This window comes from Dermacentor variabilis, chromosome 7, assembly GCF_050947875.1.
Source record: "Dermacentor variabilis isolate Ectoservices chromosome 7, ASM5094787v1, whole genome shotgun sequence".
Taxonomy (NCBI): domain Eukaryota; kingdom Metazoa; phylum Arthropoda; class Arachnida; order Ixodida; family Ixodidae; genus Dermacentor; species Dermacentor variabilis.
Window position 1 is genome coordinate 67059227 of NC_134574.1, and position 214961 is coordinate 67274187.

The window sequence follows — 214961 nt, forward strand, 5'->3', positions numbered from 1 at the left end:
GTGTCCGGAATAGCTTTAGAGTTGGACGATACCAGTATAATTTCTCTGTAAAGTATGCAGCAAGGTTCAGCATTGTAGGAGGCTGGTATAAACAGAGGTCTATTTGCTGTGAAGTTTAAATCAGGTGTTCCTGTTAAGGTGACTGTGTAATATTTGTGCTTTAGTACTGCTCTTGTATGAGGCAGACATAGATGGGAAAATTTATTTCTTTTGGACAATGGCAGAAATGCATGGGTAATACTTATATACGCAGACATTACATCGCTATTGTTTAACGGAGTGGCGCCTCTGCATGCTAACATTTACAGGGCTCTGATTGAATAATATAAACTTTTGTTGTAACATTAAGGCAACACCTTTTAAATTGTGAGAGATCACTTTATTGCGTACCATCATAGCGTGGTATTTGTACTAAATGTATTTGACTTTGCCTATAAAATCCAACACACTGGTGCATCATGAAAATTTATCATACCAAACCTATCATGTAGCTTACCAATTTTCATGAGTATAAGGCAAGATTTTTGCAAGTATGATGCAAGAATTTGTGGCCTCAGAATGCACTTCACGTTGTATTCTTGTTCACGACAAATCTATAATGCAGTTTTCTTTCTGTATATTTTCTCGCACTTCAAACTGCGGCAAGCTAAACCACTGGGCAGCAATACTGGAATCGCTACCACATGTGGAGCCGTGTGCAAACACAAGAGTAAACACGGCTTTGCCTTATTTGACTGAGTCGCGGGCACTTCTGGAATACTGCCTGTCGAATAACCTTGTTGGCATGGAGGCGCTGTCCACTTCTATAGGTTGCTTCCTGTTTCATTGTGGCATCACATCACATTATAAACGTAATATGTATCTTATTTTTTTAAAAGACTCATAGTCCTCCCTTTGTGTTATATGTGCAGTCGCATTATTTATGCTCAAATGGCCAGTGCTCCAAGTTACATTTTATTGCATAGTAAGATACTAATACCTAAACAATTCTATATAGCAGAAAGCCAAAGCCGAATTGCTGAACGGTACCAAGCAGGAGCCTCAGTGCAGTCTGAAGTGGACAGACTGCATTGATCATTCAAAGGTGCACAGCGTACGTCTTCAGTACTTGCTGAACAATTCAGCTGTGTAAAAACTAAATATTTGACTAGCTTCAACCACGTAGGTGCTATTGGCCATTGTTCCTGCACTCAGCAAATGTGGAAGATTATCCCATCATATCTTTTTCTAACTCATTTTTCTTATAGCACTGGGATGACTGCATATATAAGTAGAAAACGAATCACATTGGCAATGAAAAGCCACCAATGTGTAAACTTGTAACACTGATTGTGCAGTTTGATGCTTCAGAATAACTTGGAATACACCACACACAATTGACAATCAACGCTTACTTGACACAGGGCTAAATCATACATTAACCATACTGTATGCTCATACAGTGTCCCGTAAATTTAAATTGCAGTGTAACTTTCCAGTGTATGGTTCTATTGTTGCATTCTGTCAAAGGGCTGGTAACATGCTTCATACGTCTAGTAACAGTGGTAAAAATGTGATCGAATATGTAGGCAGTTCGCTTAGGAAAATAAAACCATAGCATCAACGCAGCGTGATGCGACTTTTTCTGCACGTGTTGCAGGTTCCAAAAAGTAAGGTGTGAGCTGTTGCCAAGGTCCCGACCAGAAGGGAAAGCCAGTATAGAAAGCCCGCACCGCTGATCTCTACTACGGGAGGTGGATAGCAGATCGAGAGTACCGGACTGTAACCAACTTTGTCCAGGGAGTTGGAGCTTCTCGATTTTGTAGCAGCACTTCGTCGGCACGGGTGTGTGGCATTTCTTCTCCTAAAATACCTGGCTGCTGTGCCATAAACTACCCAAGCAGGCCGGACCAGTTTTTCAAAAACGTGTCCAGAATTTTTTCATTGCAGCGCCTACAGCGTCGCTACGTAAGTGGTGCGCACTGTAAGCAACTAGGAAACACTTGATGCAAGAAAACACTTTCGTATAAGGGCTCAGATTGCCGTAAAAATGCTTACCAGGCATGTAGAGACCTAAAATGTAAAAAACCATCAGCGGTGCTCAGCGTTTTGTGTCCCCTTTCTCGATGCCAAATGAACTAATGGTGAATTTTTTCCAAAGCAGAAAAACAGAGGGCAAGGGCTCCGAAGACATTGCATTTTAAGTGGCTGGCACTGGGCAAAGCAAGTACCGTTGCATAGTAAATTTGCACGAGGCAATCTAGGCGCCAGAAAGCCTGCTGCTGGTTGCTTGCAAATTGCCAACGTATTGTTAGCATGTTCACGTTCTTTTTTTATTCTCATGGCTTACTTGTGCAGTGGAGAGAGCTTTCAAAACTGCAGAAGAAGCATTCGAAGCATGAAACACTTCACAAAACCAGCTACAATATATTATGTGTTATGTGATGCCTGCATGAGTGAACCCACTGGTTAACACGTAAGAATGTTCATGATGTTTGCCACGCATTATCCACTTTATCAGCAGGCGAACCCTACCTTGAGTCTCAAGCTGATGTTGCCTTTAGAGAAATGGTGGCTGCGAGATTGCTTTCTCAGTGCCGGCTTTTGAGAATGCAGAATGAGCTCAACACATTGCAAGCCTGAACAAGTTGTTGAGGATTTCAGATTAAGGATCTTCAAAGCCCAGTTCATTTAGAGGTGTTAATATTCTGCTGAAAATTGTTGATTGTTACGTTCATATGGAGCCCAAGCATTGCGGTAACAGCTCCTTCACTTGGAGTACGTAGCAAGGGTGTACTCCCCGTAAGCTGGTGGTTTTTTGCTGCATTTTCAAAAAGTGGTGTCATGCTCAGTTGAGATTTTCAAATTTTACATTGTCTATTAGCTGTTGTGTCCTGTTTTCTTTTTCTACAAGTTCTTAGCTAAACATCTGAATAGTGAACCCAACTTGACTTCTTGCTCGATTTTCTAGATTGCACGTCCTTGCTGCAAAACAATTTAACTTTAAAACTGCTCGCACCTTACTGAAAGAATCACTTGAAGCAGTCATAGCCACCAATACCACGCACGAAATGATTATGAAAATTGTAATATTGCTTTTTCATCTACAGCGTGTCCCAACTATCATGCACTAATATTTAGAAATTTGTAAATTCCATGTTGCTAGACAGAGCCAGGGTAATGTTTACCGTCGCTTGAATATACACACATTATATTTTGCATTCTGCTCAATGCCGTAATTAGCCTTAATTGTTTATAAGCTTCGGTAATATACTAATTAGATGAAAAGTATCCAGGAGAAAATTGTAGAACATGGAAAACCCCCTGATACAGTTTTATGTTGCTTATTATGTGCTACATAAAAGTGTTTTTCCAAGAAAGAAGCCCGTGAATACACGTAAAATGCCTTGAGCGGCAAGTCACGCGGCAATTTCATGTCGCAAACCTACAAATACAGCTTAACTGGGCTCATTTCAGAAAAAAGCTTAGCTCATAAAATTATCATTTTTTATGCAGCCTGCAGAGACAACGGGTCCTATAACCTAAAACCATTCCAATATGTTTTAATTCCAATCTCCTGACGTCATATTTGCGTAACCGCCCACGCAATCATCGGGCGATCACCCGCAGGGTTGTCTGATCAGACCAATCAAACGCTCTCGTCGTTCATAGGAGGTCGCTTTTGTTTGCTCCAAAAACAAATAACGTTGCCTACACTGAGCGGCTCGTGTTACCTAATTGGCTCACAAGAGGCGAGGAGCATGCTCAAGTTGAGAGGGATTCGCTGGGGCCAAGCCGGTGCACTGAAAATCGATAACCCAATGAAGGGGGTGGTGCCGGCATGTGCGATTGGTCCGCGTCCCCTTAGTTAGCCGGCGGTGGCTTGTCGACAATCGCGACGGCATGCAACAGAAGCCTAAGAACTACGCTAAAGCGGATCCTCAGCAAAGAAAAGTTGGCAGAACGAGGTCGTAAACGTGCTGAAAGTGCTCCAAAAAGTTACACGACCACGCAGAAACATTTATTACACGCAAATGAACCCACGCTTTCCGGCCGCTGCGAGTAGCCAGTGCCTCAGCGATCGGCGGCCGCCATCTTTTATTCCTTTCGGATAGGGGCAGCCTGCGGCTATTCAGAAGAAAATTCCGTTTTGTTCGGCATAATAGTGCATCTTTAACGCGTACACGTCAATTTGACGTACAGAGTTCTTGCGGTTTTATGACGTCGTGTGAGAGGCAGGTGAAGTGGGTGCCGCCCGAAAACATTTGGCCAATAGCCGAGGGCTAATGGCGCAAAGGCGCCGAATCAGAAATAACTATTTTTCTTTCCTTCGGTCAAATCATGGATAATCAGTGTGTACACTTCATATCAGATGGGGAGCTATCGCGGTTTTCGCGACGTCGCATGACAGACAGGTGAAGCTGGGGTGGCCCAAAAACGTTTTTGACCCATCGCGGACGGCTGATTGCAGATTTGCAATAGAAAAGTTTGGAATAGTTTTACGTTATAGCGCCCAAGGTTTCTTAGACATGGCCATGGCCCTCCAGTAAGATGACGAGGCCATAGCAGTTGACCGCAGAAGCCAAGACCACAAGCAGTTGTTCCTCCAGTGACCGTGAAAAGGTCTCCTAGGGCACAAGTGTAATTCGGTGCCACCCCCTTTCTCCTGCAGTTTTTCTACCTGCTTAGCTACGCAGATGGGTCAAAGAGGGCAAAGGGAAAGAGAATCAACAGCTTCAAGCATAGAACTTGCTCAAGCTCAATGCAGATTAAGTGTGAAGTTCTTCCCTCATCATTTATAAAAAAAAGTGCAAATAAGTAGAAGGTAAGGTCTTCATATGGACACCTCTTTCCCGCAAAGATATCAGCAGGGGAAAAAACAGCTTATTAAGGCTTGAATATCGGCCAGGATGATTGGGCGTAGATAATATAATGATTATGAACGTTTCTGGTGAAGGTTGTAGTGGTAGTGGACTGAATTATCAAAACGTTTAGATATAGACTAGAAAGCAGATTTCATTCGACTGGCATAATTTAAATTCATCCCAATAATTCTTGTTTCATAGTCTATGCATGTCGAGTGACAGTGCTTCCTGATACAGGGCTTCTTGCTGACATCATTCTTGTGCTGCATAATTCACTTGTTTAAATTCCATTTTTCTCTCGTACATGCAAATTTACATTCCTCATAAGAAACCCTGTAGTGACTTCCGGAAACTTCATGATGAGATTTGACGGCGACACGCAGCCCCAACTTAGCTATGCACTCAAGAAGCTCGTATCTTGGAAATGGTAAAGGGATAGTCCTGATAAACAAGTTTTTGGTATCATCCACAAGGTTATTTGCAATTAAGAATTTGTCTAAATTGGGAAAAGAGTGAATCTAAAACATGTCAAGCGATATCGCTGACGATGCATAAAGATTCCAACTGAAGTAAATAAATATAAATATAGCACCGAACGCAGGAATTACTGGCATAATGCCATTCTTTCAGTGGAATAAAATCTATCTTCCTATCTGAATCTGCAATATTTTATAATTCGGACTACTAAATACCTCATGAGGGTTGCAACGTGATATATACATGTTGTATTTATTCCTCATTTTTCCCTATAAGACCCGATGATGCTTAAACATAAGTGAAAGCACTCAGATCACAGTGCCTAATACTTTATATTGCTCCAGAAATCAGTTTCTCTGCCGACCGCAACATCCCACACTAACAATTTTTGAGAGCAAATGTGAGATAGAAGGCACGTAACATTTGGACTGGTGCTATTCGCTTTGATTGTTTGGGAATGAAGATCATAGTGTACATGTTATGGCCCTACGTGTCATTGCCTTCAAACAACAAAAAGAAAGGGGGGGGGGAGTTGCGTTTCGCAAAACTGCATAGAGGCTTTTACTTTATGCAGTTTAAGTTACAAACCTTCACAACTGGCACTAAATGCACTCCCTGCAATTTAGGCAATACAGGTGCACTAGTTTACAAAGAACACTCTCTTCACCTCGTCACGGCCAACGTGGCGATTCAGGTTCTTCAAAGGTATTTTGTTGTATGGGACGGGACATAGCACTTCACTTATTTCCAGAATATTGCATTCCATTTGTGTCATATGAGATAAATTGATTAGAGAATTTTAACTTGCCATAAATGTTTAACAGCTGTGTGCCGGTAAACTGGCAGCAGCTTGCAGTTACTACAGCTCGTGTAAATACAGTTGCAACTGCCATATTATATGTAACTGCTAGTGCAAAGGCATCAGCAACAGCAATGGTTAGAGTGCACTAGTTTCTTCTAATCTAGTCTTTTCTTCGTCCACCTCTACCAGATTGCAATGTGAAGTTGGGTGTAATTTGCAACACCTCATCGGCAATGTTCTGCTGCACAGAATGCCATGAACTTTCGTATGCATCGCTCACCATCTCACAAACCGGCTTCTGCTTTGTTAGTTGGAATGTAGCATTAATGTAAAGCACATTTGATGTTCTAACACAAAGAATTGTTCCCTCTCGTCCCTTAATTCTCCTCACTTGATACCTAGTGCTATAATAGCACGATTGACACCATAAGAGTCAGAGTGGTGTACAATTATTGTGTGTATGATGGGGTGGGGGGTAAAATAATTTTAGCAACCTTCCGGATGACGAATCAGTATTGTGCAATGCTGTTTGTTTCTGTACCAAACTTATCTTTGCTTGCGGCAACCAGTATAATGCAGCTTGCTAGCGCACCTGCCAACATGTATAATGTGTAGGGATTTGTGTTGAAAAAAAGACTAGCTAATGGTGTGCCAGGAGCTAAGGCCCATTTAGAACATCAAGTTATGAGTTTACACATGTGTATATTACTGCTGAATGAATGCTTACTCAGAACTGCCCATAACATTTTCTTCCATTATGCTAATACCGAAGCTTTGAACAGCATTTGAACTTAGACTTCTTTAAAAAATGACCCAATTCCTTGTTCCAAGTAAGACAAAGGTTCCACAGGAAGACAGAAACTTGAAGCCATCATCAGCGGCATGAATATAAACTGCTCAACGTTTCGTAATCTCGCACCTAATTGTCATATTCCCCATCCCATTTTTTTCACAGGCTGCTCTTTAAGGTTTCGTGACCATACCCAGTTTAATTTTGATGTCCTTATTTTTTATCATTTGATCAATATATTTTTTCTCCATCGGCTTTCAACAAAATGTGTATTTGCAATGTGCCTTCATTTATCATTTCCACTGATCTTAACCAGATGGATCGTGACACAAAATGTATTTTCCTAATTCTTCGTTGTATTTTCCAAATGTGCAAACAGTGTATCATAGTTCCTATTTGGACTTCCCGGAGTACTAGGTCTGCTGGCTTTATTATTGCTTACGCGGGTGCACCGTTCTCTTTTTTGGTCACCCCTACTCTTGGCAAGACTTGACAGCAGTGCCCCTACCCGTTTTATGACGACCCCCACTGCTAAGCACACCTTTCCTGCCTTTATTTTTACACCTCGGCTTCTCTTGACTTATTATATGCACCAGCTTCTCCTACCGCAATGAGGGTATGGGACAGTGAGCTATGCAGAAAGAAAACGTTGTCAAGAAAAACAGTTGCTACCCTGATGACAAGCAGCTTTTTTGAAATGTCGGCTACAGCAACATCCCTTGTTCCCACAATGTTGGTCTACGTGCACGTTTTTCCAACAAATAAGTTACTGCTTTGTTGTGTTCTGTGATTATACTTTCTTGCCACTTTTTTTCAGGATGGAAATTCACGAATACTGTTTGTTTCTCCAAACAGCAGCAAATTTATTCTTGCAAGGCGTTTGGGGTCAAGAACAACTTTCACCAGGAAAGACTGCACGACGAGTGATTGAAGAAAATAGATACTTCTGTGACCTAAAGAACTCGAGGAGTGAAATTTTGCACCTTTTTGTAATTGTGTTATGCAATGCATTCATATCACAAAGTGCAAAGTGTTTTATCGTTTCAGCTGCGTCAGTGTGTTGGCAGGACAATTTTCTCAATGGTGACCTGCTGCTTCGGCTATGCACATGTAGTGTCGTGGACAAAAAAGCACCCTGGAAGTGCAAGCGTCCACCATATTGCACCTCTGCGTCGAAGACCACTGGAAACAATGGGTAACGTATGCATATTCCGAACGCAGATGTAAGCGCAGCTGATCCCAGCCGATGGTGCACCAATAAAATTCGGTCAGTGCTCGCGCGTCCTTGGCTATTTTATCCCCGATAGTACATTCTCCGAACAATGGATATGCTCTGCAAGAAAAAATACGGGAAGGACCTGTACTTTAACGGGTATAGTACAGATTCAGGATACATAGTCATTTTCTGAATATAAGAAGCACCTGTATTTTAATGGTTATAGTACAGGTTCAGCATACAGTGGGTTCCGTTTTCTGAATACGAGAGGCATCATACGAGATTCAGCATACAGAGTCTTCCGTTTTTTAAATACAAAAGTAGTCGTGTCTTGTATTGCGGTCTCTCTGTTACAGCTGTCCGTTCTATGGAAATGACCGTTCGTTATTTACGGAAAATCGTTTGGTCACACATTACCAGCAGCTTTGCCGTAAAACCAGGAAGATATTTTTTTACAGTGCAGTCCCTGTTATCAAGAGGCTCCCGCCATTATATACCTACTTTAAAACTTGTAAGCATTCATCACATTCATTTGCTATAATTCAGTTTCCCACTCGTAAATATTTCTGGGAATTAAAAGTTTACATAGGACCACGCATCAGATATAGAGAAAACGTACTGCATCAAACCTGTAAATCGCGAACATTGGTTCTCGACGTAATATGGGGAAAACAAACACAATGTCATTATAAAATGAGTGACTGCTCCTCTTGTTGCCCTAATGGATGTGCTCTTAGACTGAGAATTGCGCTGGTTGGAGTGCGAAATTATTACGTAACAGACATGGAGCGTGGCAGTTATTTCTTTTGAACAATTAGTGACGCTCATGCAATTTTATTTAAACAATCAATATTCTATGTTTACGGTAAGACATAGCATTGACTCAAAACGTCACTTGTACATAGGAGAATATCAGTCCAAAAGCTGAAGGCGAAAGAAAGCACAGCAACATCTCTGCTGCTGCAGTGGCAGAATAACATTAAAGGGTTCCTCATAATGCCACATAGGAAATTTCGATTATACGCTAGATGTTACGTCCCCTCTAAGGAGTGTTCTGCTGCAAAACTTTTTCAAACTGGTTGATTAATAGACGCAATAGAAATATTTCAGTGCCGCAAAACCCATCATTTAAGGACGCGAGCGCCACTGCCAAGAAATACATTCTCTCCAGTTACTCCGTCTACCTTCCGCAAGCTAAATGTCTTCGCAGCGTTCTGCCATACCGGAACTTGACGATCGCGTGACGCATACGTCATGGACTCCGCCTTAATTTTTGTCTTTTCCGTCGTTGCTTTGCAGCGCGGTGCACCTCCGCTGATGGCGTCGCGAACGACCTGTTGCGCTGTTCTCGTTTCGCGAAGCGCACGATTTTGCGCTCTGATCACGAGAACACCTGACTAGCGTATAAGTCAGTGCTACACGAACACTGAGGCATATGCAAACAAATCACAGAGCATGATCGTGTGCTCGAACAAGGCACAAAATGACGAAGTTTTGTCATCTGCGCGCACGACTGCACGACGTAGGAAGAATCAGACGAAACGGAAGTACATCTGCCTTGATGTACGGTACGAAGTAAAACAAACACGCAGACATTCGCTTTGTGTGTTTCGTAATTTATCTAAACTTTATCCGGGGTCTATCTTGGTCAAGACACGTCGCCCGCACTGAAGCCAAAGCTGAAGAGTTTCATTCACGTCCTTGGCGTCGTTACACGAAAAAGATGGGCACCCTCGGAGTCGTTATTACTGCTACTCTACCAAGCACTATTTGTTGGCTATGTACGGTACACATTGCCCGCGCTCTCAAACCTGCGACTTGCGCATGCTGGAGAGCATTCAAACACAAGCATTGCGCAAATGTTTGAGCCTCCCATGATGTACGTTAGCGAATGGAACAAGAGCGGAAGCTCGTGCTTGCCCTATTGCTGTATACTTGCTCTACGAACCTCTTCGAATGAACCGTGTCCGATTGACCGACACGAACACCATCCATTGTCATCGCCACCTTCCACCAACCTAGGTTGCAGCTTTTCAAGGAGACTTTATCGCTGCATCAATATATTCTACCGTCAAACTTTTCTCCCGCCTGTATTCTGAGAATAATTACTCCGCGGGTAAACCTTCCGTTAATCTGCAGATCCGAAAGAAGTCGTTCGTAGCATCAATTGGCCTCAAGCAGCTTACCCTGTTTCACACCTATGCAGAGTACAGAGTTACTCTGCACGTGTATACCGATGGCTCTCACCTTTTCGTGGATCCTTTCTAAATGTGGCGTGATAGGGAACGAACAGGCAGACACTCATACAAAAACTGCTTTAAATAATGCTTCTGGAGTATGTATTTCGTTCTCACGAACAGGCGTAGACGCCCTACGGCGTTGCGTAAGACGTAAGTGTACGTTGGAGCACTGGACCCTATCAGATTGACGACCTAAGTGAGTGCATAAATTGGACCTCGAAATTTCGTATGCCTCAGAAGATCAAAAGAAACCAAACAAGCCTGGTGCACCGGATACGCCTTGCTTTCGCCTTCACTCATCGTTATGGACACCTGATAGGTTGCAGCGATATTAGCCCACATTCTGAATACTGTCAGCTACAAGAAACACTTGATAATGCATTTTGCGTTTGTCCCGCGTATAGGGAAGAAAGGCAGAAACTGGTCTCTATCATTGAAATCGTCGATAAGAGGCCGCTGTCAGACGAGTTTATTTTAGGTCCTTGGCCTAATGCAAATAGCACAGTCTTGATAAGTGCCGCTATAGCCTTTCTGCTAGTCACTGGGCTGGAAGCACGGCTTTAGAGCTGTCACAATTTCTTAACTTGTATATATGCACCTCCTCCTGATATCACCATCATCATTCATCAGCCCTTTTCCCCATTGTAGAGTAGCATGCCAGAGCAAGTTATAGCTTAGGCCGACCTCTATACCTTTCAGTAAATGAATTTATCTCTCTTTTGTAGAGTTACGGGTATCAGGATCTTATCTACTTTCACACTACATACTTTCGCCTCAATACCTCCATGTTACTGTGGGAACCCACAATATTATGATGAGGCACGCCGTAGTGGGGCACAACAGATTATTTAGAACCACCTCGGGTTCATTAACGTTTACTCAATTCACGGTACACAGGTGGTTTTGCAATTTGGCTCTGATCAAAATGCGGCTGCCGCGTCATGGATTTGATCTGGCACCCACGGGCTTCGCAACGCAATATTAAACCCACTACGCCACCACGCCGGGCAAGGCATCGTTTTAGAAGAAAAATATACGATCATTAGCATAATTTCCTGCCACCGTGTTCCAAATAAAATCCACCAATTTTGTAACGAATGAGAAATAATGGCTCAACCATGCATTGTTATGTGATTTGAGCTTCTAGCGAAATATTCATTTGAAATACTTGCAGTGCCCGAAGGTACTACAAAAATGAGTGGGGGAGATATGGCAAGACGTATACATACATATATATATATATATATATATATATATATATTGTGGATTGTGGAGGGATGGTGGGTCCATGCGACGCTTGTTCTAGGAGTAAGAGACGTTGCAGAATTTTCTGGGACGAGCCCGTACACCGACCTTGAAGCGATGATTGGCCCTTAAATATGTATATAATGAGGTGGAGGAAACAGGACGTACTTCAAATCGTTGTTACAAATTTCTCGCAATTGAGTACAAATGACAGGCACGAAGTGACTTTTGTTGGTTCAGAACACTGGACGAGTACGGAAGAGTTTTGCATGCGACTCGCCGTCGTTTGAAAACAAGGTCAGAGAAGACAGGCCAATGCAAGCTATCCCTCTGTAGTGGTGTCACACACACGATGTAAAGCCAATTTATGTAAATATATGGTTAACATATGACGAGAGCTGTAAATACAAATTGGAAACAAAGCAGTAGGTGACTCGGGGTGAAGGCCCCTACCAGTCTTGCGTCTGAGGTTTCGCCCCAATTGGTGAAAAAGATTCCGCGAGATTTCTTTTTTCTTCTCGTTGATTATGCTCATTCTTAATTTGCTTTGCGTATTTATGTAGAAAATGAGCAGTTCGTCTTGTATTTACATGCGCCATCATCAAACTATGAATACCATTATCGATTTGATGCGAAATGGAAGATGCCTCTTAACATACCTAAGGGATGATCACTATGCCCATGTACATGGATATAATATTTGCTTAATGCGCCCACGCCATATGAACGAAGGCCTTTTGGAGAATCGTAATAGACTGCTAGACAATAACAAGTGAAAGGAAATGGCATTACGGTAATTGACTTTTACTTGGAACAGCAGCTCAGAAGCAGGTGCAAAGTGACTACACTGTGCCCTAGAAGGAGAGTGTGGCAATTCCGAGGCACGGGACTAAACTACCTCATGAGGTTACTCCGTGGAAGAATGGACTTCGATCCGGCCAGGGTCACAATACGAATGAGCACTACCACAAGGAGTAATGCCCGTATGCAGGGGAGGACGGATGCCATAAGAGCACGATGCATACGCCCCAGCAGAAATGCACACAACAAAACAAAATTTCCTCAGAACTTCTCAAGATGACAGTCGCCGTGCCTGCGACTGGCACACGCCGCAGCTTCAGCGCCGAAACTCGTCCTGTATGACGCGTGCACTGCAGCTAAGCCCCTCTCTTTCACTTTTCTCTCGACACGCTGTAACATCTTGTGGTGAGGCCGCTAAGTCCAATGCGTAGCGCGCGTCGGAATACAAAAATGTGGAGAATATTTCCTCAATATAGATGAAGCACAGTGGATAAGAACGCAGCATCTGAAAATAATTTTTTTTCGTTTTTTTTTCATTGTAGTGTGGTACGTCCCCAGTTGAAGAAACTAAGTGAATTTCAGTGAAGAAACTCAGTGAACTCAGAAAATAGTGCAAACAGGGTGCAGTTTCCAAAGAACGCGAATCGACTTTAAAACACGTAATTGACTTCTTGTTATCAGTTACGTTTGTTGTGCTCTAATTTCCCGATTTTTATTTTTTACTGTAAAGCCCTCACTGTGATGACATGCATTTTTTCTGCAATCGATTACATGTATGCAGTTATATTATTGATAATGTAATAGGCGCTATCGGCAATGAGGGTTCCAGCAGTTGGAGTTTAAGGTAATTACATCATTAAACCATTGTGGTCATGCCCCGCAGTGGTCTCGTGAATGCGCGGCCGGACCCGATAAACCGGGCGTTCAATATTGGTTTACTAGTGGCATGTAAAGGGGCCTGTATTGTAATAGGCATAATACTCTATCTCTCGGTCATATCCCGTACAGCGTACTTCGCTTTCTACATCTGCACTCGAGAGTTCCCGGCCTTTGTTAGATTCCCCTTCCGGTGTTGACTTGCTTCCCTCTAGGCGAACACATCGTTTCAGTTCTCAGTGCCACTGCTGGTGTCACGGCAATCAGATGAGAAAATACTGACAAAATCTTTAAAAAGTAATTGTTAGTGAAGACAAACACCGCGTGAAAGTCTGCGGACGACGCACTGAGAGACAAGGCAGCTCGTTTGCCTTATTTTCATTGTTAAGAAAATGTTTGAAAGAACCTATTCTAAATGTATTGGATTACTGTTTAACAATTGCTGGATTGTCCTCAGCACTACTGCAATTATTGTATATTTTTTTTGGTCGCTTTATTCATAGACTTTCTTGAACGAGTCGAAATTGTATTAAGATGCACTTTGTGAAACGTGTATCACTGTGCACTCCAGGTGCAGAGCTGTCCGCAACCATAAAACCATTTCAAGTAATTCTACCCATTTCGCTGTGCAGAAAACAAGGCAAAGTGAGTTTTGTTGCTTGTGCTACCACTGCAGCATGAAGCCATGCGGTCTATAGGAGCATCCTGCCCCATTTTCTAAAATTATGCACCACTGACTAATATTATGAGAGGTTCCTTCAAGCCCTGGAATCGACCGTCAATGCTTACGGAGAACAGTTAACGTTATGCGCATAATTGCCAGTAATGTTCCTGAAGATAATTTTTCAGGTATAACATGAACTTAAGATGTTGAGAACTTTTGCAGTAGACACAGAAGCAAATGCTTTTTTTTCTACTAGTAACCAATTGCTAATAGAACGTCGATTTTATTTCTGCCTGCAAAAGTAACAGTGCTGTGAACCATTTACAAGTGCTCTATAAAGGTTTATGGGTGTGCTAATAAACACTGCATCATTTCGGTAAATTGGACGCAAAAAGCAGATTCAATAAAAATTTAGCTTGGGTAAAGTTACGATTTTTTCGTTCATTTACCTAAAACGTTTCAAACAAGACTGTCACATATGGCACAACCAAGCAAATGACGTTATTGATTGAAATTACTTCTTGGATGTGTGGGCACTTCCAATGAAGTAATACCTTCGAGTCGAGGCCCCTCGCACAGCGCTATAAAAATATTTCATTTGGTCCGGCACTCCAATGAAAATGGAACAAAATCATTCGCACTGAACGATAACGGTCAAAACAACGCACATGCATATTACCGCATACTTCGCACAAAGCGGGACACACGTGTTCTATACCGACGTCTCGAAGCGAGCGCCATTAATCTTTGTAACCGGAGAAAACTACTTTGCCGTTATCAGTCATTAGAACATATGCTCTGACGGAGAAAGTTTGCGTTTCACGCAAACTATAGAACATTCGTAGTATCTAAAAGAAAGAAGCAACGCTCACAATTAAAACGCATAAGAAAACAGTGAGGAAAGGAAAAAGCGTTATTAATCGTCAGCGGTCTGAAACCATGCAGTTCAAAACATCCTCGGCTGCCAGTTCTACAACGCGTTTCACTTTTCACGCGCTCAATCTCGGCGACGGAGGCTGGCGAGCGCTCCGACTACATTTCGGGGCTCCCTCCGCCATCTTGGCCGGGCGAGCCCTCGCCAGCCGCTCTGCGGGCGCGACCTCGTTCCCATCGGGCGAGCGCGGCGTACACGTGGTCGAGCGTGGTGTTGCTGATCAGAAACTCGAACAGGTTGAGCTTGCGCTTGATCGCCTCGGCATGCGCGAACAGCTCGTGCCACGGCAGACCGCTCTCCGGCATGTGGTACTCCAGGAAGCCCTGCGGCGGTGGAGCCGGATGTAATTCCGTGCCCTTTTAACGCGATAGCGTTAAGGACGCCGCGTCGCAGAAAATCCGGCGTCGGCGTCGACCGTCGGACGTCATTACGGCAAGATTTTCGGACTGCCCATACCCAGACCCTCCACGTGACGCAAGAAATTTACTGAACTAATTGAATTTCTCAAGCTCAAATACCTGGAAAAATTGTAAACTACGACTTACATACAATCTACAGACATTATAACTGTCGGATTGTAATTTCACTATACGAGAAAACATAATTCTAATACGCGAGAACGCAAACATACCCCTTCCCACACAGAGACCGGCCACGGCGTTCACAGACCGGCCGCGGCGTCCGCCACTTGCGTGCGCCGTCGCTATGGGTGTCTTAGGGGTTGTACACTGTACTTGGGTGTAACGGAGCGGTACGCCCGGTAACATTTCTACAATTGCTTGCAGGTACAGCCTGGTGTGGCGGTTCTCGTGGCGCTCGACTTTCTGCGCATGAGCGAGTAATAGCGGGTGCGAGAGAAAATGTGGGGGCCTTTACTCCTTAATTATCCGGCTCTGCCTAGGCACTACGGAGGAGGTTTCTCAGCGCGTGCTGCAACCGTTTGTACGCTAGACATGCCGGCATTGCGGAGTGCGGCCGAGTTCGTTTACGCTTCGCTGCTGGCTGACCGCGCGGACGCCCCATTTGGGGATCGCTGTGTGTGACAGGGCAAGGTTCTGACTGGTGTTGTATAAGTTGCGGGTCGCTTTTATTGTCGCTACGACAGATTACATTTTTTACAAGTACTGCTCCAGGAGGGCACATGTAACCGGCAAACGGAGGCCTCAGGAGAGCACCTGGGTTTATAATAAAGCACGCGGTGCCGGAGCTCCAGGGCACCCAAGGGTTATTGTTTTGCAAGTATGGCTCATCAAGGAAATAAATATAACTCGATTTAGGTATTTTAAGTAAGGCATGCACACACACACACATATACATGCATACACATACATACATACATACATACATACATACATACATACATACATACATACATACATACATACATACATACATACATACATACATACATACATACATACATACATACACACACACACATACATACATACATACATACATACATACATACATACATACATACATACATACATACATACATACATACATACATACATACATACATACATACATACATACACACACATGCACACACATACATACATACATACCCGCCGTGGTTGCTCAGTGGCTATGGTGTTGGGCTGCTGAGCACGAGGTCGCAGGATCGAATCCCGGCCACGGCGGCCGCATTTCGATGGGGGCGAAATGCGAAAACACCCGTGTGCTTAGATTTAGGTGCACGTTAAAGAACCTCAGGTGGTCAAAATTTCCGGAGTCCTCCACTACGGCGTGCCTCATAATCAGAAAGTGGTTTTGGCACGTAAAACCCCAAATATTATTATTATTACAAACATGCATACACACACATACATACATACACATACATACACACACACACATACATACACACACACAGACACATACATAAATACACATACATACATACATACATACATACATACAGTGAGGAAACGAAGAACACAGACGCTCATTTATCGGCTGAGAGCGCACCTCGAACGCCTGCTGGAGATTGCTGTTGGGGAAGGTGTCACTGATGGCCCGCATGAGTTTGCCTCGATACTCCAAGTCGTCTTTGTACTCGTCGTGCGTCTTGACGGTCACCGTGTAGCCCTGAGCGAACTTGGACCTGAGGTGCGTCAGCGTGCCGATGCACTGGAACTCGCCGTCGATCACGATGGCCAAGCGGTCGCACACGCCTTCAGCTTCCTCCATGCTGCGTGCGGCCGTATTAGACGGGTTACTGGCATCGCGGTGGGCCGCTCGTGTAGCATTTTATGCTGCTTAATGTTACTGCGGCTTGGTTGTGGATGAAGCAGCTGTCGCCCGCCAGTCAGCAGCGCGATCATCCCATTGCTTCGCGTGGCTCCCCGCCTAAACGCATAATTTCATAGATATATTCAGAGTTTTCACGAGCACAGTTTCGAGTGAACTTTCCAGCAGCAAAAATAATACCAGTGTCATATATTAAGCTCATATGAACCAGTGACTTAGCTGGTCCCTGAAAGTAATGACTGGGACAATGATTAACCCACCATGGTTACTGATTGCTATCAGTGTTGGGCTGCTAAGCACGAGGTCGCGGGATTGAATCCGGACCGCGGCGGCGGAATATCGATGTAGGTAAAATGCGAAAACACTCGTGTACTTAGATTTAGGTACACGTTAAAGAACCCCAGGCGGACTATATTTGCGGAGTCACCTATTACGGCGTGCCTCATAAGTCGCGGTTCTGGCAAGTAAGACCGCTGAATTTAATTTTGATGATTCAATTATAAATAACGGTTTTGCTGCATTGTAGTGGAACAGAAGCATTAGCGTACTTTGCTTGAAATGTCGAACACTATTATCAAAGTACACAAGGCACGTGGGAAGATAGCAGTACCACCCCTCAAATGCCAATGAACCGCAATATATAAAAAGTCGCAACGCCTGTTTTCGCAGTTTTATCACCGTTAGCACACAACAGTTAGCAAGGTACCTAAGTGGGAACACAACCCGCCGACGAAGGAAACTACGCAAATATCGAAATGTAAGGAAAGCAATTAAGCGAATTTTCCGGTGCTCTACCTGCAAAAGGTTGCTACTGCAGCGACTACATTCCTACGGTAACGCATGAATGGTGAGAAAAAAGGACGAAAGAACAAAGTGACGACCTACAGTCTCCTCTATGTGGACCGGACGTTGATCGTACATAGTGTTTGAACTTCTTATTTTTACTTTTTTATTCTTTATTTTACAGAAAACTGTCTACTGCACGTATATTTTCTATCGACGCGCTTTCATATACCATGAACTTCAAATACAATTTCGAATAACGGTTTTAACGTTTCCGTTTCAACCTGCAGGGCGCTCAGATAGGTAGAACAAGATGACTACGGAAGGGCGACCAACCTTCCCGTCGTCATGATCACCGTGGTCTTGGCCGTTTGCTGGAGTGCGTGCAGTGCCTCCCACACGGTCCTGCGGGAGACCACGTCCACGCCGACCGTCGGCTCGTCAAGCAGCACCACTGGCGGCAGACCGACCAGCGCCACGCCGACCGACAGGCGCCGCCGCAAGCCGCCGCTGTACGAGGCGACGTAGTCCTGCAGCACGGCGTCGATGCCCACCAGGCGCGCAACGTCCCTCGCCACCGCGAACACCCGGGACTCCGGCACGCCCCGCAGCCTGGCGAACAGCGCCAGCGTCTCGTTGCCTGTCAGCTGCTCCAGCAGCCCTTCGCGCTGTGGGCAGTAGCCTATGCCGGCTCGCCAACTGACCGGGTCGCTGCGCATCCCGACGATTCCCCGCGGCGTCTTCATCAGCGCTCGGCCTCGGTCATGGGGCAGGTCGGTGGCGAGCATGCGCAGTAGAGTGCTCTTTCCCGAGCCGGGCACTCCTAGCACGGTGAGAACCTCACCTTCGGCGACGCTGAAGGAGATGCCTTTGACGACCGTCCGGGTGCGGAACTTCTGCGCGCCGCCGTTAAGCAGACTTCATATAGGGAGCGTTAACGTGACATCACGGACGCCGTTTTGTTATCCTATTCGCAGCTTCCAGCGGGTTGCACATAAGCGGATCAAGCGCATAAGGTGGCATGGTGGCGTTGATGCCGTTAGTGCTTACAACCTATACGAGTATACTACTAGCTTGGATTGGGATTATAGCAAAGCTGATGTAGCAGGACTGTCAAATCTGCTTCTGAATGCCAGCGGTCGTAGATGTTAGTAGAAAGGGGAGTAAGAGGTCGGCAGGGTGGTCCGTGTTGTGCGGTGGGATAGCAGCAAGAGGAAGGGACAGCTATCGACAGGGACTCACTTTGCATTAGACTTTCGCGTCAATGCCTAATATGACGATAACATGTCTCCTGCTCAAGTACCTGTGTACTGCACATTGACGAATTGACGATACTTCTGCATAAGATCCTCGATATAAGCGGTATGTTCTCAGTTCAGCTCAGACCACTACATGGTAGCGTACTTTCATGCGAAGGCATGCGCGACCAAACGCAGGAGACTCGCCGGTCACGGCTGTATGCGGCCAATGACCAAACACAGCGCCTATGCGCAGTCCTGTCAAAGTGGCCTCCATAAAGCGCGCCGAAGCGTTGACGAGTGCGGTCTCACAGGCGAAAAAAAAAACTAAAGGTGAAAGGAGAGAGCGAATACAATCGAACCCGGACGCATGAAACCGACATATAACTCATTATTATGTAGAACGAAGAGCTGTAAAATCCCCTTGCAAATTTTTGTATAACATTTTTATTTGATATATCAAATTACGTATATGTCAGTTTTGTGTAATCCCTTTCAGGTTCGATATATCCGCGTTTGACTGTTGATTGAAGAACGAAGTCGTCGCCTCTGTGCATTGCTCTGAATAATCACGGGATCGCGGAGAGGAGGGAAGACTGCGCCGGGTGGGAAGGAGCAAGAAAATGGCGTGAGCTAGTGGAAGAGTCCATATTATTTTTTTTCGGTGGCAGTTACCTCCAATTATCTGTACCGCCGTGTTATGTGACTGTGTGCTTGCTGTGTAGTCACCTCACCGCGTCGATGAACGCTCTTCGTGATATGAGTGATGTTCAATTCCACCGATGTCACCAGAAATTGCAAGAAGCCAGTGCAACTTCGACAACCCGTGTGAGTGTGACGGCCACACAATGGCGATCAGTGGCGGAGGGCCGCCATGTTTGATTTATCAGGCGGGCGCAAGTCCGCGCGCTGCACAGCTGTGAACCTGTGACGACTCCGTAGGTTCATCTTTTTGCTTCCGATACGCTAGACTTAGTGAATCCTTAAATTACAATATTGCAATAATATGAGCCAGCAGATAACGCTCGTTCATTTGACCATATGAACGTGTGCCAACGGGGACACGCGCATTGAAGTTTTCGCGTGCGAACTAGCTATAACTGCAGGTCTAGTTTCGTTTCTCTTTCCTCCAATTGTACCATTGCTGGCGGGTGTTGTCGCTGGCGGCTGGCGTCTCCAGCCGCCAGCGACAACACCCGCACGTGACGTCACTGCACTAACCCTTTAAAACTAACACGCCGAGGATGACGAGGCCGCCTTTGACGAAGATAGGTCCTCCTATCGAAACGTTGGCCAGCCTGCCTGAGGCACTTCATCCCTGTTTACAAACTTTATACCACAGTGTGCTATTCCATCTGTCAGCCCCTTTCTTGTTTTTGGACTTCTGAAATACTTTTTTTAGTTTTAGTTTTAGTTTTAGAAAATAGTTTCTTTTGTCGCGTTCGCGTGCACTTTGAGGAATGAATCCATTGTATTCCGTAGTTGAGGAATGTTGAAGGACTGTTTCCCTTCAACTATTTTATGGTGTGTTACTCGCCTTCCTCTGAGTAGTGTATGCATTTGCGTACAGTTCTCGCTTTCCTGTTCACTGCGTCGATTTCTCTATAGAATTCAAAGCCTAATTTAGCACCAAGCTTTCATGACACGCCAAAGCAGCTCCGAAATGTTAGTTTACGTAAGAAACACAATTTCACACAGTAAGTGTAGGAGATTGCACATGTAATCGTAACTTGTAGAAGGAGCGAAGTTGTATGCCATTAGCAAAATTTCCGATGCGCGAAATCTCACGTATAGCGTAGCAGTGGGGAGTTTTATGGCAGGCGGTAAAAATCTGTGGTTTTCAGCACTGCTGTCATTTAGTAATGTTAGTTCAAGTAATGTTTAGTAAAAGAGGTGCTGTATAACTATAAAGTTATGAAGAAACCAAAGCAACATGTCAAAAGATTGAAATTTTGTTTATGTGAAAGTATGCACTATAATAGACTAGCCCCATAATAGGCCTTAATAACTTTCTTGAGAGGAAGCTATAGCTCGGGCCCAAGTCCCACGCGGCCTATTCCAATACATGTAAAACGCAAAAAGGTTTTTCTGAGATAACCCCTGGACCGATTTTGATGACATTTGTGGCATTTTAGTGATAAAGTGAAATTCTAGCAGCTGCTGGAAGCGGAATTTCGATGTAGGTTGTGAATTTTTTTGCAAGAATTTTCAAATCTTGAATGTTTGAAACAAATAGAAGCACGAAGTTTGCACATTTATTGCTCTTTATGAAACGTCATCCATTACACCGTTGAAAGTGGACAAATACGGCATGTCATTTTACATATTACGTGAATTTGTCACATTTACAAGGGTTCTGCAAAAGGTGTATTTTCATAACACTGAATGTTTTTAGATTCAAGTGTAGCATATGAATTTTGTTCGCTTTACATGTACTGTTAGATACAATTCACAGAATTGCATTATCACTTTTTGTTGCTGAGTTATAGAGTTCTAAACTTGACAGTTTGGTTTTTCAAATATTTTCAATTTTTGCCAATGCTTTCTAAAAAATTCAGGACCTAAATCAAAAATTAGAAACCAACCGTCACTAGATGTCAAGTTTTTCTTCTAAATGCAACCAACCTCCTCAAATTTGGTGCAGTGGTTGCCGAGAAAAACGAATTACCTTTTAGATGTATTTAGATAGAAGTACCCGAGCTAAAGCTTCCTCTTAAGAGCTTTTTCTTAATTATCGTTATTCTACAAAGTCTTTTATTCTCACCCAACTGTTCTTTTTTCTATGCAGGAGTAAAGCGGATGAGGGTGGCACTAATAACGTCACCAAAGAAAGCCGAGCCGGCGGCTCTTTCGTGCAACTAGATAGTGGACCACCGCACCAGTAAGCAAAAACCACGCAAATATTGGTTCTTCATTGCGGTGCCTTAATATGATATGCTTATGATGAAGCACACACACAAAGAAGTTTGTTTTGCAAGCACATTTGCGTGGTGGGGCAGAGAAAGAGACGACTGCTTACAAAATTGCTCACACGCGGATGCCATTGAAAGACTTACACGCCTTGTAATATCACCAGAAGTACACACACATTTGAGAGCACTCTCCCTCATTTGTGCTGATTTCTCAAGATTGAGATGTCACTGGGTTACTTTAGGTGAGTGTGAAAGGACGCAAGTGGAGCAGAATGCCAGTGAGCGTAAGGGACGGAAATGAGTGGCCCTGAATGCCAGCTGACAATGTGGGCGGATTAGTTATTAGGCGCAAGCGTTAAGAAATATGACTGTGAAATGAACCACAAGCACACTGAGTTGATTTCGAAGACGCCAAGCATATGTGAAATGTGCTTGTGAATGACGTGCGAAATACAACTGAAGGTTTTTTTCCCTCGCTTTAGTTACTCGGTCAGAGGATTACGTCTGTTCGTCTTTACAGTTTTGTCTTGATTACTTTGTTCACAGTGCGTATGCACTCATCGAATTCCAATTAGGTAGAGACATCCTTTGTTGTTAATAATGCCAATGGAACTTAAAATACAATGGTACAACTTCAAAGGTCGGACGCACTCGTACATCGCTCACTTACTCCCATGAGGTATGCACACGCGAAGTGTGCGAAAGGGAATGTTCTGTTGTCCGTAGTAAATAATCGAACCTTACTTTTACAGTGCTGAGATGAGCTCTTAGATAGAGGAGGAACTGAGATAGGAAAACAGGTTAGTCGATGCAAATACAAGCGAGCTACTCTGTGCTGGAAAAAGGGATTTGAAGGAGTGAAAGGAAGAAAGAGCCTAGATTAAAAAAAAAGGGGGGGGGGGAGAATGGGTGTAGAATACTGCGATACAGCGCACTACAGCTACAGCCCACAAGTGAAGCAGCAGGGCAACGCAAGCCTGTTGAGCGCAGACTGGACAATGGTTGTTTCCACACAACAGGTGCAATTAAGCGCAGTCGAGATTGGTTGCCTAGTCCCACGGAAATGAGGGTATTTACATAGCAAATATTAGGATCGCTGTCAGGCCGCGTCAGAAGTTTAGGGTAAACTTTGAGACGTGGTTCGTGCAAGATGACTTTCATATTCGCCTTGAACAATTATTGAACAGTATATAGCTCTAACAGGGCCAAGGTGAAACAGTTTCCGGTATCGTCTAACATGAAGTAGAATTTTTTGTTTCTTCCATGTTTTACAATTGCCTAGCCGCCCAGCAGTCATCAAGACAAAGAATTCTGAACATGTACGAAGGTTATCTGATGTGCTTGTGATCACGAGGCAATCATGTCAAAATAAAATCTATATTTGAAAAGCTTCTTTCTCTTTTTGGTTATGTATGCATAAAAACATATATCTTTGTGTGTTCACCAAAATACTGCGACGTGCTTCCTAGGACAAAATATTTTTGCGCTGCTTGGATACCAAGTGAGTAATTTATTGCAAATATACATATTTCTATGCAGCATTTGCATTTTCTTTTTTTGACGCTAGTCATGAACAGCTAACTTGTAAATAAACCTACGAACACCGCTGTATAAATTCATCTTGAAGTAGTTTATATATACTGCACTTTATTGAAACACATGGAAAGATAAGATCTTAGCGTAAGACTTAGGGCATATGTTTGTTCTATTGTTGATTTTGTACTTGTCTTCTATTTTGCATAATTTTAGTTAGAAACAAATTTTTTTTCAACGAGATGGAGGCCAACGGAGAGGCCTAATTTTCTATGTTAACAACCACATCAAATTCATGCCCAAGTTCTTGCATTATGCTTGTTTCACATTTTAAATGCTGTGCGCCCAAAGACTGCCTATTTGCTTTTGTATTTCGTGTTGCAGTTTGTCTTTTTTCATTTCAGAGCTTGGCATACAAGTCCTCATTACCTGTTTAAAACCTACAATGAAATTATGTATTATGAAACTATGTATTAGTAATGAAATATGTATTGCAAGTAAATCGTTCTCCTCTTTTGAAAAACATGTTCCGTGTTCATCTCTGCGTGTGAATGTCTCCATGAATGTACAGCACACTTTCAGATCGAGCACTCAGTTCAAGTGGACGCGTATGTTGGGTGCAGCTGATACAACGAAAGTGGAGGGCTTCAACTAATGTGCACCATACCTAAATGTGAATTCAATAGCTTTATCGAGGTAACTGCGTGCACATGCGTGCAGCCCACTTCATGTGCATGCAAAATTACCTGGCACACCTTATTTTGCCTCAGGCACAGCACAAAAGCATCGTGTCCGCTTAATACAGCGCGTGCCCTTCAATGCGGCTGGTATCTCGTTCGTTTTTTTTTAATATTGACATAAATAAAAGTAGTTTGTGCATGAATGCAGCTGGTCTTTCGCACGGATGAATTCCTTGCATCACATATAGCAGAATGTGCTCGTTGCGGCAGTGCTGATCATACAAATGCGACGCGAGGCGAACAGTGGTGTCTACGGTGAACATCCAAAATCAAATTTAAACTGCGCTTCACAGTGACGTTCAGAACCCCACTGTCCCCCGGCGTAGCCTTCGCAATGCAAATCATTGAGGAGGGAGCGGAAGCCTGCCCATAACTGCGCTTCTGCTGAACACGTTGAAGAGCTTTTTGCGGTAAACTATTTCTGGAATAGTCTAATTTAACTTAATGCGCATTTCTCGATTTCGATGAAAAGTGGTTCAGAGCCCCTTTAATAATTTAGAGCTGTAATATAGCCTATATAGCTTCGTAAAAGTCAGTGGCTTTATATTGAGAGGCAAAAGTTGCTTATTTTTCCCAGAATCACCCTTTCATGATAAGAGATTCGGATCAAGTGATCAATATTTTTAAAAGCTCATTCTGAAAGCGGCTGTCAAGCCTATCAGTGAACCTAACAGGCTTGTATTGCTCCGTGTCCCACACTAACCTGCTTGTAATCACTCAACTGTTCATTTATATTACAGTAAAACGCCAGCGTTTCCTAGACGAAGCCCTGATATCACTCAGCGAATTTTTAGATTTTTTTTTCAATTGACCTTTACTTTTCATTTTCTTGGGCTACGCTATCTACCTGCACCAGGAAGGACCGTGTGTTATCGGATCATGCATCGTTCTAATCCTTAGTGACTAAAAGGGCCCCTCACCAGGTCTGCATATATTGAGCTGACAAGCGCAGAGCATACATTGCGCGATAACCATCTTGTCTGCAAAGTATTTCATCGCTACGCTCCGCGGAAATATCGCACATTTCAAACCGAACGCTGGTTTTCCTTGTCTTCGCCGCCGCCGCACTCCAAGCCGGACGGTGACGTAATCGCGCCCCTGCGCCTAAGATAATCGTTTCCGCAGTGTGACGTCGCTCGCGGAGACACGTGATTTCCAGAATTATTCAAGACAAGCTCTGTTATCAGGGCGATCTGTTGCTTGAATTGAGGAATTGAAGTTTAAAGAAATAATAAAACACCCAAACGGAATCTCCGCGTGTTTTCTGTTTTACTTCGCACCGAAGCAAGAGAGATGCACTTCCGCTTCGTCTGCTTGTTTCCACGGTCGTGCGGTCACGTGCAGAAGTATCAAAACTATGCCATTTTCTACCGTGTTCCAGCACGTGATCATGCTCTGCGATCCGCTTGTTCTGCCTCAGTATTCGCGTAGCACTGAATTATACCGCTAGTCATGTTTGCTTGTGACGGCACGCAAAATCTTAAGTAAATTATGGGGCTTTACGTGCCAAAAGCACTTTCTGATCATGAGCCACGCAGTAGTGGGGGACTCCGGAAATTTCGACCACCTGGGGTTATTCAACGTGCACCTAAATCTAAGTACACGCGTGTTTTCGCATTTCGCCCCCACCGATATGCGGCCGCCGTGGCTCGATCCCGCGACCTCGTGCTCAGCAGCCCAACACCACAGCCACTGAGCAACCACGGTGGGTGCGCAAAATCTTGCGCTGCGCGAACGAGACAACAGCTCGGCTGCGACGCCGTCCGCGGAAGTGCATAGAGCCGAAAAAAAAAAACAGCGAGGAGCAAAAAAAAAATATGAAGGCGAAGCCTCTGACGTATGCGTCACGCGATCCTCGAGGTCCGGTATTGGAGACCGCAGGCAATAAATTTCACTTGCGCAGGCTTGACGGGGTCGGTGGAGAGAGCGTCTTGCTTGCCAGTGGAGCCAGCCTGCTGAAATCATGGGTTCGCGGCACTGAAATTTTTCTGTCTCGGCTATTAATGAGCCGATTTGAAAAATACTTTCGGCAGAACGCTCCCTAGAGGACACGCAACGACTTAAAGCGTATAACCAAAATTTGCTACGGGGCCTGCTGAGAGACTTTCAATTTATTACATCTTGGATTGACGCTGTCTGTTAAGCTGCTAATTAGGAAAATTAAAGGGCCTCCTAAGGTCTCTCTTAAGTGAACGGCGAGAGCCTACTCTTCCTCCCCTTATCATTCGCCTGTTCTCTTTTTCTCCTCTTTGTCTTTCTCTTTCCTTCTCTTCACCTGTTTCTTCGTTCCTTCTGCTTTCTTTGTCTTCTATTCTTTTCCTTCTTATGTTTGCCTCTTTCTCTTTACTCATTTCTTTTTACCTATTTAAGTTTCCTTCTTATTTCATCATTATGATTCATTATTATTAGTCATAATTAGTCCTTACTACTATGTGCTAAGCATTTTTAGTCATTTGTAGTCAATTGTAATTAAAAGCCGTCGATAGACATATTGGTGATTTCGTAGTCATTAGTAGTCATTAGTCATAATTAGTCTTTACTACTATGTGCTAAGCATTTTTAGTCATTTGTAGTCAATTGTAATTAAAAGCCGTCGATAGACATATTGGTGATCTCGTAGTCATTAGTAGTTATTACAAGGCATTAGTAGTCATTTTAGTCGTTACTACTCATTACTAGACATTTCTAGTCATTTCTAATCAATTGTGGTCATTACAAGCCATGGTTTACATAATGGCCATTTAGAGCCATTAGTAGTCATTACAGGTCATTAGCAGTCATTCTTAGTCATGACTTGTCAATATTAACCTCTACCAATCTCTATTATTACGTTATCATTCGCTAACTGTCACTGTCAACAATTTTTCATTCTTTACTCTGTCTTCATTCTGTCTTCATATGGCGTGATGGCGCTGCTTCGGCGCACATTCCGGCGGTAAGGTCTGCTGACACAAACTTCACCGTGAGCCTAGAAAGTTCTTCGCCTAAAAAATATATTATGGCGTTGTACGTGCCAGAACCACGGCCTCATTATGAGGCACTGAGAGAGTCCGGAATAATTTGGGTCATCTGGAGTTCTTTAATATGCAGCTAAGTCTAAGTACATGGGTGTTTCTCGCATTTCACCCCCATCGAAATGCAGCCGCCGTGGCCGCGATTTGGTCCCGTGACCTCGTGCTTAGCAGCCCAACACCATAGCCACTAAGTGTCCGTGGAGGGTAGCCCGAAATGAACAAGGTTCTTGTTGTTTTGACATTCGTGGGCGTTTCTTACCTTTTAACTTTCATTGACAGCTCTTGTACAAACGAAGAATCGGAAGTTGTCATGTTATTACCTATACTATTAGGAAATGCCTCGCGCCATTTGATGCGACTTTTGATTGACCGCTGAACAACAGCTTTGCATTCCTTGTTCCTTTTTTGTTCTGTTTCCAAGACTTCATCCATTGCAGCTACGTCCCGCGAGCGAAAAAGCCACTTCGTCTGAGCCATTCTTCCCATACTGAACTTGTTAAGAAAGGCGTTGCTACTCTCTTCTTGCAGGATTCTCCATAGAATTCCGCAAGACTTCCCAGTTTTCAAGCCGATCAAGCACCTGTCTCAAGCCAGCCAACATAGGTTGTTACAGGTATCCGTAACAGAAAGTCTTCTAAAAGATTTTCGCGGGGAAAGTCAGCTAGGCGCCATTTCGGTGCCCACATATAGAGTAAGTGTGATCATTTGGATTCACATGATCTCAAATGTCAGAGGTGCGCGGTTATTTTTGTTCCCAATGGGCTTGGAAAACATTGCAAGCTCACTAATCTTTAAGAATGTGCCAAGTAACAGCTGTGAGAAAAGGAATGAAGCTAAATCTTTCCAATGTGCAAGAGGTGTGGTGTGCCCATTTGCTTCGTCTTGTGGCAAATTGGTCAAATCGGGCGCAGTCTTGGTGACAGATTGCGCGGGCATAGTTATCATAGTTATCATGGTAAAAACGAAATTTCAGTTGGTGAATTTCTTGTCGTTTGCTGCGAAACTGAAGGGGGTGCTTTTACTTCGACATTTGTACTGTCATCAAACGTCGTCATATACAGTTGGCAGGTGAAATGAAAGAAGCTCCCAAGAATTGGTGTTATGAAAGCATACCGTCTATCATTTTGTCACGTGAAAAATTGATGATACTTGTTCTGCCGGCACCTATGCAATTAGTTCTGTCATTGTTTTTTGCTTTTCAATTAGAATGTAAGGTATGACAGGCATCATGAAATAAACCACTCGAAAGTTTATCGCTATCGTCTCCTTACATCTCTTTTTTTTTCATTCATTCTTAGTTGCGCTTATTGGAGAATACGTCATACAGTGCCAGCTCGCCCAGAGCACCGCCCTTGTGAGCTGTAATGATGCGGAATTAAATATTTAACCACTGCACTACATTTAACCAATACAACATGCTTCATACTTCAACTTTCAAATTTACATTTAATTATAATGTAATCTGCCTCCTTTCTCCGTGTTTATTAAACTTAAGCGCCGTTAAAATGAAAATACGCTGTGATAAATTTTTTCTCGTTTACAATCAAAGTATTTCTTCATATCAGTTCAGCGGTTTCCCCATGTGAATGCTTCTGCGTCTCACGTACACTAGCACTCGAACAGAAGGGGAAAAGCTGACAATCCCTATAGCACACGTTAAAGAGGATGAGGGCGAAAGCGTGCCCACTCACGAGACATTCGTTACATTACTTGACATTTTCATTCTAATGCGTTAGTTCCTCTTACTTGTTTTCTCCTACCAAAGGTCGGGAGTTCGACTGATTCGAGTGGCTTAATTAAGCTCACTTTACTTGACGACAAAGGTCGAGGGTGCGAATCACACCAATGGTCGAAGGTTCGAGTCCGACGAAAGGTCGAGTGCCTTACGTGTTCGTACCAAGCCCGGCTAGTCACTATTCCGACATTTACAAAAGTCGTGGGTTCGACACTCGATGTTCACGACGGCAATTGGAATCCAACTTGGAGATATGCCGGTTCACCCATATCGCCAACTTGTTTTGGCTCCCTCCAAAGGTCGTAGATCTTAGTTGACTGCTTCAACTGACGCCACCTTATTAGCACAGGTCGTGTGGACGATCCTTTTTTGCCTCGGCTTCACACTTCCTTATCAATTGATGGCCTAATTCGCGCTAATTAACACCAAATGTCGCGAGTTCGGCTACTACGAAAGCTCGTGGGCCTAAAATAATTTCGCCTTAATTAACACCACAGTTAGTGGGTTAGACTTTAACCAAAGATCGAGGGTCGACTCTCCATGAATTTTGGTGCCACAGATTTTGGTGTCATAACGAGTAAATAAATTTTCGCGTTAATAAATTTGATTGCGAGCGCATAGGGCATTGAAAATCGTAATCACGCTGAGTCAACGCCGGCAAGGCGCCATAATGAGATTGTATACCTTGCAAAATTCCAGGACGGCCACGATGTCCGATCCCATTTTGTGAGCGACCACTTGGTAACGTATGCGGGTCTCCTCGGCTTCCACGTCCTCGTCCATCGTTCCATGCACCGGCACTGTTTGGCGAACGTCCTTCTGCAAGATTTACGGGTATTCAAACCGCAGGCTGTTGCTAATTACTCTAAGCACCAGCGCACCTTGTTCCCGTGAACATGTTTGTGAACGCTTCGAAACGGCTGCACACGTTACGAAGCCGGCCCATATTCCAACTTGTCGGCTTCACTGTCGAAGGACTGAAGGACAGGCGTGCAACCATGCACAGAACAATGACGACAAGGACAGCAAAAAATTGCTCAGCATTTAGTTGATCTACTTGTCACCACCTTTATATCGGGTTCACTGCGGCGAAGCACACTGGCTGCGTGTAGGCCTTTCCAAGTTCAATAGCGCGAGATTTAAAGTGCGTTTTAGAGTTACCACGACTGCTAAACATCGCCAGTAGTAAATAACTGCTGCTGCTAGAGCGGGACTGCCAGAAAATGGGAACATTCTTCGCACGAGCAATCAAAATGCAAGTAGAAAATGTTATGATTTAGCTTTTCAAGTAACCCCTTTGGGAAGCATGTTGTATTTAACTATGTGTAGCCGGTGACTTCGCAAGGCACTTGCATATGTAACAAATTCAGGGCATGATACTCGCTTCGAGATATGCGTTCCCCAATTGTGCGGCGAATTACACTGCTGTTCCAGTTATTTCATTATTGCACCGCAAAAAATGCGTTCTGTTAACATTTTAAAGCTTCAATAGGTGTCCAAGTCTACGAGAAAGCTTAATTTATTTGATATCGAGTTATCCTCAGCCACATAGGTAAAAAACACTAACGAGCGCACACCTATATGTGTGCAATTGGGACTTCGTTGTACGCACAATCAACTCCTATGGCTTTCATATATCATGAAAAGACATTTGATTCAGTAGATATACCAGCAGTCATAGAGGCGTTACGTAATCAAGGAGTACAGGGGGCATACGTGAATATCTTCGGAAATATCTACAAAATTCTACAGCTACCTTAGTTCTCCACAAGGCAGGGTCCAGCAAGGAGACAATCTCTCCAATGCTACTCACTCCAACCTTGGAAGAAGTGTTCAAGCTGTCAAAGTGGGAAGGCTTAGGAGTGAGGATCAACGACGAATACCTCAGCAACCTTCGGTGTGCAGATGACATCGTCCTTTCGAGCAACACTGGGCACGAATTACAACAAATCATTGAGGACCTCAAAAGACAAAAGTGTAAGAGGGGGATTGAAGATGAATATGCAGAAGACAAAGATTATGATCAATACCCTGGCACGAAAAGAAAAGTTCAGGATCGCCAGCGAGCCTCTAGAGACATTGTAAGAGTACGTTTATCCAGGTGAATTACTCACAGGGGACCCTGGTCATGAGAACGGAATTGACGGACGAATGAAAATGGGTTTTGGGCATAGGGTAGACATTTCCAGATCCTGACTTGCAATCACTGCAATCTATCAGTAGTAACGCATGGGGCAGAAACTTGGAGGCTGACAAAGAAGCTCGAGAACAAGTTAAGGACCGCGCAAAGAGCGATGGAACGAAGAATGTTAGGTGTAACGTTAATAGAGAGGAAGAGAGTGGTTTGGATCAGAGAGAAAACGCGGATAGGCGGTTAGAATTTGTAAGAGACATGTGGCGCGAAACAACGACGAGGACGATGACGAGGCGAAAGCGTTCGAAATGGCACGAGCGCACGAGGAGAAAGTTGCGGAGGCACCAGGCGCGTGACCCGAGCCGTGATCGGGAGATAACCAGCGCTGAGCTAGCATTGTCTGCGTGGTTTTGGTCAAGAATGTTGCATCGCCAGCACCGCACTGGCGACGGGAGCCGCGGGTGTTCGGTTCCAGAGGCTGTGATTCCGAGCTGTGGCCGTCGACCTCGACGACGTTTGAGCGACGGGAGCCGCGGGTGTTCGTTTCCAGAGGCCGTGATCCCGAGGTGTGGCCGTCGACCTCGATGACGTTTGAGCGAGGCTCCTCGGACTTGCTGCAGCCTGCCACGGTAGTTCCGGGCACTTCAGCAGCAATCCCCCTTCGAAGGCAGACCAGCAACGCCACGCAAGACAGTCCCCGGAGTTCCCCGTCGTCACTTGAGCAAGGCAATGGACGGAAGTGGCGGGTATCCGTCGCTAGGCCTAACCTGCTAGGCATCGCTCCCATGTGATCGACGACTACGGGGAAACAGGCGTAGGAGACAGTCGGATTGTCCGGCTGATACTCGGACTACGACATCTACAAGATCGTCGGAAGTACCGACCACGGATGAGTTGCCACCAAGCTCGGACTTTAAGGCAACACAAGCTGTTGACAAAAAGTAACAATATTTCATTGGTGTAGCGATGCAGACAGAGAGGCCAGAGTGGTCAGACTGCTACGACAAGCAAGGACTATAGTTATAGTGGTGGGAAAAACTGTACAATTTATAGTTACCTTTGTGTTCCTCTTAAAACGTCTTGTAAGATTGTTCACACCTTTTCAGGTTTAAAGAGTGCTTGTTTTCGTTTTCTTTGTCGATTTCCGCCATTTCTGTGAATAAATTATCTGTACTGTGCCGCTCGGCGTCCCTCGTTCCCCTCTCCGGAACGCACACCCTTGAGATCAGCGACGACGATATAAAATTTGACATTAAGAGAAAAAATGTAGCTGGGCAGGCCATGTAATGCGTAGGATAGATAACCGGTGGTCAATTGGAGTTACAGAATGGGTACCAAGAAAAAAGCAGTCAAGGACGGCAGAAAACTAGGTGGGGTCACGAAAGTAGCAAATTTACAGGCGTATGTTTAAGTCGGTTGGAGCAGGACAGCGGTAATTGGCGATCGTAGAGAAAGGCCTTCGTCCTGCAGTGGGCATAAATAGGCTGATGATGATGATGACGATGATGGTACGTAAATTAGCAGATCATTGCACCTGAATGGATGATAATAAATGGTCCCACCATGAAAGTCTGTCATATCTGGGAGGTGTATTTGTGTTTATATTATAGCTGACGTTTACATAATGTCATTGACTCCCTCAGAATGGGCTGAGGGAGCTGAGAATAAGAATGGACTGAGGTGCGTTTGGCAGGCATTCTCAGATCATGAACAGCAGGTTGCCATTATCCCTCAAGAGAAAAGTGTATAACAGCTGTGTCTTACCAGTACTCACCTACGGGGCATAAACACCTGGAGGCTTACGAAAAGGGTTCCACTTAAATTGAGGACGACGCAACGAGCTATAGAAAAAAGAATGATGGGCGTAACGTTAAGGGATAAGAAAAGAGCAGATTGGGTGAGCGAATAAACGCGAGTTAATGACATCTTAGTTGAAATCAAGAAAAACAAATGGGCATGGGCAGGACGTGTAATAAGGAGGGAAGGTAACCGATGGTCATTAATTGTTACGGACTGGATTCCAAGGGAAGGGAAGCGTAGCAGGGGGCGGCAGAAAGTTAGGTGGGCGGATGAGATTAAGGTGTTTGCAGGGGCAACATGGCCATAATTAGTACATGACTGGGGTAGTTGGAGAAGTATGGGAGAGGCCTTTGCCCTGCAGTGGGCGCAACCAGGTTGATGATGATGATGTTTTAATCCCTCAGCTGTTTCTTTATTGCAATGAAGGGTTACATTAAGGGATAAAGACCGGTGTTTCACCTATGAACCCATATTTTTTCGCTAACTGCAGCGGCAGTGTGTTGAAACTTCCTGGTAACTATGGTAGAATTTGTAAGGCACAGCTTTCCATTAGCAAGCCCTGAATTTCTAAAAAAATATATATTTTTTTATTTTTGAAGGAGGTGGGGCGTCCTCTTCACAAAGGTGCGGGGTATCTGCACAGAGCAGAGTATATGTTTGTCGTGAAGAAATGTAATAAAATACTGCATTGTATTGAATGTGTTTGAATCATTACAAGAAACTGCGAATTCATAGGGCTGACGGTTAAGTGCATTTTTATTTGTACATTCAGGTCAACTGGACCTCAGGTCAACTATACATTTAGGTCAAATGGGCATATCACTACAAACTTGCAGTCAGGCTCCTCCTCGCGTGGTTCCTTTTCGAGCACATATTACTGCCGTGGTGCTGTTTTTGAATATAATTTGCTAGACCGCTGAAAATTTTGTGTTTAATGCTTTCATTTCCTTCTGTTGCATCACCATTATCCATCAAAATAAACAAATGCAGTCGTGATAAACAACAGTCTTCCTTTTATGTAATTTATGAAATTTTTCCTCTTCATATGACAATTTTATGGGCATGTGAGACACATCACCAGGCAACAATATGAATATTTCTGGTTTTGACAAGGTTGTTAAAAATAACAACCGCTACCGCTGTTCAGTAAAAAGAGTAAAACTACAAGTCTCTTTTTTAAAGCTAGCGCAGTGAACAAGAAGAGATCTATAGGAAGGCATAGCGTAAAGTCACAGCACTTCATAAACGCTCACTGGAAGCCACCCTGCAGATCCCGAATGGCGCCAAACGGAATAATTATAGCTAATAAAATAATATGACTGTTTTCCTTTAGCTAGTTTTCTTAGGGGTCAATATACATGTGAATATCAACGAGAACTCTCTGAGTTGGAATTTGCGAAGAGCGTCAGTTAGTAGCGTGCACGTACGCCAACCCGTGAAAGTTGTGTTCTCTTGCGGCATCACTCAGGACTGGCGTGCACACAATTGTCAGCATGTAAATATGAAAGCCGAACCTTTTATTTGGAAAAGCTTGGGCTGGTAAATGTGGGAAGGTAAGCTTTGCCGGCAAATTAAATCGTGTCATTTTATTTCTTTCAAATACTATCACTGTGTATGAAAGTGTTAAAAAAGTTGTGGAAAAGCATTTTACTCTGAACTGTGAAGGTGCATACATCAAGACGGGTGCTTGGTTCAGAGTTTATGTCAAGTGGATGTGACAGGTTACTGCTTTCATTTCGTTAATTTCACTATGTGTTCCACATAATTTGGTGGCAGACTATATTATGAGTGCTTGTGTTTAGTCGATTACGTAGATAGATTTCTTGAGGAAGTAATATCCGGCTCTTCAAACATTCTTGCTTAAGTATTAAAATTGCGATATCTGTCAAACTTCATTTTTGAAGATTTTAATGCTCTACAAAACCAAGATATATTTTATCAGCCAAGCACTCACTCTACCAGGCTCCGTATTCAACACTTCATTGACTCCGCACCAAAACAACGGTAATAGATAACTAGACTTGCTTGAGAGCGCACTTCGACTTAATAACTGAGGACGGGTATGTGAAGTTGGAAACTAGAAGATTAAGCGGTTTATTTCACGATCCCAACAGCTCGTTAAACTGTCTAGGTTAAGCCATACCCTTGAACTCTAGCACCGCACCAGGAGGCCACCAGCCCAAGGTTGGCAAGCAGTCTCCCACGAATGCTCATGAGATGCTCTGCTTTAAAACATGTTGAAAGGAAAGCAGTTCGTTCTCTTTTTTAGTTCTACCACCACGAGTTTTCTTTATCCCCATGTTTGGCCACGCAGCATCTCAGCGGCGAAATAAGGAGTCATTAAAAAGCTTAAAATGCATCGTTAATTCCTTATGTCGCCTCTCAAGTGCATTTTTCCCTGGAGGCTTAAAGGCAACGGGGCGCATCGTAGGTGACTTAAACTTTGCACTTTACAAGTACTAACACTTCAAAGTTCTTCAAAGTACTAAACCTTCAAAGACTTTTAAGGAAAAAATCGAGCATTAGAATTCTACATTATGTTGTACTCGTGTACTTCCACTCGAGAATAATGTGTGCCGACTTATGTTCTTTCAAATGACTCGTTGTATTTGTTTAATTATTGGTTCGATTAGTTTGTTAGCGTATCTTGTTTCTATTTTGCCGTTTTTCTATTTGACCTGTCCCGTCTCTGCAATACTTCTGGGTGGACGGCAGTGTGTAAAAAAATACCATAAATGCTGCTTAGCTTCACCGATTAATGTCCCGAACCGACCTATTCGTTACAGCATCCACGATGGTTCACGAAAGAGCGAAATGCGCACTCGCCTCGGCGCCGTACAGTTCTTGCAAGTGGCCCATGCCGCCGCTGTCCAGGTACAGCAGCAGCAAGGTGAAGATTACGCACTCGACCAGCATCAAGAACACCTCGTCAATGTCGGACAGGGACGGTCTGAAGTCCGGGACTTGTTGCATGGCTCCCGCCCTGAGAAACTCGGGACAGCAGTGCCTCACGAAGTCTTTGTTGTTGCGCCGCTCTTCCTCGACCGCCACGCTGAAGCCTTCGGCCGGCTCCACGCATACCCGCTTGTACACGTTCAAGGCCGCTGCGAGTCGCCCACGAGGAATAGAAAGAGGCAATCTGTGGATCTACATTTTAGTAGGCGTTCATCAAAATCATTACTAAAGAAGGTAACGTCTCCAGCAAAGGCGTGTTAGATGGCGGTGGTCTACACAGTGGCGCAGCAACAGGGGGGCCCGGGAGGCCGTGAGCCCCGGGTGCAAGGGGCCAATAGGGGGGTGTGTCATATACGTCTGAAGACACCCCTCTTTCCGCTGGCTACGCTCAGGGGGGGGGGGGGGAGTGACAGAATATTGCCGCCAGGTGTCACGAGCCAGCGCTGAAAAACAAAGAAGTTGGGACTGGAACACGCGCTCAGCAAGAGACGGGCGCTGAAGTAGAAGAGGTAGAAGCTGAGGACGCCGGCTTAAATTATTGCACGCCATCTTGTTCAACCGCCTCCCTCGCCGACGCCGGGTACATCGTCTATTGTCTTTTCGTGAAAAAACTGGTGGAGGTGCGGGGTACGGTTTATCCGATGCCACAAACCCCTCCTGGTAGCAGGAGTACCAGCCCTATCCTAGTGGACACCCCTGTTCACCGGGCAAGCAGGAGAATCCGAGGATTGCCTCCGCAGCTTGATCATCTCTCCGCAACAACATCGACGCCACCACACACCGGTATGGAAGGAACGTCGACGTCCCTACCGACCATTAGGCAAGATACGGCCACAACGGCAACGCAGTATCTGCTGCAGAATCTCCGAGTGCCGAATGTGTTCCACGGAGATATCTTCGAGGATGTAGAAGACTGGTTGGTCCAGTTTGAGCGCGTTGCCGAGATAAATGAATGGAGCGACGTGGCGAAGTTAAGGAACGTCTACTTCAGCTTGGAGGACGGTGCCCGCACTTGGTACGAGAACCGAGAATTGCTCATCAAATCGTGGCTTGATTTCCGTCGTGCCTTGCTGGATACCTACACCAATGCTGATCGCCGCGAACGAGCCGAACGGGCGCTCCAATCCCGCATTCATCTGCCGAACGAGAGCGTGACGTCGTACGTCGAGGATATGACGCGCCTCTTCCGTCGGGTGGACCCAACCATGTCCGAGGAAAAGAAGCTGCGCCATCTAATGCGGGGAGTTAAGGAACAGCTATTTGCTGGCCTTGTTCGAAGCCCGCCGAAGACCGTGGCTGAATTCTTAACTGAAGCCACCACAATGGAAAAGATGTTACACCAGCGCTCAACTTTCTATGACAGGCAATTGAACCCAACTTCACCTTCGGACCAGCGCTCAGCTCCGTATGACAGGCACGCGAACGCTGCTTCACTGACGGACGCGATTGCCTTTGGAAACGTGGACGTTCTCCGAGATCTTATCCGCTCTGTGGTGCGTGATGAGCTTCAACGGCTCACCTGCCCGCCTCAGCCCACGCTAGCTTCCATTTCTGCCCTTGTGAGGAACGAAGTGCAGCAAGCGATCCAGTGTCCCGTTCCTAACAACAATGCGCCGCCTGTGACAGCACAGTTGCAGCGGCCGTCGTATGCGGAAGTTTTGAGGCGAGTCCCTGTAAAAGCTCCGACCCATTTCGACCCCTCCACGTCTTACGCCGCGTCATACGTCCCGCCGCTCCCATCTGTGCAACCAATCCAACGTATGGAGGATCGTCGCCCACCCGAAAGGAAATCTGACGTCTGGCGTACCCCGGACAGAAGGCCTCTATGCTATCATTGTGGAGAAGCCGGTCACATATACCGCGAGTGCCCATACCGCCGTCTCGGACTGCAAGGTTTTGCCGCGGATTCACCAAGGCCCAGATACGGTGAAAGGCCTAGGGCGATTGAAGAATACTTGACCCAGCAGAGTATGCCACTGTTCCCGCGGCGGCAGTCGCGCTCGCCGTCCCCTAGGCGTTCTTCCCCAGCTCCTAGAAGCCCTCCAATGGCAGCGCAGGGACGATCGCCAAGCCCTCGCCGGGGAAACTAAGAACAGCGACCTTCGGGGGCGAGGCCGCTGATAATCGCCCTTCCGAAGACCTCCCATCGACGCCAGCACGGTCTATTCAGCACGATTCAACGACGACAGCAGCCGAACTCAGCGACAGACTCTCGCTCGACATACCTGTTGTGCTCGACGGCCGCCACGTTAGTGCTTTATTGGACACGGGGGCTGACTACTCAATCTTGTGCGGAAAACTAGCGACGGAACTTAGAAAAGTTATCACGCCTTGGTCTGGAGCGCAAATTCGTACTGCTGGCGGGCATGTCGTCACACCGTTGGGCATGTGCACGGTCAGAGTTCAAATTCGTGGGTCCACGTTTCCTGCCAGCTGCCTTATACTCCGCGATTGTTCTCGGGACCTTATCTTGGGCGTCGACTTTCTGCGAGAGTATGGTGCCATTATAGACCTCCGGGAGCGCACAGTGACTTTTTCGACAGAAAGAGCAGCGAACAACCGCGACAATTGCCGACGTAACGCGCTTCGAGTTTACGCCGACAGTGTAACTGTACCACTACGCGCAAGTGTCATGGTAATGGTCGTATGCGACGATCTGCGTGACGGCGAAGCTGTTGCAGAGGGCAATTCCTCCCTTATGCTGACACATGGTGTATGTGCAGCCCGCAGTCTGATTATGCTTCGAGGTGGACTTTCGGCGCTCCTCGTGACGAATTTCAGCCAGGAACATCGGCACCTATTTCGTCGTACTACTATTGCTTTCGCTGAGCCCATAGCAGACGTTGCTGAATGCTGTGCGTCTGTGACGAAGGAGAACCCAGCTCAGACACTCAGCAATATCGACATCAATTCACACCTTTCGGAGGAAAAGCAGAAAGCGCTGCGTGAGTTGCTCCTTCGGTTCAAGGAGTGCTTCGCATCTTCCTCTAAGGTACGCCAGACGTCCATCACGAGACACCGAATAATCACGTATGACGATGCTCGTCCCATACGACAACTGCCTTATCGCGTATCGGCTAAAGAGCGCAACGTGATTAATGCACAAGTGAAAGAAATGCTTGACGATGACGTCATACAACCATCCCAAAGCCCTTGGTCATCGCCGGTGGTCCTCGTCAAAAAGACAGACGGAACGCTTAGGTTCTGCGTTGACTATAGAAAGTTGAACAACGTCACAAAAAAAGACGTTTATCCGCTTCCGCGGATCGATGATTCGTTAGATCGACTCCGGCGAACCAGGTATTTTTCATCCTTAGATCTGAAGAGCGGATATTGGCAAATCGAAGTCGACGAACGAGATCGCGAAAAAACTGCCTTTGTTACCCCAGATGGACTGTACGAATTTCAAGTACTTCCATTTGGCCTGTGTTCTGCACCGGCCACATTCCAGCGAATGATGGACACTGTTCTGACGGGTCTGAAGTGGCACTGCTGTTTAGTATACTTAGATGACGTCGTCGTGTTTGCGGCGACCTTCGAAGAACACCTGAAGCGCTTAGAGGCGGTACTTGAGGCGCTCCGCTCCGCTAATCTCACACTAAAGCCAGAAAAGTGTCACTTCGGTTACGAAGAGCTGAAGTTCCTCGGGCATGTCGTGAACGCCGACGGCGTCCAGCCTGACCCAGACAAAACATCTGCTGTTGCTGCTTTTCCGACTCCTCGTGACAAGAAAGCAGTACGCCGCTTTCTCGGTCTGTGTGCGTACTATCGTCGCTTCATCGCCAATTTCTCGCGCATCGCTGAACAACTCATACGCCTCACGCGAGAAGACACACCCTTTGTTTGGGCGGATGAGCAGGACGCAGCTTTCACCGAGTTAAGGCAACGCCTGCAGGAATCACCTGTCCTCGCTCACTTTGACGAGGACGCTGACAACGAGGTGCATACCGATGCAAGCAACATCGGTCTTGGCGCTGTACTCGTTCGACACCAGGAGGGCGTCGAGCGAGTCATCGATTACGCCAGTCGCACCCTTTCACGCGCGGAAATCAACTACTCCACCTCCGAGAAAGAGTGTCTAGCGGTTGTGTGGGCCATCATGAAATTTCGGCCTTATCTCTACGGTCGCCCTTTTAAGGTGGTGACAGACCACCATTCCCTGTGTTGGTTAGCCAACTTACGAGATCCGTCCGGGCGACTTGCTCGATGGAGTCTCCGTCTGCAGGAGTTCGATGTTACCATCGTCTACAAATCGGGCCGAAAACACGAAGATGCCGACACGTTGTCGCGCGCTCCCGTCAAAACTTGCGATAAGGACATGGACGAAGACGGCGCATTCCTTGGGGCCCTCACCGCATCAGACTTGATCATACGGCAGCGCGAGGACGCCGAAATACGCCCTCTCATCGATCACCTAGAAGGCAAGAATGCTACAATCCCACGACATATTTCTCGCAGTCTCTCGACCTTCTGCCTCCGACAGGGCGTCCTCTACAAGAAAAACTCGAGTGCCACCGACAAAGAGTATCTATTGGTAATACCTGCCGCCCTTCGTGATGACATTCTCCTAGCCTGCCATGATGAGCCCACGTCTGGACACTTGGGATTTTCACGCACTCTTGCACGAATACGCCAGACGTACTACTGGCCCAGACTTTCTACCACGGTGAAGCGTTACGTGCAAAGCTGCCGGGAGTGTCAACGCAGGAAGTCGCCGTCTTTGAAGCCCGGGGGGTTACTCCAACCCATCGCACCACCTCGCGCGCCGTTTGATCAAATCGGCATGGATCTTCTGGGACCCTTTCCCTTGTCAGCCAGCGGAAACAAGTGGATTATAGTCGCCACGGACTATCTAACACGCTACGCCGAGACGAAAGCTGTACAACGTGCCACGGCCTACGAAGTTGCCCAGTTCTTTATCGAGTACATAGTCCTCAGACATGGTGCCCCCTCACATGTCATCACCGACAGAGGCACTGCCTTTACAGCCCAACTTATAGAGGACATATTCGAACTGAGCTGCACGCAGCATCGCAAGGCGACTGCCTATCATCCGCAGACCAACGGACTGACGGAACGGCTAAACAAAACCATAGCTGACATGCTGTCTATGTATGTGGACGTCCAGCATAAAACATGGGATCAAGTCCTGCCGTACGTTACATTCGCGTACAACACCGCCATTCAGGAAACCACACGCTTCACACCGTTCCGTCTTGTCTACGGGCGCGAGGTCCAGACCACGCTAGACGCTATGCTCCCGCACGACACCGACGCATCACTTACTGCCGACGCCGAGCAACTTACTCAACACGCAGAGGAAGCTCGCCAACTCGCGCGCATACACATCGCGAAGCAACAGAGTACAGACGCACGACGCTACAACCTTCGACATCGGCACGTCGAGTACCAGCCAGGTGACCAAGTCTGGGTGTGGACTCCAGTCCGTCGCCAGGGGTTGTCTGAGAAGCTCCTTAGTAGATACTTTGGACCCTACAAAGTGATACGCCGCGTTAGTGAAGTGAACTATGAAGTCATTCCCGACGGTGCCGCGTCGCCTCGGCGTCGACAGCACCGCTCAGAGATAGTGCATGTTCTTCGCCTCAAGCCGTATTTCGCGCGTTAAGGCAACGCCAATCCGATATCATACGAATTCCACACTTCCTCCTCCTAGTTTAGTAAGCATCGGGTCGATGCCTTTCTTTTGGCGGGGGAGTAATGCCGCCAGGTGTCACGAGCCAGCGCTGAACAACAAAGAAGTTGGGACTGGAACACGCGCTCAGCAAGAGACGGGCGCTGAAGTAGAAGAGGAAGAAGCTGAGGACGCCGGCTTAAATTATTGCACGCCATCTTGTTCAACCGCCTCCCTCGCCGACGCGGGGTACATCGTCTATTGTCTTTTCGTGACAATATCGATGGGCCCCGGGTGCCAGACGACCTAGCTACGCCACTGGGTGTACAGCTCTTTGCATAATCTGCACATAGGAGAAGGGGAAAGGAACAATTTCACTCGAGTGGGGAACTTATTTTACCAACCCAAGCGAGTACCGCCCTTCCCTCCCTGGTCTCTTCCACCTTCCATCATTTATCATTTTTCGGTTGGATATGTCATTAACTTCTTCATTGCTGAGCCCAATCGGATAGCTGGCAATGCCAAACTATACAGCTTCCATTGCAACAAGAGACCATTCTTTATACAATTGCTAAAGATACTGCTTCGGGACATAACGCTTCATCCTTTAGTTAACTTATGCGTCAAAAGTAGCATGCCGCAGTGCGTGGGTGTGAGGTAAGCTGCCGTGCTTTCGCTTTCGTGAGCCTTGGTCCAAGATTTTCGCAAACCCCATTTACCGGTATACTGTTCTTGCGCTTATGGTTTTTGATTCACTAACATCCGTCCGACCACCTAATAGCCTACTTACTAGATAAGCTAATGCCAGCTGCGACGACAGTTTCTCTTCATTTGCAACCATTTCTCCCGAAAGCGTATCCCCGTGTTGTGTAAGGCCGTTTTCTTTAACTGTTGCTAATAAGGTGCTTATGTTTTGTCTTCCACAGCCTAAGCTAACGCGGATTAAAACGCGGCATTCTCTTTAGAAACGCTCTCACCTGTGCGCGCCTTGCCTCCGTAGCTTTCCCTTCACAGCCACAGAAACTTATCTGCGAGCATAACTAAATTATATTGTCCCCCTCGGTGGCCGCGGAAACTCGCTGTCAAAACGCTGCAGTGAGGAAACGCGGCAACAGCAGCAGAAGCAGCGATCGAATTGACCTTTGTGCAGTCGCCCTGACACCACAAAGACAAACAGCGCCGCGCGGACTCTTCGCAGATTGCTTACGAAATCAAGCGATGCCGCCGCGAAGCCTACTGTGGCATCCGAAATGCATGGGGCGCCGGTGCGTGCGAACGCTGAGAAACGCGTCATGGGGCGACCGGCCTCATGGCCCGTCATGCCCCACACTCGGTGGCATATACTCAGTGACCCAATTTGGCCAGACGTTCGTTGAAAAGCGGCGCGTTTCTCTAATACCGCTCAGCATCCGAATATTTTTAAGGGATTTTTTTTTCTTTATTGTAGCCCGGCACATTCCCAGTGGTATATGACTATTCATTTACGATGGCGTCAAAGGTGCCCGTTGAACAGTGGCACTCACCTACTAGCACATACCCAGTGACCCAAGGCGGACTCAAAGAGGGTCATGGAGGACCAGCTCCGTGAAGTCACAAATACCCAGTAGCCTTAGTTCTCGTCAGAGAGTTGCTTCGAACTGTGGTGCCTTCCCAGTCCCACATCTACAGTGACCCTTGTCGGCATGAGAGAGCTTTATTTAAGACAGGCACGTATGTACACATTGGCACATACTCAGCAACCAAAGTTAATCCGATGCGTCGTTTCGAGACCTGTTACCTCAGCATAGCAACCCGACACGCTAACCAACTGGTCGCAGGATATCCCATCACTCAGGAAGGCGGGAAAACGACTAGATACATACATACATACGTACAGACAGACAGACAGACAGACAGACAGACAGACAGACAGACAGACAGACAGACAGACACAGACAGACAGACAGACAGACAGACAGACAGACAGACAGACAGACAGACACAGACAGACAGACACAGACAGACACAGTCAGACAGACAGACAGACAGACAGACACAGACAGACAGACAGACAGACAGACAGACAGACAGACAGACAGACAGACAGACAGACAGACAGACACAGACAGACAGACAGACAGACAGACAGACAGACAGACAGACAGACAGACAGACAGACACAGACAGACAGACACAGACAGACACAGTCAGACAGACAGACAGACAGACAGACACAGACAGACAGACAGACAGACAGACAGACAGACAGACAGACACAGACAGACAGACAGACAGACAGACAGACAGACAGACACAGACAGACAGACACAGACAGACACAGTCAGACAGACAGACAGACAGACAGACACAGACAGACAGACAGACAGACAGACAGACAGACAGACAGACAGACAGACAGACAGACAGACAGACAGACAGACTATAAAGATGCCTACGCAATAAAACCAGCGTACACATTTCACGATGACTGCCGACGGTAATGGGTTTACTATTGAATCAATACAGCGACACAACGTATTGCCATCAACGAAACGAGCGTTGTATGATGCATGAACAGCTGCGGGATTCTTCTTTCGCGCTTCTCTAAGAACACGTGCCGCCATTTATCTCTGTCTCCGCGAAGCCCCCGCGTGCTCTTTGAAGTGGATGGCGTGCCGGCGCATGAGAACGCTTCGCAGGCACCGACACAAAAAGCGTGCCGGTGCCTGCGAATGCTGGGAATTGTTCCCTCGCTTGCTGCAAACTCAATAGAACGTGCTCAGTGGCTGAAGTTGAGGAGATATTCATTGATTTCGCCGCTCGCTAAAGCGTTGGCGTGAAAGGCGTTCATGAATCGGCACGTAACCAGTGCATTTGTGGCGTTGCCTTTTAACGCGTCGGTGTTGCTCTCCTTGAAGAAACCTTAATAATATATATGGGGTTTTACGTGCCAAAACCACTTTCTGATTATGAGGCACGCCGTAGTGGGGGACTCCGGAAATTTCGACCACCTGGGGTTCTTTAACGTGCACCTAAATCTAAGTACACGGGTGTTTTCGCATTTCGCCCCCATCGAAATGCGGCCGCCGTGGCCGGGATTCGATCCCGCGACCTCGTGCTCAGCAGCCTAACACCATAGCCACTGAGCAACCACGGCGGGTATTGAAGAAACCTTGCGACCTGGCTAAGATTTCGCTGAGCATCAGAGAAATTTCAGGGATATTATTGGTCATTTTAGACAGGCAGATTCCCAGCGGCGCATACCTAGTTACGCAAGTTGACATCAAACTTGAAAAAAGGGGTACCAGCGAAACTCAAACGACGCGTACACAAGGAAAGGGCGTTAGACACGGACGGACGCTGGACTTTCAACTGTACTTTATTGAAATTTACATTGCCACACATAACCTCCAACGCATACGTATCTTCAACTACTCCCAAGATATCTCAACAGATAACACCTTGAAGATACATTACCGCGTGAAAACAGCCGACGCATGCGCCACTTCTACTCCTCCCAAGGCCTGTGCCTGAATGTCAATTGTTTTATTAATCATATGTTACCTACTTGATAGGTAAGCACGTTCTATCTATGCACATGTCTTGGGAGGAGTTGAAGATAGGCATGGGTCGGAGGTTATGTGTGGCAATGCTAATTTCAATAAAGTACAGTTGAAAGTCCAGAGTCCGTCCGTGTCTAACGCCTTTTCCTTGTGTGCGCGTCCTTTGTGTTTCGCTGGTACCCCCTTTTTCCAAGTTCATCATACACCAACTGGCCCAAGAGTTTCCGTTAATTGACATCAAAGACGTTCATTGAAAAGCAGCGCGTCAGTACACATCGCCACACACTCAGTGACCCGATTTAGAACTGTGCGCTAACCATTCGAGCACGGGCTACCCATTGACAGAGGTAGGCGGGAAAACGGTTAGATAAAAACGTACATACATACGTACTTACATATACCGACCTCTCTGCATTTCGTATCACTAAACCTCTCTCTCTCTCTCTATATATATATATATATATATATATATATATATATATATATATATATATATATATATATATATATATACACGTATATATATATGTGTTTGTGTGTGTGTGTCTACATGCACACACACATACATCTTACATGCATGCATACACACGTAGCCCAAGAAAGTGAGTGAAGTAGCCCAAAAGTGCTAACGCATTCAAAGGGAATCACAATTCATTGCACAATTTGATGGGTTTCCATTGCACATTTTCCCTGCATAGCCTCTGCACATACACCTAATCTTGATGATTCAAAGTCTGCCCACAGGGAATAAAGTTCCGCGTTACAACAACTCTACAAACACCAAAGACGAAGAAACGAACCGATGATAATCGCTTTAATCCTAACAGTGGTTGCCTGAAAATTATTTCTCCGGTTCCATGAGCCCTCTAGCTAAACATTCCTCTTTAGAAGGATTTGGGTGCGAGCTAGTTTGTACGGATCATTTATATTTGAAACAGCTCCAAAAAAAACACGGACAAGGGAGGACACAGGACGACCGCTGGTCTGTGTCCAGCAGCGCTCGTCCTGTGTCCTCCCTTGTCCATGTTTTTTTTTGCACTGTTTTAAATATGAATCTTCCTCACCATTTTGTTCGCCGTCGTCGATCGCGCCATTCGGAGGCTGTAACGCGCGCTTGATTCTTCAAACGCTCCGCAGCAAAATTTTCACATTGGAATGGTGATGTTTCCAGTTACCTAGGCTTCAAACGAAGCGAGCTCCATCACAAAGGAGATATTTAACAGATCCAGCAACGCATCAGCGCTCATCTGGTTATTGCCCATGCTACTCGCCAAGAACCCGGTAACTTCACGTCGTATGCAAAACAGAACCACGTAACGAAATCCACAGTAGAAAATCTACTCAACAACAGAGACATGGCTTGCAAGAGAGCACAGAAATACCTCCACAACGTGACCAGACCAGAAGCCATGACCCGGGATGACGACAATATCAAATAAGATGGCGAGTAATACCGAGGAAAGGTTCCCAGAACTCCCAAAGCAGCTGTGGCAATGAAACTTGATGTGGTTCGAACCAAAAGAACAAACCCCCGGGAACTGATCAAACAGGAACAACCAGACTTCATCGCTATCCACGCAACTTATCACACCAATCTCCACATACACGAATGCGATGCACACACCGGATCTCGGAGTACAATCATACTGACGAAAAATCACACCGCGCAAGATCACGTAAACCTGAGAGCAACCCCAGAACACATCCTAGTTGAAGTGCAACATGAGAAGACACAGCAGTCCTGTACTTATATAGTCCGTCCAGCGATCCGCTATTTGTGTTTGGAAATTTGATCAAGGAAGCGAGAAGACCCAACAAAGGTCATAAACTCGTAATAATGGGAGATATAAAGGCCCCGCCAACAACATGGGGTTACCAGCCCACGACCAAGAAAGGAGCGCGAGTGCACGACACAGTGTAACTGAATCTCCCTAATCCTGTCGAATGACGCCAAACTAATGACTCGAATAGGCAACAGTGCACCAAGGAACACAAATCCCGACGTCACCCATAGAACAGGTATCTGCAAGGCCGAATTGACACGACTGAAGGGAAATCACAGTAGTGACCACCAGATCCTCCAGCTTGAAATCCTGCGCCATAAGTAGCCGAGTAGAGCTGAAGCGGCAAGGCAGACGAACCAGGAAGCCTTCTGAGAACATTACCTGCAAGTAAACATCGCAAATATCGAACAGTCGAAGTTGTCAAGAAAGCGGAGAAGCATACTAAAGACATCCCACTCAGAATCGGCACGACGGCAGTAGACTTCCACATCCTACATATTTGAAATGCCCGAAGAGGACTATTGAGAGGGTGCGAAAAGAATAAACATAACCAATAATTCAAGGAAAGTATCGCCTACATAAGAAAGCAAGCAGAAGAATGCAGCGACCAGCTCACCAGGCAAAACTGGTATAAGTTGTGCGACCAACTTCAACGCACACTCAGCACAAAGAAGACCTGGCATATACTGCTAGCCCTTCTAGCTACCACCAAAACGGAGGTCCAGCAAATACATGACCTCAACAAAATTCACTCCCATTCAAGAACTGAGAAACAAGTTTTGGAAGTAGTCAAGCGTAATCTTGTCGGTCACTACTCCTCCCCCCCCCCCCTAAAGGCCACCAATCCCCGATCGTACAAAAACGAACCCACATCCGCCCTCAACAGCCTTATCATGCTGCCTGACATCAAGGCGGCCCTTGCCAGGCTGACCTTTAACCCACCACCAGTAAGGAAAACGTGACCAAAAGGACCATACAGAAACCTGCCTGACAAGCCCTTAAATGGACTCCTCGAATAGAGGAATAAATGCTGGGGAAAACGCGAGCTAACACCAATATAGAAGCACGCAGAAGTCGCTATGATACGAAAATCCAACAAGTCACTATAAATCGGCCCTCTACGGCCCAGCTCCCTTACTTCTTTCGCCGGAATGCTCCTTGAACATATGGTCCACGATCACCTCACCCCATACTTCGACGACTCAGGACTCATGCCTAGCGTCATATTTGGCTTCCGATAACTATTCTCAGCACAACATATACCCCTAAAGCACAAAGAAGACCTGTTGAACTACCTAGAACGCCAGAGAAAATTCTCTATTTTAGCAATACGTACAGGACATGCTGAAAAACCTCATGACCAGAGGAGGGGGGGTGGGTAATGGCAGCGTCCGAAGCGACATATTTGAAATACGCAACAAAGGCACTCCACAAGGGTGAGTGATTTCACCTTTGTTGTTCAATCTCGTCAATATTAGGTTCCCGCAACCACTCAGTGGCATCCAAGGTTTACGCTTTATGGACGAAAGCATCCACAACGAGCGAGCAGCAAACTGCCATCCAAAAGGCAAATCGGCCAGATAGAACCGTATCTCGCAAAGTGCGGTCTACACTGCGCCCCCAAAAACCAGCTAGTATGCTCAAGGCAAGTACCCGGCGAAGACCATGAGCCCAGGTCGCCCCCGATTGCATAATCATACTCAATGGAGTCGATATCCAATAATTTGACTCCATCTGCATACTTGGCCTCACAATATATGAAGACGGATCGATGCTACTACACTCCCAAAGCTTCAGAAGCCCCTAGCACAAGTCACTCGTTTGTTTAAACGCATAACCATACAAAGATGATGGACTACAAGGGCATGAAATCAGCCAAATAATCTCATTCCTTCTCATGCGCCAGATCACATGAGACCGCGTAACTACACCTCAAAAAAGCTGAAATTGAACAACTCAATATTTATTTATTCACTTATTCAGATACATATCAGAAAAGCACTCAAGAGCGCCTAGCACGTACTTTTCAGTGTAACTTCAACCAAGACACTTCTCAAATTTGAGCTCCAAAACACAAAGGAAGAAATGAGTGACGCACACAGCCAGCCAGTTAGAATGCTTTAATGAGACTCAAGCTGTCAGAGCAGTGCTTCGCAAACTCGCACACAGAGAAAGGTTTATAACAGACCCTGACGCGAAAGCCCGATTAGCACCACTTCTCCGATACCTTTCTCAGTTACTCCAGTAGCTCGGAGCCTGCAAGGAGCATGCCACGAAAACAGAGGACAAGCGAAAATCCGAGCGCTAAGCAAGAACGCTAACGCTCCACGAACGCTCCAGGAACGCTAACACAAGACATAGACAAGCGGCAAATTACCCAAGTCGAAAAGCACATGCAATTAGCGTGATCAACAACCAGGAGAATGGGCTAGTCACTGCCGCCGTACCGGCCAGAGAACCAGAACGGTCAGAGAAAGGGGCCATCGTCCTTGGCATCGGCCAATGTAAAGACACCGCCATCAATTTGCGCCAGTGCAGAAACCTACGAAAAGGGCCTATCTCTGTCGCAGCAGTGAATATTCTAGAAGCAATAACAAGACGACAACAACTCCTCGCGAACAACGTGGCATGGACTCCAGGGCACGAAATCCTGACAAAAACGAAGCAGCACACGCTGTCGCCCGATAGCAGACCAGCACGGATTTTCTGCTTCACGGGCTCCGGAAAGCGACAATGGTGGAGAAAATTCCCATAAACTATGCCGCAATATTGCAACAATACCGACTAGAAAGAAGAGAATTTCCGCTACCGCATATGTCGCCGCATATACATATGTCCACGGAATTCCCGTGCACTGGACGCACCCACACAATACTCATAGTATGCCAATTCTGTGATCTACCAGACACCCTGCAACACCTGATGTTGGTGTGTCCACACCATAAGAAAAACACCCAATATGAAACTTTACAATCGCTATAAGTTGTCGAAGAAACGTGGGAAGCAATAATAATGGAACCGACCCTGACGGGTCAGCGAAGTCTGATGGACCAGGCACGGGTAGGGGCATTAGCCAACGGCTTTCTGCACTGAGAAACAACCGCTCACCTAGGGCGAAGAAAGAACAATTTCTGGCTGTTACGCACAATAAGCGCTTATTCCTCATCTTTAAAACTCACGCAGGCAAAGCAATGAACATTTGGAATAATAATAATAATATTTGGGGTTTTACGTGCAAAACCACTTTCTGATTATGAGGCACGCCGTAGTGGAGGACTCCGGAAATTTTGACCACCTGGGGTTCTTTAACGTGCACCTAAATCTAAGCACACGGGTGTTTTCGCATTTCGCCCCCATCGAAATGCGGCCGCCGTGGCCGGGATTCGATCCCGCGACCTCGTGCTCAGCAGCCCAACACCATAGCCACTGAGCAACCACGGCGGGTAACATTTGGAAGCACAACATCCTGGCATGGCAGCTTCTGCGTAATTCGCAGCCTGCGCGAAGGACGCAGACCCTGAAAATGATGGCTTCAGCAAGTATAATCCTTATGTGTAGCAGATAATACGCTCACGTACACGACTGGTGGGAAGTGCAACATTTTCGTACCCCTCCCCCCCTCTCCCCGCGGGAATAATTACAAGATTTTAGTTTCGCGTACCTAAACAAGCGGCAAAATTATACGTGCGCTACGCACCACACGCTTTTAGTATCACCTACACAAGCGCTATCGCTCACAGTTTTCACTAATCTACGACGGTTGCTTCCGATTGCTCATACGCGTTGTTCCTTGGCGCACAGGAACGCTACGGCGAGCAGTCAACTTGTTGAAGACGAGCCCGAAAACCGATCCATGCTTCCCTAAAATATATGGACATTGGTATTACCTCATATGGCGGTAGCTGCGTGGTAGCTGAAGGATCAGTGGCAAGATACGCTTAGTATTCTTTGGTACTCTGCAGATACACCCCATCAATGACAACTTCCAAATCTTAGGAAGATGAACTAGAAAGATCTCGAAAGAGAACATTGTTAGATTCGCTACTTTTAATAACCTGCCAAGAGCAGTCGGGGATAACTTACAGCATGGCTACTAGAATATTGACAAATTAACGTTTGTCTTGGTGCCATGTTACAGTCATAAGTTTCAGCCGCACCGAAGTATTTCTTTCAAGCAAGACATACCGTTCTGACGGCACAAAACAGATGCCGTTTTCGCATGCTACCTGAACTGCCATACTTGGAGCTTCCGTAGACACTCGTGCCACACCTTGGCGTTGTATTTTTGCACAACATTTAAGTCGATGCCACGGCAAGTATGGCTCAGGCTCTTCAGCCTATTATGATCGCGGCACCCTCAAAGTCGACAACGCATGATGCTGAAGGTGAACACTCACATCGACTGCAGATCCAGGCGAGCTGGCTCTTGGACACGGTGCTCAAAAATGCCGACATGAAGGCGAAGGAAGGCATCAGGCGCAGCAGGGGAAGTAGGTTCAGCAGAACGAACCTGATGCCGACAGCCGTCTTCAGCAGTTCGGCGGCGATCGTGCCGCTTGTCATGAACGCTGTAAAACAGCATCGCCCCTTGCTAACGCAAACGTCATGCATGGTAGAGATGCACACACACATGCACGCTCAAATAGATTTCTCTTGGTTGTACTGTGCACCAATTACCAACACAATAGTGCTGTCGACTCACCGCCAAAGAAGCTCAACAACAGGACGAGGGCGTAGCCAGTAGACGGAGAGTTGGCAGCAAGGGTCAGCAGGTACCCCAAGGACAAGGCACAGACGCCGTAGCAGGCGAAAAGAAGCAGAACGGGCTCTGAGGACGTGTAGGACAGCACGGTATCAAAGCCAAGTGACAGTTTTGCTAAGCGTAATGCATGCATTTGCTTAGTTCTAGAATAAACAGAGGGGTAGTGAGTGAAGGAAACGATTTCAGCAGATTGGACAAGTTGGAATCTGTATAGACCCATTTTATGCTTACAAGCAGGCTTCCCAGAAGGCTTTCGGTTAAACCTCTCAAACGACACAAGCTACAATAGCCTATAAAGTTACAGAACCCTCTAGTTGGCATCAGTTTTGCTGTAAGGTTTGAATGTTCGACAAGTCAATTTTATTGTTCAGTGCAACAAAAAAAGCCCATACATGAGCTCGACACGTAGCGCACTTTCTTTATATCTGAACACATCGAGGATATGTGCCTACAGTAAACTATGCGACAAAATACTTCCGTTTTCTAGGCTAACATGATTCGCAAAATGCATGACCGCAAGTTTTCTGTGGTCATGACTGCACTGCGGCTACAGCTTGGATAGAAAGGGTCGATACAACTTAGCTTTGTGTGAGTGCATAAGTAGTCGTAACACGAAATTGTGTTAATAAATACCCGCAAAATCGACAAGGCATGTTTTATTCAGGCATTGTAGTGGGCCTAAGGCAATGAGCGGTTGCGCGAAGGGGAGATTTCTGGTTCTCGTCGTTTCTTTCCCCCGCACGAGCGCCGCGCGTATGCGCAGAAGCAAGCGCCATCCGGTAGTGGTGCTAGAACCAAGCGGCGACGTCGCGCGCGTCCTCCGCTGTAATAGCTTGGCTTGTTCTGCTCACGATCACAAAAACTCGCCAGGTTCGCGAATAAATTTTTGCTTATACCGGTAACGGCACGGCATCGCATGCCCCACTGTTTACTATTAGCTGGGAACATTCAGATCAATCCCAGACGTAAGCAACTAAACAGTACTGAAAGTAGTTAATCCAATATTCGTTGACTAGAACTCTCGCCAGTAATTATCCAGTTCAAAAGCAGTTGCTGACATGCTCGCTTAGCTGCTCGCGGCGAAAGTCGGAGACTAAAGAGATTATGCACCTGCACTTATCGGTGGATTCTGTGTTTTCCGATTCCAAATTGCATCTGTCAACTCCTGAACACTCCTCGTGTGGGTATGCTTCGTGACGTCAATTTACGATGGATTGCGCGACTACATCTTATTTTTATAGCAAACGTTATATTTCCAAAAACATGTAACCAGTCTGACATTCTGACATGGGACAGCCTGTAAACCATTTAGGCGACCCAGAAGAAGGGTAAAGCAAGGGGCAACAATAGTGTTCCGAGGCGAAACAAGCACAAGTGCTGTTTATGAACGCAGGGCATGAACACAGATGGCTGAAGCCGACATCTTAAAACATGGCGACAGAAGCGCTAGCAGAAACAACACACACTTCATGCTCGCAGTCTTTAGCTTCCTAGTCCTAGTCTTTATGGCACACTCGACAATATTTTCGTGTGCATCATTTCGCTGTGCTCGTGTGTCTCAGCCTCTTCTTTGTCCTCCTCCTTTGCGCAAAAAATCTGCATTCATATCCTACGAACACGCCCAAACAGTAACCTTAGTGAGTATCATTTCCAATGCCGCAAAAGTTGCGACGAAATCGAACATAAAATTCTAATACTTGTCCCGCGCCCGCAGTAGACAGCTCCCTTGAGAGGTCATTTGAACGTGCCTGGGGTATAGGCTTCTCCAATGCATCTAACCATAATTATGGGATCATTATAAAGTTTGAAGCGAGAGTATAACCTGATTTCGTAGGGCCAAGACATAACTGCATGACAGATAGTGACACGAACTGACAACAAATGATTTAGTGATGTTATAGGACGTACTGAAAGGGTCTCTATACAGCTCGGGACATGTCTTTAGATAGTAATGCGAAAGAGCAGAATGTGTCTCATATCGGCGCAAGCGAGCGTGCGTGAATCCTATAGTAAAGGAATTACATTTTAAATATTGCTCTGAAATGATTCACAAGTGACATCTGGTATCGCTAGTGTGTGAAATAGTGCCACCCATCTATGTGCTGTTACTTAACCATAAGGGCCACGCCGGGGAAGAAATTTTCTAGGATACAGTATTGCATAGTCTAAAATTGTACTTTATGCGCTTATTCTAACTTTTTGTGCGCGTGAGAGAGCGATTCCTCATCACCAACTATTGCGAGTCAAAAAGTGTCGGTACCATCTTGTGCGCGACGGAGGGGTGCATTGATGGGTCCCCAACTATATCCTCTCGACATGGTGATGTGCAATATTGCGAGTGCCGTTGTGATAGTGGTTCGAGAGACGCTGCCATTTAGAAAGCAGCTCTATAGGCGCTGGTACCTGCGTTGAGCATCAGCCTGCCTCGGCGGCGTAATCGAGCGAACCAGCACAGCTAAAGATGAGAAAGCGAATGGGGGGCGCAGCGAGTGAGGAAATATGGCGAGAGGGAATGGAGTTCGAGGAGGAAATCAGAGGAGGAAAGTGCAGCAGCAGCACGAGGTAGTAAGCGGAAGGAGCCACTTGAAGCACCACCAGGGGGGCGCTCACGTCCGCGCATCCGCGGACGCTTGAGATTTTGTGGCGAACGGACGTGCTTTCCGGAGCTCCGCGGCGGCGACAGAATCTTGTTTTTGTGGTGCATGCTTTGAGCTTGCTTCTGTTTTTGATTTGCCGTTTTTTTGTCTTTAAATAGTAATTGGGCGGTTTTCTTTTTTTTTCCTTTTTTGTCTCACGTATTTAGAGTGCGCGGGTGTGTTTCGTGTACATTTGATCTTGAACGATGGCTATAGCGCCCTTTCGCGTCACGTGCTTCAATACGTGCAGCCGGGTGGGACGTTGAGATATTAAAGAGACTAGTAGCTATTAGTAATAGTCGAGACTACTAATAGACTACTAATAGTTGAGACTAATAGCTGTTAGTGGGTTTACTGTGCGTGTTTTGGTAGGAAAGTAACAGCGTGAGCGCGTGGTTGAGCGCGTGCGAAAGCGTGTGATATCTTGGGTCTCCGCAGCAATGATTGCTTTTGAAACAGTGGTGAGAGTTGCTTTGCGACATTTTGAGAATTTGGATACTGTGCGTAACGGTTTTTGCTAAAAGGCACGTGCTCTGCATTTTTAAATTATTATACTATTTGCATCAGAAAAAGTCGTGCAATACATGGCAAGAAATCCGCGAAAGCCAGCAGAGCGCGGGAGGTCCATCAAGGCAGATGAGGGCACGGAGATGTCGATATTACGCTGGAGAAAATTGAGGCCTTCCAGGAAGAGCTTGTCAAACCGGTGGAACAGCTCAAAAATGACCTAAACAGGGAGCGTGATGCACGGAAGGTAGTTGAAGGAAGACTTGAAGCAGCCGAGGAAAAGCAGAACAGGGCCGCCGTTGTGAACGAAAATTTGCGTGACAATGGAACGCAGTTCCCCCCCCCCCATGACAGGAGAGGGAGGGCTAGCAAAGTACGTGGAATGCGTGCAACGTGGTGAAGGGTTAGCTGGAAAGAGCGGCACCTACCTTGAGGCTGACACGCGGAAAAAGCAAGGGCACAGTTGACAATGCTTCTTGTCGAGTCCGAATCGCGTGGAAAAGGAAAAAGGAAAGGAGGCAGAGGTAGGAGAGAGTGAAAAGGTGATTATCGCCGGCGCCTCAAACCTGGCTGGGTGTTCAGAAACAATTGTGGATAGGGAGAAAGGCGATAAAAGAGTGGCGGTAGGGAGATTTTCAGGGCGGACACTGCGGTTTGTCATGGAGCGAGAAAAACAAAAGCTCGCGGAAAATACCCACGTGCGCAAACTTGTCATAGTAGCAGGTGGGTTAAATGACGCCTTAAACAGAAAAGGGTCAGGACAAGCGCCGCGCTTAGCGAAGGGGGTGGACGACTTGCGCGAGCTATCGCCTCAGGCGCACATCATAGTGTGCACGGTGCCGGAGGTGCCTGTACGTGACAGTAACGTACAAAGAGCCATAGTGGCTGCTAATGAGGCGATATCGAAAATGAGCTGAGAGAAAGGCTTGGAGATTGCCGAAGTATACAGGGAAGCGAGAAGGTGCGGAGGTTTTAAACGAGACGGGACCTACTTCAATTACAGGCTGGCACGAGAAGTGGGCTGGCGACTTGGTGGTTGCGCTGTTGCTTTTTTAGGGGGCCCACGGGCGCTCAGGAGGCCAGAGTAGGTAGTAATGAAGAAGGTCTGCTAGGGGAACCTCAGAAGAGCATTGCCGTCGATAACAGAAAAAGGAGGAAAGCAAGAAAGAGAGCTCGCCATGCAATAGGCTACATAAACACGCAGGGCTGCAGAAGAAAGGAAAAGTGGGCAGAGATTGAGTACCAGTTAAATAGCGAAGAAATAGGAGTGCATGCGGTGACAGAAACGCACCATAGAGACTCAGAAGGGCCGCCAGTGATTGAGAATTATGTTTGGGAAGGGTGCAACAGAACTAAGTCGGAAAGAAATGGAGGGGGAGTCGGAATGCTCATCCATCAGGGAGCCAAATGGAAAAGAGTAAATTCAAAATGTCAAGAGCATCTTTGGTTATCAGGTACAATGAGTGGGAAAAAACTTGGCTGGGCGTTATGTATTTGTGGACCAGAAATAATTGCACAGAGAGGAATAAAGAGTTAGTGGAATGCACAAGCGCTGATATTAGGGGTTTCGGGAATGGTGGTGAAATTATCCTATTAGGCGACATGAATGCCCACATGCAGGATTTAGATGGCTATACTGACAACAACGGAAAGTCAATGCTAGACCTTTGTGAGCAACATAACCTCGTTATCGTGAATACAAGGCCTAAGTGTGAAGGGCAGATCACGTGGGAAGTGGGAAACCGGCAATCAACCATTGATTACTGTCTGATAACAGAAGGAATTATTGATAATTTGCGAGAAATGGTCATTGATGAGGAAGGGTATAGCAGCATGGGGAGTGACCATAAGCGCATCATTTTGAAAATGGGATATGTAGTTGGGAAAGAGAGCAAGGAGTGCAAAATGACCAGTCCAAATTTCAACGCTGAAGAAATAACAAATATAGTCACTAGAGTCCAGGAAGAACTTGGGAAATGGTCAAATAAAGGGTGGGAATATATTGAGCTTCTAAGTGTAATAAGGATAGAAATACGGAAAGAGAAACAACATGTTCGTTGGAAAGGAAAAAAGAAACCGAAAAAGTGGTGGAACAGGAAGATATGAGAAGCGATCGCCGAACGACAGAAAGAATCTCGAGAGCACAGGCAGGCAAAAAAGGCGCAGTTGCCGCAGAATGAAGTAGCCAGTAAATGAAATACGGTAAATATACCGGGAGAAAAAGTCTATGGCTCAAATACTGGTACAATCAAAATTAAAAGGTGGAAGTGAACGTTGGTTGTCAGAAATACGTGAGAAAAGGAAGGCCGCCCCTAGAATATATTGGAACCACTTAAAATTATTAGGCAGGAAGTCAACAACAATACAACATATCCTAGACGAAGATGAAAACAGACTGGAAGGAGATGCTGCAATAAATTACATCCGAAAAATAACAGCCGAATATTTCCAAGACAATGCCGAAGTTGTATCTGAAGGATAAAGAGAGCATGAAAGAGACCCAGGTGGGAAAGGAGCTGGTGCTGACAAATTTCAACTGGAAGAAAGCCGAGAAAATTCCTAAGCGCACAGCCACAGGGCTGGACGAGGTTCCCGTTAGGCTGAATAATGAACTAGGACTAAAAAGTAAGGAAGCTCTAGTGAAAGCAGTGGAAAGAACTTTAAAAGCCAGACGAAGACCAGACAGTTGGAGACAAAGTAGAATGAATTTAATTTATAAAGGTAAGGGGGAGAAAGATACAATTCACTCATAGACCGTTGACCGTTACATCGATAATATACAGGCTAGCAATGGAGGCAATCAAATTGAAGCTTCAAGCATGGGCACAGAATAATGGCATTTTGGGAGAATTTCAGAATGGCTTCAGAATAGGTAGGTGTTTAGATGATAACTCATTTGTTCTTATTCAGTGTATTGAAATATCAAAAGTATAAAGCAGACCATTATATGTGGCCTTTTTAGACATTACCGGAGCTTATACCAACGCAGACCGCAACACTTTGTGGAATATTCTGCAAAGGGAAGGCTTAGGTAACGATATTCTACAGATTTTGAGATAGATTTACCCAAGAAAATACCGTTTGCGTTGAATGGAAAGGGGTGAGGAGCAAGGAGAAAGTTCATATCAACAAGAGACTGAGGCAGGGGTGCCCTTTATCCTCATTGATGTTTATGATGTACATGATGAGGATGGAGAGGGTGCTAGAAGGTAGTAATATCAGTTTTAATCTCTCATACAAACAGGCGGGTACAGTAGCAGAGCAGCAGCTTCCAGGTTTATTTTGTGCGGACGGGTAATAGGTTATAAATACCTTGGTACACGGATAAACAAAGGCAATAGATATATGGAAACAGAGGAAAAAAAACAATAACACTGAGGGAAAGAGAAATGCAGCCTTAAAGAAGCACAGAGCGCTATGGGGATACAATAGCTACGAGGTGCTCCGAGGTATGTGGAAATGTGTAATGGTTTGAGGACTTACTTTTGGAAATGCAGTTTGCTTTAAGCCAGGGGTACAATCAGGACTCGATGTGAACCAAAGGTCAGTGGGTCGCCTCGCACTGGGCGCTCACGGGAAGACTACAAATCAAGCTGTGAAGGGTGATATGGGCTGGACTAGTTTTGAAGTGAGGGAAGCTCGCAGTAAAATTGAGTATGAAGAACGACTGAGGAATATAGAAGAAAGGCAATGGGCTGGAAGAGTGTTCATGTATCTGTACAGGCAAAACATTGATTCACAGTGGAGGAAAGGGACTAGGAAGCTTACCAGCAAGTATGCGGCCTGTAGGGTGGGTAACACAGCAACAAAGAACATCAAGCGGAAAGTCAGAGAGGCCGAAATAGTCTCATGGGTGGCGGCAAAGGAAAAGAAACCTGCCAGGAATAACTACTTAAAAGAAAAAAAAAGCGAAATGAGGAAAGAAAAATTTATAACTCAAAGGGTAGCTCATTATTTTTCGAAGCGAGATCGGGATGCCTTAGAACACGCACCTCTAAAGCGAGACATAAGAAGGAAGAAGCAGCATGTGCTTGCTGCGGTAAAGCTAGGGAAACTATGGAGCAGGTTTTATTCGATTTAGGCACCACTGGCCTCCTTGAAGCCCTTGGGTTCAGCGAGAGCTGCGGGAAAGTAAACATGTCCGCAATAGGGATTAATAATAGGCGATTGGAGGATTGGTGGAATAAAAGTAGGGAAACGACAAAAAACGGAGACATACGAAAACACAGGTCGCAATAGGGGATCATAAAACTTGGTTGTGGGAGTTGATATGGTTTTTTTTATTGTTTAACCTAGGCAGGACATTCGGCAGTATAGTAGCAAGAGCTTGGTGGTGCAACCCACCGCCTTGTCCCAAAGGGGACGCCCATAACATCCATTCATCCATCCACGGCACCGGCTTTGCGGGGAAAAGGCAAAAAGAAGCTAAGCTCAACTTCGCGCACGGCGTTCACCGCAAGCGTTTCCCGGTAAAGGTTACGGTTTCATAAGCTGCACCAACGGGGAAGTGGCGACTCTCTGACCGCTTTATATATAGGGTCGCGAGTCGTGGCCCTGCCAGTCAGTACGGTGATTGGTGCGGTCCCTCAATGTATCATGAAATGAAAACTCGCAGAGACCAGCGCTCATATTTCGCATTAGCGAGTATCGTAATCGTCGGGGATTTTTTCGAGATTACGAAAATGCGCCGTGTTTTAAAGGCGTGTTGGCATTGTAACATCAGTGTAGACATTTCATACAACAATGCGCCTGATTGACGGTCGAACAAAAGGCACGGACAAGTCAACGCCTGCAGGAGACACGCGAGATTATACGCCACACACACACAAACAAACTTAACACTTGTGCAACCACTACCTGCTGAGGGCGTCTAACACAGCCAGAAGTTTAGTGGCTTCAACAATGTACGCTCAACTGCGGAAACCGTAGGCGCTTTGAGTTGCTCACTTTTACCGACTTGGCTTTGCTTCCGCATATGCGAGTAGTAATCAGTGTTGCGGCCGTCAATACACACTTTCATGAAGACACTAGGGAGATTGAAATATTCTGTTTTAAAAAGTTCTACTCTCTTTCCCGACAAACCACTGCATGTTTAGACAGTTCGCATGGTATGCTTTCTCTTGCGGTACAAAATAGGACCACCTTGAGAAACCGTAGACAGTCCCTTTAGGCCACTGCATGTGTTGATTTTTTGACTCGTCGCATAGGCTCTGCCGCGGTACCCCAAACGGTAACGCTATTAAGTCCTGCGTGGTCGATTTATGACTGTATCCTTCATAATTTCCGAGTTTCCACCATATAAGAATTAAGAAATATTCTGTGTTTATACTGAGTTATAGCAATCAATCAGTGTCAGATTTTTCGCCTGCCACACACCTGGAGAGAGAACAAAAGAACAATTTCAGTTGGCTAAGAATCTGCCACGGTCTCACCAGGATACGGTGGGACTGTGGTATTCATTAGTAGAATGCGTGATGTGTGCAATGTCCAAGTCGATACTGTGTGAGTTTCCAAGCAGCCGAATAATAAAGAACCATTTCCTGACACATCAATACCCACTGGTGCCCTAGTGCTCTCCTTCCACGTAGCTTACAGCTATAAGTTGAATATTTTTCAAATATCTGACAATAATTTGCGTTCCGCAAATTATTACCAGACATATGAAGGGGGAACACTGTTACAGATAACAGTCCTTATTTTAGTGAGAACATTTGAAGAATTTATCGTATAGTGAAAATGCAGAAAGACGGAAGAAAATTCCTATATCTTGAATAACCTTCCGCATGGTCTGCAATTTCAACAAGCATGCGCCATCTGTTTTTGGGCTGCCCTGCATTCAACAGTGGTCGCGCAGAGATACGCAGACGCCGCGCTCACCAGCGGACGAGTGGATTATTCCGCAGGTGGTGAATCGTGATTACCTCCTGGAGCTCTACGAACTCGCAAGAGAGACCGGCACGTTTCTTTCTTCCGCACCACTTTTCAACTTAGGCCCATGAGCTATTCTTTTAGAAATGAATGGTTCAGTCATTTATTCATGAGAGACTCCGCTTCAATAATGAAGTAAAAATATTTCCGAAATTGGTCGCGCGTGCCTCCTTCCAATGTTGTTTTTCTTTTCCTCCATGAGGATGTTGCTTGGCACCTTCGCTTGCGCCGGAATTTGTCTGAAGCGTACGCGTTGCGCCGTAAAACTCAGATATTGACGCGTCGCGCACATCGGCTGATCACGGCTGGAGGCTCAGTAGCGTCGCGTCACTCTCAAAACTGTGTGTTTCGGAGAAAGTGCTCGCGTTAGTATTTTCCATTCATGAGCGGTGAGCTTGGTGGTTTCGCTCATACGTGTAATTCATATGGTAACACCGACGAACTTCCGACCTCTCAGCTGCCCACGTGACTGATGGAAAACCAGAGAAACCTCGGCTGCTCCGTGACGTCAAGCGCCATTAAGAGCGCATTTCTTCGCCGTGAAGTTGTAATCTCCGATATAGCGAAACGTTCGGAAAGGCTATTGCGAATTGTGCAGTATATAATTTTTTTTGATAAGTGAAGGCACTTCCAAGGCAAAATCGCTTTGCAAGTCGATTCTTAGCACAGTGCGGTATGTAACAAACGTAAAGAACCAATCTTTTTTTTCTCAGTGAGATGCAAGAAGTGGGGCCTCCATGTACAGCACTTAACAATTCAAACATTCAACTGCCGACCTGTGAACTCCAAAATTCGCAAAATCCCGCGAGCGTGACACCGAGCAAGAGGGTGGGGTGGGTGAGAAAAAGGCATATGCAACATTGTTTGGCGAGTGGTAACTCTTGCACTGCATTCTGGAATTCCTCGTCATTTTATGGTATCCCAAACAGGTTTGACGTTCTTTCTTTTTTCGTTGTCTGTGGCGATACAACAGGCTATGTCAAATAATATTCAATTTTCTAGAAAGCTGTCATCGAGAAGTTAACTAACCGCTTTCATGAAAATGTGGCACTTGAATTAATATTTCATATACATATTTTGCATAACAGTCTCCGAATGAACGTTGAAAAAGATTGAAGCCACCATACAATAAAGTGCGTTACAGCCTAAGGCAGGTGTAGTGAAGTGAATGCTATGTCTCCGTAGGTTTCGTGCAGACGGCATACCAGACCCCTAAAGCTTTTGAACTGTTTCATACCCTCTTTAAACAGGTCACCTGTCAGCGATTTCTTATTACGCAAGCATTACTTGGCGAGCTCCCCAGCCCTGTCACGGGAAAAATGTAATGCCTTGCATGTGCCCAAAAATGCGGAATTTGCAAAGTTAAAAGATTTAATCGTTACGATAGTGCAAATGTAGATGACTCGTAGCATTTAAGAGATAAAGAACTTAAAGGTAAAATAGATAATAGCTATGGAGATGTATGGTTCCTTAGAAAATGCATGAGGAAGCTTATAATAGTAAGGGTGGGCCAACTGGAAAATGGGCGTGGGCCAACTTCAACTTTGGGGGTCGGCGAAATCGAAATTTGGACATGGGCGAAAATAAATGGGGGGCTGGGGGGTGGCAGCATCAAATTTGAACGTGGGCTGGGGGTGCGCCGATTTCAAATTTGAAGGTGACCGAACTTAAATTTGGGGCTGGGCCAACTGAAATTTGGGGAGGGTCAAGAGAAATTTGAAGATGAGCCAACTTAAATTTGGGGATGGGCCAACTTGAAATTTGAGTGTGGGCCAACTTGAAATTTGAGTGTGGGCCAACTTGAGATTTTGGAGTGGCCCGATGCCAAACTCAACGCTGGTGAGTGTCTTTCGAGTTATGAAGTCACACCACCGCCGGGAACCCACTGACTGGGGCACAAGTGCAGCCCGGCTTGGTTTTCAGCGTACTTCAGGGGTGATACGCTTGCGAAAGGAGCCTGCGCCCGTAATTCCCATCGAAATCCTCGTGAGCAAAAAAAAAAATTGATGTTTGGGGCCGCTTCCATGGAGGCCATTTCCCATTTGGCGCTCCAAATACAGTTTATCAGGCGTGGACGCGCCGTCGGGTTGGATACAAATACCCCTTTCCAAGCGTTAAGGTCCCGCAATGTCCGCGCATGAGGCGGGCAGCAATTTTGCACCTTTTTAACCACTAGGTGAACGGCGGCAGCGTTTGCCACCTACAGCCACGGCGGACGCTCCTCAACAGGGGCGCCTGTGGTTCGGTCTGTGGTTTGACAACTCGGCGCCGAGAGACACCTCGTAAATCTCTATTGCGCCCCCTATTCCGGATGTGAGCCCTAACGAGAGCCGAGCACCAAGCCAGGGAACATCTCTACTCGTTAAAAAAAAAAAAACCGGTGGGATCCGGTGGCAACGGGATTTGAGCTCGGCATAGGAGGTGGATGCTGTACTGCTAGACCACCGCAGCAGTTACACTTGGCGGACAAGCGACCGCATTGAGACGCTTGGCGCGTCTTCAGTGGGCCTTACCGAGGAGCAGTCAGAATGCAGACGAAAGCTTGCGTAGACAAGGACCGCGCACAGTAACACAGGCTTGCGAGAGCGACAGCGACAGTGACACAATAACGCGGCGATGTACTCTCCACTCACGAAACGCCTCACGCTGTACTGCAGCAGCTGGTGTTCCTTTTCGACCACTCTGCTCCACCGAGGTGCGCTCGTGCCCGGTGTTCCGGTTCAATGAGTAGCATTGCAGTGAACAAGCCGGATGCGGCGAGGAAACCTGACCATCCTCGACTAAAGCCTAAGTATGCATTCCTACCAGAAAGCCTATGGGTAGACACGCATAGGCTAGGAAAAGCAATTAAGCAAAACTAAGCAAATACCAAGTCGCAGCCGAGCCAAATAATGCTACGCATTACTGCACAATCTTCAGAATTTCTGTATTTTCATAAGGGTGGTCACTTCCAAGAGGGCGAATATTCGCGTAATCTGGCAAAAAAAGCCCTGTGAAAAGATGGGCCGACGAAGCCGTATACGAACTCACGCATCATTTCCTGGAAGAAAGCGCCGTAGAATAAGAGCATGATGCCGCAGATGCATCCGGTGGACAATGTGTAGAGGAAGTAGTCGAAGAGAAAGTTTGCCAGCCAGTAGACGCGGACGGAGAGGCCCGTGAGCAGCTGCAGCTGGCGGCAGCCGCTCACACGGTCCGCGACGGGGAACAGGCCGCAGGCGGCGGTCATCGTGGCCAGGGACATGGCTCCGAACGTGAAGCGCTCCAACTGCCGCTGGATGACCTCGGGTGAGTCCTTGTCGTACTCCACAGACTCCTCCAGGTTCTTCTGGGGCCGCACCCGGAGCTTGATCGCCGCCGTGTCGTCGCCCACGGTCCAGCGCAGCAGCGCCGTGTGGACCAGGTTCAAGGCAATGATGGCGCTGTGGTAGAACTCACCGCTGTACCTGCGACGACACTTTCTGTGCTTTCGAGACATGCTTCTGTAATGTGCGCTGGGAAGATTTATCGCGAAAAATATGCGCCACACGAGCAATTATCACATATGGACGCAAAAAGTACCAGCGGTAGTACCTTAGTGGTTACGGCCATGCGCTGCCAAGCACGAGGTAGCGGAATCTCAGTCCTCGCCAGGGGGCCCGCCTTTAGTTGGGCGTTAAATACAAAACGCCAGTGTAGTGGGCATTGGATGAACGTTAAAGAATCCCAGGTGTGAACATTTATCCTGAATCTACCTATACCCCGGCGCGTCTCTAGGAAATCTAGGTTTTGGTACGCAAGACCCCAGAATTAAAGAAGTTTTTCCAAGCGGGCAAACCATATATAGACCCGTATGTTCCCATATATCATATAAGGCATGTCCCATATCTGCAATATGAACATATAAGAATGGCATATAAAAAGAAAGCGCCAAACAAGTGTCGAAGCTGTAGTAGATAAGGTCGATGTCCGTGATGGTTGAAATGATTCGATGATAAAATGTTTATGTATGTACATTCCGTCTATTTACGTTTCCTTTACAAGTTCATTATTGATTCGTATGTTATCCTATTATTATTGTATTTCAGGTGGAATCACGCCGACTTTGTGTTGTTTAGCACCCACACTCTCTGATCCCTTCTTGCCCTTTCACGTTACGCCAAATCCTCTATATATGCCTTGTTTAGATACGCATGCCCGTAACGGATCCTGTCCTATCGATTCGCTGCTTTTCTCCACCAATACTCTCAGCTTCGTGTTTATATCGACCACCCCCCTCCCACCTCTTCTCCTCTCTAACTAGTTACTGCGCCTGCCGATTTAATTTCCAGAACTTAAAAAAAAAAGTTATGCGGTTTTACGCGCCAAAACCATTTTCTGGTTATGAGGCACGCCGTAGTGGAGGACACCGGAAATTTGAATCAGCTGGGGTTCTTTAACGTGCACCTAAATATAAGTACACGGATGTTTTCACATTTTGCCAATTCCCAGAACTTCTGAAACGTGGACGTTTACTACGGGTCTTGTTGGTTGAATACCATGGCATTCCATGACCATGTGCACAGCTGTCTCCATATTTTTTTCAAGCCGCAGACGTATACCTCATCCTGTGACGAATATTAGCGCCGAGATGTTTCTGTAAATAGTAAGCCATCTCGAGCCTCAAATAGAGAGCCACCTCCCTTTGTATCATTGCGCAGATTTTTCCTTCTAATTCTTCTTATGCCATCCTTGTAAATTTTAATGCTATTTCTTGTTCCCATCATCTGCATCCAATTTGTTTTCTCTGTTTTTCTCACTTTCATTCTGATGACTCGTGGTTGTCCTCCTTACGCGTGATGTTACCCTGTACCTGATTGACAACCTACTTGACGTCGCGCGAAAGCCTGCTCGGGAGAACACTAGCGAAGCCGGCGGCTCTCTTATCTCCTTCGTTCTTCGATCCGGCTTTCCTCCATCCCGATCATGAATATTATTTAGTGGCATCTCCTTTGAAACTGTGCGGTGACAAATGGTACGAGGTGACGATGACGCGAGGTTAGTCATGCGGCTAGTCATACTTACATTGAATTGCATTCCTTGTTTTGTTTTTTTTACTATTGCAACTTGTTCTTGAGCGTGAAGAGGTACCATTTGATACCGTTGTCATGCTCATACGACATCTGCAAGTTACACTAACCGATCTTTTTTTCTTCTGGTAGGGGTTATCTTTTCTTTGCTGGGTCACATAACCCAGTATAACTAATGACTTATGATATCTTGCATTTTGAACTTCACGCGCTGGGTGAAATAGCGTTGTTTGACCTGTGAGGGAGATATTTTTCTCATCGACTTTTCATTACGCAATGCTTTTGACCCCCGTCCTTTACTGTCGGCGTAGAAATAGTCCTTATGGCGCGCTGAGTTTCTAAGTGGGTATCAATTTTTGGCGGTGGCGCTGCGTCGCAGCAGTCAATTGGCTGAACGAAGCAGGGTGGCCAGTTCAATAAGGTATACGCAGTGATGTAAAAATTGTAGCTGCGGTTTCAGTTCTCAATAAATTGGTCTGTACTTCTTTGAGGCTGTCATTGCAACTTTCACCATTCGCAATATAATCGCGTTTACTAAACTTTTGGTAATACTACAAATCCAATGCATCGTTTTTTCTTACGCCATCATTGATATTTCGCAATTCTATTTTAGGAGCGGAGTGCTTTTGACAAGCTGGCGCAATGTTGTGGATTGTTCAGAAAGCGAATTATTAACTAAAAACTTTGTACAGCAGAAAGTTTTATTGGAACAACACTTTATTGGCTTTTTGGTCCCTCACGAGTGCATATTCGTTATGGGAAAAATAAAAGAAAACACTTTTTTCAATTTTTCTTTTATGTGGAAATGTGTTTGGGGTGCGCGGAGCCAACTAATAAATATCACGCGGCGATCTGTGTTACGCCAAGCCAAGGTGTCATTCCAAGGCGGGCCTCATACAAGTATACCGCCATCAAAATAAACGTCGCAACAGCGTACCAGGCAATCACCAGCCTGCCTTCATAATCCTGTGAGAGTCCCAGCTGGACGACTCCCTCGTTTGGGTCTTGGCGTGCGGATCTCTTTTTGCCGACAAGGAGGAAGCTGGCGCCCACCACATATTTGTTGTACTCGTCGAAGCTGCGAGTGCCAACTTCTAGCAGGTAGTCCGTGACGTCACGAACACGTGTCACCTGTGAGGTCGGAGTGCAAGGACCACGCATGAATTCGTTGTAGCACGCAGTGGGATTATATTTTTATAGCCCCACTGCTGACAGCAGGACAGCAGTGAGAAAAGCGTAGATCATACACTTCAACTGAGAGGTGCAAGCAGACCCAAGTTTGAATGGGCGACCAAGAGCAGAGTCGGTTGGACGAAAACGACATTGCTAAGAAGCATCGTGTTGTTTTATCAGACTGCAGCCGTTGCGAAACGTGCAAGCGATCGACGGACGTGATAGTTGAGGTCCCTGCTATAAGCCAATGGTCATTGCACGAGTGAACCCTCAGTGGCAGTATCTCACAACGAAATTACATATCTATGTACAGAGGATGGTACCTTCTGCTAATCTACCTTGCTTGCTCCTAAGGACTGACAAGTGTTATTCTTATTTGATTTCTTCTTTTGCAACTCCGCGACGCGGCACGTCGATTGTAAATCACGTGCGCGAATGTATACTGTTTTTAGAGTATAAAAGTAGCGCAAGAATCGCCGGTGGTAGATAACGCCATTACAATACTTGAACTGCTTGAAGAGGCTAACATTACATGCGCAACAAATTGAAATGCATATATGAGTAATTCACCGAAATAACTAAAGGCGTTAGGTAACACCTTACGGCACATTGAAATTTACATATTGTCTTAATGCCTAATGGTCGTGATTTCACTGGAGGCAGGGATTACGTCCGTCCCCTCAGGCCAATGCCCTGGCTGGGAACCACAAACACTCTGCGAATTCGTGCAAAGCTAAATAAAACCGACTTTGATGGAAAGCTTACTTCGGCGGTCTTTTCCTCCATGAGTTGGCGGAAGTACTGCGATACTAACAAGGACTCCTCGTCAGACGTCAGCATGGAGGCTACGGTGAAGTTGTACATCGCATTTATGTCGTAAGAGTACACGTCCGCCAGGTTGAGAGTTGCCTGCGTGCTGTGCCACGGTCATGGAAGAGGCGTGAGAGCTGTGTATGGAAATTCCACAATAATAAACCATAGAAAAATCACTTTACGCCCGCCTGCTTCTTCCCAGTAGAGTGTGCTTGTTCAGTCGAATTACAACAATTTTCTTATTGAGCGTATCCAAAACAAATGCTTCTCATATTGCATGCCCTTTCACATGTATGCCAGCTTTTCATCCTGAAGCCAAGGTGCGCCAACTATGAGCTTCGTGTTCCCTCCAGTGCAGTTTGTCTACTGTACACTGCAGTAAGTTGTTTATTTATTATATACACAACTAAATGTGCCGCAATGCTCCGCTGGGCAGCACTGCTTTTTTCTGCGTGGCTCAGTTACAGCTGCGAATGCTCTGTGGTTCGACTGGGCGTATCATAGAGAACGTATTTGAATGTTTTATTGCAAAGCTCCTTAAAAATATTCTTTAAGCTAGTGTCAGCAACTATCTTGCATGGATAAATTGTCGCCGTGCCTCGCTACCTTTGCTGTTTTTTTTTTCTTTTGTTCGCCTTAACCATACAATTGTACTATTCTTCGCAATCCCAATTGCCGTGTAGTTTTTCAGCTAAGTGCCGCGCTCGCTTTCGATGACCGTTGAAATGAAAGATGACTGAAATTTGTAAGCCATATTGGCTCTCTTCCACGAGATTGCCCCAATGAGCAGATTCAGCAAGCGCGTTCTGATGACCTTTGGTTTAGCTGTCAGCGCCAGGGGAGCGCGTGACACTGGTATTGAATTTTTCGTCATGCTTACTTTTATCTCCATTCTGTCGTTACCATGTGCTTCGGTACAAAGGCCTCAGAATGGTTGCTTGAGAGCGGTAACGAACTATTAGTGCAGTTCATTCTTTGCTGCGTAACTGGGCCAGGCGGCATCGACTCACTTTCTTGCTTCCCGGTATCCCTGCAACGCGAGCAGCAAGGCCGGCGCGAATATCCCGAGCACCGGCAGCGTCCACTGGTGACGAGCGTACTGGCAGCGTTTGCGGACCAGCGCGACCAGGCACTGCAGCGTGGACTTGCGCCACACGCACCCGTCGCAATTGTCCCGGAGTGCGGCCACGTCCACGGGCTCGTGCGTAGGCACCGCGCCCGCGGCCGTCATGCTCTCCGCGTGCTCTTCCATCATCTCGTCCGCGATCCTGCGGCCGTAGCGTCATTGCAGTGGCCCGGTTGAGCGGAGAGAGTTTTGCGCGCATCTGTTCGACACGTCAGGTGTTTCAACGACGACTTTCTACATCGACTCCAAGGATTTTGACATTTATTGCAGCATAAATACGGACCCCATTTTCCGTACTCTTAAGTCGCACCTCTGTACAAGTAGCAGTGCCCCTTTTTCCCGAGTTGGGAAGAAGGAAATGTGTATCAGCCGTAGCCGGTGTATAAGGCGTGCTGTCGCCGAGTTCCCGAAGCCCACTAAGATCAAAGAACATAGTTTTGTACGCGTATGCTCATATTTCCGGCACTTTGTACGAAATTTTGCATCGATCATGTCACCCTTGACTCAGATCCAACGCGGTATACCGCGGACGTCTCCTCCCGGTCTCCTGAACGCGACGTCGCGCTTGCTACGCTGCGTCGCCTACTTACCTCTCCACCTATTCTTCGCCGTGTCGACCCGACTGCTGCAACTGAAGTACATACAGACAACAGCGTGGTTGGTCTTGGCGCCGTCCTTGCGCAACGAGAACCCGGCTGTTCGGAACACGTCGTCGCTGCGACGACGTATTCGGATGCGAGTCGTACGCTGACAAATGCAGAAGCCAATTACAGCGTCACTGACAAAGAGTGCTCGGCTCTAGTTGGTTCACTTGGCAAGTTGCGCACATACTTATTCGGCCGCCCATTTGACGTAGTAAGGGTTCACCACTTGCTTTATTGGCTCGCCACGTTGAAAGATCCACCCGGGCGCCTAGTAGGCTGGGTACTCTCAATCCAAGAGTGCAATAGTCGCATCGTCGACCGCCGCGGACGTACGCACACTGACGCAGACGCCCTGTCCGGTTCACCTCCACCTCTTGACTCGGCCTGTGAAACCACTTGCACTCCCATCATGTGGTCTCCTGATCTTCACTCACTCGACACCGAACAACGCCCTGACCCGTGGATCGTTTTTCTTTTCGCCTACCTTTCTAGTTCATTCACCATCCCTGTATCCGATCCATCCGACGCCAAGCAGTTCATTTCGCCATTCATGATCGGCTGCTCTATCGACGCAACTACGTTTCCGAAGGTCGTAGATAGCTACTGATCATTTACCGCCGCTTAAGGTCCCAGATATGTGCCTTCTTTCGCGACTATCCGCAATGTGGCGACACCCGAGTATTTAACCAATGCGAACATAATTCCAATCGCTACTAGCAACAGGGAAAGCACGCTTTTGTACGAAAGTTTGTTCAGTGCTGCCCTGACTGTCGACGTCACAAATTACCACCTTTACACGCGTGTGGCGCCTTGCAGCCGGTTCCGTGCCCTGCCAAACCCTTCGACCGCGTCGGCATTGACCTCTACAACCGTGTTCTAATGACATTGGATGGCAATAGGCGGATCACAGTTGCTGTGGACTAGTCAAGGGTAAAACGGACGCCAAATAAAAGCATTAAAAGAAAAGTAACCAAGACGTTTCGGCTCCTATACGGAGGGTTTGTTCACAATAAATATTGTGAACAAGACACCCTTTCAAAGAACAACAAGGCCCCGTATGGGAGCCGAAATGTCTCGGTTCCTTTTCTTTTAATGAGGAATTCCGACCAGACGAGTTTTCCTCGAACTCTTGATTACATTGCTGTGGGCTATTTGACGCACTAAGCCGAAAGTGCTCCTTAGTAAATGCTACCGGGAAGGATATAGCTTCTTTCCTCCTACATCGCTTCAACGTTCGACATGGCATCACCTCGGGTACACCTCAATGATAGAGGTCATGCCTTCCTTTCCGAAGTCGTCAAAGCTCTGCTTTCGGAATGCCACATCATTCATCGAACGAGCACAGCATACTACCTACAGAATAACGGGCTCACAGAATGGTTTAACCACACTCGCGCTGTACGTGGCATCTGATCGCGTTAACTAGGACCGCAACTTCCTTTTGTAACGTTCACATACAACACCGCGATACCAGCAACTACGTGACTTTCACCATTCTTCGTCTTGTATGGACGACAGCCTTCGCATACCACCGACACCATTCTTCCATACCGTCCTGAGGTTTTCGAGTGCCCACCTGGGTACCAAGCTGCCCGACAAGCCGAAGAGTGCCGCCAGCTTGCGCGCATCTTTAGATCACCACAACAACAGCTCCAGAAGGAAAGCCGCGCTGACTCGCTTTCAAATCCCACGTATACCGCAGGGTCTTTTGTATGGCTGGCTTTTTCACTGGGAGTGAGCGCTCCGAGGGAATTTCCTCATCGAGTCACTTTCTCAATCTGAGAACATGCGGCGGCGTGGACGTGACCTCGTCCACCTGGCGAGTCTCAAGCCCTACTATCACCCTTTGCCTCCGATCTCTTAGGCCGCCAAGATGGCTCTTTTTCTCCGGGGGCTATTGTGAAAAAAACGCGCCTCCGTCCAGCAGCATCGCCAATGCTCGGCTAGTTCTGCTCGTGCTGCTGTTGTCTTACAAGACGGTGCCTCGCGCTGCCTCGCCGTTCCTCGAGCTCGTAGCATCCTTGAAGGACACCGCCAATAAACATCTTACCAAAGCAAGCAATTACATATATATCTATATATAATTAAGTAGCACAGCACAATGACTACAAAAAGTCGGCCAACTTGGGAAAATGAGCGACATTAAACCGATGCCTCGAGTGGTCTGTTTGACTTGGCGTTTGGTTCACTTGAGTGTTCTTGGTCTGATGGCTGAGGTGCTCGGTGTCACCTTGAAGCTGTTAACGCGCCACCGTTGACGAGTTAAGTGTAACACTGCCTAGCGTATTGCGTTTGCGTGTTTTCGCGTCACTCACCCACGAGAAAATCCTCTCTGCGTCTGCGTTTGCATGTGGGATACATAGGCACAGTTGCGCGAGCTTCGCTACATTGATTGACCGTTGAACTCTTTAATTTCTCTAATTTCCTTCCACATGACATCCGTATTTATTCCGCAAAGAGAAGCTTTCTGTGCTTCTGAAAGAGAGGCTGGAAGCTAAGTTCATTCCTGTTTCTTCAATCTTTCTGCAAAGATTTTTGCTTGCTCAGAGATCGATAAAACCAGTTCGCGGGTGTGATACGATAAAGCGAGATCGGCCTGAAGAACCGACGTTTCTTTTATCAGCTGGTTTTTGTAGGGGAACGGTGACTTCATTTGATCAACTGCGGTGACATAAAACTAGAGGCACCTCTTTATGAGCTCACCCTTTCCTCTGGTGTCCCCTTCAATCACATCAACTGCTCCTCACGTTCACTTCCTAGACCGACTTCAACTTGAACGTATGTGCCAGGGTTGTTCTCAATCATGTCGCAGCCCTTCCTATACAGCTTTCTTGTTGTGACAAGATTCGCCAGAAAGCTCTTTATAAGCGTCTATCTTGACGCCGAGTATGTGTGAGCATTTTCTCTGACCCAAACAGACGACTGAAGATTGCCATGCTAGTTAGAGAAAACCTGAGAGAAAAGAGGCATGCCCTATTGTAACGGCTTATCATGGTGTCAAGGCATCGATCTGCACTCCCTAGCGTGTTCTCCACGAGTGCAGCGAACAACATTTCCAGAGCAGCCCACTGCTCCAACAACCTGTTCACACAGGTCACCATCGTTAGCCAGCGAGTACTGAAAAGCTTTAAAAGCTATGTTTTTAAGCATGAAATCCTTTTAGCTGCCGTTGTCGGCGACCTTAAAGTAACCTTGATCTAGTATTTTATCTTATCTAGTAGTCTAGATTGGGAAATTTCTTTTAACAGCGGCACTCACTGATTCAGCACTTCACAAGCGGCATTGTGAGTTGCGAAGAAGGCTGCAAGTTTAATCTCCGCTGTCTTGACTGGGACCTTTTCAGAATTGGCTCCCTCAAAAATAGCCTTTATCGACAGCCTGCCACCGATCGATCACATAGCGTCCAGTCGTTTCGCAGTTTTGCCACACTTGAGAACATCGCTCTTACTGCGCTTGATCACCACGCCGCAGGTTTTGCACTTTGCGTCTGTAGTTGTGCCCACTACAGGCCAACCTTTAAATTTCGACAGGCCGAGCCACTCTAATCGAAACAGGTCCACGGATTCTTTTCTCGTTTGTTTTTCCACTTTAGGAACTCACGGTCCGGAGTCCTGATCTATAATGTCATCGGAGCCCATGATTTCTGACAAAACAACTGATGCAACACAGCACGAGCGACACGAGCAACAAAGCACTAGATTGCCGGCCCTCTGCTCCTCTTTTGTTTATTGGATTGGATTGGATGCTCGTGGCTTGCCAGTGCACATTGTTGCCCGTTTATGACAAAACAATAATGGGTTACACTACGATATCGGTTTACGATTACGCATTCCACGTGCTGTAAAATAGTGTGCATATGTGGCTTCCGAGTCTGACACCCAGAGTGAACAAGAAATCGCTCCATATAATTAACAAGAACAAACCTCCAAGGCTATGTATTTCCGTGCAGCATGCTCCGGAAACTATTGCAGAAGCCAAAAGCGTATCCTGAGCGCCATGTTTTAGACATCGAAGAGGAATTCCACCGTTACGGATATTCCCTACAACCTCGCGAAGCCTCCCTTTTTCTCTTTTGTGTAAAAGGACGGTTGAAAATGACCCCGAAATGGGGAACATTCCATTCACAGGATACCCTTGATTGCAATGCTGCAGGCTCTACATGGCCGCAGAGTTCGCGCGCGAGGAAAGGCGGAGTGCGTCCATTCAGATAGAGAGCAATCAGCAGTGAAAAAGATCAAGCATCGTGGGAAGGCAGCTAAAGAATGCATTAGACAGGAGGGATCATGTGATTGCACGGGTCTTCACCGAGCTATCATGTAAGGCATTCCGTGCATAGCTTTGTTTTCTCTTCGCTGAGCGCATGTGCCATATATTCAGGCGCATCACAAGGACAGCGCTTTCCCTTTAGTTTCGTTGTGCAATGAATTAATGGTGCACGGAACTGGAATATTTATATGTGTGTCTGAGCTAAACCTACTGCCGGAGGCAGCGAATTCACAAGTCTGACGACGGCTGTTGGCCGATCGAACAGCGTATCACTCCACCGATTGGCCGGGATTTTTTTTTTCTTGGGGGGACCTGTAAGCAGTAGATGAAACAGATAGATCGAAGTGGTTCACGAACCGTGACATTTTATTACTCGTTTAGCGCAACAGTATCGGTGTATGGCTTCGCTGCCGCGAAAAAAAATATACTGAAGTACTAAGGCGCCAAACAGACGACACAAGAAGGGACACGGACGAGCGCTCGTCCGTGTCTCTTCTTGTGTCGTCGGTTTGGCGCATTAGTCCTTCAGTAACATGCACCAACTAGCCCAACAAAAAGTTCTGCTGGAAACAAATATACCCCCAGGGGCTTTTACGAAGTTCTCGCCGTCAATGCAGAGAGCATTTTCGTGCATTCGATAAAGTTTTGTTCGAAATAATTTATAGCCATCTACTCCATCCCTTGAACATAGTTCTAAAAGAGTAATTGCATTTTTTGTTAAATAGAGTAGATGAAACTTCCGAGCTACCATAGAGCTTGTATTTTGGGTACTTAGACCAGCGTATACGAAAGAGTTAATTATAACAATACTATTCTGACCCGATTTCATCATTTACTCGACAAAAAGAAGCGCGCTGGACAAAAACAGAAATAGGAAGAGTTAATTATTACAATACTAGTCTGACCCGATTTCATCGTTTACTCGGCAAAAAGAAGCGCGCTGGACAAAAACAGAAAATAGTCACATTATTTGAGAGAGCAGCCACAAGTGGGTAAAAAGGTGACTCAGCATCCCTACCCTCCGAAATTGGATGACCAGCGAAGCGGCTGCAAAACTACCCATACAACTGCTGAGCGGGCTACACAATGCTGTATGGATGATTGGGATGCTTGTTTTGAGCTTGTTCTTTATGGAAACGTATGCTGCTCTGTGTGTTGTAATGGATCATTTCAATGAATGTATACTTACCTTGCTGAGCGCTTTTAGCATGTGCCTTACGGTGGCGCGAGCCATGGTATTTTTGCTTGCTTCGACTGCCTTGAGCAGCCAGTCGCGCTGCAATTTTGCAGCGCACAAAGAGGCGGTAACAGCCAAGGAACGCACTCGCTTTTGAAAATCTGGCCCAATAAGTAATTCCTGCAGAACACCGCATAATATATGGCCCCCTATACGATTTGGTGTTGTTAATACTAGTATACCGAAAGTTATTTCGTAAGTGGCCTAAGAGTTACAAGGCGGCATATCTTATTGCGTATATTTGAACAGCTGTTCCACTAGTGGGTCATGCTTGCTGAAGTTAAAAAAAAAACATTGTTAGGGTATAGAATTCTGCAAATATTTGATCTGTATATACTTATCTCCCAAATTAGCGGGGAACATGACGGAAGCGTCGGTCCTGTAACCCTTCCTCATCGCGAATCACCGAGCACTGAAGTAGTGGTAGCACCACATGTTCGTGTAATAAACTGCTTCCGTGCTCATGTTCAGCTGCTACTGCTCTACGTTGGGCTTCGTCAGGGCGTGTAAGCAGTCTATTTGATGCCACAAAATGCAAATATGGGCACTGCAGTGCTAAGGAAAGCCTAAGGAATAGTTGTGGGTAGCTCAGAAACTAGACTTGAGGTTGGTACGAGAAACAATGTAGCTTAATCAGAAAGCTCCCACAGTTGTTTTCGCATATTGTGTGACACGTTTAGGGCGCTAAAGTCAGAGCACAAATGTGCGTCCAGCTTTCAAGGACACTGGACGGCAACTGCAAACTAATTGAATGTTAATGACCTTGGTGCGGCGGCTTAAGTTCCGTAAGTAGTATATCACATGTGCGGGAACCATCCATCCGGAAAAACACGCGATTTTATCTACAGCAGTGCTTTGCACGAGTAGTGAGATTATTCATATTGGCCGAAAGAATCGCCACCTCTTGTTAAACAGCAGATCATGTTATGAGCACCTCGCGAAAAATTCGGAGGCCTGGTGCCCAGAATGGCAGGCGATGTAAAGATAATAATTAGCTCAATTGATGTGCATGCACTCACGCGAGCGCTTTGGCCTTCGTGAACCATAGCTGTGTGCGCCTATCACGAAGATGTGACGAAAGGTACTCCTCTAGAGAAAAGCCCTGTGAAGCACGCACGAATATTGTATCACTGTGCAACTCCATTTCAGGCTAATTAATCTTACGTGAAGGGAGTCAATGCTGATTAAATAGAATTGAGATTCGTAAGTCGCCTCAGCGCGCAAGAGTACGAGTGGGTGGAGCGGAGACATGAGTTAAAGAAGCGTTTTACGATTCACAGCGAGAGCATAGGTCCATCGCTGAAGACATAAAACGAAATACCCAATTCATTTACTGAGCACTTTGCGACGTGGAACATTTTTGATTGTTTGTTAGAACGGTTACGATTGACCTATAATAATATTTCTGATAACGCCCTTGCTCCTCAGCGTGCCCTTCATTGCTCACGACACAAAAAAAATTCATCCAGCAGCCGCCGTGTATCGTGTTCTTTGTGATTTAAGAATGGAAGGCGGAATAAATTGTTAAAATGTATTAAATACCCCGGTTTATTACGGCGCTTACGGCAATCTTCAGACTCTTTTGTTTATGCTAACACTGTTGCACATCTAGACCTGTATGGATACCGTAATTCTTCAAAGGATGCTAAGATGTTCAATAAAAATAAATAATGCGCAAGATGCGCGCGAACTTGCTACATCAAGTAGAACGCGCTATCTGAAGGTGCCTAAAAGATGGCTACGCCCACCAGCCGGAAATTTCAAGCACTGCTTGCTGCGCAGCAGACCCCGATTGTAAAAATTAACGACCACAATACCTGCCTCTTACCTTTCTCTGTACTCTAAACACTCACTATCTGGATTTGGACGAAACGCACACCTGAGATAAATGTCTTCCATGGTGGTGACGGACACGCTCATTTCCACTATGCCCAGCTTGGAACGGAAGCGCTCGAGCACCTTGAACATGTCCACGAACCCCTCGGACGAGGTCACCCCGAGAGACAGGCGCAGCACCTCGGCGCTTTCGGACACCAGCTGGACGGTGGGCACGTACGTCTTCACCACCATGATGATGCCCTGCACGTCGCATCGGTGCAGCCGCTTGCCGATATCCATATGGTAGCCCGTGCCTGCGCACAGACCAGCGATGACGGTAGCATTAGAGCGCAGCTTCTAGGCACCCGTTGCTGCGGCGAGTGTCGGCGTCGGCGTAACAGAACGAACGAGCACAGCGAATGATGAAAGAGCGGACGGGTAGCGTAGGGTAGGATGAAAGACGCGAGGAGGAAAGCGAAGGAGGAGGTTATGCTGAACGCGTGAGAAGAAAAGCGTAGTGCGGCGACGATGGTTCCAAGATGGCGTCAGAGTAGCGCGCGTCGTCTGGGATCTCTGTCGCGCTGCCTCTCCCGATCTCCAGGTTAGCGAAGGAGCCGCGATATATTTGGCTCCGTCTGCAACGTGCCGCGCGCCATATACAGTCCTCGCCAGCCAATATATCACTAAATTAAGACACGTATAGAGCTGAGCTCAAATACCGCCTTAGGAAATCTTGTAATCATCGGTGAATGTTTTTCGTGTTCAGTTTCCGATGCTTCAGTGACACGCTTCTGGTGCTAAGTGCATTTAGCTAAATTTTGTAAGCGGTGTGCTGCCGTAAGAACTTGTGCTCTCTGCACCGACACGTTGCATCCAAACGACTTGGTTTTGAATGCGCATATCGCCAATGCGGTCTGAATGACAGCCCCTCTGCTATACGTGGGTCGACAATCCCCAATGCCACAATCTGCCTTTGAGAAACGCCGTGATAGGAGGCTCGGGATATAGTTTTGGACAGCCCGGGGTTATGTAGCGTGTACCGCAAGTATGGTAAAAAGAGCGTTTTTACGTGTTTTCCCCCTCGGAATTCGGCCGCCTCAGCTATTTGCCAAACTCACGATTCATGCTCCCTTATTTGTGCTCGGTTGGAGGATAAATATCCATTTAACTGCTACGGCAGCTAAAGATGGTTGCTTTGGTGAGGGACGAGGGAGTGCCGAAGGCACGCCCATTTATATGATTATAATCGTGGTGCTGCTAGGGCTTGGAGGCAATAATATCTTGAAATGAACCAAAAGGTGCGCGGGTTTTCAAGTGTACCAGAACGGAATTAAGCGGGCCGAATTAAGCACCATGTCTCCTACAAATAATGTTAAAGTAAAGCAATAAAGTCAATTTATACGAAAGGTAACTGGCTTAAGGGTGCACTGCGCGGCGAAGACACCGAAAGCAAATGGCGAAGACAATTCCGGAGTAAACGATAATATAGCCACAGTCGGTCAAGAAGTGCGACTTCTAAATATGCTTTCTCGAGGATGCAGGTGTTGATGGACGGCTGTGCCACTATGAGAGCCGCACACCGTTTGTCGCTCCTGCTTGCAGTTCCAGAGTTGTGGCCAGGAAGTCTACGGCTATCACCGCAAAAAAATACTTGTAGGAATGATGATAAATGAAATAAGTTTGTGTTCTAGACCTAATCCGATTTGCATCTTCAGTTCAATGTTTAAGTTCAGAGAGCTTTTGATATTTATTAGATTTAAAGTGAGCATATGATGTCGAGATAGTCCTCTATGTGATACGAAATTGCCAGGACGAATTAGCTTCAGTAAGCATATAAGGGTGCTTGTTGGCTACGTGTGTAGTATAAACCCTATGTTCACGCATACGCGCCTGGAACTCCCGGATGCTCCTGACGATCCTGTAAAGCTTGATCCCTGAACTTAGAAGCAGCTGTCTCTCTCTGCACGACAAACAGCGTCAATTGCCCATCAAATAACCTCACATCCATCACCTAGCGCTCTCCAACATGGCGGTGTGCTTTTGTGTGAAGCCGATTATTACAGGAGACACCTGCTGCTCAAACACCTGTTTCTTTCCCATAAAGTGCAAATAAATTTTAGCTATGTCCTGTGCTCAACTCATCAAGTGTTTCCCTTACGAGCTGATTCTTTAAAAGAAGAGAGCGAAGTTATTCGACATAACCTGAAGCATTCTCTGCTGTCACAAACACGAGATAGTTCTTTATTTGTGACACGGTGAGCCGTCACGGTTGTGGTTAGATTAAAACTTGTTTTCCGTGCCGTACTTGCAGTATTGTTTAGCGGCTTGAAAGGGTAGTGACGGCCTCTGCTTCACTCTGAAAATTCTGACTGTTTGTAGGCTCTCAGATTCGCAAATAGCCCGTAGGAAGACATGGAAAACTACGCATACCGCCAAAATGATGTCGCTGTGTTTCTTTCTTTTTAAATCCCGTTCTTCTAAGGCACATAATAAGGGAAGCAAAGTATATGTAAAACAAGAGAAGGGAAGCGCAATCGAGGCTGGAGGTAGGTTTGGTGACGCGATGGAATTAGCAAATTTGCAGAAGCAAGTCGACATCAGCTAAGGGAAGAGAGGGATAATTGGGCATCGCTAGGGACGTCTTCGTTCAACGGGCGTAAAAGCAGGTTGATGATGAAGGTACAGAAAGAAGGACTGGAAAAAATATGCGGATCCTAAGCTCTGTGGGCATCGATGTAAGCGAAGTTTTCTGCGCGGTTTGCTTTGATGGACGATAATTAGCGGTGATGTTCACAGGGGAATGCTTCATTTCTTCAGCACTTAATTAAAAGTGAGAGTGCTGAGTTGGTGGTAAACGCGACCCCGCGTGCAGTACTGCTGTTTGTCTGCTTTGTACACAGAACGCACCGGGAGACGTGTTTGCTTAAGGCGTTGTTATGCGCCATTGTTTATAATCTCTTAAAGGGTTTAGCATATTTATTGCCTCGCATGGCACATCGAATGTGAGATAAGTGTTAATCCTTAATTGAATTATGGGGCTCTACGTGAGGCACGGCGTATTGCCGGACTCCGGATATTAATTTTTACACCTAAATCGAAGTGCCTAAGCAAGTTGTATTTCGCTCCTGTTGAAATATGGCTGCTGTGGTTGGAATCGAACCCGTGACCTCGAGCTATAGAAGTGTTGGTTTGACGTGCGCGGAGTGTCGCCTGTACCCTACGGTGCATCACTGCGGTTTTGCGTGTGCACGCCCTACGTCAATGGTCCGTTTGACTAATTCGCATGGTGTTCATTTTTCAGAAATATCAGAAACGTGCTGTACCGTACCATCACTTTACCCGCAACTGCTGTCGTTTCTATTGTATTAGCGTTCCTATGCCTTCTCACGTCATCTTTTTCCTATCCCGCCCTCCCCTCTTGAATTAGAACAGCGTGTCAAGAGGGTTGTGTTCGAGACTGTCGGTTCTACCTGTACTACGCCGCCTCTGCCTACCTGCTTTCCACCATTCTATGTAGCTTCCGTCTGAGCTTGCTCGCTTGTAGAAAGGCAAGCGCTGCAGTTTCTGCAATGCTTTTGAGTGGGGTCACGGATAATTACAGCTGTCAAGAGGCAGCTGCGGGGGTATTATGCACGTTCGATGTGGTGCAAAGGTCCAAACGAGTTTCTCACATTGCCTTTTCTCTCTGCCATGCTCCTTCCAAGTATATGCACGCTCTGAGCCACGCGCGTGCGTGCAAGCAATCCAGCAAGCAAGCGAGCGAGCAGTGGAAAAGCCGAACTAAGAGGCAAAGAAAACTTCGCTTTGAAAGGTTGTTTTGAAACAGCTTGGCTGATTCACAACCTCGTAATGATCTCGAAGCGGTAATAGCACCTAGCTTTAAAAAAAAGAAAAAAACGCACTGGCAGAGAGCGTATTAAGACAGTCAATACTGTCTACCTTATTGCTAGGGGACATGTAAAGGGATGACTTGCCGCAAGCGGTCGAAAGGGCCGGCAAACATGCGGACTAACGCTTTAACTGCCGAGTGGCACCTCTATTTGCAATTAATATGTTGTAGAACATTTTCTTGCATAACAGCATTGCTTCCTTGCATACGGGATACGCAGAGCTTGTTTCTTAGGTTATAAATGTCTGCTGTAGAACAACAAACCGATAATCGGTCGGTGTTGAGGAGAGTCAAGCGAGGCTCTACTTTGCGGGTCAACGCAGTTCTGTCGTGCACTGTAGCTCGCGCCATTTGCGCCACCGATTCTGTCACTGTGATGCTTTCAACGGTCTCTAGACAGCAAGATAGCTGGGGCTTGCACGACTCTGAAGGAGAGAAAAATTCGAGGACGCTTAAGCTTCGCCTTCAAGAGTGGAACGCGATACTGTTATCGCACCTCGTTCGCACCGCCCACTTATTCGCTCGGCATGCTCTTGACGAGACGAAGGGGAGAAGCGGGCGAGTTGCGCGCCATCTATTGGGGCAGCGCCGTACGTTGCGAGGAGGGGATCTTCTGTGTTTGCCGCAAGATGGCTCTGGGTGTGCACCAAGCGCAGAAGAAATGTAGCGGAAACGTACTTCACTACTCGTTTAACTGCGACTTCTGTAATTTACACGCTCATAATTACCGATATACACCGCAGTATAACTTTTTACGACACGTTTCTAAGGCACCACCGCATTCACTAGAGGCGCTTTTGTCCCGCTGTGAAGCATCGAACTCATGGCTGAGTGGTAGCATCTCCGTCTCACACTCCGGAGACCCTGGTTCGATTCGAACCCAGCCCAATCCCAAGTTGTTATTATTTATGAATTGCCTTCCGGGATTTTCCACTCACGGCCAACGCCGCCGACACCAGCTTTTCTGTGACACGAGCTCCTTGACGCTGTCGTGTTAAAGATTTCCTCCACGCCACCGACGCTGCCTGATGTTCACCAACGGTGATTTCCCGGCGGCGGGAACCTGTCGTTAACCTGAGGACGCGCCCGCCTTTGCAATAAACGGCGCCAATCTTTTCTACCTATAAAATATTCGCAGTTTAAACGGACACTAGGGAAGCAGCCTAATCCCTTTTATACAGAGAAACGCGATGCTCACCATTTATGCATCTGATGCAGCGGGTTATCTTATGCAACGTTTCCGCTTATGCAGTATCCGCCATGGTCGCTTAGTGAAGGCTATGGTGTCTTGCTACTCAACTCGCGGTCTCGGGGGTTGAAGCAGGGCAGTCGTGGCTGCATTTCTATGGGGGTTAAATGCGAAAGCGGTCGCGTACTACAATAAGGTGGGCGTGAAAGTACCGGACTCTGTCACAATTGATCCGGAGTCCCTACTATACAGCGTGCCACCTAAGCAGATCGCGAGTTTCTCAGTTAAACCCTACCATTCTTTTATTTCTTGTTTATGTGCCGAAATGCAAACACGCCTTTAGGGTGATGCGACAAGGAGGGAGACGATATGAAATGCTTGTCGAGGTAAGAATGGCATTGATAGGTCGATGTCTAGAGAAGTACAAGGGAACTGTCCTTCCTTGGTCACAGAGGTACGTTTAACCATTACGGCGGCAAAAGTTTGCGAAAACAGGCATATACCCATCGGGACATGGCAAATAAATGAAACATTGGTTGGCCTAAATTCGGAAAATTTAAGAAAATCGAAGAACCGTTCAACATTACGCGCTCTCCTATTACGAGGTCTCTCTGCTTAGGAGATGTCTGTGAGCCGAGACTGTATGTGCAGGTTTTGTATGGTGTTGATGTCGTGCCGAACTGCGGCATGCACAATGGCACCACTACGTTGTTACTCAAGGTTTCCTCGTGCACGCATAAGTCGGAGAATCCGGTGGCACATAGCAAGTAACCCAATAATGTGGTAGCCCATATACTCAAAAAATAGAAGACAATAAATAAGCCATTGAATTGCATGCACTCTTTCATTAGGAGCACTTGTGTTTTTTATGATTACATTATACAAGTTCCACGTCCCTATATCACGTTTCACGACGCAGAATTCAGTTGCCCTCACTAGCCATGTATTATGAGTTAACTCTGTGCTATATAAGCCGATTTGCGGTATTTTATTTGGCAGATACTCAGCGACCCCCCCCCCCCCCCCGAAGCCACAATGGAGGGCGCTGAAAATTATTCGCTTCAAAAAGTTGTCCACAAACGTTTCAATGCGTAAAGCATCTGAATTATGCGTCTGTTAAGTTTTGTTGCACGTTCTTCTATACATGGACTATTTGAAACTATTTCGCTACTTGAGATGTCCTCACAATTTTCTAAGTCCTGTCGATTTCTTGGTACTCGCCAAGTTGCCATAAGACTCAGATCTTACGAGCAGGTTGATCCGCACCTGTGAACTTTACTCGTGGAACTTGTCAACTCGTCGAACACAGCAGTTAGTTTACGCAAATGATGGTGAGTCGGCGAGCCCCCGAAGCGCACCGCGATTAGAACATTTTTTTACATTGTCTTGTGCGTTCATAATTTGCCGAAAAGTTTTCCAATTTTGCCAACACCTCTTCAAAAGAATTTGCGCAATACTCCCACTTCCATTAAGACGCAAAGTCCGCCCACTGGAAAGAAACTGTTGTGACTGCTGGCTTCCCCTGTCAAACATAATAGACAAAAACACTTGTCAAACGTAATAGATACATAACGAGGGAACCGACTCCTTGATCCGCGACATCGCGGCTGATGGTTTAAGATGCACGGAGGAGAAACACGCCAGCCGTGACTGAGCACTCCTAGCCGGAACTTTGGTACCACGTGGTCCCGCACACGGATCCACTGTTACCTCCCGTGGTCTCAGCGGCAAACAGGACTCCGTTCCCCATGTTAAATAGAAAAACTTTCTTTGTCAATTTCGCTCGTTTTCGGGGTTGGCGGTGAAGGGTGGTCGGTGCTTTGTGGCCGGTGATCAGCGGTCGCACTTGTCGTAAGGGGCAGGTAGAAAAGTTCGAAGAACCTCTTTGAAGCCAAGTTTCGTCACTGAGTATGGGCCAATAGGTGTGTTCCGCTCTACCATGAACATGTTTCACGCCAATTTGGGTAACTGGGTGTGTGCCACTGCGAATGTGCGACTCTGCTTTGACGAAAAGGATCCCTTAAATGTCCCCGATGTTGAGCGCAATCAAGCCACGCCACTTAAGTTCCTCAAGGAGAGAAACCAAACTCCTTTGCAGGCTGCGCCACAAATGCTTTCGGCATGTGCTACTTTTCAACGAACCTCTACATAACTTGGCACTAGATGGAGCATAGCGGCACTAGATGGAGCAGCGCGTCCAAAACGAAGCGCGAGAGAGAAACCCCAGTTCTCGCACGACGCGCTTTGCACCGTTCGCATACACCTGTGCGCCATGCATTTCGGATGCCATGCGTAGTCGTCGTGGTGGTGGCGTTAGATCGCGCTGAGCGTTCTTAAGAGATGCGTGAAACAGGAGTCAAGCTGCAGCACACGCGTCATACATAACTGGTTTCGACTGTGTCGATACGTTGAGACTATACTAATTCAATGCTAACGTATTACCATCGACAGTAATCGTGAGATGGGTCCTACCACATTTTTGTTCTGCTATTCCTTCGTGCCTACTTTGTTTTAACTTTCCAGCTGCAAGACTAGACCACTGATGACGGATGACGCTGCCTTCGTAAAGACATGGGCACTGCGAGAAATATTTATTGCAATAGGAGTAGGGGTATCCTATCCAGTGCCATGCAGTTTTTGTTGGGCAGCATTCACGTGGAGTTGAAACCGAGTTTGTGTAACCGATGCCTAGCCGGTATCCACCTGTATTCGCGTGCTGATCCCGAAGATAGTGGCGTTTGGAAACGTGTGCCGATGTGCCACTGAGTACGCCCCGCTCTTCAATGAACTTTATGACGCCCTTTTTTGTCATATTGCTGTCATCCTGATGTCCCACTGGGTACGTTCACTGGGCGCACAAGGTATGGGCTACTGCCTATGTGACGCTCTTTAATGAGACTCGTGAACGCTACCTAGGGTGACTGCGCACCACGACAACTAAGAATTGGTACAGTGTGACACCTATGTAGCTGCGTCGATGTCAGTTTGAGTTGACTGTTGTTAATGTGTTAAGCATGCTGAGGATACCTCACACACTTTTCGTTACATTTCTACTATGGACGTCTCTAACCACTTTCCAGCCAATTTGGGTTCACTGTACAGTCCGTGGTTTAATGGGTAGAGGATCGGGCTGCTTTGCCGAAGTGTGCTCATAACCAACTGTTGGACCACTACGTGACTGTGTGTGAATTTAGTATGTGACGCAGGATGTCTGCCGCTCTTCAATGATCTTTTTGACGTCAGGCTTGGCTACTTCGCGCGCGCCACTGCGTATTTGCTGCTCGTCAATAAACTTCGATGATAACTTGGGTCCTTGGGCTCTTCTATTAACCTCTTCGATGTCAATCTGAGTCAGCGCGTATATGGAACTGCGCACAGGCCACTCTTCACCCTAATAACAACAGGATAAAAGACATATCATGAGTTGCACGCCCATCATAAACTTGATTGCTAATTGCACTAACAAGGCCAATCATCCCCATAGTATGGATGCGCCAGCAATTTTCCTTTTCCGTCAGCGTACCGAATCGATGCTTGAGGAACTGCGAAGACCCACAGCACCGTATCGTGCCCTCGGCCAAGATGGCGATTCGGTCCCCGACGACGTCCGCTTCTTCCATATCGTGCGTGGTGAGAAGCATGGTGCACGTGCGCCGCATCTTCTGCAGCAGGTCCCACACCTCGTGGCGGCTCTGGGGGTCCAGTCCGGCCGTCGGTTCATCCAGGATGAGCACCTGGACGACGCGGGACGAAGTGAGTCAGCAAAATCTGCAGAAGCTGGTAAAGGACCAAATTGAGCTCTTAAAGAGCTCCTCGCCGGGCCCTAATGAAAATTTGTTTATACACTGGACATATATTTTATTAACTTCGTCATTACTAAAACAATCGATGCGCTGAAATTTTGGCAAGAGTGGGAAAGGTTCCGTAAATTTACTGTCACGCCTTCAATTAGAGGTTCCTGCAGAAGCTGCCACATTTCTACAAACAAGTGCGACAGTTGAGCCCTGTTGGGTGAAATAATATATGAGGTACGATGCGCCGCAAAGGCTTCCGTCATGCAAAAACTGACCCTGTACCAAAACTAACAGAAGGCTAATCGGGTGAAGCACTTCAGTTAGAGCTTAGCACCTTGGGATCGGCGAGGATTGCAATGGCTAGGACGAGCTTCCTCTTGACACCCGAAGGCATGGCCCGCGGCAGACTATGCAGGTGTGATCCGAAGTGAAGCGACTTCACTAGAAGCTCGATCTGCTCTGCGATGGCTTCGGGGGCGACGCGCTGAACCTGAAAAATATATTAAAATATGAAAATGCGTTTCAATATGGCAAATGTAAAGGGGCAACGTCCTGTACACGTCTGTCCACGCGACTTGTTTCTGCTAAACCCACGGCGGTAAGCTTAGCTGCTGCGTTCAACAGTCTCTATTAATCCTGATTTATTCCTGCAATATCTGCACATATACTGTATAATATTGTAACGGTTACGAAAGGCACGTAAAAGAACACGAAGAGAACGAGGAGTTAGAGAGGCCGGACTGCGCTACGATCACGCTACGACCAGTGTCCATCTCCTGTAAATAAAACATTTCTTCACAACTCTTCGCAACAGGTGGAGGTGAGGGGTAATGGACACCCGACGACGGAGGCTGAACCACAAGTTCTTCGACAGAGCCGTCGCCTTGCTGGACTCCCACCGAATCCATCGGAGCTGAACATGTTCTAACACGCAGACGAACAACGGCCCATTCCAACTGCTGCGTCAACCGGTTCCGTTCTACAACTGAGAGATGCGCGCCCCTTCGCCCGAAGATCGGACGAAGACGTCGAGGAATGGTTCATCTATTATCACCGGGTGAGTGCCACCAACAAGTGGAATAGCGCTTCTCAACTTTCGAACGTCATGTTCTTTCTAACTGATACTGCGTTCGTGTGCCTCGACAATCACTAGGAAACGTTAACGACATGGGGAAGAAGTGTTTAGGAAATCAAAGAGCGATTCGGCGACACCGGGACGAAAAAGAAAAGGGCAGAACAGAGGCTACGGCAACGCGCGCAAGTGCCAGGCGAAACCTGCACGGCCTACATTGAAAGCAGTAATAAAACTGTGTAGGATGGTGGACACTGGAATGTCTGAGGAAAACAAAGTCGGGCACATACTAAAAGGAATTGCGGAAGATGTTTACAATTTCCTCATCGCAAAAGACAACCTGGCTTCCGTCGCCGACATCATTCGGCACTGTCGGACTTTCGAGCAACTGAAGACGACGCGCATCACGCCGAAGTTTGGCTGGCTTGCCAATGTGACGACAGTTGCAAGCGTGCACTGCAACCAGCCCCTCGATCTTGCATCAACGATCCGACAAATAGTTCGGGAAGAGCTCAGCTTGCACGCGCAAGTGACACATCCAGGCACTCATAGTTTCCGCCTATCACCAGATTTCGAGCCAAACGGGGCATCCTCCTACCAATATCCTGCGGCGAAGGGCACTGAGGATTATGAACTCGCGCTCCGACAGTAGCCACGTCTCTACGACTGAGGCCTACTTATGACGCTTGGCCACAGCGAGAACAGCAGCGTTTTTACCCTGGAGGCGCTGTGACTTCTGTCATAACGCGACAAGAACAGCACTGACCGTATTACCACGACGTGACTTATGAACGATATAACGGATTTCAGCAAGCAGCAGAGACACGTTATCCGCATGACAACGAACTTTCTCGCCGACCGCAGCCGCCTAGCATTCGTTTCGTGGAAGATGCTGTGAACCGCGACCCTGCCTTGTGCTACAACTGCGGTTCCGCAGGCCATATAGCTCGGTATTGTCGCCAAGGCCGTCAATCACGAAGGACACCATCGATGTTCTCGCCACCCGGAACCCGTACTTCATGACTTGCGGACGCCCGATTTGCTTCCAATGGACCACTTCTCACACAAGACAAGACGCAGCGATTCGCCAGTATCCGCGATGAGGTTCACGCCCCAAATAATCATCCTCCTCCCTCTTCGTCCCCTCGACGCCGTTCTTCCTCACCGCCGCCGGGAAACTAGCATCCGTGGCCAATGGAGGTGAGGTCACTGGACGGTCTTTGAAAGAAATACCTCTGCCTGTTGTCATGCTCACAAACAGGGTGAATGTGTCGATTGACGGAATACCGACCATGGCATTAGTTGATACTGGGGCGACTGTGTTTGTGATAAGCCTTGTTTTCAAAAACCGTTCAATAACCACAAAGTTATGTTTTCTTGGAACGACGGTATTACCCTTCGTGGAGTAGGCGGCGAGTGGCTTCTTCCCCTTGGTGTTTGTGCTGCGAGTGTTTTGTTGACTGGGAAAGTGTTTGTGCCGGAATTCCTTGTTCTCGTTGTTGGCACGATGTTATTCTTGGTATCGATTTTCTTGAACAGTGCGGCGCTTCCTTGGATTGTGGGTGCGGCGAAATATCATTAAACAAGTTATTTACATCAGCGCATTCCGAACAAAGCTGGCGTGGTGAAGACAGGTACACACACACACTCAGTTTTCTTGGTGAACTGATTACACCATCGTGGTGCCTTACGCTCGTTCTTGTTTCTGCAACTACTGTTGACGATGACTGTGTTGACCTTGTAGTTAGGCATGTCCACATAAACTGTGCTAAAGATATACTTGAGCCCTGCTCTGTCGTGTGCATGACGAAAGGAGTCGCCACATTGTGTGAGCTAAACTGTACCGCCAAGCCAGTTGTTCTTTATTGCGGTATGAAAATTGCTCTCTTCGATGAAGCCGCATGTAGCTGAATAGATGCACTAACTGCGGACGTCTCTAGAGCTTGCTCTCCTTGCGATAATCGCTATTCTGAAGAGCTAATGCTTGGCATTATCGGAACGGAGGTCCTTGCCAGGAATGAGGCTGCATTCGACTTCACGCATGGAGATGCACCCCTTTATTTACCGTCGTCTCCCGGTCGTCACAGAATAGATACCGGCTCAGCACACCCCATCCGCCAAAAGCCCTACCAAGTTTCATCCTCCCAGCGCCATGTTATTGCAGAGCAAGTCAAGGAAATGATGAACAAAGGTGTCGTTCAGGATTCGTCTAGTCCATCGGCAGCCACAGTAATCCTGGTCCGAAAAAAGATGGCTCCTAGAGATTCTGCGTAGATTAGACATCTACACGCAGTGACGAAGAAGGATATGTCTATCCACTACCGCGAATCAATGACGTCATTGATTGCTTACTCGCTGCTTCTTACTTCTCAACACTTGATTTGCGATCGGGGTATTGGCAAATCCCTATGAACCCTGCCAACAAGGAAAAGACCGCTTTCGTGACTCCAGATGGCCTATTCGAATTAAACGTTATGCCTTTTGGCCTTTGCAATGCTCCTGCCACCTTCAAAATAATCATTGACACAGTACAACGTGGTCCAAAGTGGGAGATATGCATGTGTTAGCTCGATGATGTTGTAATCTTCGGCCGCACGCTTGAAGAACATAACGAACGCCTCAGCCTTTTCTCGACTGCATCGAGAAAGCTGGACTAGTTCTAAACTAAAAAAAATGTCACTTTGGCGAACGTCAAACCCTGGTCCTGGGACACTTAGCCGACAAGGATGGCGTCAGACCCGATCCTCGTAAGATTGAAGCGGTGAGCTCCTTCAAACCACCGCAGTCAGCACGAGAACTGCGCTCATTCACTGGGCTATGTTCGTATTTTCGTCGTTTTGTTCCCCGGTTTGCCAACATCGTTTACCCGTTGACAAATATTTTGCGACAAAATGCGTCCTTCGATTGGACACCAGAGTGTCACGCATCATTCTCTCAACTGAAGTTTATACTAACGTCAGCACCCCTCTTGCGTCACTTCGATCCACCTTGCCCGACTGAATTTCACACTGATGCTAATGGAATCGGGATAGGAGCGGTTCTGGAACAACGTCCCAGGACGCAGAACATGTCGCATACGCTAGCCGTTGCTTGAGAAAATTTGAACGCAATTATACGGTTATGGAACAGGAATGCCTGGCAGCTGTTTTCGCCATACCTGCAGAAGTTCGGTGGCGCAGAAGTTTCGGTGTTATCTTTGCGGTAGACCATTCAAGATTACCACCGACCATCATTCATTATGCTGGCTGGTCGGTTTGCGTGATCCCTCTGGTCGCCTCGCACGTTGGGCGCTGCGCCTCCAGGAACACGACTTTGTGGTCTCGTACAACAGTGGCCGTCGTTATGCTGACGCAGACTGCCTCTCTCGTATTGTTCTTGCGACTACCGACTGCGATGCTGAGAATTTTGACGACTGTCTCGCTGCTGTTGCTTCTATGTTCCCTGACGCGGCAGATTTTCAGCAAGAACCACGAAATGATCTTACCCTCGATCCGCTTTTTGTCGCCGCCCGTACTTCTCAAGGCAGCGGTCGCTTTACTGTCCGTAATAAATTACTCTACAAAACTAATTATTCCGGGCATGGAGCGCGTTTTCTGCTTGTTGTCCCCGAGAGCCTTCGCTCCGACGTTCTACGCGCCATGCATGACGATGTGACATCCGGTCATTTCGGCTTCGTACGAACGCTATACCGCACGCGGGAGAGCTTTTACTGGCCCAAGATGTACGAAACAACCCAGCGCCATCTCACTAGTTGTGAAACGTGCCAACGTCACAAGCGACCGACCACCGCAGCCCCGGGTCCCCTTCGGCCATTGACAACGCCCAGTACGCCGTTCGTGAAAGTAGGCATTGTCTTTTTGGGTCCATTCCCGTTATCTACAACAAGAACCGCTGTATAATTGTCTGCGTAGCCCATTTTCCACGGTATGCAGAAACAGCAGCCATACCGTCTTCCACCGCTGCTTGCGTGGTGGTCTTCCTGTAGAGTTCCGTGGCCCTTCTTCATGGCCCACCACGTGTCATCATCAGCGACCGCGGTCGCCAGTTCACTGCTGATGCCAGTGAAGAGTTACTTCATTTGTGCACTTCACAGCTCCGTCATTCCATGCCGTATCATCCACCGACCAATGGCCGCGTTGAAAGGACAAACAGAACGCTGACCAACATGCTTGCCTTGTTCGTCTCCTCCAATCATAAGAACTGGGACGACGCGCTGCCCTTCATCACTTACGCATACAACATGACGAAACACGAAACCACGAACTATAGCCCATTTTATCTCCTGTATGCAAGGTTACCTCGATGCCCTCTGGACAATTTCTTACCATTCGTTCTGCAGAGGGACGATTCTGTATCGAAGACATTGTGTCTCGCCGAAGAAGCCCGTCGAATGGCTCGTCTTCATACTCTGGCCTCGCAATGTCGTTCGAAAGAGCGATACGACGACCGCCACGTGCAAGTACCGTTGGAAAAAGCTGACTTGGTCCTTCTTTGGACACCGCAACGCAAGCGGGGATTGTGCCAGAACTTCTTGTCACTATATTCAGGCACATTTGTAGTTGTGGCCAACCTGAGCAAACTTACGTTATAGCTCGCCTCCTGTGCAATGGTCGGTGATCAAGCAGAACTCAGCTCATTCATATTGCTCGCCTGAAGCCTTTCTAACCTGCCTGTCCATCCTGACTCGCCCCACGGTCTTCGTCTGCTTGCGGCGAAATGTAACGGTTACGAAAGGCAGATACAAGAAGAAAGAAGGGAAGACGAAGAGAATGAGGAGTTAGAGAGGACGGACTGCGCTACGATCACGCCACGATCAGTGTGCATCTACTGTAGATAGAACCATTCCTTCGGAACTCTTTGTAACCATATGTAATTATGATACTGCAACCCTTCAATGTCTGGTGATTAATCCACTTACCTTGGAGTATTCTAGACCGAATAGCTTCCTTTGGTGAGCCGGTTTTGTGGTATGTCGGCAATTCGACGGTGTTCTGACTTGGGGAAAGCAAGGCGAGGAAACGCGCGGAGAGAAAGGGCTTGTGCTTTTCGGCAACAGAGTTCCAAAGAGGGGCGGGAGGGGTGGAGAGGGGAACCTCGAGGTGTAGGGAACGCCGTGCGTGAGGTCTCGCGCAACCGAGTAGCAGGGAGTGACGGCTAGCAGCGGAGGGGCAGGCACACTGTAACTCGTTAGCTAGCTCGCTCGTCCCGGGAGCGTTTTTACATTTGCTAGTAGGTACAGCGAGGCATGGCGCTTTTGACGGCGCTCGATGTTTCTGCGTAGGCACGAGTAAGAGCGGGTGCAAGAGAAAATATAGGGGCCTTTGTTCCTTGAATATGTCCGCTAGGCATGCGGCATTGCGGAGTGCGGTCCAGTTTACTTACGCTCCGCCGCTGGCTGCCCGCACAGTAAGGCAGTAGGCATGGACGCCCCATTTGGTGATCGCTGTGTCTGGAGGGACAAGATTCTGACCTACTAGCAATTGGAAATACGCGTCCCGGGAAGGCGAGAAAACAGTGCTCCTCCTCTCGGGCAAGCGAGCTGCGGGGAGGAAGCGGAGGGATGAGGAGTGGAGGCTGTCGCTCACTCATTCACTCGCTCGCTCCTTCGTCGCACGTCTGGCTGGCCGCGCAGCGGTGGCCAGCCCATCATGTACAATGTGGCGCACCAGAATTCCTAAACGAGAACGGTACCGCCGAGCGGCGCTGCCGCGCCGGCGTGAGAGCGCCGCATGCGGCGCAAAATTCAACTAGCGGGTGCACACCTCTCTCATCTCTCGTTAAGACAGCCTCGATTCCCTCTTGCACTGCGCGTGTTTTTGGGGACGTCTCGTACCGCGCGCGGTGTGTGCCTACGTGTGCGTGCGTTGACGTTTTATTTGAAGGACGATGTACACGCTTCTATTTGGCTTTAAGAAGATCGGTACGCGTGACGAATATTTTCATCACTGCAATGCGGCGAAAGGGCAGCGTCTGCTTAACCATGTAAGTGACACTGAGCACATAAATGAAAACGACATCGTATGTGCCGCCGGAAAAATTGTCGGCACATACGATGCGTGTAAGCTAAAGTCATTTTCGCAGTTTCCCACAAAATATTTGCTACTAATCAGTGTTGTCTTTGATGGCGACAAAGGACTCGCATCGACACTGTGCGGAAATAAACAAAATACATCGCCGCATTGCACAAGTACGACATGCGCACGCAATTTTAACTAATACATCCCCTACAATATATAATATAGGTAGCAATGTAAATCGCTTGGCCATATTTTAAAAGTGCTCAAGTGACGACAGTTGAAAGTATTAATAATGATTTCTGCTTCAGCAATGACAGCGTGACCTAGACACGGCCGTGCAACGCCCTGTAACTTGATGGATCGGTGCAGTGGTGATGTAGGAATGAACTCCGGTTATGTTCATTGCAAAGTGCGTATATTCAATTTCTCGGCATGCGTAAACGACGGCCACTGCTAGCGCATGCAAATGAAGTGGTTTCCATTCTTGGGCAGCACACACACACAAACGAAACAGGAGAAAGCTGAAAGTTTTTATACGAATCAAAGGATTATATACACAGTAATCATCAGATTCATGTGGATTACATGTAAAAACCGTCATTCACGCACAAGTAATCATTGAACGAAATCGCTTCGTTTGCCAGTTTACTTCGTTCCGCGCACCGCAGTAATCCATGTCTGCCGTCTGCTTTTTCCGTATCATTTTCTTGTAAATCGGCAGAATTTCACTGGTGGCATCAACTCTTTCGTGTTTACATTGCTGTCGCGACAGTTAACAACACAATAATAATTTCCAGTCATCCGAAGAAGCGCCGTCGCAAAGAAGAGACGTTTCGCGCGCAGCGCGAAGTGAACGTGGGTGCGACCTTGAAGGGAAGCGGTGGAGACATACACCCGTTGGAGGTGAAATCGTTCCGCCAGCGGAGAAACAATCGCTCGCGTCTAGGATTAAACTTGGCGTGCGGACGTGTATGGGAAACCAGCGCTGTCCAGGAGGCGCTACGTCAGTTTGAGTGTAACTCAAGTAGGCCGACAGCGTCCGGCAGGGAGGCCACAAGGATTGCGCGGCATACTTAACGATAACAGACGTGCGCCTGTATCAATTTTCGCTTAGGCCAGAGCACCCAGAAGTTCTGTTCATAGCCATACGGGTTGCGAGAAGCGCATGCGCTGCTACGTTCTAGCACGTCTCTACCCAGACAGGTCAGAAGCTTGACACATGTGCTTCAATGTGAGCGGTGAATTTGCAGATGCGAAATTGCAGCATGTACTACTGTAAACCTACTCCACCACTCGTTAGGCTGTGTGTTACGACGCTGCTGTTGGCACGCGAAGTTTCAGCGCTGGTTGCCCGTAGCGGATTTTCGCCCACGAAAAACAGACAGCACGCGTAGGCGAGCGTTCCGTCGAACGCTGACGCCGCCCATGCACCAAGTAAAGCAGGAAGTGAACGCGTTCGCTCTCCATGGTTGCCAGGAAAGAACTGCGGGAAGGCCGAGGAAGGTACCGAGCGGGAGGGCGGGTGCTGTTGCGGCGATGGGCGGCAAACAGGGGGTGGACTGTCAATCAACCACACGTTCGTTCATCCGTTCGTTAAGGCTATTCGCTTACATTGACAATCATCGCCGATGGTTTCTGCATAGTTTTTTTTTTGTTAGGATATCTTCTTCACAGTTTTTACACGCAGATCTCGAATCGCACACTTATCCAGCACTAATGTATTTGTAGCTTATGAATTATTCAGTAATTATTATTTCACAAAATCGTGAATATCCCACACCTCAAATCAATCTAGTTTTGAGGATTTATAACACCAACCAAATACCGGCGACTTTGTCCCCGCTGTAAAACACTTTATTCCGATCCAAATTTCAAAGGAGAACTCAATCATCATCCGAATAATTTTAGTGTGAACGTTTTGTGTACGTGGCAACGAAAAAACTGTGGAGATCCCACGCACTATGAGAATCGACGTTAGCGAATCATTTTTCAGGCATTTTGCTATGTAGCACCGTTTCGCAATGCGTTAACACGTTCACACGTGTTTTTGTAAGTACAGTATTCTTGTGCGAGACGCAACAGTGAAATACAACGCGAGAGTGGGTGTGTTTGCCGACAGCAGCAAGAACGATGACGACGTAACGACCATTGCATGATTTCTACAACCGATTGAATTCCTGTGAACTAGACACACGTAGGTGCGAAATTGGCAAGAAACGCAGCAACCAAATGCTAATTGACGGCATCACGTGGTATCGCTTGCAGCACAAAAGCGAGTGACTTGACGACCAAACTGTTGTACAACCTACATCCTACCAGCGGCGTCGTGCACTACTCGACTTGGCTGATCTTCGAGCGGCCAGTCACGTGACAATTTTGCGTGTATTCACGGCCTCCTTTCACGCTAGGAAAGACCTTCATGTAGCACGTATAGACTGACAAAAAACTGCATCGGGAGATTTTCGTGTTGCTCTAAAATTTTCTCATTGACTCTTTTATTCTAACTATAATATTTGAGAAGTTGAATAAATGAGACAAATCACGTAATGAGGTGGAATGCAAGATATATTCTGAGCATCCGCATGCGACGGCAAGCAGCATTACCTTGTTTCTGTGCAGCTACGTGGCATTTGCATATGTTTATAAATCTTGTTGCGTGATAGGTGGGACAGCCTGCATACACTACGTTTATCCCTATTAATTGCTGTATATTCAGATGCAGCGGTGGCGTAGAGGTAGAACACCCGCCTCGCGTGCAAGAGGTCCGTGGTTCGAATCCCGGTGCCGCGCAATTTTCCACCGGATTAAAAAAAAAAAAAATCCGCGGGTTGATAAAATTGCATAAACAGGCCTGGAGTGTGGCCTGATCCCGGTGACCAGAACCGGTAACGCACTCCCTCACCAGAGCAGGATTGGCCACCCTGGTGCAGTACTTGGCCACAACCTCCTATATGAACACAACAACCAAACCCCGGCCCTCAGTCCCCAGCAGCTGCGAAGCAACTGACCACGGCGGCGGTCAGACCTGCGACGCTGCAGAGGGTGCTAAGAATCCCTGGCTCCGGACAGGCCGCCATTGGAATATGAACCTGGCAACGTTTAACGCTAGAACATTATCTAGTGAGGCGAGTCTAGCAGTGCTATTGGAAGAATTAGAGGGCAGTAAATGGGATATAATAGGGCTCAGTGAAGTTAGGAGGCCAAAAGAAGCATATACAGTGCTCAGAAGCGGGCACGTCCTGTGCTACCGGGGCTTAGCGGAGAGACGAGAACTAGGAGTCGGATTCCTGATTAATAAGAATATAGCTGGTAACATACAGGAATTCTATAGCATTAACGAGAGGGTGGCATGTCTTGTTCTGAAACTTAATAAGAGGTACAAAATGAAGGTTGTACAGGTCTACGCTCCTACATCCAGTCATGATGACCAGGAAGTCGAAAGCTTCTATGAAGACGTGGAATCGGCGATGAGTAGAGTGAAAACAAAATACACTGTACTGATGGGTGATTTCAATGCCAAAGTAGGCAAGAAGCAGGCTGGAGACAAGGCAGTGGGGGAATACGGCATAGGCACTAGGAATAGCAGGGGAGAGTTATTAGTAGAGTTTGCGGAACAGAATAATATGCGGATAATGAATACCTTCTTCCGCAAGCGGGATAGCCGAAAGTGGACGTGGAGGAGCCCGAACGGCGAGACTAGAAATGAAATAGACTTCATACTCTGCGCTAACCCTGGCATCATACAAGATGTGGACGTGCTCGGTAAGGTGCGCTGCAGTGACCACAGGATGGTAAGAACTCGAATTAGCCTAGACTTGAGGAGGGAACGGAAGAAACTGGTACATAAGAAGCCGATCAATGAGTTAGCAGTAAGAGGGAAAATAGAGGAATTCCAGATCAAGCTACAGAACAGGTATTCTGCTTTAACTCAGGAAGAGGACATTAGTGTTGAAGCAATGAACGACAATCTTGTGGGCATCATTAAGGAGTGTGCAATAGAAGTCGGCGGTAACTCTGTTAGACAGGATACCAGTAAGCTGTCGCATGAGACGAAAGATCTGATCAAGAAACGCCAATGTATGAAAGCCTCTAACCCTACAGCCAGAATAGAACTGGCAGAACTTTCGAAGTTAATCAACAAGCGTAAGACAGCTGACATAAGGAAGTATAATATGGATAGAATTGAACAAGCTCTCAGGAACGGAGGAAGCCTAAAAGCAGAGAAGAAGAAACTAGGAATTGGCAAGAATCAGATGTATGCGTTAAGAGACAAAGCCGGCAATATCATTACTAATATGGATGAGATAGTTCACGTGGCTGAGGAGTTCTATAGAGATTTATACAGTACGAGTGGAACCCACGATGATAATGGAAGAGAGAATAGTCTAGAGGAATTCGAAATCCCACAAGTAACGCCGGAAGAAGTAAGGAAAGCCTTGGGAGCTATGCAAAGGGGGAAGGCAGCTGGGGAGGATCAGGTAACAGCAGATTTGTTGAAGGACGGTGGGCAGATTGTTCTAGAGAAACTGGCCACCCTGTATACGCAATGCCTCATGACTTCGAGCGTACCGGAATCTTGGAAAAACGCTAACATAATCCTAATCCATAAGAAAGGGGACGCCAAGGACTTGAAAAATTATAGACCGATCAGTTTACTGTCCGTTGCCTACAAAGTATTTACTAAGGTAATTGCAAATAGAATCAGGAACACCTTAGACTTCCGTCAACCAAAGGACCAGGCAGGATTCCGTAAAGGCTACTCAACAATAGACCATATTCACACTATCAATCAGGTGATAGAAAAATGTGCGGAATATAACCGACCTTTATATATAGCTTTCATTGATTATGAAAAAGCGTTTGATTCAGTCGAAACCTCAGCAGTCATGGAGGCATTGCGGAATCAGGGTGTAGACGAGCCGTACGTAAAAATACTGAAAGATATCTATAGCGGCTCCACAGCCACTGTAGTCCTCCATAAAGAAAGCAACAAAATCCCCATAAAGAAAGGCGTCAGGCAGGGAGATACGATCTCTCCAATGCTATTCACAGCATGTTTACAGGAGGTATTCAGAGACCTGGATTGGGAAGAATTGGGGATAAGAGTAAATGGAGAATACCTTAGTAACTTGCGCTTCGCTGATGATATTGCCTTGCTTAGTAACTCAGGGGACCAACTGCAATGCATGCTCACTGACCTGGAGAGGCAGAGCAGAAGGGTGGGACTAAAAATTAATCTGCAGAAAACTAAAGTAATGTTTAACAGTCTCGGAAGGGAACAGCAGTTTACGATAGGTAGCGAGGCACTGGAAGTGGTAAGGGAATACATCTACTTAGGACAGGTAGTGACTGCTGATCCGGATCATGAGAGTGAAATAATCAGAAGAATAAGAATGGGTTGGGGTGCGTTTGGCAGGCATTCTGAGATCATGAACAGCAGGTTGCCATTATCCCTGAAGAGAAAAGTTTATAACAGCTGTGTCTTACCAGTACTCACGTACGGGGCAGAAACCTGGAGGCTTACGAAAAGGGTTCTACTTAAATTGAGGACGACGCAACGGGCTATGGAAAGAAGAATGATAGGTGTACCATTAAGGGATAAGAAAAGAGCAGATTGGGTGAGGGAACAAACGCGCGTTAATGACATCTTAGTTGAAATCAAGAAAAAGAAATGGGCATGGGCAGGACATGTAATGAGGAGGGAAGATAACCGATGGTCATTAAGGGTTACGGACTGGATTCCGAGGGAAGGGAAGCGTAGCAGGGGGCGACAGAAAGTTAGGTGGGCAGATGAGATTAGGAAGTTTGGAGGGTCAACATGGCCACAATTAGCACATGACCGGGGCAGTTGGAGAAGTATGGGAGAGGCCTTTGCCCTGCAGTGGGCGTAACCAGGCTGATGATGATGATGATGATGATGATGATTCACCCTGCACTCAACATGCAATTTATATCTGTGGTAGCGTTTTCGTTACGGAATATCTTCTCAAGTTTTGCTAATCTTTTCTCTTCGTAAATTTTTTTTGCATGTGTATATTGCATTGAAACAATTACGTATACCCTTCAACAAGCCCACTCTAATGTGATAACTAGGCCTTTAAGGTGCAATACAATGAAATTCAATGAAATGAAATGTTAATTAAGAAAGACCTCGGCTCCTGAGACAAGCAGTGAAATCAAGAATGGCAATCGTCGTGTTTGACACGAAAGATTAAGCGATATTTGAAATTCACTATTTTTGTTTAATTTATTCACCACCATATAAGGAGCAAATGATGGTCATGTTTCATTTTTCTTAAAAGGTCGTATGGGAACGTACGCGTCGGTACGTCAGTGTGACGTCACCCATTTCAGATTATTTTTTTTCTTCCGCATTTGGAACGTTCTGGTTCAGCAACAGTTCTCAAAACTTCTTTTCTTTGTTTGTTCTTTCTTTACAACAGAATGCAGTCCACCTTAACCGATTATTTAGTCATGTACGAGCTGACGCCATCAAAGGTTTATTACGTCATGGTCGGCTGCTGTGGGAACACCAAGGCGGCTTCGCCACCCAATTTTTCATCATTGCGACTTTTCTGGTTTGCCGATCCTCCTTGTACAGTAATTTCACCTTTTTTTTAAATAATGTAAAAGTTTACTTTAGTCATAAACCTGAAATGGCTTTCATACTCAGTGTAAGTATGTACACTCCAAAATTTGACGCTAGAGTGTGCGTTCTACGTGCAAATTTCGGCCGTGCTCCTCTTCGTTCCCCATCGATTACGTTTATCCTTGAGAAAACAGATGGATTTTTAAAACGCCGTGTCGCATGAACTGCACTCTTATGATATAATAAAGAAGCAGACTCCAGAGCGTGGCCCCTACCTGTACACCCGGTTTTCTCACGAAATGTATTCGAAATTCCTTTAAAGATGAGGTGCTTAAATAATTTCCTCGGGATTACTTTCACCACAGAGGCACAGATTTATTAGATTTGATGCAGTAATTATAAAATGTACCTATTCAAGTTAAATTAATTAATTGACTAAATTAAAGATAGCCATCCGATTGTTCCCAACAGAAAACTTGAAGCGCCATCCATCAAGCTCATTACTGTTTCCAAATATGGCCAGTTTCACAAAAGAAGCGAAACCGAACAGCCGAAGATGGAAACTTTCACACTCTTAGTAGACGCCGATCCAAGATTGCTTGCGTGTCACAGACGAGCGAGCACCAAGCGATCATCCTGGCCAAACCGTGATCGTGCTAGCTTCATGCTCGCCTGACGATGAGGCGACAGTTCTGGATAGCCGTCTCCGGATAGGCGTCTACTAAGGGCATGGCAGTTGTGCTCATCGCCTGTTCCGTTTCGCTCTTCTGCGTAGAAGTGGCCAGATTACGCTGTAAAAATGTGGGCTTCAACATTTTTCACTTTTCGAAAACTTTATCAGCTCCTCAGATGGCTTGCTTTCATTGATTCTTCCATTGGGAGAAATCGCACGGTTGTTTCGTTTAGAAAGTTGAATATTTTAATTTACATAATTATATAATTACTACACTGAATTTTAGTTTTTCAAATGTGCTTCTACTGTAAAAGTAATCCTGGATAAATAATTAATTTACCGCAGCTTCCCTATTTAGCAACGAAATTCGAACGCATTTGGTGAAAACACATGGTGAAACTGTACTGCTTTCGGAAAAGAAAATCGTCGAAGCACTCACGAGGGCGAAAAAATAAAGATGTTCGTAGAGCGTCATGTCTTCATACAGCATGTCTTTCTGGGGACAGAGGCGCACGTTTTCCAGCGAGTCATCATGGTACTTGATGAGGTCGAATCCTTCTATGATCGCCGTGCCGAACGTCGGTCGTAAAAATCCTGTGCAGTAGAGTCCATTAATATGCACATTTCGTAGTTATGCGTTTTTTGTATCGAAAAAATATGCAACTTATTTCTCATAGGTAAAACAATACAGCTCAGCACCCGCAGAAAGTTCGTTAAATTTACTATGAAGAACGCTTTATAGTAAAAGACACAGATTGATGATAAGCAGCATAATGAACAACGGTAAGAACATTTATTAAAAGAAAATGAGACATCCACCCAATCGTAGCAATCGCAACCCATTCAGGTCCCTCGAATGAAACGCCTCGCAGTTGAAGAAACATTCGTCTTGGTCAGGGACTCGAACCCAGGACCACCGCCTTGCCGGGGCAGCCGCTCTACCAACGGAGCTAACCAGGCGCCTAGCAGATGGCAGGGTGAAGTCGAATTTGTGAACAATTTAAAGCAAAGGCAAGAGGTTGGTGTATTGCTTCAGCGGAAACCCGCAAGGTGGAGAGAAGTAAAATTACTTATGTCCACCTTGCGGGTTTCCGCAGAACTATTACTCAAAACATTAGGAACAACATGTGATGACTCAAAGAAGGCTGTATTCCTTAGGCTGCAGAAATGTCACGATACGTTGTGTTCCACCAAGATCCCCAGATCTGCAGGCTCACTATGTAGTGGCAAATAACGTAAAAAATGAAGCCTAAGAAGTTGCTTAGTGCGTGAAGTGTACTGTAATCTCTGCTTGAAAGCAAAAAAAAAATCCTTCCGATAACAAACCTCCCTTATATTTCAAGATAAATAAGAAAAGCTGGCAGTAAGATATTATTGCCACTAATGCTACTCGGCGAAGTCTTCTATAAAATGATGAAAATTAACGCTGCGGTTGAGGAAGAAAGCGGCCCATTTGAGGAGTCCCCACAGACATAAGATATTTAATTCAAACGCGGATCATCACTAATCGTAAGCGAAAAGCACACTTTGTTTACTCGCAATCAAATATTTGCACGAAGGTGAGATCTCACCGGATAACATGCTGCATGTGGTGGTCTTGCCAGCGCCATTGTGACCCAGCAGTACGAAGATCTGGCCGTAGTAGAGTCGCATGTTCAGATGATCCACTGCGAACTTGTTACGGTACACCTGCGATGTGCATATAAATGCTTCTGTACTGAACCCCTTAAAACAGCGAAATCGAGAGGATAAATGGGGAGGCCGCATAGACTGTGAATAGAAGTAAAATTTAAATAATTAGATGCAGGGGAATCGCGTACCAGAACTGCGATCGGCTTATGAGACACGGCGTAGTGGATGAATTATGATTAATTTTCACCACCTGCAGCTCATCAACATGCACCTAAATCTGAAAACATGAGCGTTTTTGTTCAGTACCCCTATCGAACTCAGGCCGCCGCGGTCTTGGTCGAAGCCGCACCCTAGATCTCGGCAACGGAACGTCATTATAGCCACCTAGATACAACGTCGGGTGGGGTTTTATTTCACAAATATAGGGTACTGATGAGGTATGCCAATGGATGGCGCTGAATGTGTCAAGGTGCATGGGCGCTACCGGAACAAGCATTTTAGGTCGAACAGACGAGGAAAATAGTGACACAACGTTGCGTTTGCTTCACGAACTTATTCTCTGGAATTCCCTCTTTCTGTTCCCCCTTTCCCTTCCCCCAGTGTAGGGTAGGAAACCGCGCTCTAGTCTGGTTGACCTCCCTGCCTTTCCTCTCTTTTCTGTATCTGTCTCTATATATTTTCTGGAAGCAGATTCATACTGCATCTTTTATTTAGTTCTTAGATTTTTACCCGTGAGTCACCGCGTTTTTCTATGGTTTACGAGCACTTGTGAAAGAGGAGAACTTTCTGCGCGCGACGTTTCGCAATGCGTATGAACCCAATAAAAAAGGTTCGTTCACTTTGAAATAACTGACTTTGTGGCACATGCTCCAATTGCGAAATAAGAAATCAGAATAAGTGGAGTAACTTTTGGTCGAAAGAAATTGCAACCCTATGACTACTTTCTGAGACGCCTCACCTTAAGCTGTGCAAAATACATGGTAGTTCAAGCCATCAGTTTCCCGAAAGCGTACTTCACGCAGTTCCCCACAATCCTAACTAACAGGAATACATTTTTTAGCAGATTTCGAAGGTGATTGTATCGAAAACGGTGCTAAATTTAGTATTTCCGAAAAGGAAGACGTGAGGGCACTACTCCTGGCTTCAATTTCTCAATTGGGGCACGTGCCTCAAAGTCAACAGTTAGAAAGTTATTTAGCAGGTCTTTTTCAATTAGCCACCTAGACATTGCAATTTGCCACTCAAGCAACGTACGGCGGTTGACGTATTCCACCTCAGCGGGACGAATAACCGTACGTTCTCCCTGCGAACCTTGTACAATTTGTTCGACCTAAACGGGTTGACTATGTACCATGTATAACATGCGTTGCATACCATCTGTACTACGTGTTTTACCGCAGCTCCTACTAGCACGGCATTGTCAGCTTGCCTTTAAACATTTATTGCCTTAAATCATGTGAAATGTAGTCTAAAATATGTCAAAAAAAATTGGAGGACGCTTAAGCTTCGCCTTGAAGAGTTGAACGCGACAGCGTTCCCGTCGACCCGCCAAGGGGTGTAAGACAATGGGCTACGGCGCAGCGACTACGCGCCCCGCATCGGACGCGGTGAGCGTCGAGCAACGCAGCGTTCGGCGCGACAAAGAAATGTGCGCCTGAGCAAGCGACGCACGCCTGAGCCTTAGAAACAGCTCGTTTCTAAGGCAACACCGCGTTCACTAGAGGCGCTTTTGTACCGCTTTGAAGCATCGAACTCGTGGCTCAGTGGTAACGTCTCCATCTCACACTCCGGAGACCCTGGTTCGATTCCCACCCAGCCCATCTTGAAAGTTGCTTTTTATTTATGAAGTGCCTGCCGTGATTTATCGCTCACGGCCAACGCCGCGGACGCCGACACCGACGCCGACGACACCGGCTTTTCTGCGACACGAGCTCCTTAACGCTATCGCGTTAATATTTCATGTCTGCGCGCGCTAACTGTGTTCCAAACACGTTTAACAACACGACAAATACACCGCTGTATACTGCTATGAGAGGCTACGTATAGCGGATGGCTCCGGAAGAAGTATCAAGAAAAAGGAAAAGCACCCGAATGGCACAAAGGGATCAGACGGAGTGGCGTAATAAGAAAATTTGCAGGAACAGCATGAAGTCGGATGAGTGATAAAAGATTGAGGGACGACATATAAAATAAAGGAGGTTAATAAATAAATAGGGTAAAATAGGTTGATGGTGTGTTAACGATAATTTCGCGCCTTGACATACTTCGTGTTCAAAGCAGCTACTACAGTAGAAGTGTGCTAGCCTTGCAAAAGTTAGTAACACGGGGAAACTGTCTCAGTGTAGCCCAAGAGGTGAATCATCGATAGCGATAGCAAATTATTAGGCAGCTATACGAAATAAAGATGGTAGTTTTACACCACGTGTAGAGTTGAAAACACTCGCTCACTGACTAAACTAGCAAACATGGTAGCGCGCGTGCATAGGCAAACACGAACACACCTCACTCGATGACCGCGGACATTTGGTGTCACTACGCTCGCGTGAGGATGAGCGGCACTAGCAACGAGCGACTTGCCCTTCGTGCTGCGTTTTCCTTCAAGCCGAACTAAGAGGCGAGAACACAGCGTAAAAGAAACCGTGAGCCCTAGGCGCGTGTTGACTCTTTTACCCGTCGCAGATCGCTTTCATGATCGCGCTTAGCCGCGCCGTACGCATCCACCACTGGAGTGGAACGTCGCACCCTCCCCCCTCCCGTCCTGCATTGTGCGCGACGGAAGACGGCGCGCTTCCTCCCCGCCTCTTAATCTAGTACGCGCTAGATGGCTCCGCCATAGAGTTTCTCACTATTACCTAGAGGGAAATCTGGCGCTGCTGCGCTGTGGTATGCATGGGATTGCCGGTATAGACGAGGCAACCTAAAGTTTGCCCGCACGGCACCAGCGCCGAATGCTCCCCTAGCGGACCGATGGAAGTTTCGTGGGTCGTCGCTGCGCTGGCGCGCGCCCGTGTTCTGTACGGCGGGAGCGCTCGTGCGCGTGGTTTTTGCGATGCCGAGTGCGACCTCATCAGCCAGGAAAGGTGGCACGCAATACTGATATGTATTGTTGATTGCCACAGCAGCCTCGAAGACACGAAAGGTCGTACGCCGCCCGTGAAGTTCTACAGATTTCCTGGGAAGTGGTACGAGAAGGACAGACGACAAGCATGGATAGCTGCAGTGCGCCGAGTCAAGTAAGCTTCATACTTTTGCATTCGCGTGTAATATCTTGAAAGCGGAATAGTCATGTGCCTGTTTTTAGTGCACGGCCGTTTGTTTAGGCGTGTCGCGTTGTTGAATTGTGGTGGCATCCGCCGTTTGTTAGCGGTAAATGCATGCGTGTTGCGCCGCTAAGCTCTACGACGCGTGCTCGATTCCCAGCCACGGCGGCCGCATCTCGATAGGGGCAAAATGCAAGAACACCCTTATTACCGTGTGCTTTGATTTTTGTGCACGTTGAAGAACCCCCCCGAGGTTAAAATTATCCCTGAGACTCCCCATTACAGCGGGCCTCATAATGATTTCGTGGTTCTGGCATGGTTTTGGCACTTGGAACCCCCGAATTTATTTGATTGCACTGTGCCTTCACTCGCGATCGGCATGGACGAGCTCAAGATAATTATTTCCCTTTTCCAAGCGCTGCAACTTAAATTACTAGTTGTGCAGGTATAACGAAAGGGGCCGCGCGCTACTTTTGTGTGGTAGCAGACCGTATTTAATGCAAGCCGCGGTCGTCGCGTGCGTCGGGAAGCGGCAGATCGGAAAGCAGCAGCTCGAGGCGTGCGCGTTATTTTTGTTGTTTGCCCATGCTTTCTAAGTATCTAAGTGTGCAAGTATCATAACTTGTAGTGGTACCACTCTTGTAGAATAATATATGCACACAATCACAGGAACGTTACCTTTGCAAACATATTATTGGGAGTAATTTAATCCCCACAAAAAATAGGCACACTTACTGTTTCATTTATATGCGGGCCGCATTTCGATGGGGGCGAAATGCGAAAACACCCGTGTGCTTAGATTTAGGTGCACGTTAAAGAACCCCAGGTGGTCGAAATTTCCGGAGTCCTCCACTACGGCGTGCCTCATAATCAGAAAGTGGTTTTGGCACGTAAAACCCCATAATTTAATTTTAATTTAAATTATAGGCGATGCAGATGGAAGTGGCGCCAAACAGACCAATGGCAATCACAACAGTCTTCTCAGCAGTCAGCACCACCGGGACATGTGCTTTCGTACTGCAGCGACGCAGCTCTTGAGCAGCAGCAAGACACGTGTGAAACAGACTCCAGAACATGCCTTTGTAAAGTGACGGAACCGTCAAGAAGCAGCCCAATGGATCTGCAGTCATCGAGTAGTATGACAACAGAAGTTCCTGCTGCCAGTGTGACTTATGTTGCAATTGAAATAAAAGTGGCTAAATTTCTGAACATGGTGCGTACCTCTAACTCGACGTCATATACGATCTTGTCGGACACCTGTGACACGCACTTGGCTTTCACTCTCACATCACCGTCCACAATTTGTTCAACGCCGTACACGTTCGGAAGCAGACGCTCCCCTATCGTGAGGTTGCCGCCACGAAAAAAAGCTGTCGGCGTCGGCAACCTTCTTGAAACCGCACGGCAATCTTTGCATCGCTGTTGCACAAGCAGGCAAATCTGCCGCCGTCGAAAACGGAGCGCCGTGAGAACGAGCAGCGAAGAAAAGCGCGAACGGCACAATGCAAACAAAGCGGAGACTACGCCACGACGCGACCGCGCTGCTTGGCGTTTCCACATTGGGGGAGGCGCAGCAGCGCCGCCTGGCCATGGTTTTCTCGTCTATATTGTGACTTCGGATTGACATCGTTCTCGGAGAGACAGGACACCTTGAAGACGCGCCTGGCAAGTACCGTTCAGTCTGTCACAATGATTCATTTCCTACTAAAGCAGCGCGTAAAAAGCTGTTTTAGCTTTATTATTACGCGAAAACATGTTTTGGTTAACTATGAAAACTTGTTATTGCGTGTACGACTATACGTTACGTAAAAAATATCAGCGGGCCGCTAAAGTTAGAGGACAGACGACAAGGTTCGCGCTCGCTCTGAAACAGTTGGTCGTCTGTTCTTGCTTTTCTTCGCTTGGTGATGCAGTGCGGGTGACTAAAGATGTAATATGCGTGAATGGAAACATTTCATTAAGATTTTACTTTGAGAACGCGTTATTTATGTAGCCATATCCACGTTTTAGACGAAGCCTCTTACAACACCAGCCAACACGAGCCTCACAGACACATATACCGTCATTCCCATGACGGCACGGTGCCCCCTTAAGAAACTCCCATAGACGGTGGCGCCAGATTTCCCTCTAGGTATTATAGTGAGAAACTCTATGGGCTCCACCACCCTTCTCTCCTCACCTTATCACCCTTCCACTCGCACTCGCAGCATACTGTGCGCGGTCGCGATGTTATCGCACTTAAACTTTATAAGGAACTTGACGGCGACGCCGATGGCGATGCCGGAAATACGCCTGGAGGGTCCATATAGTTGCTATCAGAACAAAGAAAGCTAGTCGACTGCGACTCCTAACCTTGCATAGGTCGATGGTTTCTAGCACGAGCAACAGATGGCGTGGTTCCTCCTCGAAGTTCTCCTGGCCTTCCTCCTGGGAGTGGGTGCTCTCCTGGCTACCCGCCACCTTGATTTCCTCCTGGATCACGTTCCAATAGCTCGCCTGCCGAAGCACGGAGACGACAGCAGATTGTGTCACGCGTTGGTCATCGAGAAATGCATCGCGCTTACCCGTTACGAAATCTATATTGACAATCTGAAGAGCAGTTCTTATTAGAATAGAATAGAGTCGTGTTTAGTTTGGCACGAATAGATATGATCACCTAAAACCGAATACGCATAAGCTAGAGGCCTGATTGCATGAATGGACGATGTCGGCTAAGGAGCACTTCATCTGTAAAGCCAGGTGTCGCATCAGTAAAACATTAAAAAAAAGAAACGACAAGAACGGCGAAAATGGCTTCATGAGAAGAAGCACCACCTTTAAGAGTGGCAGGTGATCGACAGCAATCAAAGTTCCCTGACTGCGTCTCACGCTTCACGGCAACTACACCTTATGTAAGCGTAACGTTTGCCGGGAAACGCTGGCGGTGAACGTTATGAATGAAGGTTACCTTTCTGGCAGAAACGCGGCCTCTTGCGCGGGCCCATCCCGGTGCCAGTGCACGGACGCGCCTAAAAATTGCATCGTTTTCAGCCTTCTGTTGTATTTTCGCACTTTTAAAATTCCTGTTTGAGAAAATTTAACGTAAAAAGCATACGCTGTCAGTGTTTTGTTTCACGCCATTTGTTTGTGGGCTGTCATTCTCAAAATTCCGAGCAATAACTTTGTCAAGAATGTAAGACAAGAATGTAAGACAAGACATACCACATGCCGTATAACAAGGCGTCGCATATACATATATCTGAATATATACGGTAGTTCTTGCTCAGAGAATGACAATGCTCGCTACGACGCCGACACCGGATTTCCGAATGCGACACCGTGCCCTTAACGCTGTCGCGTTAAAATCTATAGAACTGCACCTCAGAAAAAATACCCTACGCTACAGTTACGTGGGCTGTGACACGAAACTATTTAAGAATAAATCATTCCTGAATTGGACAAGCACACTGTAAGATGAAACGAACTTCAAAAATGTCAATATTGACAAGAAAATGAAATAAAATTCAGATAACGTTATCGCCTCAGCCCTATTTGGTTAACTTTTCCATCAGTAACATTCCATCTTATTCCCCCCATCAACACATTCCCATGTGCGTTCCATCATTTTTCAAAACAAGAGAACATAGGCCGTATACACGGGCTTCGGATCTTAACAAAGTTGTTCGTTCGAATCGCTAGAGGCAGATAGCACCAATTCCATTGCTTGAGCTGGATTACTCTAGAGGCGGAGTGTACTGACAAGAAAAATTTAAAAGAAACTAATAAATTATAAACAACGCATCCCGAATTACAATCACAAATATGAGGCTGCAAACTTTTTCAGAAACCGCTTATATACGCGCGTAATATCTAAAGTGATGAATAGCACAAATCTACTACAAAAGCTCACCGCTAAAGAAGTGCGTGCTACTTACATGTTGCTGAGAGAATTAATAATTAACTCTCTAATAAATCACCTTTGGGCACACTTGTTCTTGAATCATGTGAGTTCTCAAAGCATATCCACTGGTAATAGATTTCAGAACTGCCACCATATTAAAAAGCACTGCCCTCAACTTTCTAAAATAGTCCCTGTTCTAAATTTACGGCTTTTTATTATAGCCTTTTTTTTAATCGCCTTCGAAAGCAGAGCAAAGCAAGCTTACCCTAAACATAAATGATAATTAATTGCACAATATAGGAACGCATGTGTCCGGAACTAGCTCCATTAAGCAGTCAGCATAAGTTGCTTAATACACAGGAATTAGCACCCCTTTTTCTAATTAGTGCGCCAATCAAGTGCTGTGTGGCAATCAACGCTTGTATGGTGGACCCTTCCCGTAATGATGTTGCTTCTGTCCAGAAGTCTTTCTGTCCACTGCTCGCAGTCAACCGATTTGCAACAAACCTATTGTCTTCAACCGCTTATTATTACTTAATCCCTAAATAGTGCTAATTTCATCTTTCGACTAACTAGTCACAGTTTTGTAGTGGCGGCGCCTAACAAAGCCGACAAGCTCACTGACCTCGCGGCGTCTGGGGGCACGTTCATATGCAACAAATTCAGTTGCTCATTGGCTGCACATATCCATTCGTTAGACAGGTCGCTATGTAGAGGAAGAATGCGAAGCAGCGTAAATTTGGAACATTTCCGCCCGCACCATGAAGGGAAAGTGGAGCGGCAGCGGCACCACGTTGGTCCAGGGTAGCACGGCTTCCAGATACCAGATGGCGACACTGAACACGAACGAGCTTGCGCCCATGCACAGCATGATGGTGAACGGGGTCACGTTGTCCCTACCCAGCGCCTTCCGGTAGATGGCGGGCCAGCCGAACGGCACGTCTGCGGAAAAGAGCGTGGTGCTATGCGCACATTGCTACACTACATATTAAAATAAGGAAAAGTGCCAGATTCGCTAGAAAAGCGAAGCGTCGATTGCAACAGTAAATTAAAAATATTTAATTATGGGGTTTTACGTGCCAATAAGCACCATTTCATTATGATGCAGGCACACCGTAGTGGGGAACTCCGCAATTATTTGGACCACCAAGGTGTTCCTGGGCAGCTGTACGCAGTGAGGATAGTAGCTCTATCGGCTGTGTAAACTTGTAAACATAGCCATACTAACTAAATTAACAAGGGTGGTATCAGGCGCGCACAAGTAAACATGAACACATCTCACTCGAGGAGCGCTGAAACTTGCTGTCAGAACGTTGGAGTGAGGAAACGCGGCAGCAGTGTCGAGTGAATTGACCTTTGTGCTGCGTCTCGCATCAGCGCGAATTAACCCGAGAAATCACGGCGCACGGGCGGATTCTTTCCCCGTCGCATATGGCCTTCAACATAGAGCGGCCCGGAGCAAAACATGCTACACTCGTGCACTCACCCCCCCCCCCTAAGGGCTTTGCGCATGACGGAAGACGAATTCTTCGCTTGCGTGCGCGAGATTGAGCCGCCATCGCGGGTACATCCTCGCACGCTTTCACTCGCACTTACAGCATATGGGGCACGGCGACGATTTTATCGGCCTTGGGGATCAACTTCCGGTTCGGATGCGAGCGCACGTCTTTTCCTGGCGCTCCGTTTCTTTTCGACAGTTACGCGCGCTGTTCGCGTCTCACCATCGTCTGTCGCACATCCTCTTCATCGGTGTCGCTTCGGCCACACGTCGAGACAAGCCTCGGAAAGGTGCGTTGCTTTCTGGCCGTTTTACGGCCACTTCTACGCGCCAGCGGGCGGCCTTGCTAAGCCTAATGCATGGCCATGACTGCGTTGATGACCAAGCCCGGGTCATCGAAGCTACCTCCATCTGACGACCATGAACAACGCCAGGGACAATCAGCTTTGATGACGCCTGCTCAAGACTGGGGCCAGAAAGCGGCTAGGCCACGTCCCGAAGGCGTTCCGGAAGCGTCTACCACAGAACGCTCTGCTGGGATGCATGAAGAACGCTGTGGGCATGCTACCGCTGACCAACAACATAGACGCGAACGCCAAAGACGAAAGAACAATAGGGAACCAAATGAACGCAGCCGCAGCCGCCACCGTCGTGATAGAATAATAATAATATTTGGGGTTTTACGTGCCAAAACCACTTTCTGATTATGAGGCACGCCGTAGTGGAGGACTCCGGAAATTTTGACCACCTGGGGTTCTTTAACGTGCACCTAAATCTAAGCACACGGGTGTTTTCGCATTTCGCCCCCATCGAAATGCGGCCGCCGTGGCCGGGATTCGATCCCGCGACCTCGTGCTCAGCAGCCCAACACCATAGCCACTGAGCAACCACGGCGGGTGTCGTGATAGAGACCGCTCTGCAAATCTATCAACGACGGCCAGTGCGGTATCGAAACGAACGCGGCAAGATTCTTTCACATCATCGACCTACGAAGACGCGTCCGCCCCTTCCAGTGACGAAGACGACATGCAAACACATCCTCAAGCCTACAGTCTGATGTGACAACGCCACGTCAAGCAGAGACTGCATTGCACGCGTCTCAAGAACTGTTTTCTTACGCAAACTCAACTGAGAAGCTAGAGACAATTCGAGACGCGCAGCCCTCTCCCAGGGCGCGTTTGAAGATTGCCGTGACGAAGGAGCGTGGAAAGTGCAACGCCGTAAGCACAGCCAAACGCGGCCCGAGAATGAAACACCGCCAGAAACTTTTGTGCTAGTCGCGAAACCATGGGTAAACGTGGCGCTCACGACTGTCTTTTGAAGGACGCCACCCCCCTAACAGAGTCGTGTATTACGGCCGCATCACCCGAGTTTCAATTTACGAACCTAAAAGCATCGTGTGTAATCGTTGTCATCGCTTTGGTCACAAAAAGGATGTCTGCCCGCACGAAGCAGTGTGTCCTACATGCGGCAAGACACACGAAGGTAGCACTACTGGCAATGAATGCAAACAGACGACGCCCAGATGCCGCAACTGTGAAGAAGAAGGTCACACGGCGACTGACCCGAAGTGTCTAGCTAAACGGAAGTCCGACGCAAAAATTGCTAAGAAACTCCGCTCAAGGCCCCGCTCTCGTCGTAGAAGGCACGGCGCACACCGATCGAGAAGCCGCACTATAACTGTCCAGTGCCATGACGTCAAATCGACGCAGCAGCTACTTGAACTTGAAAACACCTCAACGCAGCCACGTACCATAAAGGAAGCAGTGAACGAGATTGTGTCAAAAAACTGCGCACAACCAACGACGGGAGGAAACGGCTGCAACCTCAACTACGCAGCAGCGCTCAAGCGAACTCAACCAAGTGGAGACAAACCAGCGAGCTCCTCACCTTATACTACACCTATGCTACCTTGACCATCGCAGCTGGTTGATACATCGAAAGACAGTGTAGAAGCTGAGATTGCAGAACTCGCACGACAGAACGTCGAACTGCGGCGGAAACTAGAAGAGAACAAAAAAAGGCATGCAGCACTGCTCGAACGTGTTCGTGCCAAGCGACAGCAGCAGCCATGCAATCCGCAGGAGCTCACTAAAATGCAAGAAACAACCTCTACTACGACACAGCAGACAGACCTGGCTCTGCTGGTACAACAACTTTTGCACCCTCTCCTCCAAGCGCAGGAGAAGCACTTCCAACGACAATATGGCTTGCTTCAACAGCTCTTCGCCTCGCGTCAATAGCCACCCGGCTTCGCGTACAGCCCTCGACAGTCCCACTCCACACGTTTTACAGTGGAACTGCCGAGGGCTCCGGACTTGTGCGACAGAACTGAACCTCTTGCTTGACTGTGTCGGACGCCCCCTTGCGCTTTTACTTCAAGAAACTAATGGCATAGATCGGACACTACGGCAGTTCAATGGTTATTACCAACCGTCAATAGAGCATAGAAACAGGAAACGACACCGAAACCCGCAGCAGAATGGTATCGCCAGTGCAGCCGAAGAATTTGTAATACGGGGACAAGCGGCTGTCTTTGTCCGCACAGACATTCCTCAAACGCAGATTGACACTTCTCAGTACTCGACTGCCGTGCAGGAGGTGGTGGCTGTCCGTTGCCCGATTGCAAAGCGAAATGCAGTGCTGGTGTCGGTATACATGCGCCCTGAAGTTAGCTCCCGTACAAGCGGTCCATTCACGTGGATTCGCGCTTTGCGGAGACGTTACCCAAACGACGACTTCCTGATAGGTGGCGATTTCAACGCCAAGCATCCGCAGTGGGGCTATGACTATCACACGCCCCGTGGAACGGCACTCGCAGAAGCCACGGAGTCAGCTGACTTAGTGCTCGCAAATGACACCGATTACCCCACCCGCGCCGCCCTGCATAGTGGACAACGTAACACGACCACAGACCTGACGTTATCCACACCAGCCTACGTGAAAGACTGGCGATGCGATCCGGACGCCTGGGGCAGCGACCACTATCCACTGTGGATTACTTTGAACGTGGGACGAAAGCGTGCGGCCGTGCGCACTGAGCGCTCGATCAGGTGGGATGCCTACAGAAGAGCATTTGCGGAGCAACCCAAGACTTCATCCGTACGGGAGCGGGCGTCACGCGCCCTGCGCAAGGCCACTACTGAGACTGAGGTGAGAGCTGATGCTCCGGCGCCGGACATACATATGCTAAACCTTTGGGATGCGCGCAAGCGAGCACAGTTGACGTACGAAGCCAATGGCCGACGACATCGCGACCATGTGCGACTTCGACGTCGCACTGCCATCGCTAGAAGATACGCCAAGCGCCTGTATCGGGAACGTTGGAGCCAGCACTGCTCATCATTGAACGAAAGAACTGGCCTCCACAAGGTGTGGCACACGTTCAAGGCTATGACAGGTCAGCGTAAAACACGCAGCGCTATTTCAAACGTCTTGCTCAAAACTAGCCAGTCAGTCATCCAACTCCAAGATGATGCCGCGAACACGTTTTTCCCCAACCGTGGACGCCCCCGAACGTCGACATTTACCGGAAAACGCCGCCAGTGGCCGATGAGGGCATCCAGGTCCCATTCTCACTCTTCGAGCTCGAACAGGCACTTTCTTCCATCAATGCGCGCAGCGCGCCAGGCTATGGGCGCGACGTGGGCGGCTCTGAGGAATCTGGAAGAATACGCAAGAAAGCAACTTCTCGAGGAGATTAACGAAGTGTGGATCAACGGTGAAATCCCGGCAGGATGGAAGCATTCGATAGTCACATCCATCCCGAAACCAAACAAACAGCCAGATGTACTGTCGAACATGCGCCCTGTATCTCTCACACTTACTACGTGTAAGCTGGCGGAGCGAATGGCCTTGACACGCATATCTCACTTTCTAGAAACAGAGGGTCGCTTTCATCCAGCACAGACAGGGTTTAGACCAAACCTTGGCACTCATGACAGCCTCCTACTTGTGAGGGAGGGTGTACTGCGTCGAAAGACAGTTGGTCGCGCAAAGCGACACTCGAGCGTCCTGGTGGCGGTGGACCTCCGTAAAGCTTTTGACACTGTGAAGCATGAGGCAATCATCGAGGCAGCTGGGAGGCACGGAATCACGGGCCGCCCCCTCAACTTTGTGCGTTCCTTCCTTCAAGATCGCACTTTTTCCATCGGGTAGACGGAGACGTCGGGAAGGTTTACCCAAACATAGTGGGAGTCCCACAAGGCTCCATACTATCACCCCTCCTCTGTAATTTGACTATGATAGGCCTCGCTGAGCGACTGGAGGCTATTTCCGAACTGGGCTTCACAATTTACGCAGATGACATCACGTTATGGACTGCATCCCGACCAATTGATGAGCAGCGGGAGACGACCAATTGATGAGCAGCGGGAGACCCTGCAGGCGGCACTTGGCGTTATTGACCACTACCTGCCACAAACTGGCATGCGGCCATCTCCAGAGAAGACAACCTATGTGGTGATCCGAGGTTAAACGCAGGACGAAGCAGCCCTCACGCTCACTCTCGCAGGCAAAACGCTGCAGCAAGCGGAAAAATCTGTGCGCGTTCTCGGGATACCTATTGACCGCAAAGGCACAGCGGATGTGTGGCTCGCAGGCCTTCGTCGGACATAGCACAACACTCTGCACCTCATAAAACGAATCTGTTTCCGCATGGGCGGTGCTGGTACCGACGTATGCCGAAAGCTTGTTAGTGCTTTGCTGACATCCCGAGCGATATACGGAGCGCGCAGTTATGACCTGCTTGCTCGGCACTGGACACAGCTAGAGGTACTCCACAGATCAGCTCTCCGTGTTATCACAGGGCTCCCGAAACACACACGTGTCGAGGAGCTACATCGCTATGCGAAGTTGCCTACCCTCCGAGCAACCATCGAAGCATCGAAGGCAGGACACGAGGAACGCGTGAAGAACACCAGACAAGGCAGGACTCCACTGGCCTACATGGGAAAGGATACATCGACTTTGCCACAACTGCCATCCGACATCTCACCGTGGGATGACATTGCTGTCATCGACACTACACCAACGCCCCGAAACATGGGCGCCCAACATGCGCACCACCGGGCAGCATTCGCTGCGCGTCATGTGCAGACATTGGCAGACGCACCGCCAAGCCATGAACAAGTGTACACTGACGCAGCTTTCGACCCACGCACCAGCGAGGGAGCAATCGCCTACCACCTAGTGGGTTCTTGTGAGACACATTCTACCTTTACAACTGCTGATGCTGACGACACAACGGAACTTGAACTCCGCGCAATAGTCTGGGCATTAGATAGAGTTTCAAGCACCACGCAAGCAAAACACATCGATATATACACCGACTCTCAGTATGCGCTGCATGCCTGCAAGTCGCGCCACACAGCATCATCGGAAGTACTCCTCGTCAAGCAGGCCTTAAGGCGTGCGGAGGCCCACGGGGTCACTGCAACACTTCATTGGATCCCTGGCCACCTGGGCATCGAGGGAAATGAGAGAGCCCATGAGGCGGCGCGCGCCCTTCTTTCCAACCGCGTTGTCTCCCGGGATCCTTCACAAACCCTCACAACCAGCACAAGCAACACGGCAAATGGAGCCCCGTATGACCCAGACAGAGCTCTGAGAGCAGCAGCCAACCGACGCAAGAGGGAACTCTGTGCGAGTGTGCCCTCAGACCTAGACCCACTTCCAGCGGGTCTTCCCAAGTCGGGGCAGGTGCTGCTGCATAGGCTCCGTTCCTGCTTCGTCCTCACACCGGATGTGTTGGAGCGGTGGCGGCAGTACCGGCCACGCCGGGAAAGACGCCCTCCATCTCCATCTCCGTCTCCCAACTCCCTTCCATCGCAGGAACCCGGCCATCCCACAGCCTCCGCGGACCAAGAAGCGCTCCAGACGCCACACAGGCGCCCTGACTGCGACATCGCCACGCGGCCATCCGCAGCCCATCTGTTTTGGGAGTGCCAGCGACACGCTCAGCAGCGGGACCACCACCTGAGGGCGGTGCGAGTGTCGTCCTACGAGGAGTGGATTAGACCGGCAACTGGCTCGATGGATTCCGACAGGGTCATTCTGGACTCGCTCTTGGCTTTCGCCAAGGACAGCGCAGCTTCTAGGACGGCTCTGAATATGCCTCCCCCCTCCTCTTCCTATTCCCCAGTATAGGCCTTCGCGCCATCCCTTAATAAATACATTTTGTCATCATCATCATCGGCCTTGGAGTTTATGCAGAACCTCACGGCGATGGCGACGACAGAAATGCGCCTGAAGTGTCCGTATAGCTGCGGTCGCAATAAAGTATATATCAAGATTGACATACCACAAATACGGTAGTAAAGTTGCTGCTGCAATTAAGGATCGTTAAGGCAATTAAGGAACGATCGCATATAGCGAGTTCCACTAAAGATAAGGAAGCAGGATCATCATTTCCATGCGCAGTTACTTTTGTAAAAGAGCTTTAAAAGTGCTCTTCACCATTTTCGTAGCATGGTTGGAGAGCTCTCAAACGACCACGCGAATGTGCCACAGGACTTGGTGGACAGATGTGCTACATAAAAGTGAATGTTCAGAGAACTACACAAATAGCGTCCAACTAGCGTTGGTGTAGTACGACATTCGTCGTGAAGGAAACTAGGAAGCGCATTACGTCACGCCGCGAGCCTTTGCAGGCCAACTATCCCTGAAGCCAGCCCTGATTGTTTTTTCCCTCACAAATAATAGTCGTGGTTGGACGCGGTTAAAGCAAGTTGATCGAGCGGTAGCGTGATTTTACTTGCTTTGGGATAGGACACAGACGCTGCTCGGAGCCGTCAGCAACAACTGCCTATATAATTGCACCATAAGACAACACACAGACGCTGCTCGGCGCGGCAACATGAGCGAGCAAATTGACCTTCACGCTGCGTCTTGCTTCAACGCGAACTAAGCGTCGAAAGCACAGCGCATACGATGCTACCAGCACTGGGCGCACATTGTACACATAGCAGAGATAACTTTGAAGATGAGGCCCGCGCGAGCGCGCACTTCGTCCACATCGCAGATCGCTTTGAAGATATGGGCACCCACGCGGCGTACGCAGCATCCGCCAGCATTGGCAGGCTAAGTCCCAGTTTGATCTTGGCTGTGCTTGGAGGTCAGATTTACGGAACCAGGCGTTTTCTGTATTCGCACCTGGAGCAGTGGAGCTATCGCTCTAGAAAATTTATCAAATACGGAACCTGCGCTTGACTGAGCCCACTCAGTATGCTTGGTTCTCGGAAGGTTTTATTCAACAGTGCACTTGTTTCGATATTCAAACAGCCACTTTGTGCGCATTCCCTCCCGATATGCTTCAGCAACTTCAGTCGTTTATTCCAACGTGTATGCATTTATCATCTTCGCTACAACGATCCAGTGCAGCAGCCGAACGTTCTTCTGCCAGCCGTTGTCCGATCGGAAACGCTTGCGCTTAGAGCAGCTAGTGCTGGGGTGGACGACTCCAACCTTACTGCCAAATGATCGCGTGTGAGGCTACATACTTCTGGCTTTAATTTTCACAGGGAAAACCCCAGCCCAGTTCTTTTCTACCACCATTACCACTAAGGTAATGTTTGCACCTTGTGACCAGAGTCCACATTATGTGAATGCATCTGAAATTCTAAGTATTTCAGCCCCATTACTCAAAGTAAGCAGCCACACCAACTCGCCCGTAGCAAGATGTAAGAGAATATTAACGAAATTACTACAACGCGAAGCTGCCCAAGCGCGACCCTGGCGACATGTAGGGATGTTGTACTAAAACACAATTTTCTGGAAAGGCTAGTTGTGCTGGAGTGTTTAGGAAGGAAAAGCTTGCTCCGCATTAACTCAAACCTAGTCAGCACGGAGTATTCTACTTAAACTAAGCATGTTTCAGCCTCCTTTATTACGGCAACTTTTAATTTTAGAGTTCTTAATTAAACATTGTTGAAGAAGCACCTGAACTAATAGTAGTCCTGTTATTAGCTAAGTTTTTGTTGACATGAATATTTCTTCTAAACATGCTACCTTGATTGACGATTAAGGCCTGTGACTAACTTTCGTCTCTTTGTTTTTGTTAAACTTAACAAAAACGCTGGCATTTTGTCACGTTGTCATGATGGTAAAGAAGTGACTGTGGCTCAATGGCGAGTAATAAAGCTAACAATTTATTGGATCCACCTTTGTGCCCACGAAAACAAGTTGTACTACCGCAGAACGCTGGCGACGAGCCCATGAGTCGATCCCCAAAACCTTATCTGCAGGTCAAGTGGGTCATGTTTTATACGTGGCTCGTCGAAGGTTCCAGCGTAATTGTTAGTGCTCGCGTGCCTTCCCGAAAGTACTACATAATTAGTGACGCGCATAAGATCAGATTACACAAGGTCCGGTGACAACAGACAACGGACAGAACCAACGACGACATTAAAGGAAATTCATAGACAGAAGGACGCGTCTTGCGCTGAGCAGTAACATTGCAAAAATGATTGTTTCGTAGTGAACGTTCACCGTATATATAAACCTATCAATGTGTGTCAATGTCTATCTCTTAAAAACGCATCGTCACGACGGTACAAACACGGGAGCTAAGAAAAAATGCACACAGTACATAAAATTAGCAACGCAAAAGAGAAATAAGGTTCAAAAACATCGGTGCCGCGTAATGACTTGCTACTCACCACGTCGACGATTTCAGGTCTCGCGCCGCCGTTGTGAGTGTGTAACGCCCTCTGACATGACCTCATATACCCGTGTGCCAATATGAATGAATGAGTTCTGGTGTTTTACGAGCCACAACCCTCATATCATTATGAGGTACGCCATAGTGGGGGACTCGAGGTTAATTTTGACCATCTGGGCACCTTTAACGTGCCCCCAATGCGCAGGACACGAGCGTTTTTGCATATCGCCCCCATCGAAATGCGGCCTCTGCGGCCGGGATTGGACCCCGCGGCCTCGTGCTTAGCAGCGCAACACCATAGCTTCTAGGCGACCGCGGCGGGTCGAGTGCCAGCACGTCGAAGGATGTTGTGTGGTACGACATATTGTCGCAGTAGCTTTTCTTCGAGTCCACGCCGACGCATTGGGGCACAAACCCAAACACGGCCACCGGGCTCGTACTGCACTTAGGTTTGGCTGTCTTTTGCTTGTTCTTGATGCGTTGTTGGGCGTGCTGTCACGTAGATAGGCGGCGACGTCGAGGCTTTCTTTGTCGGCGTCGTGGGGCAGCATGGTGTTCAGCGTAGCCGCCATGTTCATTCTATAAACGAGCTTGAACGGTGTCATCTGCGTTGTCTTTTGCAATGCTGGGTTGTCACCCACGGAAGGACGGCATCCCACGTCTTGCGTTCGATGTCGACGTACATTGCTAACATATCGGCGAAGGTCTTGTTCAGGCGTTCCATCAGGTCATTCGTCTGCGGGTAGTAGGCGGTTGTCCTCCGGTGGCTTGTCTGTCTAAACTGCAGGATGGCTTAAGTAAGCTCAGCAGAAGATGCCATTCCTCTCAAGATAATGAGAATTCCCGGCGCACTATATCGCAGCAGGATGTTCTCGGCGAACAATTTCGCTACTTTCGCCGCACAAAGTTTGGGTAGGACTTTTGTTTCGACGTGGCGGGTAAGCTAGTTCATGGAGCCGATGGCCACGACGATCTACTTGTTCCCGGATGTTGACGCTGGGAAAGGTGCCAAAAAGTCCATCCGGGTCATCTCAAATGATCGTCAAGCAGGCTCAATCGGCTGTAGCAATCTCGCTGGCCTTGCCCGTGGTGTTTTGCGTCGTTGGGAGTGTCGGCACTTCTTGACGTAATGCGTGTCGTCAACGTTGAGGCGTGGCCAGTAATACTTCTCCTGAATCCGAGCGGGCGTGCGGGAGAAACCTAAATGTCCAGCCATTGCGTCATACTGAAGGGCGTATTGAACCTATGGCCGCAGTGTTGACGGCAATGCCAGAAGGTAGTTGGCGCGGACTGGCGAGAAGCTTTTTTGTGTGAGGACGTCGTTTTCCAAGAAAAATGAAGACAAGCGGCTCTTAAATACCATGACAAAGTAGGTTCCAAGAACTCGACAAAGCTTCTTATCTGCGGGTCTGCTGGCTGCTGCGCAGCGAAGTCATCAGCTATAATTGTTCCTAGGAAAATGTTATCGTACTTGTCTTACACCGGTGGTGGAACAAGGGCGCGGGTGAGGCAGTCGGCATCAGTTCTTCCGTGCGGACTAACAGATTCCGGTGTTGTAGGCTCCACTGTGCGAAACGCCCTGAAGGGACCTTTATGTTTACCAGCTAGCACATTGCATCGTGGTCGCTTACGGCTTTGAAAGGTCTGCCGTATAGATAAGGATGCAATTTTGCCCGCAACCCAAATAATGACAAGGCACTTTTTCCGTCGTAGAATAAGTGGACGGATTCTGCTTTCGACAGCGACTGGCTGGCATGAGCAACGACTCTTTCAACTCGGTCTCCCTTCTAAAAAGGCACAGCGGCGAGATTTACGCTGCTTTCGTAGGCAAGGATTTCCGCCTCAGCGGCGACGTCGAAGTCTCAATGCACCGGCGGCGACAGCAGGTGTCCTTTCAGTTTATTGAATGCTTGGACCTGCGGCACCAGAACTCGACATCTAAATCTGTGAGATGGGTCAATAGCGTGGCGATGTCGGAAACATCTTTGACGAAGAGCTCGTAATAAATGATTAAAGCAAAATATCTGCGTACTTCCTTCTCGTCGGCGCGCTGCGGAAGTGTGCCATAGCAGTTGTCTTCTAGTGATCAGGACGGTGTCCTGACTTGCTAATGGCATAGCCTAGGAACAGAATACCTTCGTAAGAAGGAGCAGCACCTATCTGGCTTGAGGGTCAGCCCAGGTGACTTGATGGTCTTTAATACAGCTGCGCAAGGCGCTGAAAGGGATTGTCGAAGTTTCAGACAAAAAAGACGACGTCATCAAGTTAGCCTAAACAGGTCTGTCATTTCGTGCCAGCCAATACCCTATCTATTACGAGCTGGACCGAATGGCAAATGGTATTACTGAATTCACCGAGGCCGTCTGCCGTAATGAAGGCCATCCGTCTTCTCTTCATTCCTCTCATTGACCTCAATTTTCCAGTAGTTCGTCTTGAGGTCTATCGACAACAAATACTTTGCATTACAGAGCCAGTCCAACCCGTCGTCTGTCCATGAGAGGGGATGTGCGCCCTTTTCGCCATTTTGTCCAGGCGGCGATAATGCACACAGAAACGCAGAGTTCCGTTTTTCTTGGCTAAATCTACATCATACACCCACGGACTTGTGGTAGGGGGCGCGAAGAAGTAGCCGCCGTGGTCACGGATTATTTAGGCCAGCCAGCTATCGTTCCGCGGCCATTCAACGTCGTACGCCAGCATGTTCTATCCTCGAGGTACATGCCCGTGAGCGTTCTTCACCGACTCTGGAGGAGATAGCCGCACCTCAGTAGGGTCCCCTTTCTAGTGCGAAGCACGATGGATATACGCGCAAAAGACGCGTTGTCTTGTTCGTTGCAACTAGGCAAGCAGATTTGAGGCGTATTGCGCAGCCTCTGCCGCGTACTGAGAATGCAGGCCGTTGAGGATATCAACGCTGAAGATGGTGTCGTCGAACTGCGTGTAATGGTGGCAGTGGCGTTGGTAGTGTCGGTACTGGCATTGCCAGTGGTGCTTAGTGTCGGGTTCCGCAACCCGTGACAGATGTACAAGGCAGCATCGGCAGAATAGGTTGCTACGCGAGGCGCAGCCACAGTGAGGCCGTAGTGCGAAATCACGACCTGCCACAGGTTCTCATAGATGCCCGTGCTTGGTAGAGGCCGGGGATCCGAAAGAAGACGGTCTGGCAGCTGGCGACTTGCGTGGAGATAGCGCAAGTCTTGGTCACTACCCTTGTTGATGTGGAAGTGATTCTTGATCTTAAGAAACCAGATAGCAACCAGATGGCAGACCTGCTCCTGCTAAACTTCGGTAGCCCTGTATCTGCGGAACTTGCGAACACAGAACATCGCAAGGTTCGCCTGCTGCTACATGCGGCGAAATCTCGAATGCGGATAGCATCAGTGTTGCGGTGGTCGTCGAAGGCATCGCGAAGTTTGTGTCTATTGCGTCGCCGTGCCTTCGAGAGAGAAATGTGTGCCTAGTGGTGCTGGTGGGAGAGTCTCTGAATTGGTGATGAGTGAGGTTCCCCAGAACGGAAAGAGGACAGCTTGCGTTAACGTCCAAGAAAGAAGAACTGCGAGCCGTACAATAACCGAAAGCACTTGCCTTTGGCCCAGTGAATTGCTTAGAAAGAGCCGTCGCGCCGCTGCCTTTGAGCTGGGCAGGAGGCTCCCGGACTGAGTGGAAGTTTAATGCTGGGGCCGGCGCGTGCTGACGATCGGCGCAGGCGGACGCGGGCTGTGTGGGACGACAAGACGCAGAATGACGCGACGGTTCAAACGGCGAGAGCTGTTGTGACTTAGCGCTCGAGGTGCCGCAGTGTGCAGACGGCTTCCCGGAAGTCCTCGTAGAAGTCGGGGCCGGGGGATGGCAAACCGAGCCTGGAAGGCAGCCGGAGCCTGAAACTTAGGAGGAAGTGGATATCCAGCTGGATGACCCAGATGCCCGGCATGTCGATGCAGAAGTTCCAGACACCTTACAACCGTTGGACGTGTGCCGGACCCCGTCCAACCGCGTCACTCACCTTAGTACAGTCGATGCTCTGGCAATGGCATGGCTGGGCTCGGTCGTCCGCTGTCACCAATTTGCGGGAGACGGCGCGCAGAAGTAGCCGCCTTGACCACGGTTTATTTAGGCTGACCAGCCATGGTACCGCGCCCGTTCAGATAGAGCGCCAGCATGTCCTACTCTCGCCCTACATGCCCCTGAGCCATCTTATTAACCGGTTCTGGAGGCGATGGTCGTGCCGCTGCAAACTGTTAGACGGCTGGTTGATATCGACGCGTAGCATTTCATTGACCTGTTGCTTTATGGCTTCTCGTTCTCGAGTCGAACACGGTGCAGGCTCTGGCGGAGTAAATAGTTGAGCGCTTTCCTAGGTTATTATGCGATTGTCAAAATACGGGAAGTTGGGAAGGGATCGTAGCTATTCATTATGAAACTGCAGCACGCACAACAGACGAGGCACAAAGCGAAGGTAAAACACATGCGCTGTCTAATTTTTCGTTTTGTGACCCGTTTGTTGTGCGTGCTGCAGTTTCATACTGAATATTATGAGACGCTTAGGCAGTGGTTTGCTTCAAATCCTTGATGACGACGAAAAGCAGCCTGTGTACTAATGGAGGAGATTTTTCAGCTGTTTTTGCTTGCGCTTGAGAACACGGGGATTATTATCGCAATCTCATTCAGGAACACGCACTGTCCTTGTAGGTGGAATCCGAGAGGATAAACACATCGCTGACTGCAGTAAATTCGTCCATGTATGGGGTCGTTGTGCCCTTGTTGAGGGGGTTTATATACTTGGCTGAAGTTGGTCAACTTCCCTTTTGCTTTCACTCGGCGCAAGTGCACGATAACCCTGGAGACGCTGTTTTCAAGATCTAGAAGTAGATATTGTTCGTTCTCGAAGATGGATTCGATTTATTTGGCTACTTCCGTACCGACTGAAATCATGATGGTTACTTGATCTTCGAGTCTTAGCCCCGACTCCTTTCAGGCGGTATCACTTCGTCCGTGGACAACGTTATCGATTTGAATCTCAGTTAAAGACCGCGCAATTTTCGCTTAGGAAGTACGTACCCAAGAAACCGCACCGCGATCAGTGTGGCAAGTTAAAAGGCGTCGTGGGTAAACCTTATGAACTGTAACCCTTGACGTGTCGATTCCAGTCGGCGTAATTGCGTGTCCTCCAGGTGTCCCGGTTAAGGGACCCTACCATGCGGCCTTAACTTTATTCAACTTGCCGTCGAAGGATCCACTCATGACGGAGTCGTCGGCCTGTGTGTCCACTAAAGTGGTGACTTCGTGGCCGTTGAGAAGCACGTAAAGGTCGGTGGTTCGTGGTCTTGCATTACAGTTATGGCGTGGCATCGGGTCACGGCTGAGTCGCGTCGTCCTGCTGTTGTTTCGTCGCGTCGTCAAATCGTATTTAGGAGGCGATTTTCTTGGCTTCAATGACGGGAGCTCTATATTGCGGTGTTGTCGAGGTGTACCTTGCAACGACGTCACAAGAGGATCTTCGGCCTTTCCAGGAAGAGCAAGTGCGCCTCGATTGGTTGCTGCATCTAGTTTTCAGCGTTTAGGCTCACATACCAACCACGGGTCGGGCTACTCTACTGTCCGCACAGCAGTGAGAGTTAGCGACCTGGTGACGGTGATCGGAAAGGTCATCGAAGTCTCCACTGAGTTGCAGTCAGGTAGTCGGAAATGTCACGCGGTCGTTTACGTTGCTGCGGACGTGGCGAGTTAACGGCGGGTTCTCTTAGTTTCTAGACATTACGGTATGGGCATCGGTGGTATACATGGCCGGCTTCTTCACAGTGATAGGAGAGTGGGTGGTGGCCGGGGGCTCGCCTCACGTTTGTCTTTCTCGGAGCGTTGCGCGGACTGACCGGCGTGTGGGCTGGCGGCGGCGACAACTGGCGACGTAATAGCTGCGTAACGGGGGCCTGCTGCAGGCGCGGACGGGGAGGGCGAGCGACACTGGTGTAGGTGACGACTTCCGGCTGGAGCTGCGGCGTCTAAAGGACTTCAAGTGGCTGTTGGATCTCCTCTCCGACTCTCAGAAATTTAGGCTGCTTCTAAAGGAACATCCTGCGCAGTTCTTCAAGTACAACAGATCCGATGCTTTCTCGGAGCTCGTCGGAGCCTACAGTGCTTGGATGTCGTGCTTCCACGAAAGTAGATGGCTGTTATACGGCCGAATGCGCATTTCAAGTGTCTTCTGGATGCCCAAGGCTTTCGTTAAAAAATCTGACGGTCTTGGGCGGATTGTGAGCCAATTGAGCGACAAGCTCTTGCTTCACACCAAGCACGAAGAAGCGGAGTTTCTTGTCCTCGAACATCTCGTTGTCGGCGAGGCGGAAAAGACAGCTCATCTCTTCCGTGAAGATCGTGATAACAAGGCACCATCCTACCTGAACAGATCAGCCTTTTATCCTCGCATACACTTTCTTTAAATACACCTTTATTTCGCACACTATAGATCACTGAAATTTGTCGCCTGGCTGTGTTCCGGAGTTACCACTTGAAGGGTTTCTAAAATCTTACAAATGTTCGTGCGGCGCACATCGTTCTAATGCATTTCACTGCTTTCTACTATGCTATTTCGTACCTTGGTGTTATTACCTGCTATGGCCCTTATTTGGGCCCGCGTATGCACAAAATAAATAAATAAATAAATCTACCAAAGTGCTCCAGGTGCGAGGGTGACGAAGCTCTCGTCCATGTGCTGTTGGCGGAGTAACTGGGACTCTTCGGTTATCCGTCTGTAACAGTGCCAGACGGCCCGAAGCGGTGCTTTCAGCGAATGAGAGCTGAATATGTAGCATCTCGAGCAGTCTAAGACAGTACGGACGACAAATCGAAGGCACCCAAAGCGCGCGGCACTCCATCCTGTCACCCCTCGCGAGGGGGGAGTAGGAGTGTCGGCTTTTAGACTACATAACTTAAGAATGGCACATGAGAGTTGCTAAAAACATACACACCGTGTGACATTGTGGGCCATTTGGTACAGCATAGTGGGAAAGAAATGAGGGTAGAGAAGAGAGACGAACAAACATGCAGCATTGGCATTGAGCCGATTATTTATTGAAAATTAACTTGGCAGACATATTGAATGAGCCGCACATGCTGATTTTTTTTCTCCGTTCGCTACGTAAAGGAAGACACACACAGAGTGTCGGAGCGAAATGTTTTTCGTTCTGGTTTTAGTATCCTTCCACTGAAAAATGTTGCGTCCCGGTTCTGCTCCAGAACGAAAAAAAAATGATTCGTAACGGTTGATAAGGGTGTTGGTTCGCACGTAAAAATTGAAGCAATGTTACCATAAAGACATTATTTATTTTTCTCTGTAAGTGAATTCTGAATTTTGAGATCATGTTCAGTGCCTTTAAGCACAGAGAACGATCTCAGACGCAGCAAGTCATCGAGTGCACTCGTCGAAATGCGAGACCGCTGTTCCAATACCACGAACTTCGATGAACATAAACGAACAGTAATACAAAGGTAACAGAGCGTTGCAACCGTAGAAAACGAAACGACAACCTCTTCAGCGCTCAAGCCCCGGGTTCTGCTACGATGCCGATCTGCTAGTGCACCGAGCGGCAGGCTGGCGTTAGTGGAGCGCGAGACCACCCGTCGCTCGCACTATCCTCGGCCTGAGATACACGCTTATGCGGGCCTCTGAGATACGCGATAATTCTGACGCTGCCTGAAATTGGTTGTTTCGGATTGCCCACTTGCCCCTTGAACCGAAAACCGATCAAAAATATTTCAGTTTCCCTCAGAAACAAGATACTAAACTTTTGGTACCGTTTACGCACCGGTCAAAAATATCGCTCTCTTTTTTTTCGTTTTTTATTTTTGTTTTCGTTTCGCTCCGACACACTAGGTACACGTAGCCGGAATGCAAGAGCAGTGTAAATTGTGAAGTAAGACTTCGCGCGACTGCCCAGAACTACACTGCTGGGAGCGCCGCTCAAATGAGAAAACGGTTGATGTGGCTGGCCTTTGCTAAAGGCATCGTAGGTTCAACGATGGCAAGCAACGGAGCACAACTACTGTCTCAGGCATACTTGTACGTAACAAATAAAAAGTAATTAATTGCAATTGAATACGCGTTCTGACCGTTTTGTAATTTAACGAATACTTTGGTTACTCGTTTACGCTCACTGTAGTTGAATTATATTTTTCAGTAGCGTATTACATGCGACCAGCTACACTTCTCACGAAACACAGGATGCAGCCTTGAACACTTGAATTTGTCGAACAATACGGCACCCAAATGGATGAAAACATGTACTTGGGTAACATCCTTTCAATAATCAGAGTCCTGCAGCTAGGCTTCGGTTACCTGGACATGGCAGGCTACCACTTTGCCCACCTCTCTTGGATGTCCGACCTCACAGCTTTAATGTTAGAATATATAGTATTGACACGTGTACTTGTCTTTATGAAGCGACGCGTTTCACCGCCTAAGAAATGTTATCGCACGCCGCAGGACGCGCCTGCATGTGTCGGAAGTTTCTGGAGTGTTATCGATGGCTCCATCCGCCGTCTGTCACGAAACCTTGTGAAAACTGATTGCATGTGTGCGCGACGCGAATAAAGTAGAACTTTGTGGAAGACACGCGGGTCCAAGCGATTAGTCTGGAGCATTATACGATTGATGTATAAAAGCCGACGCGCTTGACCCGTTGATCAGATTTTCGGCGATCGCCGACCGTGTTCGCCGCTATCGTTTTGCTATAATTGTAGCCTGTTTTGTGGGCACAGGTTCGCCCAATAAAAGTTAGTTTTGTCGTTCACAGTACTGCCACTGTGTTCTTCAACGTCACCACCCCGTGGCACCTGGTGGAGGTGCTTTACGTTCATGTACCGGACGCCCCCGACAAGCCGTAATCCAAGCCCGGACCGAAAAGACAAAGCCAATGTCGCCCCGGAACATCGAGCAAGTTGCCGGCTACAGCAACTGCCCCCGGAACACAGTCTTCTATCAGATACGACCAAGAAGACAGTCCAAGAAGATCGTCCAGAAACGACCAAGAAGACATTCCCAATGGCAGCCGCAGCGGCCCCTATAATTCTTCAGCAGCCCAGGGAACGACCGACGTTCCGTGGTTCCACATTTGAGGACCCGGAAACCTGGCTGCAGACGTATGAGAGGATCGCTACGTTTGCCGTGACATGTCTATTTTGCATTGGAGGACGCCGCCAAGACGTGGATCGAGAATCGAGAAGCCACCTTGGCGACGTGGGACCTGTTCCGAAGCGGCTTTCTGCAAACATTTACAAGCGTCGTGCGAAAAGAGCGAGCCCTAGCTATACTGGAGACCAGAGAGCAGCTGCCGAATGAGACGATCGCGATCTTCACTGAGGAAATGAGCCGTCTGTTCCGCCACGCCGACCCGGAAACGCCCGACGAGAAGAAAGTTCTTCTACTGATGCGTGGTGCAAAGGAAGAAATTTTCGCCGGAATGGTAAGAAGCCCACCGAAGACCGTCGACGAGTTTCTTCGTGAGACGACGACCATCGAGAGGGCACTATAAATGCGGAACCGGCGATTCGACCGCCACACCAAGCCAACAAGCTACGCCGGAGTTTCAATCACTGGCCACTGACGACCTGCGCGAGAACATCAGGGCAGTTGTACGAGAGGAGCTTCAGAAGATCTTCCCTTCATTGCAACCTCAAGTGGCTTCAATCACCGAAATTGTCAAGAAGTCCAGCGATCGCTCGGAGTCCCCGAGGTGCCAACACAATCATTGCAGGCCGAGCCAGAAGCAATGACCTACGTCGGCGTCACCCGCCGTCAAGGTCCCCTTCCACGACCGCGCCAGCGCCATGTAACGGCGCAATTCCGTAGACCACCGCCGCCGGCGCCAGCACGTCCACCCGTCGCCCAGCGCAGCTACCCGAGGAAGACAGACATTTGGCGGGCTCCTGACCGCCGCCCGCTCTGCTACCATTGCAGAGAAGCGGTTCACGTCTACCGACGATGCCAATACGGGGAGATGGGACTACGAGGGTTCGCCGTCAACGCTCCGCGCCCGCAGCAAGGTGAGCGCCCTCGCGATATTGCTGACTACCTCACCGCTACTCAGTGGAGCTCTCGACGACCATCGCGTTCGCCTATACCAGGCCGCTACCTGTCGCCGCAGCGCCGACAATACATTGGCCCATCCCGAGGCTGGTCAGCGAGCCCATATCAGGAAAACTAAAAGCAGCACCCGATGGAGGTGCGGTTGCTATTCGTCGAACTGACGAAGATCCTCTGCCGCCGACGAAGACGCCGCAGAAACCACCTCGACGACCTAACGACAAGCCGCCGTTCCGACCAAGTCTGGAAGCAAAGAATACGACGACGACAGACGACCTGACGACATCACATACCAGCCACAGGTCAACGCGACGCAGCCGTGATCCGACGCCAAGACCGAACTGAGTGGACACATCGCCGCCCTGTTGAAGAAAGTTAAGACTACATAGGAAGGCCTTCAAATTCGGACCGCTGAAGGACACCTCACAACGCTGACTGGAATGTGCACAGCAAGAATTACCATTCACGACCGGACTTACCCTGCGACCTTCGTTATCCTCCAACAGTGTTCACGAGAAGTCATTCTCGGCATGGACTTCCTGAACCAACACGGCGCAGTCATCGACCTGAAGTCGAAATCAGTATCGCTGTCGGAAGATCATGCGATACCGCCGGAGAGCCTTCCTAGTCACCGCACCTTGAGTGCGCTCGAAGTTCAAGTCAGCATCCCGCCTCGCTCGAGCATTGTTATTTCGGTCGGCACCGAAACACCCGCTGACGTAGAAGGCGCCATCGAAGGCGCCCAACGTCTACTGCTCGACCGTGAAATTTGCGTCGAAAGAAGGATCGCTCGACTGCACGGAGGAAACACGAAAGTGTTGCTGGCAAACTTCAGCCAAGAGTTAAGGCACATCAACAAGGGCACGACGATCGCATACATCGAGGAAATTCTGGAAGCCAGCAATGCGTTTGTCCTCTGGGATTCTGCCGCATCTACCCCGACGACCGTAGTTCCCGAGCCAGACTTCGACGTCAGTCAATTCTACCCGTCATTAAGCAGCAACAGCTCAGAAGTCTGCTTCGAGGATACAAAGAGTGCTTTTCGACGTCATCAAGGATTCGACGAACCCCAGTAGCAAAGTATCGCATAGTAACCGAGGAGCGTGCTCGACGACTCCGCCAGAGCCCTTACCTAGTTTCGACGCCAGAACGTCAAGCTATCAGGCAACAAGCCGACGAAATGCTGCGCGACGACATCATCCAGCCGTCGAAAAGTCCGTGGGCATCTCCTGTAGTCCTGGTGAAGAAAAAGCACGGAACCCTACGCTTCTGCGTCGATTATCGTCGACTGAACAAGATCACGAAGAAGGACGTGTACCCCCTTCCACGGATAGACGATGCATTGGACCGGCTCTGCAACGCTAAATAGTTCTCGTCGATGGACCTCAAGTCTGGCTATTGGAAAATAGAAGTCGACGAAAGAGATCGCGAAAATACCGCTTTCATCACCCCAGCCGGCCTCTACGAGTTCAACGTTATGCCATTCGGACTGTGATCGGCGCCTGCAACGTTCCAGCGCGTGATGGACACGGTTTTAGCAGGATTGAGGTGGCAGACCTGTCTCGTTTACTTGGATGACGTCGTCGTCTTTGCCGGAAATTTCGGCGATCACCTCAGGCGGTTTGCGACAGTACTAGAGGCCATCAAGTCATCAGGGCTCAATCCCAAGCCGGAAAAATGCCGCTTCGCTTACGATGAGCTTCTGTACCTAGGCCACGTAATGAGCAAATCTGATGTCCGCCCAGACCCGCAAAAGACAGCTGCCATCGCACAGTTCCAGCAACCCTTAGACAAGAAGGCAGTGCGTAGATTCCTTGGCATGTGTGCCTACTACAGGCGCTTTGTCAAGGACTTTTCACGCATCGCTGAGCCGTTGACACGTCTAACTAAATGTGATGTTGAGTTCAAGTGGGAAACGCCGCCGGCCGACACATTTGAAGAACTCAAACGACGCATGCGTCACCGCCAGTACTTGCGCGCTTCGACGAGTACGCCGATACAGAAATCCATACTGACGCCAGCAGCCTAGGCCTCGGTGCCGTTCTAGTCCAGAGGAGAAAGGGGGTCGAACAGGTGAAAGCTTACGCTATTCGGTCGCTGTCAAAAGCGGAAGGCAACTATTCTACGACCGAAAAGGAATGCCTCGCCATCGTTTGGGCTACCGCTAAATTTCGCCCTTATCTATATGGCAGGCAATTCAAAGTAGTCAGCGACCATCACGCGTTGTGCCGGCTAGCGAACATAAAGGATCCTTCAGGACAAGTGGCGCGGTGGAGCCTCAGAATACAAGAATACGACATCACTGTAACCTACAAGTCCGGACGAAAACACTGATGCCGATTACCTATCACGCGCCCCATTGACCCGCCGCCGCAAGGTGATGAAAATGGCGACGCCTTCCTTGGAATGATAAGTGCGCAGGACTTCGCTGAACAGCAACGGGCAGACCCGGAGCTAAAAAGCCTCGTCGAGTATTTGGAAGGGCACACCGACGTTGTCCCTGGGGCATTTAAGCACGGATTATCTTCCTTCACGCTTCAAAACCATTTGCTCGCGAAGAACTTCTCACCAGTCCGCGCCAACTACCTTCTTGTTCCGTCGGCGCTGCGTCCAGAAGTACTGCGAGCCCTACATGACGATCCGACCGCCGGTCACCATGGCTTCTTCCGGTATTACTGGTCGCGTCTAACCGCTGCCGTCGCCCGTTACGTCAAGACATGCCGAGACTGTCAGCGACGCAAGACACCACCCACAAGGCCAGCCGGATTACTACAGCCGCTCAAGCCTCCTTGCCGACCTTTTCAGCAGATCGGGATGGACTTGTTGGGACCGTTTCCGACGTCAACATCCGGAAATAATTGAATCCTCGGGGCAACGGACTACCTCACCCGCTTCGCTGAAACTAAAGCTCTGCCGAAAGGTAGCGCAGCCGAAGTGGCAAACTTTTTCGTCGAAAGCATTCTGCTGCGACACGGCGCCCCAGAAGTCCTCATCACCGACAGAGGAACGGCCTTTACAGCGGAGCTCAACCAATCCATTCTTCAGTACAGTGAGACAAGGCACAGGAGGACAACAACAACTGCCTACTACCCACAGACGAATGATCTTACGGAGCGCCTGAATAAAACCCTCGCCGACATGCTAGCAATGTACGTGGACGTCGAACACAAGACCTGGGATGCCGTCCTGCCGTACGTAACTTTCGCTTACAACACGGCGGTGCAGGAAACAACACAGATAACGCCGTTTAAGCTGGTTTACTGCAGGAACCCGATGACGACGCTCGACGCCATGCTGCCGCACGTCACTGACGAAGAGAATGTTGATGTCGCTAGCTACCTCCAGCGCGCTGAAGAAGCCGCACAGCTCGCCCGGCTACGGATCAAGAACCAGCAGCGCACCGACAGCCGACACTACAACCTCCGATGACGCTTCCTCGCGTACGAGCCCGCTGACCGCGTTTGGGTTTGGACCCCAATACGTCGACGAGGACTCATGAGAAACTATTGCGACGCTGTTTCGGACCCTACAAGATCATCCGACGTGTTGGCTAACTGGACTATGAACTCGTGCCAGACGGCATTTCGCAGTCACAGCGGCGCCGGGCACGATCCGAAGTGGTCCACGTAGTGCGTCTGAAGCCCTTTTACGCGCGCTGACGAACTTCCTTATTTTGGTGTTTTCATTGCTACGAGTGCTTTTCTTTGTTACTTTCGTTTGTTTGCAGCATCGCGTCGATGCTTCTTAAGAGGGGGGGTATTGGCACTTGTACTTGTCTTTATCGGGCGACGCGTTTCACCGCCTAACCAATGTTATCGCACGGCGCAGGATGCGCCTGCATGTATCGGAAATTTCTGGAATGTTATCGATGGTTCCATCCGCTGTCTGTGACCGAACCTTGTGAAAACTGATTGCATGTCTGCGCGACGCGACTAATGTAGGACTTTGTGGAAGACACGCGGGTCCCAGCGATTAAAGCCGGCACGCTTGACCCGTTGATCAGATTTTCGACAATCGCCGACCGTGTACTCCGCTATCGTTGTGCTATAATTGTAGCTTGTTTTGTGGGCACAGGTCCGCCCAATAAAAGTTAGTTTTGTCGTTCACAGTATTGCTACTGTGTTCTTCAACGTCACCGCCACGTGACAATATATTTAATATACAATGAATATAATATAGGGTGAAGAAAATTGGAAATTTCCGGGCGCAAGTTTCAATCATCTAACGCAAGAAAATGGTAGTTGGAGATCACTGGAGGAGGTCGTCATCCGGTAGTGGACACAAAAATAGGCTCTTGATAATGAGGATATCTCGGTATTCTTCCTAGAAGCGCTTTTACAGGGTACTGATGTAGTGATGAGACCTCCCTCTGAATTTATCTTCGCTTAGCGCATTCTATTACATTACTAGTATACACTGTAGTTATTTACCGTTAAACTAATATTTTTCGATTGGTCTGATCAGTGGCAAACCGACTCGATAAAACCTGAATCGGTTTTCATCGGGATGATATATACCTGACTCAGGTACAACTTCTGTGATTGTAACACATAAGCAATATGTTAAGGGCTGAATAATATGCAGCTTTACAATTAATTCCATACAGATTTAGCCACCTTTTCAAGGAACGCTTACGTTTGCTGCCACCCCTCACATTTAATCGTTTAAAACTACTGAAAGGCGCCTTAAAGGGAAGCTGAAACGGTTTTCAAATTCCATGAATTGCTGGGGTTGGGAAGAACAGACGTATTAATTTACAGTTCTGAAATCTTTTTCTTCGTTTTGTTAATATAAGGGGCGGAAATTGCTTTCTAAATCCCCCGCGGACACGCCCCCCGTCGCTTCCCGGAGTGCCGGTTGAGGAGACAGCTGGAGGAGAGAACCGGCGAGAGTGAAGTCATTCCCGGGGAGCGGGCCGGCGGACCGGCGTGCTGGCATGTGCTGGCGTGTTTTTTTCGGTAGTGCGCTTTACTAAACGACGCCACGAGAGATCTCCCGCGGCTGACGTTTGCTTTCTTTTGCGATTTTCGTGAACAGTGCTTCTTTTCTGTGCTGCGTGAGTGCCTACAGCCAAGGGCGCCCAACATGCCCTCGTTCTGTGCAGCATTCAGCTGTGCGAACACGGCCGGGCGAGACCATGTGGTGTTTCACATGTTCCAGAAGGACAAGAACCTTGCAGCGCAGTGGGTCCGTGCTGTGAGGAGAGAGAATTTCGTGTCGACGAAATTAACTGTGCTGTGCTCGGACCATTTCCGTGACAGTGATTATCATCGAAGCTTGACAACGATGCGGGCTATCGGTATTCCAATTACAGTGTTCCGGTGCCCACATTGATTCACTCGCCAAATGCGAACATTTGCAGCCATGAACGTCTGGTAACATAGCTTTAGCGTAGCCGGATAGCCTTGCGACACATGCGGAAACGCGTTGTTGCTAGTGTTGCTAGGCTTGCCAAGCGACATTCGACGTACGGTTGCAGTTAAGGTAAAATTACCGTGTCTACCACACGGCGGTGCTAAAGCTGCCTAATATCTGTATGACAACACTAGCATGCAGCACGCATACCGATTCTTGATCGAGCCACAATCGCAAAGTCGTCGAACCATAGTCTGAATATTGCACATATAACCCCCCTGGCCATCTCGATCTGGATGTGCATGATAAGCAACTTCCATGATTGTACCTCGCAGCGCTGTACGTGCACGCTTTGAAACGTGGCACTTATGTTCGCGATCGTGTATCAACACGCTAAAACCCACCGAACGTCAGCCAAGCAGCAGCAATGTGCTTGACATCGCGGAATTGCTCCCGTGTTTACAATCTAATGAGAATTTAGCGCTTCGGCATTCTTCCAGCAGCAAGTTCCCATTGACATTTTGGCGCGTTTTTTCTCCTGTCATTGCAACGTGCAGCTACACGAAACAACATACGTACGAGCTAATATTTCCAATGCGCGAGAAGGTCCACACATCGTTCTCGCTGTTGGCACACTCAACACCGTCGTTGACGCCATCGTTTTCTGTATCGGCCGTCGATTCGAACATGTAAGGCGAAAATACAAGCTGTCCGAGACAGCGAGAACGTTCCATAATCCTTACAACTCATCTGTGAAGCCAGGCCAGAAGAGCGTGCTACGCTCTGAATCGGCGGCGCCGACTGGTGATCCCCGTGAATGACGTCACAGCGGTCCCGACCAATCACGGGCAACAGCGGCGTTCGCGCGATGCCCGGAGGCGCTTGTGCGCGTTTTCTTGCAAAAATCAGCCGCTTGCGTTTGTTTCCGCCCTTTTCAAACTAGATATTCGTATTCAATGGACTAAAAACTGTAGAATGCTGCAGGGAACTCATTTTTTTCTCGAAAAGTGTTTCAGCTTCCCTTTAAGAAGGTCGACGAGATGTCGGCCGACAAATACAAATGGCTCTTCCATGACTCGAAAGCGATGGCCACTTCGAACGTTGATGCCAGAGAATAACCTGTGGACGATTTTTTAGTTCTTAGCTGGTTCTATTGGGAGCTCCTTCCCCTATAGCTCGAGCAGTAATGAAGCGCTGCGCTTCACAGAGGATGCATTGCGGCACCGAGTAATCACAATACGTACTGTGCACGAGGCGTCAACACACAACAACAACCCGCCGTGGCTGCGTAGTGGCTACGGTCTCACGCTGCCAAGCACGGGGTTGTGGGATCAAATCAAGGCCACGGCGGGCGCATTTCGATGGGCCGAATGCAGACACGTCCGTGTATCGTACATTGGGTGGACGTTAAGATCCACAGGTGGTGAAAATCAACCTGGAGTCCCCCACTATGGCGTGCCTCGTATATCATATCGTGGTTTTGAGACGTAAAATCCCAGAATTCATCACGTTACAACACCGTCCTCCTCTCAAGAGCGCACATCGAGTCAGTTTTCATAGTTGCTGCAGATGTATTCACAAGAAAACGAGACATTGCCGATAAAAAAAAATCGGGAATGGCGATCGTTAATGAAGATTAAAAAAAAGAACTGTGCAGGGATGCAAAGGACGCATTGAAAGAGTTACACCAGCTTGTTCTATTCACTGTATTTGTGCAAGGTTCATAAATGTAAGGAGCCAAGTAATCGATTACTTTTGACTAATCCTTGAATTACTTTAGTGGCGCAGTAACTGGTAACTGCAATCGGTTATCTCAATAAAAAAGTCAAATTAAATCAAATGAAATGTTTTATTTCCAACAAAATTTGTTGTCGGTCCTCCAGGCGAAAACCTCCGACATACAGCTTGAATGTGCCTGAAGGCCCTCACATGACAGCAGTAAGTCAACATATGGAAACACTATCTATTAGGATATACAAATACAGTTGGTCACATTTACATTAATTACAAAATATCACATTTCAAAAATACGTTTACAAAAATACGCTCCAATCTGTTTTCGAGTCAAGGTAGTCATGAGAACATTTTCTTTCTCAAATTTATTTAACAGTGAAGGTAGCATGTGTCTTAGCGACTGCATGCGGTCGTTTGTACGTCTCTATGATACCAACCAGCTGCCCTTGCTACGGGTACGCGCATCACTACTTTCATATTCAAGTCGTGACGTATGTTTTAAAGATGTTTTAGAATTTTTGGAGCCAAAGGAAAAATAATCCCAGTAGCCGCTATTCATAAAGGTTAGTTACTCGTATTATGTTATAACTTTCAAAACGCTGCGCAGTAGAATGGAAATAAAGTACATTCGCTACATGTCGAAGTGCTCATTTTTGAAGTTGAAAAAGTGCATGAAGATTTCGTTTCGTCGTGGTAGCCCATGCAAGCGCACAATTCAGATGCGATCCAAACAATGCATAACATATCTGCAACTTTCTCTAGAAAAAAATATGACGGCAACGGGACAATGCACCTGCGGCAGATGAGAATGATTTCATAACTAGTCCAATTTTATATTTCTAGCTCATATTTTCGGGAAGCGTAATGCCCAATACTTTGCATTTGATTAGAATCTCAGTGGGCGGGCCATCCAACAATAATTCTTGATTTAAATAAGACTGCCTCTTGCCTCGAATAATATGGCCTTTGATTTGGAGCTATGAAGTAATTGTAATTGCAACCGGTTACCCTTTCTTTTCTTGCAACGTGCGCAAGACTGATCAGACGTAAACCTGGCATCTCATAAACGGCAACCGGTGCTCGTATGTAGAGGCCAACGTTGTTTCGGCATCCTTTCAAGGCTTACCGTAGGACTCGTAGAACTCGACGATGCGGAAGAAGAAGTACAGCCCGTGTATGGGAATCAAGGAGGCGCCGATCTTGGCACTGCTCTTGGTCGTGATGTAGGCGGACACAGTGCGTGCCGACCACTCCAGCGACAGGAAGGGACCCAGCAGAGACACCGTCCACAGGATGAGGCCGCACGCCAGGCCCAGACTCGCTGCACAAACACCCGTGGCGCATTGTAGTCGGTGTCGTGAAACGAAGTACAAGCCCCCCCACTCGGTAATCGACCGAGCCATTTTTCGCCCAAGGAATGCGCACGGCGCACACTATTACAGACTGGGCCACGCGTTCCGAGCGCATTACGCACGCAACGCCACCTAGCTATGGCGACTGACTACACTCGGAAGACGTAAATTTCCACCGAAATTCCGGAACCCACCCGTTGCGGTGGCTAACTGCTGACAAGCACGAGGTCGTGGGTTCAATTCCCAGCAGTGATGACCGGATTCAAATAGCAATCAAATGCCAAAATTCCGTGCGTACAGTGCATTCGGTGAGCGTTGAAACACTCTGCGTGCTCAGAAATGCCCTCGACCACGCCGCCTTCATTGCTACCCATTGCGCAGCTTAAATCGAATCAAATTGCCCATAGAACAGAATATGCGAATAGTTAATTTGTTAAACAAGGCGACACCAGACGGGGAAAACGAAATCAAACGATACGTAATCTGAAGTAACATGATGTTTATGTTGGACCTAATTATGTCCATCCTGTTGTTACTGCACCTCGAGCGCTCCTTTGGCGTTGGCAGACCCGTGTTTGTATGCTGCTAATCCATTTGTTTATTTATGTATTTACTTATTTATTTATTCCTGTGATCAACCCGTTGGCATGGTTATCACGGGAGTGGGGTTCTGAACATAAAATACACATAAACAAAAGTAACTGTCAAGACCAACAACATACGTTTGGCTGAACGTGGAGAAATAGATTATTATTATTATTATTATTATTATTATTATTATTATTATTATTATTATTATTATTATTATTATTATTATTATACAGGCGAGAACACCGTGTCAGTGTTCAAAACATTCGGACCAGGATACCTAGCGAGTAGTAACTGTTTTTACACCGTGGTACTTTCTTGCTTTTGTTCTTTACTTGCTAATAGAAAAATTCCGGCAGAACCCATTTACATACCTGCCAAGGTTGGCAGGTTGAAATTCATAAATATCCCACTTCCTTGAGACAATACGAGGGGAGTGGGGGGGCAGAGAGAGAAATAGGAGGTGGAACAGCATCCTCGCATTTTTTTTCTAAGTTTTGCCTGAGCAAGCATCTTGTCTGGGCTACATACTCATTTTATTAAGGAACGTTTACGTTTAGACCCCACGCAAGAGCAGCAGTAAAGTGACATAGTGACTAGTATTACATTCATATTAGATAAGGTATTTTTTTTCACCAATCGCTATTTGCAATCTCGTCTTCTTAAGAAACATTTCTGAATAAGCTTGCTCGAACTAAGTAATCTTCTGTTTATATGGTGCCTTGCTCTGTCAAAAAGAGGGAGAGGCATGTACTGTCACAATATTTTAGCTTGCAGCTTTTACAAGGTCGCGCTGCCCCTCTTTCAAGCCTTTAAAGCATTCCTAAAAGCAGACTTTATTTTTTAGTAAAACATTACACAGGCATTCGTAAAATAGTTAAAGAACCTAAATTCGTAAACTTTGCGCAAAGTTAGGGACAGTAGGCCTGTGCTCAACTGTGATAATTGTCTAAGTTATACGATAGCCACCGTCCACACAGCACGCAAAATGACACAGCACGCATGACAGTGCGACTGTTTGGCTTTCTCGCCTCGGCCGCCAAGCTGACCACGCGTCTCTGAAGAACATTTAAACCTCCGCGCGCAAGCTGCGCATGCGCGTCGATACGATGTCACGACGGTGGCGGTGCGCTTCCGCTCTACTGTGGCACACATTGCGCATCCCTCCTCATCTATTGGCGTGACGCCGAGGATGCCATGCTGCAGGCTCAGATTCGATTCCTTGTAGGGGCTGCAGTTTAATCATTCTTTTAGATTGCAGCTCTGAAGCGCCCGTTTCTGCGTTGAGCGTCGGCGTGGCTCGCCGTCGTTCCTCGGCGTAATAGAGCGAACGAGCACAGGCGAAAGATGAAAGCGAACGTGGAGCGCAGCGGTAGATGAAAGAATAGCGCGCGATGGGGGAAAGGGGAGAAGGAGGCTACAGGGAAAGCATGTGGCGAAAGAAAGAGCATGAGGGGAGGGTGAAACGGCCCACGCGTGCGCCGAGTTGCCGGCGACCACGTCAACCGGCGGGGAGAGCTTCGCTCCTTTTGGGCAAAAAGTCCATGCATTGCGCATGCGCGGCTTTGATTCGGCGAGTGATTTCAACTGAGTTGCGGCTGCGCCCTCCCCCGTGGGATTTGCATTGCGGCTCCCTCTCTGCACACTTCTTTTTCTGACTCTCGCTCGCGCGCCCGTGCGAAAGCGCAACCGCCGGACATCTGGCGCGACTTCGAGGTAAAGACGGCGCCTGCTAGTTGTACGCGTCTACCGCATCTAATCGAAGTTAGTACGTTGCATTTGCCGCGCTTGCCCTTTAAACGTCTGGAAGATCTATATATGATTAGTGGTTTTAACCGCTATCACTAACATCTGTTTTCTTTATGGCTGGCTAACTATGTGCCTGTGTATGCAACCTCATAGGCACCTTTGTATATCTGTAGATCCACCGTAGCACTCTGGTATATATGTGTGCGTCACTAATTTCACGCCTCAACAAGCTTGCTCTTATGCTTAGGTGGTAATAGAGTCCCTTTCAGTAAATATGAAGCCGCGTTTCAACTCACCCGCAGATAGACTAGTCTGCCTGATGCGGCACCCATGAATGTTAGGCCGTTAGATGAATTTGAAATTTCAAGAATTGGACCGCATCCTTCGTGTCCAGGTGTGGCCGAATCGCCGTACGTTTGACTATGTAATCGCAAATTTTTGCATCAGTGCGCGCATTAGAGCACAATTTATTTTATACGCTTTCACCATGTTTAGCTTTCATTAATTAAATTTATTTTGCTCAAATTTAATTTTGGCGACCACAATCATGGGGACTAATGAGAACAATTTAGGAATACACAGTAGCCAGTCTGTGAACTATAATTTTTGACATTGTAGTAGTATAATTGTCTCAACCCGAACAGGCCGAAGAAAGGCAAATGGACTAGATTCGTTGTATTATCGAATAAACACATAGTGTAATTCGACGTGTTACACGGAAATCATGCATGACTTATGCGTGCATATCGTGAAGTATGTACAAAGGTATTGCGCTTTTTGAGCAATACTAAAATGCGCATATGCTGAGCACAGCGTTGAGTTTCCTTTAACAAATGCAGCGCAAGTCTAGATAACTCCCTACATCCAGTAAACCATTAGGTACGTTATCTACCACAAAATGTCATTGGCGGTGGTGGTACAAGCTGGTTTTTAATGTGCGTACACATAAAAGAATTCAGTGAAATGAACGAAATAAATATAAATAATAAAAGTCCGTTAAAGTGCAACCAGATAAGATAAATTGTACTCGAAGTAGTAATCTGATGCCAAAGTCAAACGTACGGCAACTCTGCCACACCTGGAAATGAATGATCCTCTCGAATTCATGAAATTTCAAATTCATCTAACGGCTTAACATGCACGAGTGCCGCATCAGGCAGACCAGTCTTACTGCGGTTGAATTAAAACGCGTATTCAAATGTACTGAAATGTACTGTATTAGTACCTAAGCATAAGAACAAGCTTGTTGAGACGTACCTAGCGCGGAACAGTATACTCTGTCGCAATTAATCACGCGCGCGCATCGACCGGAGTGTCACGGTGGATGTACAGATATACACAGGTGCCTGTGCGGTCGCATGCGCATGCACACAGTTGACCGGCCGTAAGGAAGACGGATGTTATTGATAGCGGTTAAAACCACCACTCATGTATAGATCTTGTAGATGTTCAAACGGCAAGCGCGGAAGATGCAACTTACGAAGATCCGATTAGACGCGGTCGACGCATGGAACGAACAGGCGGCGTCTGCCCCACGAAGTTGCGCCAGATGTTCTGAGGTTGCGCGTTGGCTCAGAAAAAGTAGGGTTAAGCGAGGGAGCAGCAAGGCAAATCGCACGGCGGAGGGCGCAGTCGTAACGCAGTTGAAATTCCCCGCCGAATCAAAGCCGCGCATGCGCAGCCGACCTTCCGCCCGAAAGGAGTAAAAAAAAAAGAAAAGATCGCCGTTCTTCCAGTGCGTGAAGATGGTCGAACAGCTACGCTGTGTTAGTGAAACCGAGTGTTACACCATGGAAATCACACTTCGCAAGCAATCTATATTGTAAATCTTTTGTTTCCCCATTATTTCACCTAATTTTGGCTTTTGTGCGCATTGCGTGGTGAGCATGCTTTAGGAGTACGTTTTTTCTGTAATTATCCCTGTGTTATCGTTCTTTTTCTTTTTATTTTCTTGTGCGTAAGATTCCTGTGGCGCGCAGCTAGAAGTCGGCCCTGCGACGACGAGCCCGTTCACAAGCGAACTCTCGTTGACGCTTGCCGTAGGCACCTTCTTACTGAGTACGCCCTACTCGTGGTCTTCCCATAGTTGTAGCTGTGATGTAATGCCCGGAACCGCTAATCCTAAGCTCCGTATATTGGACGCAAGGCCAAACACTGGAATGCGGGCGCTGCAATCGCTTCGAGGAATGATTGGATTGGTTTGACAATTGACGTCTTTGTGTTTCTTAATAAGGTTACACACACGTTCGGCTGCGACAGCGAGAACCTCAGTAACGGTATGCCCTCAGTCCACCGCAATCGGCTGAGTTAGAAGTCTTGACTTCGTTCGGTGGCGTGGTTAGCAGCACCCGCCCGGCATTGCCGCTTGCCATTCTTCAATATTAAAGGGGTGGAGACATCAAAATTTTCGTTCATGCGTTTGTTAATTCAATCGTTGCGTCATGCTTCAGGGAACACGATACACACAGCGGGATTCATATATATCCGATAAATAATTTAATAATAGCATTATTATGCCGAGCGATTTCGGTTTCGGTTTGTGGGCTCCAGTGGATGCTATGACGTCACAGAGGAGGAAATGCAACATGGCTTGGTCACGTGGGCCACAAAAAATAGTGACGTAAAATTATGCTGCGTCGTCTGCTCGCGCATATGCGTGCTCTGTCAGCAGAGGTCAACAACTGGCGATTCGAAGTGCATGTCGCGATTATTATAATTATTGCGAAGAGCGACAACAACGGTAAGAAAATATTGCGGCTTGTGAGAGTCGGTGATTCATTCCGAAGCGCCGTAAGCTTTAGCTTTGAAGTGAACCGGAAAAGGCCTAGTGACGATATCGGCGGCGCCGAACGATCAGAGGCGGTGAAGCTGCCGTCGGTGCCAGAGTGACCACTCCTCGGTCGCTGATTGGCCGCTTCGCCGTACGGCTGCCGCACAAATGGGTCCTGGGCCCGTCCTCCCTACGGCAAGAAAATCTCGCCGTTCGCGAGCGAAGGCCGCCGTCGCACGCGGGCCCGCGAACGGCAAACGGCGTTCGGCGAGTTTCCGTGCCGGTAACATGGGCGGGCCCTCACATTGAGAAAGGCCAAGCGAACGAGAGACCGCTCCGAGCTGCCGAACTATGCGACTATGCGAGGAGAGAAGCGGACAACACGAACGCCGCATATCCTGGTCCCTTTCGGAGTCGGCCGGCTAGTGTTTACACTCAAACGCGTCCGCACGGCAACTCGCCGCTCGCAGTTTGCCGTTCGCGGGCCACCGTGCGGCGTTCGTGTTGTCCACTTCTCTCCTCTTGTGTCCGTGTCGGCACGCCTTACCCCTTCTTTGCATTAAGAAAGGCTTTCTATATGCCTGTAGCTCGGTCATAGTGGAGGCTATGCTCGGTCGCTCGGCTCAGCAGGCTCCGTAATCGGCATTTCATCTCTACTCATCATACGTCACGTTTTTGTGCTAGGGTTCTATGACGTCAATATTTTCGTTCCTCCTCTGTGACGTAGTAACTGCCGCGCTAGCGATGGGTCTCGACTACGAGAAGGAGTTTTTACTGACTTTTTGGAGCTGAATTAAAATTATTTTGAAATGTTTGCAGCGTCCAATACCTCGTTCTGGGTGTCCTTGCTTACGGAAGCAGCCTACAACATGCTTTTTATAGCCTCAAAATTTGGTGTCCCCACCCCTTTAAGTTGTTTCAAAATTAAATCTATTCGTTACTTAAGACAATGGATGGCTCATACCCCCTTAAGCAATTACTCTTACCCCCATAAACGCGGCCTCCCCGTTACGACGAGAGAAGTGAAATTCTACGCTGGAATAACGAGCAGCAACGGAGCCACCTGTGCAAGACGACGACGACGCTCTAGCCATTGATGATGAAGATAGTTTTAGTGAACTCCTACAAGGAGGGCACAGGGTCCGCGTACACACCTTCACTGTAAAAAGCTCTCTCCGTCCGCGCCCAAGCGGACGATCTCATCTGTGCTTCTGAGGGGGAGGGGGGGGGGGGGCGTGCGAAGGCCGGCGTCAGGTGGAGAGGGCTACGCTCGTCTACAGTGCTAGCTCCTGAGGTCAGTGCGCGGAAGCATCATGTGTGACGTGTATCACTTCTCCTGCCAGGGGCGATGGCGAGCGGCTACGAGTGAGGCTCGACGTGACACACCCTTGGGTGTTGTCTCCGCTGACACTAGTGGCACCATTTGCCTTCGACGAAGGGCCGCTCTCGTCGTGGGTGGAATGCAAGCGTGACAAAAGAAGTGTAGTGCCGCGTGCAACACGGGCTGCGCGGATACGATGGCTACGACGATATGGCGCCAGAGCAGCGCGCGTCGTTTTTAGGTAAACAAAGCGCGCTCCTCACAGCGTTCTCTTCCTAATGTAAACATATATAATCGCAATACAAGATATTGACCCGCGAAATAAAAACACGTAGAGAGCTGCGCTCAAATTTCGCATTAGTTAGCATCGTAATCATCGGTGAATTACTTTTGTGGTCATTGTACTGAGGACACATATACAGACCTAGGATAGTGTAGCCTAAAAAGTGGTCTCGCATTTGAAAACGTACCGCGAACGTGTTGAGCAGCAGTCTCTTTCTCACCTGTCAGTTGCTCGGCCTATTATCATCAGGGGCACACACGCTAAAACAGTGGGACGAGAGACCCCTTCGGCTAGTTGGTCGTACACGTTAGGTTAACTGAGCCAAACGAAGAAACGACCGCAAACACACACGACACGTGGGCAGACGCATCCCCGAGTGTCGTTTGTGTCCTTCTTGGTCGTTCCTGTGGCGTGGCTAGCCCCTCTGCCTCCTGCCTTTTCTCGCAACGCTTGCTGTCGCCCTAATGAAACTTGCTCGGACAGCGTGCTCACCGGTGTCGAAAAAGAGCGAGGTGAAGAGGCCGATGAGGATGTATCCCGAGTTGAAGATGAGCATGGCTGAGAAGACGATCATAGGGTTGGTGCGGAAGATAAAGGCCAACCCGTGAGGACCGTTTACTTGGCTCATCATGGCAAGCAGCAGCATGCTACCCAGTGTCCACGTGGTCATGCCGCACAGGTAGTGCACCAGCCAGAACCAGGTGCGCGGAACGCCCATCAGCTTCGTGAACAGCTGCAGCACGTTACGCGCGCGCCACCGACAGGTGATAGCACTGAAAGGTTTTGTAATCTCGTGGGGGGCTGCGAGCAAAGCCCCCCACGCTGCAAGATTATTCGCTCTTGTGCGTCTCAGCCTTCTCAACCGTTCACCCACCACCATGGATATAGGTATTAGCTTAAGGCTATTTTATATAGCGTCATATATGTAATATAGGGGATACGTCATAGTTCGAAAGTAAGGCCTCCTATCTCGTATAAGCGCCTAGACGGAAGCGGCCGTACAAGAACGTGGCGAAGCGACCCATGCGTCTTGCGCCACGTTTTGTCAATTGCAGCTGATCGAGAACAGCCCACACTTGTTTTCTACCTTTCATGTATTATGTATTACGCCTAACAATGCCATCAAAGAACACGTTTCTTCTATGCCTTCAATTATAGAGAAAAATCCGCGACTTGCGTGCTGGCAGCATATTCATCTAAAAGGAAACATTCGCGAAATCCCAATTGACTTGCAAAGACAAGCTTTCTTACGACGTTTACTTGAACATAGTGATAACTTCACCGCACCTGCTTGCAATCAAAGGGGGGCTCAGTGAGGCATACGGTAAAGAAAAGAAAGAAACAAAAGAACGCTAATTCGCGGATACAATTTCTCCCATGTAAGCTGCATTGATATACGATCTTTTACGATAAGCGTTCCGCTGCTTGTATTTTGATCTTAGTCTGTTGCTATTGTATTTATGTTGGGTGAAATGTAGATTGTGATATCCTTGTAGAGTCACTTATCTCTCTAGAGTATAAGCGCCACCATAAGAGACATTTTAGGAGATGGCATACTTCTCGGCCTACATCACTGCGGCTTTACGTCTCATCTCAACCACGTGACGAAGAAGTTTTGTCCGAAATGTACCGGCTACGTTGCCTGCGACAACCAGGATTACTGAAAATTGTCTCATTGAGTTCCCGTGAAATGCTTGATGTTTCAACGCCATGGACAATATACAGAACTCTTGTATTCTCCGTGCAGAGTGTGTGCAGAGCCAGGAGCGCCATGGAAAGCGGCCCACACGGCCGAAATAAGTGTATGTCAAGGCGCTGAGTTGCATGTAAACACTCTGACAAAGGCTGCACAAGTTTGGAATTATCACTGAAATACGCATGTAGTAGAAGGACTCCAGCACTGCGTTTGCCGTTGCTAAGAGTCAACCACAGTGCATATCGTCCCACTGTTCTAATATTGAAGGGATTAAGTAAGCAGGTGCAAACCCAGGCTATTTGCAAAAGGCGGCAACGTTGCATAAGCAAGATGGCTTTCTAGAACGCGCTTTCTTATTCAAAGGCTACACAAAAAGGAGGAAGTAAACGCTGGCGGAAATGGGCTGCACGTTCTAGCCATGACGAATCAGTGGTCGTCTGCACTCTGGGACGCGCTTGAGCTCCCACTAGAATGTCTCTTAGCACTGCGAGTGCTGTGGCTTCACTAAGAACGTTCGATTAGTGAAGTTCGCAAGCGTAGCACTAAGGTAAGGTTCGAAAACATGCCGAAATAAATTTTATGACGAAGTTTACAACGCCGCATATCAATAACTGGTCGAATCAACTGTAGAAACGCGTACGAATCAAAGCGGCTTGCCTCGTTTTCGCGAATCTGGACGCACCACCGATCAAAAGTAGAAAATTTGGAGGCACAACATGGACGAAGTGCGTCTTTGAGCTAGGGAAATTAGGCGACTCGCGTTATATTGAAACATGATGGATTCATAATGTGACAATCTGGAGGCAAACACAAGACTTCAGCTGTCATCATGCCTTCTGTTTTAAATATACTAAATTAATGTAATCTAGCTCGTGTTGGTAATATTACAGTTAGTTCCTGAACTGCGCTGACAATAAACAAACGTCAAATGTTTCGGTAGATGCGTCACGCCATGCCAGCGTATTTAGTAGTTGTCTCAAAGCACCAACATTATTATGTTCGCTCGACAAATATCGCTACAATTTTAGCAGCTTTAAAGCGGAATCGAGCCATAATTTTGCGATTTCTTGGTTAAGGTACAGCCAGACGATCAAAATAAAGAAGTGGGTTTACGAGAATGCTGTAATTGTCCTGTTTTGGATAGTTTATTATATAAAATTCTGCATGTTAGAAGAAAGAACGGTACAACGACATGAAAGTAAATCTGCACCGTATATATGGTGATGTTAAACAAGAGCTGAGGATCAAATAAAAAGGCCGGAGTGCCATTTTCAGCGAAATCCTTGGTGCTTCAGTATAACAAGCGCTCCTGTGACGCGCAAGTAGCCAGGCAGAGCACGAGATTTCTACAGTCGCAAAACCAACATTTCGTGTGCTAGGCCCGATTGTGTCATTCCTGTTCAGAGGTTGCAAGGAAAAATGAAAACAACCGCGGTCATTGCTTCTCGCGTAATTGGAACTCCCTGCTTAGTTATTGCGGCTATATTTCATAGTGCAGTACATCGCCATACAGGCGAGCCATCATGCTGAATTCCCTGCCAAAAGTGGCGGGTTCTTTATGAACGATAGCGAAGAGAGCTTTTCTTTTTCGTAATAATTGCAGCGAATCTTTAACGTGTGCATGCACTTTGTACCGCGAACTGAATTCCTTTTATGCACGCAGCCTGACTGAATGCAGAATTGATAGTAAAGCAGGTCGCGCAGCCCCGAACCCTTCAGGTTACGTGTGCATGCGCAGCAATGTCTAGCGAGGTCCGTTAGAGGACACACCATGGACCGAAAGCCGCACGCATCGCTGTGCGCGTTTCATGTCGTCGTCCACACAGCAGACGGGTCAATATAAGACGAATTAGAAGAAACCAAAATGGTCTGTACAATGCATGGCCCTCCGGTTGCTCCATTCGCGAGACCGGCCGATCCCGTCGACAACGTGGGCGCGGAGTCCTACTCGGACCAACGTCGACGCGTGATAAGGAACAGCACTGCGGTAAAATCATCGCACTGTAGCAGCCCAAGCACGAAGGAAACGTAGAAGAGGAGAGAGTGCTTTCGCAGAGGAATTTCATGCTTTCTCGATGCTATTGAAACATCAGTTTGCCATAAACTCGCTCAGTTTTGGTGATGCTTTTCAAATGTTACCTTTGGAGAAGCTCTCTCAAATCAGTATTCTTGTTTGCATCGCGTATGATATTGGATCTTCAGGACTTCAGTACTACTTCTAGATATTCTGATCAACTTTTATGTTTCTTATTGGTTGGCGTTAAATTCTGCACTGGGGTCGACCGCTCGTGGCACGAACTTTGGCACTGCTCGCAATGAATGCCGTCCTCTTTTTGAAGTTGTACACTAACTGCAGGACGAAAATGCGTGCCGCGACCTGAACCACGATGTCACTCGCCTGCATGCCGCTCTGACGCTCCTCGATGGCCCGGGTGATGACCATGCAGAAGGGCCACGCGTACGCGACGCCCAAGCGCATGCCTATGAGGAACATGGTGTTGTCGGTGTCCTCGTGGTAGGTGGGGTAGGGGAACTGACGCAACTTGACCGCCAGCCGCTCCTGTGTGCGGTTACTGGCACGACGGTACGCCAGTTCGTTGATGTGCGCCAAGTCCACCGCCACTTGAACGGCCGCAACTCGCAGCGACATGGCTGCGTGCCGAAACATGATAGGAGTGAAGCTCTGTTCAAGTTCATTTTTTTTAATTATTATTACAGATACCTTGGTACAAGCCTTCGCTACGATTTGTCATGGTTCGCACACATTACCCATCATGCTAACCGCATGATTGGCTACTTGTGCCGTAACCTCCGACTTCCTCCCGCTTTAAGTCGAATACGCTTGTTCTATATATGAAACCCTAACCAAGCTAACCATATTAACATGTTCAAGGAATTCAAGATTGCTCAGCGCAGTTTATTTTCTTTGTTTTCTCCTTCACGTCTAGTACTACAGAACTCAAGTCACGGGCTAACCTACGTAACCTTAAACTTCGCCGAAAAGTTGCCAGTCTCCGAAAGGTAACCCAGCACGTTGCTCACAGCCTGAACGGCTCTCTGTCCGGCTTGTAGATTGTCTCAGCCTAAAGAACAAAGTCGATAACTTCATCTCTTTAGTAGCCACTGTTTAACATCAGATCTTGATGGGCACCGAATCATGGTTAGACAAGACTATAACTAATGTAGAAATCTTTCCGCCTGGCTTTACTGTCTATCGGAAAGATAGGCATGGACATGCCGTGGTAGTATTTATTTTGATATCAAAAGCATTGACAAGTACACAAATTTTATTTCAAAACAATTCTGAGTCTGTCTGGTGCCTGGAAACAATGTAGTGTACGGGACATTCTACCGCCAACCCGGCAGCAGCGACTTATTCGGACTGCTGTCTGAGATGCTATCTTTGTGCCTAATATCGTATTTCTAGGTGGTGATTTCAATTTGCCAGACTTCAACTGGAATGCCGGATGTGTGGCTGGTAATAGGTCCCGTATTTACGCAGAATTCGAGGAACTGCTCGGATTAAATGAGTTGCAGCAATACGTACTGGAACCAACGCGAGAAAATGCAATTTTAGACTTAGTACTTCGCAATGAGCCGAACATATTATCAAAACTTACTGTTTGCCCAGGTATTAGTGACCACAGGACAGTTGTCATAGAACTTAGCATACAGCGAGTATGGATGGCGCAAATTCCGCAAAGTGTACAGCTACGACAGAGGAGACTATGCCGCTATCAGGACCGAACTTGAAAATTTCTTCCCCACTTTCCAGTATCTGCCAAACGCACGGTGTCCGTTAACTTTGTGGTCAGCATTTCGGGACAAAATACTTCAAATAGTCGAAATTCATGTTCCATGCAGGTAGCTGCGACAACAAAAAAAAACTTGGTTTAACGTAGAAATACGTAAACTTATAAGGAAAGCAAGACGAACGTATAAAATGTTTTCTGGCGACACCAGTCTGGCAAATCAGAAACGCTTGCCACAGATAAATATACTATTGAAAGCAACAATTAAATCTGCTAAAGATACTGTAAGCACTATTAACGTACTTCGTCGTTTTCATTTGTACATAGCCATCATCCCCTTTCCTGTTCTACTTCTTCGCGCGTGAGCTGGGGCGTGGCCTTTTTTTTTTGGAATAAACAGCGCTGGACAACTTGATCGGCCGCGGTATTATAAAGTGGTAAAGGCACGTCAAGACCCCGACGTCCTCTCGCGTTCCCGTCCTCCCTGGAGCTCCGTTCCGGTCGCCGCCTGCACCCAGCTACCCCTACAACAATGGACACTTCCAACCACGGCCCTACCGGCGCCTCTAACCCTACCACACAGACGACCCCGCCTGCGGCGCCCTCTTGGATTGTGACGAGCCCTCAGCGCGATCCCCCTGTCTATGCGGGATTCCGGGGTGATGACGTTGACGATTGGATCGACCACTACGACCGCGTGAGTTCTTGCAACAAGTGGAACGACACCCAGAAATTGAGACACGTCGCCTTCTACTTGACCGGTGTTGCAAACACGTGGTATTTCAACCACGAATCCGACATCGCAGATTTGTCCACGTTTACCTCCAAGCTGCGGCAAATCTTCGCTTCCTCGTCTGGCAGTGCAGAAGTCGCCAAACAGAAACTGGGAACGCGCCGCCAACTTCCCCAAGAGTGTTTCACCTCATACATAGAGGATGTCTTGGCTCTGTGCCGCCGTGCGAATCCTAGCATGACGGAAGCCGAACGCGTTCGCCACATCTTAGAAGGCATTGGGCCTGTCGCGTTCAACGCCTTAATCGTGCAAAATCCGGCTTCTGTCCAAGACATCACTTCAACGTGTCAACGCCTCGACGAGCTGCAGTCTATTCGTCTTCTACATGACAGCCGCGATCCTCAGGTTCCTCATTCTCCAGATCTACGTGCTCTTATCCGCACCATCATCCGCGAAGAGCTTCAACTACAAGACCTAAGGCGTCCACCTGCTGCCTGCGCCCCAACCCCCACCTTCGACTTGCGCGAGGTCGTAAAGCAGGAGTTGACATCGATGACTACACCCACAACGCATCTGGCTCCGGTAGCGCGCTCCACACCTACTTACGCGGATATGTTTCGCTACCCACCCCTACCGTGACTTCTGTGCCTACTGGCGTTTCCTATGACCATTTGGCTTTGTCTTCGATGGGAACCAGAGAACTTGCTGCGCCATCGTACCCTCAGTGGCGTCCACCTCGTCCGGTTTGTTTTTACTGTGGTATACGCAGCCATATATCTCGCTCCTGCCGCCGTCGCCAGGAGGATGACAGACGAGGCTATGCTGAGCACGAAAGAGACCGCACTCGCCGATCAGACGACTACTATCCCGGATCGTACTCGTTCCCTCAACAGCGTTCTCCGTCTCCTCCAGCTGCTCCCAATCTGCCTCATAGTTCCCGTTCGGCCAGACGTCGTTCTCCGTCGTCTTACCGGCGCTCTACATCGCCGCTACGCCCCACTTCCCATTTTGTCGACCAGCACTCGGAAAACTAACTGTTGCAGTTTTTGGAGGGGAAACTGCTTCTTATCGGTCTTCAAAAATTCTTCCTGTTCGCCCGGCCAACATGCTTTCTGTGACTGTCGAAGGTGTTCCCGCGTCAGCTCTCATCGATACCGGTGCCGCCGTTTCTGTTCTTCGGAGTGATCTGTGTTCCCGGCTCCGTAAAGTAAAAACGCCTTATCTTGGACCTATTTTGCGTGGTGCTAATAATGCATTCATTCAGCCCGACGGACAGTGTACTGCTCGTGTTCTCATCGACGGCATACGCCACCACATCGCGTTTATCATCCTTCCAACGTGTATCCATGAACTTATACTGGGTTGGGACTTCCTATATTCTGCTTCATCCGTCATTTCATGTAGAGGGAAAGTTGTCCACATCCCGGATACAGAGCTTGAACCTGTTGCGGACTCTTCACTTTCATGCGCGAACTTGGCCATCGCTGCAGACAACGTCCTGCGTTCTGGTCACGAAGACGTTGTAGCAGTAACATCCAGTCAGATCGCCGACGGAGATGCCCTAGTCGCCCCTTCTTCCCGCTGTACTTCTCGCGGAATTCTCATTGCCACCTGTCTCGCCCGGTTTTCACGCGACCGCGCCCTTCTGTCTGCTTGCAACACGACCCCAGGTCCTGCGATGCTGCCCAAAGGGATGACTGTGGCAACCCTCGCCAACACTCAACCTATCTCTATAGTCACGCTTTGCCCTTCACCGCCAGCACCAACCTCAGGTTTGGATGATTCTTTCCCTCCTCCAGCCGTTCTTGGTTCTGACCTAGCAGCCGCGCAGTCCGAAGCCCTAATGGTAGTCTTGGAAAAACACAAAGCCTGTTTCAATAGCTGTTCCCCTGTGTAGAGCCAAACTCCTGCGGCTACACACCGCATCGAAACCGATGGTTCCGCTATAATACGACGACGCCCCTATCGTGTATCGCCGTCCGAACGAAAGGTCATTGAACAATAGGTTGCTGACATGCTTGCGCGGAAGATAATACGACCTTCATCTAGCCCATGGGCTTCTCCCGTGGTCCTGGTAAAGAAAAAAGATGGCTCCGTTCGCTTTTGCGTCGATGATCGAGCGCTCAATAAGATCACACGCAAGGAGGTATATCCAATCAGTGGCGTAGCTAGGTCGTCTGGCACCCGGGGCCCATAGGTCTTCTGTCACCCCCCTCCCCGGGTGTAGCCGGGGGAAAGAGGGGTGTCTTCAGTCCGTGGACGTATATGACACCCCCCCCCCCCTCACTGGCCCCTTGCACCCGGGGCCCACGGCCCCCCGGTCCCCCTTTTGCTACGCCACTGTATCCAATACCTCGAATTGACGACGCTTTGGACACACTATAAGGGGCGGAGTATTTCTCCAGCCTTGATCTTCAATCAGGATATTGGCAAATTCAGATGAACGAGACTGACAAAGAAAAGACCGCATTCGCTATACCGGATGGCCTTTATGAATTTAACGTGATGCCTTTTGGCCTTTGTAATGCTCCTGCCACATTTGAGCGCATGATATACAACGTACTTCGTGGTCTAAAATGGAAGATATGCCTTTGTTATATGGACGATATTGTCATCTTGTCGTCTGACTTCAGCCAACATCTTCATCGATTAGACGAAGTTCTCAAGTGCCTTGCGAATGCTGGTCTGCTGATCAATACAAAAAAATGCAAATTTGCAAGCAAAACGATAAAAGTATTGGGTCACGTCGTCTCAAAAGATGGCATCCAGCCTGACCCCGAAAAGATTAGTGCCGTTCTCCAGTTTCCTCGCCCCCAGCAACAGAAAGATCTACGTAGTTTCCTCGGCTTGGCGTCATATTTTCGTAGATTTATACGCAACTTCGCAGCAATAGCCACTCCTCTACACAAGCTACTGGTTACCGGTGTCTCTTTCAGGTGGACTAGCGACTGCGAGTCGGCTTTTCAAGCTCTTAAGCGGCATCTTACTTCCGGACCAGTGCTTCGCCACTTCGATAATCGAGACCCCACCATACTCCATACTGACGCAAGCGCACAAGGTATTGGCGCAGTTCTTCAGCAACGTAATACAGCATCTAAAGAGCAAGTCATAGCATATGCCAGCCGAACACCTTATCCAGCTGAGCGGAACTACACCATTACAGAGCAAGAGTGCCTGGCTATCGCTTGGTCGATTCAAAAATTTCGACAATACCATTACGGCCGCCACTTCACCATCGTCACCGACCATCATGCACTGTGTTGGCTGTCATCAATGAAAAACATGTCAGGACGCTTAGGACGCTGGATACTCCTCTTGCAGGAATATGACTTTACAATAAAGTAGAAGTCTGGAAAAAGTCATCATGATGCAGACGCATTGTCTCGCTGCCCACTCTCGCTCTCTCCCGGTAACACGCCGTCGTCTTCCCCACCAAGTCACTCCGATGCTACGCCTGCCTCACACCAGCTCTCGATAACGCCCCTGGACCATGTTACCCTCTCATCACGCTCTGATTTCGTCTCGCTTCAGCGGGCCGACTCCTACAGTCGAGTTCTCATGGATCGCCTTAGTGGGTTCGCCGAACCACCCAACAGCCGCTTGCGACGCCAACTTCGACAATTCCGCCTTCAAGGTGGCGTACTACACCGCTACGTTTACCACCCAACAGGTCACCGGTGGGTCCCAGTTCTACCTCCCTGCCTTCGCTTGCGGGTATTAGAGGCAATTCACGACGACGTATCGGTTGGCCACTTAGGCTTCCACAAGACTTACGACCGCATAAAGACCCGCTGCTTCTGGCCTGACCTATCCACAACGGTGGCCAAATACATTGCCTTTTGTGCTTCGTGTCAGCACCGCAAACGCTCGGCATCCCCTCCTGCCGGTTTACTACAACCTCTCCCTTGCCCGAACGCACCTTTTGAATTTGTTGGCATTGATTTATATGGTCTCTTGCCGTTGACACCCTCCGGTCACCGTTGGATTGCCACTTCGGTCGACCATTTAACAAGATATGCCGAGACTGCCCCTCTGCGATCCGGCACCGCTTCTGAGGTCGCCGACTTTTTCTTGCGCGCCATCGTCTTGCGCCAAGGGGCTCCTCGCGTTCTTCTCAGTGACCGTGGCAAGGAGTTCATTTCACAAGTTCTCGAGGAAGTTCTTCGGGCCACTAATACCGTCCACAAAGCTACTTCTACTTATCATCCGCAAACCAATGGCCTTACCGAGCGCTTCCACCGTACGCTGTCTGACATGATTTCCATGTACATCTTTTGTGACATTTGCATATAATACTGCTATTCAACGGACTACCGGCTACAGCCCTTTCTTCCTTGTGTATGGACGACCTCCTTCCACCATATTCGACAGAGAGCTCTTTTTCGCAGCTTCTTCGCCTAACGCGTCGCTTTCAGAAGATTTTGATGCCCGAGTTGCACATTGCCGTCAAATCGCCCGACAAAGCACAGAAGCTACCCAAGCTGAGCGCAAGCGTTACTGCGACAACAAACGCCGTGACTTACGTTTTCACCCTGGAGACCAAGTCGTGCTTTGGACTCCAGTCCGCATTCCAGGCCTCTGTGAGAAGTTCCTTCAACGCTACATTGGCCCATACACCGTTGTGCAGCAAACATCTGCAGTGAACTATCCCGTCCGCCCAGTAAACTCCGTCACTGACCGGCGCCACCGGAATGCCGAAATTGTTCACGTCTCGCGGATGAAGCCTTTCACTCCCCGTTTAGATAATCTCTAATCTGCGGCCAGGCTGGCCGCTTTCATAACGGGGGGAAGTTAGTGTAAGCACTATTAACATACTTCGTCGTTTTCATTTGTACATAGCCATCATCATCTTCCCTGTTATTCTACTTCGCGCGTGAGCTGGGGCGTGGCCTTTTTTGGGAATAAACAGCGCTGGACAACTTGATCGGTCTCGGTATTATAATACCTTCTTTGTTAAATTAATCAAGGACTTGAGAAAAAACCCAAAATCGTTTTGGAAATATGTAAAACACAATCGAAAAGAAGACATATCAATACCATCTTTAACTATTGACGGCAAAACCGTAACATCAGACTATCAGAGGGCGGAATGCATTATTCATTACTTCCAATCTCTGTTTTCGCTAGTATCTGCTGGGGAGACTTCGCTTTTGAACAACGCCAATCAGGGCGATATGATGCCAGACATTGAGTTTGATGTTAGTGGCGTCGATTCTTTATTACGGCATTTAGATGACACAACAGCAATTGGACCCGATGGAATATCCCCAGTGGTCCTTAAAGAGTGTCAAAGCATCATTCCTCCGTATATAACGATCATTTATAAGCCTTCCCTTGAAACAGGCCTCATTCCCCAAGATTTGAAAATGGCAAGCGTGACACCAGTTTTTAAATCGGGCGATAGAAAACTCAGAGAAAACTATAGGCCGATTGCACTAACGTCGATATGTTGCAAAATATTCGAACACGTTTTATATAGTAACACATCTACATTCCTTGACTCTGTTTCTTTACACCTTCCCAGCACGGATTCCGAAAAGGTTATTCCTGCCACACACAACTAATAGAATTTCAGCACTCCTTATCTAAAGCCATTGATAACAATAGTCAGGTAGACGCGGTTTTTATTGATTTTCAAAAAGATTTCGATACTGTGTCCCTTGAGCCCTTAGATGTAAAGCTTACTGCATTAAATGTAAACGAAAACGTTCAAAATTGGATGCGAAACTACCTAAACGGAAGACCCCAGTCTGTGGTCCTAAACCACGCCGCATCTTCACCTTCTTCGGGCGTTCCTCAGGGAAGCGTACTGGGCCCCTTGTTATTTTAATCTACATAAATGACATTATCGAACTAATTACATCACCCTTAAAACTATTTGCTGACGACAGTGTGATTGACAGAGAAATTACTACAGAAAATGACTAGATACATTGCAAACAGGTTTAGATAAGGTAGAGAAACATGGTGTAAGAAATAGAACATCAATTTAAATATAAAAAAGTGCAGTAGCGTAAGCTTTTCCAGAAAATTATTCAAATTTCAGCGATGATATAGCATCAATGCCATGCTTATCTACATACAGCCAGAATACAAGCATCTAGGAGTCTATTTCACCGAATCACTCACTTGGCATAAGCAGATTGACGCTGTCATAGCAAAAGCTAGTAGGATGTTACATTTTATTCCCAGAAATCTTAAACAGGCAACGCGCGAAGTTAAAACTTTGTACTTCTTACATGTCAGAACGATACTTGATTATGGTTATGTAATATGGGATCCCTATCGAGATTACCTCAATAATAGACTGGAAGAACTACAGAACCAAGCAGTAAGGTTTGTAATAATTACAGCCCGTACTCTAGCGTTTCCCAAATGAAGGCCACTTTATAATGGGATCAGCTACATATGCGTAGGCAGAAGTTAAAGCCCAAACTATTGCACCCAATATATAACAGTCAGAAAGGTATCAATCGCTGTAACTATCTTCTGGAACCAGATTACATATCGACTCGCTGTGCTAACAACAAAAAGATTTCAGCCTGTAACTGCAGAACAAACACTTCTTGCTACTCTTTTTTCCCCAAATCAATTACACAATGGAAGAGTTTGTCAAGTGATATAGTAAATGTGTCAAATAACGAACTATTCTATTCTATACTGTGATGAAGCTCTTGCAAAACAAATGTGTTATTATATATCTTGAAACCTGTTTGTTTCGCACTACTTGTATGTCTTTCTCTAAATGCTATTGTTGTGCTTCTGTTAGTGAGTATATCTGTCCAAAAGCTTTTCTCTATGACTGGTTATATTTTGTTCGCCCTACGTAATTGTTTTATGGCGATGTAGGTACTCTTTATATGTAAAAAATAACTGTATCTCGCTATTCCGCAAGTTCTTCCATGCATTTCCCCGGACTTCCAACATTTCGCCAGCTTACAGCCGCTCCAACCGCACCAATCACAAGGAAACCGTGTATCTTCCTCCAGCCCGAACCATCACTCACCTATCTTCGTTTCTTACTCGTCGTTCAAGACACTGGAATGACCATCCCGCTTCAACTGTTCTTCATGAGAATCCTCATCATTTGAAACGCATCATCGGTGAACTAATTTATGTTGAATCAGGTACACTCACCCGCCCCTCATGTAAGACCCCTTCGGGGGCCTTTGAGGTATCAGAACTAAATAAATGGCAGTTCCGGCCGTTTATCGAAGTCAGTGGATCTGGGAAAAAATCCCTGCTACGTGTGTCCTCTTGTAGTTGATCATATTTGCCTAATGGTACGACTTAAAATTAAAGCAGTTTCACCTAACATGCAGTTTGGAGATTCTCATGCATGCTGCCGACTCGTCCATGCGAAGGCGTCATTTTTTTTCCTCTCATTCTTGACTGTTTTACGTCGGCGCCTGCTAGCTAGCGATGGAGACCGAGGAGCGGTTCTTTACCAAGTAGTCGTTCTGCGCCAACGCTCATCTTTGAGAGGACTATTAGGCCAGGAGGCACCGACTTAAATTATACAGAGCCTTTACTAGACTGCGGCATGATATTTATTATTTTCTTTTACTTTCTCTAGTTTAACCTTGATGGAAGCTCCGGGGTTCGCAATTTCAAACTACTGTAGACAACTGCAGGAGGAAGGCGCACAGACAACCTCTGCACTCACTCCGCGTATAGGCGTTGGTGCCTGCAATAAATTTCAGTTTCAGCTTTACGATGTTGTTTAAAGTTTGTGAGAAAGTCGATGCACCATACGCTTGACAGGAGGATTTATGTAATGGGCAAAAACAAGTATCCCAACATGGCAAAAAAGGAACAACGAAAAAACGACGCGAAGGGGTCATTCCACAAAACGTGGAGGAAAACGTGGTTGAGGCCCTATAAAATATAACCGTATTTAACGTTACATAACTTGGCATAATTAAATATTTAGTATTTATATAAGGGAGGGTCAAAACTTCACGGTACGCGTCTTTTACGAAAGAGACGAATATCAGTCCAGTTTTAACTCGCAGCCATTAAAGCAGCAGAAGATCAATTTTCAGTCAGTTTGGATGGAGTCCAGCGCGCTTGCTTTTTCTGCCTTCGTCACTACATTTACCTTATTGTGACCAGGTTTTACCCAATGGCAATATTACCTCTTTTATTGCTATTCCCCTCATAAGTCTGAATGAACTGCTATCAATCTGAGTTTTGTCATATATATGTACTCTCTATATTTTGAGTGATGTTATCCCCCCCCTCCACACACACACTAATACCCGCCGGACACTGTAGGTACTGTCTAATAATACATGAAGCACATTTGCCATCAAGGCTGCGTGACCAGGTAAGATGATATCATAAGACGGAAATATGTCTCTTGTGTTTGGCGCGTGCGCCTGCAAAACAATTCTTGAAAGCCCTTCATTATAATAATCAATATTAGGCGGTTTCCGTCACTGATTATGCAAGACCACCTTCAAGGAATGTCCGATTGCCGGTGCCTTCAGTTTGCTCGCAACATCCGGTGTATGAGCGAGACAAATTATCAACAGCAGCACCATTAAGCTGTGAACCATCAGGCCAAGCTGCACCTTCGGTGCATAATGCGTCAGTTTTCACTCACTGTCTTCGAGTTGCGAGGGTCCGCTGTGTGTGACCTCCTCGCGGGCCCTGTTGATCCTGTACGCACCGCTCGAGAACATGATGGTGTACGTCAGATCGTGGGGCACGTCGTCACCGAGCGACTCGGTGTGGAAGTACAGACCGAGCGTGTTGGGCGTCACGTTCCTGGAGAAGAGCACCCGCGCCAACTCCAGCTCGTCCATCATCGGCTTCACATCTGCAGTATGAACGGTAAGAATAAGGCAGTAGATGGCTTTAGCGCAGACCCGAGTATGTTACTCTCGTGTAGCTGTTCAGAGCAAGAGCACTTAATCTCGACTCCAGTCGGCAGTTGTCGGCGCCGGCACCGCTGAGCGGCCAATTTGATGACGGGACAGCTGACGACAAATTCATAATGGGCGAGAAACGGCGACAAGCATGACGTAAGAACGTGTTGACCATTGTCTCGGTTGTTGTTCCGTTCTCTCCTACAATTCCCGCAGTCCCTGGCAAAAATTAGGTGCCCCCTGGAAGCCCCGCGAATAATGCTCTAGAGTGTTTTAGCTTCTTAAGACAGAAACACGCAACGTGTCTATGACAAGATTATACGCATTTCCACTACGTTTAGTGGAACGCTCGGCATGGATGGGTAACAGACAGCCAACGACAATTTGTGTGGCTGCACGTTCTATGCAGAAACCAAAGAAGCTTCACAGCAGCGGTGTCATCCTGTGTTAGGCCAAGCAGCATTCGAAAGGGTGGCTCATGTAAATATCGAGAGACAAAACGTCGCCAATACTTTATGCGGATGCGCATATCAGACGATCTTATAGCGTTGGTAAGTATTTTGTGTATGCTATGTTAAAACTGTATTTTCTGGGCACAGATGTGGCTGCCGAATGGTTTCATATATATTTGAAGGATATCTGAAATAATTTACGTTGTACAGAGTGTTTCACGCAACTTCGGCCAAGAATTTGAAGGAGTGGTTAAGCCTAACTAAATGAAACTAACTACATATGGTTTGCCATCATGTGGCGCACCTTAGGATATTTGTTTTATATAGCGCTTAATTAGTTAATTAACTAAGAGCAATTATGGAAACATTTGATAAATGGGTTTTGTAACTTTGCAGAGGGCATTCCAAAACGATCGATCCAATTTTTTGTGGTGACGTACAAGCAGCGTGGTGATTTATTCCGGCGTTTAAGAAAGCCCGCGAAATATGAAATAAAACCACGTGACTGCATTCGCGCGCTGTCGTATTGCAGTGCTCTCATCTGTGCGTCCACCTCTTAAGATCTCCCTTAAGAGGTGAACGGCGAAGGCCTCCTCTTCCTCCTCTTATCAATTGCCTCTTTCTCTTTGCCTCTTCTCTTTCTCTTCTTTCTTTAGGTTATTACTGCTCCCTACTAAGCATTTTTAGTCATTTTAATTCAATTGTGGTCATACAGATCATCGTTAGACATGTTGGTCATATCATAGTCATTAGTACATTACAAGTCATTTGAGTCATTATTAGTCATTAATGATCATTACTAAGCATTTTAGTCACTTTTAATCAATTGTCGTCGTTACAAGTTGTCGTTACACATATTGGTCATTTCCTAGTCATTATTACATTACTGCTCACTAGTAAGCATTTATCCATTTGTAATCAATTGCGGTCACTAGAAGCCGTCGATAAATATATTGGCCATATTGTAGTCATTAGTAGTCATTACAAGTCATTAGTAGTCATTTTATTCATTAGTACTCATTACTCGACATTTATAGTCATTTATAATCAACTGCCGTCATTACAAGCCGTAGTTAGACATCCTGGGCATTTCGGAGTCATTAGTAGTAATTTGAAGTCATTAGAAGTCATTATTAGTCATTATTATTCATAATTAAAATCTACCAAACCATATTATAACGTTATCATTCACTAACTGTCACTATAAATCATTTTTCATTCTTTAATCGGTCTTTAATCTGTCTTCATATGGCGCGATGACGCTTCGGCGGACACTCCGGCTGTCAGGTCTTCTGAACCAAATTTCACCATGAGCCTAGAAAGGCTTTCGCCTTAATAGGAATCTTTAGGCCCAACTCCGACTCGGTCTATTCAAATACATGTAAAACGCAAAATGTTCTGAGATAATGCCTGGACCTATTTTAATTAAATTTCTGGCATTTGAGAGAGAAAATCAGATTCTTGTGACTGTTGCAAGCGGAATTTCGATTTAGGGCCCGAATTTCGTTACAACCATTTCCAAGAACACGCAAGCTTGAAACACATGGAAGCACGCACTTTCCAAATCCATAGCTCTGAATCAAGAACAGGTATTGCGGTTATGTAAACGGCATTCGTTAGATAATTGAAAGCGGAGTAAGTCGATGTCATTTTATATCTTACGTGAATTTGTTACGTTGTTTACAAGGCTTCTGCAAAAACTGTATTTTCATATTATATTTTTTGAGATTCATGTGTAACATATCAATTTTGTCATCTTTAGATTAAAAATTAAATTACGGGGTTTTAAATGCCAAAACCACTTCCTGATTATGAGGCACGCCGTAGTGGAGGACTCTGAAAGTTTCGACCACCTGGGGTTCTTTAAGGTGCACCTAAATCTAAGTACACGGGTGTTTTCGCATTTCGCCCCCATCGAAATGCGGCCGCAGTGGCCGGGATTCGATCCCGCGAGCTCGTGCTCGGCAGCCCAACACCATAGCCACTGGGTAACCACGACGGGCCATCGTTAGATGTGGTATATGCAATTCACGGAATTGTGCCATTATTTTCCATTGCGTAGCTACAGAGATGTAAACTTCATATTTTCGCTTTCTGAAAATTTTTTGTTTTTGCTATTTTTTAATTAAAAATTGACGACCTATTCGACCCCAAATCGACCTAAATTTTTAATAAAAAGTTGACGAACAAAATTAAAAATTCGAAACCAACAGTCACTAGATTTAATGTTTTCTTTTGAATACAAGAAACCTCGCCAAATTTGGTGCAGTGGCTACCGAGAAAAACGAATTCTCTATTTACAAGTACTTAAATTGAAGTAGCCGGGCTAAAGCTTCCTCTCAATAAGTGCGCACTGAAAGTGATATCGTCGAAAGCAACCGTCCGAGAATATGTACCTTGCAGTCATACCAAGCTCCTGCTAGAGACCCTCGTGCTTAAAGTTATTTGTTGCCTGGCACTGTGCATAAATGTTTGTCGTCGGCCTGAGCTCCGCTGCATGTACTCGCGTGTTGACACTCGCTTGTCACCACGTCTCGTTACATTTAAATCCCTGCAAACTACTCAAATGAATCTTCACCCTATGGCCCTTCACACTAACAAACCAACAATAGTGGATATCTAGGCACCTAGGCATTTACTATAATTTGCACGTGCATATAATGAAACAAATCTATCTGAGAAAGAAAACATGACTGGTTCACATAGCAGGGAATAGTAATAAAGGAGAACAAGCTCGTCTACAAAACGTCATGAACGACAACAAAACCTTCAACAACTGCAACCCGTTGCGCAGCTGTATGCGTTCGTTTCTCTGTTTCAAAATGATCCACATTGCTCAATGGCTAGGGAACGCAAGCTCGAGCAGTATGCTCTATGGCTTCTCCTCAACAGAACGACAAGAGGACGTCGAGTTACAGGCCAGACAGCGACCATCTGCGTCGGCATCTATTATTCACGCTGCGCCTGCGAGCACAGAAACTCGAGGGAGTAGCCGTGTACGAGGCGCGCACTTTGTTTAACCCCTCTCTTGCGAGGTTCTGTTATAGTTTATGCAAAACACGGCCAGCTATCACAGTAAGTTATAGGTTCAACAAAACAGCAAAACCGATGTGTACTAGCGGCAGAATCGAGCCATGAGTGAAACAAAATAGCACAGTGGGACAACTAGATAGCGTGAACGCCACTCGAGCCAATGTGGCATCAGGTAGAGGCTATTATTTTAGGTTTGCTACAATTATCCAGGAATGGACAGTGCGTTTTTTGCAATCAGACTGTTCTGAAGCTTCGTTGTTGTCTGCTGGGCGGGTGCCATTGGCCGCGTATGAGGCGAATTTCACGCTGGTTGTTTGTGGTCGAATTTAGACGGCCCGTGCCGCTCTGATTTTTGTGCTAGCAGGCTCGAGAAGAGGATGGGCAGGAAAGCACTTGCAAACGCCTTTTGCGCAGAGGGTGACGAGCGGAGGCAGAGAGCATGCTGGCATGCTGCGTGCACTGATGACGAACTGATTAACGGCGTCATAAAGGGAACACAGAAGAAGCATTGACGGACGGCACACTCTTCTCTCTTGCATGTCTAATCCAGTGTATTTGAGTAACGAAATGAATAATCACTGAAGGGAAGCTTTTTTTAATTATTATATACGGTCAAGAAGGCCCTTCGTTGCCTGCATTTATTGTGGATTGCTGTAATTTATTCAGCATGCGAATTGACTATGCACTGATTTCAGTTAGTCACCGATTAGCCGAAGCCAAAATTTTTCGTTGACGTACCTCGCTTTGACCGCTGCCTACGTACGTTGAATTCTGATAACAACCACTGCTGAGTTTGGCAGTTTTGTTGTTTGTCTATCATCGTCGTTAATTCCGCAGGCGATTCTTCACCACATGCGAATTTACGAACAGAAGCTCTATTCTTGTCAGGAATGGCGGCTGCACTGCCACCTTTTTCCGCCATGTTTACTGAGCGATCGGCTGTTCAGGGGCGACGTTTTTTATTTGCGCGGGGAAGCGGAAGCTTTGGAAAGTTTTTAATTTTAATGAAGATGACGAAACGTGATGTGGCTATATAAAGACTATTTCAATTATCAATTTTCGTCTTGTCGGTGGCAGCTATATGGCGGTCTTATTGCTTTAAAGATAAAGTAAACAGTAGCGTGCAGAAGCCCGTACAATGCATCTGCAGTTTCGGGAATACGTCATGGCTATCCAAGATAGCCGTCATGTTAGCTTGTCGAGTGGCCGAAGGACTGTCACGTGCGGAGCGTCACAGGAAGAGCCCTTCCATAAACGTCAATTTGACGTAGCGTGACGTTGCGCTGCGCCTCCATTGCAAAGATTCTCCGCCATAATTTGTTATGCGACGAGCCGCACTCATTATGCTAATGAACTACCACATGCAATTTGCCCGAGAAGCTTGCGTATGACCGCATTTTCTGCGTTTCTTGGGTCCCTGAAAATCTTTGTCTTTAATTTCGCGATCATAGTGTTTGCGTCACTCTCGGGTGGCGGTATCATTTGTGTTCGGGACAATCGTTTATTTTAACGCGTTTATTCGAAATAAAATATTGCTGGCTCTCCGATAATCGAGAGTAGATGTAAGCATTAAATTGGAGATGATACGAGCCACAATCTTAAAATGGGTGCAGGGCATGTTTGCAACGGCACACCACACCGCACCGCACCACGCCGTACTGTGCACTGGTCCATATATGGACGTTACCCACCTAAAAGAAAAAAAAATACGGCTGAAGGTGGCATGACAGACAGCGAAAGACGCCAGGGAGACAAGAGCGCACTTCCCAGCTAGAGAAGAAAAAAAAAGTGCCTGAATAACACGCCAGGCAACGTTGCGCCACCTCTCGAAGCGACGCAAAACGCGTGCTGCGGCACTCACGGAACAGTGGCGTTCAAAAGAGCACAGGCAAGCCTGTCTCATGGGCAAAAGATGACAATGAAGTGTATAGTGCACTCATTCTGCCGTTTGAACGCCGTGCCCTATTGGAAATGGCAAATAAAACTTCAAAATACTAGAAGTTACAGCTTGGGTGATGTTGTCAACAAATTTTAGAAAGAACTTGGAAGCAATATGTTTTTTTTTTCAACTTGCCTGGACAGTGACTAGCTTATGTTGTGCGGTCCTGTACAAACTGTTAGGGGGACACAGGCTGGCCTTTATTAAGGTTTGACTGGTTTACGGTATGATCTTGTTTGAGTGCCCGGATAACGGGTCTCTTTTGGCTCAAGGTCGCTTGATGGTCGCCGACAGCGGGAGCTAAAAGAACTTAACTGCTGCTTTCGTATTGTAATCAATATCAAAGACCTTTCACATCATCACAGGTTAGAACGGCGACCATTTAATATATAGATAGAAATACACGCGATGCAGCGCCTTGACGTTTCCTAAGCCCTACGATTAAGCAGCGAATTCAATGAGAGATTGAAGCGTCGGTCCTTGCGTCCTGCAGGGCCGATAATCGGCCGCTTCTCAGCTAGCCGAATAGGGCTGAATCGCTTGCGTTTAACGAAATAGCGATAGCGACGCTTATAACCTGCGCTCACCACCCCTGAGTGGTCGCATATATATGCTGCATCAAGGTAGAAAATAAAAGCCGGTTAGCGGCTGCATACAATTACTCATTCCGTTTCTCGGCGAAAATGCATCCTGCTATCCAAGGAGACAACGGAAGCAAGAAATGTTTTGGACGAAATAATCGTGCGCTTTGAGCTAGACGCCCGATTTTTTTTTTTACTGTGGAAGGGAGTAGTTTTGCTTCTTCATGAACGCTCAGTTCAAACGTCAAGTTTATGCCGCGTTACGGACACTCGGCGCAACGGTGCCAGAGGGGAAATTCTGTAGTCGGAGACTGACTCGGGTCTGGATTTTCTTTCCAACAGGAGATATACACAGACAACTTTGTTGACACTGGAATTTTCATTTAAGTGCATTGTAGACATCGGCAACCCACATTACGCACGATTTACGTCTTAAGTACAGATGCTTGATGAATTAAGCTTATTGTCGAGGATGACGGCTTGACAAAAGACACGGACAGACACAATAGGTGTTTGTTATACACTTTTCATCGCTATATAGATAACGAGTATCTGCATTGCTTTCCGTAACCAGAGAACCTCGAGCCCAGCAATGTATCGGGAAAATGAAATTTGGATATTCTGGTGAAATTCGCAAGAGGCCTCTTGCGGATTTGGGTATATGTGGGTTGCACAGAGGTCGAGACCCTGTCGCGCAAAAATCGCAAGGAAGGCTTCGAGTGCAAACAGTGGCCAGTGAAAATACGTTCAACGTTTCCAGCGCATGTCCCATGCAAAGAAGTCACTACTGCGGTGAACGCACGCTTGAAATTTGGGTTATCCCAAATTATTTGTAAGGAGGAGCTAGAATTTTAGGTATGAAATGCATTTCCGCTCGATTGTGGATGGTTGCGGGAGACGAATGAACGAAGAAAGAAAAGTCGTCTAGGTTCTAACGGACGCCACATTGACCTCTGTAGGTTCCGTTAAGAATAACCGTGAAAAAAGATATTTTGCTTTGTCTCTAAGAATAGACGACGATAGAACAGATACGGCGTCTATGCAGAATTTAAGAATATTTGAGGCAATGCACAACAAAATCAGAGGACTTATTACGCATAACATGCTCGGCTCGCAGCGACATGTGGTTGCAATGGTGGTCACGGCCCACCTATTCTGGGCAGGGCTTTCTCGATGGCACTGACGATACGCCGGGTGTAGCTGTTGGAAGGTCCGTAGATGATGGTGTCTAGCCTCAGGTCTAATAAGTCCGGCGAGTACACGGGGTAGATGATGCTGCTGACCACGGCGTCGTGGCCCCCTATGCCGCGCTCGTTCTGGATCTTGATGAACGGCACGGTCACCATGAGAATCTCGACGACGAAGGCGACCGGGTGCACCCTCAGGCGGCGAAGGTACATGTCCTTCCACACCAGCACCGAGAACTGCAGCACGCGCTCCATGGCGGCTCGATAGGAGCTGAGTCCGAAGGAGTCCGAGCTGCTTCTCCGTGATCACGCGCCTGCTCGTCCAACGTGGCGCACGCAAGCGACGAGTACTTCTGCGTCAGAGATATCCCTGCAAGCATGGAGTTTCATAACAATCATTTACGCAGCTGTAGGGATAGTGATCTTGGAAGTCATATAGTAAGCGCTTCTACGCAAGTTGATTTTTGTGTGGCGCCGGGGATGAACGTCGGAAGCGTTGAAAGCCGAAGTCGGCGTGTGGCTACGTGGTTGGTTATCAAATGGCAGTGGAAATGTGCACAGGAGGCAACACAGCCTGCGTCAGAGCACTCAAGTTGCCGTATGACCACAACGTCGGCGCGAGAGCGCGCAGGCGGACGTGGACGTTTATGGTGAGCTCTGATCACGTGGGCATCACTGCATCACTCCATTGGGTTTTATGGCGCATAAGCAACTCAGGCTATCCTTCGCCAAACACATGGTTATAATTTATTTCAAAAATTAGGTATCCTCAGCGAAAGTCCTTGTCCGGACAAGGACTCTGAGGAGCCCAACAAATGAAATGGGGACCTCAGCCTTCTTCTCAGGACTGAGAAAATGGGTGAGGTGCATCATAAGATGCGTGAAAAAACTGGGTAAGAATTTTTAGAATTAGTAGTTCTGTGATATATTTCATTTAGTATCGCTGCGTCTTTCAAAAACTAAAAACAGATGAAGTTCGTACAAGTGGCTTATCTCCTAAATGTAGACTGGGATGGAAGGGAATGTGTTGATTGTAAAATACAGTAAAATATTTTTTTCTTAGCCGTTCGAGTTGTGTGCACGAGAATAAAATGTGATTTACCGTGAGTTCATCTGCACATTTCTCACATAATGGTTTGTCTTGTTTTGTCAGTAGAAAGTTGTGTTAGGTGTGTGTGTCCGATGCGGAGGCGGCATAAAATTACTTCTATAAAACGTTCCTGATGCTTGCATGATCTCCCTTCTCCCAGAATAGGTTTTAGTAAATGTAGTTTGTTATTTTCTTCGCTATTCCATGTACACGGCCATTTTTCTTTAAGCTTATTTTTTACTAACTTCATGCAATCTGCATAGGGTATATTTACAATACTGACATCTTTATGGCAGGCTTGAGCAGCGCACGCGTCAGCTCTCTCATTGCCTCTAATTCCGTGATGGCTTGGTATCCAACAGAGCTTAATTTCGTGAATGCATCTGCATTCATAAAGAATTCGCAGTTCCGCCCGAAAGCTGAAGCACCGATTGCGATAGCAAATTAGTAGATAGCTGTACGAAGTAAGGACAGTACTTCTACCGGCCGTATATTCTGGTAAACATTCGCTTACTGACTAAATCAACCATGGTAGAACATGTAAGCGTGACTCAACGAGGACTTAGAAAGAAACAGACACACAGAGACAGCGCTGTCTGTGTGTGTTTGTTTCTTTCTACGTCCTTGTTCTGTCGAGCTTACACATCCTATCATGGATTTAAACAAACAAGCCCACCAACGTTCTTTTTTAACTAAATTAACCATGATGGTGTCACGCGTGAGCAGGTAAACATGAACACATCTTGCTCGATGAGCACGGAAACTCGCTGTCAAATCAAAATTCTGGAGTGAGAAATCGCGGCAGCAGCAAGCGGATCAAGCTTCATGCATCTCTCGCTTCAACGCGATCGAAACGTCGAAACCCGTGTGCGTTTTCTTTATAGCACTTAGCTACGTTTGGATGTCTTATTTTCCTTTTATTAATTACTTTCCGTTTATTAATTACTTACGTAATACTGCGCAAACCCGCAAGGTTTCCACCTTGCGGGTTTCCCCAGAAGTATTACGTCAAAGTGGACAGCTACTTACAAAAGCAAGAAAGTTGAAAGACCTTTGAACCTCCAGTTCATCAATGACGTGTTCCTTTTTTAGAATAATTTCTAGTTTTACATACCGAATCTACTATGTGTTTATGAGCTGTTTCAATCCCACCGATGGCAACGGTTGTTGTGGTCGGACTGATGGTACGACCTGTTGGGAACTCGGCGCTGACGCCCGTGGTTGCACCTGGGTCGCAAGCCCCAAGGGTAGCGTTGGCCTGGCGGCCTGGGGTACAACTGGAAGCATCCGAACGTCCCGGCAAAGCATGAGTCGACTGGTAACAACAAAACAACTTGTTTATTTTAACATCGCAAAGAGTTGGCGGTCAGGTTGACCGAAGTAGAGAGACGGGAGAGCACTTTACTCAACAGAAGAAATCGGAGCCCTCCTTTGGCGTCCGGGGGCAGCTGTTTTTATACTCTCGCAGTTGAGGGCAAGAAGGAACCCCTCAATAGACGAGCACGTGATTGTACAATGGGATAAGGTGACGCATACTGTCGTAGCGCCGCCGGTCGGGCACAAAGACTGGGAGGAGAAGGTGACTCCTACTGTCGTATCGCCTCCGGTCGGGCACAATGGCTGGGAGGAGAAGGTAACTCCTACTGTCGTATCGCCTCCGGTCGGGCACAATGGCTGGGAGGAGAAGGTAACTCCTACTGTCGTATCGCCTCCGGTCGGGCACAATGGCTGGGAGGAGAAGGTGACCCCTGCTGTCGTAGCGCCGCCGGTCGGGCACAATGGCACATACACTCCCACACGCACATGAAGACACGTGGCATCGGAACATGCCTGGACGCGCTTGGCGGGGAGCGTAGCGGCGACGCCGAACGGGCCAAAATGTCTGCCGCTTTATTGCAGTCGCGCCGGCTAAACCGCGCGTCGTAGGCGAAACGTAACAGACCCAAGCCATTGTGGAGGAAACGTATCAATGGCGTAATGGTTGCAGTATCACTCTCTTATGCTAGACGTTCTCTGTTTAAATTAGGCAACTGAACAACTTTATCGGTGCATTTGTTTTTTAAAAAAGTCCAATTTTAGTCATAAGGTTGAAGCGGTCAATTCGATAGGAGCACGTCAGAATATTCCACGACGCGTACGGCTCGTAGCTGCAGTGACAGCATCAATTGCACGGAACAAGCTCACTAATTGACCACGCGTACTCACGAATAAGCTCACTAATTGACCACGCGTGGTGTGGCGTGTGCTGATACGCGAATAGAGAGAACTCGGTGACCGCGTGCAGCTTCGGTTAGAACTACAGTCCTGCCGGCGTTCCTGCCGTGTTTCCACCTGGCGTTCCCGTGCCGCAGCATGCTCACGGCGAGCACTACGTGTGCGTCCGCTTCGCCCTTTGGACTGCAGGATTTCGTCCACTTTGTCGCTGTGCCGCGGCCTCTTGTCACCACGGCACCTCGCCTGGGCGCCTGTGGCCTTGAGCTGCACCGCACACGCACCAGCGCATTGTTGCTGCATCTGAACCAACGGAGCATTGTCGGCGCGTACGCGCCTTGCCTCATTGAGTTTGTTTTCGACAGCCCACGGGGCCATGTTTGTGCGATGCGAAGGACGCGGTGCTTCGCTCCGGATACCCCGCACCAGCAGGTGCTATTCTAGCCAGCCTATCGTGGCTGTGGCACATGCCGGCAGGATCTGCATGGTCTGCATAAGCTGCGTTACAATTCGTTCCAGCTGGCGATGCTGCCTAGCCGGAGGTCGTAAAATGCGGCTTCTTCAGTGCACCATTCTCGGCGATTGGAACATGAACGCGGTAGACGTCTGTCGCCGCCTGGCGTTCAAGTTCTGACGCAAAGAGAAATCGCACAGTTAATGTGAGTATTGTTCTGCATTAGTAAGAACTTGTTGAGGAGTAGTTGGCTCATATTTAGAACTTGTCCTTTTATTCGCGTTGTTTAACCTCAGTTCCAAATTGTTCTGCAGGACGTATTAAAACTAAAGAAATCAGTATTTTTATGCTTAAATATTAAATGACGGCGGAAATTGCGAGCAGTGTTCGAATAGCTGATACTGCAAAAAAGCATGACAAGCGTCCCAAAGCGCTGGCTTGTAAGCCCCAACAAGACGTAGGCGTTGGGACGCGTCCGCCCGCACCACACACTCTCGACGTCGCGCCCCGCCCGGCGGAGGAACAGGACGCCCACCCAAACCATGCACAAGTTGCCGCGCAGTCGTCGCCGCGCGTTTCATCGCGCCGATGCAAGGCAGCCCAGCCTACGCCTAACGGTCACGTTAATCGATGTGCTAAAGGTGGCACTGGCACGCAATAAGCTTTAACTTAAAAATTTGTTTTTATATTTAAAAAAATTATGTTGCAGGACTCCTAGTGGTTCAGTCAGCTCAACTGTAATTATTGTTAACTCGGCGAAACCTGCAGAAGCGTCGGCATACCATCACTCGCGTGGTCTGTCCCTTACGCGTTCTGCACGCTGTGTCAGGCGCCCAACTTCGGCGATGAACATTTTTTTTAATAATGCACCCGTTGCGGCTGAATACTTCAGCGGCTGCCATCAAAAAATACAAAAACCCGCGCGGAGCTCCGATCACAACGCACGCAGCTTGCCCGGGTTCGCCTGCACGCGGCGCGAAGAATCGTTCCGGAAGTCACGTTGGTTCGCCGTCGTCACGTGAGGCGCGTCAGAGGGCTGACGCGAGCGGCATCTTCCGGCGCGGGCGCAAGAAACCCAGCAGTGCAAGGTCTCCACGCCGCCGCGCGTCAACATCTTTGCACCGGCGGCTCCGTTCTTGACGGCTCCTCATCCGCGGCATGTGTGATTCCTGAGCTTTCGCTGCATAGGGCGTGCCGCCTCTGCCGCGGCTGTTCCTCAACGCTTGCCGAATTCGCCGCCCTTAACCTGGCTGCAGATCTCCTTATAGAACGGCTCCCCCCGTCAGTAGCAGTACTCACGGACTCCCGCGCGGCGCTACTCACGCTTGCCAAAGCGGAGAGAGGCCCCCTCATCGCGCAACGACTTTCCTTAAAGTTTAATTACGCGCAAGAAATGGGCTGTGATGTTATTTTCCAATGGGTTCCCTCACATGTCGGAACCGAAGGTAACCAACAAGCTGATCACCTCGCCAAAGAGGCTCACTCTCTTGCCACTCCAGTTTCCAACTTCGTCTCGCTGTTTGACACTGCACGCCAACTGGTAGCAAATGCAGTTAGAATCAAACACTCTGACAGTCGCGTCGCCACCGGCGATCCACCCCGGCCGCTACCGAAACTCGGACTTTCTCGCGCCGATAGGGCCCTTTTGCTCCGCCTCCGCGTTGGTTGTTTTAACACAGCAGAGAGCATTTCCCGCCATTCAGGCGCAATTAGTCCTGTTTGCCAGAACTGCACTACTGGCGTGAACGAATCGCTGAGCCACATCCTTCTCGATTGCGCGGCATATAGCTCCGCTCGTGAAGACCTAGTCGCCGCCTATAGACGCCTTGGTCTCCCCACAGCCCGTGCAGAGGGTTTCCTGTTCCCCAAGGGTTTCGCTGGCTTGCTCAAAAGAGCCTTTCCGGCTCTCATAGATTTCTTTGAGGCCTCAAACCTCTACACGCGGCCATAGGCCCCGTTTTTCGCTTCTTCTTTTATTTTGTCCCCTTCGTGGACTTACGCTCGACTTCTTCCATCTTTATTTCTCGACACTCTTATTCCCATTACCCTTCCCCGTGCAGTACTGTTGAGGTGACCTCCTAAGCGAGAGACAGTTACGGTACTGCACTTATCACTTCTTTTCTCATTCTAAAATCACTTACTACTACGTCAACATGCAATGCAGCCTCCGCGCCTGACGCCGTACGCGTTCGGACGCGGCGCTGCGCGTGCGGCCGCGTACCAGCGCGTACGTCTGGTTAAGGCTTTAGTGCGCACGTTTTAAGCGCACCTACGCATAATTGTAACACTGGATGTTTCAGACTTGATCATGGAAGCGGTCCTTCAACAAAAATGCTGAAATCAATAATTTACAGTCGCTTTTCCATTCCGCAGATTAACTCCCGCAAAACGATGGTACTTAGTACACGAACTAGAAGCATTAGTTTGGAAATTGGCATGTTTACTTGTGGGGTAGATCGTTACTATTACCAACTAATCACCAAGCTCTTGTTACGTTACTGTTTTCCAAGCAATCCTGGACAACGTCCATTAAGGATTTCACGCTTAAGTGCTTGATTACTTTATTACAATTTCAAGACTGAAAGGGGATCAAAATGTTATAGCTTATGCATTGTGGCGCCTTCCCGTTTCTCCGGAATTTGGCCCAACACTAGAAGAAGAAAAGAGCGTCTGTTCTCAGAATGCATTACACAATAAGAGCTTCAAATGGCTACATTGGCTCATCAAGTTTGCCAGGCTTTAAGAGAAAGGATAATAAATGGTTGGGAAATTGCTGCTGAACTTTCACCAGAATTACAGGCATGCGCGCGCTTACAGTCCCAATTATTCTACATAGATAACTCCCTACTGCGAGGAAAGCATATTATTCCTCCAGCTTCCTTGCGCGAGAGACTTCTGAGCTCATGAGGGTCATTTCGGCATCACCTATACAAAGCTCAGACTGAGAAGCATCTACTGGTGCCCTCACATAGACAGTAAAGTTGAGGAACTTCTAAGAAGCTGCCTTGTTTGACAACTGCCGCATAAATTCGCCAAATGTTATTTCACTCCCCTTCAGGCTGTGGAATGCTCTTAAACCACGGGAAAAATTACCCATATATATATATATATAAATGAGAAGGAAGAGGATTAGCCGAGAGGCCCAATTTTTTATTATATTAGCCATACCATTAGTGGCCAACAAACACTGACACCAAGGGCAACATAGGGGACATTAGTTGTGCCTCATAAATAGACAAACGATAAATTAATGGAAATGAAAGTGGATGAAAAAACAACTTGCCGCAGGTGGGGACCGAACCCACCACCTTTGCATTTCGCGTGCGATTCTCTACCAATTTATCGTTTCTTTACTTCATTTAGTACACGTAATTTCCCCTATGTTGTCCTTGTGTCAGTGTTTGTTGGCTTCTTATGATATGCCTAATAATATATATATATATATATATATATATATATATATATATATATTGAAATACCACGGTTGAGACGACGCTTTATTCCCAGAAGGAAAAATGGCGCCGACGCAAAAACGAACACGAGCCGATGATTGATGATGACTTTGTACAGATGATGATGAAGTCCGCATAAATGCTTACACTAATTTTCCCCGTGGACGGAAGCGGCCAGCCTGGCCGCACATTAGACAGTGGAACGGATATGAAAGGGCTTCAGGCGAGAAACGTGCACGATCTCTGTTCCGCGGCAGCGTCGGTCGGTTGGGGCCTCAACAGGTGTAACGCGATAGTTCACCGGCGAGGTCTGCTCGATGACTTTGTAGGGGCCAAGATATCGAGACTGAAGCTTCGCACATAAATCGGGTGTTCGCGCAGGGGTCCATAGGAGCACATCGTCACCAGGGCGGTAGGAAACGGCGCGATGGGAGGCATCGTACCGATGTTTGCGATCGTCTTGGCTGGCTGCAGTGTTCATACGGGCGCGACGACGACATTGGGCAAGACGAGACACAAACTGGTCGCAAATGAATGGTGAAGCGTTGACGGGGCCAGAGAAGAAAGAAACGTCGAGCGATGAGGTTGGATGGCGGCCGTATACTAAGAAAAACGGAGAGTATCCGGTGGTCCGTTGAACAGACGTGTTGTATGCAAATGTTACAAATGGGAGAATCGCATCCGAAAACCGACCGCATCCCATAGACCGAAAGGCATTACATTAAACTCATAAAGACCATCCGGAGTAGAAAAGGCGGTCTTTTCTTTGTCCGCTTCGTGCATTGGGATTTGCCAATATCCGGAGCGAAGATCAAGGCTGGAGAAATATTGCGCGCCTTGCAACGAATCAAGGGCGTCATCGATACGGGGCATCGGATATACATCCTTACGGGTGATCTTGTTTAGCGCACGGTAGTCAACACAAAATCGTACCGATCCATCCTTCTTCTGCACCAAAACGACGGGCGATGACCAAGCACTGGCGGAGGGACGTATGACGTTCCTTTTCAGCATATCGGCGACGTTCTCCTCGATGAATTTGCATTCGGCCAAAGAGACTCGGTACGGACGATGGCGTACAATAGTCTGGCCATCGGTGTCGATACGATGGAAGGCAACGGAAGTCTGTCCGAGGGACGAAGTATCCATATCGAAGGAGGCCTGGTGCTTCGTAAGCAATTTTAGCAACGCTTCATGTTGAGCAGCAGTAAGGTCAGGGCTTATCACGGAAGTAAGGGCAGATGGAGCAGATTTGTCCTGTTGAGGAAGAGCTGGCGAGGCGGCAAGAGGAAGCAGGGAGACTGGTTGGGTATCCACATAACAGGTCACTGCGGAGCCTTGAGGTAGGAGGATTGTCTCAGTGGTCGCATTTAAAGCGATGATTAACGCAGAGCTTTCTTTGAACCGCACCAGGCAGGAAGCGAAGACAATCCCACGGGCAAGACAGCGGCCGTAAGGAGTGATGAACACGCCGCCATTGGTGATGTCCGTAGAAGAGAGACTTATGACTTCCTCGTGGCCGGGAGGCAGTACAGAATCGGCAGCAGTGAGAAAACGCAGTCGTGGCTCATCGGTACTCCCGCCGCAATGAACTGTCTCGCTCATATGGACTACACGTTGACGGCAAGGGATTAAAGCGGACGCTGACGAGAGAAAGTCCCAACCTAAAATTAGTTCATGAGCGCACGGGAATAAAATCGCGAACTTAATGTGATGACAGATACCATCAATGAAGACGCGTGCTGTACATTGGGCTGATGGTCGAATGATTGCTCCATTAGCCCCAATCAGGGATGATCCAGTATAAGGCGTCTTCACTTTCCGCAGACGAGAGCACAGGTCGGCACGCATAACAGATATAGTAGCTCCCGTGTCAATCAGAGCTAACAAAGGCACACCCTCCACAGACACCAATAACATGTTCGAAGGACGTTCAGGAGGACTTGGAGCACTTCGCGGTGATGCAGTTTTCCCTCCAAAAACTGCACTGGTTAGTTTTCCGGTCGCTGGACATGGAGTTGGGAGACAGGTCGAAGTGGAGAAACAGAACGTCGGAGCGGCGATGGGGAGCGGCGTCTCGAGGCACGTGTGTTGAGTGCGGTGTTGGAGAAGTCGGCCGGAGATGGAGAGCGGTGAACGGGAGGAGTATCGTCAGAAGTGCGGTAAATGCGAGGAGGTGGCTCATCGCGTTCAAAGGCCGCGTAACCACGACGTTCGTCTTGCTGGCGGCGTCGGCAAAACCGGGAGATATGTCCTCGAAAGCCGCAGTAGTAGCAGATAGGTCTCGACGAACGCCAGGCAGAGTAGTAAGGCGGGTTCGGAGCTCGGGTGACTAAAGGTGCCAGGTGATCGTGAACAGACGCAGATGGTGTAATTGGAGACGGCGCGGCTGGCATTTGAACCGAGATGGTGGATGCTGCGGTCTGGTCTTGCGACATGGCGGCCTCGTGGCGTAAGCGGCGTCCCGAACGTAGCTCCAGGAGAGATCGTGAAGTGGATTGAGGTCGAAGGGATCTTAAAGCGCCTCCACCACTTGAAATACCACGGTTGAGACGACGCTTTATTCCAAGAAGGAAAAATGGCGCCGACGCAAAAACGAACACGAGCCGATGATTGATGATGACTTTGTACAGATGAAGATGAAGTCCGCATAAATGCTTACAATATATATATATATATATATATATATATATATATATATATATATATATATATATATATATATATATATATATATATATATATATATATATATATATATATATGAAGTCCTTTAGATTGTGCTCCGCAGTACGCCCGTTCTGCTCCAGCCAATGTCGACTATTATTTCAAGTGGCCTGAAGTCTGCTTTGTGCTTTCAGTCACTTCCGAAGCTATCATGCGCTGTCTCAATTCTCTGTTGACTAGAGCCGGGTTTCCTGATGCCATTTTTTCCTATAATGGATCATATTTTACTTCGGCGGAATTTCAAAACCAAAACATCCTGAAGGAAGAATTAAAGCATTAGGCGTCTCTTCTCTTTACTGCCTTCACCCAAACAGCCAGGTAGAAAGAATGAATCGTGTCCTCAAAGAATTTATGCAATTTTCTATACTGGAACAACGAGACCTTAGGTCTGAAGCCTTAGAAAACATAGCAACTTACGCGTTCTCTCCACATATGACTACAGGTGTTTCTGTGGCTATGCTGCCCCATAGTTTTAAATCGAGAACTCGACTCGATGTTACAAGCATGCCTACAGTTTATGCGTCATTTGTGTCACCTAAGCTGCGCCAGGAATTGTAAAAACGAATGCTACAACAAAACAAGAATATATCAAAACGTATGTAGACCGTCGGCGCAAAAAAATGTCCCCGGTTTCTAACAGGAGATTTTGTCCGAGTATGTAGCTCGAGAAAGCCTGGTCCAAGATATTTAGGCCTTTTCAAGATTGACCGCAGGATAGGACCATATGATTTCCAGGTTGAAAATGGCAAGCGTTTTAATGATTCAGAACTTTTGAAATATCAGGCAGGAAAAGACTTCCCCGAAAACTTATACCGAGGGATTCAATCATGTGCCTTTCCTTTCCTTTCCTTCCTTTCCTTTACTTTCGTTACCTTTCCCTTTACGGTAGTTTTCCATCTTTTCCATTTACTATTGATACAGGTTCTCTTGCTGCAGATACTCTGATACAACATCGAGTTTCACCTCAGTGACCGAGTTCAACAACATGTGGTGCGTCAACACCACTTTCATCTTGTGCAGAAGAATCTGCTGAGCTTCCGCCTGACATACCGTGCCAATGTTTGCCCAGGGAACTCAAGACAGCGACACACGTAATTCCTGCTGAGCTTCTAGTAATGATTCTCCTAAACTTACTCGAGAACTAGAACTAGTTTTTCGTAGATCTACACGAAGTAGACGACCACCGCTATAATTTATGGATTATGTCTCAAAGTAGCTACATCGTCTTGGTTGATTGGCAACGTTCATTTCAAGCTTTCCTTTAAAGGAGTTCTATATGAAGTTTTATGGATTTCTGGTAAAATCGTTCAGGTTGATACAGTTAGCATATGTTGCCGAAAGGTTGCAATAATTAGTATTTGAGGAACTTCATGTGGACACAGGTTACTGTTTGTTCCTGTTTTTTACAGAGGTCTACCCTGCCATAAGGACTCGGTGTTTGATGCCGAAAAATCTCATCTATCATAAACTAACCGTTATGTTAACTAGGATTCGCCAAGTAGGTACTCCGGAATGCATTTCAGCCATCAACTTTCTAAGCGCACATATCCAAGTCCTACAACGGTCACAGAACCGTCTCTCTTCAGCCCTAGTTCATAGGAAATGTGCCTCGTAGCTTCGTTGTCCCAAAGCGGGTACACGGGTGTCTCAGTTCACAGCCCCATTATATAATGCGCTAATTATGTGCAGTGTTGTGTGCCAAATTTCACGAGTGTTACTTTTCTGTGTTGCGTGTACATTGCTTTCATGGGTTCTTCGCAAGAGAAATTAAGGGGAACAACGACTGCTCACATGTCTGAAAAATCTCATGTGCTGTACCAGGTACCTTTGCTTTCAACAGTGTTTGTGATACTGTACCTGCGCTTTCGATATATGGCTTTCTACTTTTCTGTTGTATAATCATGCTCATAGCGCACAACTAGGAATGGGAGATGAGAGTTATATATTCATTCTGCATTTCCTGCTGCATTTCCTTATGTATAAGGGTGCCTGGAGTCCCTCAAACACCTTCAGAAGTGCGGTGTTAAAGCGTGGTGAATATTCACAGGTTCTTTCCAGGTTATAAAAGATAGTGCATGTAGAGTACGGCGTTTTCACTGCATTGACTCAAAATTTGTTTGGCCTCCTTAATGCGTGAATGATACGGGTTCAAAAGGAATTTCAGCTCAATATAAATACCGGCAGCTGGAAAAGGGGTTTGTGTTTGAGCTTCCGCGTAACAGAAATATATTTTCGCGTACATTCGAATTACAGTCCGATGCTATCATGTCTGCAGTTTGTGCGTAAGCCGTACTTTATGCATTGTCTGATACAATTTAATTTTAAGCAATAATTTAGCTACATAAGTCACTTGCGCTTGCCGGAAGGCCTAGAGGCATGAGGATGTATGCTGCACTTCCGCAGTCGCGCGTGGTCCCATGAAATACATCGCTTGCGGTGGTGGCGCTTGTGCAACATCGTCTAGCGTCTGTTGAGGGGGGGGGGGGGCGGTACTCGTATGACGTCCGCACCAATTCCGCTGTGCACCCACTTTCACAGGTTAGAATGGAGGCGGAATATTTTTTTTTACCTACACTTCAATACAGAGGATAATCGTGCAATCAAAGGAACTAACAGTAGAAACGTACAATCGAAGAAAGATTTTGAAATCCCAAATAACGTGCGACACCACAGCAACTTCACGGCACTGGCAAGCGAAATAAATTTTTTCGAAAGTTTTAACCCTTATAGTGACAACATACTGCGCTTCAATTACTGTGGCTTGCGTGAACCGTTTAAAAGATAGATAAGCTACCAACGTGTAAGGTGCTTTGTGCAAGTGGACCCTAGCGTGTACCTTGTGTTCCTGCTTCTCTGCGTTGTATAGCAGAATCATGACTCAACAACGCGGCCTACCGCCAACTTCTAAACTGCCGCGACTGTTATAGCCATAGCATTATAACCGGACTTCAGCCCCGTTGTAGGTGCCACTTTCCTCTAACAAAAAACTATGGGCAGATCCCGAAGGCAGTGCAGTCTAAGACAGCGTCTCAATGCGCTAGCTGTCCCGACCAGGAAAAGTGCAAAAAGCTCGCGCCAGGCGTTTCATGGAACTTTCCGTGATGGGAAAATACGTGCAATCGTGGCGTAGTGATTTGAGCTTTACTTAAAAGGAAGAGGTCTGGAGACCGACCAAAAAAGGTTTAAAATAGTTATTTACGTTTCGGCTCCCCCACGGGAGCCTTACTACTTTCTTCGTGTGTGTTGCAGGTCCCGCGCTGTGAACTTGGTCGACCAATCCCGCCGTGACGAGGCTCGCACACGCGTTGTAAACGTATTGTCGAAGTTGCACGCCCAACCCACCGTGGACACCTTGTGCAAGCAAGAACGTGATGCCGTCAAGAGGCTGCAGGAGAATCGGGATATTGTCGTACTTCCCGCCGACAAGGGGAACGCTACCGTCCTTCTAGACAAGAGCAAATACATCGAAAAAATGTGCTTGCTATTGAGTGACGTTCACACGTACGGCAGCGTCGCAAGAGACCCGACACCCAAGCTTGAGAGGGATCTGCAGAAACTGCTCGCCGACGTCTTCCGTATGGTGCCGCCTCAGCACAAGCAGTTGTACTACAGACTGATTTGCCACAATGGATCTGCTCCAGCAATATACGGCCTACCGAAAGTGCACAAGCCCTATGTTCCCCTACGCCCCATTTTGGACTTCACACGTTCGCCGCTCCGCAAGCTGTCAAATTTTCTTCACAGAATCATTTCGCTACTCGTTGGAAAACGTGCCACGCACATGCGCAACACGTGCGACTTCATTGAAAAGGTTAAAGGGACAAGCGTCCACCCCGACGAAGTCTTAGTTTCTTTTGACGTGGTCTGACTGTTTACAAGCGTACCAATAGACATGGCCGTGGAAGTTTGCGTCGCCGCCCTTGACGAAGACCCGACGTTGCCTGACAGATCCCCCATCGATGTGCATGACCTAGGTAGGCTACTAAAAAAATTTTGCCAATCAAATACGTATTTCACGTTCCGAAGAAATTTTATCGGCAAGTACACGGAGCAGCAATGGGTGCGTCGATTTCGGTCACAGTAGCTAACCTAACAATGGAGGCTATCGAAGCTCAAGCGTTGTCCTCGTTTACACCGGCACCTAAAGTCTTCCCCAGATATGTCGACGACTGTTTCAGTATTTTGCAAAGGAAAAACCTTGACCCTTTCACGGCTCACCTAAACAATATACAAGCAGCAATCAAGTTCACCGTTGAAGTGGAATCTGAAGGGCAACTGTCGTTCCTGGACACCCTTGTATACAGCGAGATGGGCCAAACCTGTTATTCAAGGTGTTTAGGAAGCACACTCAAACGGGCCGCTACCTAAACTACAAATCGGTGCACCCTGCTTCGAAAAAGAGGTCTGTTGTCGGCTCTCTTCTTCATCGGGCAAAAAACGTGCGCACAACAGCGGAAGACCACATGACGGACAATTCACTTGTGCGGAGGGAATTAATGGCTTGTGGATACCCTGAGTACGTCATTGACTCTGTAGGGCGCCAGCTGGCTCGCACAGTACCCACCCAGCCTGGATCCCCCAAAAGGCGGGCTTCGATTCCGTACGTCCCCGGCATAAGCGAGACTGCTGCACGCATCCTAAGGTCATATGACGTGCAGGCTGCGCACGTGCCCTCCCGGAAACTTAGACACGAGCTCGTGCATGTAAAAGACCCTTTGAAAAAGGACAAGTTCCCAGGCGTGGTGTATGTCATTCCGTGTGCGGACTGTCGGTATGTCTACGTCGGTGAAACCGGCAACTTCAAAACAAGACTTAAGCAACACATAAATGACATCCAGAAACGACACGTTGTATCGAATGCCTTGGCCAAACACTGCGCAGCCACATCACATAAGATTAACTGGGAGAAATCTCGTGTGATTGCCAAGGAGCGAAATCATTCTTCGCGTCTTTATCTTGAGTCCCTAATCATCCAAACCACGGCGCATACTCTTAATCGCAACGAAGGCAATCTGCCGCACATGTATGCCAGGTGCCTTAGTCATGTTTTGAGACGCACATAAAAAGGGGCGCCAGCTCTGCCGCTTCTTTCATTGTGAACAAGGCTCCCGTGGGGGAGCCGAAACGTAAATAACTATTTTAAACCTTTCTTGGTCGGTGTCCAGACCTCTTCCTTTTAAATATACATTATCCCGACCAGACGGGCTTCCGTCATACACTCAACTTCATTGATTTGAGCTTTGAGACGCTTTGCAGGAAGACAAATGTTCTATCCCACCACCGGTCGCGCATCGTTGGTTATATCATGCCGACTGTCGAGGCATGTAACTGAAAACTCGAGATGTGCTGAGCGTACGCGAGCGTGACGCAATAAGCACAAAATCTCAACTCTGTCCGAGATACGAGGCATATATAAATGTCGCTTTGATCAACGAGTGTGTGCAAGGGCACCCGCGGTGTGCGCCCGGGCAGCTGTCGAAACGTGAGAAGCGTAACGCTGTAAGTATTGCAAAAGAATAGCACGATAAAGAAGGGACGAGAAAGAAACACAACACGCCCAGCAATCAGTACTTCTAAGTATGCTATCACGTAGATAGACCGTTAGCGGTGATAAGGCCTTGCCTCGTTTTTTACACAAACCGTGTCAGGGTTGAGCTTAATTTGGAACCTTCACGACAGCGTAGGTACCTGGCGGCGGGCTGCTCTAGAACTTGGGACATCGCGAACGAGAAAGTACTAGGAGTTGAAGTTATGAGAAGTCGACATGGTAATGCAGCGACTTACAGTGCAGGTCGTCGTCAGGAACACCTCGGTCTTCGAAGGAATCCGCTGGGCACTTGCACGCGCGAGCTCGTGAAACGCTTCTTCTTTAGCGCGCGACAACACGCGGCTGATACGCGCTCTTTTCTGTCCTTTCTTTTAAGGCGAAAGTCTTAAGCGGCTCGTTGCAATGGCTCATACCCGCAAAAAAAAGAAAAAGCGTCTAGTCCAGGAAGACAAAAATATCATCATCAGGAATGGCACATACTCCCGTAAGCAAGCAACGATGCAAATGGGTGACTATGAATGAAGAAACGAAGGAAAGACAGAAAGAAGGAAACAAGGAACGAAAGAAAGAACAAAGAAAACAACAAAGAAAGAAAGAAAGAGGACAGGAAATATAGAACGAAAGAAAGAACGAAAGAGCCTTTAAACAGCACATTAGGTGCTCGCATGCGTCGTTAAGAAGGTCGACCTATAGCGCCACAGGTTTAGTTCCCACTGCGGCTCGTTATGTCTTGCAAGAAGTCTGACCCCCACAATCGTATAAGGTAATGCACTACCACGCGTGCAGCAAACTTTCACCTTCACGTGTTACGAGAGTGCAGCATGCAAGATTTTCATATATTTTTAACGAAACACAATGTTATTGCGCAATGCCAATACGGTTTTCAAAAAAATATGTCAACCGAGCAAGCTTTGCTGGATATTAAAGTTCGAATAGTTGCTAACATCAAACAGAAAAAGTTAACGCTTGGCCTGTTCTTGGACCTGTGAAAGGCGTTTGATTCGATTGATCACTATATCTTAACTGAAAAATTGCAAAGATAGGGAATACGAGGCGTTGGAAATGATTTGATAAAAAGTCATATATGTAATAGAAAACAGTTCGTGCAGCTGGAAACTACTGCATCTGACATGCTTAGCCTACATCAAGGTGTCCCACAAGTTTCAAAGTTAGGACCGTTACTATTTGTAATTTATGTGAACGATATTACAGATTTACAAGGTTCCCAAACGTTGGCAATGTATGCAGATGTACAAATGTGCTCTTTACAGCCGTTAACATAAGAGAATTACAGCAGTGTGTAAATGAAAATACAACTTCGTTATCTGACTTATATGTAAATTACTTTGACTATTTCTCCGAACTAAGAACAGGTCCACTATTCAAAAAATATGATATGCTGCGTGCGGACAGGATATATTACATGCAAATTCTTCTAAAAATCTGAAAGAGAAACCCAAGCGCACAATGCAGTGAACGTAACCTCTCCGGATACTCCTTGCGACACAGTACACGACACACACCAAAAGCAAGGACCAATTACGGGAAACAAACATTTCTCTTTCAGTCCACAAAAATAATGTACAGATACAGTGGATCTGTATCCTAAATGCTTCTTTACAGACATTTACAAAAGAAATAGGAGACTGGTTAGATAGGGAAGATATATACTTTAAACTTGAATAAATGAGTATTAAAACGAAAAATGTTTCTGCCATGAATTACACATTTTTTTTTTCCTTTTCAGCATTCGCATGATATGGTTTCATTAAGTGTTTTTTTGCGTTTTGTATTAACACAAATTATGTTTGCATCCACGTTCTGTTGCCAGTTTCCATTCATTTTTTATTATTTTCGGCACACAATTAGGTTGTTTTATTTTCTTTTTTTGCACCATGTTGTTGCTCTATATTACTCTATGAATTCGCTGATGTTTATTTCGCGTATAATTGTACTATTTTAGCATACCATTAGAATCTGAAATGCTTAGTTGTACTTAGCCGTCGCTGTGCATTGTACTAGAAATTTGAAGAATCTAATGAACATGGACATTGCTACCATGAAATTTCACAGTAACCACCGGTGTGGTAACGCGCCAATTTGTGCATATGTGTGTGATCTGCTATCAAACCTGTAGTTCGCGGGGTCTGAGACCTTTGTCAGCCTTTATGCCTTCAGTCTCAGTGTACCCTCGTTTGAATGAACGAGAAACAAAATTCAATTGAATTAAGCTTCTTTATAGCGAAGTTTTCTTGAGGCACTTTTTCGTACGCATCTAGCCTGCAACGCCGAACGCCACTGACGCATGCTTCGACAAGCGGCGTAGAGCACTCTTTCACGCGGGCAAGTCAGTGCGTCGAGACACTTGGTGCGTTTTGTTTCGCAGTTGCACTGAAAGAAAGCGACGCATCAGAAACACTACGTGTTCAACACAACACTTTGGATCACCACTGAAAATCTTAACAAATAACATGTATGATGCACCGCTATAAACATGGGCGCATAATATCCAGCTTTTCTATTGAAATGTAACTTTCAGGTGAAATGTCAAGCTTTCTTTCTAAGAAACTTGTATAGGCTTCCTCTGTAGATGCATGCTACAGTGGGGTGGACGGCAATTCTAGCGCGACAGCGTTAAGGAGCTTGTGTCGTAGAAAAGGCGGTGTCGTCGGCGGCGTTGGCCATGAGCAAAAAATGGCGGAAGGCAATTCATAAATAAAAACAACTTGCAAGATGGGCTGGGTGGGAATCGAACCAGGGTCGCGGGAGTGTGAGACGGAGACGCTACCACTCAGCCACGAGTTTTTTTTCTTTATTGCCTTTTCACAAACGCGAACAAAAAGATCAAATACACGACAAGTACATATTCTAAAAACACCAGCCACAGCTCGGCCAGTGTAAGGTGTTTAAAAGGGCTTCCCAGAAGCCAATTGGTCTAGTACAGGAAGCCATTCCGGGGGTTCACATAGTGCTCTGAACAAGTCGCGTGTGTATATAATGCTCTCAACAAAATAGTGTCTTGCTGAGTGAGCCTGTACATGACAATGCCTGATGTCCATTCTCGTCTTCCATACGCTGTGCATGCAAAGCAGCATTAAAATATCACTCGGCGCTTCCCCTATTTCTGCACGTGGAAGAAACCGGATTCCAAAAGGGCTTATCGGCAATTCTTTTTTAAGTGTTCTTTGTAGCACGTCCCACAGAAATACGGCGTCATGGCAGTCAATAAAAATATGCTCAATTGATTCTGGCTTATTACAGATTAAGCAGTTTACCGGCCAAGGTACAAAAAGACCTTTGCTTTGTAACCATGGCTTTACAGGGAGAGTGTCGGTATGTAATTGAAAAAAGAACGTTTTAGCAGAGGGTCTCACTGGCATTTTTTTAACGCGCTTTAGCACATCGCGCTCAGGACCTAGCCTGTAGGTAGCTCGGTAAACCGGTAATGGTAAAAATACATCGAGAATATCAGAATACAAACGCTTTTTCGTGACATCACACAAGTATTCATATGAGAACCTTGCCTTTAGCAGGCGTGCAGAAGTAACCACTTCACGCAAATAAGGACTGAGCGGTCCAGCTCCGAAAGAAACAGATGACACGACAAAGTCAGATAGATAATCATGCAATCGTGCTTGGATCACAGTTCTCAAAAACACATCAGTTTGGTCCCGCACAAAGAAGAATCTGCTTACCAGCTGCTTGAAAAACAGGTGTGAGAGCCCTAGCCCACCATTTTTCACCTTGTGAAACAAATTGCACCGGCTTGTGCGCTCCCATTGCGATCCCCAAATAAAGTTCGCAAACACTCGGTGGATTTTTTGAACCGAAGTTCTTGCCATGGCCATCACTTGCAACACGTAGAACACTTTTGCAATTAAAAACATATTACAAACGGAACAAACTGGCTCTCTTAACTACTACACGCAGAGACAAAGAAACAGCGCGCGCATGCGATCCCATAGATGAGATGAAGACATATAGTGCCACGACGCCATCTGTGCCCAACCACGCTGACGACGAGAACGACGACCTCGTGTGTGCAAGCGAGCGTGCCAGAGAAGAAGAAGCTAAAACTGAACGCTTGTTCTAATTGTCTAGATTAAAATAACGCTCTCTGCTCTTGTCTCAAGTGAGCCGTGACACTGGTGGACGTGCTGGGTATCGTGTCATCGCCTAATGATAGGGACGACTCCTGCGAGTAGCCCTGCGTCCAGCCCTTCAAGACATCATCCACGCGTCGAGACACCTGTGCACCGTGCAAGCCGCCGCCTGCAAGGTCTGTGCCCGGAATTTGGTCTCTTGCAACGAACTTCGTCAGCGACCTCAACGACTCAGGAAATGGCGATTGCAAGCCCAACACAGGTGACTATCCAAAACCATCTAGCCCCCTCAAGCTTCCACGGTGACACGTACGAAGACGCCGAAGACTGGCTGGACCAGTACGAACGCGTAGCTAAGGTCAATCAGTGGCGTCCGGACCAGAAGCTTTCCAATGTGTACTTCGCTCTTGAAGGTAGCGCAAGGACGTGGTTCCAAAACCGCGAGGCACATTTGACAACGTGGGACGAATTTTGCCGTCGGCTACTTGACACCTTCGGAAGCACTGATCGCCGAGATAATGCACAACGACTTCTCGAGTTGCGAATTCAGAAGCCCAATGAAAGTGTCTCCATGTTTGCCGAGGACATGTCTCGTTTGTTTCGTCGCGCGGATCCCAACATGCCGGATTCGAAGAAGCTAAGCCATCTCATGCGCGGCGTCAAAGAACAGCTATTCGCTGGTCTCGTGCGGAACCCGCCTACAACAGTGGAAGAATTCATTAAGGAAGCCACAGCAATCGAGCGGGCGCTCCAGCAGCGTTGTCGGCAATACGAACGCCTGACTAACGATGCGCCTGCAGGAGCCGCAGTACTCACAGTGACAGACGAGACCTCGCTGCGTCAACTGATAAGAGACATTGTGCGCGAGGAGGTTGCGAAGCAAACTGTGACACCGAAGGAGTTTACTGTTGCTTCGGTCGCTGAAGTTGTTCGCCAAGAAATTCGGCAAGCATTAGCACCTCCTGAGCCGCTCCCTGAACCGAGTCCCGAGACGCGCTTCGAGCCACGCGCATATAGCTACGCAGACGCTGTCCGTCGCCCGCTTTCTACCATGCCGGTACAGCAGTACCACCAGCGGCCACCTATTGCTGCCTGGATACAGAGGGAGCATTTCAGGCGACCCCAGCCTCGCAGGACCGACGTATGGCGCACTGCTGATCGCCGACCATTGTGTTTTCACTGTGGCGAACCAGGGCACATTTATCGTTTTTGCCCTCATCGCCAGCGTGGCATCCAGGACATGTCACCTGCCACTCCGCGCCAGTTTCCAGAGAGACATCCACGCTTCGACGACAGTGTCAGTCAGGAACACGGCAGCTCAGCTAATCTGCGGTCGCGCTCGCCGTCTCCATTACGTTATTCTTCGCCGAACCGTCGCAGTTTCGCCGACGTTGTACGAGGCCGCTCTCCAAGCCCACGGCGGGGAAACTGAAATCAGCGACCTCCGGGGGGAAGGTTGCAAGTCGTCGAACCGCCGAAAATCCCCCATTATTACTGAAAAACGAGCAGAGCAACCCGGAGAAACGGGACGCCGACGAATTTGTAAGTGCCGACCTACTCTTAACAATTGATGGGCACGACGTGACAGCTTTAGTTGATACTGGTGCAGACTTTTCGATAATGAGTGAGCAGTTGGCAGACCGGCTTAAGAAAGTCAGAATGCAATGGACGGGCCCTTATATTCGAAATGCCGGGGGCCAGATAATGGTACCTACAGGAAAATGTTCTGCACGGCTCCAGATAGGAAATACAGCTTTTGTCGCCACTTTTATGATTTTAAAAGAGTGCTGCAGATCACTCATCCTTGGAATGGACTTCTTGCGGGAGTACGGCGCCGTGGTTAACATACGCGACGGCGAGATAACCTTGACAACTAGTACAGACACGAGCCAAGACGAAGAGCGCCGACGTATATCGTTACGTGTCGCCGACGACGACGTCTGCATACCACCACTATCATGCAGTCTTGTCTCCGTAAGTTGCGGAGAACAGTTTGACAAGGACGGTGTAGCCGAACAACTAACTGCACTTCTGTTCCATCAAGGTATTGCCATCGCTCGGGGTATCGTCAGCCTAATCGGTGGTCGCACAGAGGTACTACTGACAAATTTTACCAATGAACGCCGGCACATCAGTAAAGGCACGGCTGTGGCGTACTTTGACGAAATTGACCACGTCCAACACTGCTTTGCTATAAAAGAGGAATCAACCACCGATACGATGCCATCTACACCCGTCGTCGACGTTGACCCAGGTTTAGCGCCGCAACAGAAACAAGGGCTCAGAGAACTGATTGACCATTTTAAAGACTGCTTCTCTACAACGTCCCGAGTGCGTCAAACACCACTGACGAAACACCGCATCATTACGGAGGAAACAGCAATACCCATCCGACAGCATCCGTATCGCGTGGCTGAGAAAGAGCGTGAAGCAATACAGCAGCAAGTCAAGAAAATGCTGGACGATGATGTTGTCCAGCCGTCGAAAAGCCCTTGGGCATCGCCCGTGGTACTCGTTAAGAAGAAGGATGGCAGCCTGAGGTTTTGTATCGACTATCGCAAGCTCAATCGGGTTACGAAAAAAGATGTGTATCCCTTACCACGCATCGACGATTCCCTCGACAGGCTGCGGCATGCACATTACTTCTCATCGATGGACTTGAAAAGTGGATACTGGCAAATAGAGGTCGATGAGCGGGATCGCGAAAAGACTGCGTTTGTGACGCCTGATGGGCTCTATGAATTCAAAGTTCTTCCTTTTGGTTTGTGCTCCGCCCCAGCCACGTTCCAAAGACTAATGGATACTGTTCTCTCAGACCTTAAGTGGAAGACTTGCTTAGTGTACCTAGACGATGTGATTGTTTATTCTGCCACATTTGATGAACATCTCAGTCGGCTCCGGTCAGTTCTTCAAGCCATACGGTCCGCTGGGCTTACCTTAAAACCTGAAAAGTGCCACTTTGGCTATCAAGAACTACAGTTTTTGGGCCACATTGTAAGTCACACAGGCGTCAGACCTGATCCTGAGAAAATCGCAGCCGTCGCAAAGTTTTCAAGGCCTACGGACAAGAAGGCAGTCAGACGCTTCCTGGGCCTATGCTCATATTACCGGCGATTTATTGCGGGTTTTGCACGCATCGCCTCACCGCTCACCTGCCTAACCAGAGAAGATGTCACGTTTATGTGGGGCGAGGAACAGGAGGCTGCATTTAACGAGTTGCGGCACCGTCTACAAACTCCGCCTGTTCTTGCCCATTTTGACGTAGATGCGCCGACAATGATCCACACCGACGCCAGCAATGTGGGTCTAGGTGCCGTCCTTGTTCAGCGGCAAGACGGCGCTGAGCGAGTCATCGCTTACGCGAGTAGAACACTGTCGCGAGCCGAATCGAACTACTCCACCACAGAGAAGGAATGCTTGGCTGTAGTATGGGCCGTTACCAAGTTCCGCCCGTACATATATGGCCGCCCATTTCAAGTCATAAGTGACCATCATTCTCTCTGTTGGTTGACCAACATGAAAGATCCATCTGCACGTTTGGCACGCTGGAGCCTACGGCTTCAAGAGTACGACATGACAGTGGTCTATAAATCGGGCAGACAGCACTTAGACGCTGACTGCCTTTCCAGATCACCGATCGAGTCGTCAGGCCGAGATGATGACGAATCCGCAGGCTTTTTAGGAGTTGTTGGTGCAGCTACCATCTCTCAACAACAGCAAGATGACCACGAGCTCGCTTCACTAATTGATTTCTTAGAAGGCCGCACCACAAACAAGCCCAGATTGTTCTCAAGGAACTTGTCATCATTCTGCATACGAAACAGTGTTCTTTTTAAGAGGAACTTCTCTTCAACAGGGAAGAGATATCTACTGGTTATCCCTAAAACTCTCCGCAGTGAAATCTTGCAGGCCTGTCACGATGAAGCTACGTCGGGCCACCTAGGCTACACAAGAACATTAGCACGGATCCAAGAGAAATACTACTGGCCACGGCTAGCAACACACGTGAAGCACTACGTTCGAACGTGCCTTGACTGTCAGCGACGAAAAGTGCCACCTACGAAACCTGCCGGACTATTACATCCCGTTCCAGTGCCGGAAACACCGTTTGTACATATTGGAATGGACCTTTTGGGCCCATTCCCAATATCAACTGCAGGAAATAAGTGGATCATAGTTGCGACAGATTACCTTACGCGTTATGCAGAAACCAAAGCACTTCCGAGCAGCACAGCAGCCGAAGCCGCGCAGTTCTTCATCGAAAACGTCGTCCTTAGGCACGGTGCTCCAGCGGTCATCGTAACCGACAGGGGAACCACATTCACGGCTGAACTTTTGCGAACTGTACTCACGCTCAGTGGCACAGCACACAGAAGGACGACAGCTTATCACCCGCAAAGCAATGGACTTACGGAGCGCCTCAACAAGACTCTCGCAGACATGTTGTGCATGTATGTCGATGTGGACCACAAGAACTGGGACCAAATATTACCATACGTAACGTTTGCTTACAATACGGCTCGGCAAGAAACAACAAGAATGACGCCATTCAGTCTCCTCCACGGTCGAGAAGTGACTACAATGCTGGATGCTATGCTTCCTCATGATTCCAGCGATTCCGAGAATAACGCCGCAGATTTTACAGAGCGCGCCGAAGAAGCAAGACAGCTCGCACGCGTTCGCATAACTAGCCAGCAAGACCGTGATGCGCGACGTTACAATCAACGCCATCGATGCGTCGTTTACCAGCCCGGCCAAAGAGTCTGGATTTGGGCTCCAGTACGCCGCCGAGGCCTCGCGGAGAAACTTCTGCGCCGATACTTCGGACCGTACAAGGTTCTACGACGCCTTAGCGACGTCAACTATGAAGTCATTCCTGACAGCCAATCCTGCTCGAGGCGCCGTCAGGACCTGCCTGAGACTGTGCACGTGGTGCGCATGAAACCTTATTTGGCTGAATGACATGGACAGTTGCTGGTGGGCTGGACACCGGGTGCTACCCGCCAAGCATCGGGACGATGCTCCTTCTGAAGGGGGGCAAATGCCACGACGCCATCTGTGCCCAACCACGCTGACGACGAGAACGACGACCTCGTGTGTGCAAGCGAGCGTGCCAGAGAAGAAGAAGCTAAAACTGAACGCTTGTTCTAATTGTCTAGATTAAAATAACGCTCTCTGCTCTTGTCTCAAGTGAGCCGTGACAATATATATAGAAGCATCAGCCATAGCTCTCCAAGTATAGCCTTCTGAGCCGTTTCCTTTTTTTTCTCTTCTTTTTTTTCTTTGAAAGAAGTCCTATTAGGGTTATTGTAATTACGCGAAGGTATTTCGCCCTCGCCAGCAGCAGTACTTGAGATAGCTATTCCGGCGGCTAGCTTCCCACGCTATGCGTGCCGCCCTCGCACCTGTTAAAGCATTTCCTAGACGCTAGAGCTATACTATTCCTGCGCAACCTTGAGCGATCGGAAAGCGCGTTTTCCACGCTTGGCCGGCGGAGAGGGGAGGCTTCGTTCCGGCCGCGAAGCTTTCCACATCCCCGTAAGGTGCCTGGTGGTGGTCTCGTGCTGACGATGCCCTCTCGGTGAGCGCATATTTCCCCCCTCATCTTTTAAGAGATTCAATACTTACAAGCATTTGTCTCGCAAACCAGATTTATTTCAAGGGAATTTTCCACGTCTCAATAATTTCTCTCGTCGTATTCGAGTGCTGATTGCCGTGTTATAGTTTGTTAACGAAGCTTCCCCTCAAGTCTAAATATTGTAAGGCAGTTTGTCGTATGCGTATCATGGACACGCATGCTTATATCGCCTTTCCGTTTCTCTACCACGGTTGCGCTTTAAAACCACGGCGCTGCAAGTTTGCTTTCCTTCCCTTCCCTCTTCTCCACCCTTAAACTGGCTCTCTTAACTACTACACGCAGAGACAAGAAACAGCGCGCGCTTTAGATTCTATAGATCAGATGAATATTTACAATTATTATTAGGGTTATAATTATATTCGAGTGCTGATTGCCGTGTTATAGTTTGTTAACGAAGCTTCCCCTCAAGTCTAAATATTGTAAGGCAGTTTGTCGTGTGCGTATCATGGCCACGCATGCCTATATCGCCTTTCCGTTTCTCTACCACGGTTGCGCTTTAAAACCACGGCGCTGCAAGTTAGCTTTCCTTTCCTTCCCTCTTCTCCGCCCTTAAACTGGCTCTCTTAACTACTACACGCAGAGACAAAGAAACAGCGCGCGCATGCGATCCCATAGATGAGATGAATACGTATATATATATAAAAGCAAGAGTCATAGCTCTCGAAGTATAGCCTTCTGAGCCGTTTCCTTTTTTTCTCTTTTTTTTTCTTTGAAAGAAGTCCTATTAGGGTTATTGTAATTACACGAAGGTATTTCGCCCTCGCCAGCAGCAGTACTTGAGATAGCTATTCCGGCGGCTAGCTTCCCACGCTATGCGTGCCGCCCTCGCACCTGTTAAAGCTTTTCCTAGACGCTAGAGCTATACTATTCCTGCGCAACCTTGAGCGATCGGAAAGCGCGTTTTCCACGCTTGGCCGGCGGAGAGGGGAGGCTTCGTTCCGGCCGCGAAGCTCTCCACATCCCCGTAAGGTGCCTGGTGGTGGTCTCGTGCTGACGATGCCCTCTCGGTGAGCGCATATTTCCCCCCTCATCTTTTAAGAGATTCAATACATACAAGCATTTGTCTCGCAAACCAGATTTATTTCAAGGGAATTTTCCACGTCTCAATAATTTCTCTCGTCGTATTCGAGTGCTGATTGCCGTGTTATAGTTTGTTAACGAAGCTTCCCCTCAAGTCTAAATATTGTAAGGCAGTTTTCCTAGTCTCTAAAGCCGCTCGAGTTCACGCTGCTCCTCTGGCGGCCATTTTTCCAAGAAATTATGCCTTCCAACCACTCAGAATCGACTGTCGCGGACAACACCAGCCCCTTTCCACATAAGTCTGAGGCTCGGAGCAGGAGCTATGGCGCTTGAAAGTAACCGCTGGCTTGACGAACCAACCGACTGAGCTACCTTTCCCGGCAACATTGAAGGATCACGAGTTCAAACCACAAGTTATGTTCCTTTTTGCCGCCCCCCTTCTTTTTTCTTTCTTTTTAATGTCTTTTCCTTCATTTTATCACTGTACGGAAACCCTCCTAAAAAAATTATATATCCTCAATTATGTGTGGCCACACATGTGCAGGTCATAAATACCAGGTTCTCTAGCCGAGTGCCATCCATGCGGTATAACCGAGCTCAGATTGGCCCACCTTGACTGATCAAATTGGGCACCACTGTAGGTTAAATGAGGCGTACAACTCCTGCGGGACCCGCCGTGGTTGCTCAGTGGTTATGGTGTTAGACTGCTGAGCACAAGATCGCGGGATCGGACCCCGGCCACGCCGGCCGCATTTCGATGGGGGCGAAATGCGAAAACACCCGTGTACTTAGAATTTGGTGGACGTTAAAGAACCCCAGGTGGTCGAAATTTTCGGAGTCCTCCACTAAGGCGTGCATAATCAGAAAGTGGTTTTGGCACGCAAAACCCCATAATCCAATTTTTAATTTAACTCCTGCGGGGACGGTAGAGTATCCGTCTCCAGTGCAAAAGGACCGTGATTCAAATCCCGGTGCCGCGCAATTCTCCACCGGAAAATACAAAAAAAACGTGTGTTGAGAAAATTGCACAAACAGGCCTGGAGTGCGGCCTGATCCCGGTGACCAGAACCGGTAACGCACTCTCTCACCAGAGCAGGATTGGCCACCCTGGTGCAGTACTTCGCCACAACCTCCTATATGAATACAACAATCAAACCCCGGCCCTCAGTCCCCAGCAGCCGCGAAGCAACTGACCACGGCGGCGGTCAGATCTGTGACGCTGCAGAGGGTGCTAAGAATACCTGGCTCCGGACAGGCCGCCATTGGAATCTGAACCTGGCAACGTTTAACGTTAGAACGCTATCTAGTGAGGCGAGTCCAGCAGTGTTAATGGAGGAATTAGAGGGTAGTAAATGGGATATAATAGGGCTCAGTGAGGTTAGGAGGACAAAAGAAGCATATACAATGCTAAAAAGCGGGCATGTACTGTGTTACCGGGGCTTAGCAGAGAGACGAGAACTAGGAGTCGGATTCCTGATTAATAAGGAAATAGCTGGTAACATACAGGAATTCTATAGCATTAACGAGAGGGTGGCAGGTCTTGTTGTGAAGCTTAATAAGAGGTACAAATTGAAGGTGGTACAAGTCTATGCCCCTACATGCAGTCATGATGACCAGGAAGTCGAAAGGTTTTATGAAGACGTGGAATCGGCGATGGGTAAAGTCAAAACAAAATACACTATACTGATGGGCGACTTCAATGCCAGGGTAGGCAAGAAGCAGGCTGGAGACAAGTCAGTGGGGGAATATGGCATAGGCTCTAGGAATAGCAGAGGAGAATTATTAGTAGAGTTTGCAGAACAGAATAATATGCGGATAATGAACACCTTTTTCCGCAAGCGGGTTAGTCGAAAGTGGACATGGAGGAGCCCGAATGGTGAGACTAGAAATGAAATCGACTTCATACTCTGCGCGAACCCTGGCATCATACAAGATGCAGACGTGCTCGGCAAGGTACGCTGCAGTGACCATAGAATGGTAAGAACTCGAATTAGCCTAGACTTGAGGAGGGAACGGAAGAAACTGGTACACAAGAAGCCAATCAATGAGTTAGCGGTAAGAGGGAAACTAGAGGAATTCCGGATCAAGCTACAGAACAGGTACTCGGCTTTAACTCAGGAACAGGACCTTAGTGTTGCAGCAATGAACGACAATCTCATCGGCATCATTAAGGAGTGCGCAATAGAAGTCGGTGGTAACGCCGTTATACAGGAAACCAGTAAGCTATCGCAGGAGACGAAAGATCTGATCAAGAAGCGCCAATGTATGAAAGCCTCTAACCCTACAGCTAGAATAGAACTGGGAGAACTTTCGAAGTTAATCAACAAGCGTAAGACAGCTAACATAAGGAAGTATAATATGGATAGAATTGAACATGCTGTCAGGAACAGAGGAAGCCTAAAAGCAGTGAAGAAGAAACTAGGAATTGCCAAGAATCAGATGTATGCGTTAAGAGACAAAGCCGGCAATATCATTACTAATATGGATGAGATAGTTCAAGTGGCTGAGGAGTTCTATAGAGATTTATACAGTACCAGTGGTACCCACGACGATAGTGGAAGAGAGAATAGCCTAGAGGAATTCGAAATCCCACAGGTAACGCCAGAAGAAGTAAAGAAAGCCTTAGGAGCTATGCAAAGGGGGAAGGCAGCTGGGGAGGATCAGGTAACAGCAGATTTGTTGAAGGATGGTGGTCAGATCGTTCTAGAGAAACTGGCCACCCTGTATACGCAATGCCTCATAACCTCGAGCGCACCGGAATCTTGGAAGAACGCTAACATAATCCTAATCCATAAGAAAGGGGACGCCAAAGACTTGAAAAATTATAGACCGATCAGCTTACTGTCCGTTGCCTACAAAGTATTTACTAAGGTAATCGCAAATAGAATCAGGAACACCGTAGACTTCTGTCAACCAAAGGACCAGGCAGGATTCCGTAAAGGCTACTCAACAATAGACCATATTCACACTGTCAATCAAGTGATAGAGAAATGTGCAGAATATAACCAACCCTTATATATAGCTTTCATTGATTACGAGAAAGCGTTTGATTCAGTCGAAACCACAGCAGTCATGGAGGCATTACGGAATCAGGGTGTAGATGAGCCATATTTAAAAATACTGGAAGATAGCTATAGCGGCTCCACAGCCACCGTAGTCCTCCACAAAGAAAGTAACAAAATCCCTATAATGAAAGGCGTCAGACAGGGAGATACGATATCTCCAATGCTATTCACAGCATGTTTACAGGAGGTATTCAGAGGCCTGGAGTGGGAAGAATTGGGGATAAAAGTTGATGGAGAATACCTTAGCAACTTGCGATTCGCTGATGATATTGCCTTGCTTAGTAACTCAGGAGACCAATTGCAATGCATGCTCACTGACCTGGAGAGGCAAAGCAGAAGGGTGGGTCTGAAAATTAATTTGCAGAAAACTAAAGTATTGTTTAACAGTCTCGGAAGAGAACAGCAGTTTACGATAGGTAGCGAAGCACTGGAAGTGGTAAGGGAATACATCTACTTAGGGCAGGTAGTGACCACGGATCCGGATCATGAGACTGAAATAACCAGAAGAATAAGAATGGGCTGGGGTGCGTTTGGCAGGCATTCTCAAATCATGAACAGCAGGTTGCCACTATCCCTCAAAAGGAAAGTGTATAACAGCTGTGTGTTACCAGTACTCACATATGGGGCAGAAACCTGGAGGCTTACGAAAAGGGTTCTGCTGAAATTGAGGACGACGCAACGAGCTATGGAAAGAAGAATGATGGGTGTAACGTTAAGGGATAAGAAAAGAGCAGATTGGGTGAGGCAACAAACGCGGGTAAACGACATCTTAGTTGAAATCAAGAAAAAGAAATGGGCATGGGCAGGACATGTAATGAGGAGGGAAGATAACCGATAGTCATTAAGGGTTACGGACTGGATTCCAAGGGAAGGGAAGCGTAGCAGGGGGCGGCAGAAAGTTAGGTGGGCGGATGAAATTAAGACGTTTGCAGGGACAACATGGCCACAATTAGTACATGACCACGGTAGTTGGAGAAGTATGGGAGAGGCCTTTGCCCTGCAGTGGGCGTAACTAGGCTGATGATGATGATGATGACAAACGGAAGCTCTTGCGAACATTGAAAAGTTATGGCCACCCAATTTATCGGTAGCATTTTTGACGCGTTTATTTTCCTCAGACCAATATTTATCAGCATTGAGGTAGTTATTTAGCGGGACACCGAGGTACTTTCCGGGGGAGACGGTCCAATTCGTATTACAGTACACCTCGGGTGTGCTCTGCCAGTTGGCATGCCAAAATCCAGGGCATTTTGGCCAACTGATCACGCTACCAGTTGCTGTGCAGAACGCCTTAGCAACACTGACAACTTCCTGAACGCTTCTAGCATCAGTGCAAAACACGGCTATGTCGTCCGCGTACGCTAAGACCTTAACTTCACTGCTGAAAAAAGTGAAGCCTCGAATACATGGTGTTGCAAACAAACGTAAACAAAACGGCTCCAAGTATATCGCAAAAAGTAGAGGGGACAACGCACATCCTTGTTTACACTCGACCGCACAGGAATTGACATACTTAATTCTTTGTTGATCACTAATTTGGCTGTGCAATCATGATACACCATTTTAACACCTTTAGTAATTACAGATCCAACATTTACGTGCTCCAGCAATAAAAACAGAACTTCATGTACAACTTTGTCGAACGCTTTATGTAAATCTAGCTGAATTACGCGGTCATGCATTGCGTCACAACATTCCAGAATACTTCTTGCTATGTGTATGTTCGTAAAAATTGTTCTACCTTTAATGCCACAGGTTTGATGCGGGCCAACGAGGGACTTAATAACGTTTTGGAGCCTTCTAGCTAACACTTTCATGTATATTTTATAATCTGTATTGGTCAAACTAATGGGACGGTAGGACTCAAGTGAAAGTGATTTTGCAGGATCGTCAGTTTTGGAGCTCATTACTACGTGCGCTGTCCTGAACGAGAGAGGCGCTTGCTTTTTTTCATAGCATTCAGCGATCACTCGGTGTAAAGCCACTGCCATATCTGCCTTAAAAAATTAGTATACGGCTGCACCCAGTCCATCTGGCCCAGGTGACTTGCCATTACCCAAGTCATCGATTGCCGCTTCAATTTCGGCCACGGTAATTTCAGATTCCAGCGATTCTCTAACCGTGTCCTCTAATCTTGGCATAAGAGTTAGAAAGTGGGCTTTGAAGTACTCGGGGTCATAAATTCTTCCTCCAAGAAGTTCGGTATAAAATTCAACAAATGCACGTTTTATCTCTTCGCTTTCTCGTGTAATTTTGTTGTAATATCGAATTTCATTTATCTCCTTATTTGCAGCGTGCTTCTTTTCTTCACTTAGCACACGCTTAGTGGGCGTTTCGCCCAGCCACAACTTTTCAGTGCGCGCCCTTATCATTGCGCCGCGGTACTTATCTTCGTCGATCAACTCGAGTTTCGCTTTCACCTCTTGTATTTCTTTTTTAAACGCTCCAGGCACTTCATGTTCTACCCCTAACATGTACACCAGTTCACTGTGTAACTGTTTCTCTTGTTGCCTTTCCTTGTGACGCAATACGCATGCTCTATCGATGGCAGCAATTTTAATGTCGCATTTAAACTGCTCCCACACTGATATGAAACAGTTGGTTTCCGTGTGCAGGGCATTTGAAAGATACTCCTTGGCTCTCGTGACAAACAATTCATCTTGCAGCAGTTTTTCATTGAACTTCCACAGGAACCAATTAAACTTGACACTCTTTCGTTTTTCGCCAATCGTAATCGAGACCGAACTATGATCGCTAAAACTGAGATATTGTGTTTCATAAGAGGAACACAGTGGTACAAACTTCGCCGGTACGTATATTCTATCAATCTTCGCATGGGAATCACCTTGAAAGTGCGTATACCGTGCTTGGCCATCTCGCGTCATTGCATAACCAATGTCCTCAAGCTCTCTCTCAATTACTATCGCGTTCAACAGCTCAGCGCTTCTATCGCGTGATTTGAGGCTCGTCGTTTTATCTTCAGCTGTACAGACGCAGTTGAAATCTCCAAAAAACACAACATGTCGTTCTGTTTTCAAAAATCCTTCAGGATACTTAAAAAAAATTTAGCGTTCATGAATTTTGCTCGGTGCGTAGATGCACACAGCGCGCCACAGTAGACCAGCAAAAATAAAATCACATGCGACAAGTCTCCCACTTTCGCAGGTGGACACTTTTTCTACAACCGATATGCTATTGCGAATAAAAATGACGCAGCCTCCTGACCGTCCAACAGCATGGCACACACATACACTGTATCTAGATCGAAAAACTTGAACCATCTGTTCTGTTTGCTCCTCACTCGCAATTTTTGTTTCTTGTACAGCCAGAAGGTCAACGTCATTCTCTAAAAGCATGCGACTAATCTGGCACTGCCGCCTGCGCGAACACATTCCTCGCACATTCAATGTCGCAACGCGTATGCTAGATTTAAAGCTAGACGCCATCTCCTGGGGTTGCTTGGCCAAGCGTCCTACTCACATCGAAGCTGTGGGGTTCTTGTGGTCATCGTTGAAGGCTACTGGAACGGGTCCTCCGCTAGGGCGGAGGCGTTTTAGGGGCCACCCTACTGCCAGGCTTCGGTTTAAGCATAGACCGCCGCGTAGTCGATGCCTTCGTTGGAGGTTCGCCGGTGCCTGACGCAGTAGTTATTCCTGTATTGCCAGTGTCTTCGTGAGCACGCTTTGCAGCGATGCTTCCGGTCATAAGCATCTCGTCGTCCGTTGCTTCCTGGCCGACTTCTTGCGGCAGTGACGATGACGCGCTTGCTGCCTTCACGCCTGCGTCGCATGTTGCAGTCTCTGGCTTCGTTTCCGGGGCTGCAGCCAAGGGCTCACCCCCTAGGTTCGCTTCCTGGACAGTTTCTGGGGAGGGTTCAAGGGGCTTTGCAGGAGTCTTCGCCACGTCGTTGTCCTCCCTGCTAGCTTCTTAGGCATCTGCGGCGTCCATCATGTGTTCGGATACTACGTCCCTTTGGAGTGGGCCTGTAACGCTGGCATAAGAGCGCACACATTGGGAATTATCGTGGCCGAAGCGACGACAGACCCCACATCGTGGAACGCGGCACTCGCCGGATGTGTCCGATGCCACGGCATCGGAGGCAGAGCGGCGCTCTGCCAGGAACGAAGACGAGCGCCATATCTTCAGCAACACGCAGTTGGTGTGGTAGGTCGTCCACAGTGAGGCCCACATTTAATTTCAGCGTCACCGAGCGGGTGGTTGATCCTTTGTCAATGCAGCCCTTGACCTTCCACTTGTCTCTGCTAATTTCCGTCACTTTTCCAAACGGCGCCAAAGCCACTCGCACGTCTTCGTCCGGTACGCCATGAAGCAGCCAGTATAGCTTCAGTCGGAAACCTCGGTCGCGCGGGTCGATGACCATGCAGCGGTGGTCTTTAACGTTGAACGCTTCAGCTTCTAATATCTTCCTCTTGCCTTCCTCGTCCTTAAACGTCACTGCCCACAGGTGATTCATTTGGTATGCCCCGAGGGCAACCACTTCCGGCAGCAACGAAAGACGTGCAAGGCTATCTCGGACATGCTCCACTCGATATGGCCTGGCTTTCACATCGGCATGCAAAAAAACGGTGTTTAAAACAGAAGCACCTGTGGGCAGATGAGGCAGAACAACCTGGTAGTCTTCTGCCGGCTTTTCAGTACACCTGATACCACGGCCCACACGGGCCGCTGAAACCGCCCCTACAAGGGAGCACATGATAGCACGTCCTTCCACTTCGGTAGCCAAGACGCGTCTGACTCAGCCACGAGTTCGATGCTTTAAAGCGGGACAAAACCGCCTCTAGCGAATGCGGTGTTGTCTTAGAAACTTGCCGTAGACAGTTATACTGCGGGTGTATATCGGTAATTATGAGCATGTGAATTACAGAAGTCGCAGTTAAACGAGTAGCGAAGTGCGTTTCCGCTACATTTCTTCTGCGCTTGGCGCACACGCACAGCCATCTTGCGGCAAACACACAAGACCCCCTCCTCTCAATGTACGGCGCTGCCCCGACACGTGCCGCGCCACTCGCCCGCTTCTCCCCTTCGTCTCGTTTGAGCGCATTGGGGCCGTGCGGGGACCGGTGCGAGGATACCCTTGTGTTTAATAAGTTTTCTCGATCTTCCAACTTCCAGCGTGCGTCACTCGAACCTTTGTGTTTAAGCGACGCGGCTCCTCTTTCCGCTCACAGCGCGATTCCTAGGTGCAGCGTCCGATGCGGGACGCCTCTGACGTGTCGCTGCGCCGTAGCGCGTCTGGTGGGAAATCGTCCCCTGCGATGTGTGTCGTGCTGCTGGCGAGGAGACATGCGTCTGCGTGGTGCTCCCAAGCGAGATAGAGAACGGTCCCATCGAGGCGTCAGCCCCGTGATCGCGTCCGCCTTCATGGCGCGCCGCGGCCCGGCTGTCCGTGCCGATCACGATGTTTGGCTCGCGTAGATCGTTTCTCCCTCCGAGAGACCGAGTTCTTTGGTTCGTTCTGCTTGCTCAGGCGCACGTTTCGTCTTTGTGTGACTCAAGAGCATGCCGAGCGAATGAGTGGGCTGTGCGGACAGATCACGATAACGCTATCGCGTTCCACTCTTGAAGGCGAAGCTTAAGCGTCCTCCAATTTTTTTTCCTTTCATTTTAACTCTTGTAAATCGTGACGTCACGACTAGCTATTCTATCTGCCACAGCAACATCAATGTTGGTCTATGCATTTCCTGAATATGGGACACGTGTTGTGCCAGCATATGATGAAAAACATTTACAGTGACGTCTCACTTCATGAAAGCAGGTGACGGGCAAGAATATAGGTGCTATAGCGCACATGACACTATCGGTCCTTGGTGCGCCTAGACGTCTTCATTGTCCTCATCGTAGATCGCATTTCACACAGGACTGTCGTGGCTGCACCATACGCAGCAGCCGCCGGAGAATAACGCCTGGTGGTAAGCATTCGCTTACTTTCTGAATTACCTAGCATGGTGCCAGCGCGCACAAGCAAACATGAACACTAGATGACCGGGGGATGACCGGGGACACTCGCTGTCAAAATGCTGGTGTAAGGAATCGCGGCAGCAGCAGCGAGCGAAGTGACCTTAATGCTGTCGTTACTTCATCGCAAAGTGAGCGGCGAGAACACAACGAACGCAAAGCTACAAGCCGTCAGCGCACCGAGACTGTGTCGCCAAAGCAGACTGCGTTAAAGATAAAGCCCGCGCGACCGCGCGCTACTGAAGTACAATGCACCCTACCTTCCCCTCCTCAGGTGTCATGCTTGCGACGAAATACGGCGCGATTCCTCCCCTTGCGCACGCGACATTGAGCCGTCATCGTCAGCTTACCGTTGCACGTTTTTACACAGCGTGCGGCCCACGAGGACGATGCTATCACAAGACGAACCCGGTACCTATGCATCACAAAGAAAACCTGTAGCAACTACCATAGGAGGTCAACGCAGCACGCCTCCGCCTACCTTCCTCCTCCGCGACGCTGCGCCTCCTTTCTCCGTCCCCACTTCGTTCAACGTTTCTATACATACCTCTCAGAGGAATTACTTTGCCCGGCGAACGATTTCGTTCATCTTCAGGAGCCTTCCTAGTTCACTTGCTTCGCGGCTTCAGACAGGCAGCACCGATTTCACTAGCCGGCCAGTTACACATGCGCATAAAAACCGCGCCGTGGGACAATATGGTGGTACCGCGGGCGGGGTAGTACCATTGAATACCGCATGGTGCCACGGTTGTAAGGTAGGGTGGGTAAGACGGAATACAGGACCTTAGTGTGAAGTGCAAACAATGTGGGAAATGGGAAACCGGCAATCGACCATAGATTACTGCCTGGTGGCAGAAGGAATTCATGATAAGTAGAGAGAAATAATCCTTGACGACGAAGTGTATAGCAGCATATGGAGTGACGATAAACGCATCGTGTTGAAAAAATGGATATATAGTTGGGAAAGAGAGCAAACAGCGAAGAACGACCAGTCCAGAATTGAACGTTGAAGGCATAAAAAAATATAGTCACAACAGTCAAGGAAGAACTTAGCAAATGACCAAGCAAATAGCGGGAATATAGTGAGCTTCTAGGTGTAATTATGACAGCAATACAGAAAGAGAAGCGATATCCTCGTTGGAAAGAAAAAGGAAACCGAAATTCTGGTGGAACAGGGAGATACTAGAAGCGAAAAGGAGGGGGGGCCGAATCCGGTTTCGGTTCCGCCCTCCTCTTTTTGTTGTTTTGTCTGTTTTTATTACATATTTTTTTTTTTTGAAACATCCTCACCAACACATTCCAAAGTCCCAGACGCCAGTATACCTTTTTCGGCGCCTCAGCCACACAGGGTATCGCCATTTCTGTATACCGCCGCAACGACCCGTACGTTGAGCTACTGGGGCTGACGTCCCTTGAAAGACCATGCCGCTGCCTTCCAGTTACCCGATGCATTACACACCAGACTCCTTGTCGCCATCTTAGCTCCTTCAAAATTACTCGACGCATTGCTGCTACGCTACTAAAGTCACTCTTTAGACTGATGTCTTTTTGGGTCTTTTTTGTTACTCGCGCAATGACCGCCTGACCGGCTCTTCTAAAGCCACAAAACATGCCACCAACGACACCCCTGAATGCTCCCTAAGATCTCGCTTCCCCAACACCCTCCCATGCCGCTTTTTTCTCTCCTTTTCTTTCTTTCCTTTTATCCCCGCCTTCCCACTCTCCCGCTCTTGTCCCCTTGTCTTGGGAACCACGCTCATAGGCGCCAGGCGACAGCGCTCATTCTCTTTGAAGTGACAGCGCTCTTCCTCTTTAAAGGGCTAGTGCAGTGACGTCACCGCACGTCACGTCACTGCACTAGCCCTTTAAAAGTGACATGCCGCGGATGACGAGGCCGCCTTTGACGAAGATTGGTCCTCCTATCGAAACATTGGCCAGCCTTTCTGAGGCACCTTATCCCTGTTTATAACCTTTATACCACTGAATGTATATACGAATACGAGGCAGTTGGTGACAAATTAGAATGAATTAAATTTCTTAAGGTAAGGCGGAAAATATAGAATTCACTCGTATAGACTGTTGACCATTACATCGGTAATATACAGGTTAGCATTGCAGGCAATCAAATTAAAACTGCAAAGATGGGCACAGAATAATGGCATTTTGGGAGAGCTTCAGAATGGCTTCAGAATAGGCAGGTGTTTGCATGATAACTTATTTGTCCTTACTCCGTGTGCTGAAATATCCAGAGTAGAAAGTAGACCGTTCTATGTGGCTTTTTTAGACATTACCGGATCATATGATAACGTAGACTGAAACATTTTGTAGGATATTCTGGAAGGGAAAATCTTAGGCGACGATTGCATACAACGTTTGAGAGAGAGAGTTACTTAGAAAATATATTTTGTGCTGAATGGGGAAGGATAAGGAGCGAGGTGAAAGTTGATATCAACAAGGGCCTGAGGAAGAGGAGCCCTTTATCCCTACTGCTGTTTATGATGTGCATGGTAAGGATGGGAAGGGCGCTAGAGGGCAGTAATATAGCGTTTGATCTCTCAGACAAACAGGAGGATACAGTAGTAGAGCAGCTGCTTCCAGATTTGTTTTATGCGGACGACATTGTGCAGTAGCTAAGAAGCAAATTATTATGCAACCTCTGCCTAATATAGTGGACGGGGAGGTGAGGCCTGAAACCTAGCATTAAAAAATCAGGTGTCATGATATTCATTGAGAACGGTGAATAGTCAGTGTCAATACAGGGCCAGGAAATACCTCTGGTAGGTGAATATATATACCATCGTATATGCTTAAACGAAGGCAATAGATATATGGCATCAGAGGAATAAGCAATAACAGCAAAAGGGAAGAGAAATGTGGCCATAATAAAACACAGAGCGCTATGGGAACACAATAGATGGAGGAAAGTTGTTCCAGCACTTGAATTTGGTATATGGAAAGATGTAACGTATCTGGTATGTGGAAAGGTATGAGGACAGGTGTAATGCTTCGAGGACACAAATTTGGAAATGCGGCCGTTAGCTTCGTTAGTAGGTCATTAGTCAGGGATACGATCAGGACTCCATGGCAACTAGAGGTCTGTGGGACGTCTCCTATTGGCCGCTCAAGGGAAGACCACAATCAAGATCACGCACGGCATGGCCACAATTAGTACATGACCGGGGTTGTTGGAGAAGTATGGGAGAGGCCTTTGCCCTGCAGTGGGCGTAACCAGGCTGATGATGATGATGATGAAGGTGACATGGGCTGGACAAGTTCCGAAGTGAGGGAAGCTCACAGTAAAATTGATTATTAAGAAAGACTGAGGAATATATAAAAATAAATGGGCTGGGGGAGTGTTCAGGTATGCAAACATGCAAAACATCGATTCGCAGTGAAGTAAAAGAACTTTTAAGCTACCAGCCACCGTTCTGATGAGAAATGTGGTAACAAAGAACGCCAAGCGGAAAGTCAAAGAGGCTGAAATAATCGCATGGGTGGCGGCAATGGAAAAGAAACCTGCCGTGAGTAACTACTTACGAGGAAAAAAACGAAATCAGGGGTGCTATAACGTAAAACTATTCCAAACTTTCCTATTCCAATTCTGTAATCAGCCCTCCGCGATTGCTAAAGAACTTTTTTTTACCACTCCCCCTTCGCCTGTCTCTCATGTGACGTCACGAAAACCGCGCTAGCCTCCAATCTGACATGATGATTCGGCTGAACAAAAGAAAAAGAATTATTTCTAATTGAACGCCGTTTCGCCATTAACCCTCTGCTATTGTTCAAAAGTTTTCAGGCTGCACCTATTTCCCCTATCTGTCACTAGACGTCACAAAACCGCGTCAACTTCAAAGTGACGTGTACGCGATAAAGATGCATTAATATGCCGAACAAAACTAGACTTCTTTTTCTGAGTAGCCGCAGGCTGCGCCGCTCCTAAAGGAATAGAATATGGCTGCCCCCGATCGCTCAGACACTGGCTACTCGCACCTGCCGGAGAGCATGGGTTTATTTTCGTTTAATAAAACTTTAAACGCGGCAGTATAACGCGATCGAGCACTTTTGGCACGCATATGACATCGCTCTGCCAACTCTTCCTTGCTGAGGAAATGATTGAGCGGCATTTTTCACTATCCGTTGCATGCCGCCGCGATTTTGGACCAGCCACCGCAAGCTAAGTAATGGGAAGCGGACCAATCGCAGAAGCCGGCACCACCCTCTTCATCTCGTTATCTATTTTCAGTGCGCTGGCTCGGCCCCATCGAAGCCCACTCCACTTGAGCGTGCCCCTCGTCTCTCGTCAGTCAATAAGATAAGAAAAACGGCAATGTTGTTCGTTGGGAAAGCAAACAAAAGTGACCTCCTATAAGCGAGGGGAGCGTTTGATTGGGCTGTTCGGGCAACGCCGCGGGTCACCGCCCGATGCTTGGGTCGGCCCTTACGTAAATTTGACATCAGGAGATTGGAATAAAAACATATTGGAATAGTTTTACAGGAAAGATACAATTTATGATAACTCAAAGGGAAGCTCATTACTTTTCGAAGCGAAATCAGGATGCCTTTGAACACGCACTGATAAAGCGAGATACAACAAGGTAGAAGAAGCATGTGCTTGCGGCGGTAAAGCTAGAGAAACGATGGAGCATGTTTTATTGGAATGTAAAGATAGCTGCCCAGAGTCAATTTCTGCCCTTCTGGGCTCCTTCAAGCCTTTCGGTTCAGCGAGAGCAGGGGGAGAGTAACCATGTCCGCAATAGAGATTGGTTATTGGAAGATTGGTAGAAGAAAAGTAGGGAAACGAAAAACAAGGTTCCCAATAAGGGCCCAGAAAGTTGGGTGATGGGTATTGTCTTTGTCTTGTCTTCTTTTCTAACATACGTATGACATTAGGCTATAGAATAACAAGAGCTTGGGGACGCAACCGACCACCGTGTTCCAGAGAGGACGCCAACAGCACCCATCCATCCGTCCGTCGTGTTATCCGTGCTCGCATTCTTCACTCGGCACAGCTAGCGCTTTCAGACACTGCCGTTGAGACGCTGCGCCTCTGGTCGCAGCGTCGGCGATCAGAGGCGGTGGCAGGCGCTGCACTGTATGTGTTGCCTTAAGAAGTGGCGCTCGAAGTACCGGTTGGCTTCCCCGTACGGCTAAGGCGCGGTGGTAAGGGGAAGCACCCGCCATAACAGAGTGCAATATGAGTAGAACTTGTTGCTGGGTGAGTTGGTTGAGATCTAATGAATGCATTGTTGCGCTAACAGGAAAATAAATACTTAGGACGGCAAAATCTACACCTATCGTTTCTTACTTGCCCTCCAAAGCCTTTATTTTTCTGTGAGCCCAACAATGTGTTCATGCGAGTGCAATATAGGTCCGTAAATACGCACCTCCCAACGCTTGCTTAACGTATTCTTTAAAAGTAAACGGGTGTTGTTTTCATAAGTTTCTTCTTTATTCATTAATCGCAAACATTTCAGCAGCGTAATTTCAGGCGAATGCCTGTCAGACTTTGTGTTAAAAGTGTTAGTTAAAAGAGTATGAAGGACACTCAACGATTTTTATCCTGTGGCTTTTGCGCTGTGGTTGCCCATAGTGCTAATTAAATGCGCAGACGAAATTGGCAGACAAGCCGCAGCCAGCACGGAGGCGTCGGCGCCTGACTCGTTCACATGCCTCGCGGCTTCAGACAGGCAGCGCCAATTTCAGGAGCTGGCGGTTTGCGATCGCGCGTTAAAAAAAGAAAGAACAGAAAAGAGCGTGCGCGCGCAGCGTGTTGTCGCACGCTGAAGAAGAAGAATAAGAAGCTTCGTGCGCACACGCGCTGTTCCCGAGCTCGAGAGTGCAAGGTCATCAGCCGATCGTTTCGAAGAGCTGAGTTTTTCCTTACGACAAGGTTCGCTGTGGGTGAGTGCACTCTCATTATACCTACGTCATCCCTTCATGCCTAGCACTTTCTAGTTGACGGAGTCTTGCGTTGGCAATCAACCCGCGGACCATTAAGCTGCAGTGCCGGTTCCAGGCTAACCTCAACATTAGTGTGGTTTGAAAAGGGAGCGCATACTGCGGTAGACTGAGTTTAAGGACAACTCTTTGTTGGAAACTCGTGGCTCGAATTGCATGACCATGATAGCTTGGCAAGTGCGTCTGACCGTTGCGCTTGGAATGTCCCTTCAAACCTCACAAACGCAGGTACTATTTTGTTTTCGCAGAAGTCATCCCACACGACGCACAAAATACCACAGGTGCAGAGTGGGCGCAGAGTGGGCGCAAGGGTGCAAGGTATGCTTCGCTATACTAACTATATTCAAACAATATCACATGTATAATCTATGTTACTTTGCAGGCGTTGTCTCTGCACAGTAACACCGGTACTAAAAAAAAAAAATTGCGCTGAATTTTTTTTCTTTTTTCACCCGGAAGCGCAACTTTAAAAGCGATAGCAAGGTTTATCGTAGCGCTGTATATGTGTCTCAGAACGCTGGCGTTATAGGGAGCGTGCAGGGACTTTGAAAACTTTGCAACTTGATGTTACACAGGTCACACCGAAAGGAAAGCGTCGGCGTTTGTTGGTGCCCAAAGACACGATTCTGTGAGTTTATACCTTAACATGCACTGTCCAACGCGGTGCGGTACACACACAGCTACTAAGAGAGACTGTAACGCGTGTGCGCACAACAGACACATCGGCAGCAGAAGTATGAACGCTGGCCTAGCACAGGCAGAGCCGATTGAGCCCGGTTGCATGTACTTGGCTCCCTAGCTTTTGCAGCGAAACGTAATGCGCGTCCAAGTGCAGGGCACATACGCGACATCGATACCAGGAGCTCACGACGATGGTGAATGGCAACAGGGCAAATGCGCGTCAAACATTAGTTTAGTTCCTAGCGCAATAAAACGAGTTGTGGCTAACACACAATACAAGGGAAGCGCGAGGATGAATAAAAAAAAACTGCTATAGGCCCTGTCAAATCGCAGGAAAGTCTTTGTGCAATGCATGCCTCCCACAAGTGCAAACCGATTTCAATGGCACATTTCCCTGTAGTATTTGGATTGGATGGCTTGATAGGAAATTCCGAGAACGCCTAAGCACTTGTTATGAGTTGTGAATACGAAAGCATTAATGTCCAATTGAACACCGCTGAGAGGTTCTTCGAGTTTTGCAATGTTTTCCAGTTTTGCTGCGGAGTATGTTATTATGTCTTGCGATTAAATTGGTGCGGGTAATTTTTTGCTGCACAGTTTCTACGTTAGCATGTTCGCTGTAGACCGGAGTCATTTGGTTGATATTGCAGAGAAATCAAGGACGCCACTTGTTACCGACGCGAGACCGAGGAAGCAGCAGCGGCCACCAATGCCACCAGGCGCGAGTTCCACCTAAGTCCAGAGGAAGTGATAGAGATAGATAGATAGATAGATAGATAGATAGATAGATAGATAGATAGATAGATAGATAGATAGATAGATAGATAGATAGATAGATAGATAGATAGATAGATAGATAGATAGATAGATGGCGCGCCGGCTTCCGAGAGCGAGCCGGTGGCACCCGCACGAGCGCGTTACGCGACTGCCTCGCCGACGACAACCCGTCTCCCTCCACGGCGTCGCGTCACCGTATGCGCTCCATCGAGGCGCGCTGTTGATGGGGTGTTGCGATTATGCCCTCTCCCCTCACGCATCGCGCGCCACATCAATACGGCGGCAGGTGTTCCGTTTCGCACGCTCTACTCCGTTGAGGCGCGCACGTAGCGTAGCGTCGCAGCCACTTGAAATTTAGGCGCCTTTTCGCTGCTACAGACGCCGGCTTTTTCGCTAAATGGGCCATTTGATACTTTCGCATGAGAAAAGTGAGCCGTAGGCTATACACCTAAAGCCGTTTTTACACGCATGCACGCACATGGCTCTGCCCCGAACCGCATAATCCACGCAGTGGATACTTTTGATTTGTTGACCTGAAAGCCAACAGAGGACGTTAGAGAGACGTGATTCAAAACGTGATGAGAAGTAGCAAATCAATCCGCCTGTAGCAGATAGTAGGAGGTTGCAACACTTTCCTAAACGCGTCGAAATTTTCATAGTACAGGAAGAGAAGTTAGTCATGGCGTGTAGACACATGCTTTAACCATGCCTGTGCTAGGGCACTATTGTAGGCATTCGTGCTTCATTAAATAAGTGATCATCGACAGAGAACAGTCACTCAGAAAGGTGGTAACACTCGGTAGTAGTTTCAGTAGAAAGAAGATTGATAGAATGTTTCGATGTTCCAGCATATTGGTATGGCCTTACGGCAGCGACCTCTGCGATTTGATATCTACTGTGGGCTAAGGTCAAGCACTCGTGCACGCCAAGGCTCATAGACACGGTGATCGTGACATCGCGCAGGTGTAGTACATCATGACAAAGAATCTTGTCAAACAGACATAACAGTTCATCTACCGTCACAATGACCTATTCGGTAGGGAGAATGTCGGTTACATGTCCGTAACATAAAGAATAAGGTGCTAATAAGAAATCAAACGCCACCATTCTCTGCGAGTTATTGTGTGAACTTAATGTTCGCCATAGTCCCAGCTAGAAAGTGCTCATTGATGTTTCGCTCCGTAGAGCATCTTATGATGTCATAGTTTCAAAGACGACGTGACGTAGGAAAATTGGTATTTTCGATAATGAAGCATGATACCAAACGTCATTACTTATGTGCTATGCCCATGTCATGAGATGCTGGTTTACACGCAAACGTTAACGCATTTGCACGGGGTTACAGTTTCCCGCGCAACGTGCATTGATACACCTGGATGCAACTTTGTGTTGCACTGTTATAACAGTACACGCAAGAAGAAAACGCGATCGCGCGCTTAAGGTGATGTGCACAAGGTTGTCGTGTTTTCTTCGTCCGTGCAGTGTTAGAACTATGCGCCACTTCGCATTCATGATTAAGAACCAAGTATACTAAAAGCAACCATTTATTGACTTAAACGCCCTTACGTGAAGTGTTATAAGCGCCATCACTAAACCATCCATGCAGTCTGGGATTACGTTGGTGTCACCCTGTACCTTTGTTGGGTAAGTTAGAAATGTTATTTCACGATAATGAACGCGGTCTGGCGCTAGAAATGTTTAGAAAGCAAATTCGGGAGCGGGAACCGCTAATGTAGACTAAATATGTCACCAGGTTAAGTACAGAATCTGGATTACTCCTCAGAGGACAGGGAAGAACAATGAAACGAACTAGGAGCTTGTGTTGTCGTCTTTGTAACTTCGCAAATATGGCAGCATTGCTATGCCGTAGATAGCAACATGGAATTCTACTACTTATAGGCAAAATACTGACGCCTACGTGCTTTGAATTTGACGAGCAGGCACGTGATCACGGAGAAACACCTCAGAATCCTCCTTGCCACCCTCAGACCCTGGCGACATGGAGCGCGTGCTGCAGTTTTCGGTGCTCTTGTGGAAGAACATGTACCTTCGCCGCCTGAGGGTGCGTCCGGTCGCCTTCGTTGTCGAGATTCTGATGGTGACCGTGCCGTTCATCAAGATCCAGAACGAGCGCGGCCGCGGAGGCAACGACGCCGTGGTCAGCAGCATCATCTACCCCGTGTACACGCCGGACTTATCAGACCTCAGGTTGGACACGGTGTTCTACGGACCCGTCAACAAGTACACGCGCCGTATCATCGAGGCTGTCCAGAAGAGGCTGCCTGGAGTCGGTGAGTGGCTCTCGGCAACCCTATACAGCAAGGTGGTCGGTACGAATTCGCCGTACCGCGCAGGCAAAAATATTTGAATGAGGAAACCAGACGCAGTGCAGAAAGGCAAGAAATGTGGATTATCAGGCACCCTATGCTTTACCAACCAGTTTTTGTCAACAGAGCAATGCTCAACGTCATGCTTCGCGAGTAGGGCCAGGTTCAAAAGCACGTGGGGGCACTGGGCTGTGGATCTCTCCCTGCTTCGACGTATTGAGTCTTGTGTCTGCCTGAGGAAGGCACCAGCCCATCTTTTTGAGAACGGTATTGTGTCGCTAAGCGCCAGGTTTTGTGTTTGTCACTCTCGCGCTATCCTCGTTTGTCAGGGGGGCGAATCCATAGTAGCATCAAGAGAGCATAGGGCTCATTAGAACGAATAAAGTACTGGGAAAAAGGAGTTACTGTCGTCGTATCCGGATGGAACGACTTGGTACAGGCGGGGAAACGCCGAGTGGGAAAGCAATGAGGTAAAAAGTAGAGGTGAAAAAAATTAGCTTTTTTATCCGTATTTCTTTTAAAAGTAGCAACAGCAGTACCTCTGCTTGCTCCGCATCTATCAAATCAAGACTTACCCACCCTTTCCTTGTTATTTCGAGCACCTTCAGTTACCCTTAGCTTATTTTCACCCTTCGCCATTAGGGTAGAAGCGTGTTAACTACCCATGCTTATACGCTGCTAAGGAAAGCGGTTGTCGCTTTGATTACTACAGGTTTTCTTTCAAAACATTGGCTGACATTTTTTTATGCAACCACAGTATATTACTTACGTCTAACGAGTTTGACACAATGACCTTACCGTGTCGTTCAAGCTACACCGCCATGTAGACGGATTCCCTGGTCGGCTTCTGAGTAATGTTTAATGCCAATAATTTCACATATCGACAAATTTCTTATTAACCAACTCAGGCGCTAGAAATGTGCTCCCTTACTGTCTCCTTGTCACCGCGCCTGCTGCAGCGGTGAAGACAATGATGGACGAGACGACGATGGCGCGGATGCTCTTCTCACGGAACGTGACACCGAACACGGTCGGTCTCTACTTCCAAACGGAATCTCTCGGCGACGACGTGCCCCACGATCTTGCGTACACCATCATGTTCTCGAGTGGTGCCTACGAGATTGCCAAGACTCGCAAGGTCGTCACAGAGACCGGACCCTCGCAGGCCGAAGACCGTGAGTGGAAACTCGTAATGCTTCAGATATCAAAACTGCTGTTTGCTTAGGAGCGGCGTGCAGTGTTCTTGGTTCCAAGCGAAATAAATAATGCATATTTAAATCAATATTGGTTTTGTGTGTGGAATTCGGCTTTTAACATAGGGTCAGTGATGCCCAGTTTCCAAAATGCCTAGTTGGCATACATTCCGTGTAAAATGGGCGTATCATCGATCCAAAATTTAAAACCTGGATTCAGATGTCTCACTTAAGTTCTCTCTGTAGGATAACAACTTGTTGTAGGAATCAATAGCAACTGTATAGTGCTGATGTCAATGAATATTTCCAGCTCGCCATATACAAATCCAGTAACTTTCAGTGATTCGCTTTTTGTCCTGACATTTAGTCTTTTCTTTCATGGGCGTCGGCATACTGTGCAGGCGGTGACGCCATCTCTGAGCGGTCGGCATGCTGGCTTGAACGAACGCTCCGTGTTGTATTCCGACTACACGCCCGGTTGCAGTAATTGTTTCTTTGCTTTCGAACTCACGCTGTGTACTTAGTATGACGTGGCGGTTTCTCAGCTACAAATGGTTCGGTGAAACGTACTGAAGTGTTTTACCTTGGTGTGGCCAATATTTCTGCCGCCGGTCATCCAGACGGAGCACCGAGCGGCATGTGTGCACGCGGGTATTCAGCCTTAGTGATGGTTGTGTTTAAAAAAACATGGTTACACGAAGGTACACTCTTACTGCAACATTATTTCTGTAATTACATCCAGTGGTAGGAGCTATCAGTAGTTAGGAAGCATACCCTGCAATTTCAACAGTGTGATCTCAAGTACCTACCTACCTACCTACCTACCTACCTACCTACCTACCTACCTACCTACCTACCTACCTACCTACCCACCTACCTACCCACCTACCTACCCACCTACCTACCTACCACTGGCCCTTCTGATACAAGTTTTTTCCGTTTATTTCACAGGCCGAAAAATTGTCTGTAGATACATTGCGCAACTACTTCTTTTGTTAGAGGGGGTTGCTGTCAATGAATAAAATAGTTTTGGTTAGTAATAACCTGGGGCGTACTTGGGGCGGGGGGAGAGAGAGAGAAGGGCGGAAGCGCGGACGTCGCCCAAGTGCAGCACGTTCAGCGGCCCCTGTGATGCGGTCGAGAATCGAGCCTTAGCTTTCTCCGTGGCTCTTAACCGAATGCGGTAAAGGTCGGTGCCCGGGGTAGATGAGTTGATCGATGAATTGAATGGGCTGGTGGGCTCAGTGTCTTTATTGTCATGAGATAAAATTTCCAGGATGCTTACAAAATGTGACGTGAAGCTGCCAGCATATTGCCCTTTTTAATGGCATTCTAGGAGCGCATTGAAGCCCTGCTCGCTCAGCGCAGGATCATTCACCGAAATTCGACCGCGTAGCATCCCGAAACCGACGGTCTGATCGAGCGGTTCAATCGCACGCTTGGCGATATGTTGCGGATGTATATTTCACTCGACCACTCCAACTGGGACACCGTACTCTCCTTGTTACGTTCGCATACAACACGGCGACGCAAGCGGCTACCGGCTTTTCTCCCTTTTTCCTTGTGTATGGCCGTGAGACTTCATGCCCTTTGGACACCATCCTGCCGTAACCAACCTGACGCTACAGAGTATACTGCGCTTTCCGAAGTCGCCAAGTATGCTGAAGATTGCCGTCAGCTGGCACGTGCCCTGACTAGTGAGACTCAAGAACGTCAAAAGACAAGACATGACCGTGCTCATCAACCACCGCACAACATTGCTCCTGGTTCGCTTGTTTGGCTTTGGATACCAGCGCATATTCCTGGCCTCTCTCCCAAACTCCTGGCGCGTTATCATGGTCCGTGCCGTATCATTGAAGCCCCTTCACCGGTCAACTACAGCGTCGAGACACTCACATTTTTACCAGACCGGCGTTGTCGTGGGCGATAGACAGTCCATGTCAACCGCCTGAAACCTTATTACGACCCGCTCATCTCCTCCGCGCCGAGTCGCCAGGATAGCTACGCTTCGCTCCCGGGGCATTGTAATGAAGCAGACGCACCCCTGTGTATGTGCCGACTGAAGAGGAAGGCGAAGGACCGTGCCGTGATCGTGAGTGAGCCCTTCCAGTGCCTTCCTATACCTAGCGTTCCAGTAACGTTGTCAATGACGATAAACCTCCTCGCACATGGCATTCTTTTAGTGCGTATCCTTCTTTGGATAGGTGC

General features: G+C 47.6%; 3 protein-coding genes and 1 long non-coding RNA gene across 4 annotated transcripts; 2 read left to right on the plus strand and 2 right to left on the minus strand.

Moving 5' to 3' along the window:
- Positions 1 to 14203: 14203 nt before the first annotated feature.
- On the minus strand, positions 14204 to 145013 carry LOC142587497 (phospholipid-transporting ATPase ABCA3-like). The gene is made up of 20 exons (XM_075698551.1): positions 144780 to 145013; positions 137351 to 137545; positions 109661 to 109842; positions 107373 to 107516; positions 101700 to 101817; positions 100568 to 100722; positions 86112 to 86267; positions 85507 to 85717; positions 76967 to 77219; positions 68825 to 69082; positions 67767 to 67917; positions 66766 to 66959; positions 63811 to 64226; positions 51650 to 51775; positions 51345 to 51515; positions 35861 to 36138; positions 29785 to 29919; positions 18265 to 18824; positions 16864 to 17086; positions 14204 to 15212 (listed from the first exon to the last, which is right to left on the minus strand). Exons 1-20 carry the CDS (start codon positions 145003 to 145005, stop codon positions 14988 to 14990), a joined length of 4377 nt encoding a protein of 1458 aa, XP_075554666.1. The 5' UTR covers positions 145006 to 145013; the 3' UTR covers positions 14204 to 14987.
- On the plus strand, positions 104871 to 106229 carry LOC142586824 (uncharacterized). Its single transcript, XR_012829254.1, has 2 exons — positions 104871 to 104993; positions 105948 to 106229. It is a non-coding gene; the product is annotated as an uncharacterized LOC142586824 (long non-coding RNA).
- Positions 145014 to 148243: 3230 nt separating the features above from the next.
- On the minus strand, positions 148244 to 182335 carry LOC142588682 (uncharacterized). Its single transcript, XM_075700503.1, has 4 exons — positions 182252 to 182335; positions 166497 to 166903; positions 159077 to 159292; positions 148244 to 148635 (listed from the first exon to the last, which is right to left on the minus strand). Exons 2-4 carry the CDS (start codon positions 166786 to 166788, stop codon positions 148244 to 148246), a joined length of 900 nt encoding a protein of 299 aa, XP_075556618.1. The 5' UTR covers positions 166789 to 166903; positions 182252 to 182335.
- A 28842-nt stretch (positions 182336 to 211177) lies between these two features.
- On the plus strand, positions 211178 to 212833 carry LOC142586825 (uncharacterized). Its single transcript, XM_075697694.1, has 2 exons — positions 211178 to 211524; positions 212520 to 212833. Exons 1-2 carry the CDS (start codon positions 211233 to 211235, stop codon positions 212783 to 212785), a joined length of 558 nt encoding a protein of 185 aa, XP_075553809.1. The 5' UTR covers positions 211178 to 211232; the 3' UTR covers positions 212786 to 212833.
- The last annotated feature ends 2128 nt before the right edge of the window (positions 212834 to 214961 follow it).

Bases quoted from the DNA above. Each gene is read 5' to 3' on its own strand.
- LOC142586825 (XM_075697694.1), top strand. From the start codon at position 211,233: ATGGAGCGCGTGCTGCAGTTTTCGGTGCTCTTGTGGAAGAACATGTAC. The intron at 211,525-212,519 runs GTGAGTGGCTCT...CGCCTGCTGCAG, and splicing joins GAAGAGGCTGCCTGGAGTCG to CGGTGAAGACAATGATGGAC.
- LOC142588682 (XM_075700503.1), bottom strand. From the start codon at position 166,788: ATGGAGCGCGTGCTGCAGTTCTCGGTGCTGGTGTGGAAGGACATGTAC. The intron at 159,293-166,496 runs GTGGGCCGTGAC...TTCATACTGCAG, and splicing joins GAAAGCCCTGCCCAGAATAG to ATGTGAAGCCGATGATGGAC. The intron at 148,636-159,076 runs GTGAGTGAAAAC...TTCGGCACGCAG, and splicing joins ACCCTCGCAACTCGAAGACA to CCATGTCGCTGCGAGTTGCG.
- LOC142587497 (XM_075698551.1), bottom strand. From the start codon at position 145,005: ATGGGCGTTCCGCGCACCTGGTTCTGGCTGGTGCACTACCTGTGCGGC. The intron at 101,818-107,372 runs GTTAGGAGTCGC...TGCACATCGCAG, and splicing joins AAACCATCGACCTATGCAAG to GTGTACCGTAACAAGTTCGC. The intron at 85,718-86,111 runs GTGCTAAGCTCT...CGCGTCGTCCAG, and splicing joins CAATCCTCGCCGATCCCAAG to GTGCTCATCCTGGATGAACC.